General features: G+C 40.2%; 2 protein-coding genes and 1 long non-coding RNA gene across 5 annotated transcripts in view; 2 read left to right on the top strand and 1 right to left on the bottom strand.

Moving 5' to 3' along the window:
- The first annotated feature begins 64,905 nt into the window (after positions 1-64,905).
- Positions 64,906-260,860, top strand: SGIP1 (SH3GL interacting endocytic adaptor 1). Its single transcript, XM_040627185.1, has 23 exons — positions 64,906-65,131; positions 146,691-146,754; positions 151,707-151,731; positions 154,682-154,753; positions 158,376-158,432; positions 161,948-162,002; positions 162,722-162,897; positions 188,773-188,797; positions 189,733-189,784; positions 191,279-191,364; positions 194,391-194,483; positions 197,087-197,161; positions 199,308-199,799; positions 206,280-206,407; positions 207,351-207,477; positions 213,615-213,674; positions 240,499-240,610; positions 248,876-249,031; positions 253,880-254,012; positions 256,653-256,855; positions 257,992-258,056; positions 258,625-258,789; positions 259,787-260,860. The coding sequence occupies exons 1-23, from the start codon at positions 65,122-65,124 to the stop codon at positions 259,807-259,809; spliced, it is 2,454 nt and encodes an 817-aa protein (XP_040483119.1). The 5' UTR covers positions 64,906-65,121; the 3' UTR covers positions 259,810-260,860.
- On the bottom strand, positions 162,869-170,544 carry LOC103663040. Of its 3 annotated transcripts, none has more exons than XR_005834140.1 (4): positions 169,256-170,540; positions 168,773-168,962; positions 164,013-164,074; positions 162,869-163,127 (listed from the first exon to the last, which is right to left on the bottom strand). It is a non-coding gene; the product is annotated as an uncharacterized LOC103663040 (long non-coding RNA). The 3 variants fall into 3 exon arrangements; XR_005834139.1 differs by having other exon boundaries at positions 170,200-170,534; XR_005834141.1 differs by having other exon boundaries at positions 168,773-170,544.
- Positions 260,861-287,247: 26,387 nt separating the features above from the next.
- DYNLT5 (dynein light chain Tctex-type family member 5) overlaps positions 287,248-288,358 on the top strand; it is an 8,008-nt gene continuing 6,897 nt past the window's right edge. The window contains exons 1-2 of the mRNA XM_008690836.1: positions 287,248-287,351; positions 287,569-287,660. Of these exons, the coding sequence (XP_008689058.1) occupies positions 287,248-287,351; positions 287,569-287,660 (196 nt within the window). The remainder of the gene's footprint in view (positions 287,352-287,568; positions 287,661-288,358) is intronic.

Raw genomic sequence — 288,358 nt, 5'->3', positions numbered from 1 at the left:
AGCACAGAGGACTTTAGGGCAGTGAGACTACTCTGCACGGTACTACAGGGTTGGATACGAACCCACAAAAGGTACCCCAAAATGAACCCTAACGTAAGGTATGGACTTTGATTCAATTTATTTAAATAGTTATAGTCAATGTAGGTTTATCAGTCATAATAAATGTACCCTCTGGTGGGGGATATTGATAATGGGGGAGGCATACCCCATGTTGTATATGAGTAATCTGTGTACCTTTTGCTGCAAACCTAAAACTTTTCTAAAAAACTGAGGGCTTCAGAGGCGAGGGGGTGGGGGAATGGGATAGGCCGGTGATGGGCATTAAGGAGGGCACGTATTGCACGGTGCACCGGGTGTTATACGCAAATAATGAATCATTGAACTTTACATCAGAAACCAGGGATGTACTGTATGGTGACTAACATAACATAATCAAAAATTATTATAAAAAAAGAGTTTGGGAAATAAACAATTTGGCAAATAAAAAAATTTAAAAAAATAAAAAATAAAATTTATTTTTTAAAAATCTGGAAAAAACTACAGATTTCTAAGAATATTTGTCCAGTCGTTTTTCTCTGCCCTATTGTGTTATCCATCTCCCATGACACACACAAAATAAACAAGTAAGCACGGGCCCTAAGGAGATAGGAAAATCCCTCCAAGTTGAGAAGAGAGTGTTCTAAGGAATTCAAGACAGAAACTGGTGCGGAGATTTGAAAAGTGGCACCAATACCCCTCCTTCCTTCAACTTCAAGATGGTGGATATAGGGGATGATAGTGCACTCAGAGAAACAGGAAGGGTTTGGACGAGGGGAGGCCTATGCTCTGCTTCTCATCAGCCCTGGGAGATAGGGAGCACCTGTGGAGTTCTTACACCGTCACACTCATGGGAGTAGAATGGAGATGCTGTGTGAGGTACACGGGCTGATGGACCAGAGGTGAACTCAGCTCCTTCACTCACCAGCAGAGCGCTGAAATTAGCAGAACATTTCTGGGATAGCCAACGGGATTGTGGATGTGACACGGAAAGACAGAGGAGCTGGGGATGCCTGCGGACGAGGATAACCCCCATTATATATGCTCAGTAGGCTCTGAGGACCCCCAGAAACCTAGATGCCATGTCAGAAGGAAAAAGGTTGATGAAAAACTCTAAAGGGATAAGTTCCCCTAAAAGAACCGAAGGTGTCAAAGTTAACTCTGAACTGGCAACACTGTGTCTTGTTCTTGATGGAGTAGGGGCTTAAGGAAGAAACCATGGTTAGTTCTGAGAGGAAGAAGGGTAGTTCCAAGAATATGGCTTGAGAATACTTACCTGCATATGCATATATTCTTAGAAAAGCCATTAATTTGGAGGAATTATGAGTGGGAAATAGTGTCTTCTAAATCCATAATGTGAAGAAAAATTTGTTCAACTACCAAGGAATTTCCCTTATTTTGTAGTTACTTTCTTAGAGGAATATAGAAAAAGGGTTTATCAAAATCACAAAAGAATAATATTGGGCTCTTTTGAATGTTCCCCTTATCTCCAAAAGAAGAATTCTACATTAAACTTTTGCAATTTAGTGATGCACATACTTTTTATTGTGTTCATCGGGAGGCTCGGGGATACCAGCCACTTTTTTCTACCATGGATTTATTGACATACTAAAGAAATACTCAGGGAAAGCTTGTTTCCTTTTAAAAAAAAGTATGAACTCCTCCCAACTATACAGAAATTCCAGCAGAAGATTGAGGGTCACCAAGGACACAGCAATAGATTTGAGAAAGTGTTGTGGGATAATGTGCAGAAAGAAAAGGCTCAAATGTTGTATGTAAAAAAGGAGGTGAATGCCAAATTGTGTGATGAACGCAAGAGGATTGCAAATGGAGTGTGGGAGTTAATCCTTGAAATTCATGAGCAAGTCTGGACCTGCCCAGGAAGTCACGGATGGTTATGTCATGAAAAAACGTTTCATTCACAATAAGGAGTTTCATAAGCAAAACTTAAAAGAAAAATGTTATAAATTGTGCATTTCTTAATTTCCGATTCTTTGTGATTGGCACACACAGGGCTTCATGGAGAAGTCTGTGACAAGGCTTAGATGAGGCGTGCGCCTCTCACCTTCTCTCATTGCCGGGAGTAGTTCTGAGCTTCCCCTCTTATTGAACCGTAAATTTCACATATCCCAGAATCAAGAGCCGGGAGAGACAAGGGCAGCTGCAAGCATTCATGAGCAGCACGTCGTTCCTGTCTTAGGTCCTTTGCTTCAGTAAACAAGTCCACTTGGGAGATGGCCAACGGTGGGTGTTGCTGGGACTTCCTTCAGCTGCACCAACACAAAGAAGTCTTCTATTTTTTTTTTTTAATTTTTAATCTTGTTCTCATTTGGATTACACACAGTTGTTAGTTTAAGAAATATATGTAAATTAAAAATTCTATGTTTCAGACTATTTTTCCATTTTGTAGTTTTCAGCAGTTTTCCCACTCACGCCCTTTTCTGTCCCAGATGCAACTCAAGATCACACATTGCATGTAGTCATGTCCACAGGGTCCTCTCCAATCTCCGTGACAAGAATTTTTAATAACTGAAAAATTTTCTAAAGATTTTATTTATTTATTTGAGAAAGAGAGAATGAGAGAGAAAGAGAGAGTGAGAGAGAAAGAGAGAGAGCACGGGCAGGGGGAGAGGCAAAGGGAGAGGGAGAAGCAGACTCTCCACAGAGCAGAGAGGACCCCGGGATCATGACTTGAGCTGAAGGCAAACACTTAACCAGCTGAGCCACCCAGGTGCCCCCGAAATTTTTAGTATAAGTTTTCTAATCTATATAAATTAAAAACAAGAGGATAAAATGCCCCAAAGTTAGATATAGCTATTACATATGTTGAGAATGATTGAGAAAAAGTGATGAAGTATCTTCAACTGAAAACACTAATGACTTTACACTGAATAAAATTCAACTCTTATCATGCACAGTCCTGCGAGTTTTGAGAAACATATCCACTTGTGCAACCATAGCAACCAAGGTATAGAACAGCTCCAGCAGCCACAAGAATCTCTTTATTCTGCCACTTCAGAGTCAGGTCCTTAAAACACTCAGCCATACTCTCCCCTAAAACACTCAGCCCATGGTGACTAGTTTACTGACCTAACGTTATGCATATATTCCCTTAATATCTCTTAATGTCTGTAGAATGTGTAGTGATGTCACTGTTCCCATTCCCAATACCGGTAACTTGTGACTTCCCTTTCTGATCAGATGTACTGGCAATGCATCAATTTTACTGATTCCTGACAATCTAAGAATTTTTTATTTTATTGATTTTCTCTTCTGTTATTCTATTTTATATTTCATTGATTTTTGTACAGATCTTGATTATTTCCTTCTTCCCTTGTTGGTTTAATATGTTCTTTTTCTGATTTCTTAAGATGGAAGCTCAGCTTGTTGATTAGAGATTCTTCTTGTCTACTAAACATTTATTTCTAGCAATATTAAGCACAGCTTTAGCTATGTTCCACCCATTTTATACATTGTGTTTTATTTTCATTCAGTTAAAAATATTTTCTATTTTCCACTGAGTCTTGCCCTTTGAGGCATGAGTTACTTAGAACTGTGTTGTTTAATTTCCAAATTTTTCAAGCTCTTCTAGGTATTTTTCTGCTCATTACTAGTTCAATTTCTGAATGATAACATGTTTTGTGTGATTTTAATTATTTTTAAATTCATTAAAATTCAAGTGGGTGGGGTGCCTGGGTGGCTCAATCGGTTAAGACTCTGCCTTCAACTCTGGTCATGATTCTGGACTCAATGGATGGAGTGCCAAGCCAGTGTCAGGCTTCATGCTCAGTGGGGAGTCTGTTTTTCCCTCTCCCTCTGCCCCTCCCCCTGCTCGTGCTTTTTCTCTCTTAAATAAAATCTTTAAAAAAATAAAATAAAATTCAAATATGTGTTATGCATACATAATTTTATGTAGAAAATGGTTTATTGTGTACTTCCTCCTGCACTTGAAAATAATGTGTATTCTACTCTTCTTGGAAGGAGTGTTCTGTTAATATCCATCAGGTCAGGTTTGTTGATAGTGTTGTGCTGTTTGTATCTTCTTTATCCTTAGTGGTCTTTAAAATCTATTTGTTTTATCAATTACTGAGAAAGAAGTATTGAAGTTACCAGTTGTAATTGTGGATTCATCAATTTCTTCTTTATTTTATCAATTTTTGCTTCAGGTATTTCAAAAGTCCCATTGTTAGGGTCATATATGTTTAGAATTGTTATGTCTTCTTGATGAATTGACCATTTTATCATTATGGAATAATGTCTGTCATTATCCCTGGTAATATTTCTTGTTCTCAAGTCTACTTTGTTTGATATTTATCTTCTCCAGCTTTCTTTGGATTAGTGTTACTTATCTTCCATTTTATAATTTTTAACCTGTGTTTAAAATTAGTTTTTTTTTATAGATAGCATAAAGTTGAGTTGCTCACTTATCCAATCTGATCAACTCTTTTAGTTGATATGTTTAGACTACTATGTCTAACATAACAGTTGACATATGTTTTAGTAAAACCTACCATTGTTGTTTTCTACTTGTTCCACGCATTCTTTGCTCTTGTTTTTCCCACCTGTTTTGGATTGAGTATATTTTCACTTTCAATATTACCTCCACTTTTGGTTTATTATTCACAAAACTTTTTAAACAATTTTATTTTTAATGCTTGTCCCAAGGTTTACAATATTTTTCATTTAAAAAGCATGTTTCCGGGGCACCTGGGTGGCACAGCGGTTAAGCGTCTGCCTTCGGCTCAGGGCGTGATCCCAGTGATCTGGGATCGAGCCCCACATCAGGCTCTTCTGCTATGAGCCTGCTTCTTCCTCTCCCACTCCCCCTGCTTGTGTTCCCTCTCTCGCTGGCTGTCTCTATCTCTGTCGAATAAATAAATAAAATCTTTAAAAAAAATAAATAAATAAAAAGCATGTTTCCCTAAAATAAAATTCTACTACTTCAAGGATTATTTAAGAACCTCATAGTACTTGCTCCCAATTCCTCCATCCCATATTTGATCCTGTTGCTGTCATACATTTTTCTTCTACACGTGCCATGATGTGTCTCTGTTAATTTTACTTTGGACAGCCAATTATTTTTTAGAGTGATTAGAAATAAAAAGAAAACTTTTTAATTTATTTTTATTTTCACCATTCCCAGAAATCTTCACTCTTGTGTACATCAAAGTTTCTCTCTGATAGCATCTTCCTTTTGCCTGAAGAGTTGTCTTTAGCGTTTCTTATAGTACAAGTCTGCTAAAAAGAATTCTCTTGGCTTTTGTTTACTAATTCTTTCCTCAGCTGTATTGATTCTCTTGACGGGTCCATTAAAATTGTTTTTCATCTCTGTTACCCATTTTTTTTCAAGCACTTCTATTTGGCGTCCTTTTTCAGTTTCAATTCTCTGGGTTGATGACATTCCCCATCTGTTCATGTGTGTTGTTCATCTTTTCTCCTAGAGTCTTTAATATATTAATCATTGTTAATTCAGATTGATGCCTGATGATTTCAATACCTGGGGAATCTCTGGGTCTGGTTCTATCAATCGCCTTCTCTCTTGGCAGTGGGTGTTGTAACTTTTTGCACGCAGGATGTGGTATGGAGAACAGTAGAGAGTGAAGCCAATATTATTTATGCCTGCAAATAGGAATACCTCATCTTCTGCTGGTGTTTGAGCAATATGGTCAGAAATTCAGCTCGTTTCAATTTTATTCTTGTTTCTGGGCCTCACCAGTTTAATTCTTGTAGTATTACCTGTGCTTAAGGTGGAGGCTGGTTTGCCAGGTGGTTTTATCAATGTTGTTGTTCTACCCTCAGCTTTAGGCCTTCCTTGTGTACCTACATACCAGAGAAGTCGCCTCTCTAATACTCTTGCCTTTCGCTCAGCAATAAACTGCTATTGCTTGTTACTTGTTGGCTGCTGGCGTGGTAGTGGTAGTGGGGTATGGGGGACACTCTTTGTTGCCCTGTTTCTGCCTCACTCTTAGGCACTACATTCAAGGGTCTCAGAGTTGGAGCTTTCTTGACGATCTTGCCCTTCCCCCAAAGTAGGTAACCTCAAATAGTCTACAGTTTTCTAACCCTCCTCTAGTCATGGAATTTTTTCTTTTTCCCTTCCCCCAGCTGAAATGGATCTTCACCTGCACCCTGTGGGCAAGAGGGTTTGCTGCCCTTCCATTGACAGTTTACATATTTGTTCCTTAGAAGACAAGGGTCTGGATAGGATTCTGTGCTTTGTTCATAGCAGTGGCTTCTCCCCTGTCCAGGCTCTCAAGAAAAGTTAGGATTTTGTTGGATTTTTTGGAATCTTCTGTTGTAAGTTAAGAGCAACATTCTTAAATCTTTAAAAAAAAAAAAAAAAAGCAACATTCTTTTCAGCTTATCTACATCCCAGATGGAAACTAATAAGTCTCCAGATATATAATTTTTTACTGTTCTTTTGTTTCTTTGCTTACAAATTTAACACATGATCACTATTAAAAGTTTCAGCCACCTTAAAAAATTAAGTTAATTAGAAATAATTTCACACAAATACAACTCCTTCAAGATTTATTTTTCCTGGCTCAATTATAAGCTTTGGAGAAAATGGCTATAAATTTGAACTAAGGTATAGTAACTCTGGACCTCAGGGTAAGGTGCTAATGCAACATTGGGTAAGAATCTGGACATGAAAACATACCACCTCACGATGGACACGATTCAATCTAATATTATGGAATGAGCGTTCAGTAGTGAGCCATTTGGAAATGATCAAAGCATCAGTGCTCATGGACATAAATTTCCTAGTTCTCTATTTAAATGTATCTGAAAGTAGAACTCTTCCCCTGTTGTATCTCTAGCATCTGGAACAGTGCCTGGCACATAATGGTCACTCTACAATTTCTTCTATGAATAAATTAATGACCGAGAAAGTCCTGTGTTTCTTGCACAACCAATTTTGAAGCTTCAAGGAGACACTGGACTTTCTGCTGTTTATAAGAGTATATGAGAGTTTCAGTCATTAATTGAAGAGGTAAAATTAAAATGACAAATTATATCTCAGGCTGGTAAACAGATAGTGTAGTTGTGTTTCTTTAATTGAGATTCATGCTGTTTTGTAAACTTCATTTTCAACCCATTATTTGTTTTGGACAAATTCCAACCAAAAAGAAGCAAATAAGGGAAATTAACTTAGAAAATAAGTGGTGGAGGGGCGCCTGGGTAGTGCAGTCGTTAAAGCGTCTGCCTTTGGCTCAGGGCGTGATCCCGGCGTTCCGGGATCGAGTCCCACATCGGGCTCCTCTGCTAGGAGCCTGCTTCTTCCTCTCTCACTCGCCTGCTCTGTTCCCTCTCTCGCTGGCTGTCTCTCTGTCACATAAATAAATAAAAAATCTTTAAAAAAAAAAAAAAGAAGTGGTGGAATAAAAATTTTAAAGAAAGCATGAGGGAAGAGTAATTCACCAAAAAGTATAATTAAATACCTTCTATTTGTTTAGCTTTATGCTAGGCACTGTGGAGTGCAGGTGCAAAAAAGTATTAGAAAGAGTTTCATTAAATAGCTACAACAGAATTGGACAGAAGTTGATAGAGAAATAAATCAAGAGGAAAAAAAAAAAGCCAGATCTGCACAGACATGTGCCTTATTGATAAAAAATTTAAAAATTCAAAAAGAATTAGACAAAGAAGTTAAACAAAGCAACTGAGACCCATCATCTATGAACCTTCTAAGACTCCAACTATAGAGATTTATTGATCATTTTAAGTCATCAAAGAATTTCCAAAAAATATTGATCTACAGTAATTAATTACCTTTTCTCTGGATAACCTACCTCTGTGAATTTAAAATATTCTCTCACAATAAGTTGTGTTCTCATCTAACTTGTTTTTCACAATAAAAAATAAATCTTAAAAATGTCAGTTTCTGTGCTGCCACCTTAACCTACTGTCACAGTCAGACCATGTTGCCTTGGCAACTTCACAAGACAAAGTGCGCTGCTGGGTCTACCTGTGATGTCATGCAGACGGCCTTGTCTCAGCAGCAGAATGAAATGGTTGCTCTCTCCTTAGCTATTTTTTCTGGACTGTCTCAGCATCATTATTCATAGGAAGGATCACACAATGTCTGTTTTGAATGTGGTATTCTTTTAAGTATTAGATTGTTCTAGAGTCCTTCACCTTTCCTCCTTCATGTCAGTCAATCAAAGCAGGACTGGAATATAGGGGCTCCCTGGGTTTCTGCAGTTGATCCTGTTTGTTGCCTACGTAGCACCCATTCCTTCCTTCCTCCTTCCTAAGTTTGTTTAGGTAGCCACTGCTTGCCTCTCCCTGGAAGTCATGATTGTGACTTTAGAATAGCTTAACTTATCCGCGCTCCAGAAATGGATTCTAATAACTAAGCCAAATATAGTAATTCTACCCCACAGCGAGTGATTTATGCAGGGACCCGGGTTTAAGCAAATCAGTGCACAGGCATTTCCCTGTGACTGTACTGGTACAGGATTGAGCATATGATCAAGTCGGCTCAGATTATACAGAAAAATTTCCATTCGAGGTTTGGAGGAAAGAATCTCTCTCACTGGTTAGACAAGAACCAAGAATTCTTTTTGCCATAATTACGGTGAACAAACAGGTTGAGAGCATGTGGGATGCAACCTAAAACTGACACCTGGGAAAAGGGCAGAGCAGAGAGAGGAGCACAGTAATAGAGTCAGAGCCCTTGACCGTGCCTTGCTTGCAGACTGTCCCACTGCTGGCCTTTTTATTATATAATATAATGCATCTTATTATTGTTTAACACAGTTTAGAATCTAGAGTCAGAGTTTCTTATAACCAGGAGCATTTTTTTTATTTTTTGAGAGGGAGAGGAAGTGGAGGGGCAGGGGGAGAAAGAATCTTAAGCAGCTTCCAGGCCCAGCATGTAAGCCTGATGCAGGGCTCGATCTCACAACTCTAAAATCATGACCTGAGCCTAAATCAAGAGTCAGATAAGGGCTTAATGGACTGAGTCACCCAGGCGCCCCAACCAGGTGCATCTTAATTCACACAGTTTCAGTATATAGTAACAGATATGTCATCTTGGATACACCCATTCATGTCTTTGGGAATTAGTTCTTCCATTGAACAATTAAGGGTTTGGAAAGGAGTCCTCTAAATTGTGCTAATTTTCTAAACTTCCATGTCTAAAAGATAAACCACAGTTCTGGGCACCATGTCGTTTTTAAAACAATATAAGAAGTCAAGCGTGCAGTTAAGGCCCAAAGTTTAGGGCAAGAGACACTACAAAGTATGACACATTTTAAGAACAATGAGGCATCAGAAGTTTACCTGAAGGCACCAAAACTGCCCAAACTCTAGTTGTTACAAGAAGAACCAAGAAAAGGAAAAGGTAGTGAGCGAACGTTTTGGAAAGTGCGCAGTTTGCAAAAAGTGGCTGTTTCCTTCCTCACTATCACCTGTGGAGGAGGGCTGGCCAGTGGCTTCATAGCTCAGGGGCCTCTGGTAGACTAGTTCATAAAGATTGGGGGTGCCTGCAATGAGGGGAGATCTGAATTGATTCCCAAGTAGAAACCTGCATGGCTGGCGGTTTATTAATCTGTCCCTTTATCACCATGAACAGAGGAATAGAGAACTAGAGCATAGCGGGGCTGAGAAAGGGGCCCGAGAAGCAGCCTGCCCGGCAGATCCCTGAGACCCCTGTGCATGGCACCAAGAAAGGCTTTTGGGCTTAACCTAGGCTGCCTGCTGGATCAGGGAGCCCAAGCGAGACGGAGTACCTTTTGGGGGGCCTGGGGGAATGAGTAAGTGGAATTAAGACCGGGTTTCCCAAATCATGGCGTTGTGTAAACAAGAGACGTCCTGCTGTCTAGAATGATGAGTTGACTCGCTGCATGTCGCACAAGGGCTGCCCTGATGCAGATGAAACAGTAAATGTTCATGGAAGGAAGGTAGGAAAGGAAGAAGTGAGTTGGGCTCTTTGCGCAGTGCTATGCCCCCTGTATAATTACATACCCATACACATTTTTTGAGGAAAAGGAAGATGATAAAGGTGACATACCCAAGCTCCTATTACTCTTCTTCACAACATTATAGCTCGGAAACACTCATTTTCAGGCTCTGACCCCCTTCCTACTTCTTTCGCTTTAAGTCTCACCTGGAACTCTTGGTATACTGGACCCACTTGCTTCTCCTGACATACTCTGTGCTCTCTTACACTCACTGGGGCCTGAACCCTAATGCCTTCCTTCCTGGGTTGTCTGGCAAACTCCTTCTCTACTATTAAGAAGAGATCTTGAAGTCTTTCTTGACTGTCTCTTACAAGATCTGGGTCTTCCAGGATACCTTGTGTATCTTTCTTCATTAATCTTTATTTACTTTCTGACGCATGTACTTGAGGCCTTTTATGTAATCTAAATTTGGTATTTTTCTTACCTTGAATTTGTACCATATACTTTCCTCTGTATTCATTTGCAATGAACATTTTCCCACTGCTTTCTTCCTACTTCTCTGCCATAATAAAGTTATTTGGAATTCAAATCGCATTCTCCAAGGTGTTATCCACACTTTCCACTCTAGAAAAATATTGACAGAGCTGCCTATATAGTGAAATCCTGTTACTTTTATAGATAGGAAGGTTCTTTAAAGATTATCTAATCAACATCCTTGTGTCAATGATTAGGAATCTGAGGTCATCAGAGGTGAAATTACTTCTCCAAATTTATAGAGCTACTTTATAGTAAAGCCAAAACACAAACCCTAATATCCCAATAGACAGTAAGGTGTGGTGGGGTTTTTTCCCCCTGCAGGACTAAAGGCAAAGTCAAACATACCATCTTAAATTGAACTCACTCATGATTCCATGACAAAATTACTAAGCATCAGCTGAGTAATCTCACATTGTTTTCAGAACCTCTAGTCACAGGTTTGAGCACAGCGTACTCCCAGCCAATAAATGACATGTTTAGGCAGGATCACAACATGTGTCAGAAAAGATAGGGTTAGCACAGGACAAGGTAACTAGCCAAAAATGTTATATACTCCCTGCACCATTCTTAGAATGTGGGATTCTTAAAACTGGAAGGGACCCTACACGTCACTCAGAGAAGTGCCTTCCATGTGTCAAGCATTTCAATAAACCATTGACATACAAAGTCTTATTTATTTATTACAAAACAAATAATGCTGAGGAAGGTGTTAACCTGTTTTTAAGATGGCACAATTTGGGTTCAGATAAGGTAAATTCTTTTTTTTTTTAAAGATTTTATTTATTTATTGGACAGAGAGAGACACCTCGAGAGAGGGAACACCAGAAGAGGAGTCCTGCTGAGCAGGGAGCCCCATGCGGGGCTCGATCCCAGGACCCTGTGATCACCACCTGAGCCGAAGGCGGATACTTAACGACTGAGCCACCCAGGCGCCCCAGATAAGGTAAATTCTTTACTCAAATTTAAAGCCAACTTATAGAGCTAATCTACAAACACAGGTGTGCCCAGCTCCAAGACCTTAAACTTTTGTACCTAAATCAGGTTTACTTCCTCCAATTATAGGATTCTCTTTCACAGATTACAGGGAGTCGGGTCCCCATCTTCATCTGGAACAACATAGTCTGGAGTCAATTCTGTTTTGAGAGGCAACTCTTTCTCCATTTGACTAGCTCTGAATTTTCTTCCTAATTTTTGACCCCCAAATTTGCCTACCAGAAACTTCCACTGAGTCTTTATGCACTTTTTGGAGCAAACCTAAACAAGATAATTCTTTTAACTCCACTTTTCCCCAACTCCTGTTATTTCCCCCCACTCCAAGCCCTCATTTCTTCGGAGAAAACATCCAGTATTCTCTTAACTAGTCTTTGTCAAAATTTCCTTCTGGGCTACTTCCTAGGTGGCGCTTCTTGCACCTTATATTTTATAATTGTCAGTGTCACTGTTGAAGCACAGCACCCAGAACAGGACACAATACCCCACTCGAGGGCTGTTTTCAACTTGTTACAGGGGTATTAAGTTTCAATGAATGCAGTTGAAGTTTATTAGCTTTTCATCAGGATCCCAGCACACTAAGGACAGATTTTCTGAGCACCCTCTACAAGGCTGGAGAACACTCAAGAAACTCTCAAAAACTAAGCCAACAACACTTAAGATTCATCCCATTAAAAGGAAACACTATTAACTTGCAGTCAAATGCAGCTGAATTGGATCTCAAGTCCCAACATTAAAGACTTGTACAGGAAATTACAAGCTACTTAGCTCTATGTTACTTTTGTTCAATTAGTCATAGAGCTGAGTTATACTCGGTAGAACTTTTGCCAACATCTGTGTTGAGAAGTGCACTGGCCTTCATCTGATGCCATTTCTATGAACACCCCAGTTATTGAAACCAGACCATAAGAATAATAGAACCACAAATTCCAGACTGGGTCACCATATGCTAAGAAATTTCGTTTATTCTTCTGACTGCACATTTCAAGAATGCTTTTTACTTTAATGGGTTCCCAGGTCACCTGTTGGACCCTTCTCTCCAACACAAGAGAGATTCAGCAACAACCTAGAATATCATTTTTCTCTGCCCTCAATAATCAAGAAAGAAAAGGGGTAGTCGAAGAAATTTTCAATCAACACTGTATAGTACACATCTTTAAACACTGTTAGTGCAGAAGCAATGTGTTGTAAGAAGAAAATTACATCTTCGGATGTCACAGCTAATCAATACTGGCTGTATGCTTGCAACAGATAAAAGGCTCAGCTAGATTGTAAACAGCATTAAAGCATTTCTGTCTTCAGCATCACGCTGCATACGTGGCAGCTAGTGCTGTGTACATTTGCATGAATAACTGAATGAACCAGTAGAATCAAACCTACAAATGGTTGACGTTAGATTAAATCATTAGATTTGAGTGTTTCCTTGGTGGGGTCTTTAGATCCTCTTTCAGTGAGATGACCTTTAGATTTTTGATGTCATTGCTTATTAGTAATGCCCATAGCCAGTGCCCCTAGACAAAGTCAGATTCCTCAGTTTTATGTTCTTTATAATTTAGTTGGATGAATGAATGAACTGAGCTTCTCCACACATATGGTTTTATTCTATCTTGGGAGAGATGATATGATCAAAAAGAATATTTTCCATCTGGTCCAAACAGACTTTCCAGGCTAATAAAATAAACTTTCTATGAATAGGTTTAGGAAGAGGTCAGATGTTTTTAACAGTATCCTGACAGGATTATTATTTTGTAAGGAGTAAGGTAAAAAGTTATAGTAATAGGACAAATGTGTTATCTTCATAACTCATAAGAGATATACATTATCTTAGGAGAAAATAATACTTATTTTGGCGAAGAGTGCTTGCTCTTTGGTAATTTGTGGTCTAGTCAGATCTTGTTGATATGGAGAGTAATTTGAAAGCAGAGAATGCACGGTCTTCCTCACTCACAGAATGAGACCTCGTACCTTTCCATTTGTAAGATATCAAAACGTGGGCTGAGAAAATCCTTTCGTGTCCAGGCAAAGATCTTAGCTAAGATAAAGAACTGGGACCTTGTTCTCAAGTGTAGATCGCACACACACACACACACACGCACACACACACGCACACGCACATGCACACACGCACATCCTCTACCACATAGTAGAGTAAGGAGCATCACAGGGGAGAAAGCAGGGCGGGTGAGGGAACCCGTTCTGCCAGAGCTATGATAGCACTTACATTGTGTAATTGTATTTAATATTTGACTATTTGGCTACTGCCTGTTTCTACACACTGACCTCCTCTGCACTGCTCCCTCTTGCATCTCTGGTTCCTAGCCTGATAACTAGCATGTAGTAATTTCTCTATTTAAATGAATGAAGGTTAAACACATAAATGAAAAGCTTCCCTTCTCAGTAAAAATAAAACCCATAGTCTTCCAGGTTGGAACCAGGAGGAGAATCTTTCGGGGGTAAAGGGTGGCTGGTGAATCAGCCTATGTCTGTCCCAGTGACTCATCTTTCACTTCAGGGTCTATCACTCATTGTCCCTGACATCTCCACACTGGCCTACGCCCTCTTCACACTCTTGTCCAAGCAGGGACACTGGACCTCTCTCTAATATCTCTTATTCCAGATGAGGCAGAACTAGAAAATCCAAATAAAATTTAATTACGGACTCATGCATAATAAAGGGGAAATAAACTCAGAGTTCCAGAAGTTTCAAAAGTCCAGTTTAGAGCTTTTTTTTTTTTAATTTTGAGTAGTGTAGAAATAAATTATCTGGTAGATAACAATGAGATAAAAGAAACCTAAAGAAGTTAATATCTGTTTCTTAATAAAATATTAAATTGGGCTTGTAAATGCTATAACCGTGAAATTTCCAGAACCTAGAATACAATGAGGTCCAGTTTTCTGTATTTTCAGGGAATCCAAAAATATGAAAAGAATTGTCCACCATAATGCAGGACTAGAGGAAGAGAGGACTGAATTTCAGTTCTGAAATTCAGTCCTCTTGATATCCAGTCCAGTTCTTTGGTCACCCAACTTAATGTTAATTACCAACTGCCAGACTCTTAAGGTCTCCATGGGCCCTAATCACTGAAATCTAAAATAGATTAAAAAGCAAATTAATTCCACTTGTGGTATTTTTGTTAAAATATACTTTACCTTTTTAACTTCCTATTATTTTGTAACTGGAGATACAACCCAGTGCATTAAAGAAATCTTGATAGCTGCTGTTAACTGACAAATTGTTTGTAAGGTAGTAAGACAGGAGGAGAAAGGGCTGCTTGTTTAGAAAAAGATAGAGTTCAGAGATCATTGCAACTTCTCTTTCAATTTGTCAGATGGAGTTTTGTGGATAATTCAGGAGACAATCACATTCAGGAGATGATTATATAAGAAATGAATGGACTAAAATTTCTGGGCCAATGGTGTGATGGAAGAGGTATTCAGGGATGGATTAAGATGATGACACAAAGGGAATGTTGAGTAAATTTGCCTGGGAGGAGCAAGGAGAATGGGCAGAAGAGATGGAGATAAAGAAAGTGAGGTAGTTAATTTACCTAGAACGTCTGCCTAGAAGCTTTCCAATTCTTTCAGGTAGCCAGTTGACCTCTATTAGATTGTCCACGTGGAATTGGAAATTGCACCATCAGTCTCTATCTCCAGGTCTGCTGCAATCAGCAATGATTGCTTTGCTAAGTTCTTGGATGAACGATTGCTAATGAGCAAGCTCAATCATAACAGTAGAAGAGAGAAGTGAAAATAATGATGTGTGCAGAAAACTTCTGCCAAAGCAGCCTTTGGGCCAAACTATGGGAAGATGTTATCCTTTCTCAAGGGGATTAGACCACACCATATGATGAAACCTTCACAGAAAAGGGGGCAGGCATGATCATTAGGACAGGACAAAGGAAAACTAAGTCATCTACAGAGCCTGGAGAAGGCTATAATACGCAATGTTAAAGGACTGACAAGTTTGGATCTGATTTTGACAAGCATGAGAATCAAAGAGTGCTTATCAGTGGGGTAGAGTATGTCCCTGGAAGTTATCATAGGCAAGGGGAAGACCCCAAATCTGAGTTACATATTGGACCTAGCCAGTAGGTTGTTGCTAGACAGAGAACCAAGGCAGAGCACCTTGAAATTCTATGAACTGGGACAGCCACAGGAGTGTTGAAGGGAAATACTTGGGACATACCAGGACATTCAGGGTTTATTCTGTGCACCAAGGCTGAGTCTGTGGCACCAAAGGCCATCTACCTTTGGTGCTCTAGATAAGAACAGTGATTTGGAGATTAAAAGCACTGATTCTAAATCCTGGCTTTGCAGTTTACCAGCTATGGGGCCTTGGGGCATAAATTAAGTAAACTATTTGAACCTCACTTCCCCCATTTATATAATGAGATAATGCCTAACTCATGGGCCTTATCAAGAAGATTAAAGGAAATACTATTTTAGTTCATAGTTCAGTATGTTCATGTCAGTGTTCAGCAAATGGTCGATATTATTATTTTAATTATTTTTTACTGATGAGAGCAAAAGTTGCTAATACGCCTGTGGCCCTAGCCAGGACTGACAGGAACCAGGTGAGCTCTAGATGAGCAAGCCAAGGAAACTGAGGAACTTAGAGTTGCAAGTTGGGTCTCAACCATCAAGGGGGCCACCTTTGATGGGAATCTATTTAGTTAATTCCTAAAGTTTGTTGCCAAAAATAAGAGTACAGAAATTTCATGTCCTAGTCTCTGCAAAGGTTTATTGTTTTAAGAATCAAACAAAGCCCAAAATTAACATTTCAAATCAAGGCTCTACTGGATATGCCTTCCTCCATATAGATGAGCCATTTAAACCATTGGAACATACGAGTATATTCGTGCTGCAGAATACTCTAAAAAAGACTTGGATAAGAATTTGTTTTGTTAAGTAGTTAAGCAGTTCCCCTATAATCCTGTTCAGACTATCAGCTGGCATGGCAAAACCTTACTCCAGGTAATGGAAAAAATACAGTTCAGTCCAATTTCTGCCCATACCATCACAAATCCGTGGGATCTGAATAAATGAGACTTTTCTGTGTCCGAGAATATCAGGGGGTTTCCTGAAGAGATTTACAAATATAAGTCAAAGTTAACTTTATAGTTACTAAGGATTCCTATCTCCCCATCAGTTGTGAACATGGAAGTACAGTGTAAATGTAATAATCCTGATAAGAAAAGTCATTTTTAGCTTAATTAAGGAAAGAAAAAAACCCAGAGGCCAGGGGTCTGTTCCAAACCCTTTCTGAAATGCATACAGTTGTAGACCTTTACCTCTGCCCAAGAGAAATCCAAGAATGGAATTTATTTATCCATCTCTTCAACCAAAAAAATTGAATTGTGTGTCTACAGCACGGGGGAGACTGAAGTGAGTACAGAAGATAAAGTGCCTGCTCTCATGGAGCTTACATTCTAGGGCAGGGAGACAGATAATAAATACATAAATGAACACACACATATACTATAATTCAGGTAGAGATAAAAGGAATTAGGGAAAAAATGTGGCAGAATAAGGGCTGGGAGATGAATGGCAGAAGATGTTTTTATAGACAGCAGACCAGGGGTGGGCTCTCTACGGAGGAGACAGGTGAACAGAGACCAGAATGAAATGAGGAAGTGAATTAGCAAAAGCCAGGCCTGGCAGGGTCCTCTGTGACATCCCATCAACCCTTGTCCCCCCAGTCACAGAAGCTTCCTCCTTGACAGCAATGCCACTTTGAGACTTGGGGACATGTCCCCTGTTTCCTCCAAAGACGCAGCAAGAACACAACTCCTATCTGCCATGTACTCTACCACCTTTGTCACCACTAATTGTCATCACTTTCTACTGCCAACACTATTTCAATACTAATGGCCTGTCCCTATGGACTTAGCAGCTCAGCTTTTTAAATACCTTAGATAGTTAAGTGTCTGTTTCTTATGAGTCTGGGTAAAAGGAAGTAAAAACATATGCAAGAACTAGTGTAGGTAGCTTGAAAAGTCTTCTGTATCAGGAATTTTTCAAAGTCGTTTGATAGCAGAAATCCTTTTCTCAGACAAGCTCTTACGTAAAATAGATTATGTAGTATAAAACAGAAGAACTGTTTTGAATGAGGTGAGCTGGAGGTCTCAAAGGTGGGACTCCCCACAAATTCTTAAGCCTTCCTCAAAGCCCTAGGGGCAAAGTCTCCTTGGAACAAGTAGAAAGAAGATGAAGTTCACAGATGGTAGGGGTTTTTTGTTTGTTTGTGTCTTTTTAAGGATATTCAAATTCATTCTTTAAGTTGATAATAAATTTTTAATAAATTTATTTTTAATAATTTTAATAAATTGAGGGCAAGAGTGAAGAGTAGAAAAGAGATAAAAAGAAATGATGTATTGATTATATTCTGAAGGAGATAAGATGGTGAGATATAATGGTTAAAAGTATGAGGTTTGAGCCAAATAATCTCAAAGCTCAGTTCTTAGCTGTGTGGTCTTAAGCTACCAACCTTACTATGCTTCAGTTTCTTCACATGTGCAATGAAACCTATTGATTTGGTCCTTCGTACATTGGTCCCTGCCAGGAGATCATCTCCAAACATTATGGTTAAACCACACTCCTCCTCCAACTAAGCTTCACTGGATTGAACAATAAGGAAATAACAGTGAGTTCCCTTTATGAGAATGAGGAACCAAGACAGAGTATTCTGGTGCCCAGATGATGACCCCATACTGGACCTATTCTGTTGTCATTCCTGGACTCCAGTTACCTTCTGTCTTAAGAAGTTATCCAGATGGAAGAGTTGGGCCTTTCACATGTTAGATGAGATCAAGGCTGCTGTCCCTGACTTCAGTTCCATTGCAAGGCTTGGTTTTAAAAATAAGTTTCTGGAAAGCAAAGATCTCGATCTATCCAAAGCCCAATGCCCCTTGTGCCAAGTCTGCCTCCCACAGTTCCAGGCTGGTGGAGGGACCACAGAGAGTACTTGCATGGTTGGTCCTGCATTTGGGGCAACATGACTCACGTATCAGATGCATTTCATTCTGGTGGCATGTAGAGGCCCTTTTCCCTTTGATATCAGGAATAAACTAGTTCCTTGATAACCAGCATGAAGTCTGCCCACCTGGTGCTGAGAGAGGAAGGGAAAAGGCTTTCAGGACTGTGGAGGCCTGTGGGGACACAGTGCGTGAGCATGTGTGCCTGTGGGCAGGGAGTAGCCAGGGGTAAGAGATGAATGCTGAAATGGGTCTCTTTTGTCAATATGCTTATTTTATAATGATGAGCATATTAAATAAAAGTATGCATATAAAGTAGCAACACAGTGCCTTGCATATAGTAAACATTCAGTACATGGTGACTCTCTTCTAATTGATAACCACGAAGCATGCCTGCTCTGGTCAGGAGTCATCTGATCACAAGAAACAGAACCCCACTTTCAACTACCTTAAACAAGGGGCACCTGGGTGGCTCAGTCATTTAAGCATCTGCTTTCAGCTCAGGTCATGATCCCAGGGTCCTGGGAATGAGCCCTGCGTCGAGGTCCCTGCTCAGAGGGGAACCTGTTTCTCCCTCTCCTGCTCCCCCTGCTTGTGCTCATTCTCTCTCTCTCAAATAAGTAAATAAAATATCTTAAAAAAATAAACTACCCTAAACAAAAGGGAAGTTTTTTATGTATCAGAAAAAACAGAAATAAAAAAATCAGAGAGGATCACATATAGGAAATAGTTCCACGGATGTTGGAGGCTAAGAGGACAAAAAGGGAACCCTGAGCTAACACAGAGACTGTAGCTGCAGAAAGAAGCTCCCTCCACCAGCTGGGGCACAAAACAGAAGGGAAGCTTCCAGAACCATGGATCTCAGAGAAGTGGCTCTGTGGACCTAATGCTCAGACTTTTGAGGAAAGGGCAGTGTCTACCCCAGCTACTGTTGGTTCCTCTGAGGGGCTGTGATGAGATAGCAACTGAAAGCCAGCTGCCACTGCTGGGAAAACACTGATGATAACAGCCAAAAAACAGATAGGAAGTCCCTGCTCTTCTCTCTGGGCCTCCTTCTCTCCCTCCAGTGCCTCCTATAAGCCAACAAGAAGCCAGCTCTTCCCATTTCTGGGAAATGCGGTTTGCAGAATATAGAAAGGCAGGAGGGAGCTGAGAGACAACAGGTAAATAACTGGCAAATTTGCCGTGGAATGCAAGGAAAGTTCGACTCAGAAAGCAGAGGAAACAGGACCTGGGTGTTGCCTGGACTTCCTCTCTCTTCTCTACCTTGTGCTTGTCACTGCTCATTGACTAGGCAGTCCTGTTCCTCAGGAACATAAGCCCTGGGCCACCAACATTGACACCTTATAACTTTGGCCACTTAGGGAGAGAGCTTAGTTCTCCTTTTTCTCAAGCCTAGTTTTAAAAATCTTAAGAAGACTCTAATTAAACTTCCAGTTGGAAATAGAAGTTCTATCTAGACCAGCCAACTAAGACCAGGAACAGAGGAATTGCCTCTGAAAAAGACAGAGTAGGTGCTGGAGAAGGAACCAAGAAGTGGGTAGAGCCAAGCCTCAGGATAGGGATCCTGGAGAGACAAAACAAAAGATAGCCCCCACCATGGTAGCAAAGGACCTAAAACAGCAAGGAACACAAAACAAAACAAAAAAACAACTATGGGGTGGGAAAAGCAGACATTGGGGAAACTTCTCAAATGGCTGGCCATTGAGGTGAGTTGTGAAGCAAAGGGCTGTGAAAACTGGAGGGACCTGGCAAGGGCTTCAAGGGGGAAGAAACATCATTTGGAAAGATGTGGAGACCTAAAAACACACATGATGTACAGGGCTCAGAAAGTAATCAATTTGACTGGAACAGAGGAGAATAAAAGTGAGTCTTTAGTAAGAGTTGAAAAGCTAAATTAGGGGCAAAAAGGAATGCCTGGCTAAACAGAATGTTATTTATTCTTAGACATAGAGGTTTACAGTGTTTTATGCTGCAGGGAGTTAGGAAGAATGGGTGGGAGGAAGAAGTAGAACAGGAAGGCTAGATCCTTAGGCATTTGCCCAGGTGAACTGAAACTTAACTAAAATGTCTGCCTCCACCTTAGTCTTGCTCTAATATGAACTTGACCCAAATCTGCAGCCTTTTTGAGTTTCCAATTTTTTTTTCCTCTTCGAAGTGGAGTGAATAAAATTGTGATGTTTGACTAAGATTAGGCTTATGAGATACTTGACCTTGGGCAAGTAGAGAAGAGTACATCTCAAACTTGGTAGTCACAAGGGGTATTTCTGTTCTCTTTTGTAATATTTCAATGATGGATCAGTAATATTTTTGGAGACATCAAAATTCCTACAAGAATCAGACTTGTAGTCTAAGGTTTTCAACGTAGCCTCTCTCCTGCGCTCAGAATACTGTAGTTACCGCCTAGGCATGGATCCCATTGTGACGCCTTCCTTCCCTTCCACTTCCTTTTGGCCTGAATCCCATTAACTACTGCACCATAATGAGAAGAGGAAGAGATAGACCAAATCAGTGAAACGTAATTCAGATTGTTTGTTCTTTGGGATTCTCAGGAATTTGGAGTAGGCACAACAAGAAAACAAGCTAACATAGCCTACTTTGCCGTGTATGAGCTGGTGACCAGGTGCTTTCTCTGCATCTCGGTTTTTTTCATTTTTGTTGTGAGAATAATAACAATTTTTTTCACAGATAATATTGATGAGGGAGCAGAAGGCAAGGTGAGGACAAAGCACAAGCTGACACCCCCCAACCCTTCCCCCCCAACCCCCGTGAGATCCGTGTGACATTCCTCAGGGACTCCTGGCTGCCCTAAAACTAAGGGGAGGGAAAAACAAATGGTGAACGGATAGAGATCACAGTCCTGCAGGACAGGAGTCTCCGCCAGTTTACCAATGTCTTAGTGATTTACAAGGAAAAAGCATTCTTATCAATAGCCTAACTTCCAGAGGCCCATAACTCAATTTCCTGGAGCCCTAATATCACCCTCCCCTCCATGAGTGATGTGGGAAACAGAGGCAGAAGAGAATGTAAACAAAATTAAATTTCTTTATGACCTGCAGCCTATTGACAAGGATTTGTAATAGGAAGAGTGAACATCCCTCTAGCAAACTCCCAACTCTCTTAAGGTTAATGCTTTACTAGAGGGAAAAACCACCTTAGCTTGACAATAGCCACAGCCTGCGGTATCCTGAGAGTCTTCTTTAGCATATCAAAGTCCTTTTGGACACCTCCCTTTTCCCTTAACCTCCCATCCTCAGCTCCCAAGTATATAATCTGCCACTCCTCACAATCCCAGTGCCCGCACTTTCTGCCCCTGGGTCCTGTTGCCGTGCTTTAATAAAATCATCTTCTTGCACCAAAGACGTCTGAAGAATTCTTTCTTGGCAGTTGGCTCCGGACCTAACCAACATTCCAAAAAACTACATCAATATGAAGACTAAATGAAGTAATGTTTGCAATTAAAAAAAAAAAAATCACTTCCCAAGTCCTTTCTGATTTCCCAACACGGTCACCCAGATGACCACATGAAGGGAGCTGAGGCCAGGATTCACTCACTGGCCTACTTTGGTTCAGGTGACATTTGCGGACCTTGCTGCCCAGCCTCTCTCTCCAATTCCCCTGCCATGTTTAGAAGCTAGCAGACGCAGAAGGGCTCAAGGTAAGAGATAAAAATGCCCAAATTTCTAAGTGGCCAAAATCTGAGAAGGACCCAGAGCTCAGAAAAGTTAGAGCTACTCTGGGGGCAACTGCAGCTCTAAGATGGATGCGTCAACGTGAAAGCCCCTGCCAGGACTGGTAACTATACGAACGAGATGACTAACCCCAGAAGAGAATAATCCAAAAAAAATGTGTGAGTAGAGACCCAACAATTGTAACTGTTTCTTACCGAAGTGTGTCAGTACGGTCGGGCTGTGTCTTTCCTAGATCCGCACAAGCTCGGCTAGTCACTCAAAGGCAGCAGCTTTAGAACTTCCAAGGACTTCTAATTGTCTGCAGGGTAAAACCCAAACTCCCTGCCCCTTCTACCCAGGACTCTTCATAAACTGGCTCGGATTCACTGCCTTCACAAGCCCGGTTTCTCTCCATGGATGCTGCTTCCTCTGCTGGATCCAGACTTCCCAGGACTCTGCGCCTCTGGGGCTGGTGGGTCCCTCTCCCCAGCTGCCCCTTTACCACTTCTACTCATTTTTCATGACAGAGACCAGACATCACTTCCTTGGAGAAGATTCTTACTTTCTCCCTTCTCATGAAACACAACCATTAAAAGAGATGGGCTTGCAACTGGACTAGGGGCAGGGCCTTGAAGGCAGAAGCTAGGGCTGATTCATGATTATATTCCACCTCCCTGTCTCTCTCCACTCCAAGTTTGGCCTTTATAAAATTTTTAGAAAGAAGGAGAAAAAATATCTTTCTTACATGAATAATTTTTCCTGAACCTTCTCTCTTCTGGGATCCCCCTTTCAACGAGAGCAGCGGTAGAATGGAAAGCAGGTTCTGGGGTCCCGCAGACCTTGTCATAGCCCTAGTCTGCCACCTGTTAGCTTTGTGACCATGATCAAGCTACTCAACTTCTCTGAGCCTCAGTCCTTACATTTTGTGATGAGGATAGTAATAATGATTACATTTGGTAGAAACTATGAGGACCAAATAAAAAAATATTTATGATTTTTTAAAATATAAATAAGAGAAATTAAAAATTACGTAAAAATTAAATATTTTAAAGTGGAAATAACTATGTTTTTTTAAGGTTATTTACTCAGAGGGTAGAGTAGGAAGACAGACAGAAAACAATAAACAAGTTAAAGGAGGCAAAGAGAATGAGAGCATTTCATAAGTGGCCTCTGATAAGAGGTAAAGAGAAGTGGCTAATATTAATAATGTCTGAAATGAAAGTTTGAAGATTTTTCCAAACATTAATCAATCCTATGACAAAATGTAAAATTGGCATTACTGTTTGAATATTGACATTGAAACCCAAATGGTAATAAAATAATTTCTAGTAAAAGACACAAAATGCAAGTTCATATTTCAAGAGCAGAATGCATTTTTAAACCCTTTCCTTCTACCATGCTTCTCTATCCCTTTATTCTTAACATGAACCCTTCAAAACCAGTTTCTCAGTTTGACTCCATCCCCTCCTAGCCTACCCCTCCAGATTCTGACTGTACCACTCTGCCTCTCCTCTCACATAAGACCCATTTTTCAAAACTATTTCTCAAAGCAGCTTGGAGATCTGAGTCATACAATCAAGTCACTTATAATCTCCAGTTAGATCAAATAGAGGTTTAAAGGGAAAAAAACCCTCAGTTTTCCTCCTTCCGTACAGGGAAAAAACTCAGTTCTTTCCTTGTATGGGTCTGTATCCCTACATCTCCTTTACTTTTCACCCAGGACACTTCCCTTCTGACATGAAATTCATAGAGAGAGGCTTTTTCCCACACCAAGCAACTCTCTGTGACACCAACTGGGTGTCCTACAATTTAACTTAATTCTGACACTATCTTTTGGAGAAAATGTCAGATCACACAGGTTAAGCGTTCAGTCCCATGAGGCTAAGATTGCCCCTCTCCCCACATATATGTCGGATGCCAGTCCCAAGCCCACATTATCACCCATTGGCTATGAATCCCCTCCTCAATTTTGATTAATTTGCTAGAGTGGCTCACAGAACTCAGGGAACCACTTACTTACCTTTAACCAATTGATTAAAGGACATGATAAAGGACACCCATGAACAGCCAGATGAAGACATACATAGCATGAGGCCTGGGAGGGTCTTGAGCACAGGAGCTTCTGTCCCCATGGAATTGGGGGGCATCACCCTCCCAGTGTGGATATGTTTGCCAGCCTAGAAGCTCTCCGAACCCCATACTATGGGGATTTTATGGAGGCTTCATTTCAAAGGCATGATCAATTATAAATTCCACTTGCAGCCACTCTCCCCTCTCTGGAAGATGTGATATGAGGCTGAAAATTCTAAGCTTCTAACCCAGGCTTGGTCTTTCTGGTGATCAGTGCCCACCCAGGGCCCATCCAGGAGCCCAACCAGAACTGCCTCATTAGAACGAAAGATGCTTCCAGTGCTCTTATCACTTATGAATTTATAAGGGTTTCAGGAGCCCTGTGCAGGAACTGGGGGCAGAGACCAATAAATATATTTTCTATTATCTCACAGCGGTCAATTCCAGTTATAAGAAAACAAGTAGTTTGGGAGTCATTTTAAAGACAGAAATAAAATACATCGGGGAAAGCTGCTTCTCTTACCAACTATGAGAAATGATAGCTCAGATTTTAGGGGGAAAACAAATCCACAAGTAATTGAAAGGTAAACTGGAACTCGAGGAGTAATAAAATAAAGGACGGCTATAATGAGAGTTATCCAATCATAATTCTTTGGGGAATATGAAATAATACCCATCAAGTTCTCTATCACAAAAGGCATTCATTTAAGGCCTGCAGTTTTGAAGAATTATTTCAATCAAAGATTTCCATGGAGTCACAATGGTGGTATATAAACTATATAAATAATCGGTTAATGGAATGAGCCATAAAGAATGAGATAAACACCTCTAATAGTAACTTCTCTCTTGCTTTTCCTTTGCATAGAGCAACGAGAAGTGGAGGCTGGGTGATGGGTATAAATAAAATTGAAATGTGTGCACAGTAAAGTAGTATCACTTAGCTGAAGAGTATGTGGTCGGTCACCTGAGCTGCCGATGGTAGAGTCGGAGTGTCTGAAGACAATGAATATGATAAAATCTACAAATCAAAGTCACATTGCTATGTCATACATCAACCTTACATGTCCTAGCTTACGATGTATTTATTTTTATTTTATTTTTTTAAGATTTTATTTATTTATTCGACAGAGATAGAGACAGCCAGCGAGAGAGGGAACACAAGCAGGGGGAGTGGGAGAGGAAGAAGCAGGCTCATAGCGAAAGAGCCTGATGTGGGGCTCAATCCCACAGCACCGGGATCATGCCCTGAGCCGAAGGCAGATGCTTAACCGCTGTGCCACCCAGGCGCCCCTATTTTTAATTTTTAAAGTAAACTTACTAGTTATTTGGGTTGTGGTTTTTTTTTTTTTAGGTTATTCAAGGGAAAATCATTTTTTCCCTTTCTTTTTCTTTTCTCCATTTTTTTGGCTTAAAAAAGAATACAGAAAAGTTTAAAGAAAAAAATTAAACACCCACAGTAATGCTAGTGCACAAAAATAACCACTTTTGCTATTTCGTATATTTCATTCTAATCTTGTTTTTCTTTGCATATGAATATAAATAGGTTGAAAAATGAAAATCATTCTCTCTATATAATTTATACCCTGCCTTTTTCATACTGATTGTTATTTTAAGCCCAGAGCTAACAAGTTTGGTTGTCTAAAATATTCATAGCATTTTAGAAGCAGCAAATTAGAAGAGAGATTTAGGGACTGTTAAAGGAAAATATGCCCTCAACTCACAAATGAATATCTGAGAGTGTAGTAAGTTAGAAAAGTCGTTGAGTGAATAAAATAATAAAAAGCTCAGGATTAGAGAGGAACTCGGAGAACATGCAATTCAACCATTGTGCAAATGTTTAACTCCTGCTAAGGCATCTTTGTGGAACGAATACCTTAGTGACAAAGAATGTAGTACTTCTCAATGGAGCCCTTTCCATTTCCAGAATGGTTTTTATGCTAGTTAGGCAAGGCTCCTATCTGTAACAGATAATCTAGTCAAATAAATCTAGTCAAGTCCAAAATAGCTTACCTAATGGGTAGCAGTCTCCCCTCCAGGCACTGATTCAGGGCACGGTCTCCTTTCATCTCTGGCATGTAGCTTCCAAGGCTTCCAGTATCATCCACTTGAGGCCAGTGGAAGGAGAAAGAGCATGGAGGATTGTGTAAAGGAGTTAGTTCTGGAGCAGGCCTGAAAGCAGCAAATGTCACATTCCATTGGTCAGAACTCGATCACACGGACATACCTAACTGCAAACAAGGCTGGGAAATGTGTCTAATTTTGTGCCCAGGACAAGGCAAAACAGGTTCTTATAAATGACTAGCCACTCGATGCCACAGTTTTATTCATCAGAAAGTTCATTCTCATGTTGAGCCAAAATTCCACATAGTTTGGTTCTAATTCTGCCCCCAAGAAAATGTAAAATAATTCTAATCCTTCTTCCACAAGATAACCCTTCAAATGTTTAAAGAATGATTTTATGTGTCTCATATGTCTTTTTTCTTCAATCTAAATATAATTTAGATTTCTTTAATTTCTTTAATTTCTTCATGTGACATTACTATTAAAGCATAGTCATCTGGGGCCATTTGATATAGAAATAAGCTCATTTACATATATCGGTATTCCCCAAAGGCATTAATTTTTTAGGCATGAAAATAATAACTAATATGCATAATAAAACTCTTCAATTATCTAGAAATAATTTAAGCTTACAGGCAAAGCATGTAACACAGTTAAAATATATGTCACTGAAAAATTATTAAAATAAAAAGGAACTTGCTGTTTTAAAAAGTTAGGTTTCATGTACCAAGATGCTATGATGGGACTTGTTTGCCCTATCTTAGTACCAATTAAGATACTCATACTACATATATCAGGATACCAAAATGAGCCTGAGACACAATTCGTCCCCTTGCCCATATTCTCCCAAATGCAGATTTATAAAGAAAATGATCCTGAGAAAATAATCCAGGTCTCTTAAACTCTTCAGTCAGATCAAAAATAAAAGTGGGAACTGTTTTTTTAAAAAGGGGGAAAGGAGATGTCTTTGAGGAGTACATGTACCTTGCTGTAAGTCTCTACTTGGCCTTGGCCACTTTGAGATGTGGCGTTACAGTCTTCTCAACTCCAGTCCTAGTGAAGTGATCTTCAAAAAGACCACTGGGAGCGATTCCCATGTGTCCTCTGCAGTTGGAGAAGACTGGTGTCTAAGAAAACAGAAGTAGACTCTGAGCGACATAGAGTGAGGAAGAGGTGGACTGATTCCTGTGGGGCCCCAGAACAAGGGTTGCTGTCACAGAGAGCTCAGCCTTTATTCCAGAGTCTGATAAGACAAACAATACAGACATGTTTCCTGTGGACTGTGTGTGGGCCACACAGACCATATCAGTATGGAGTCTTCTTGGGTCTTATTCAATAGAGTGACCCAGAGGAGCAAGAAGATACCTGGGAGCTGAGAAAGTAATCATAGGTCTTGCCATTGAGAATAGAGATGCATCTGCCTAGGGCAAAAGAAATGGAAGCAAGTAGAATTAGCATTAGCACCTTCCTAGAGCTCACAAAAGCGCTTCAAGAGGAGGTCAGCCGGAATTATCCATCAGGCCTGTCTAGAGCTGCCAATTTAATCATCGTCCAGGGCTATAGGACATAAAGCTACACAGCCAAGTAAAAACTTTCCCATCCGCTTATCTCGCCTCCCCACACTTTGCCATATGCAAAGGTAGCATGTGAAGACCAGATGAGCAGGGACAAGAGAAGGAGAAATCCAAATGTCCCCTTCCTGCTGTGGCCTCTAGTCTAAAGCAGACCCAACTTGAGGAGGAAACAAAATGTGGGTTCAGAGTTTTAATTAAAATCTTACATAAAGCATTCCAAATACTGAATTGAAAACTGCTTACAACTTAAAATAACTGTAAGACTGTGCATTTTCTAAGATTGAACAGAAAATTTATGAGACCTGCCCAGTTTTCATTCGGGCATGGGAGAAAGATGATCACAAGTAGTATTTGTTCAACAAGCTGGTTCCACTTGAGTATTTGGAAAATTCACTAATGTGAAACACCTCCTTCCTAAATGACTTAGTATAGACACAGGATATGTGACATGAAACAGACAGTTAGGAATACCCCTTATTCAAATACGATTGGCCATGTTTTGGTAACAAGCCCAGAAACATTTGTGGTCTTACACATACCAGTTTATTTCTCACTCACAGAGTCTCCTTAGGCCAGACAGCTCTCCAAGGCTGTTCCCTTCCAAACAGGGATCCAGACTCCTTCCATTTTGTGGCTACATCATGTGGAAAAAATGGCTTCCAACGTTATAAAAGAGAGGAAGTGCAGGGCTCACGTCCACTCTCAAATATTGCTGTTCAGGAATAACCTGCCTCACTTTTGCTCAGACTACTGTCCAGAATTGGGCACATGGCTCCATCTGACTGTAAGGGCCCAGGCCACGTTCCTTTGTGCTCAGGAAGGAAAGGAAAGCTGCATGAGGAGAGCATCAGTTAGCTTGTGTAGATACCACAAACCTCCAGTCTGGCTACTGCGTGTAGATAAGGACGCTTAATGTTGCCTCACTGAGAGGGTCATAACACTCATGGTCCTTCCTCACTGGAGAGCCAGCATTAATCTCATGCCTCTCTTAGGAAGTAAGTCTTTGCATCAAAGGGAGAGGAGTGAAATAATACACGCTTCCACTATAAGGAAGATAAGCAATTTGAAGAGGAGGTGAGACGTGGAGAGAGGTGAGAACACTGAGGTCACCAAGAATGCTATAGGTTTAAATATATGACATATGGTTACTAGGTTAATAAATAGTAGTGAGTGGCAAGTTGCAAAGTCTGTTTAAAGGAACATTCTCCAAGGAAATCTCTGGTAAAAAATAAGTATTTAAAGCACATAGTTAGGATGAGCGTGAAACAGAAACATACACAAAAGATGGTGAGTGTCTTCAAAGGCCAGTAATAAGCATTATTGTAATACCGGTTACTTGATTACACTCAATACACTTAATATGCCCAACAGTAAGCAAGATGTTCTACAAACATTTTATCCTTACTGCAAAACAAAGAATGGATTATGATACTCCTTTTCTAGATGATAAACAAAAAGAGATGAAGTTAGGTCATTGGAGCTGCGATTCTTTTAGCTGCAAGCAACAGAAACTCTTGCTTAAATGATCTGGAATCGCACTGTCTCACTTAACAGCAAATCCAGAGGGCCAGAGATAGGGCCAACTCCAGGGATTAAGTCTCACTATGTTACCAGGATGCCAAGTTATTTCCATCTTTCCATTCTGCCACCTGTAGCATCTTTGTGGTCATAAGATGGCTGCCGTCAGGAGATGCTTCCCAATTAATATCCAGTAGGAGAAAGAAAAACACAAAACACAAAAAACAAACTGCTTTCCCTTTCTCGGAAGTCACCTGTTTTCCTTCAGACCAGTGGTTCTCAACTGAGGATAATTATGCCTCCCCAGGGAAATTTGGGAACGTCTGGAGACATTTTTGGTTGTCATGACAGGAAGCAGAGACATTACCAGCATCTAGTGGGTTTAAAGATGCTGCCGCAGGATATGCGCAGGATAGTCTCCCACAGCAAAGCATTAGTCAATACAAAAGCTCGATAGCATTGAGGCTGACGAACCTTGTGTTAGATTAAAGCTACATAAGGCCAAGAAACACATCTGTGCTCACCAGTTTATCCCCAGCATGTAGCCGAGTCCCTGATGCATGGGAATTATTTAGTAAATATTTGGTTAAAATTGATGGAATAAATTTGATCCTCTTGATGGTTCTGTGGTGTAGTCAGGGTGGGTATCATTATTCCTTTTTTTGCAGAAAAGGATGTTTAGGTTCAGAGGGCTTAAGTGCCTAACTCAAAGTCAATGTCACAAAATCAAAATTCGAATTCGACCTTTCTAAAAATGTTTAGTAGTATTCTTACTCGCTCCGCGTGTTCTCCATGCTTCCCTATCAGTATAGATCTTGGTCTAAGAGTACCTTCAGCCAGGTTTCAAGAAGCCAAGACTCAAGTTGACACACAGAGATCATCAGTTCCCAAAGCTAGGTTGCCTCAACCTTGTACAACCTTTCTCTAGATACAGGCCCACACTTTGCAATTCGTTATCGGAGTCTACCCAGTTGGGAAGCCATTTTCCCGGGCCCGGAGACTGGGAAGCTACTGTAGTTTTGTTCTGTGAAGCAGGCCTGAAATCTCAACTACACTGAAGACTTCAGCTGGATGTTTTCAGAACTCCTGTTCTTGTTTCTTTCTCTCTACTGCTGGAAAGAATTTCGTAGTTTGAGTGATCTATGGGGAAGTGGGGCAAGTTGTTCATGACCTTGATCTGATTCTGGACATTTTTATAAAACACCTCCATATGAAAGCCTAGATGATGTCCATGGCCTGGGTTTCTTGATGATATCTGGAATTTGAAAGTTTCTGAGGATTAGGAGGAACCTTCAAGGATTGCTGAGAGCAGATACTTAATTCTTAGCATATCGTCACTCCGACCTTCCCCAAGAGATTAGTGATGTGACAGGACAGCACATATAATTCATCTCTTGCATTGTAGGAGTTCAGTACATGTTCTCTTCCTGTATCTCTTTTCATTCCTGGACATTTAAGTTCCAGATCAGTCTTGCAACCAAAGAGTAAAGTTTGGGGTGGTACAGAAACTCTGTTTTTAATGGCATGGAAGGAAAGTGCCTAAAAAAATGAACCTTATTGTAAAGAAGACCTGGCTGTCACTTCATTTCTCTTCTTGTTTATTTGATCACTCAACTATTTTATTGAAACATGGAAACTAATGATTTTTTTTGAAACTTGGAGAAAGAGGAAAGCCTCTCTAAATATTCACAAAGACAAGGATGCCAACTAAGAGGTGTGATTTCATCCGTTGACAAATCTTTATTGAATCTGCTCTGTGTGACACTATGCTGGCACTCTGCAAGCCTCAGAAAAGCTTTAGACTCAGGTCCCATCTCCAGAAGCTCATGATACTTCTGACTTAAAAACTCATGGGTTGTACAAAATACATACTCAGTAAAACTGAATACCAAGTGTCTGTAATCAATGGCAATCTATTACAACCCCCGAAGAGAAGTCTTAAGACAATATGGAAAATAATGGACAAATACAGGATAATGGAAAATAATTGTAAACAATTTAGTACAAAACGGTGCCAAAGCCATCTTTGACTTTTGCCAGTCCTTGGTTCCATTTGAGAAGTTTTCAGAAATCTGATCAGATATGAGATAATCTTTAAAGGATGCATAGTATTCAGGTATAATGAGTTCGCCGCATAGTGCCCAGGTCCATTCACCCAAAATAATTTCTTTATGACAGTAGAAGTTGATTTACTTTATTAGTTTCTAAAACATACACAACTCCAGGAAATGATTCATCATTTCTTGGTATTTCATTTTTGAATTGAGGTTACTGAGAACTCTACTCTAAAAAGACCAAACTCTCAAGGTAATTTCATATATACATGAAATTTGTTCCATTGTTCCCTGGGGTTCTTCCTACATAGTTCCCAGGGTGTGGGTAAATATAACACATCAAGGAAATCATGAGTCAATAGTACCAGTCAGTAGTTCTGAGCCACTACTTGCAGAATTTTAGAGTCCCTTCCTTAAGTCCCGTTTCCCTCTGTGGTCTGCATGGTCTGAGTGGCCTCAGTTTTACCCCTTTGGCCGCTGGTGCCAATCTCGGCATGTCACCCTCTGCCTATTGATCTCTCTTCTCCAAAGCCAGAGTGATCTTTCTAAAACTCAAATCTGAACATAACACTACCTTGATTATTGTAATCAGTGGTTCCTCAGTGCTTGTAGCAATGTTCTGCAGGGTTTATGTATTCTTGTGGATAATCACAACAAGCCAAGCATAGTTCTTAAAGAATTGATTTCCAGATACCTAACTTCCATTCATAGCATTTCCTAAAGTTGACGTGCCTGAAAAGGCACCTGTGGCTAGAGAATCCCTTTACTTTCCAAAAAAACAGCCGAAATTCACACTTACTCTAAATTGCTACAGGAAATTCCTTAGGCTGTAAATAACTTCAAGGTACCACAAAAGGGAACAATGTGAAATATTAGTGTAGCTATGGAGAATGTGACTCTCTCTCATGAGTGGGTAGAAAAACTCTATGGTAAGTTTGGTGGGTTCCATATTCCCTGTTTGCAAAGGTAAAAGAAGAAATTGAAAGAGACCTTAAATTGTAAGCTGACAATTAAACATAGTTTCATAATAAATCATTGTATAATATTTAGGCACATAAAAATTCCAAGAACTTAGTAACATTTCTATAACAAAACTTCTTCTACTTCCATCTACTTATTTATATGAAAGACTTCTCAGAACCTAAATGTTTAAAAACAACAACAAAATCAATAGAGTTGATGCTTCCCTTGACTCATTCTAGCAAAAATTATTATTTATTCATGGATTTTTAAAGTAACTTTTTAAAACAGCACTATCCTTTTTACTAAGAAATTCATTGCCAATGGAGTCCTAATGTTTTCTTAATATTTATCAAAATATATAATACATTTTTGATATTTGACAGACTGACTATACATGTACTAACTCAATTTTGGACAGTTTTACTAGCCAAATATATTTGCTGCTAATTTAGAAAAATGCTTTCATTTTGTAAAGTTTCAAATTAATTTTTGAATTTCAGGATTTGGTGTAAGGGATTAAGATATAATTATAATTAATTATTATAGTTATATAATATAATTATACTGATAATGATAACTCAATCAGGAAAAAAATGTAACAAAGATTTGTGATTCCAGGAAATTTTTAAGTGTTAAAATATTTTTCTTTAGGGAACTATGAAGTGATCAGTGAAATGTTTCCATGAGTAAAAGTTATTCAGATAAAATTCTGAATAGAACCACAAAAGAATAAGAATAGAGTTTAAGTTTGTTCTATATAAGAATAGAGTTCCACACAAATGGAATAATTATCCCCTGGGTTAACCTTCTTAGAAAGTGTCAGGTCCAGGAGGGTTCAAATTGTGGCCTTTTGAATAGTTTGAAAAACTTTCTCTTATTGATGGAGATCTTATCCCTGTTTGGCTGGTAACGGTGTGTACTCTGAGCCATGTAAATGTTGAGGATAATCAGGGTATTCCCATGAGCAATGAAGTTTGCAGAGGAAAGTGTGTCCTGCCAAAAGGAAGCAGGCCTGGAGCTGAGCAAGGATGAAACCTGAAAAGAGAGCCTGAATTCAGGTTTGTGCCTATGAGCTCTACCAGGAGCAAACACACATTGCTCTCTGCGTGGTCTGTCATCAGCATTCATAAGCCCCTTCCTCTTTCAGGGTTTATAACATGCTAAGATCCGAGATTGACTTAAAATAAGCAGAAGACTAATCTGACTGATCACCGAAGAACAAACAAGAGACTGGCAATGCAGCCGCCCGAGCCTATTTAAGAAGAATATTCTTTTAACCAGGTCTTATAGTTCATCCTATTCACAGAACACAATAATACAATCTTCAAATTTCAGTTCCTTCTTATAAAACCACACCCATTATATATGGGGTATAGTGAGAGCAGAGGAAATATTAGGCATGTCAGGGCAAATTAGTTTATTAATGCAACCTTCACTCTTTTTCCTGAGATACCTACATAAAAATCTTTATAGGCCTCAATTTCTTCATCTGCAAAATGGGGATAATCATATCTCTGCATAGGACTGTTTGTGGGGATTAGAAAGAATGTGTGCATGGGCGCTTGGGTGGTGAAGTTGGTTCAGCCTCTGACTTTTGGTTTCGGCTCAGATCGTGATCTCAGGGTCATGAGATCGAGCCCTGTGTCAGCTCCGCATTCAGCACAGAGTCTACTTGGGATTCTCTCCCTCCCCCTCAGCTCTTCCTACTCATGCTCTCTCTCTCTCTTTCTCCCTAAAATAAACAGATTTTTAAAAAAATGATGTGTTCAAATACATAAAACATTATCTAGAGTATGTTAAACACTCATCGAATGTCAGCATTTACTATCAAAATAGTGTCTTAGCACTCACAGATTATTCATGATTTAGATCATTTGCGAGCAGCCTCAAGGCCTCTTCATGGCGAACTGAGGAATTATCCTGGAACATTCCTTGGAATGAAGGCCTGAGGAATGATTTGCGAAGCATAGAAAGCCGTTGATGGAGTTGAGGCTACCCGACCCCACATCATGTGCCTCATAATCTGATGCTGTTTTTACTTCAAATACTTTTGAAGTACGGACAGGAAGTGTTTTCTTCAGGGATCTTTGGTTAGATAGCTTGTGCACTGAAAAGGCTGCCCCGCACAGTGAGTCCAGAAGGTCATGCTTTGGGTTCACCAACAGGCAGAGGTACTGCACATTAAACCACAGCAGAGGCGCACCTGGGTGGCTCAGTCGTTCAGCGACTGCCTTTTGCTCAGAGCGTGATCCGGCGTTCTGGGATCGAGCCCCACATCAGACTCCTCCGCTGGGAGCCTGCTTCTTCCTCTCCCACTCCCCCTGCTTGTGTTCCCTCTCTCGCTGGCTGTCCTTCTCTCTGTCAAATAAATAAATAAATAAAATCTTTAAAAACAAAAAAACAAAAAAACAAAAAACCACAGCAGAGGGGAGATAACCAGCTGAGCTGCTTTCCCAAATACCAAAAATCACGGTGAGGTTTTTACAATTTCACAGAAGAAGGGAGTTTAGATCTAGGTGAGCAAAGAATTTAAAAACACACGCACACACACAAAATTTTAAGACCAGAAAACATAGGAAATATATGTTTTGAAAGTATATTTTAGTAATAGCCACTAAAAATATGAGAATGCCAGAAGCAAATCTAACAAATATGTGTAAGATTTTCATGGGGAGAATTATAAAATTTTACTAGAAGACTCTAAAGACCAAAATAAATGCTCATGAGTTGGAAAACTTATAGGAGTCCAATACTCCCCTGAATTGTTCTATAAATTTGAAGAAATAAAGTATAAAATCCTAAAAGGTTTTCCATGTAATTTGATGATAGGGGCTCATATTGCTCCAAATTTCGTATATCGAAGTCCTAAACCTGAGTACCTCAGATTGTGACCGTGTTTGGATGCAGGGCTTTTAAAGGAGTAATTAAGTTAAAATTGAGGTTATTAGGGTAAAATTGAAAATAAGCATACCCTATAATCCAGTATTCTAATTCTTTGACATGTATACCTTGAACACATTTTTTTGAAAAAGATTTTGTTTATTTGAGAGAGAGAGAAAGCTGGAACAGGGGGTGGGGCAGAGGGAGAAGCAGGCTCACCTCCCTGCTCAGCAGGGAGCCCATCGCAGGGCTGGATGTGGGTCTGGATGTGGGGCTGGATGCAGTGGGGGTGGGGAGCTCAATGCAGAGGGGATCCATGTAGGGGGCTCCATGTGGCGGGGTCCATCCCAGAACCCTGGGATCATGACCTGAGCTGAAGGCAGACACTTAACTGACTGAGCCACCCAGGTGTCCCAAGCCATTCTGGCAGCTGCGGGATCCTTGAACACATTTTAATGGGCACACAGACACATGCAGAAGAATGCTCTGAGAAACACTTCTTGTAATAATTGATAATTGAATAAAGCCTAAATATCCACCTCCAGAAAAATGATTAGATAACCACAATGGATTCTATTTACCAATGAAAATAAATGTTTAAGAGCAACACAAGTAAAAATGATACTTCTCACACCATAATAATTGGGTTAAAAAATTAGGTTGCAAAAAATATATATATAATGAGATGCCACTAATATCAAATTAAAATGAAAACTATTGGTAATGGGAACATACACGTGAAGTAAAAATATATTTTTAAAAAAGAAATCAGAATTATCAAGATGAAATTTGGAACAGTATTTCTGAGTGGGTAGTGGTATGGCTTGGAGGAGAGAGAACACAGAAGTACCTTCACTTTGGGCAATAATAAATAATAAAGAAATAAATTAAGCTTATTGTGCTAGATTTATACCTTCTATATATCTTAAATTTATACTTCCTATATACCTTAAATACCTTATAACACATTAAATAAAAACAGTGATTTCGTTGTAAGTTCTGTTACAAATTATTGATAACTATATTAACAATAATTATCTTCTCTAGCTATAATTTATCATTCCCTATAATTACTCTTATTCTGTCTCAGAAGGATGACTTCCATAAAAATATAAATGCTTACGTTTCAAATGGGGAAAGGTTGACTGCGTTGTAGAAAAATTGGACCTAAAGAGTGTCCTTATCTCTTTACACTGAATGACAAGAAAATGCAACAGATAAATCTCTCACATGAGAGACCAAAGAAACTTTTCCTTAGTAAGGATGACCACAATTCATCATCCAAATGGGGACACTTTTGACAGTGACATGGAGAAATATTAAATTAAAATAAATGGAGAAATAATAAACCTAAAACATGAAGTATAAAGAGGGACTGTCCTGGACAATGTATTCTCATTTCACTGACCAATGCTCTTTTTTTCCTTCACCAGTTATTAAATTGAGGTTTCTTCTTTTTTTCCAAAGATTTTTTTAAAAATTTATTTGCGAGGGAGAGAGAGAGAGAGAGGGAGAGCACAAGAGCAGGGGGAGGGAGAAGCAGACACCCCACTGAGCAGGGAACCTGATGCAGGGCTCCATCCCAGGACACTGGGATCATGACCTGAGCTGAAGGCAGACTTTGAACCAACTGAGCCACCCAGGAGCCCCAAGAAAACAAAACTTCTAGAGGTGAAAAATATAATAATTGAAAGAGAATTCAATGGATAGGCCAAAAAGAAGATTAAGACAGAGCTAAAGATAGTTGGGGATTTAGAAGCTAATGAAATTTCATAGATTGCATTATAGAAGATTATTTCATTTTTAGTCATCTTTTTGTTATTGATTTTGAACATTCACTCATAAATAACTCATGGATCAAAGGAAAACTTATGGAAAATGGGAAATATTTAAAGCTGAATGTAAAAAGTAAAACACATTGAAACATGCAACATTCAACTAAAGCAGTATTTGGAGGAGTTTTATACCATTAATGGTAATCTTAGAAAATAAAGGGGCACCTGGGTGGCTCAGTCAGTTAAGCATTGGACTCTTGATTTCAGCTCAGGTCATGCTCTCATGGTCATGAGATAAAGCCCCGCATTGGGCTCAGGCACTGGGCATGGAACCTGCTTAGGATTCTTTCTCTCTCTCCCTCTTCTTCTGCAACCCCAACCACCCTCCCTGGTCGCACTCGTGCACTCTCTCTCTTTCTCTCAAAAAAAAAAAAAGAAAAAGAAAAAGAAAAGAAAAAGAAGGAAGCCTTAAAATATGCCAACCAAGCATTGAACCTGAGAAATTGGAATTAGTTGAAGAGAATAAGCCCAGGGAAAGTAGAATGAAAGAGCTTATACAATAAGAGCAGAAATGGATTAAACAAACAACAGGGATACAATAGAGAGATTCAACAAACTACATCCAAGAAAAACTAACCAAATGAATATGTAATATCTATGTTGAATTTATCCCAGCTATTCAGAGTTTAAAATGTTAGAAAACCAATTAATATAATTGGACATATTATACTCTTTATAAAAGAGGGAAAAAAGGTATGAAAATCTCAATAGACATGGGAAGTACATTCAATAAAATTCAACACCCATTCATAATAATGCTTTGTAAACTAGGAAACAAAAGGAAATTTCTTCCATCTCATATACATTATGTCTTTAAACTTTATGGGAAAATATCATTTTAATGTGGCACCTATAATTGCTTCATTTTATAGTAAGGGCCAGCTTATACTGTAAAAATACAAACCCCTACTAGGAAATGCGTACGGGTCTTCTGTACAGGTGTTGGGTTTATTCAGCTACATCTTTAAATTACCATAAATAGTTAACTTTCTCACCCTGCAGTCAGGTATTTATAGGTAGCCTAGAGGAGTAGATGGCTTGACTACCCCAAAGTCCTGTTTATAAAGTGAGTGGGTAATGGCTTTGGTTAAAAAGTACCAGTTTAAGTTATGTGTCAATTTCATGACTATGTTTTCAGAGCCCCAAATCAAAACTCCTTGCCTGGGAAACAGAAGAAAACTTCAGAAGAAAATGGGACAGCATATTTGAAATCCAGGCTCTTCTGCGTCTTAGGCTTTTCAGGCTGTTCTAAAACACCTGAAACTGGATGCCTTATAGACAGCAGACTTATTTCTCACAGTTCTGAAGGCTGGGACGCGCATGATCAAAGCACTGGTTGACCCCACGTCTGGTGAGAGCCTGCTTCCTCATTGAAGCCATCTTCTCCCAGCGTCCTCCCCGAACGGAAGAGGCAAGACAGCTTTCCAGCACCGCTTGATAAAGGCACTCACTGACCTCATTCACGAGGGTAGAGTCTCCCAAAGATCCCACCTCCTAATACCATCAATTTGGGGCTTATATTTTAACATATGAATCGGGGGAGGCACAAATGTTCCGATCATGACAGCATTCTGTAAAATTTGAAACGCGGAATTTTTGGAACTGGACAGTAATGCAGAGCTTTGCTTCTGATTAGTGGGATAAGCTCAGAGAGTACATGACGCTTTATGGCAAATCCTTCTTGGGTTATTAGAGTGGCATGATCTAAGAGCGTAGACGGCCCTTTAAAAAATCCCTGAAAAACAACTGTGTTACTAGTGGTTTTTTCCTGGAATTTTTACTCCTAAAGTGAACAAAAGCCTTCCATTCATGGTCTCTGGAGGCAGACAGAATGAGGTTCGGATTCTAATTCTTCTTCTTCCTAGCTATTTGCCCTTGGGAAAGCGTTTAAACTCTCTGGTCTTCAATTTTGTTACCTGTGAAGTGGAGCTAATACCATCTACATCATAGTGTAGAGATAAAAGAAATACTGCATTTCCTGTGCTTAGCATAGCCTTTGGCACAAGTTAAGCCCAACAAATGGCTGTAATTCTTATCTTTGTATTTCCATGTCCATACCCCTTTTGAAGTAACTCATTTAAAACCCTACTTGAACATTCCTGGTTTTACATTTAGCTGTGCAATGGGCAACGGAGGCAAGAAGTTGACAGCTAACACTAGGACTGAGTATTAAAGGTGGAACAGCGCCCCCCTGAGGTCAAAGTGAATTTGGTAGTCCTGGTCAGCTCCAGTCCCTTGAAGACAAGGCATTCATTCTGAGACAGCGCTGGGGATGGAAGATTCAGTTCAGGGGCCACTTGCCTTGGGACTAGAACCAGCTACTTAATCATCAGGGCTTAGTGAAGAATGGAAAGATGGGGCCCATTGTTTAAAATTAACCAGAATTTCAAAGTAGAGCATTAAACCAAGACTGGGACTCTTTGAGCTATGCGGCTCTGTGTGATGGCATAAGTTTTCTGTCCAGGAAGATGGCCCTGCCCAGAAGCATCTCTGTGTTTTTACTCTTGGAGAAACAGGATTTGTTTCTTATTATTGAAACCAAGGAATTTCTTATGTATGACCTTGAGTTTCAATTTGGGACTTCCCTGGGAGGCGTACTTGGGACAGCTCTGTTTCCTTTCATAGGGTGATTTTGGTGTATAAATCAACTCTATTTGCATTCTCCTTTTAGCATTGTAGGTTCACACATCTTAATAGGAATAAAAACTCTCCATAAATGTAATTACATTTGAAGGAGGTCCTAAATGAAAAATACCAAGTGTGCCATAATGGTTATCTCTGAGGAAGAAGGGAAGTGATGAGAATTTCAGACAATGTGGAGAAGAGCTTCAACTTTATATTTCATTGCCAAATATAAAGACACTTAAATTTCAATAAAGCCAGGGAATAAGTACACATATACTAATATATTAAACTCTGTGAGCTTCTCTGTTTGCCACATTTTACAATAAAAGTATTTCCAAAGAACCCGGGGCGCCTGGGTGGCACAGCGGTTAAACGTCTGCCTTCGGCTCAGGGCGTGATCCCGGCGTTATGGGATTGAGCCCCACATCAGGCTCCTCCACTATGAGCCTGCTTCTTCCTCTCCCACTCCCCCTGCTTGTGTTCCCTCTCTCGCTGGCTGTCTCTATCTCTGTCAAATAAATAAATAAAATCTTAAAAAAAAAAAAAAGTATTTTCAAAGAACCCAAACAAAGGAATTATAATCTTTAAATTTAATTCTGGGCAATTAAGACAATAATTTAAATTCCAGTTATGTCATGCAGTATGGTTGCATAACCTTGAACGTGTTACTTTAACTCCCTGTGCTTCCATTCTCTTCTTATGAATTAAGAAGGTTGAATGTGTAATCTTTAAGGTAATTTTGGGGCTAATAATTTTTGCTTCTGTGAAGCAGAGAATATATGCAGACTATAATTTGAAATGAATTATAATTTGGGAATGTTGATTCAGTTAGCATAATTGATTGTGAACTGTTGGGGCAATGTGATAAAAAAATCTTAATGTCCAACTGGAAAGATCTCTGAGATACATAGATATTTTTCCTTCTCTGATCTTCACTTTTAAAAATCGTTTAAGCAATTTGTGCAGTCATTTAGTCAAAATATTGCCTATTAATTTAACACAGAATTGAAAACTCAAATGCCTGTAGGTGAGACATACAAAAAATCGTACAAAAGATGTTAGATGTGACACAAGGGAGCAGTGGGAACTGTGGGAAAGAAGAGAGAGTGTCGTGTCTAACTGGGCATCACCAGTCCCCTACAGTTTATTGTTCCTGTGTGCCAGTGAGCCCAATATTGACAAAACTTTCCATTTATTAGAAGAAAATGGAAACCTGGGATTTTATGAGATAAATTCTGGTTTTTATTTGTTGGCAACTAACCCAAATCTTTTTTTTTTTTTAAGTTTATTGTGTATCAGGTAAAAAATATCAAAGGGCTTGATTTAATTCATGGTTCTAGTGCTTTGCTGCCTGACTTCCGGGCTAAATTGTGTTTATTGGTTTTTATGCTCAGTTTTGAGGTTTTTAGTAATAGTAATTTTGTGTTAGGAAAATTGTGGCCATTATCTACTGGCTCCCAGGTTATGACCCCACCTTTACATTTTTTGGTGATGTCAGCTCCTGGCTCGCATGCTCTGTACGCACTTAAATCTTGACTCGGTGATTTCCATATATGCATATACGATGCTTTCACAGCCTGGCTGCTCATCTGCTTAATATCTCTCTCCCAGTGATCTTGCGTCCACTCTGCCTCAGCCTCCTCACTTCCCAAGTCAAACTGTAGACCTCATCAAGATTGTTATCTGCAACCAAGCCATAATCCACTCTGATCATCACCTTTCATCTTTCCACCTTATTCTCTCTACCTGTCCGTTTGCTCCAATGATCTTTTGAGTCTTCAAGGCACTGCTAATCAATTGATCATTCCACCTTTTCACAATTCTTCATATTTCACAATTCTTCATCTTTTGCTTTCTACAAGGTCAGTATTTATAGACTTGTTGAACATATCAAATCCCTTGCCCAGCACTCACTTCATCTTACCTGCAGGCAAAACCACAATGCTGGCAATCCAGCATTTCTCCACTATTTCACATCTGCATCTTAGCTGGAGGTGCCTAGGGGAAAACATTCAATCCTACTGACAGAAGTCACCTGAAATTGCTGACCAAGGACCTCAAGTAGGTCCTTAATGCTGCCAGACCATTGTCCTATCTTTCTCTACTTGTCGCGGGCAATGTGTAGAAAGATATGAAGAAAGGTTACGGGCAAAATGGATAACCTTCTAAGTGCATGGCTGGGGAATTAGCATCCATGCTGGGAGCGCACTTGTCTAATATTCATTCAGGGAGAGTTTCAAGATTTGTTAAATGACTAAAGACTAAGCAAGGCGAAAATGCTGTTGAAAGTTCTAGCGCAGCTCTTGAACATGCCGTGGTTCAATGCTTATTGGATTCTGTGAACATCAAAGCAGTGATGAGAAGACATAGAGGTGCTGGGATGTTCTGTGGCAGCCCTGGAGAGCATCAATGTGTGTGTGTGTGTGTGTGTGTGTGTCCAGGCTTGGGAGTAATGCCTGTGCTAATTTTTTATGTTAATGAAACTGATCTTTTTTGGAAAAAGTTTTCTAAGACAACATTTACCAATTCAAACCTGGGAAAATTCGAACTTGGCTTTAAATCTGTGAAGGAACAAATCACACTTCAATTTGGTTAGAACGGCATCAAGGAAATAACACAAAAAGCCCTTCCAACACTTTAAAGTTATAAACAAATGGATTCAGAAATAGCCTTTGAAATCTAACCTGCTTTATATTTTTAAAAGGAAATATTTTATAATTTAATAACTTCAATGATGACAAAAACATTCACCTTTGAGTTATGTTTTGTCATTTCTTACAAGTCTTCTCATAACATTAGACTAAGAATTTTGGGGAAAGAAATGATCTCTTTTGGTCCTTCTATTCCTAGCATCTATTAAAGCGAACACTTAAAAAAATGTATGTCAGTTAAATGAATCATTGATAATCAATGATTGCACAGGTAGCATTAGATTCTGACACAACGAAAAATTCCCAAGAATGTACATATTTTGTAGACTATGGCTAGAAACTTATAAAACCTTGTCCTTGAAAGGTGTGCAAGTACAAGGGTGGAAAAAATTGTGTTTTTGCATTCTTTCACAGTTAACTAAAATTCTGCTCGTCTCTTAGCATTTTAGTTAATTAAAAAATTGTATTGTATTTTGAATTAACGTTTGGAAGTCTGATGGCGGAAACATGCTGTTCATCGTGCTCAGCGCAGTTCCAAAATTACAATAAGGATTAAAGGAATAAAAACCAAAGTGCTCAATGTCCTCTTAGACACTGAGAACTGTTTATGCCAAACATGTGCCTACTCTGTTTACTCACGTGGCTTCCTTTCTGAATTAACCTCTTTCATCCTTTGTTATCTTACTTTTTCACAGGATTGTGACATATCCGCGGTCCAGGCGTATTTGAGAAACAGTGATCCAGTCGCATGAGCTTAGCAACAAAACATGCACACAAAATTTCCCTGTTGCCTTCATTTCCTCATTTGTAAGTTCAGTTCAATTTTTGAGTGCCTCCTAGATTCCAGTTACCGGGCTTGGATATTCACAGAGATTGTCTGATTTCATCCTCATAAGAATTCTATACGGTAGTTCTTATATTCATCTTATAAAAGAGAAATCGGGCTCACGGAGATGAAGTTATTTCATCAAAATCAGATGACTAGCAAGCGAATGAGGATTAAAAACTAGGTCTATATGTTTCCCAAGCCCATCCATTTGCCACTAAAACATACTGCTACCTTCCAGTAAAAATGGTAGTGTGAGGGGCGCCTGGGTGGCTCAGTCGTTAAGCACCTGCCTTCGGCTCAGGGCGTGATCCTGGAGTCCTGGGATCGAGCCCCACATCGGGCTCCCTGCTCTGCTGGGAGCCTGCTTCTCCCTCTCCCACTCCCCCTGCTTGTGTTCCCTCTCTCCCTGGCTGTCTCTCTCTCTCTGTCAAATAAATAAATAGAATCTTAAAAAAAAAATAGTAGTGTGAGTGCAGTCCAATAAGAATGACCAAAATTAATGAAAATGAGTAAAAATAAGGAAGATATTGCTAATCCTGAATGCAAAGAAAGTTTCCTGTCCCATGTTATGGACTTTGATTCCCATTGTTTATGTAAATAACACCGATCACCCAAACTAAAAATTTGGGAGTCATGTCAGTATCCCCCATCTTCCACACCCCCCATATTCAATGTAGCTGTTTAACAGTACATCCTATTTTAAGAAAAGTCTATGTACAAGGTTCAGTCATACAAATAAGTCATAGACTCCGAAGTGAAGCGGACCTCCCCTCCAGTTCAACTGCTTCACTGTTCAGAGGAATAAACTGAAATTCAGGAAGTTTAAGTCACCTGCCCAAGGTCATCTGACAAGGTACCAAGTGAGGAAAAACTAGAACAGAGCTCTCTTGATGGTCTATTAGCACTCCTTTCTTTATATCATGTTGTCACCTTTGCAAGGGATGGCATGGTGCTATCAAATGATACATTCATCAAATATTTACTGAGGACCTATTACGTATCAGGCACTGTGATATTATGTTAAACAAAAGGATGTAGTGGTAAAGGAAACGGTCATAGTCTCTGTCCTCCTGGGACTTAGAGTGTAGGGCAGTTAGAATTATTTATTAAATAATTGCACGAATGTGTAAGTACACTCTGTGATAAGTGCTATAAAAAAGTACAAAGTGCTGCTATGAGAATGTAGCCAATCTGAACTGACGGGGTAGGTTAGATATGGGAAGTCAGGCTAAGTTTCTCTAAGGATGTGGTGTTTGAACTAAAATTAGGGTGATGGGTCATAGACCTTAAGAAACTCAGAAGGGCTTCTACCTACAGCTGCTACAGAGACTTGGTTTCCAAAAGCCCGAAGGATTAACAAAGCCAGTATCAAGTTCAAACATATAAACCATCCGGTTCAGTCCAGAAACATGGTTCCCCCAAGCCAGTGTAATGTTCTGAAAAGCAAAGTTAAAATCAAACACTGAGCAGTTACTTTTGGAAGCTGATTCATTAATGCTAGGGAGGGTATTCAAAGGCAGATTGAGGTCAAACAAACAAGAACTGAAACGCCAGGGTTATTAGAGGTGGCAAAGTTGGACAATGGAAATTCATGAGTAGTTGTAAAATTGGCAAGAATGCTGCATTTGTGTTGGACTTGATAGTATTACCACCAGTCCCTTTTGAGGCTAAGAACTCCATTACCCAGAATTCCTCATCTATAAGTTTCTGGGTTCAAATTTGCCAATGGAAGAACTTGCATGAGATTTGAAAAGCAGAAATGGATCAGAAGCTATTATGCTTGCAATATCGTGGCAGTCATAATGTGGCAGGCTTCCAAACTTCTTCCGAAGTTCCTACTTTTAAGTTGCAATAGTTACAGATTTCTCCAAAAGTGGCAGTTTTTGTCCTCTGTTCTATGGCTTTTGTTGATGCCACAGTGAAACTTTCTCCTATCATCCAGCCTCAATATAGCAGATATCCCAGATCCCCCAGATCCTTCTAATTTGTAAGCTCTAATTTCTATATTAAAGTAATTATTTTCATTATATCTGTCATATAACTGTTTTTCTGACCAAAACAAAACTAATGCAACTTTTGGGCTAAAAGTAGTCTCAGGGGGACAGAAACTTGTGGATAGGAGTGTTGCATTGGTTCTCTGACCTGATTAGACTTAAAAGAATTAATAACTTTCATTTTTAGTGGTGATGAGTCAATGGTAGTTTATGGCAGGCGGTAGGAAAAGAAGTTATTTAAATTCTAACTGTAGTTACCTGGAGTCAAGTACCTATAGAAATCAAGGCTGGAAGCTTCTGCAATAGAACATTATAATGGAAATAAGCGCATAGTAACTGTTGAATAGGTTAGTTGCTTCCAAACGTAATGGAGAATTTAGGAAGGGGGAGCTATACTTAGGGCTCTAAAATTCCTGCTTAACACTAGATAATCAGAAAACTTCTATGATTACCCTGAAAGAAACCCTATCTTCTATAGTCTCAGAATTGAAGTTTCTGACAACCAAATCCAAAGTTTTTTTCCCTCATGTTAAATTTAGGGCACTGATTGAGAAAGAGCAGGACCCTAAAAATTGGGCTGAGATTATCTGGCAGATTTTAATTAAGCTAAGAACTTGGAAGTTCCAAGTTCCCCTGAGCCTGTCTTGCCAGTAGAAACAGCCTTTCCTGCCCTGTGTAAAAGGGTTAGGCTCTTCTTGCCCGTAGAACCAGTAATGACCACTCCAGAGACAGTTTCCTTTTAGGTAAATGCTGATCCTTAAGACCAACCTTCAACACCTCTATCGGTTCTAGACCTGTAATATAACTCAGCACCAGTATAATCCAGATGAACAGACACCGAGCCTAAGGTCTTACCAACTGTATCAGCAGAAACTTGAGAAATATAGAGAGGAGAAGAGATCTTAAGAAAGGCAACAAAAGCAAAAATAAACAAGTGGGACCACATCAGACTAAACAAATTTTCTACACAGCAAAGGAAATTATCAACAAAATGAAAATGTAACCTATGGAATGGGAGAAAGTATTTTCAAATCATATATATGATAAAGGGTTAATATCCAGAAATATAAACTCTTTTTTATATATTTTATATATTGTCCTTTATAACACAAGGACAAAAAAACAAAACCAAATGTAAATCCAATTTAAAAATAAACAAAGGAGGGGCGCCTGGGTAGCACAGTCGTTAAAGCGTCTGCCTTCGGCCCAGGGCGTGATCCCGGTGTGCCGGGATCGAGTCCCACATCGGGCTCCTCCGCTGTGAGCCTGCTTCTTCCTCTCCTACTCCCCCTGCTGTGTTCCCTCTCTCGCTGGCTGTCTCTCTGTCACATAAATAAATAAAATCTTTAAAAAAATAAATAAATAAAAATAAAAATAAACAAAGGAGATCAATAGACACTTTTTCATAAAAGACATACAAATGATGGCCAATAGGTACGTGAAAAGGTGTTCAGTATCACTAATCTTCAGGGAAATGCAAAGTCACAATGAGCTATCACCTCACACCTGTTAGAATAGCTGTTATTCAAAAAGACGAGAAATAGCAAGTGCTGTTGAGGATGTGGAAGAAAGAAAACCCGTGTGCACTGTTGGTGGGAATGTAAATTGGTGCAGCAGCTATGGAAAACAGTATGGAGTTTCCTCAAAAAATTAAAAATAGAACTACCATATGATCCAGGATTCTGACTTCTGGGTATATATTCAAAGGAAATGAAAATAAGATACCAAAAGTTATCTGTACACCCATGTCATTGCAACATTATTCACAATAGCCAAGATATGGGTACAACTTAAGTATCCACCAACAGGTGAATGGATAAAGAAAGTATGGTGTATATATACAATGGCATATTAGTAAGCCACGAGGAAATAAAAAATCCTGCTACTCACTACACCATAGATGGATCTTGAGGGCATTATGCTAAGTGAAATAAGCCAGACAGAGAAAGACAGATACCCAAATTGTATCACTTATATGTGGCATCTTTTTTTAAAATGTCAAACCCATAGAAACACAGAATAGAGAGTGGTTTCTAGGGACTAGGATGTGGGAGAAATAGAAGTTGGTAATAGGATACAAATAATTATTTTTTAAAGAAGGGATTTTAAAGGCATTAGACCGTGGTGGAAGAAATATAATATTGAATCAGACTGAATTTATTAAAATGGATGCATCAACTAGAGATTTTGAATTCAATGTAAGCTCAGCCAGGTGAGAATGATTCTAAGAGTTTCTAGAAGGGTTGACCTAAATCGAGGCCCAGTAATGGTCCATAAGTAATGAAGTTAAGATATCAAACCTTCCTCGGTATACTATAGAGCAGGGTTTTTCAATTTGGGCAATATTGACATTTGGAGTTAAATAATTCTTTGTTGGGGTTTGGGGGCAGATTGTAGAATGCTTAGCAGTATCTCTAGCCATTACCAACTAGATGCCAGTAGCATCTCCTCCAGTTTAAGTCAATGAAAAATGTCTCTAGATATTGTCAAATGTACCCTGACGGAGCAAAATCGGCTCCAGTTGAGAACCATTGTTACAGAGGAAAGTATCCAAAGGCTTATGGAGATATGAATGCTGGAGTATATTTATTATGAATGACCTGCTTAACAACCTGCTAGTTATGTCATCTGGGAGGGTCATCTAGGCTTTGAGAAATAAATTGGTTAAGGCAGTACCGGTATCCTCGAAAGACACTGTAGTGGCAGTTGTCTGCAAATAAAGTAAGAGATGCTGCCATGGACATAGGCTCTGAATTCAATGGGTGATAAAGTCCCTGAGTTATAGGATCCAAGAAGTAATCAGAATGATTCGGCCTATAGAAATCCTTGGTAGTGGCTAATTTATCATGGGAACCCTAGGACCACAATGAACCACCTACTTCATTCATACAAGCAAAAGAAACAAAAACAAAACTTCATTAGATGACAGAGACCTGACATGAATCAGCACAATAGCTGGACATGTTTCTTCAACAAGTTCCTAAACTTGAGCCAAATCACAGACCGAGAGCCCCTTTTAAAGGGAGAGATTAGATATGGTAAGGAGAGTAAAGTTTCCCCAAAGATCTCCACATCCTAATATCCAGAACCTGTGGATATGTCATATTACACAGCAAAAGAGAAACCAAGGTTGCAGACAGACTTAAGGTTTCTAATCAGCTGACCTTAAAATAAAGAGATTATCCTGGATTATCTGACTGAACCCAGTGTAATCACAAGGTCCTTCAAAGATGGCAGATGGAAGCAGAAGAGTCAGAACTGAAGAGACAGCATTGGGAGAAAGTCTACTGATCACTGCTGGTTTTGAAGACACAAGGGGGTAGTGAACTAATGCAGGAAAAGGCTAGAAAGTAGATTGTCCCCTAGAGCCTCTAGAAAGGAATATAGCCCTCCAGAAAAACTTAATTTTAGGCCAGTGAGACCCACTTTTGGACTTCTAACCTCCAAAACTGCAAGTTAATAAATTTATGTTTGTATTGTTTTAAGCCGCTATATTTGTGGTAACTTTCTATAGCAGCCATAGGAAACGAATATGCACTAGGTCACTTTAAGTAAAGGATCCGCTATACTTCTAAAATTGTAAGTTTGCCTCCCAACCTTTCCCAAAGGGACTTGTGTCCGTTTACCAGGATGACTGCATACTGAAGAAATGGAAATAGTCATACTTTCCAGGGATTAATATAAACTAACTTTGAACTAATGGTCATTCCTCTAGACCCATATGCCACTGTGGTCCAATAGTCCAAGTACGGATTTCAGGTCAGGTGGTTGGTTAATGAAGTTTCAGTTCATGACTGTCTATAAGGCCATTAGGTCTCCAGGCCTCTCACTGCTTACCTAGTGCATAGCTCAAATAGGCCTATTCAGACTTCTCATTATTAATTCCTTGATCTGTGGAGTGACAGATGGTGGTATTCTCTTCTAAAATAGTAAACCAAAAATCATGCTCCATCAAAAACTTGAAATATGGAGGGACATTGGTTCCTACCACTTTATCCGTTCGACCTATCTACTTGACCAGTGCAGAGAAAAAGAGAAATCTTGGAAATGACAGTGGATTACCATAAACTTAATCAGATGGCAATTTTAGTTGAAGCTATTGACCACGTGTGGATTTTTACAGGAACGAATCAACACAGCTCTTGCTAATCTGGTATACAGCTATTGCTCTAATGGATTTTTTTTTTTCTACACTTGTTAGTAAACACAACCAGACAAAGTTTTCTTTCATGTAGAGGGAGTAGCAATCCACCTTTACTAAGTTACCTTACCTCACACCTCTGTAATACGTCAGTCCCCAAGGACCTCGATTGTCTAGCTACTCCACAGAACACTATTCTGGTCTATTGCCTTGATGATATCAGGCTCACGGGAACTGAAAGCAGGAAGTAGCTAATATGCTTGAATACCTTCATAAAACATATACATGCCAGGAGGTAGTCCACAAAAACCAGAGATTGCAGACTCAGTGCAATTCCTAGGAATTCTGTTGTCTGGGATATATTGAGATTGTCTCTACCAAGCAAAGAACAAGAGGCTCCAAGCACTAAGAAAAAGGTATAACACCTAGCATGCCTCTTCGGATTTTGAGGCAATCTATACGTCACTTAGGAATTCTGCTTTGATCCATCCATTTACTGAGTAATAACCTCTTAATACCGACAGCCTTCAGTAGGAAACAGAGCAAGGAAAAGCTATGGGACAGGTCCACGGTGCTTCCTGTTCAAGAGTCTCTGTGGCTTAAGCCGTATAACCCTGCATATTCAATGGTGGCGAAGTGTCTGGAACAGATACGAACGCTATACAGAGTCCTTGGCAGGTCCTTGAAGATAAAGAACAGGGCAGACCTTTTGAATTTTGCAGTACATTTATGTTGTCTTCTGAAGATCACTATTTTCCTTTTGAGAAACAGCTTTTGGCTCACTCCTAGGTCCTGCAAGAGACTCCCCCCACCCCACCTAGGAAACTAGATCGGACCCACCGGCTCTAGATTCGGGGTCCGCAGATTCCCAGTCCTATAGAGCCCCACCTTCCAGAAGCGGCTGTCTGAAAAGTCTGATGGTAGGACCGGGCCCTGGGGATAGTGCTGAGTGAGGGAGGTGTATCCGGCACTCACACCTGCCTCCTCCAGGCGGACCTGTGCAGGCCAGGTGGGGAACTCACACAAGGCAATGATCAACAGCATCTGCATATTGGACAATTGCAGGTCCTTTCTTAATAAGATACATCCTGTTGCTTTATTCAGATATTTGTACATTTCATCCAGTTAGTGGAGATGGAGGGAGAGATGTGCCGCAAACAAAATACACCTTCTCATAAAGGGAGAAGCTTTTCTCACAAAATGTGTGCTGTCTGGCTCACCAAGTTATAAATTTGGGTACGTTCAACATCGCTTCAGCATCAAGTGGAAGCAGTATATACAAGATAAGGCTGAAGCAGGTCTCGAAAGCACAAGCCATCTGCCTAGGTCATTACTGAGCCTCCTACAGTTCTTCCTCCTATTGCCGCACCACTTCTCCTCAGGCAGCACCTCTAGCTGCATGGTGAGTCCCCTCTTAGCAGTTCATTGACAAAAACCAAAGCCTGTTCACAGGTGATCTGCATTAGACTCTAGTGGCTATAAGCGGGCATCTGCAACACTGCGGCGTCACTCGGGAGTGACCCTGAAGAATGCTGGTGAACGGAAATCTTCCCAGTACAAAGAATGTCGAGCAATGTACTTTATTATTCCTTTTTCTTGGACAGAACTATGGGCAGAGATATGCATCTTTACTGTTTTATGGGCAGTGGCTAAGAGTTTAGTTAGATGTCATAGAATCGAAAGACACGAAATTGCAAACTTGTTTACAAGGAGGTCTGGAGAAGAGGTAAGTGGATGGAATTCTCCAAATTGGCATGGTACATAAGGATACATGGGTCCCATATAAATGCTCACCAGAGGGCTACCACAGTAGAGGGGACTTTCAATAGCCAGAGGGACGATATCATCCCACGTGTGGATGTCAGTTGGTCTCTCTCCAGCCACATCTTTTGTTGCCCTATGTGCTTATGACCAAAATGGGATGAAGACTGCACACTCATCAAGGCTGTTGGCTGTAGCCTCTACTGAGTGGCCAAGCCGCCAAAGCGAAGATCAATCCTGATGCCCTCCGTATGGGGCCATTGCCTGGGAGGGCCAGCCAGCTGCCTAGTGGCAGTGATTTGTTCTTACTGAAACACCATTTATTCTGGATATAGATTTGCCTTCCCTGCCTGCATTGCTTCTACTAAACTCACTACCTGTAGACTTCTGGAATGCCTTATTCACTATTGGGGTTCTTCTATGCAGGCATTGCTCTTAGCCAAGGAAGTGATTTTACAGTGAATGCAATAGCTACAGGTTCATGCCCTCAGAATTCAGAATTCACTGCCTTGTCATGTCCCCCATCATCCTGAAGCAGCCGGCCTAATATAACAGTGGCATTGCCGTTTTAAGATGTAGGTCTGTAAGTGCTTGACAAACTTTACAAGGCTCGGGCAAAGTCCTCAGGATACTTATATGCTCTGAATCAGCAACCAGTGTATAATGTTATTTCATCCATAGCCAGAATGCAGGGATTTAGGAACCACACAGAGGAACTGGCTTTCCTCATTATTACCTCTAATGATCCACTAGCAAAATTTTCCATTTCCATTATTACCACTTGGGCTTGCTGCTTTTAAGATCTGAATTCCTAGAATCAGGGGACACACAATAATTATTATGAACTAGAAACCGTAACCACCATCTGGCTATTATGAGCACTTCATGTGACTGAACCAACAACGAATTAAGCTGTTCCTATAATGGTTGGGGTAATTCATTCCAGTTATAAAGGGGCAAGTAGGTTGCCAGTACAAAATGGGAGTAAATTGAGTGTGACTAGAACCCAGAATATTCTACAGAGGGTTTCTTAGTACTCCTGTGTTCTGTGGCAAAAGATAATGGAATCTATAAGAACCCAATACAGACAGGACTGTTAATGGCAGACACCTTCCAAGATGATTTTGGTAACTCTAGTACACAGAGAACCACAACCAACTGAGCTACTTCCTGAAGACAAAGAGACTGAGGGAAGTTCAGTATGATAAGAAACATATAAATACCAATTATGGCCAAATTATTACTTGTAGAAACAATAATTGTAGTAAATATACTCATTTTCTTTATTGCCTTGATTTATTTATATTTATATAAACTAATGAATTATTTGTTTCTTTTTCCTTTCTTCATTGTCATATTATCTAATATTAGTTATTTTAATAATGGTTACCTATTTCAATATTAAATTATAGGATTTCAAAGAGGTAAATGTAACTCAGCTTAAGAAGGTTAGATATAATCTAGGGATACTCAACATGACATATGGGACTTAAGTCTTCTCTTCGGGAAGATTGCTTGTTGGTCTTTGGTTGTTAAAAGATGGTTGCATTGTGCTAATTAAAAGGATGATGTTGTTTTATTCCATATTGGGGGGTTAAACGTGGTAAAAAGAAATGGGCAGAGATGTCAAATTGCAAAAGAGTCAACGCTGCTAGATTGTTGTCAATGTAGTGGCATCTTGACAGTCTTGCCTTTTGAACCTGGAAAATATGTTTCCCCAAATTGCCTTCCCTGTATGGTTCTGGATTAGAATTTTCCAATGAGAACATCTTTCTTGAGATTTAGAAGGTAGACGTGAAGCAAATGAATTTTTGGAAAGTCACTGCAATCCCACGTGGCGGGCTTCCAGGCATCTCCCTCAGCTAGCGATGACAGAGGGTTGAAAACTTCCCTTCCCTACTCCTTTGCTTCGGTCAGACACCTGTTATTGTTTCTTGATTGTCCAGCCTTGGTCATCAAGACTGATACTCCCCCAGCTCTTTCCACATTTGTGTCATAAGCCCTGTCTTCATTATCAAACCCAATTATACCCATTAATCCTTGCAGAATCTCAACTATCTTGAACAAACTCATACTGAGGCAGGGAGTGATCATCTGTTGCTGTTTTATACTCAGCTGTGGCCTCTGCGACAGTGATGTTCAGTGATGTAAGACTGCAAGTGGAAAATGGATACCAGTTCTGTTTGATAAGACTAGAAAAAGTGCCAGAATCCCCAACAAGCAGGTCCTAAGGAAAACAAGCAGGAAACCTAAGGGAAGATCACGTATATGGACAGGATAAAATGGTAGAGCGCATTCAGGCATTCAGAGTTCAGCCAAAGCACACTGATACCACACTGAAAACATAAATAATTGTAAGCTTCACCTGCTGGTAGGAATGAGTGCAATTACTAACATTCTTTCCAGCCTTTGTCAGGGACGATTCACAAGAAGTGCAGTTGAAGCCACAGCTGAAAGATATCAAAGATGCTGTTTCAACAGGACTGAAAAAGGCATGGTCTGAAAATGGGGATACAAATACACCCAGGCTTATTATAGATCAGAACTAAAACTAGGCAAAGCTTATCATCCACAATATTAATTAACATACTGAATTATTACCAGCTAATACCTTAATGAAATGAATAACCACTACATTACTTGTTTTTCACAAAGCAAATATATTTCTCATCTCTCATCTCAAATCCATTTCTCAGGTCCACCCATGTATCTAAATTAAAGTGCAGCACTTCTCATTTAATAGAATTTATATTCCTATTACTATTTATCAAGCAACCCCAAAACTGAAATGATTTATTTGGCAAGACCCTTTTCTAATTCCCTTTCATGGGTATAATAATTTGGTTAAATTTTCACCTGTAAAAGTGATAAGATTTAGAGAACTTAGTTAATTTGTTCTTTTTATGGTAGAAACATTACACCATGGCCTATTTCCAGTGAAGTGACTAAAGAGGGGAAAAACTGTTTTCTCAAATGAAAAAAAAAAAAAAAAGCAATTGCATAAGCAACTCTGATTTTTTGTGTGTAAATCCTAAACTACTCCCAAACTTTAAAGCCTTCAGGGAAAAACGAATGATTAATATTACAGCTTGGGCACTCATTGATCCATGTAAAAGAGCAGCCTTCAAACATTTTTGGTCATACTCCTTAACTGTACTGATGGTAGATTCTGCAATGAGCTGGGTTGGACCGTAATCACGGAACCCACAAGAAGCAACTGGAGATGCAACATTTTTCTTGGACTATGGACTGTGTGGAAACACTGCCCGATTTCAATTGAAAAACACACTTGCGGGGCGCCTGGGTGGCACAGCGGTAAAGCGTCTGCCTTCGGCTCAGGGCGTGATCCCGGCGTTCCGGGATCGAGCCCCACATCAGGCTCCTCCGCTCTGAGCCTGTTTCTTCCTCTCCCACTCCCCCTGCTTGTGTTCCCTCTCTCGCTGGCTGTCTCTGTCAAATAAATAAAAATCTTAAAAAAAAAAATAAATTTCTTAAAAAAAAAAAAGAAAAACACACTTGCATGTGTATACGCACACGTATACACCACACACACCACACACCCGTAAGTGCACACCACAAAACAGAGAGCGAGTCATACACGTGTTATTTACTTCCAGCTGGAAAATCAGAGCAGTTTTCAATTTACAGCAAGTGACAGGCCTAATTGCAGCAGAAGCTCCCAAGGCTCCTCCCACTTCCGTCAGTTCCCAGCCATGCTCCCCTCGGATGGCGTCTGTTGACAAGGCACCTTCTGGACACTTGCTGACAGGGACAAGGAGCTTATGGGTTTTGAGTGAAAAGGATTTGCTAAATAAAGCTTCAGTTCAAGCCTTCACCTCTCTCTCCCAGAGGTCAGGGTGCTAAAGTCCTTGGTAGCTATGGAAATCGCAAGGTGAACCAATGAATTATTTACATTTTAGAGCTCTCTGCTTGACACGGATTCCCAGTGAAACCCAGTTAGGAAATCAAGCTCATGCAATTATATTTTCAAAAGGAAAATACAGAGTGAGAAAGCTTCTTTTTTATAGTCAAATAATTAGTGGTGAGTGTGCCTCTCTGATTTACCGCCAAAGATTGATTCCCGCCTAACCTAAACGTCAACACGTCGTCCTGGTGAAATTAACTCTACCAAGAGCCAAAGCTCTTTTTTTTTTTCTGTGAATAAATTCTCTATCACTTTAGTTTCTTGGTTAATATAACATTATTTCAAATGTCTTTATTCCCTTTGATTGCTTCCTTTGGTCTAGCGCATGATTTCATTTAGTTTGCAGTGGTCATTAAAACGGAGGTGGTGAACACCAGTAAAAAACACTATTTTAAGATGGAGATGGCTTCATTTGGGCTTGATTCTTAAGAAATTTATTGGTCTTACTCCATCCATGTCTTTGAACTAAGTTGACCTACTGATTCTTATTTTGACTAATGACCTTTAAAAAGAAAAGAGCTTCATTTAGAACTCCTTTGCAAGTGACAAATAACCAATCTGAATTTGCTTGAGCAAAATGGGCAAGTTATTCCTTCTTCTAACTGCAGGAAGATCAGAAGCAATAAGAGAAAAAAAGATGGAGGTGCTCACAAGCCAATAGGGCTGACACTCACTCTCTCTCTCTCTCTCTCTCTCTCCTTGTCAGGTGTATTCCCCACACACAGGTTTGGCCCAGGGGAAGGACATGGCTGACATGTTGCCATGGCTTCAAGTTTACGTTCTTACAGCTTGAGTACCTAATAGGAAAAGGTTCCTCACTCATAGGTTTAGTTTCTTGAACCTCAGGGAAGAATTCTAATAGGGCTAGCTTGAGTTACAACAGGGAAATAAGGTATTATTGGTTCATCTTGGGCCAGTAGCTCTCCCTTGACCCAACATTGTAGATAAGGAGGTGTAGCCATGTTGGGCGATGACAGAAACCATTTTTCTTCATGATGGAGTGTAGTGTGAAGAAGAAGGGAATTTATTCCCCAAAAGGGGAATGGTGTTGCCAGAGCAAAGGAGGAATACTGAACCCCCAAAATAACAATTAATGTTTAAAGACAAATTTATAATCATGTAATTGCAAGGTTAAGTCATGGGCTTTAGAGTCAGACAGATGTGAGTTCAAATCCCAGCTCTGATACTTTCTGTTTTCTTGGACAGGTTATTTACTACTTCTGAGCCTCTATTTTCTCATCTGTACTAGAATACCTAAATCATAGGTTTGGGGGAATTACTAGAAATAATGGTCATGAGTTACTTAGCAGACTACCTATAGAAAGCATAATAAAATATAGAATGCTATGAAGTGCCTATTAAACTCAGCTAGTATCACAGTTCCCTGTGGTTTTTGTTTTTGGTTGCTCTAATAACAACCTCACTAACCAGGTTTGGCTTTTGGTTCCAATCCGAGAGGTAATTTTTTGGGCTTATATTCCTACTGGGATCTTCTTAGATATCTCTCATAAAAAATGATGTGTTTGTTTATCAAATAATTTTTGAGCACCAAATATGCATCCAGCATTGTGTTATCTTTGTAGGAAATGTCAAAGAAATAGAAGGTATGGTCCCTTTCTTCTAGACTTCTGTTGGGGTAATATCTAATAGACACAAAATAATTAGGAGATGACAAGCCATATAATGAGAAGCAGATGTGGCACATGCAGTAGGAGTTAAGATAATGAAAGCTCCATGTGCTCATTTCCTTGAGAGGATTTGAGTTTGACCTTGAAAAAAACACGGCATTTATAGAGAAAAAAGTAGGCATTTCAGGTTAGGTGAGTGCAAGGAGACAATGGCTAGAGCAGAATGGAGCAAGTATTAGTTTGTTTTGAAGGAGAGATTCCTCTCAAGGACTCCACCCTCCCACTTCCCACACATAAACACAGATTTTACTCCCAAGGCTCTGAGAAGTGAATAAGGAAGATCATCAGCCCTAGGAATCACAGTAAGAAGCAAATGTAGATTCAGGCTGTGTTAAGGCATATGTATGGTCTGTGGAGGGTGGTGAAGGGCAGATAAATAGTTGGGGGTATAAGGAAATCTACAGTGTGAAATATTGGAGATAAACAAAGATGAGGTCCAAAATGTGGCTATACCTTTAGTGCCTAAGACTCAATGGAATTGAAGGTCACTAGAATTGAGGAAGTCAAGCAACTGTGAAATAGGTATGTCGGATCATGGAAGGGATGCTGAAGTCCTGAATAATGAGGACAGGTGGTGAGATAAAGAGGACTATGATCCAGTTGCTGAAGTCATAGAGAACAGTGTAACCTGGAGTTGGTCTGGGGTTGGTAAAAAGAGAAACAACTAAAATGGGAGAAAGTAAGCAAGATGGATCCTAGAAGATATTTTGGTGATGGCAGCAAATGATTGACGCAGAGGCTGAAATGGAGAACTATGAAAATCCAATCTCCACTCTTCATCTAGTGAGTTGGGGATGAGGGTGGGACATGGGAAAGGGAGATGGCCTCCAGTTCAGTGTAAATACCCAAGCTTCCTTGGCCTCCTCTCTACCCCAGCTGTTCGTCCTCCGTGTTACCTTAGCTCAGAACATTTATAAATCTGTGTTTAATTCTTGGTTTGCTCATCTGCTTCCCCCACTGTACATAAGCTTCTTGAAAGGTTTATGACTTTTTCATCTTGGTGTCCCAAAGCCTGAAAGTTTCCGGGCATAGATAATTCTTCACATATCTTTATTGGATGAAGAAATGAATGGATGTAAATATGGTAGTGATATACACCATTGGCATATAATCCCGAAACAATCCATCCCCCTTGTTCACCATGTTCATTGGGTTGGTTTTCTGTCAGTCTCTAGAACAGCACTGTCCAATAGAATATGTGAGCCACAAATGTGAACCACATATATAATTTAAACTTGTCAAGTACACATTTTAATCAAATATATAAAATATTATCATTTCAACAATTGATCAATATAAAAATTATTAATGAGATATTTTAGATTCTCTTTGTTTTGTACTCTTGTCAAAGGCTGGTGTGCATTTCAATGCTTACATCACATCTCAAATCAGACTAGGCATATTTTAAGTGCTAAATTACCACTTGTAGCTAGTAACTGGATAGTGCAGTTCTAGGTTCTAGAACATACCTCTTCTTTCTGTTTTGATGGCCTCTACAAAGGGCCATCTGTTTAGAATACTCTTCCTCTAACTCTTCTAAAAAATTTGTATTTTGTATTATATCATCCATAAAAGACTATGTATACATATAGGATGTAAACATATGTAAATATTACACAGTATATACACACTATATATAAATTGTATAGAGATTAATACAATGAAGGTTTAGTTCTTGCACATTCCAAGTCTAACATAGCTCAGGTAGCTGTCTGCCATTTGGGAGGGATAAAGAGGTAAAGGGCATGTGTAGGATGTTTGCAAAGGCCAGGGTTGGAAAATTCCATTGCCTTAATTTAGTCATATAACTTCACCAAGATGCAAGAAAGGCCAACAAATACAGTCTTCCTGTGTATCCATACAGAGAAAATGGTGTGAGAAACACATATCAATATTTCTGACACAATTTTATATCTTTTTTCTTCCTAATTTTTTGGCCAGCATCCAAAGAACAGAATTAAATGCTATGTAACAATGATGATAAAAAACACTTAAGTCTTACTCCTAATTTTAATTAAGTTTTTTTTTTCATTGTGTCTCCATTTAACAAAAGGATAGATTTGGGGAAGAGACATGTGTATTTTATCATCCTAAGGAGGTTTTTATTCTTTTTTTTGTTATAAGGGTTTTATTTAATGAGTGATATAAGTTGAAATTTATCAGATATCTTTTCGGCAACTGTGGAGATGATATAATTTTCTTTTTAGTAGCTTAACATTGTGAATTATATTTATAGATTTTTTTAAATGTTGAACTATTTTTTCTTACTCCTAGAATAGTCTAACTTACGATATGCATATACATGTATATGTATAATATTTTTGAAAAGCTGGATTTTGTTTGCTGTTATTTTATTTAAAATTTTTGCATGATATTAAGGAATAAGATTTAACCATAGTCTCTTTTTTTTCAAAATTATTTGTACCAGGTTTTATAATTTGCAAAGGGAATTGGGGAGCTTTTTCTCTTTCTCTAGTTTCTTGAACTATTAAAGTTGCATCTGTGTTAACTGATTCCTCCAAGAGAAAAAGAATTCCACTGTGCTTGGACCTGTCATTGGTGCTGTGGGTCTGTGCTTCCAGCATCTTGCTCTGGGCCTATCAGTTTTTCTGCTTGGCAGTATTCACTGTATCATTGATTATATATATAATCATGTAAACAGGTTTTTAAGATTTATTTATTTGAGAGAGAGAGAGAGAGAGAAAGTGGGGGGAGAGGCAGAGGAGAGAATCTTTCAAGCAGACTCTCTACTGAGCTCAGAGCCCAAAGCAGGACTTAGTCCCACTACCCATGAGATCATAACCTGAGCCAAAATCAAGAATCTGATGCTTAACTGACTTAGCCACCCAGGTGCCCCTATATTTAAACTTTTTTAATGAGAATCTTTTTACCACTTTCATGCACTCTTTCTGGCCCTCAGTCTGCTCTTTATTTTTTTTTATTATTATTTGTTTTAGAGACAGAGAGAGAGCGAGAGAGAGTTTGCTGGGGGAGGGGAGGGGCGGAGGTGGGGAGATGCAGAGAGAGAAGGAGAGAATCTTAAGCAGACTCCATGCTCAGCACAGAGCCCCAAATGGGGCTCGATCTCACAACCCTGAGTTCATGACCTGAGCCTGAATTAAGAGTCAGACACTTAACTGTCTGAGCCACACAGCTGCCCCCTACTCTTCTGTCATAGCACTCTGATCTTCTTTATTGTGGCTGTATCCCTAAAATTATATCGAAAGTAAAAAAATAGATTTTTAAATGCCTTTCCAGTTTTCTACATTTCCTCTGCTTTCAATGAGAGTATTTCCTCTGCTTTCGTGAGCTGTAATTGTTTATTTTCGTCCTCTTTTGAGGCTGCTGACTCTTCTCATGTAGTCAGTCTTTGTTGCTTAGCTTTAGCCATGTACATCTAGACTAAGCAGTAGTCCTAGCTGATACACTTTCCTCCAGTACTCAAGCTGGTTCTGGGCAGGGATAGAACAATGGGTGGTGAGCAGACCAGGGCATGTCTTGTATTGGGGACAAGTGAGCCAAGAAGAAGTATAGTCTGCTTCCCCCTCCCTCAGTGAGGGGGAGGATGACTCTGGGGTCTGCAGTTTTTCTCAGGCTGTAGTGAGTGAGAATATATGAATAACCTCTCAAGTATGCTGGATGGATTAGAGTAGCATTTTCAGTCCCTTTGCATCATGAATCCTTTTATAAGTTTCATCTTAGGTGAACTGAATAATGTCCAAGGCAAACAGCCTTTGTTTCATAGTTTCTCTCCCCACACTGATTCTGGTAATATGCTCCTTCTTTCTTTGACAATGCCTTTTCTACTTCTCCAGTTATATAGGGGATTTATACTATTAAGGGTTGTTTGTCCCAGAAACTTCTGTATCTCCTTCCCATATTTAGTCACAGTGGTAGGCATGTGACTAAGTTCAATGTGAGTTTTGGGTTAAATAATTACAATATGATACCTCATCAACCTGGTCCCATTGATTGGTCCAAAGGGTGAACAATGAGCCAAGTCGGTTCAATCAGAGCCCTTCTCCAGAAGTTTTTTGAAGTAGATCTTGAAAAGTCAGGCTCTGAAGATGTAGGCATAAAAGATTAAAATGGCCAGCTCTCCGATCACAGGGGGGATAATTAGTAAGGGAAAATCACCAGACATGCTGAGAGAAACAGAGTTGTAAGTACTTGGTTTTGGTAACAAAGTTTCCTGGAGTATCCCAGTTCTTGCTTTCTATGTAGTCCTTCATATAACTCTGTGAGCTCCCCAAATAAAGCCCCCTTTGGCCATGTTGGTTCCAACTGGCATTCTTCATGCTAATGACTTGGCCAATATATATATATATAATTTTGCCTATTTCATCCTGTAGAAATCTAACTCTTCCAGTGGGACCTTGCTGATTTCCAGGGCTTGGACAATATTTTCTCTTCTACATTCATTGAATTGCCTCAGTGGGGACAGCAAGAGGGACAGAATCAAATGCCATGCTAAGATCACTATCTTGGAAATACATCTATATCCGTATATCTATATGTCTATTTACATCCATATATATCCCTTTATTAAACATTGTTTCTATGTTAATTTTCTTTCCTCCTTCCTTTGTGACTCAGTTCTCATGATTTTCTTTCTCTTTGTGAACTATGAACAGATTTTTCCTCAAACACTAAAATTGGGAAATCGTGAAGAAGTTCAACTTTTATAGTAAGAATATAATAGGATTTGATTCCAAAAAACATGTGTAACGGGCGTCACCACCATACAAGTGTTATTTCAGAAAAAATAATTCAACGTCTAGTGACTTCAGCAATTAAGTTTTGGTCTTGGACTAGTTGCAGGCCCCGAGAGCCTGTTATGATCTGGGTGCACGCACACCATCCAGGACTAGATCCCTAGGCAGTCCTTGCACTTTGATGCAAGTTAGTAATTTAAATAATCTTTTCCTTTGACTTCCACTTAAAATTTGCAAAAAATAGTCCATTATTTCAGCGGCTAGAAATTCCCCTTTGTACTCGTTGGTAAACAAAAACTGTACTAGGAAATAATGAAATTTGAGCCACAGTATGATGTGTTGTCATTGTTCTTGAGAAAACCTATGAGAAGACAAAATTAAGATGCTTAAGCTGTTCTGATAACATACTTGAGCAATTTTTTATTTGAAGCACAACTTTGCTCCTCAGGTGTTCTTATAGTTGGTAATTAGCAATTGGTAATTACAGTTGGTAATAAAGTCGCACAAAGTTTAACCAGTCCTTGGACTAGCCTTACCACCTTTAACGACACATCCTTTCTTGGTCCTTCTCTGACAATCATATCCAGACACTTCTTTTTCCTATAATCACCCCTCTAACTAGCTGTCTTGCTGCATGTCTAAAACAAAACTGATGTTTGTTACTAAATCTCTCTGAGAAGTTTGCCCTAATACGCTGTAAAATGTACACTGGGTGAGGAAAGGCAGGCAGCCTGGATTTCTCTGGTACTCTTGCCCCCTTACATCTCTGACAATAATTCTTACCACCACATCTCAGTGCTTGCACTTACCTCCAGATTTTATCTGAGCCATTTTTCTTGTTTCGAACTCCCTATTTGATATACAATGGCCACTCCAAGTCCATTCCAGTTTTTCCTGAACTCTAAAATTCCATCTCTGAAAGCGGACCTTCCTTCACCTTCTTCGTTTCAAATCTTTCTTCTACTCCTCTGTCCCCTGGAGCCTCAGAAGGCTCCCACTTGTTCTACCTCTGAATGCACCCCTTGGTCTTCCATTAAGTGGTTCTCTGCACCTGTAGGATAACTCTCAGTTAGCTACAAACTCCTCTCACGCCTCTGGCTGCCCTTTGGTGGTAATAACACTGATATTAAAACGCTAACAGGGGGGGTTTATGACACTCCAGACACAATGCTAAGTAATTTACTGGCCGAGTATTTAGAATACTGCTTGGCACATAGTAAGTCATTAATAAAGCTTTGTTATTGCTAGTATTTATAGCCCTACAAACTTGGTACTATTTTTATCTCCACTTTACAGATAAGGAAATTGTGAGGCACGGAGAATTACATAACTTGTACAGGATCACAGAGCTCATTAAGCGGTGGGGACAGAATTTAACCCAGTCTGGTTGATGCCAATAGTTATCCATGTTCCTAACCACTACAGAAAATTGGGCTAAATACACACACACACACACACACACACACACACTAATGAATCTTGTTTCTGCAGTTTTCAGAACAGTCTAAGTTGTACTCAACACATGTTTTACTTTGAAACTCTTTTCTCATTTAAAATTCAACTGCCTCATAGATATAAGGAAAAAGGCAGAAGTATTTGTACCTCCTGGAGAGTGCCATTGTGAAATTTCGAAGCTACTGAAATATGTGTCCTCAGGGAGAATAAGGAGTTTTTAAAAACTTCTAAGTTGCTAAGGAACTGAGTTTTGGGTGTTTTGTTTGTTTGTTTGTTCGTTTAACTGTTAGTATGCTCTTCAGTCAGCCTTTTGAATTATATTTTCTTTCCTAGTTCTTAGCCAGCAAGCAATACTTCATATTTGCTCTGGTAGAAAGAACTAGACTAGGCTAGCAATGTCAAAGGCTAAGCAATATTAAAAGTTTGTGGATATATTTATAACATAAAAGATTAATAATAGCATTAGAGACTCAACACCGATCATGTAATGCATCTTAACTTCTTAAAGTTATTTCATTTGATGCTCACAGTTGCTCTTTTCTCCCAATCCTCTTCCTAGATTGTAGAGGGAGCAATGCCCACTTCTGCTGTTGTCCCCGAGTTCTAAGGAGGACTCTCCCTTTCTTCTGATCTCCCCTCCCTCTTCTCCCTCCCATGTGCCGCTGCCTGCTTCTTCCTTAGCTGTCAGAGCCTGCTTGAAAGGAACAGAAGATCGCCGGACCCCCGCGCCTGAGGCCCTTCGAAAGGCTCCCGGGGTCCCTGGGGACCATCCGGTGACAGATTCTCAGCCCCAGCAGCGGGGGTGCCATAACCCTTTCCACTTAAGCAGCAGCCCGGCACCCAGATCCCATCCCTGGAAGCTGCAAAAAAACCCCAAAAACCAAAAAAACAAAAAACCCTGGGCTCCACCCACCCCTCCGGCCAGAACCGGCACAATCGCCTCCCTCCGGATTTCCACTGGGGCGAACGAATGGGCTGGAAGGCGGTTATAGATGCCTGAGGCGCCTGCCGCAAAACCGTGGTATCCTCTAGAAGAAAGTTGGTTTCCTCCAGGGCCTGCAGTTGGCGGCACAGCCTCGCTCCACCTGGGGAAGGAGGCGGTTCCGCGTGCGCGGCCGCGGGGAGGCGCGTGGCGGGCCGGGAGCGGGGACTGGAACGCCGAGCGCCACGGTGCCGCGGGGTCGGGTCTGGGCCGGCGGCGCGTCCAGGTTGCAGCGGGAGCAGGCGGCGTGCACAGCTGTCCTCCGTCGGGCGAAGGCCTGGCCGCCCTGCCGGCTGCCCTCTCTCCCGCCTCCCGCCCCAGAAATTATCTCAAGCGTCGCCAGTTTGATTCCAGAGCCCCACTCGGGTGGGTTCTTTTGTTTCTTTGTTTTAATGACAGTTCCCAGCCCTTGAGCATGTCATGCGCGATTAATTCCCTGGCTCTGTTGAAGGCAGCTGGGATGAAATTTCTTCTGCATCATCCTTTTGGGGATAATTGCTTATGATGTGACGTCAGCCGGATTGATTTTTCTCTCTTGAAAGAGAGAGGGAGAGAGAGAGACTCACGGACGTGTGCGGAGGCCAAAGACATTAACGTTTGGAATTCCTTGAGGGCAAAAGGAGACGGGAATGGGAGCTTAAAAGTGTGCGGCTGACATCAGACTGCACGGAATTATTACCACGTTTTTCTTTAAAAAAAGAAAAAAAAAAAAAAACCACAGTCCCCTCCGCAGCGAGCCACTTAGGTGCTCCTTTCATGCCCGAGTCCCCCGTTAAGGTGGCAGCGTCCGATAATTAATCTCGGGTACCCAGCCGCTGCAATAGGCTTGAGAAGACGAAGAGGAGGGGCGGGGAAGTGCGTCACCAGGTGGGGAAGGGGCTGTGCGTTCGGTGACAAGCGGGAGGGGTGGGGGTGGAGAGGAAGAGGGACGGAAAATAGGTTCTGTGTGCTCTCCCGGGGTATTGTGTCAGGAGATGCAGGCTGGCTACCATGTGACGCGGTCCAGAGCTGAAGGGATTGGCCGAGGCAGCGCAGGCGGTGCAGCTCGGCCGGCTTGCTGTTCCTCTCCCTTTCTCTCGCAGCATCTTCCTGGGAGCCCGTAGGTGAAGCGGCACCAGCAGCATCCATGGGCTATCTTTGGGGTTAACTCTTGTCTCATTTGGCTTCAGCAGTGGACAGAGCAGACCTCTCGGCAGCGGCGTTGTGAGGACTTAGCTGGGACCTGGAATCCTATCCTCCTGTATTTTTTCAGACTCCTTGGAAATTAAGGAATGCAATTCTGCCACCATGATGGAAGGTAGGATGCTTTCTGCTGTGGTTGACTGGCTTCAGGCAAGGTTTGGGCAGAACAGCGTTGAAGAATGTGTGCAGCCTGTGTTTGTGGCTGGTCTAGAACCTGGTTGCCAGGATTTGCAAGCAGAAATGCTGCAGTTTGCTTGCAGCGGACCAGGGCTCAGACTAATGGAATCAAACCACAAGGCTTCTGTTTAGCTCAGAACCTACAGAGCTCCCAGCTCTTTGGGGGGGGGGGGACCTAAAGTGCTTCCAGGGAGCTGAGATAGAGCTAAGAAAGAGCTTGCAGAGCAAATAAGTTGGGAGAGAAGATAAGGTTTTCTGCTCTGGGTTCCTGGGACTACACTGATTAAACATTTACAATGGAAACTTGTTTTCTGAAATTGACATTAGATAGGAGAGGTCATTGACAGAGTTATCCATGCTGTCATTTTCAGGGAACTGTTTAAATTTTTTTTTTTTTAATTCTTGTAAGATATTTTTGTCTCTGCAATTTACATCTTATTGTTGAGGTGAGAGGTGCTGCAAATTTGGTCCATAAGCTATAGTTATATGGGGATGTCATTGCAACAGAATGAGCAATATGAGGAAAATATCTGGGCCTCTTAGCCACGGATTCAGGGTCTTATCAGGTTAAAAAAAGGATTTTGTGCTTTCTAATGCATTCCCGTGCAATGATTCTTAGCCAAGCACTAATGATTACTTACTGATTACCTTTTTGCATTTGATATTAAGTGTAAGAAGGAACTTTCCCTGGGGAGATGTTGTTTAAACTATATTTTATTCTACTAAATTATCCTTCCAAGCCTGAGGTAGTGACAGCCAAGATTGCCCCCAAAAAGCAGCAAGCTGATTAAGAAAGAAGCAGGCCGCCCTACCCTGGCTTTGATTTTGTTTTCACACTACAGGATGGTGCAAAACTCCTGGCCTTTCCTAAGATGACAGGCAGAAATTTGTCCCCAGCCTGGATTTCACAATGCAGAATCGAGTGCATAATGGGTCTCAAATCAGCCATGAAAATGGCAGAGAGGCCACCTCTTAAGCCAAGGTCTGCCCTATAGATTTTAAACATTCCTTAGAAATTTACCAAAATGGAATAAGAGGAGGATGGTTTCAAAAAGCAGTGGTGTAGCCTGCACTTATTTGGCAGAAATGAATTATTTTTCTCTCTCTGTCATCATGTCCCACATTGTTAATGTAATTTGGGGGAGTGAAGAATTCTACAGTCATGGCCCACGGATTTTAGAAAATAGCCTTAAAAGAGACATTGGGTATCATCTTGTTGTGGAGCCTGATCTTGTTTGCAAAGGGCTCTCAAGCTAGTTCTTTAAAATCCAGGTCTAAATAAACTGAGCTTACTAACACCCTGAGAGTAAATCATTTTCATTAATTCAAAATGAATTTAATCTTTGAATAACAAGGCAAGACAAACAAAAAAAGTATCACTGATACACTTTTCAATTTAAACTCATGTGGATTACCCTCTTCAGAAAAAACAAAACAAACAGTCTTGTCTATAGAGGTACTGTATTTCTCCAGCTAAATTTCATTTGTAGCATTTCCTAAAAAGAAATCTGCATACATTCTGATTAGGTCGGAATCTTACACAGGGAAGTGAAAGATCTTTCATTTTTACTTCATGCCTTGCAAACTACGGAGTTAAAGTGTCTTTTTTGAAGTAATATTTATTGACGCTCATTAACGACTCTCTTGGTAATATCATCTATTGTGCCCTCCCAGAATGTCAGTCGGTTCAAAGCCCTATGATAAGCTTCTCTGAGCTGCCTAAACTGAAATGAGAACTGTAACAAAGACGTGGGTTGGAGCTGAATTAGCACTATTGCTCTGGGTCTGCCAAATTCATCTAATGAAGGATGTTATTTTAGCAGTTTTGAATTAGAGGTGACACTATGGATGCAGTTGCCTTCCATCAGATCCCTGCAAAAAAAAATGGACAGGTGTTCCCATTGGCTTCAAAATTTAAATGAAACTAATCATTTTTATCTACCCACAGTTCCTACTTAAATGCTTTTCAAGACTTATTATCTTAATGGTTCAGTGACCTTAGAAAGGCAGGTAGGAAACTTAACTAGAAATCAATTTGCCTATCAATAGCCTTGTAACTTAGTTGCCAGTCTTTTCAGCAATGTATGTATGTTTCTGATATCGCCTCCCAGAATTTCACCTCTGAATTGCTCGAATTCTGAATATGTGGCAGGGCAGTTATTATTTCCACTTAACTCACCCCTAGAGGAAGCTAGACTATTCCATCTATCACAATAACCTTGGAAAGATAAGGAACCCCCTAAAAGTCACCCTAAAATTCTGTCATGGAAGCCCTCTGCTGAAATATCAGCAGGCTCTGAGAATGTGTCTCCCATTAAGATAGTTAAATGATGTCTCTCCTCAGCTAGTACATTTCATACACCCGCCCACACACATACACACAGTTATACACAGTCGTCAACACATACACATTATTACAGAAGGGAGAGAGCCTACATATACATTGTATATATTTCGATATTCACCAAGTGTTTTAGTCTGCTGCTCAGGAATAGCACGGCCATGGTAACTTTTCAAAGCTACTTCTCTACTCAGTGTAAAACACGAGTAAACAAATATTCTTCAGAATGGCTCACAGTTTAGTTTTGTGATCCTGTTTTGATGGAATGAGATATGGGCTCCATTCATTCAATACCTATTAGAAATTCTGGTCATAGATGAGGAATGTTACCACTTGCCCAGTGAGGCTAACATCATAAGGTAGTGCAATAATTCTGCAGCGCCCTCAAACATGTTACCAGCAGTTTGTGGCTCCATGATCCTTTTCGAATATTTTTTATTTAAAAACACATATTTTAATTTGATATTGGATTCACCAATTCCTGCCGTCTTTATTTTTTAGCAGTGGTTGGTATAGAGTTGTGTCTTTCCTAAGGAATGTCACATGATATGGAGCCTTCTGGGGTATGAATGTGAAGCGAAAGGTGAGCAAAGGGAGTTATTTGCTAAAAGGCCCATGTACTGGTTAAGCTTACGTTGCAGTCTATGTGATGAGGGCAACTCTTCAAGGGTTCTGCTGTTTTCACACATTATTATTAGAGTTTGAAAATGCCGTTTTAGCTACGCCTTCCAAGATAAGTGAAGCAAAGTCAGGGTTTCTTAGGACATCTGTGTATTTGTAGGGCAGCCTGGAAAGTTTTCCCTTGTCTCCCAGAACTATACTGCACGCAACTGTGCTTTCAGTTCCATAGTCAGGCTCTTAGGTACTGTCTTGGAAGGAAAAATCTTTGGATCCCAATGGTTTCATCCTATATAAACAATGTTTAAACTCAACGAGCACATTGTTAAGGGTTTGCTGGATATAATTGCAATGTACAGGGTGATTGAATAAATTTTATCATATTTAATATTCATGATGACCTATAACTAAGTGTATTCTGCATGCAGTCCTTTTGCAGTATGTTTTTGAAATTGCAAAAATAAAAAATAATGTTTTGGGGCAGAAAAAATAGCAGAAAGGAATTTGAAACCAAGTTCATGGTTTTTTTTTGTTTTGTTTTGTAGTCAATTCAAGTTCTTACAAATAGTATAAACTGAATTGGAGACCTTTATTATGTCGCGTATCTATTGCTTCCTTCAATTTTAGAGGAAAAGCAGCAAACCAGCATAGTCACCTGGGTGTTTTGCACTAGCATATTTACCTCAGAAGACATAATTACATGTTTTTCCTGAATTCTGATGAATGAAGATGAGAATTTTCTGGACTCAAGTTCATTTAACAACAAACTTGTATTTTTGACCCCTCATAACATTTTATAATAGGAACTTTTTAAAATTTGTATCAAGATGGGCATCTTAACCTAATTGAAAACTAGGACTTGGTTTCTTGGGTGGCATATTCTCTCTCTCTTTCAAATATGAATACCCATGGAACCATACCTTTTAATTCCTTGTTAATGCCTTTTATCTCCAAAATTATTATTTAGACAATTTCAAACAATTCTAGCTTAACTGAGCTTTTGTTGTTGCAATGAATCTTATTATAGTAAAGTTTTTTTTTTCCTATCTAGAAATAGAGTTTTATTTATTTGGAAAATTCTCTGATCCGATCAAAAAAGAACAAAATGTTTTGAAGCTGGAACTGTTCATTTTCTAGTTAGCTAAGAAGTTTTAAAGGGAATCCTTCTAACTTCCCAGAAAGAGTGAAGTTATTTTGGAAAATCTTAAGCATGCATATGAAATTCTAATACATGGGTCATCATTTATGTAATTTTTATCCTTCCTCAAGGCTCTGTGTCAGAAAGAGCCTTCTTATATATGTAAGTTCCCATACAGTTCCATGGGTCAACATTTTAAATCTCTAAAAAGAATATGCAGTCTCAAAAAAAATTGTCTTAGATAAACCATTCTAGAAGACTCTGGATAATTCTTTCTGTTGGATTTGGCACATGCATTATCCCTGTTTCAATTAAACAAATTGCAGGAAGTCACCAAATCACAGTTTTTATGTTCCTGAAAGTTAGTTTATGAATTGCTCACTTGAAATAAGTTTTCCCATAGGAATAATGATATATATGATGATTAGAGTCTCACACTAGTCATTCAAAGGCTTTTCACCCATTATATAGTTGAAATACTAAATATTTGCAATGAAATGTGTGAAGAACAGTACAGTTACAACAGTAAGTAGCCAGAAGAGAACAATGGAATTAAATGTGTTTTCAATTTTAAATGTTGCTATTTGTGAAAAGGTTTAATTAAAGGACCACGAGGATATGGAGAGACAATTTGAAGAGAGTTTTTAGGTATATTTCCAGAAGTTTTAGAGACTTAAGACACTGGATTTTCAATTATGTTCACTTTTACTTCCATACTCATGGTGTACCCTTTCTCAATTCAATTTTATCATATGTCCTACTGTAAACTGTGATTCCTTTCATTATGTAAACTCACAAATGGAATTAATAAAGGAAGAGAGAATTTACTGAGATGATGGTACAGGAGTTGGAAGGGAGAAAATGTTTAAGGGATTATAATGGATTTGAGCTTACGTGTCTGAAAAAGTCCCTGAGGAGTAATGAACTGAGTAAGGGGATCAGAGATAGAAGGTTACTGAGGGGCATGAGAAGGGCAGGATGTCCTTGAGGAGAAAGTGGGGTGCGTGGCAGAGGTGTTGGGTCTAACCGGTTTCTGTGTTGGCTACCAAATATTTTTGTGGGCACAGGCTGGTTTGCTTACCAGGGAGAGAGCTATTGGGGATGGAGGTTGGACTCCATGGGAGAGGGGTCAGTCTCCGTTCTTGGAACGTGTACGCCATTTAACTGTATCCACAGAATGTCAGGGAGAGATTTAGAATCTCTATTGAAATACCTCATGTCATATCACTTCCTTGTTTAAAAAGCTTCTGTATCTTCTCCTTTCTGTCAAAATCCATCGCACACAGGAGGCTGCACACTCCGGCCTGCCGTGCCTCTCCACGCGTATCGAACACCTTTCTGCCAGTCTCGGAGTGTTTAGAACAAATACTTAACAGCCTTAGGCTTTTTGCTCTGCCTACAACATGATTTTGCCAATTCACGCAGTGACTGATTTTCTTGCAGTCCCAGCAAAACCGCCATCTCCTCAGGAGGACTTCCCCAGCCTCTTCTCATCCCAAGTTCCCAAATACACACACCCTGGGCCCCAAGAATGTCCCAGTCCACCCTCTCTCCTCAGACATGTATTTATGATTCATGGTCGTTTAATGGTGCCTGGGCTGAATTTCTCACTCAGAGCTCAGCGCCACAAGGACAAGAATCTGGTCTATCTTATTCACCTCCTCATCCTTAGTTCTTGACACACAGTGGATGCTTAGTGTGTTTATTCGCTGGAGAAGTGAGGAAAACCAGATATAAATGACTTCATGTGGTACATTGTAAGGTATTATTTGGGGGCATTATAGTCGTAGGAAAAAGAAATGCTCAAATTTGTGTTCTCGCTGGAGAATAAACATGAAATAGTTAAGAAAAAACGATGTATTGTGGCGTGGGATATTGTGAGATATAGATAATACATTTTGAGAAGCATAAGAAAAGAAATGGTCCATTTGAAAATATGTGCTTGGGCTTGAAACATTTTGGTGATTAGCTCCAAAGAAATGATTTTATAATGGGAGGAGACGAGTGATAGCACAGCCTTTCAAAGAAATTCCCAGAATATCCCAGGAGCAGTGCTGTCAATACTCTGGACATATTTTTCCTTTTCTCTCTCCCTTCTGCTTTCCTTTATTTCTGCCTTTCCTGTCTCTACTTCCCTCACTCTTCCACCCCATGTTTCTCTCCCGGGGCTCTCTGTCCTTTTCTCTGGACTATGACCAGATCTGGAAACACTGGCTTCTAGAGGTAGAGTTTGACTTGGAATCTGGCAAAGTATGTTTAAATAAATAAATGAATACAGATGACAGTAATGTTGTACAACGTATTTGTGTAATGTGCTGGTCGATGATGGTTTTTCTAATGCCAAATTATTCCTGACAGGAGAACTCAGCAGTCTTAGAAGCTCAGTATATTTGCTGAATTTGTGTAGTTTGGATTTTTTTGGAGGAAGAGCATGGACCCAGAAGTCAGACTTAGGTTTGAGTCTACGTGTTGTGACTGCTTGGCTGTGTGCCTTGAGAAGGTTACTTTACCTTCCTGGGGTTCTGTTTCCTTGCAAACAAAATGAGAGAATTGATCTGCCTACCTCCAGAGCTTCTAGCTTTAAGAGTCTCTGGCATTCACTGAATGGTTTGGATTCCCCAGACTTACTCCCTCCAAGGTTTAAATTGAATGATTGAGTCCTTTTCCTCCCATCTCAAAATGTACTTGTCCCTAACACAAAATAATTCATATGTGTTACTCTTTGCCTTTCATTGCCTGCTCCTTCTCTGCTGTTCTTTTGCAAGGATGCTCTGTTAGTTTTGCTCCTTTTCAGTATTGGAAGACAGAAGTGCCATTACGCCACCCTCATCCATTGTCCCTATCGCATAGAACTGTCCATGTCTTCATCAGAAATTGCGTGAATTGTATGAATGCATACTAGGTGTTCTAGCATGTTCTACATGCTATAGGTTCAATAGTGAACAACAGATACAATCTCCTGCCCATGGGGAGCTTCCTGTTTGGTGCAGGAGAGATGGGAAAATAAAACAGAACACAGAGTACATTCAATGGGGATAAGAACTTTGGAGAAGAATCCAGTTGAGAAAAGGGATAGAGGAAATTGTGGAAGAGAAGAAGAAGTGGGGTAGATGGGATTTCATTGTAAAGAAGGCGGTAATGGATGGCCTCACTGGGAAGACGTGTGAGCAAAGACTTGAAGGAGGGGAGGGAGTGAGCGGCCACGTAATTATTTGGAGGAAGAGTCCAAAAAGGTGGGAGAAAGAGCATGTGCAGAGGCTCGGAACATGGGCAGAGCAGCAAAGATGTCAGTGCTTCTGGACAAAAGGTTAGGGGGATGTTCAAGAGAGGGAGTCTGAGGTAACGGAAGCAGACACCTGTGACTCCTCAATGGTAGGAAAGCCAGCTTCCTTTTGCATTTGTCAGCGCAATCCTGTGTTATCCACGTGTCTAGTGACAGGTGGGCATTCGGAAGGCTGGCGCTCTGAAGCTGGTTCTGTGGTGCCTCTTGGACTCATTCTTTCCACATATTTAAGTAACCGGATGAATAGCATGCTCTTGCCTTAGCTTGTGGTCCGAGCCCAGAGTTAGAGCTGAGTGTTCAGCTACAACTTGAGGCTTGAACATTTCCACACAAGAGAAACGGCGCCGTGATAAGGATGACTCCGGAATCAGAATTACACAGCAATTCACGAATGTTTTGACTACCTTCATTTTTATTTTTTGTTCATATCAACTTCTTCTCTTGTGTATCAGGACTGGTATTTTAGATTTTTTTAAAATGACCATGCAGAGTGACTCATGTTACCTGTCCTTAACAGGCAGCATAATGAGTAAAATAGTGTGCTTACTTAGGACATTGTCCTAAGATTGTGTGACATTTGCACACACTTCAAACTTTCCAAAATGCTTCATTTATTCAACAGGTACGTCAGAGGTTTTTCCTCAGTCTCAGGTATTCTAGGCACTGTGAATATAACAGGGGAAAAAAGGCAGCTGTGGTCTCTGTCCTCAGAAGCTTAGAGTCTAGCACATGTTATCACACACTATATGCATATGCATTTTATTCTCACATCATCTCTGTGGGGTGGAAAGAATAAGTATTACTATCTTTCTTTCAAACAGGAGAAAAAGTAGGGCCCAGTGAGGTGAAGTGACTCACTCAAGGTGACCATCTTACCAAGTGGCAGAACTAGCATTTATTTACCACATTTGACTCCCAGTCAGGTGCTCTTTATTTGTATAATGGTGTAACCAGACAGTCCTGCTCATTTCTGAAATTGTTTGGCCTGGGTCTCTGGTTGACAAGCAAACAACAGATTGACTAGACTGGACATGGTATTTCAAAAGCTTTGTTCAGTACTAAGCAAAGTGATTTTATTAACAGATTCTGATCCTTCAGATCAACCATCAGCTCGAGGAAGGCCACCTAACACAGAACTAGCCTCCTTTCAGTGGCACTCACTGGTTTCCCAGAATTTTATGATGCAGAGGGGCATGTGATATCAATCACCCAGTGGACTCTAAACTTTCACAGCTTACCCTCTACACAATGTTTTATCAAAAAGCCTGGCTCCCACTATGAACAAAAGCCCTTTCTCCCTAAGAAGGACAGCTCGGTGTTCACTGACATTCTATGAAAGCCTTGGTCATTGTCAGGAAAACATGATGGTGTGTGCTACCATTGAAGATTAACCAATCTGGTCCGACCTCATTTTGCAGTTGAGCAAACCAAAGCCAAATGAAATAACTTACCCAAGGATTTTTATTCTGCCTGTATGGGGACAAGTCAAAGTTTATTTTAGTAATGATTCCAAAAATGTGACTAGACAAAGACTTGGAACCCGTGGTGTCTTTCACGTTCAAAGGTGCTGAGACTGGTTGGGTGACTGCCCAAAGACACACAAATGAATGGGTCCCCAGGGTCCACCGTTCCACTCAGTGCACACACAATGTGGCCATTTATAGCTCTCGCCTGTGCTTCCATGGCTCATGCGTCTGCTCTCAGTGAGTCAGCGCTGTGTGGAGGCAATGACTAGGACTTGAAGGGGCTGGATCTCCTGACTAGCTCTATGACCTTGAGTGAGTTCTGGAACGGCTTTGGCCTCAGCATCCCCATTTCTAAGGTAGGAATGATGCTGGCTGTCTACCCCACAGAGTTGTGAAGATCGAATGAGATAATAAATATGGAACCATCTGAAGAAGTGAGGCGCACATGCCAGTGATTTTGTCAGATCGCTGTCTCTCGGGACATGTGCTTTCTCGGCATCCGGCGGCTAGGCATTACTGCTCGCTATTGACTTGGCAAGAAGATAATTGCTGCAACTCTTCTGCAGCAAGGCCTACAGATTTCTCTCCTACCTTCACCATACTGTCAAGTACTAGCATATTCTATCATCCTGGATTCTCAAGGGCTACAACTACCCCTTTCCTGACCTCGGAAGGCATCACTAATCAATCTCAACCATCATTCTCTCTGGCCTCGGCGTCTCCCTCAACATCATATTCCAGGCCACCTCTGCTAGTTGTTTGGAATTGGCACATGGGATGATATCACGTTGCTCTCCCTACCATGCACAGCTTCCCAAAGTTGAAAAACAATGAGTAAACCTGGGAGGTAGGTGGTCTCGCTGTGCATCCAACCTTTACAAATGCCCTTAGTGTATCATGGAAAAATGGCATGTGAAAATGGCTCACAGCACTAGGGTTGGTAGCGGTGGTAGAAAATGGTCTGTAAGCCGTGTAACAGGTAGGACTCTTCTCCTGTGCTATAGACTTCAACCACCAAGTTTTTCTTAGCCTCGTTGTGCCTCCAGTTCAAAGAACTGTGTCTTCCAGGTAGCCAAGCCCCAGGCTGTGCTTGGATTCATCCCTCATTTCTCGGTCCTTTAGAGCTATGGGTTATCCTTCCGGAAAAAAAAGATCTTGGCTCTGTTCTCTCCCTTTCATCCTCTGCTACCACACCTGATTAGACTTTGCTGCTTCCCATCCATGCTCCTCACAGCCATCAAAGACAACACTTTCACACACACGCCTTTGATTGTTCCATATATATATATATGGAATATATATATATAAAGATGGAGTGCAAATGCCTCAGTGTGCGGTGTAACACTTTCACACACAGGCTGTCTTATCTGCTCAGATCCCACTGTGCCAGCCAGACAGGAGCTCCTTGCCCTTCTCTTTCCTTTGTATATGCTATTCCTTCCCTTATCGGTGTGGTCACAGTCTGTTCTGATCATCATTCAAGGTCAAACAGAAGTGCCCCTCTTCAGTGAAGCCTCCCCACATTCTCCACGTTGAAAGTGAGGTGCTCCCCGAGCTCACTTAGCTCTCAGTCCTCGCCCTCCTAAGGCCACATATTGGAAGGGTTAAGAGCACTGGCTTTGGAATCAGACTGATCTAGGTTAAATCTCGTGTATGTGACCTTGGGAAGTTAGTGCACCTGCTTCCTCATCTAGGAGATGAAAGTGATAATAGCAGTAACTTTCTCATGGGTAATTTAATCATGTGAGGTTGCAAGGATTAAATCAGAAAGGGCACTTGGAGCAGTGCATTCTCCAGAGACGCAGAACCAGTAGGTTAAGAAGGAGACGGAGAGAAAGAGATAGAGAGAAGAGAGGTAGAGGGTGAGGGCCAGGGAGATGGAGAGGGGTACGAAGAGGGTAAGGGAGAGGGAAAGAGAGAGAGAGGGAGAAGAAGAGATATTTTTAGGGAACTGGTTCACTTGATGGTGGAGACTGCAGGCAAGTCTAGAATCCATAGGGCAGGCCGGCAGGTAGGGGCTGATGATGCAGTCTTGAGGTAAAGTGTTAAGCTCGCAATACATCTTAGCTGCCATTTTTCATTTATATACCTACTTTGTTTGCTCCTCCGCCAAGAACCAAGGACTCCGCCAGAGCAGGGACCGTGTCTGACTCAATTTTGTATTCCCTATGTGTGGCATGTGTAAGTACTCAATAAAAAGCCAGTGAATGAATGAATACTGTTGAGGGAACACAACTTTTGGGGAAATATGCAAGCCTTTTGGTGTGTGGTTATCATGAGAATTGTATGAGTTAACATATGCCAAACATTAAGAGTATTTGGTTCCTAGCAAAGGTGTCTTAAAGGTTACTCTGCTGGGAACACTGAGGGCTCCAGTATGGTTCCTGGATGCCAGGCAGTACCCAGCATGGTGCGCCCTCTCCTCGCCCCAGAGCACCCACGTGCTGCGTAGGCTCCCCCTGGCTGAGAGCCACGCGCCGGTTCAGGAGCACGCAGCTAATCTAGTATCTCCCACAGTCTGCCTGACTGCTTCGATTGTTTTGCTCTCATTTTAAGAGAGACTGGGTTTCAGTGTAGAAAACTCAGAAAATAGGAAGATACAAAGGACAAATTGAAATCACCAATTATCTCATTATTATGAAATAACTAACCGCTGCTACAATTTGTTGAGTGCAGAACATGGACTTTGGGGACGATCTGAAGCCCTTCAAGCCTCAGCGCTATTAGCAGTAAAGAGGGTGAAATAACAGCCTCCACATTGTGGGGAAATTAAATAAGATAATGTACGGACTTCAGTTGGCACTTACCCGGCATAGTAGGTAAGCGCTCAGTGAATGCTAGCTCTTAATAGCTTTACAGGCAAACTAATGTTTATGTGCAAGAACCCAGTCTGATCTGTACGTATGTATGCACGCATGTGTGCATATCCACACACAGACCCTCATGGCTTTTTCACTTGACATGAGGTTGGAACCACTGTCCTAGGCAGTGTGTATATTTGTTAAGAGTATAGATCTAGAGACACACTTCCCAGATGCAATCCTTGACCCCTCTACACTTGCCAGCTGTGTAAGTCTAGGCAAATTATTTAACCCCTTTGTACTTTTGTTTTTTTCTTCTGTATGGGGTAATCCCTGTCGGAAAAGGTTATTATAAGGATTCAATGAGTTCAACATATTATATGGAGTTAGTATTATTTTTATAATATATATTATAATTATATATGTGACATATAATATACATAAACAACAGTATTTGGCACAGAGTAAATGCTCAATCAAGAAACTTTAGCTATCATTACCATCCTCCTATTTTTACTGGTTGTAGAATATTCCATGATTGCATTATGTCATTATCCCCCTGTGGTCAGACATTGGGACCATTAGCTGGAGCTTGGTTTGTATATTGATCTAGAAAGGCTCATGTTGGTGAGTCACATGGTGTGTCATGAAGTCTTCGTTTTCATTGAATAAGATAGCTGGGTGAGTTCTGCTTTGGGTTCTAGTCCTGCCACCGCTCCAGCCAGCCGAGTGAGTTTGGACAAGCTATTTAACATTGGGAAGAGAAAGCAAAGTAGTAGAAAGAGAAATTGATTTTAATTCAAAAAATTCTCACATCTCCTGGCACCATTCTTTATTAGCTATGAGGATGAGGCCAAGAATTTGCCAGGTGGGTGGGAATTGACTTTTTATGTCCTCTTTGAAGGTCCTGGCTGTGTATTTTGGGCAAGTCACCATCTCTTCTGTTTTCCCATCTGTGGAATGGCAAATGAGCTTTCCTGCCTTTCTCCCGTGGTGGTAAATATCAAAGCACAAAATATATGTGCAAATATCTTTAAAAGCAGTAAATTTGTATATAAACATAATGTAGCATTAGGGCTGTTGTTACATTTAGTATCTTGGAAACTGTTTTCAAGGAAAGGTTAGGTTAAGTAACTTTGAAGGTGCTAACTCATTTTAAAATTCTGTGCTCTGGGTGCCTGGTGGTGCAGTTGGCTAAGCATCTGCCTTCACCTCAGGTGCCTGGGGTCCTGGGATTGAGTCCCCATGTCAGGCTCCCTGCTCAGAAGGGAGCCTGCTTCTGCCTCTCCCTCTGCCCCTACCCCGGCTGGTGCTCTCTCTCTCTCACTCAAATAAATAACTAAAATCTTAAAAAATATAAAACGAAATTCTGTGCTCTCCTACAAGGGTTTCAGGATGTAACCCTACTACAGTTAACTTCTCTCCCCATACCTTCCACCCTTCACGCATACAAGTGATTTTCTTCATTCCTGGATACTGGGCGAAGAACACCTTCCCTCATTTGATGAAATATTTATTTGAACAGGAAATGCTACATATAGTTTTGTGAAACTGGGTAAAATATTGTTTCTAATAATGAATATATAGTGGGACAATTTAAAATGCGTTTTAAAGTGTGTTCGAATGAGATCTATCTTGGCCCAGTTACAAACACAAATATTGTTCTGTGTGTGATCTCAGCAAGGTCTAATCCAAGCAACGTAATCGCCAGATCAGATTATTTAACCTGGATTTCTTCTCTTCAGCTTTTCACTATCTTTTATCTTTGTGGCAACCCACCTCGCATGGACAGATTGAAGAACAGAGTTTGTTGCTCTCTCGATGAATTTTGACTAAGATACCGAGGATGTTTTCTAGTGGCCGTGGGATCCTGGGAGCTAGCCATGGTTCTAACCGTGGGATACAAGGGGGCAAAACACACAGAGTCCTTGCTCTGCTGGACCTTGCGTCCGACTATGAGGAGACAAGACTCACAAACTAAATCAATAAACAAGATAACTTCAGATGGTGGTAAAGTCAATGAAAAACAAAGAATCCCTTGGAAAAGAGTGGGGAGTGGGGCATCAAAGCTGCTTTAAGTGGTCAGGAAAGGCATTGCAGCTGAGACTTCTTCACAATGTGACGTGTCAAGATCTGGGAGCAGAGTATTTCAGGAGTGAGCACTGCAGGGACTTGGGAAGCTCAAGGAACAAAAGAAAAGCCAGTGTCGCTGGAGACCAGTGAAGGGCGGGGATGGAAACAGCAGAGAAGGAAGGCAAGTTCAGATCAGCCAGGGCTATGTGAGCAATGGAGATGGATCTGGAATTGATTGGAACGTAGTAGAAAGCCACTGGAGGGGTTTAAGGAGGTCACATTTCCATCTGCATCTTTAAACAATTACTTTGGATGTTGAATGGACTGGAGTAACTATAGATGGCCTTCTGGTTTTTGTGTGTGTTTTTTTTTTTTCTGTTGTTATTGTTTTGAGAGGAGATTGTCTTGAATCTGTGTTTGAGTAATAAATACTCTGACTTTATTTAACTATTATGTTTATTTTCAGGAAAGCTAAGAGAGATTGGAAGGGATTATGGTGCCCTTCCCCAAAACCATTCAGCACTGTCCCTGCTGAGGCCTGAGGGCTCAGGTGATGATTTAATTCAGCTATTGAATAAACTCTTTCTCTAACCCCAATGGTTCTGATATTAGATTTTTTCAGAGTCATGTTGACACGAAAAAAGACGAAGATCTTAGAGTGTATCATGTGCTTTTTTTTCCGTGTACTTGTTTTTAAATGGCTTTGAAGCACTTCAATTATTTGATAGACATTTTGATACTGAGTCGGTTAGTTTATTAGGCTGGCTTTCATCACTGAAGCTCTTTCCCTCTAAGCCAGATTGGAAAGATAGACGTGCTTAAGAGATCTTACTGTTGACAGAGGTTGACCTCTCCGTGTTCCATTTTTCTCCACCAATGTTTCCATTAAAACCTCTTGAGTCCTCGCCAAATGTCAATGATGGAGATGCCTACTGTCTCCCGTAACAAGACTCACCTGTGCACGCCTCCGACTCTCTTGCTCCTCTCCTCCTACCTTCAGGGGGCTGAAACGGTCTTCGCTCTGAAATGTATTTGTAACCCAGAGGAAAATATATGAAGCTTTCTATAGCTGGGACTTGTTCCTGTTCCAGTCTTCTTTATACTAAGGGCTCAGTTTTTCTTTTCTAATAAATTATACAATATAGCAGGTAAGTATACAGGCTTAGAAATCAAAACAGACCTTGGTTCAAATCCTGCCTTTGCGTGGGATAAGGTCCAGCAGAGCAAGGACTCTATGTGTTTTGCCCCCTTGTATCCCACGCTTTACTGGCCAAGTGCCTTCCTTCCCTCTTTCCTTCCTTCTTTCTTCCCTCGCTCCCTTCCTTCCTGCCTTCCTTTCTTCCTTCTCTCCCTTGCTCTCTCCCTTCCTCCTTCTTTCCTTCCCTTTCCTTTCCTTTCCTTTCCTTTCCTTCCCTTCCCTTCCCTTCCCTTCCCCTTTCTTTCTTTTTCTCTCTCTTTCTTTCTTTCTCTTTCTTTCTTTCTTTCTTTCTTTCTTTCTTTCTTTCTTTCTCTCTTTTTCTTTCTTCTTTCCTTCCTTCCCTCCCTCCTTCCAGCCTTCCTTCCTTCTTCCCTCCCTTCTTCCCTCCCTCCCTCTCTCCTTTCTTTCTTTCTTAGCTTTTTAATCTATCACAATTTACAAGATTTTCAGGAAGTATTTATTGCAGCTCCAAACAGTATGCTAGGTGCTAGGTGCATATGGTAAATAGCATGAACACAGGCCTTTGGAGCTTATGGTGTAGGGACAAAGACATTAAATTAATAAAGATATCTAAGTGATTATAAGTGAGCAAAGTGCTATAAAGGAAGCACTGAATTCTCAAAGAGCTTTTAAACATGGGACCGAACCTGGTCAGATGAGGGTGAGTCAGAGTTGTTGCAAGCATCCCATGACTTTTTGCTTTTGCCATAACAGTAGTTCCGCCTTATCTATGGGTTCGCTTTTGGGGGTTTCAGTTACCCATGGTCAACCAGTCAACAGAGGATCCTCCTTCTGACTTTCAGAAGGTCAATAGTAGCCTAACACTACGTCGCACTGCCTGTGTCATTCATCTCCCTTCATCTCATCACGTAGGCATTTTATCAACTCACATCCTCACAAGAAGAGTGTTATACAGTAAGATGTTGTGGGAGAGAGAGACTGCATTCACATAACTTTGATTACAATATATTCTTATAATTGTTCTCTTGTATTATTGTTGCTAATCTCTTACTGTGCCTACTTTATAAATCAGAGTTTATCATAGGCATGCATGTATATGAAACAACAGTATCTACAGGGTTTGGTACTAGTCATAGTTTCAGGCATCCGCTGGGCGTCTTGGAAGGTATCCTCCATGGAGAAGGGCGGCTCCTGTATGACCTTTGCATTCAATAGATCATAGCTATGGTTATCATTATTATTAGCATGACTGTTGTCACTGCTAATACTGCACACACCCTGTGCCTGTGTATATGGGATTCAGCGAGCTTTCCCAGAACTTGTTACATGGTGCTCCAAAAATGTCGATCGACTGAGCTCTTGGTGACTTGCCTGGAACGGCTCTGCATCTGTGCTCCCTAACTCCTGCCAGCTTACTTCGTTTCTGCCCTGGTGGCTGAGTAGTTTCTGGGGCTAGCCACTCATAGCTTGGGTACCATCCATGCCTTGGCTCTCCCAGATTCCTTAGAAAGCTCCCGATCTTACTGCTCTATCTCCTAAATGAATGCCAACCAAATCCCAACGTGACAACTGCTGTGTTGCTGTGCTGGGTAGGCTCCTGAACGAGGGAAACTTTCAGAAAATTTCCTGAAAGAAAAGAAAGTGCCTCCCTCTCTCTTGAAGCCCTTTAAAGAGCCCGTTGCTACTCTGTACTCTAAGCACCTTTGGGGGCTGAGTTATGAGCCTGAAGGGTGTTTCTTCCTGTTAGTTTTCCAGACAGTCTTGTGTTATTTATTCACCACTGACCTAGAGGCGAGGCCATAATAGCCTGCAGACTTTTCCGTTCCTCCGTACCGAAGCCTATGAAAATATGTTTCTTTTTTAATTTTGATGTTGTCAGTTCATTTATGATACCTACGTCTGTGCATGGTCAGCTCTTGATTCTTCTAGCTGGGTGGTGAGAGGAGTCGCTCTTTATGGCCATTATCTCTGAATCACTTGTTCTACTGGACTTGCTCATCATGGATTTTAGTTCTTCCTTTTCTTTCTATTCTCGAGTTAGACCTAATAGGTAGCTAGCCTGTAACTTACCAAAAGATGGCTGCCCCAGGACACCCCTTGATTTCTGGATATTGCATAATAAAAATACTAAGAATAACGTTATCCCTGAAATGCTCCACAATTTCTCTTAGCAAGTAGGTATAGCTATAACCACTGCCCTCCCTGGGAGGAGGAAATGTTCAAGTAGAGCTCAGATTTATTTATATGAAAATATTAATGTAAAAATAGTATTAATAAAAATCGACCATTTCTTGAGGTCCCGCTATGTGCCCGAAACTGTTCTTAAATTTTCTATAGGCATTTGTCTCCTTTAATCTTCACAACAATTCTGTGGGGTTACTACTATAATAATTACCTCCGTTGTATAAATGAGGAAACTGAGAATCCAGGAGTTTAGGACTTGCCCAAATATTTAGAGTTTGTGCACTGATCTCTCTGACTCCCCAACTTATGTTGTGAACCACTGAATAATATTGTCTTTCAAACTTTACCTTTGAGAAGTTATATTTAATATATTCCCAGGTAAGGGCAAAGCAGTGACATCATACACCACAATAGTTGAAAGTCTATGATAAGTAGTATTGGTACAGAGTGCTTGCCTCTTTCTTCTCACCATACGAAAATTAAATTTGAGGATATTCCTGTCCAGTTCCTATACTGCTATTAAGCATCTGTAATACTTCACATATACATTTCTGGCTAATGAAAAAAACGAGTAGATGAATACAGAAGTAACAAGACTATTATCCAGAATATCTTTGTTCTGATTATTTTTAATCCAGTTGGCTTACAGTTTCTCACATTTTACTTTATAGGTTTCTGTGGCACTGCATGTTAAAGCAAACTGTAATAAACTACACTGAATATTTCAGAGAAATTTGCAACGCTTTCTTCAGTATTTAATGCACTTCTCCCGTACTAGGGTGAGAAATCTATTTCCTCTTCTTGCTTAACAATCTATTGAGCACATCTCCCAGTTTCAGTTATCATAGATTTTTTATTTTATAGCATTTCAGAGGCAATTCAATCATCAGTTGACCTTTGTTTAACATGAGAAATAAAGTCATTTTGGCTACATGGTTGGGAAAAGGTGATAGTTCCCAATTCCGTATTAATAGCTCCATTGTAGCTAAGATTTAACACTGCCTTTTATTGTAATATTTCTAACAGATGCTCAGTCCTCAATAACCATAACAAAATGCATATTTTAAGAATGTGTGAAAATATGCAGATCTTCTCCAAGTTTATTTATGAACTCGAAATGGAGCATTTATGCTGTTTACTTTGCAGTAAGTACAAGCACAGCCCTTGGTATCACCATTTTCCTGTGCTCTGTGTTTCTTCTTCTCCTCACAAGTGCTTCAGTCGAAACAGGAAAAGCAGTAGGAGAGGTGAATTCCATATATGAGGCACACGCACCCAAAGTGTGCAAAAGTCGAAGACTCTGTAGATTCTCTGCGGGCAAAACTGGTCCACAAAGAAGTGGGCTGGTCATCTGAGGGGGTAGTGATGCCAGTCATTATCGCTACCGTGTGTAACGTATGAGTGTGCCGGGCTCCGAGTGAGGGCTGTGCAAACAGCGCGTCACCTGTCTCTCACCGTAACCCTACGAAGGTTATTCTTACTCTTATTTGATAAATAAGGAAAATGAGGCCCAAGGTTACGTGCGCAACGAGGAAGTGGCAGGGTAGGATGGAACCCCCGAGACCCCGATCCCATCATCTCTGAGCCACCGTGTCTAATGACTGCTGCCCATCAGCCTGGACCAGTCTGGGGCAGCTGGGTTGGTGAGGCTCTTGTCCATGGTCAAGAGTGGCCGAAGACTTCACATGGGCCCTCTCTCACCCCTCATCGCCCCGTCTGAGCTCTCGAGTGTGCCTTTTGTACGGGCTATGCATTGCTAAGAGACTTTACTGACGTCGGCGAACTCATTTTGCAGCACAGCTTCCAAGGCCGTGCTGGTCTGGGTTCCTCTGCTGGGTGCCGTTTCTGCAGTGTGCAATTTTGCTCCGTTCCACTGCTCCCTCTTCTCTCTCCTTTCCTCCTGCTCCTAGTGCGGTTTGCACCGGGCCACTGCTTTCTGTGTTTCCTTTCTGTGCTGCCTGCTCTTCACGCTCACTCGATCAGATGGGTAGCCGTAGACATCGGGGAACCTTGGAGCTGGGCCACTTGGGTCACCCCCGGACCCCTCTCACTTATTAGCTCCGCAGTCTTGGCTCATTTACTTCTCTGTGTGTCTCAGTTTAAAAAAAATCAGTATTACAATACTAATACCTATTTCAGAGAGTTACGATGAGGAGTGAATGAGCTGACACGTATAGAGTGCTTAGTCTAGTGCCTGGTGCATAGTAATTGCTCATCTAACCACCCCCCCACCCCGGCTCGGTTTGCTTTTTACATTTGCATGATGGCAGGTAATTTATGTCAGGAAACCCCATCATTTGTTGGAGAGAGAAATGACTTCAACCACACAAGGAAAACCCTTCCCCCAGGAAGAAAACAAAATGAGTTCTCCCTTTAAGATGCTTCCCATTCCTTCGTTGTCAAGTTCCCTTTGGCCACAACACAAGTTGGCAGCCTGCCACTGGGGCCTCAGAGACCAAAACATCAGCCAAGTTTTGTTTTACTCTTAACTCTTGCAACTCCTGTCTTTCCAGCTCCCTACTACCCGCATCTACAATGCAGGGGTGTGTTGGCAATAGCTCCACATTTGGGTGGCAGTTGACCTGGGCCTAGTGGTCTTGGGGGCTGGACAGAAAGCTGGGGGAAGAATAGCTTTCTGATCACTTGTCCCACAGCAGACATGCACCAGAGCCCGTGTGGCAACATCCTGTGTGGACAGGGAGGAGTGCATATAAAGATGAATTCAAAATGACCCTCAGAGCCAGCTGTGCCCAGTAGTTTTCATAGAGCATTTCATTTGATAATCACAAGCTCCTCTTACAGATGGTATTCTTTTTGTCCCATTTTAAAAAGAAGGTCATCGACATAGAGGCTAAGAGAAGTTGAGTAATTTCACTGAGTTCTACCTGATTCCAACACAGGAGCTCGTCACTACCCACCGTCCTGCTCCCTTCGCTTTGCTGTACAGCTTCCTTCCCTCACTGCCTCCTGACCTCAGTGTCCTCATCTATAAAATGATAGGACTCGGCACAAGGATTTGGAGTGCCCTTCCCGCTCTGACATTCTGGCGCTCGGGGTCACCCTCTGAGCCTACAAGCGTTGTTGCCCGTCGTCACTCTTAGCGTCTGTCCAGACGTGTATGAACTGGCCTCGTTTGCTCACTGCTGGTTGGTTTAGGCTGCAACTGTCTGTGACTGTCTCTTAATCACATTCCAGCTCCCATTACCGTGTCTCCTGTGCTGACCAAACGCACTTTGTTCCGTTACTCCTGAGCAAATCCTTTACAGAATCCAAGAGAGCTTCAAGAATTCTCTTCCAGTAGTTGTTGAACGTGCATTTCCTTGATTCACAAGTTTATACAATTTCAGGAGAACAGGTGCTGTGTAGAATCGAAACAGGTTGCAGTTGAGTGTAGAAGAGAGGGAGCCCAACAGCCATGAGCTCCGCTGAGTTGAATGTGTTTTGCTTTGCTTTGTTACAGTCTTGTGAGATTTGATACTTTCTCCAAGGCTCAGACAGAATAAGACCCTATAGCTTGTGCAAAGCATTCAAATCTGAGGCCGCCTATGTTTTTACAGGACGTTGTGACCTTTCCCTTGTGTACAGTAGAAACAAGCACGAGACTAGACATTTCATTCCAGGTTTGCTACTAATTTTTAATGTGCTGTTTTGATTAAGATGCTCTTCATTGATCAAATCAGTCTATAAAATTGATTATCTTTAAACTGAGTAATCTGTGGGACTCTATATCTTGAGCCATGTTAATGCTTTAATCATCTTAACTGCTTGGGAGGACATAGAATCACCTTTTATTCTTTTTTGTGCTTTATCTCCTGGGTTCAGTCACCAAGCACTATCAGTTCTGATTTTAAAATGACTCTCTGTGTTCTTCTTTTCTCTGTCACCCACTATAGTAAATCTGGACCTTATTTCACTGCTGGAATCCTGAAATAGATTTCACGTTGTCCATACTCCCAGGTTCTACCTAATTTCCCTCCCAGTCCTTCATGTATGTCCTCCTTATGTCTATTCACTTGCTCGCTTCTTGCTCTTGTCTAAAACCTCAATTGTTCCTCCTCTATTGCTTGCAGTATCAAGTTCTCCAGGCTCCCATTGGCACAATCTGCTCAAAATAAACTTTCTCTTTTTCCATGTCCACCATCTTATCTTATCTCTGAACCTTTGCCAACGATGTTTTCTGAAACTCTCTTCATTGAATTCTTCCAAGTCCTTCAAGGTCCAGCCTGAGTACAAAAAAAGAGCCTTATTCCTCTTGTTCATCAAGAATTCTGAGGAGCGCCTGGGTGGCTCAGTCGGTTGGGCATCTGACTGTTGATTTTGGCTCAGGTCATGATCTCAGGGTCCTGGGATCGAGCCTGCATTGGGCTCCCTGCTCAGCAGGGAGTCTGCTTGAGATTCTCTCTCTCCCTCTCCCTCTGCCCCTCTTCCCGCTCGTGTGAGCTCTCTCTCTCTCTCTCTTTCTCTCTAAAACACGTAAATAAGTCTTAAATCTGAGCATAAGCCAGGCACATAGTGAGCAATTAGCAAATATTTGTTGAATTAATATATGACTCCCTCTCATAAAGGTATCCTTGATTGCTTCATCCTACATTTATGGCAGGATTTTTTAAAATGCAGTGATACCAATTTAGCATCTCTGTAGTCTTCCGGTGTCAAAGAGTTACTTTGTTTTCATACTAAAGGAAAAATAAAATGAATGAAGTCAAAGAAGATTTTTGAATTGGCCAAATCCTGGCCCTAGCCATTTCTCTTATAGACTGGAGGAGAAGAAAGTTCTTCCTATGTGTCAGGCCCTGTTCTGAGTGTTCTATCAATGCTTTACTTATTGAACGGTTCCAACGACATTGTAAGGTAGGTGGTACCCTATCTCCATCTTACTGATGTGAAAACTGAGGTCCAGAGAGGTTAAGTAACTTACTCAAGCAAGATAAAGCTAGAACATGGTTAAATCAGAATTCAAATTCAGGGATTCTGGCTACAGAGTATACAGTTGTCAGCACTCTTCTATGCTACCTCTCATACCACTGCATGTCATAAGAAAATATTGAATATATTATTAGAGTAACTCCAATAATGAAAAACAAAACAGAACAGAACCTCTTCAGTCAGACTTTACAGTCAATGGAACACAATATTATCTTACTAGGAATGGGTAGCCCTTTAGATTTCGATCTCATTTATTTATAAGCCCCAGTAAGATTCTCTTCGCTGTTTATAAATAGATATACTCTTGTGTTTTGGCCTTCAGTGATAACAAAGTTGCCCTAGCTGGAGCTTCTCTTTTTCCTTTAAAGGGTCTTCTCTGGTCCTCTGAAATGCCCCATGTGTAATGACAGGATGTGCCTTCTGTAAGGAAACTCTACTTCCTGGAGCTTCTCTGGCACGCTGTCCCAGGGAACTGCACCGCAAGCCTCTAATCAGCTGAATGAAAATGAAGGGGGCATTTGTATTTCCCCACTGATTGAGTTGGCTCAACCTGATGTAGGTTCAGATTCACAAAAGCACAGACAGGCTTGCTTCCAGGCTTGCAGTGGAGATGGAGGGAGGCAGGCTGTGTGCCCGGCTTCCTTGCAAAGCATGGCTTTGGATATGTGTCACTGGTACCCTTTAAAACCAAGGCTCCAGGACTCCCCCGCACCCACCCAGAAGTCATGGGATGATTTGTACAAGATGCCCTACTTCTGATGCCAACTGGACCCAGTTCAAATAAACGTGCAGATCAGAAAGTGTTTTTAAAGGGTGAGGGCATCCATGATGGATAAAATGATATGTAACACAAGATGTCTCAAACTGTTCCCCATTGGTTTTCCAAGCTTAATATTGGTGTGGTACTTGAAAGCCTTTTCTCAGAAGAGACTAATCTTGATCATGTGAATTCCAGTTATTTAAGAGAATGTCAGCCTGGTTAAATTATGTTTTCTGAGTCCATGCTTGACGAAATATTATAGTAGTATCTTGATATTTACAAGTTTAACAGTCAGGTTTCTGTTATTCATATAAAGCATCTTAGGTTGACAATAAGGAATAGGTTTCCTAAGGTATGACTATGAATCACCCACTTCAGGACGCAGGGGCTCAGGTGGGGGCAGTTAGAGAGTAGACCCAGTTGTGGGTCCAACATCCACATCTGATGTGCTTTTTATTCTCTTGGATAGGGATTGTAATTTGGGGATTCTCTTCCAAGTGTCAAGGGTAGACTTGACATCTGAATCAGTGGGATAGCTTTAGATTTTTGTAAAAATGGTTGTGACATAAGGCTTTTGGAATTTTCCCACTCCAAACTCATGGCCAACATTGTTAATCAATCAACTGCCCTGGCCAAATGCAGCTTTCTTCAAAATCCTCTACAAAAGGTTAATTGGATTTGGTATTCAAAGATGTGAAAATTGCTCACTTCTTGGGATTTGAAAGTCTAAAATGAGCTGCCCCTTTTTTACCTCTTTTTAATTTGAGCCTGACTTGAAATACAGATTTCTCCATTCTCTTATGTGCACAAGTTTGGTTCTCTTAGACATTGCCAGACGTTCTCCAAACACATCAGGAAAATGGCTCACTTCATTTGATCTGCCCACCTTTGGCAATGGAATTGGGATAAGTGTTTTGGGAGCATGTAGCGAAGAAAAAAAGGAATAGGGGCCAGATTTCATGCATGAGGAAACTAGGCGGGTACACAACTGACAAAATTTCCATGTAGGCAAAATGATGTGCTTTGTCCCTTAACCAGAAACTCAACTTGTGGTACCCTAAAACAACCTGCTTCTTGGCTCATTTAAAAAGCTTGCCACACACACCAATAATTTTTGTTAGGAGGGGAACTTCACTAACCTATAGAAGACACTTAGATTTTATGGGTTTGTGATTCGGTTTCAAAGACTTAATATTTTTTGTATTATTCTATTATAATGATCTGCGGCCTCGAATCATAGGTCTATTGTCATGTTAGTCTGCCCACTGAAGTGTGAGCCCCATTAGGAAGCGGGATGTCTCCTCTTTTTTAAATTTGTATCCAAGACTCTTAACAGTGTACTTTGCATATGGTGGGTTTGAATTAAGAAATGAATACATGATATTTAGTACGAATGATTTTTCACAATCTTATCCCACATGAACCAATCTTGGACCTGTTCCAATGACAATTTCTCATCGTTGTACAAAGTTTTCTGGAAGTAGAGACAGCTGCGTCCATTTCTCTTCTGCTCATTTTTATCCTGAGAGCAGGGCTGGCTTCATGGGTACAGTTGCATAAAGCTTAGAAGGGTCCTGACCTTAGTGTAGTGCTTGACTATTACCTTCTTAAAATTCGTAATAATTCTTGAATTAGGGGCCCTGCATTTTCATTTTGCACCGCGCCCTACAAATTATGTACCAGGTTCTGCCTGAGTGCCTGATATACACAGTGTGCTATTCTGGCCGCTGTGGGTTGGCTGTCCTTCCAACTCAGCTTTTCTTGCCCCACGTTGAATTCACAAGTAATGGCTGTGTTTGTGAAGTGTGGCTCCAGCTGTTTAATAGAAAGCCATCTACAGCAGGCATCAGTACCAGGGAGAATCATCCCTTGTCACCTGGGCATCAGAGGAATAGTCCTAGAATCCTCCATGCAGGTGTTGTGATTTTGATTCCAGAGTCAAAGAGAAAAATCTTTAGAGAAGGGGACCAGGAGAAGGGCTAGCACATGTGAATGACTTTCGGACCCTTCCCTCCAGCTAGAAACAAGGGAAAGGAGCAAGAAGCTGAGCCTTGAAGCCTTGAAAGCTCCTCAAGAAATACCTGGGGTACCCTGTTTCTGGGCCCTTTTCTCCTGCTTCTCTTCCAGGACTCAAGCATCCTCAGATAATGCTTCTCCAACTGAATGTGTACAGGAAACACCTACGGATCTTGTTGAAAAGCGTGTCCTGATGAAGCAGTCAGGGTCGAGGCTTGAGATTCTGCATTCCAAGGGACCTCGGAGGTAGGGCCGTGCTGCTGGTCCCTGAACCACACTGGGTAGCAAGCTGACAGGTTTGCCATTTTGCAGGTGTTGGGAAGACCCGAACTTCTGTTTTATCTTAGCTTAGGGGAGCTACCACCTTCCCCTAAAAGCAGTCGGGCTTACCTTACACCCCCCATGTATGTGCTGACACTGGCCGCACAAGGGCACGCGCACCTTATGACGGAGACCACAGAGAGCGTCAAACAAGAGCAAAGCCTAACTCCAACTGCCTTCAACAATGAAGAGACTTATTATCTCACACAACTGAAAGAGCCGCCGGAACCCGAATCAGGCACTACGAGCAGCAGAGTCCCTGCCTCTAGAGCAGCATCAGAGATGCAGACTTTCCTCTCTCTGTTGTGCGGTCCTTAGCACACAAAATGCCTTTCTCTGTTACAGGCATTGCCTTGAGATAAAATAATGTCCAGAGACAGAAAGGGGCTGTCTCTGGGGTGTTTCTTCTTAGAACCTGGATTTCCCAGAAGCCCCAAGCAAGTGTCTCCCATTTGGGGTCAAAGGTCTATACCTATATGGGTCTATATTGGGTTCAGTGATTTAGCCAAGGGATTGAGGTGACAACGATCGGCTTAACTTAATCAGGAGGATCAGGGTCCACTCGCTGGAGCCAGGGAGGAGGGGGTTAGTGCCCTTTGAAACACATAGATATATGGAGCAGTGGGTAGCTGCAAAAAGCCCAGGATATGTTAGAAAGCAGAAAGGCATTATAATGGGGGAGAGAAGGAATGGGTACTGGGTTTGCAACCAATCTAGCATCTACTCATATACACGCCCCGATAAAAGGCCTTCATTTCAAGGAGGGCAATAGACAATCTCCCCACAGATCTGCAACCCCCATCTGGAGTCCCCAGACCCCTTCTTTTCCTTCACTGGAGTACTTGTCCCCAAAGCTGCCACAGAAAAAGTTTGGTTTGATTTTAGAAAAATAATTTTGACTGCTGCATTTTAGTGGGTAGCTGATCCCCAGTACTTAATGATAAAGCAGGACAGGAACAACTGCGTGACTATGAAAGAAGTACCAGATTGGTTTTGTTGTTGGCTTTACTTGGTTGAAATACTAAACGTTTTTCGGGTCCACCCTCATATTCATGAGTTCGTTAGTTCCATTAGTTCCATTAATAAGGTCATCTCTGTGTCTCATACAGCTAAACAAATAGAGGGACCCCGAAGTCCAATACTTTCTTGATCCAGGTGTTGCGATCTCACGGTGTTAGCAGCACTGTCCGGCATAGCTTCTTCTCTCATAGTTTAGACTTGAGAGGAATGTTACAGAAAGCAATTGAAAAGCAACCACACTTCTTGAAAACATTCCCGGAAGACCTAGTGAACTACCAAAAACTACTTTTACAAGTATGCTAGGACGGTCAGAATGTCAGAATGGATAAAATTAACAACAAAAGAAGCAGCAGGAGTTGGCGAGGATGCAGAGCAAGGGGAACCCTCGTGCACTGTTAGTGTGACTGCAAGCCAGAGCAGCCATGCTGGAGAACAGTTTGGCGGTTCCTCGAAAGTTAAAGATAGAACTACTCTGTGATTCAGCAATGACACTACTAGGTGTTTCTCCAAAGAATACAAAAATACAGATTCGAAGGGGCACGTGCACCCTGCTGTTTATCGCAGCATTACCAACAATAGCCAAACTATGAGAGAGCCCAAGTGTCCACTGATGGATGAATGATAAAGAGGTGGTATATATATACCATGGAATATTACTCAGCCATCAAAAACAATGAAATCTTGCCATTTGCAGTGACGTGGATGGGGCTAGAGTGTATTATCCTAAATGAAATAAGTCAGTCAGAGAACGACAAATACTATGTGATCTCACTCATATGTGGAATTAAGACAGAAAACATGAACATAAGGGAAGGGGAGAGAGGAAAAAAGCAGAGAAGGAGACGAGCTGGAAGAGACCCCTAACAATGGAGAACAAACTGAGGGTTGATGGAGGCCGGTGGGGGGTGAGGGATGGGCTAGATGGGGGATGGGCATTAAGAAGAGCCCTTGTTGTGATGAGCACTGGGTGTTGTAGGTAAGTGATGAATCCCTGAGCTACTCCTGAGAACCAGTCTTGAACTGTATGTTAACTACCGCGAATTTAAATTAAAAAATTTTTAGAAGTATGTTAGGAGAATTTGCTTCTTCTTATAAATTGCTATAGTCAGAAAATGCATTGAGTGAACCTTCTGTCCTCATTTATTAATGAATGCTACTACTAAAAAAAAAAAAAGGCAGAGCAACATAGTGGGTAAAAACACAGCCTCTGAACCCAGTTGCTTGAGCTTAAGCCTTTAGTTATGTCACTAAGTAGCTGTGTGACCTGAGGCAAGTTACTTAGTATTTTTATGCTTCAGGTCCTCATCTGGGAAATGAGGATAAGAAAAGCAGCCCTCTCTCGGTTGTCGTGAATATTAAATGTGCATAAATAGAAGAGTGCTTGGCATGGAGTAGGCCTTCTGTAAGTATTAACACATTTACATGTTTTTATATGCCTTCCATGAGACAGGCCCTGTATTACACACTTCGTCTCTAACCCTCAAAACAAGGTTATGTAGTATTGCAAATACCAATAGCTAATAATAGCTAACCTTAATTGAGGACCTACCATGTACCAGGCACTATATGGGGTATCAAGTAGGCATCATCTCATTGAAGCCTCACAGTAACCCACAGAACTATGATATTTCTCATTTTCCAGATGAGGAGATGGAAGAACAGAGATCAATTAGAAAGGAATATGTTGGCCCTTTTTAGATGTGGACCACCTAGCCGCGGGCATGGCAAAACCCACCAGTATAAAAGAGAGAGAGCTGAATTGCTCTACGAAATGACCTTGAACAGATCTGAAGTGTCTAGGAATTTCCCTGGAGGGGGCGTGGAAAGGAGGGGAGTGAGCAAGGAGTGAGGGGCTGCGGAGATAAAGAGATTTGGCAGGTGGAAGGTTCTCTGTGACTGTCATGACATGTGACTTTTAAGAATAGAAACACTTGAAATTCAGTTTTAAGTGACCTACTTTACTGTAATGTAACCCTTTCTTTGTTATTCCCTGTTCGTTGTTGTGGTTAAAGTCTATTACCCAGTCCTCTTTAATATGTGATATTTAGGGGCAATTGAAAAAAGGGGGGGCATTGTCCTGAAACATCACCGTTAAGTACAGAGAGATATAAAAATCAGCAATGAACGGAAAAACACAGCATCAAGAATTCAGTGTAAATAGACCATCTGAATAAGATATGCCTAAGAAGAATGTAATCTTCCCAGTAGTCTTTGGAGGTACCAAGGGGAGGGTCAGTGGGTGTATTATGGTCTACAGGGTTGGGGTTTGAGGCATTTCTCGTCGATCCTGAGAGGTGTTCCACAGGCCCGAAGAATCAGGGCTGTGCGTTTGGCTGACTCCGAGGTTATTTGGAGGAACACAGATGTTGTATCAAGAAGGGGCTTTAAGACACACATGTCTAGTCCAGAATCTTCCTTTAACAGATTTGGAAACCAAGACCAGCGAGGAAAGTGACTTGCTCAATTCCAAACAAGGAGAGGCATAGAAAAGACCACAACCAGATCCTCTGACTGCAAGCCCGGAGGGCAGTTCACTCTGTCCCTGTCTCTTTCACACGAGACGATTCTGTGCTTTGAGGATGCTTTGGGAAAATCCTAGTGATTTAGAGCTCTCCAGTGGGCCGACTGGCTTAGCATCTGGGAAATTCTGAATCACATCAGATGGAATGTTTTGTTTACTTCCTCCCCACAGTGCGAAAGGGGAGAAAGGGTTCTTTTTTTCCTCCAGCTAATTTGCTGGAAACAGTAAGTAATTTCCCAGTTCATCTGGTCTCACTTGCAACCAATGTCTTCCCGTGGCCGTCTATTTGCTAGTTTCAGAGAAGGACTATCATTCGAAATATTTTACTTCTTTTCAAAAGTTAGCCAAGAGAAGGAAGAAAGTCTCTCCCCTAACTTCTCTTAACTAGCCTATGGCTAGTAGCAATTTGTAACATCAAGCTCCCACGAGGGGCAGTCAGTACAGCCTGGGATGGCTGTGCATTCAGACGTTGTTAAACCAGGACCATTAACAATCATCTACTTCAAAAAAAAAAAAAAATCATCTACTTCAGTGAGTCAGAAGCTCTTTTTTAACCCAAATTAAAGCCAACACCCAGTAAATAAAAGTCAGTAAAACTGGAGTCACCCAGATTTAAGTTAGGGACGTAGAACATCTTAATCTCCTTCTTCCCCTGGAATCTCAGCCCCTGAGACAGGTCCCTAAAGAAGCAATTAGACAACTACTAAGCTTGTCCAGTTTATTCACTCTATCAGTAGTGACAGTCAAGTTTCAGAGTGACTCTCCCAAGGTCCTGTGGCTAATGAGTGGCATGTCTGAACTTGAACTCGGGCCTCTTCAATCTCAGTTCTTCGACTCCCTGTATCTCACTTACTCTTGACTTCTGTCGGAGAAGGGATGAGGCTGGATGGGCAATATGTCTCTGTGTCCAGCAACCCGGGAAAATTCAGTGAGGCGGAGTCAAAGGAAGCTGTGGTTTGACCTGATCGATCTGAACTAAAGCATACAGACATGGAAAGAAGGCATACAGAAGATTATTTTGTGGAAATCTTGAGAGACTTAAGAGTTCTGTGTCATATGCCATTTCCTCTTTACATTGGTCCAAATATGGTCAAAGATGCCCTATAGTCCTGAGGAAATGACACATGTAGGAAATCAGGCCACCGGTTATTCTTTTATCAAAATGTGGTGGGAGATACTCACCAGGACATGCAAGGAGAAGGGAATTAACTTTGATTGAGTGCCCGTGGAGAATCACACAGTCTGCTAGCTGTGGGACCTTAAGCCAGTTACCTTGTCCCCTGCTACTTTAGTCACCTCCCTCACAAGGAGAGTATGAGAGGGAAATGAGACATGACACGTGGAGCCCTTGGCATAGGGCATAGGGCCCTTGGCATAGGGCCAAGCATGCAATAGTATTGATTACTACTAGTACTACTACTAGTACTACTACTACTACTACCATAATTATGATGAAGAAGAAGGAGAAGAGGAAGGAGGAGGAGAAGGAGGAGAAGAAGAAAGAGAGAAGGAGAAGAGGAAGGAGGAGAAGAAGAAAGAGAAGAAGGAGAGGAGGAAGGGAGGGAGAGAAGGAGAGGAAGAAGAGGAGGAAGAAGAGGAGGTGGGGGAGGAGGAGGAAAAGAAACTGGCTTAACAGCAGTACTCCTTATAACAATTCTATGGGGTTTATAGTTACCAAAGTCCTCATTTTCCAAAATGAAGAAACTGAGATCTGAAGAGGTTAAATGCCTTGCCCCCAAGTCACACAATTAAGAAAGGGCAGAAAATGAGATAGGAAACCAGGACCACCTGACTCCAGTGCACATTTGTTTTCTTCCACAACAGCCCCTGATAAATTTCTCTATGGGTTTAATTTCAGGGGGGAAAGGTTTCTGCCATTGCATAGCTCTTGACATGTAATTAGGGTGTCTCCCTTTTTCTCAGAACAAAATTTCTGGCCCAAGTGTAATTATCTCATTAACTATAAAAGAATTTATCCTTCTATTTACATGGACTCTTATTTTCTGTGGCCTGGATTTTATTTATTTTATGTTTAAACATCGTAGCATATTTCCTTGGAGTGTCTTTCCAAAAACTGTCTAGGTTATCAGAAACAAGTGGGTATTCAAACATGAATTTGAGGGCTGAATGAGGTTGTGGGGAGTATAGAGAGGATAAACCTAGGTTTCTGACATCAAGAAACTTGCAATTTAATTGAGGAAAATAAAATATAAAATAAATATAAAATAAAATAAAAAATTAAATGACAAGCAGTAAACAAATTCTAAGTGGGGGGTATGAGCAGAAAACACAAGACAGTTCTGAAGAGAGGGAGAGATTTCTAAAATTGGGGTTATACTAGGAAGGACTTTCTGAAATTTGGGCTTAGAGTTCTAGAAAAGAAAGTGTGTCAGAGTGGAATGCAAAAGCTGGAAGGCTCTCATCCCTCTAAGAAAGTTACATTAATCATTTGCTTACTCATTTATTCAACACTCTTTATTTACCTCCCCATGCTAGTCTCTGTGTGGATGCCAGCCAGTGAGTACAGTAGGAATGGTCTTTGCTCCTGTGAAATTTAAAATCTAGTTTGTCAAGAAAAACTTTATTAGTTCTACCATGTTGTGTTTCTAGGAGGAAGCAAAGAGCAAGAGGTGCCAAAATAGAATAGTCTAGTCTGAATTTTAAATATTCGTCTCCTTCCCATTTGCCAGCTCATTTTATTAAAAAGCAGATTTTATTCAAGTAAACTATTCTAGGTTGTTATGGTTTCAGTTAGGTTCAACACAGACCACTCATTACACTGAGTGAAAGATGCATTCATTTAATGTCTTCCTTTTATTGGGGGAAATTAACCATTCAGCTAGAATATATTGAAATTTAAACCAGTAACTATGTAAATCTTATTATTAGAAGGGCACTCGGGTGATTTCTCTGATGGTAAGCAACACACCCCTGCTGGCTACTTTGCTATTTGAATCATGGAATCTTTTTAAGGTCGATGTGAATAATGAGCAAGTGCTGTCCCTAAGGGCCATCAACTTTCCTAGGAGCTGATTCTTACTCTGTTCATCATTTTGATTTAGAAACATTTGGAATATCAAGTGATTATTTGGAAAGAGGAACTTTTATATTTTACTCCAAGATCTTTTATTTTAGCCAGAAAAAAAAAGTACACTTTTTCTGGGGGAAGAGTTTTTTTTTTTTTTTTTAAGATTTTATTATTTAATTTGACAGAGACAGCCAGAGAGAGAGGGAATACAAGCAGGGGGAGTGGGAGAGGAAGAAGCAGGCTCCTAGCAGAGGAGCCTGATGTGGGGCTTGATCCCAGAACGCCGGGATCACACCCCGAGCCGGAGGCAGACGCTTAACGACTGCACCACCCAGGTGCCCCTGGGGGAAGAGTCCTTTTACTCATTTTTGGAATAACAGATTTCCTAGTATGCAGAACAATCTAGGCCAGGGGAAGAACGCCAGGCTGAGAAAGAGGAGAACAGAGGAACAGAGTTTTAGTACTAACCACACCACTCAGCAGGCTTTAGGTTTTATCTATGAAGCGGAGATGGTAACAACAATAGGATAACTGCGAAAGCATAGTACAAACCAGAGCATGCTTTATTGTTTTTCCCTTCCTAGAATGCATTTGCCCTTTTTATAGTAGCAGTATCCAAAATTTCCTTTGGGATCTAGCCATTCCTCTATATGGCAGAGTGCATACGGCACAGACCTAGCCAATCAGAAAATAAGGCAACTATAGTGATTGGGTGAAGGATAGACAAATTATCCAAACTGGTTGAATCAGAATGCAAAAACAGTAATGACAGAGGACACACTTGTCTTGCTCCTGATCTTAGTGGGAAAGCTTTGAGTTTCTCATCAGTAAGTCTGATGTCAGCTCTGGGGGTTTTGTGTGGATGTTCTTCATCAAGCTGAATCTCCACTCTGATCTTAGTTTGCTGAGAGTTTTATCATCAATGGCTGTTGGCTTTTGTCCAAGATCTGTCTTCATCTACTTATATGATCATGTGATATCTCCTTTTTACCTGTCGATGTGATTACATTAATTGATTTTTTTAATGTTGAACCAACCTTGCATGCCTGGGATAAATCAGACTTAGTTGTGGTGTTTAATTCTTTGTATATATATTGTGGGATCCAACGTGTTAATATGTTGTTAAGGATTGTTGCATCTGTGTTCATGAGAGAGATTGGTCTTTAGTTTCCTTTTCATGTTATGTCTTTGTCTAGTTTGGGCAGTACGTTAATGCTGGCCTTGTAGACTGAGTTAGGCATTATCCCCCCCTGCTTCTTTCTGCTGGAAGAAATTGTACAGGATTAGTATAATTTCTTCCTTAAAGGTTTAGGAGAATTCACCAGTGAACATATATGAGCTCGACACTGCTTTGAAAGGCTGCTAATCATGTATTCAAGTTCTTTAACAGATACAGGCCTTTTCAGATTTTCTATTTATTTTTGTGCAAGTTTTGATAGATTATGCCTTTCAAAGAATTGGTAAGTTTCATATAGATTATCAATTTATGGGCCCAATATTCCTTTATTACCCTTTTAATGTCAATGGGATCTGTGATAATGGCCCCTCTTTCATTTTTTATATTTGTAATTTTGTATCATCTCTCTGTTTTTCTTAGTTAACTTGGCTAAAGGCCTATTGATTTTACTAATCTTTTCAAAAAAAGATTTGGCTTTGAAAATTTGTAATTAGTTTTAATGCTCCTGACTTTACCATGTGAAATGCCACCCAGTGGACATGCCCGGGTTCTCACATTATTACCATCCTAGGAACTTTCTGAAGCTTCTGTTTGATTTGAGGCTAAAAAAAAAAATCAAAAGTTCATCCCTACATTCCTGTAATCCAGATATATATTCCAAGGAATACATTTAGATTTATTTAGGTATTTCTTTACATCCCTGGGTTATATAATTTGAAATATACTTTACAACATCAAGCATTTTCCTGAGGTACTAGTGATCAACAGAGAAATATCCTGAAGGAAAGTCAAATTTGATGGGTGTTTCAAATTCTCTCCCCAGCTGTTCGTAATGGTGTGTACATCTAATTAGTCTTCTATTTTCGAAGCTTATGCACCATCTCTCCACCTGTCTATCCACCCATCCATTCATACATGCATTTAACAAATATTTATCTATTACCTACTGCATGCCAAGCACTGTGCTAAGCATTAGGGGTTCAGTATTGGGCAACATACATACAGTTGTCTGCTGTCATGGAGCTTATATTCTTATGTTCTCACCACTTGCTCACTTGCTCCTACTCTTATCCCCCATTTATATAGATTGGAATATATTTCCAATCTTCCAATCATTCTACTCCAGAATTATTTCTTGAATATAACATTCCCTTTGTTTACCTGTTGTTCTTGACTGAGGTCACATCCACTTCTTGCTACTGTAGTGCTATAATGTCTGATTTGCCTGCTACCGAAGTGGTCTCACCATAGTCCATGCTTCACACAGTACTGGTAAGGTCTTCTTGGAAGCAAATCTGATCATCGATCTTAGCATCCCTGTGAGTGCAGCAACCAGATATCAAGTGCCTTTCAAAGGGATACAATCTAAAGTATAGAATACAACCTATGAAGTATTCTTGTCTTTAAAAAATTGAAGCTGAATCTTTAGGCCTTTTAGAGTAAACTACCCATTGTAGGAAACAGGAAAAATATAAGAAAAGTTAAATTATATCAACAAAGAAGCAAATAATAAATGCAATATGTGGGACAGACGCCAGGACATGATACCAAGTTTCTTTAGTAAATCAATAGTGTGGGATTAAAAGGGGGAGAGATGAATAGGAAGAGCTCTAAGTTAAGATTTTTAAGAATCATTACAACTGATATGTGTAATTTGAGAAACAAAGCAGAGGATCTTGGGGAAAAGAGGAAAAAATGAAAAAAGACGAAACTAGAGAGGGAGACAAACATAAGAGACTCTTAATCTCAGGAAACAAACTGAGGGTTGCTGCAGTGGAGAGGGGTGGGTGGGATGGGGTAGCTGGGTGATGGACATTGGGGAGGGTATGTGTTGTGCGGAGCGCTGTGTATTGTGTAAGACTGATGAATCACAGACCTGTATCCCTAAACAAATAATACATTATATGTTAATGTATAATAATAATAATAATAACAAAGAATCATTACAACTTAATGCAACATGGGAAATTAATTAGGATCCTCATTTGAGCAAACCTACTATAAAAAAGGTATTTATGAGATAATTGAGGACATTTCAGTCCACAAATGGTTAAATGATGTCAATACAATATTAATTTAGTTAGATGTGAAAATGTATCATGCCTAGATAAAAACATATCCATATGTAGAGTTTCAGGGTGGAAGGAGATCAGGTGAGAGGTTTGCTTTAAAATCCTTCATTTAAATAAAATGAGGAAAAGTGGTAAAATCTCGATAATTGTTGAGTGGTTGATATAGGTATGGTAATTTTATACTATTCATTTGTATTTGTTTTTACAGTAAAATTTTTTAAATAGTCCAACCTTGTATCTCTTTCTCCTTGAAAAAAATCTGCTAATTCTCTGCTGGCTAAAGAACAAAATCTAAACACATAAGCTAGCCATACATGTCCCTTTATAGACTGATCCCAAACTACTTTTCAACCTACTTTTCCATTCTCTGTATTTCTTTCTTGCATGTCTCCCTTGTTCCTAAACCTGCCACGCCCTTGCATGACTCCAAATCTCTGTGCATCCCATTACCACTGTCCAGAATTCGCGTGCTTTCCTTCTCACATAGCAAATGTGCTCATCCTTAAGGACTTGACACGATACATTTCCCATCGAGACAAGGAGCTCAGTTAGAATTAGCCATTCTTTCCAAGCTTCCCTTTTACTCATGACTTTCTTATAGGTCTTACTATATTCTGTTATAATTACCAAACCAATGGCTCTATATCTTTATATTCTTGGCTCCACCACTGCCCGGGAAACAAAGGGTGCTTGAGTGTCTATCAAACAAATCCAATGCGATGCGTGCAGTCTGTTCTTTCTTTGTGATTGTCCTCCTGGTGACCCAACGAGAGCAAATACAGAAAGAGCCCTCTCCTTTCTTGCAGTGTTTTACTCTTGTCTTGTAAATCTCCTCAGAAATTTAACTTCTCTAATATGTCAAGGTAATCAGGGTTCTAAATTTCCAGGCTACAGAAATATGTTAATATTTCATTTGTAAACACCACCAACAAATTGACTCTGTCATTAAGATTTAATGATTTTTAGACTAGCTGGGATTTATCTTTAGAAAAACACTGAGACTTGATTCCTTTAATGAACTTTTTTCCCTGACCCAGCAATACCTAATTTCTACTTAATTGCTTTGTGTTGACATTAGATTTAGTTCCTTGGGTTCCTCCTCAAGATACATCCTTATGGAGGCTGCTGCCAGACTGTTTGGTTACAATGCATTAGTTTTTTCCTTAAAATTCTTAATTTAAAAGGTATGAAACCATGCTTTCCTCTTGTGGGTTTTTTTTTCCCCCACTCTTGGGGACTTTGTATATTATTACTCTGAAGGGAGTTTCAAATTTTCTGAGTGATTTTAAACCAAATAACCATTGTTTTTGTAAAATGTTGGTAGTTGTTAACCTACCTACAAGAATTTCAAAGTGTTTGTGTATTTTGTAGCTAAATGAATCTCCTCCTTATTATGGTGATAGAGTATTTTAAAGAGTCTACAGCGGAGATAAGAGAAGAGTGGGCAGGAGTCATCCACAGTACAATATGTCATATCCATACAATGGAATGCTATTGTCAATAGAAAGGAATGAAGTACATACTACGGGAATGAACCTTGAAAGTGTTGTGCCAAGTGAAAGCAGCTAGTCACAGAAGACCATATATTGTATTATTCTGTTTATAGGAAAGATCCAGAATAGGCAAATATATAAAGACCAAAAAAGGGATTAGTGGTGGTCTATGGCTGGGGGAGTTGGGAGAAATGGGGAGAGATTGCTAATGAGTTTCTTTGCGGAGTGATCAAAATGTTCCAGAATTCAATGCCAGTGATGGCTGCAACTCAGTGAACATACTGACAACCACTGAATTGCAAATGTAGGGTATATAAATTGTATCTCAATAAAGCTATTATTTTTCTTCAAAGTTTAGGCATGAGAATTGGACGCCATGTTTTTAGGGTAATGTTGGCTGATGTAATAAACAAACTCAAGAGTTGTGGTGGTTTCACACCGGCAAGTTTGTCTGTCTCCTCATTTACATAACAGTCCAGGGCAGGTATTCCTGGTAGAGGAGGAGCCTCCCATGCATTCGCTAAGAGACGCAGGTTCTTTCCACCTTCTGTCTCTGCCCATTGCTGGGCAATGGGGAAAGTGAATGGAAAGAGGCACATCCATTTTTTTGCTCTCTCTGCTTGTGAGTGCCCAGTATAACTTCCGCTCAAGTTTCATTGTGTTGAATGGCACACCTAATTGCAAGGGACTCTTGGAAATGTGCCCTAGTTATGTGTCCAGGAAGAAGAGGAAACTGGTTGGGCAAATGGCTATCCAGTCTCTGCTGCCATCTCCCAGCACTTTCCTGTCCAATCCATCCTCTCTCCTTTCCCCTTCCTCCCTAACTTATTTGTGCTCGTCCCCACTTGTTTGCCACGTTTTACTCATCACCTGATATAATTTGGTACCATATACATTCCCAATCCTTAACTAGGCACAAGTAATATAAATCCATGAAAATAATTGGATTGTTTTTAATCCTTTAAAGGGAAGGAGAGTATGGTTTTCTTTCTATGCAGCACATGGGGAGTTATCAGTCTGTCCATTTGCTCCCTAATCCATAGTCTTTGTCATCAGACATATTTTTCTTTAACAAATCTATTCTTGTTACTTCCTTTCCTAGAACATTCAGTGGCTCCCCATTGCATATAGCTCTCGTTTTCTAATTCCAGTCTGTAGACTGCTCCTGGTCCATAATGAAGTGATCAAAATTAAGACAGTGTTGTGTGTGTGTTTTATTTAAGGTTGCCAACTACCCTTGTTCAGTAACTTTAGCTGGATATTATGTCCTTCTGATCTTTGGGGTATTAAAAAATTATTTTCTTCCATGAAGCCATAGACATTTCCAAAAAGATGATTTTGAGAGAAACATGTATAGAATTGCCACTTACAGAATACTTGGAAGGTACGTCGTAGTCCTGATCACATGATGTGTGATTTTTGACCTGCTTAGAAGGCTTGTGTCTGTATGGGGCTCATGGGGATAAGAGTGAAGGACCTTCCAGGAATTTAGGGCATCTTGTGAAGAGGATGAGAGGGCTTCTACTAGGTCATGTGTGAATTTGCCATAAGATTGATCACGTTACAATACTCTACGGTCCTAACTATAGTCTGGGGAGGAGAAAAAACTTCTCTCCACCCCCTAGGTTCTGTGGCAGGCCTGAGAACTAAACTGGCATCAGACAGATTAATAAGAAAACAGCAAGCAAATTTATTTAATATTTTACAAGTACACAGGAGTCTTCAGAAGGAAAATGAAGACCTGAAGAAGCTGTTAGGCCCAAAAGCTTATATCTTTTTACATAAAAAGTTGAATAAGTTGTGGGTATGGGACAAGACAAAGCAGCTTGAGCTGGGGCAGTAAATTGTGGGACAGTGACTAGGAAACATATGGGGGAAACTGATGGAAGATCACAGTTATGTGAGTAGGTTTCTTTGCACAGGTCCATTTTGGCATTGACTCTCATTCTCTGGTGATAAGAACATTCTTCTTTTCCTAGTACGGGGAGGGTGCCTTTCTCATGGGAAATTTTATGACTTGCTTTTAGGTAGAAAGGAAGAGTTCAGAGACTCCTTCAGGCATCTGCTCTTTCTCAAGTGCTTTCAGCTCAAAATAATCAATATGCCAAAGCAAAATATTTTGGCGTGGCATGTTCTGAACCCCTTTGAGTTCAAAATGTGCGTTTAAAACATCCTATTTCAGGTGTCTGGCTGGCTCAGTCAGTAGAAAATGGCTCTTGATCTCAGGGTCATGAGTTTAAGCCCCACGTTGGGAGTAAAGTGTACTTAAAAAAATAAATAAAATAAAGAACATACATTCTATTTTAAAAACAATAAAAAAATAAAACATCCTATTTCATTCGGCCAACTTTCGCATTCTTATGATCAAGTTGGCCTTACTTTTATTTGTAGACACACCCCAAATTTTCCTCTACTTGCTGTTGCTTTAGAATAGAGCCACTTTAAAGTAATAGTCAAAAGCCTCAGAGCTGAACCCAAGTAGCCAGAGCACAAATTTAGTAAATGTCTATTCTCTCAAACCCACGTATGTTGATATCCTGCACATGGCTCAGTGTGGCTCATTATTCACGTCATGCCAGCTCTTTGGGCCTCAGTTTTCAACCATTAAAAAGAGAAGAGCAGGCCAGCGTCTCTTCATCTCTAACACTGTAAAAATTATTCATGGTAAAATCACATCAAGGGCTTTATTTTCTATCCATGGTTAGATTCGGATAAACTTCAAAGTGAATAAAATACGTATTGTGTATTTAAAGCTTAAATAGAAACCATCCATCATCTGGGCATCTTGGAAAGACAACTAGAGACAGAGTTTGCCTTTGTTACCAGTTACTCATGCTCCCAACAGATCCAGGCTTCCCTTGCCAGTGACAGTTTTAGCATCACACCAGGAGCAATGTGCAACTTATTTTGTTTGCAGGACTTTTCTTCTTAGGAACATGCGGGCACTGGAGCCAGAAATGAAGGTGCAGAGATCCAAAGTGGATCAATATTTATTTATGTATTGCAGCAAGAGGTCAAAAAAAATGAGAAATGGCAGTACACTTGAAACTAATATAACACTGTACATTACTTATACTGGAATTAAATAAATAAACAATAGGAGACTTGGTAGTCACGAGATGGAGATAGGACTTGGGACTGCGTCCTTCTGGAGTCATCAAGATAAATATGTTTTTAAGTTGTGGTTAAAAGGAAAGAGATACTGGATTAGCGTTAGAATTTTTTCTCTTGAATCAGAGGTGCTAATTCACTTTGGAATCACCAGTGATGAGGAAGAATGAGAAAACCTGTCTATGGTAAGCCAGTTGAAATAATTGTAACCAAGTAGCTTCCCATTGCTGAACCTAGGCGGTTAATCCCATTACAGTGCAAGGCTGGGAGAGGCGCCTGGGTGGCCCAGATGGCCCAGCTCAGGTCATGATCTCCAGGTCCTGGCACCAAGTCCCACGTCAGGCTCCCAGCTCAGAGGGGAGTCTGCTTCTGCCACTCCCCCTGCTTGTGCTCTCTTTGTCTCTTTCTCAAATGAATAAATAAAATCTTTTTTTTTTTTTTTTAAATGTTAAAACAAAGGAACAAAACCAATGTGGGGTAGGAGCCTGGATGTCTGGTGTTAGTAACCTAGGTGCCGTCCTTTTATAGGTTCAGCCACTTAAAAGCTTTATGAATCTGTGCAAGTTATTTACTGTGGCAAGTCTGTGTCCTCACCTACAAGCCGGAGATGAGAGTATAGGTCATGGTAAGGATTTAAGGAGACAGTGACCCCAGTGCCCATGGTCAGCACTCAAGGAAATGACCGCTATTTCTATCACTCCACCAACATTTCATACACACCTTAAGACCAGCCTCTTCGATCTCCACCAGTTTCGCTCGAAAAATCCATCCGTTTAAATTTTTTGAAACTATCTGTGATTCTCTTCTCTTCCTGTCCTTTCCTTTTTTCTCACCCGTCTTCTCAGAGTAGGTAGGGATGGAGAGTGGCCGTATGCCAAAGTGTTCTTGGAAGAATGTGCCTTCACATTAGCCATGTGTCATCTGAAGTTCGGGATCTGGGAATTATTCTTCAGAGACTACAAACTAGACAAAAAGAGTGATTGTCTTATTTTCTCTCCCACCTCCTCCCTTGGGGAGCTCCTGCCGGCTCGGCCTGCCGCCTCATTGGGCTTGCGCCTGGCGCTCGGAGTGCAGCTGCGGTCGAGCTGAGAAAGCTCCATTTCAGTTCTTGAAAAGGGCAACTGCCCGTTGGGTGGGTCACACTGGGGTCTTGAGTCACTGCGGAACTGCCGCACCGCGACAGGGCAGCTCTCCTCCCACGTAAAGCGCAAGCTGCCGCTGGCACCGCCGTCCTCCCGTCTCGGCTTAGTAAATGTTTTCCCCATTTTTCGAAATCCATTCCGAATATGAATTCCTCCATGAAGGCCTTTCTTGGTCTGTCTTCTGGACTTCCTTCTCCTCTCAGCTCATAGCCTGTGTTCATAGCAGAGACTCACACCTATAAGTCTTCTTGATTAATCGGGTGAAGTATTGAAGGGCCTCTTCATGCAAAGGAACCCCTTGAAGGACATTTGTCATTCATAGACTGATCCTGCACGATTGCTTTTAATGCACTCGTATTTTGGTTTGATAACCATTCTCTACTTTTAATCCATTCCAACTCTGATGCTTAAATTAACTAATTAGCTTTATCCCACGTGGCTTCTGATTCCCACCACACGGGAGGATGGTCACAAGTGAAGTACACAGAGAGAGGTCATGGGGCTACCCTAACTGGTGTTGTTACGTTCATTTATTTGTATCACAGTGACAGGTGTACTTGTCTTATTTCTGTCCGCTAAGCAAGATCCCAGAGACTTGTTTATCTATATAAAATGAGGCTTTGAGCATAGCAAGTACTCAAATGATTCATCATTTGTGTCTGATGAGCTAATTTACTTAGCAATTTAGAAAAGTGATACTAATCCAGTCCTCTGTGTGTGTGTGTGTGTGTGTGTGTGTGCGCGCACGTGTGTGTGGTGTATACCCAGAGAGAAAAAGAGGAATAGGAAGAACACCATGGCAGCAGGCTCCCTAGGTTACATTTTGATATTCATTATTCTTTTGCACTTTTCCTTCTCATGCGAAATCAGGATTCAAGACCAGATGATTAATTTTAGCTTCAAGATTGGTTTCTTGGAATCATTCTTCTATTAACACCTGTTCTAATCAAAATATCACATGGTCATTTATAAATTAGTGTGACTTTTTCAAAACCTTACCTCTTGCAGAGACACTGTATTTTAATCTTTCTCCATTACCAAATATAAGTTCCTACCATGTCCAGATACTGGGCATTACTGGGGGTGGAGAATATCCAGTTCCATGTAAGAAGAGTTTCCCAATCTGGCGCCTTGCCTGAGTCACATGGGAGCTCTTATGTCTGAGCCCATCTCTGGCGATTCTGAGTCGGGATATCTGGGATGGGTCAGGTGCTGGGAATGTATATCTTTAAAAAGCTTCCCAAAGGGGGCTAAGGAGCAACTGACATGGGAAACACTGGGGTGAAAAGCTTGGGTCCTGACCTTATGAGTTTATAAGCTGCTCAGGAAAAAATAACTCACAAATTTTAATTATATTATGAAATATATAATTTACATGTGTAAAGTACTTTACCACTGGTGAAGCATTTTATAATGCTCTCATAGACCCCATTCTTTCTATAAAGTAAGTAAAGCAGTTACTTTTAATCTATTTTTTAATGGGTATTGAGACAAAGACATTAACCGAATTGCCTAGAAACCTGAAATCCTGACCAGGCCCAGATGCAAATAGTCCATGCCCTTTACTCAACAAAGGTATGCAGTGGTCCAAGGAATTTGATCATGGTGAAACAAATATCTAGAACAGCAAGCAGAGAGAACTTGAAGGTCATCTACAAGTAAACTGACACTGTTGATCCAAAGACACATCGGTAACCATGTGTTTTCCAGGTTATCTGGAGGAAAATCTGATGAAAGAAAAAGAGCAGAATTTTTTTTCCTCTTTGTCTTTAAGTGTGCCAGAGCATGGCTTCACTTTTGTCCATCTTGGGGGTTCTTAAGCCGCGTACAGGTTTACCATCAGGATTAACAAGTATCATTGTTGTCATTTGTTTTTATTCTCTTTCAAGAAGCTCAAGTGAGGAGAAGCCATTTCTACCCCATCTTCCCACCATACAGTACCCAGCATGTTCTTTCTCAAGGCTATATGTGCTCAGCTTTACCCACTTTTCACTAGCCCGGCCCTTTGTGTCAGTGTCTCCGAGGACACCCAGGGTGCTCTAAGATAACAGGCAAGAGATGGTGGACGTGGGGGTGCCCAATATCAGGAGTTTTTGTAAGGTTTTACAAAATGATAGGGACAGACAGAGAGAGACATTTCATAGCATAGAGAAAGAGGTCTATATGGGATTAAGGCCAGCTATATAGGATTAGAAAGCGAGTTCTATATGGGATTATGGAGGAAGGCTGACTTCATATGAGAAGAACCTTCAAGATATGCTTTTAGACCGTGGTTCTCAGTTCTGCACGTGTGGCAAAGTACCTTTAGAACAAAGTGCACACGTGGAAGGCTCTTCATTATTTGGGCCCTGCTGGCCTCCCCAATCTTATGCTCTCTGTTTCAGTCTGAACAGACCATTTGTAGTTCTCACAACATTCTTACTCTCTTATCTGTCCTTGCCTTGGCTCATGGTATCCATTCTGATGAAAATAAGAGTCCTCCTTGTTCATGCTCCCTGGGGGACCTTCCCTAACTTGATATCTACTCAAGACTCTGTTCAAATGTTATGATTTTCTTCAAAGCCTTTTTTGGGGGGCAGCAGCCCCACCAAAATACAACCCACCATTGTCTCCCCTTCCACATCTTAGTAAATAAATGCCAACCTTGTTTTTGCAGTTGCTCTGATCAAAATTTTTGAGTCATCCTGATTCTTCTCTGTTTCTTACCCATTACAACCAGCCAACCAACTATTCTATTGTTTCTATCTTCCCAATACAATCCCTTCTCAGAATCTCCAAAGCTTTCACCCTGGTGTAAGCCCCAGTCTACTCTCAGATGGCTTATTTTAATAACCTCCTAATTATGTTCTCTGTTTTCATCTAAGCCCCACTTCTATCTATTCTCTACATGTAGACAGTGAGGGTAATCCTTTAAAATGTAAAGCAGATCATGTCATAGTTCTTTAGTGTACTTGAATGGCTTTCCATCTCACTCAACAAAACAGCCAAACTTGAACAACTGCTCAGGAGCCCGTATGTAACCTAGAGCCCCACTGTCTCTGTGAGTCCTCTCCTGCCCTTCCCTACCACATTAGAATCCTTACTGTTTCCTATACCCTCAAGCCTTTTGCTGCCCCTGGATCTTTGCACTTGCTCTTCCTCCTATCTGGAACCCTCTTTCCTAATAACCCCATGGTACATTCCCTTACTTCCTTCAGGTCTCTGCTCAGAAATCACCTAACCAGAGAGGCCTGTCTTGAGTATACCACATGAAATAGCAAACACTACCTCCAATACCTAGCACCTGAATCTGTGTTTTCCTATCCATAGTACTTCTCTCCACTAGACCCAAGATACGTCATTTATTTTTTCATTATCGATCTCTCCATGTACAGCAAGAATTTTATTACTGTGTCTTCAATGTTCAGTATAGTGCTTGGTACATTTTTTGTGATCTGTCAGCTCTGGCCTGTAGAAAAACTATCATAAATACCAAAAGTTTAAAATACGTATGAAAAAACGGAGGGATTTTTTTCTGTACATTCTTTCTTGCAATAGTTACTTGTTTTATCAGTGGCAAAACTTGACATCTTCTCACGCCGTACTGAAATACTCTGAGATATGAGAGCAAATGATGAAACCTCATTACTTTAGACTAATAAAGCCCATTCTGTTTAAATCACCAATTCATTCATTAAAGGCAGTGTGGTATAGTGGTCAAGGCTCCAGAGTCAGGCTGTGTATTTTCCAGTTCTAGCTTGAATAGTTACTAGTTGTGTGTCCTTGGAAAAGTTCTTAACATCTCTGTTTCTTGGATATAAATGAAGACGATGATATATTACCTCCTCCTGTCAATGAGAGGGTTTAATTATATATATCCATGAAATACTTAAAATAGTGCCTTATAAAGAGTAAAAGCTTAATCTTAGCTATTGTTATTATTATTATAAAATATAGCTTTTAATACTTTTTTTGCACGTAATAACTTTCAACAAGGTATTTTCTAGTAGACCCTGCCATTCTTAACGCAAAGAACAGCTAAAACTACGATTACCATCCGTTTCTGTAAAAATAATTCATGTATTACTGTCCATGCATTCTTTTCAGTTTAAAATGCTTTGCCTGGCATAACCTCAGCTCAGCTGAAGCCAAGTCATTATACATTCTTCATTAGGAAGCTCCAGATTAGTGGAGTTTTGTGCTCCCTGCTGAAAATAAAAATTATTGCCTTAATAATACATGTCATCAGGGGCACCTGGGTGGCACAGCGGTTAAGCGTCTGCCTTTGGCTCAGGGCGTGATCCCAGTGTTCTGGGATCGAACCCCACATCAGGCTCCTCTGCAATGAGCCTGCTTCTTCCTCTCCCACTCCCCCTGCTTGTGTTCCCTCTCTCGCTGGCTGTCTCTATCTCTGTCAAATAAATAAATAAAATCTTTAAAAAAAAAAATAATACATGTCATCAAATGTAAATTTGGTCCTGACATAATTAAACTTTACTATTAAAAAAAGAAGACTGGAGACTTTTATCAAATCTTACTTCAACAAATGAAGAGAAAGACAGGACATTAATTAGAGATAAGCAAGTAGATTATAATTCAGCTAATCCTTCTGTATTGTAATCTAATTTTCCTCATGAAGTATCAGCTCCCCACACACCACCTGAGGGTCCACATGCACTCATGAGAGATGACCTCCCATCCTGTATGTGGCGTGCTTGTAACAGATGACATGGGACCAGGCGACCAGTGTGTACCTTGGAAAGCCATAGCATTTCCACTAATTTCAAGGCTGGGTCACCAATTACTTTAGCATCAGAATTACACACACACAAAAGGAGAAACATTGAACGATAGCTCAGAGAGGAGGAAAATGATGACTTCTGACTCTCACCTCCCAGAAAGGAGAGGGCCTGCCTTGTTAGGAGTGGTGACAGGATTGGATTCTGTGTCTCCCCAAGTCTGCTCAGTGCTCCTTCCACTCCTTGCTCTTGGGGCCGTTAAAGGAGGTTGTGGGTCATCTAGAAATCTGGGGAAAAGTCATCTTGATTTTAAAAGGGCTCATAAATTCTGAATGAGAATAAATGGACTAGAATCGTAACAGGACGGATAATATAAAACATCACTATTGTGTAATGTTGCCTTTGACAATGAATGGCTTTGCTCGGAGGTATTTTTTTCTCAGGGGAAGTGGCCAAATGAACTGGCAAGTGAAGATAGAAGGACTTTACTGTTCAGCATCCCTTCCAGGGATACTCTGTGTGAAAACGGGTCAGGTCCCATGACTACAAATATGAATGGAGAGTCATTGTTCTCTGGGAGATCTGGGGAAAGGCATTTACCTCTGTTTTTGATTAAATGAGGGGAAAACACACTTCACAGACTGAACATAATTTTTTCTTTCTTGTAAAGGGCTTTGCCAATTTATGTCAGTGGAAAACGAGTTCACTCTTTCCAGCCAAAGACCTAGGAGCAGTAGAGTTTTCAGTGCATAAAATAAGCTAAAAAGATGACCCACCTCGAGTAATCTAAGATTATGTTAAAATAGGCTAACCCCACATTTCACTCTTAAATCCTCAAGACTTGGTTTAACAGAGCGACAACGGTGGTACTATGCTAGAAGGAAAGAGTATTGCTCTACAGGTACGTGTTACTTTAAAACAAATGACATTTAAGTTCAGATTTGTGAAAAAAATTAGATTAGGGAATGATTTTATCTGATAAATATTTATAAAATTCTTTAATATATCAAGTCTCTTGTAGGATGTTTCACATCAATTGGTTCGTAACTACCGGAATTGCACATGGCTTTTTACACCTTGCCTAAAAATTATGTATCAAGGAGGTGATACAGATATGCCTATAGGCATCTCAAATTGTATATGATTTCTCAAATATGACACTCAGCTATACTGGTATGCCAGAAAATTCTAAGCCTTTCGCTGTAGCTGGATTTGCGCAGGGCATGAGCCATCAGCTCCAGAAAGCAGCAGGAGAGTTGGGAGTATTATCAAAGTGCGGTCCTTGAATTACTTGCACTGGAATCCCCTGAAGTGAATATTATAAATTCTGAGTAACCCCATTCTACCGCATGGCAGGGAGTGGGCCCCAGTAACTGCATTGAATGAGTTTCTAGTTTGTTCTTATGCATCTTAAAGCTTATCAGTCATTAGGACTGACTATTCACCTAGAGGTTGGGTTTCACCTTTGCAAAAACTGATGATGCTAGGGACTCCTGTGTGGCTCAGTTGGTCAAGTATCTGCCTTCAGCTCAGGTCATGGTCCTTAGGTCCTGGGATCACCAGCTTCTGGCTCCCTGCTCAGTGGGGAGTCTGCTTCTCCCTCTCCTCCTTCTGCCCTCCCCCCTGCTCCTGCTCCCACTCAAGCTCTCGTTTTCTCTCTCAAATGAATAAATAAAAAATCTTCAACAAAATTGATGATGCTAACTTTTATTTTCATAAATAAAAATCCAAGTTCCTGAATTTGTGATTAAATACATATAAGCATCATTCTCTGAGGCCAAATACCCATTCATCTGGTGCAGTCTTCTGCTGTCTCAGCTGTGTTCTGTTTACACCCTTGGCTAAGGCCTCCTGTTTCCCACCAAGCAGAGGTCAGCGGTGTCTTTCTTCTGCATCTTCCTTTGTCACACGGTATGACATTTGTTTGCATGGCTAGCTTCTGTCTGTCCCACTCTGAACCCCCATGAAAGAAGGAAAATTATTGCTAGAAGGTCATCTTTTATTAGTTAGTTAGTTATCACTAACTAAAGAAAATGGAATCACTGTGCCTATATTTGTCCCCTTGAAGCATTGGACTGCAATATTAAAATAATAGGCAAGGACTGTCCCTTATGCTCCAAGTTGCCCTGACTCATTGTCAGTCTCTTGGAAGGTACTTGCCCTCTCTCTCCCTCAATGTCTTCAACTGCAAAGTGTGAAAATATTAGAACCTCTCCTACGTCACTGAACTGTTGAAGAGGAAGTGGGGCAATGGTGTTTCAATGTACTGTGAAGGACAGTTTTATTAATATGCAGGCGTTCTCGATATCTGAGGCCAAGTGATGCAAGGCAGAGATACAGTCAGTCTAATAATATGTGGTAATTTGGTTTTTACCGTAAAAGAAAAGAAATAATTCATTGAGGAGAGTTAATTTTTCACGGTTTCTAATGGATCTTCCTTCCTGCATTTTGCATTTCATTTGAAGTCTGCGATCTAGAAAGCTCTGCGGGCAGTTAACGGTGCAGTTAACATTCACAATGTCCCATTCTCATTCTTCATTCTTACCTCCCTTTTGATTTCACATTTAATTTGTGCTTTAGTCTTTGCAGACCATTAGCAATAGATTCTCTGTTGAACATCTTCTTAGAAGTAACCAAAACACCATTATTATTAAATGTCCTTTAAATTTTTAAAATAAGAGGAATATATTACCTCCTTGGTTCTGGCACTTAAAAGAATAAAATTTGGTAGAAATGTGATAAGAAAAGAAAAATCCTTCTATCTAACACAAGAAACAGCAGCAGAACCCTTACCTTCTTAATTTTTTCCCCAACAATTAAACATAGGCCTGCTTTAATCAGTATGGAATCACATGTATGTTCTGTTTAGCATCTAAATACGTCATCGTTAATTTTCTTCACGTAGATTCCTAATATGTACATGCTAACTTCTTTTTTTTTTTGATGGGAGTGAGGGTAAAGAGAAGGTGAAGGGCTCAGGGGTTTCTCATGACTGGAAGGAAATAGAACAACTTAATTTAATGTTTGCTGAAGGGGCTAAGACCTGCCTATTTTAGACTTTGTTTCTTTAAATCCTCTGGGCACAAAAATTTCCTCTGTCATCAACGCCGATTTCTCTTCTTTTTTTTCAAACAAAACAAAACAAATTCCCTAAACACTGGACTAGAAGGTCAAGAGTCCTTAAAGCAAATTCAAACTGTCAGCTTTTCTAGTCCATGAATTCCACAAGGACGAGATTTCCCAGGACCTCAGAGCTTGTAATGGGAACTTACGCCTCCCCACCATCTAGCTTCCAACGAGTACCTGTGGTGAAAACCCAAACATACTCTCCTGTGCTCCATTCCTTTGTTTCTAATGACCCTAAGCCCTGAAGACTCAACCAGTGAGGTGTTTGACAACATATTCCTAAAACATTATCTTAAAGTAAAGACTTTTTAAAGGAATTATCTTCAGAAATCATGGGAATGGGTGGCTGTTTAAACTTTCCATGGCTTTATAACTCCACACCTCCTTCTGAATAGCGAGGTCCTACCCAGTACTATGGCCTCACTGAAGTCTTATCTCTTCTATAAAATTATTATCTACTGTCTCATAAAATTTGTGTTCTGTTTATAGACAGAAACACACAGTTTGCCACATGATGATAGAATGCTATGTATTCTCTTTTATTATCTGTGTTTTTACCTCTCCATCAAGTTATTTAATTCCTTGAGAACAGAAATTAGACTAAGACTTCAAGAGACCCTAGGTACTAAAAGATTTTGTCATCCCCTCCACCACCATATCTAATTCAAAATAAAAATGACATTATTCAGTCAAATAAGGATAAGAAAGTCTAGCAAATTTCAAAATTTTCTGTACTTGTTTTGGGAAATGTCATTCTTTAAGGTTTTTTCCCTCATTTTGGTCTCCTAAGCAAATACATAGATGGCCTTATGGGTAATACTGATCTGTCTGAAGATAAAAACAAATATTTTCCTCCTTGTGTGTCCCCAGGAGTAATTGGATTCTGTCAATACCTGTTAGTTTGATTAACAGAGTCCTGTAATAAATCTCTGTAAAATCAGAAGATGCATTAGAAAATAATTTTCATCTGAATTATTAGTTTTAAGTGTGTTTTCTGTATATCTGATTTTTTTAAAATAAGAAAGACATTCTATTTCTGTTAGTGGCCCATTTGTCCCCCCTTTTGGTCTGCCCTAACGGAAGCTCCACTCTCATCAATGCTTCTGCATTAGTGAGTGATGTGAAATTTGCTAAACATTTTTTTAGGGGTGATGGAGATATTTTAATATCATGCACTCACAATAAACTTGAAATCTTCTGCGTTCATTGATTTTTCTCCAAAGTTGAGCACTTAAGGGCTAGGGGAAAGAGGTCTCTGACACTGCCATCTATCCTACAGTCTCTCTCTACATTCTCGATTTGGTACCAAAGTCCTGATGCATCTTATCAAGCCATTTCCAAATAATGCCAGATTCCTCCTTACCAGGAATCTTCATCCAATTGCTAAACAATACAGTTTTCTCAGAATTGTACCTCATTTAGACCAACAATATGATTCTTAGGCTCAACATAAGCCTGTGAGAATGATCATGTCTAGGTAATGGACACATTGTCCTTGACCTCCATTTTGATAAAGGCCCTCCTTTTGCCAGTGCTGTTCACTTTTTATTTTCTTTTAATAGACCATATTTTAGAGAAGTTTTAGGTTTGCCCCCAAATTGAGTGGAAAGCACAGACAATTTCATATCCTCCCTGCCCCCACACACAGATAGTCTCCCCCACCAAGAACATCTCCCATTATCATGGAATATCTGTTACAATTGATGAGCCTACATTGACACATCATTATCAGCTGAATTCCATAGTTTACACTATGGTTCACTCTTTGTGTTGTACATTCTGTGGATTCGGACAATTGGACAATGACATGTCTCCACCATTGTGGAATCATACAGAATAGTTCCACTGCCCTAAAAATCTTTTGTGTTCCACCTTTTCATCCCTCCCTCCCCACTAAACCCGGGCAACCACTAATCTTTTTACTGTCTCCATAGTCCTGCTCTTTCCAGAATGTCATATATTTAGAATCATACAGTATACGGACTTTGGACTTCTTTCACTCAGTAATATGCATTTATGTTTCCTGCCTGTCTTCATAACTGAATTGCTCATTTCTTTTTAGCAGTGAATAATATTCTGTCATCTGGACATGCCCCAGTTCATTCATCCATTCACCTACTGAAACATCTCGGTTGCTTCCAGATTTTATGAATTTAGCAATTATGAATAAAGCTTCTACAAACATCTATGTACACATTTTTGTGGGGACATAGGTTTCCAGCTCCTTTGGGCAAATACCAAGGAGCTCAACTGCTAGGTACAAGTATGTTTGTAGGAAACTGCTGAACTGGCTGTACTATTTTGCATTCCCACCAGCCGTGAATGAGAGTTGCTCTTGTTCCACAGTTCTGTTCACTTTTCACATGGATTGGAGGGGTCACTTGGCTCATAACACTAACTACTACGTGTGACTGATGAGGCCCATGGTTCCTTTATAAGAGTGTCTTCTAGTCATTTAGGAAATAGAATACTAGTATGAGCCGTAAAGCACAATGAATTCACTTGAGATCAAGAACAGACCCAGCTGAGACGTAGTTCTCTTCCTCATTTGCCATACAACTTGCCAATTATTTTTTAAATCTCTTATATGCTTTTGTTTCCTTTTCTTTTAAAAAGTGATACCCACATATTTGATTGATTTTTAAAGATCTATGTATTTATTTATTTGAGAGAGAGAGAGAGCAAGAGAGGGAGGGGCAGAAAGAAAGGGAGAGAGAATCTCAGGCAGACTCTGCATGGACCGTGGAGCCCAGTGTGGGGCTCCATCCCAGGACCCTGAGATCGTGACCTGAGCCAAATCCGAGTTGGATGCCTAACTGACTGTGCCACCCAGGTGCCCCAATACCCACATATTTGAAAGAATATTTAACTAATAATATCCTTAAATTAGAGAATAGAACAAATGTTCTGATAAGCTCTACGAGTTTCTAATAATAATATCATGAGAGGTGAAATAAAAGAATTTTATCCACGATTACCTAATAACAAGAATGTGTTTTTCTTCTTCACAATGTTATGAAGTGCAATGTGAGTATAAATTTAGAAATTTAAAAGTACTGCTATATCTACTAAATGTAGAAGTGAGAATGAAGAGTATTCGGGGGATGATCTAATGGGAATAAACAACATATGTGGAAGAAAAAAATAGAAACTTTTTTTTGTTTGTTTAAATGTAAATTCCTAATACTTACTTAGTCCTCAAAATTATTTCTTTCTACTTCCTTGGAGGTCTCTTTGGGAAATCTGTCCCAGTCTATTAGACCTGTTCTTATTAGCATAATTTCTCACCCTGTAGGTGCTAAAATATAATCACAGCAATTTTTTTTCAATACTTCTATCATTTATGATGAGATCCGTGTTGTGGTTTGTTAATGTGATAAGGAAGGGTGTGGCATAGTTAGGCTGGCTCAAGACTAAGCAAAGTGGCTTCAAAAAACTCAGTTGAGTCTCCATTTCCCTTTTAACCTTTGGGGATTCGGCACTTGATTTTGCCACTGCCCACAAGTGAGCAGGCTCCAGGACTGTGGGAATGATCATGCAGCCCAGAGTCACCAGAAATGTGTATATTAAGCATAACTGCAGTCTATGAACTTATAATGAGAAATGAAAGGCGGTGGAGACAGACCAAGGGCTTCTTTTTCCCAGCCTGAGTGAGTTACCAAACTTTAAGCCTCAGTTCTTATCTGTGAATGGGGATAGTAATAGGACCCAACTCCACAAGATTCTGTGAGAATTAATGAGATAATGTATATAGAATGTATTGGCACCCTGCTTGTTACTTACTAAACACTCAAATAACAGGGGAAGGGAAAATTTTTCAGCTCCTTTGGCCACCGCTTTCTCTCTCAGAATGAACTATTTTCTTGATGTGGGTAGAGTTGGAATAAAAAAGAGTCAGGAGATTGTAATAAAGGCATTCCTGGCTGGAGCCATCCTTTCCTACTACAGAGATCCTGTTTCCAGTGATGCCCTCTGGGAGCGCCTTCCCTGAACAATGCCAGAGACATACTTACCAGGTTTGATTTTCTAAACCTCGTGTTTGTATACTTGTGTGGGTTGTCGACCTTTCAGTTGATGGCAGCTTTCTTTAAGCTCTAACACCACTGTTGACAAGCAACGGGCACATTTGTGACAATATCGCCACCAATGTCTGGGGCAGACCTCAGGAACCAGCTGGATTCTACTCCTGCTGAGTCCGGACTCACCCTCCGAATTCTCATCACGGCCCTCCAGGCAGCCCCTTCCAACAGCTCGTCATTTTTACTGGAAGTGAAATGTATGTGCCATCCTGGCAATAGGCCACAGTGAAGTCACCTGTCCCAACTTTTAGCTTAAAACACCTTCTCTCTCATCACCATGTGCTGTTTCCGTTAAACAGATTTTCACCTTGCGAAGGCAACCTAGGGCACCCCCCCCATTACCTTCCATAACCTCACAAAAAATGACAGGATAAAGATAAAAGTCATATGGGTGACCTCCTGAGTTCCACTGTCAGGTATTATGCGTGTGAGACTTTGTACTTTGGCATTTCCAGTCACTGGATTTCTTAACCTATTCATGAAATTTACGATAAGGGCGAATGGTTAAACCACCCCATGGAATCTGTATTACAGAATACGACTCCGGGACAAAAAGAATGAACTAGTGATACACACAGCAAACTGGATGGGCCTCGGGGGAATTATGTTGTCTTGAAAAAGCCAGTCTCAAAAGGTTACATACTGTACGATTGCATTTCTATAACATGCTTGAAATGACAAATTTATAGCGATAGAAAAGACATCAGTGGTTACCAGAAGTTAGGGATAAGAAAGAGAGGGAGATGGCTGTGTCTGCTAGAGTAGTACAAGGAGAGAAGTTTCGGAAGAAACCAAACCTGCCTATCCCTTAGTCTTGGATGTCTAGCTTCCAGAACTGTGAGAAAATAATTTTCTGTTGTTTAAGCCAAAAAAAAAATAGTACAAGCAGTCCTTGTAACAGAACTGTTCTGTAGTTTAATTGGTGTGGCAGTCACAAGAAGGTACACATGTTATGAAACTGTATTTGAAAATGCAGACACACAACACACACACATACGCACACACACACATGTGCACACACAAATGCCAGTAAGCCTGGTGGAATCTGAGTAGTTGGGTGAACTGAATCGATGCCGATTTCCTGGTTGTGATATTGTACTAGAGTCATACAAGATTTGCCATTGGAATGGGAAATGGGAGGAAGGGTACTTGGTTCTTTCTTTATTATTTCTTGCAACTGAATGTGAATCTTAACTTATCCCAAAAGGTGTTTTTTTTTTAGAAACCTGCAGTGAGATTTTGGGAATTGCAGCTGCACCTTGTAGGAATTAAGTATCAAATGTAGAGAACTGTTTCTTTCCAATCGTAGGAAAGAATGGTGCCCAGGTGTTTCAGCCACCTAAGTGGCTGAGTTCATACTATTTCCTAATATTGCTGGTTTGGGGCCTGTTCTCAAAGATGTATTTCCTCCCTTATTTGACCTGAGTCACTGATACTCGAGCAGAAAGCTGTCGATCAGCCTGGGAACTTTATTTAAAACTTGAGAGGGTATTAGTTTATATTTGTTTATTTTATTTTCTATTTTTAGTATAAAACAGTAAAACAAGCAAAAATGTGATCTGGGTTTTTCCCTTAAAAATGGGAGAGGGAGAGTGTTCTGGAGTTGTATGTATTTTAGCCAGAAGTGGAAATATGCACCATGTACACAGGCAGTCTCTGCTCCTAAGTCTACAACAGACATCATGAGTGGATCGCGGCACCTCCTTTCTTGAAGGGGTTGAATTTTCCTCAGAATCCTTCTTAACATAACACTTCAGAGAACCATTAACAGTAAGTTGCCATCGACACAAGATGGAGCCCCAGAGTCAGCATTTATGTCCAAATTCTCCTTCCCAGAATATGGGATTTTTCTAGCGTACTGTATTCCTGTCCATGCCAAAAATAAACAAACAAACATATAAATAAATAATATTTACCCATTGACATTTTGTTTCCTCCTCCAGCTTCCCCTCCTCTAAATATGTTTCAGATACTTGCTGAAATGCCTTTTATCTTTTATAAGTAAAAATTCCCTAAATTGAGTGTTTTTGTATTTAAATACAACATTCCTTAAAAAGTAGTGCCATATGCAGCTGGTAAATTGTGAACAGATTTTAATTCCTTTATAGTTCAAGCAAAAAAAAAAAAAAAATCACAACTGGCCAGTGAAGGGCAAAGTAAGTTCTCTTGGGTATGTGCGTATTTTTAAAGATATTTACCCCTTTTTTGCAGTAATTAATACATACTGGCAACCTTCAGTGTCAAAGATTATCAGTATCTAGATGCGGACACCAGTGACTTTTGATAATAAAGGTGCCTTTTTATCCAGATGGGGAAAATAAGTGACTTAAATTTCTTTTCTTTAGCTAAACTATGTCCAGACTAATAAAAGAAAAGCAACAAAATCTAACAAAGTGTAGAACTATTTATCTGAAAGAGATAAGCTATCTAATTCACATGTTTCTTGAATTCCTACTATGTGCTAGGGCCATAGTTTCCCAGCTGTGTGCCAGGATGCCCCAGTAAAGCAGAGATCCTTTAAATTTTTAAGGGAAAGGCAGTAATATATGTCAGACTCTGAACGAGCTTAACGTACCTCATACTTTCAACCTTAGACCATGCTATGTTCCTTCAGATGACTCTCTATGTTTGCAAACCTGGATGCTAGGTGGCAACCATGATAAAAAGCAAGTATAGCATGATGATCAATGTGGAACAGGAAAAGAAGGAGGCAGTGTGCGGTGCAGGACCCGACAAGCATACACATCTCATTAGTGAGTAATTGTAGGTATTCACAAATACAATGAAATTGTTCTTGTTTTTCTTTCAATTTATGTGTGTTTTTTTCATACAATTGCTAAATTGTTAAGGAGACAGAAATACTCATTAAGCTATTTGTACCTAACTACTTAATAAATGGCGGTTAGGTATTTGTATTCTGTGCAACTATTACTTAGACACCAAGTGCGTTTGGGAACCTCTGCTTTAGGGCCCTGAGGACCATGTTTCGTCATTATTACTCCTCATATATTCCTCATGAAAGCCCATCAGGTGGGTATGATCGGTCCAATTTTATGCCGAAAGAAATAGAGACATACAGTTTTGGTGACCTGTCCCAGTCTAAACGGTAAGTGACTGAGGCTGCGGGGTCTTAGTGACCTGCCTGAAAATTCAGAGCAAATCAGAGGCAAAAGTGAAACAAAATCCTGGTGTCCTGATTCTCCTCCCAGGACGCTTTTTACAAAGCCGTGCTTTCTCTCCAAATCCTCATTTATCTTCTTCCTTCTGAGTTTGAATTTACAATAGAAAGAGGTGGGCTCCCATTCTCCGTATCTTCTTTAACCACAAGAACTTTTGTGCTGATTTAATTGCTACCCCTCTTGATTTTTGAGTATGTGAGGAATATGTAGAAGATATTATGGCGTGAGGATTTTTGTTCCGTTTGAGTAAATAGTAAAACAACTTTCCATTCCTGTAATCAAGGAGACCTTGAGGCCTTTTGGAGGACATGGTCGTCTCCTCGGGTTTCCTGTAGCTAAATGGCTGATCCTGTGTTTCAGGGAATTGGACACTCGGGATCTATTTTCAACCTGGGGAACTCCAATTTAACACTGAAGAGAGTCTGAATTTTCCCATCAGCCTTCACAGAAACAATCCCTGATACCATCTTGTGAGCGCAGAGGGGCAGCCAAAACTAAAACCCAAGGTCCAATGAATGGTGATAGAACCTTGACGAGATTTCACACGTTGGCCACTATTGTAATGGGTATTTTAAAACACAGCTTCCTGAGCTTTGGTGAGCTTTGGCTTTGCTTTTGTTCAGTGGCATTTACCATGCAGCCTTATGAACAGCATGTTAAACAGTCTTTGTACCTTTGGGTTCATTTCAATAAACCTATAGAAATTTAATTTTTTAAAAAAGAGTCCTCGTCAAAAAATTATGACTCACATCTAAACAAAAATTTGTATCTAAGATTTAATCTTCCTTTGATTTGAATAGCTTTCATTTGTTCAGATAGTTCTTGCACATATATTGTTTGCCGGTCATTCTGCTAGAAACTGGAGATGCAAAGGGGGAAAAAGCACAGAGCCCTGCTCCTGTCAATGGAGTCCTGAAAATGCAAAGTCATACTCATGAAGCGGTGTAATGATAAGGCTTTATTCATAAGGCGATCATAGTAATAAGAGTCCAAATAGATCAGAAGGGTTTAAAATTGGGGTAGTAGAAAGAAACTTGCCATAGGATTTGAGCACCCCTAGATTTGTTCATGTGAGCCGAGCTTCTCAGTGACCGAGTCATAGACTGGCTGCGTCAGAATCACCTGAGAAATGTTTTTATGTACAAGTTCCTGGACCTCAACCCCAGAGTTATGAGCAGTGCAGTGAGTGAGGCCTGGGAATGTGAACATTTTGAAAGCTCCCTGCATGATTCACATATGTGACCATGACAGGAAACCTCTAATTTGGGCTTTGTGAACGCTGGGTTCTTCATCCAGAGAACAGTCACGTGGTCTGCCTTTCTGCAATGGCTGTTATGGGGAACAAATGAAATAGTGTGTGTAAAAGCCCTCAAAACAGTTGAAGCCTTACAGGTGCAAGGCACCAATATGAAGCTCTTCAACTAATCTGGACAAATTAACAATGTTTTTCTGAATTTAGAAATTCCAGTCAGTTGCAATGTTTAGGCTGAGAACAACGGATACACCCAAATTGCCAAGCGTAGAACAGAAAGTAGGTTAAGATTATCCCCAATGTGCATGCACTGCCTTTGCTGACCTTGAAAATTATTCATTACAACTGAGGATGTGAAAAGAGAGTTGTGGGTTTGTTTTTTTTTTTTTTTAAATAAGTTGATTTTGCTTGGGCGAACACCAGAAATTTCCTAGAACTTACAAAAAAAAGTTCCACATAAATTTGAATGTTACAAACTGAAGTCCTCTAAAACCGGCCTTTCTGAAGTAAAATGACGTGATGAGCTATAGTAATTACATGTGGAAAATGGTAGGATTTGTTTGTGTGTGTACTTGTTTTCTCCGCTTTTACAAATGTGTGTCAGAAGAAAGACAGGAGAAAGTTCACCTTATATTTTACCAGTAGGTGAAGCTTAAATGAGTCAGTCCTAAAATACATGATAAATGTCAGGCTAATGCTATTTGGCAATGGTTAGTCTTGAGAAAATCGAAGGGACTAGAAGTGTTCAGTCTTTGAGAAGAAGGTATTAAAGGTTTTTTAGTCTATTTATGAAAAAAGCCCACTTTATTTCAGTTCTTTCATGGCATTTCTCAAGTAGACTTTTATTTACTCATTTAGGATATATAATAGTATTTACACATAAAATCACATTCTGTGTAGGATTTACATATATCAAATCTATACTTTATGGGTGAGTGAATTCAGAGGCTGTCTTGGTTAGAAGCCCAGAAGAGTTATATTTCCACTTTAAAAATGAGTAATAAATGGTTTCTCAGTGGTTTAAGATATAATAATGAAAATTTTAGAACTAAAACTAAAGGACTGGAATTAGAATATTCGCTTGTAGGGCTTCTGACAGAGCATCTGAAGTGTAAAGCTATGCTTGGAAAAGAATAAGAAGAACCAATCACACGGACCACAGGACTGGAGCTGTAAAATACATCAAGAGACCCCTTATTAAAAGCTTGATATATGGGGCGGCTGGGTGGCTCAGTTGGTTAAGCGTCTGCCTTCAGCTCAGGTCATGATCTCAGGGTCCTGGGATCGGGTCCCGCATTGGGCTCCTTGCTCAGCAGGGAGCCTGCTTCTCCCTCTCCCATTGCGCTTCTCCCTGCTTGTGCTCTCTCTGTCAAATGAAAAAAAAAAAAAGCTTGATATAAATTTTCAGGGTAAGAAAACCTATTTTTAGGCAAAATATTTAAGGTTAAGATCTAGGAAAGAAGGGAAAATGAAATAGAAAGAACAATACTAAGGATGGCTTAGATTGTCTCTGATAGACCTATATCTGAACAATTGCTTCTCAACTGTGCCCCGATACCTAGTAAGATAAGTGGTTCTGGAGTATATATTTTTTTAATTTCTGTAGCTAGATCAACACCTAGCTGCTTGAACTGCAGATGAACATTGGAATGTGCTGACGTGGGGAATATACCAAGAATCAGAAAGGAGTCTGAAAGGAAATTGACTACAGTTTTTCATCCTCCTCCCTTTTACTACATTACTGACCAGAAAATAACAACACAGTGATAGGTGTCGGACAGCACTTTATAGTTTGAGTCCTCTTTGCATGCATTATCTTATTGGACCTTCATAGGAACCTAGAGAGAGGGCTAGCTTCTGTTCCTGGAAAAACATCTCCAAGGTTAGCTAAGTACAATGAAACATCTGAGAAGAAAAATTTCTAGAAAAAAGGAAGCCACTTTTCCACACATCAAAGTTACCAAGAATGTAAAACTTACTCCTTGAATTTATTACTGGGATCTAGATTTTATCCCATAATATGGCAGAACGGTCTTTGAAAGAAAACCACTAGGATACAGAAACAGAAAGATTCTGACATGATGAATGAAGAAGCAGCCTGCATTTCTGTCACGGGGGTCTCACACAATGAGATTCCTCCACTGCAGAACCATGTGAAATTTCCAAAATAGTCACAATTGTGAAATATGGACTATCTTATACAGTATAACTTATTTTAATTTTTTAATTTAAATGCAATTAATTAACATAATGTATTATTGGTTTCAGAGGTAGAGGTCAGTGATTCATCAGGCTTATATAACACCCAGTGCTCATTACATCACATGCCCTCCTTAATGTCCATCACCCCATCCCCTCACCACTCTCCCCTCCAACAACCCTCAGTTTGTTTCCTATGATTAAGAGTCTCTTATGGTTTGTCTCCCTCTCTGATTTCATCTTGTTTTATTTTTTTCCTCTCTTCCCCTATGGTCCTCTGTTTTATTTCTTAAATTACCTATCAGTGAGATCATATGATAATTGTCTTTCTCTGTCTGGCTTATTTCACTTAGCATAATACCCTCTAGTTTCATCCATGTCATTGCAAATGGCAAGATTTCATTTTTTTGGGATGGTATTCCATTGTTATACAGTATAATTTAAAAAGAAAGATCATTTTCTAGATTTTTGGTGTAAACCTGAGTCTGAGGCCTTGCTCTACCACTGCTTTTTTATGCGACCTTGACCAAGTCCATTTAACTTTCCTTGAACCCATCTCCTCAACTGTGACAAAATATTTTCCTCATAGGACAGTTGGCAAAATGAGTATAGTGATGAATATCTAATTCATGAAACTATCGCTACTATGCAGCTATAAATGTGAGTTATTGCACTGGATTAGCAAAGGGTTAACTGGTTTGCGTAATCTGAGACAGTCAAGTCTTCCCTGCTCAAACTGTAGCCCCTGACTTCTTCTTTTTTTTTTTTAATTTTAATGTTTTCTTATTATATTATGTTAGTCACCATACAGTACATCCCCGGTTTCCGATGTAAAATTCGATGATTCATTAGTTGCGTATAACACCCAGTGCACCATGCAATACGTGCCCTCCTTATTACCCATCACCAGTCTATCCCATTCCCCCACCCCCCTCCCCTCTGAGGCCCTCAGTTTGTTTCTCATAGTCCATAGTCTCTCATGCTTCATTCCCCCTTCTGATTACCCCCCCTTTCTTTATCCCTTTCTTCCCCTACCGATCTTCCTAGTTCTTATGTTCCATAGATGAGAGAAATCATATGATATTTGTCTTTCTCTGCTTGACTTATTTCACTTAGCATTATCTCCTCCAGTGCCGTCCATGTTGCAGCAAATGTTGAGAACTCGTTCTTTTGTTATGCTGAAGTAATATTCCATTGTATAGTATGATCCACAACTTAACTGTAGTCATCTGTTGAAGGGCATCTCTAAATTTCCTTCCACGATTTGAGCTTGTGTGGACAATGCGTGTATAACAATTGGGGTACATATGGCCCTTCTCTTTACACTACGCATGCTATCTTTGGGGTAAATACCCAGTAGTGCAGTTGCTGGATCATAGAGTAGCTCAATTTGTTAACTTTTAGGGACCTCACACTGTTTTCCAGAGTGGCTGTACCAACTTGCATTCCCACCAACAATGTAGGAGGGATCCCCTTTCTCCACATCCTCTCCAACAATTGTTGTTTCTTGCCTTGTCTATTTTTGCCATTCTAACTGGCGTAAGGTGGTATCTCAGTGTGGTTTTGATTTGAATTTCCTTGATGGCTAATGATTTTGAACATTTTTTTCATGTGTCTGTTAGCCATTTGTATGTCTTCATTGGAAAAGTGTTCATGTCTTCTGCCCATTTTATGATTTGTTTATTTGTTTCTCATGTATTGAGTTTGAGAAGTTCTTTGTAGATCCTGGATACCAGTCTTATTATAGTATCATTTGCAAATATCTTCTCCCATTCCATGGGCTGCCTCTTAGGTTTTTTGACCGTTTCCTTGGCTGTGCAGAAGCTTTTTATCTTGATGAAGTCCCACAGGTTCTTTCATCCATTTGGAGTTTATTTTTGTGTATGGTGTGAGATAGTGGTCAAGTTTCATTCTTTTGCATGTAGCTGTCCAATTTTCCCAGCACCATTTATTGAAGAGACTGTCTTTTTCCCACCGGATGTTTTTTCCTGCTTTATCAAATATTAGTTGCCCAAAGAGCCGAGGGTCCATTTCTGGGCTCTCTATTCTGTTCCATTGGTCTATGTGTCTGTTTTTGTGCCAGTACCATGCTGTCTTTGTGATCACAGCTTTGTAGTACAGCTCGAAATCCGGCATTGTGATGCCCCCAGCTTTGTTTTTCCTTTTCAACAGTTCCTTGGAGATTCGGGGCCTTTTCTGTTTCCATACAAATTTAAGGACTGTTTGTTCCAGTTCTTTGAAAAATGTCCTTGGTATTTTGATCGGGATAGCATTGAAAGTGTAGATTGCTCTGGGTAGCATGGACATTTTAACTATGTTAATTCTTCCGATCCATGAGCATGGAATATCTTTCCATCTTTTTATGTCTTCCTCAATGTCTTTCAAGAGTGATTTATAGTTTCTAGAATATAGGTCCTTTACGTCTCTGGTTAAGTTAATTCCAAGGTAACGTATGGTTTTTGGTGCTATTGTAAATGGGATGGATTCCCTAATTTCTCTTTCTTCGGTCTCGTTATTCGTGTATAGAAATGCAACTGATTTCTGAGCATTGATTTTGTATCCCGCCACGTTACTGAATTGCTCTATAACTTCTAATAGTTTGGGAGTGGCTTTTTTTGGGTTTTCCATATAGAGTATCATGTCATCTGCAAAGAGAGACATTTTGACTTCTTCTTTGCCAATTTGAATACCTTTGATCCCTTTTTGTCGTCTGATTGCTGTTGCAAGGACTTCTAGTACTATGTTGAATAATAGTGGCGAGAGTGGGCATCCTTGTCGTGTTCCTGATCTTAAGGGAAAGGCTTCCAGCTTTTCCCCATTGAGAATAATATTTGCAGTAGGCTTTTCATAGATGGCTTTTATGAGATTGAGAAATGTACCTTCTATTCCTACACTCTGAAGGGTTTTAATCAGGAAAGGATGCTGTATTTTGTCAAATGCTTTTTCGGCATCGATTGAGAGGATCATATGGTTCCTGAGTCTTTTCTTGTTGATATGATGTATCACGCTGATTGATTTGCGAATATTGAACCACGCTTGCATCCCAGGTATGAATCCCACTTGATCGTGATGGATAATCCTTTTAATGTACTGTTGGATTCTATTAGCAAGGATCTTGTTGAGGATTTTGGCGTCCATATTCATTAGGGAAATCGGTCTGTAATTCTCTTTTTTGATGGGGTCTTTGCCTGGTTTGGGGATCAAGGTAATATTGGCCTCATAGAATGAGTTTGGTAGCTTTCCTTCTGTTTCTATTTTTTGAAATAGCTTTAGGAGAATAGGTATTATTTCTTCTTTGAATGTTTGGTAGAATTCCCCAGGAAAACCATCCAGGCCTGGAGTTTTGTTATTTGGAAGGTTGTTTATCACTGATTCAATCTCTTCATAATTGATTGGCCTGTTTAAAAAATCAATTTCTTCCTGTTTCAGTCTTGGTAGTTTATAGATTTCCAGGAAGGCCTCCATCTCTTCCAGATTGCTTAATTTATTGGCATATAGCTGTTGATAAAAGTTTCTAATAATCCTTCCAATTTCATTGGTGTTGGTCGTGACCTCTCCTTTTTCATTCATAATTTTATTAATTTGGGTCCTTTCTCTATTTTTTTGGAGAAGTCTTGCCAGCAGTTTGTCAATTTTATTGTTTCTCTCAAAGAACCAGCTTCTAGTTCTGTTGATCTGCTCTACTGTACTTCTGGTTTCTAATTCATTGATTTCTGCTCTAATCTTGCTCAACTGCTTCCTCGTGCGTGGATTAGGCCTGTCCCTCTGTTGCTGTTCCAGCTTCTTGAGGGGAGAATATAAAAACTACATTCTAACTATGAGTCATCTTGGGTTCTTCCCGCTCCTCAATCCAACATCCATCATTCACTAAGTTTTCCCTACTCTGTCTAACTGATTTTTTCATCCACTTTTTCTGTCTCCATTATCACTTTTAGGCCCCCATTACATCTCTTGCCTAGATTGTTATGATGGTCTCCAAACTGGTCTGCTTCTAGTCTTCACCACTTAATCCATCTTCCCCACTGTGTACAAATCTACCCATGTAAATGGTTTGCTAAAAGCCTACATTTGCTTCCTAATAACCTACAGAATGAAGTCCAAGTCACCTAGTGTGGCATGCAGGGCGCCCTGTGACCTGATCATTACCTACCTTTTTAGCCCCACCTCCTGTCACTGTCTCCTTACTTAGTGTTCCTAACGAATAGCAAATTGCTTTTATTTCTCCATACATATCATCCATTTCATCCTTCTGTGACCATGTTTGTGTGGCTTCCTTGTCTGGAATGTTCCTCTCACTTTTTTGTCTCCACCAAACTCTTACTCACCTTTCAGATTCAGATAATGCATGTCAGATGGGACTCTTCTCTGAGTCCCCAGGTTGGGGTGGGTGCCTTTGCTCTTTGCTCTCTGCTCTCATGGACTCTAACTACTGCACTTAAGTGTACCCTGATATCATGAAATCATATTTTCATGAATCTTTCTTACCAATTTACAGAGCTCCTCAAAGGCAGAAGCTCTATGGTATTAATTCTGTATCCCAATACATAGAATAATTTCCAGCATATAACACGTGATCAATAAGCATTTGCCAAAAGTTTTTAGGTGTGTTGCTGGAGGCAGTTACCGAGGGAGAAGCCAGGGTCAGTTCTGAGCATGACTTGGGAAGACATCATGTGGGCAGGCATTAAAGGCTTTCTTAGTGGAGATCCCTGGTTGGGGTGCTCTGGATACCAAGTCCTTAGACTGGCTGCTTACCTCATCTTAGTTACCATGCCCAAGAGGTAGAGAAATGAAAGAAGCTGGAAACGGGAAGCTGGAAAGTCAAAGAAGGGAAATGGGAAGTCAAAGAAGGCTGAAGAGATATGATACTTCTAAAACACTTTCCTAAAGAATTGTAATGAGGCTTTGTTTTCCACCTGGACACTTGAAATTAATTTAAGGAGACTGGTACCATGGTCATCATAATAGACTGTGTCTTAAGGGGATGTGGGGGGAGGCGATCAGTCTAGATACCACAAAACTACTGTGTTACCTGGTGAGTCCCAGAGCTCTTAACAAATACAGCCAAACAATGACCAAACAATGACTCATGACCCTTTAGAGGCCAACAGAAGCTGATATTCTTGCCATGGCAGTTCATAAGGGCTTTTACTTTCGATCTAGAAGGAAATAAAGGTGAAAGCTAATTTGGTGTCGGAGGGTGAATGGAAACAGGATATGAAGTTTCCTCATTACTGCCTGATACCACTGATTGTCTCTGTGGTTCAATTAGCCACATCTTGAAAGAAAAGGCAGCATGAGTTTGAATGCTCCTGGATGGAAGCCCAGTACCCCAGGTAAGGTTGCAATTGCTTCGTGGCTCAGCCAAGACCACATGACCTTAGTGTTGGAATCCACCTGAGTATTCTGGGAGGTGTAGGTCACCTTTTCTCCTCCATGCGTATCTTTTCATCTGGGGAAGCTTTGCAGTCTAGGAAGACATAGGGAATTTTAAGATACTGGAAGCATGGAGTTAGAGCTCATTTTTAAAATAAGTACTTTTTTTTTTTAAAGATTTTATTTATTTATGTGATAGAGAGACAGCCAGCGAGAGAGGGAACACAGCAGGGGAGTGGGAGAGGAAGAAGCAGGCTCCCAGTCGAGGAGCCCGATGTGGGACTCGATCCCGGAATGCCGGGATCACGCCCTGAGCCGAAGGCAGACGCTTAACAACTGCGCTACCCAGGCGCCCCTAAAATAAGTACTTTTAAAACACATTATATAGTAGGAAAAAATACTAGACTTGGAGTCAGACACAAATATATTTAAATATTGGTGCAATTTATTAACCAGGGTGTCTTACACAAGTCACATAATCTCTGAGAGCCTCTGGCTACCCACACGTAAAATAGTGGATGGATGACACCTCCCCAGTGGGACGGATTTATGGATTCTGTGAGATAAGATGTGTGAGAGGGCCTACCATTGTAGTTAGCACCTAATAGGAACTCTGTTTTTTCTTTTATTATCATTGCTAATGACTGAGCTCTTCAGTTTCTATTTCTGCTTCTGAAATATATGTGCTTTTCCCCCCCCTCCTCTACTCAGTTTTAAAAGCTGTGGGTCTAGCAAAAGCACTGGGCTGTTTGTAACAGAAACAGATGGATGACTAGACCAGCCATAAGAAAAATAGGGAGGCTCCATCAGGGAGACATAACAGAGGGTTCGGCTGATTGACTGTAATTTAGGACATCCATCATCATGGGTCCAAGGACAAATACTGTGAATTCTAAGACTGACTCAGACTGATTCTTTCTAAAGTGTTAAATAACTCATTTAATATCTGACGAAGCTTCACCATAATGCCTGGCATAGCTGGGTTGTCTCCGCCAAGACCATTTATTATACACTATTGTTAACCATTAATGCAAAAAGATAATTGAATTCCTACAGAGAAAGGGACTTAACTTAGGTCTGTGATACATTTAGGCAGGCTATAAATTCCCAGAAATAGTATATACAGGTTGGTAGATATATGTGCATGCCAATATTTTATGGGGAGGGGACCCATAGCTTTTATTAGATTCTCAATGAAGTCTGTGATGAAACAGAAGTTAAGAGCTACTGTTACGTACTTACAGACATTATTTGTTATAGAGAGGCATTTTCATGAGTATGTTTTTCCTGGAATCCTAAAACATTCCCCAAAACAAGTTTGGAGTCATGCATTGTTTCTATGAACTATACTATCTTGTAATGGGGTTTTGCTACATTGGTTTCTCAACAGAATTCAAGCACATTCCAAGGTCCATTTTAATTTCTATTGAAACGTGCTTGAGTTTATAACACTCTTCTCCTAACCACAAACTGTCCTCATCATTCTCTCATATTTCAAAAAACAAAATATCGACTGGTTACCCCAAACAAGGAGTTCCTTGAGGATAAAAAAGCAAGGCTTGGAGTTTTATTACACACAGTGGCCAGGTAGCCCAGCAACCTCAATGCATGACTTAGAAGTAAAACCTGCTCCATACTGGAGAGCAGCCTTCCGCGGACGTGAAGCGTCAAGCTGTTTCAGGCCTGGCCGGCCTTTGGGCATAGCTGAGTGACAGTGGGGGTGGGGAGGGGAGGAGTTCGCTGCTGATTGAGGGCGGAGAGTATGTGAAGCAAAGAAGCTGAAGTCACTGTCTCTGGCCCTAAAATAAAAACCAGTAATTCAGAGAGAGAAACGGTACATTCTTTCCCCCTTGCCTTCTGATTGTGTGACTGACTCTTTTCTATCATAGGGGAGTCCTGAAGGGCTTAGAGTGAAGCTCCCCCTCTCTCATCTCCCTACCCACCCACCCCCCCAGGGGACGCCCTGTTGACATGCCTCTTCAGTTGCTTCAGAGGTCAGACCAATTCAAAAGGTTAAGACCTGGTGGAAAAGAAAGTATTTCGTTCCCACCTGCAAACCGCTGACTTAGTTCTTGCTATTGTTTTCCACTGTCCTGACTACAAACATTTCTCCAGCATAATGATAGCCACAGGATGGAGCAGACCAGATAGAGCAGATCCTCCCAGGAGTGCTGCGAGAGGAGACTAGGGAAGCATGAGGAGACCCTGGATCTCAGGCGCTAGTTGAGGGAGCGCATGGTCAGGGCGCTGTGTGCACCCCGCCCCGTCTGCTCGGCCACCCAGCAGGCATGCATATATGCATCGAGAACACGCAAGCCTGCATGGGGCCCCTGACCCATCGTTTACTAACCATGCTGTGTTGGAAACTCGTGGCCCTTCTCTGAGAGGTGCTCGTCATCTGCAAAGCGGGGATGACTATGCCTACGTCACAGTGTGCGGCTGTTTTAATGAGATAATGCACAATTACATGATGGCGTTTAATAAATGCTAGCTAGTCTTATTCCACAGAATTTAATTTTCTAAAGGAAGAACATAATATTTTTACATATAGTATATGTAAAATGCAATATATATTACATTTTAGATATTACATTTTAGAAATATCAAAAATTAGGTTTTAATGAATTATGTTAATATATATTATGGATATATATTAATATATATTTAATATGTCTTTAATATATCTGTAATGTACATTCTTAAATATCAATAGTCTTATATTGCTTATGTTTCTTACGCAAAGACCATCAAACATAATTTAATCTATTTTTTGAGGGTGAAAGGAACGTTTTCCTAACTACTTGAGACAACTTTAAAAGCGCTTTTTATATGTATCCGTGTTTAGAATTCCACTTAACGCCCTATGATCTAATTCAACAAAGCTATCAGGCACTGTTGTTATGCATTGAGCTAGGAGCCCCAAGATAAAAGCCCTTTGGTCATCTGAAGAGTGTGATGGGTCCTTTCCTCTCTGGCAGCTGCCATAATGACCTCTGTTGCCTCTTTGACTCCTTCTGTTTGGCTGCTACCCTTCTGGTCCAGAAAAGGAAATCACTAAGGTTATTAGCTCCGTCCTTAAAACAAGAGGGAACAGGCACCAAGGGAGAGTCTGAGGGTCCCTTCCATGTTATGTATACAAGTGTTAGTAAACCTCATTTGTACTAACCTCATTACATAGCCAAGTGTGACACCTTCTTTCACCTTTCTTTCTACGTCATTTACTTTGCTGGTTTTATGTTTTGTTTTGTTTTGTTTTGTTTTGTTTTAGGATTTTGGCTGTATTTATGATACACGCTCTTAGAGAAGTAAAGATTTGAAAGTATTTTTTGGACGTTTTTTTCTCAGTGATGGAAAAAGTCTTAACTTGAGAACTTCTCATTTGGTAGCTTCTACCAAATAATGATGGAGAAGGTGATTTTTGACACTGATTCTTTGCCTGGCTTGAAACCTTTTTCTCAATCAATGAATGTTCACCGACTCTCTGCTGTGGACGTGGCACTGAATTAGGTTCACTGATGGGGCACAAGATGAATGACAAGTGGGCCCTATTCTCAAGCAACTAAAAATCTAAAAGAACAAAGATAATGTAAACTGTAATATGAGGCAAAAATTTGATAAGTTCTATAAAGAAATCTTAAGTGAAGTTTGGAAGAACCCAATGAGAAAAAAAATTCAGTTCTGAAGGAAAACTTCCCGCAGGCATAGTCAGGCATTTCTGAGCCAGCGTGAGGATGGGTGGGTTTCTAGTTTGAAGAGAAGGTTGTCCAAAGAGATAGTCCTCCAAATAGAAGCTAACACACGGGTCATGAATGTGCTTGTTTGAGGAATGAGGAGAATTTACCTTTGGTTGCAGAGCGGAGTGTTCAAAGAATAATGATGACAGATAAAACTGGAGAAATATGATAGACCGGGTCCTAAATGCCACGCTAGGTAAGGAGTTCTACCTTCCGGTAACTTCAGAGCAGAATGAATTCCACTGAAATCACTGAGGTAGGCTGTAGTTAAACCACGTGGCAGAGGTGAACACGGCATGTGCTTCTGTTTAGGTGGTCATAAAAAAAACAAAATCAAAAAAACAAAACTAGAGCTAGCCTCAGTTTTCAAGGGAGTTTCAAAGGAGAAATATCTGGGGGCAGCCTGAATAGCATGTTGGCACATTTTTGAATTAAGCTTGAATTTCTCTTATAAATGTGACTATTCCAGAAAGAACAAAATCCACTTGTGAAAAGTACCACCTAATTAGCTTAATTCAGATTCAGCATTTGGATCTTGGCATTTCTACAGATACCATCTCTGATGACTTTTTTCTGTTTTGTTTTGTTTTCTATTATTTAAGTCACCTTTTACTTTCCTTCTACCTTTGAGGTTATAGTCTCATAAACTGAAAAGTCTTTTTAGAGTACTTAACAGAAAAATTAATCAAAATGCTAAGCCGAATTTCAGCTAAAAAGGTATGAGTGCCACTGGAAATGTGATTCAAATTGCCAGGGCAATGCTATTCAGCCAAATAGGGGTTCGTGACACTAGTCTAGACATTTAGAAAGTAATGAGATATATTTAGCATCGAAGTAGAAACAAAAAGTATGCTCAAACCTAAAACGACATGGTATTTTAGAGTGCTAGAGAAAATAGATAGTTTGTGCTCTCTCTCTGTGTCTACACACACACATACACATATACGTATTTATATTTTGTATTGCTACGTATTGACCATCCACGCATACACATATGCCCACCCATATTGAACAGATCAACAGGTAAAGTATATTGGACCGAAGTGAAGCATGAAGGGTTTAGTCCAGCACCCTCTGTAATTCTCTGTGTGGCTGGGGGCCTACAGCTTTAACCTCTCAAGGCTTCCATTTTGCTGATCTAGTATGGAACCAGATGTTGATCTCCACCCTGCTATTCTGTGACTTAATTACCTGTCCGTTGTGCTTTGTTATTTCCTCTTTGTCCTTTAACGGAAGCCGATTAAAACCCTCTTCCAAGAACAAAAAAACCTTTGGCTTAAATTATGATTTGGGGGGATGGTTAAAAACCTCAAAGGCTTCTTCCACCATTACCTTTTGGGGGGGGAAGGTAATTCAATAAACCATAGCATAGATTTTTATTAATCCAAAAATTTTAAGAATTTATCCTAGGATCAGTTTTATATTCCGACTCAACTTTTAGACAATAATGATGGTGACAAGCCATTGATTTTGCTAAGCACATTATAGGCATGATTTATTTAGTTTCATAGCAATCCTATGACATATGATCCATTCCATGGATGAGAATACTGAGGCTGAGAGAGGTATAAATTTATTCAAAGTAATACAAGTAGCAAGTGGCAGAACCAGTTAATTATATGGGACCAGAGCTCATGGCTGCGGAGAAGTGATAGTATCTTTCATCCATGCAGGGATCGAAAGAGAAGCCAGCTGACTTCCAAGGAGCCGGGTTCCCTTGCCGCAGTGCAAAGCTGTTGCTGGGGAGTGGCTTCGCAGGCAGGGACTCTGGCAATATCCCTTACATCTAGGTGAATATATCCAACAGAAGAAACTGGAAAATACTAGATCGTTTATGAGGAGAAATGGATCTTCCTTCCCTTTTCGTGTTAACAAGGAAAGAGATGGACCTTACTCTTTTCACTGGATTGGGTACTTGACTTTTAGATGGTATATACTACCACAAGTTTACTATTTTTCAACCTTCAATTAAAATGATAAAAATAATCACACGAATAAATAATGATACTACTTTCTGCTTGGGTAACATTTAATGTACATATCTGACTCCATTTTCTCATCTAATACAATAGCCGTGGGAAGCAGGTATTTTATAGTTCAGGAAGCCAAAGTCTGGAGAGATTAACTGATTTTTTTTTTTCCAGCATCACACAGCCAGTTAGTGGTAAAGCTAGAATCTGATTTTGAGACTGATTGCAAATGTAACAAAATTCTGTGGGAGGTTTGAGTTCGGGAGTTATGGAGATTTAAACAGAAGCCTCTTAATTACTTTGAATCTGAATTAGGATTATCAAAAGTGATATATTTACACACTGTCACAAATGGTAAACTCTTAAGAAGTAAAAAATGTTCAAGAATTCAGCTGTTTTGGGGGTGCCTGGGTGGCTCAGTCAGTTAAGTGTCTGCCTTCGGCTCAGGTCGTGATCTCAGGATCCTGGGATCGAGCTCCACATCGGGCTCCCTGCTCAGCCGCGAGTCTGCTTCTCCCTCTACCTCTGCCCCCTGCCCCCGTTCTTGTGTGCGCTCTCTCTCTCAAATAAATAAATAAAATATTAAAAAAAAAAAAAGAATTCAGCTGTTCTGGCAAATTAAGTCCTTTTGTTTGAGTTTCCTTACCAAAAGTACACTCAAATGTTAGTTTTCAAGTAACTAGTCTAGCGTAGTACTTTTAACACCAAAGAATGCTCAATGTAATTTTGTCTTTTGAAGATCTAGAAAGCACTCATTGGTTTAGCATATCATAATGACATTAAACAAATTAAATACCTTTGGAGCTTTCTGGAACTAGGTAATAGATGATGTTACTTTTCTGCTCAAAGGCTTTCAATGACTGCCCATTCCTCTTACAATCTAAAGTCCTTAACTTGACCTTCAAGAACTTGCATGACCTGGCCCCTGACTTCCTCATGTCACTCTTCACCTCAAACACTGCACAGTTACGCATTTATGTCACACTGATGGACAGATAAGAAAGAGCTAACGTGGGCAGCAGCTACTTCATTGAGGGTGGGTGTTACAGAGTTTTAGTATCTGATCTGTGATCTCATATAATTCAAGGGTAATATTAGATACTGTATCCCTAGCCCGGAAGAGTCCCTGCCACATGACAGATGTTTGACAGGTTCCTAGTCTATCAACCCCTGACTGAGAAGATGAGGAGCTCTGACAGTGGTCACAAATACACTAGAGCTTGCCTGACGCTAGGCACTGAAGAAAAGGCTAGCGTTAGATCCCTGGCCAATACTGGGATATTGTTGAGGAGAATACTGACCAATATGGAGAAATTGCCATTTGGAGCTTGCTGGGTAAGTATGAGCACCTAGAACCAGAGAATCATTAGTAGAGTAACAAACATCAGTATAAATGTTGGAATGTAAGGTTTATAAAGAAAGAAAGGGAGTAATCATATGACCATTTAGCCATGCTGAGGGGATTGCTTGATAAATCTGTAAGCCTACCAGGGGTTAATTTCCCAAGAAGGTTAACTTGATATTTTCTGCCTCCAATGAGAATAGAAAAAATGGCACCAGGTTTTCATTGCAACTTGATAGATAAATGTTATCCCACAGGAATAATTTCATGACAATGAACTTTGTTATCTATTGGGATTTATAGCCAAAGAATGGATAGGTGGAAGGATGGATGAATGGAGGGGTGGAGGACAGGTGAATAAATACATGGATAATCATTATCATTATAAATCTTGTAAATGGGGTCAATCCACATGCATCCCAGCGGCCTCTAACACCTCTCAAAAGAACTTAGGGCAAAATTCTGTATTTAGTTCGCTTTTGAACCTTTTTTTTTTTTGTGCTTGTTTATCAGATAACTGATCGTTTTAAAAAATAGCTCCATGTTTATATGTTTTTAACTTTTTAAACCATTTCTATTCCATTTTGGAAGTAGGCTTTGTGGATTCTTACAACATGAAGTTGGCTAATACCCTATGAAGTGTTGAATTGGCAGCGCCATGTAAATCTCCTTTCCCCTTGGCCCGTCTCTGTGCCTCCACCCAGTAGGTTAGAATTAAAGCACAAGAATTCTATGTAGGCTGTGTTCCAGCTTCCTTTCTTAATTCACCTTTGAAGAATTTCGTTCAGAACACTAAATGATACATGTAGTAACAACTTAAAGGTTTTACCAAAGTACTTGCTCCTTAGTCTCTGATGAAATATAACAAGGCAGGGCATATGAAAAGGATTTCTGTCATTGTCCAGTTTGCTTTCTTTGGGATTATTTTCTTGTTGAAAATGGAATGTTTTGGAAATGAAATTTGGTGAATTATGATTCAATTGAATTTTTCTGCTTATGCCTGAAAAACAGAGTCCATCTGAGCGGATCATTAGTTTCAATTTAGTCTACATGTCGATGTCAGGCAGGGGAGGAACTGGAGATGGAGGATAGAGAAGAGAATCGGTGAATGTGGGGAGAGAGAGTGAGAGAGAGAAACAGTGAGTAAGAGGCAAACCATTTTACAGAACAAGGTTCTCAAGGAACAGGTCAAATTAATTTCACTAGTGTTTGCAGTGTTATTTTCCAAGCAGAGCGTGTGTTTCTCCTCCTCAGCGTGAGAGCAGGAAACTCCAAATTCGATATACTACTAATCCGAGTAGAAGTAACATTGGCTTATTTGCAAATCACACCGGGACCAGCTGATTAAGTTTGTAATAGACTTGCATTTAGTAGAGGCTTCACCAATACTGTATTTTTCTGCTACAGGAGATAGTTGTGTTTCTTTAAAAGACTGTGAATCTTTTCATCCCCACTCATTTTTTTGTGACAGATGTTAGTAAATTACATTTCTTGAGCCCAAGTTTGGTTTTGTTATTAAAACTGTAACCAAGGGCTCCTGGGTGGCTCAGTCAGTTAAGGGCGTCTGACTCAATTTTGGTTCAGGTCATGATTTCAGGGTCCTAGGATTGAGCCCTGTGAAGTCGGGGCTCTGGGAGCTTATTGGGGAGTCTGCTCGAAGGTTCTGTCCCTCTTCCTCTGCCCCACCCCCTGCTGGCACCCACACGTGCCCACGGGCTCTGTCTCTCTCTAAAAATAAATAAACAAATCTAAAAAAAAAAAAACTGTAACCAAAGCAAGCTCAAGATTTTGAAAATTTGATTATTTTTTATGTATTTTTATTTCTAAAAGAATAGATCTACAAAGCAGGCATTTAGTTGCTCTTATGTAATCAGTTAAAATGGCTGATTTCTAGTTGTTTGTAACAATCAAAACTAAGAAAGGCAAGAGAAATCTGTATAAAGTTGTGCACAATATATTTTAGGTGTTATATAAAACTTTTACTCCCATTTAAACTTTACAAAAAGCTTTTATGATACATAGATGAGAAAAGTGAAACTCAGAGAGGTGAAGTTACTTGCCCCAGGAGGTAGAGAAGATGTTTGAACCCAAGTCTTTCAGAGCTCAAACCTCCTACTTTTCATTATAACTACATCTGCTTCCCATGGATCTTGCTACTTAAATCTTAATGGAGGCTGTTCACCTGCATGAAATTCTTTATAATTCTAGTCAGCTCCTTCATTCCATTAATAATAGCATAGCAAACACTACGTCCTTTTGTGGCAAATCTTTTCCATGACCATCTGCTCTTTAACATTTTCTTCCATGTCACCAAAAGGTCAAATGTTTCTTTAAAAAAAAAAGTCATCACTGTTTTTAGCTCCTTTGAAATTCTTAATTGCCTTCTAGCAATCTCCATTTTAGTGCCATTGACCTGAACTCTCACTTATCAAACCTGAATTTCAAGGCGCCGTCCATCTCAGACCTTTTGCAATCCAGTACTAACGGAGTGTATTATCAGGATGCACATTTCTGCCAGTAGGCTCAGCTCACAAGGGTGGGGTACCATCTTTGTGCTTTTTAAGTACAAAGAACACCTGGGTCTCACTAGAACGAAGGTAGAGCATTCAGACCAAAAGGCACATGCCCATCAATTTGGGACAATTTTGGTTAGAACTGCAAATACGTAGAGCAACCAGCAAACATTTGCTGAGTGACTACCACGTACCAGGTACTGTTAGACACTGAACTCGACTTTTCATGTTTCCTGGTACTCGCTTTTGTTAAGGAGTTCCCATATCTTAGGCAGTAGTCTAGGTACTGAAAATCATAAACACGGGAAGGGCTGACCTCCATCTTAACTGGTCTTAACATTGCTCTGTAAGACCCTATGACAAAGAATCTGAATTGGATTTTAGTACCTATATTTAAAACTTAGAGGAAGAGCTGATGTGCAAAGCATCTTAATCTTTCCTGACAGCAATACAGTGGCATCGTAATGAATAGATATTGCCAGTCTAGAGTTGCTGTCAGTATGGGGCATTATGCCCAGGGCAATTAAATTTGCCTGTTTTTTATTACTGAGACCAAATGCTTGGCCTGGGTTTCTGCAGAAAATAAATAATTCCATTACATATGAGTCACCTTTGAGTAACCCTCCAAGCTGATGAAGGCTCGAGCTGAAAATTCACATTTATTTCAGAAATAATCCATTTAGCAAACTTCTATTGGGTCTCCTTATGTTCACTGGGCAACATACAAAGATTTAAACATGTAAAATACAGTCTTTATGTTTAAGAAATGTACATCCCAATTTCCTAAAAATGTCTCTCAATTTTAAAAAATCGAGTTGCTTTTTGTTTGGTTGGTTTTTTAATAAGAGAACAAAATGAATTGTGACAAATGGCACAAAAGATATTCCCAAGACAGGAAGAGCGTGGATTCTGGAGTCAGGCAGAAGGAACTCTGAAATGTGGTCTGTCAGTAATACCAGTTACTCCTCCTGCCCCCGGGTAGAGAATCAATACAATAATAGCTCCCACCTCATAAGGTTGTATTGCGCTCAGATAAAGAACTTCCGGACATATTTCCTAAACCATTAAGTACTTAATAAATTACATCTATTCATTTTTATTTATGATACTCATTTTGAGCTAAATTGAGCCTCTTGATGTGCCATTATACACATTCTTCACCTAAAAATGGGGTGAGATCGCAGCATACCCCTCACCCCGAGTCTCTATTCAGATAGGTCCATCCTGTGTCGTCTGGAGCTCCTTCTCCTTCCCTAATACTTCTGTATACACAAGTGAATGTCAGAAAACTGAACATCAGTGGAATGTGTATTGCAAACCTCAGGAAAAGTCCTTAGTTTTTGTTTTCATTATTATACAAACTTTGAGCGGCTTTTCAAATTGTTGAACGCGTACTGGAGGTGTGTTCAGCACGTCCCAGGCATTGCTGTGGGTACTGACTACAAGAATCATCATGACCGGGGGCGCCTGGGTGGCACAGTGGTTAAGCGTCTGCCTTTGGCTCAGGGCATGATCCCGGCGTTATGGGATCGAGCCCCACATCAGGCTCCTCCGCTATGAGCCTGCTTCTTCCTCTCCCACTCCCCCTGCTTGTGTTCCCTCTCTCGCTGGCTGTCTCTCTCTCTGTCAAATGAATAAATAAAATCTTAAAAAAAAAAAAAAAAAAGAATCATCATGACCACCCTGTGAGAAGTCGCTTGGCTTTGGAGTCACACACGCCTGGCTCAAATCTTGGTCTTATCACTTGTTTGTTTAGTGATGCTGGAAGAGGAACTTAATCGCATCGAGTCTGTTTCTTCATCCATAAAATAGGGGGTTGGTAATACCTTCAGGGCTTGTTGAAAGGGTTAGTCTGTGTAAAGTGCTAAGCACACACGAGGTACGCCGTGAACAAGGGCTAGCTTCCCCTCACTGTTAGTGATTACAGAGGGGGAAACTGGGAGTATCCCTCCAAGCCTCCTGCCCTGTGACGACGTAAGTCTTGCACTAAAAGTAACACAGTGTGTCTTAGATTCTCTGTAAGTTTTGCTGCAAATGACAGCCACCAATAAGTGAAAGTGGGATTTGATCCCATATCTTTGGATTCCAGATTCCATGCATTCTGATCCTTTCCACTGTGTCTCCTCCTGGTGTGTCTGGGAGGCGGCATCTTCAGGCTCCTGGGGAGATACTTGAGGGAATGATTCTGAGCTGTGTTTTACATACTGGCCCGAAATAGCTGTCATTGCCACCACTCCTCTTCATGCTCCTTCTTCTTCCGGATCGATAGGTCACTCTAGAGCCAGTTTTGCGCCCCGGCCTTGCCTTGTCCAAGCTCTGCTCCGAAGCACTGTCTTGGGAGAGGCAGGAAGTGGAGGAACCAAGTACACCCCAGGAAGATGATCTCCAAAAATAGCACCTTTTCAATAATTTCATAGATAATATGTTTATATGAGTGTTTTAATGCAATGAAGATTTATCAGTGAAAGCAGGGTAAGCAAGGATGTGAGATGAGTAAAGAAGGTAATCAGGAAAGTAATGCCTTCAAAGGAGCGCTCTCTCCCAACAATCAAATACACAGACTTTGCACCCCTCACCCCAGCAGGCCCACTCTCCCCCAGCATTAGAACCCGGCTTTGTCCTTGGCTCCTCTCCTCCCTACTGCACCCACCCCAGATGTCTGCCCATCTCAGCGCATTTACGTTAGCTCAGTGATAAACCAGTAGCTGTCAGTGTGCTGATGATAGGACAGTGACCATTCTACGTTCGGCCTCTCCTCGGTGTTGTCCTACCAGCTGGCAGTGGAATGGCAGGAGTTCTGCACAAGAACAGAAAGGAGGGGGTCAGTGGCAGGACCCTCCACTTACACTCCCATGTGCCAGGACAGCATCTCTGGTTAAGGCCAGCAGTGTGTTCCGTGTGGCTGGTCCTCAGCTCCTGCCTAGAGGACTTTCACACCTTGATGTCTCCTTTTCTGGACTCAGTTCCTGGACTGTTACCTCAACGTGTCCATCTATAGGACCAGTCTTCATTTTTAGGGAGAAAAATATTTCAAGTGGAATTTAAAAAAAAAAAAAAAACAGAAGACATAAAATCAACCAAGTCAAAACCCTGTAGGTTCTTTTGAGTATCAGATTTTGATGTTTGACCTAAAATTAAAGTATAAAATTAATATAGAGTCGTTTTGTTTTTGTAGCATTTAAGGCTCAAATTCAGAATTGAGTACTTGTTTAATGAATTCCTATAGAACAGTTGTACTCAGGAGAAAAGAAAATGGATAAAGATAATTTTTTTCTTCTGTACTATTTCTTTTTTATCTGCAGAGTTGTATACTCATAAAACCAGGAAGTTCGAAGGTATCTTGATTTTTTTTTTTTAAGTTATCTCAGGGAAGTTTCAGAGAAAAGCGCTAGTAAACACAATTTGTGTTTTAAATTTAAAGGATTTTTTTTAAGTTAAAAAAAAAGACTTTCAAACTTTCTGGACCTGTCATAAGAAATATATTTTACATATGGGTAAACCACATTTTATCTGTCCATTTATCTGTTGCTGGAGAATGATTTCATTAAAAAAATTTTTTTTAATTCAAGTGCAGTTGACATACTATGTTATGTATGTCAACATAGTGATTTGACAATTCCATATATTATGCAGTGTTTACCACAGTAAGTGCAGTTACCATCTGTCACCATGAGAACCATCTCATCTTAAGGGGAATCTTATTCAGAAAATGATTGTAAACTAAATGATCAGGCATTCCATTACAGGTTTAATTGCATATATATAAGTGGAGCCTAAAGGCTTTCGAAGAAATCTGACATCTATTTACAGAAGCCTGAGTATGTGCAGAAATACTATATATTCAGAAACTCATGAGATAGTCCTGGGCCTGACCTATAGGTTCAGGGTTCATTTATATACAGATGGCAAGTGCAACCATGTGAGTGCATGAAATTAGCCCAGGGAGAGGGTGTAGAGGAACCTAGGACAAAGTCCTATGGAATTTCAAAATTTGGGGATCAGTAGAGGTAAAGGAGCCTCCAATTTCCTCCCTGGAGATGGCGATAAGAACACCTAACCTACGCAACCCTCAGGCTCATCATCATTTGAGAAGAAAACACCTCCTACTTTTTCACAAAAATGAGACAACAGGTGCGAAGCAACTGGTGCTTGGCCCATAGCTAGGACCTCAGTCATGGGCGCTAATAATATGGCGGTGATGAAACTCTCCTTAGTCTGCATTTTGTGTCTGTTCTACCCCTGGTGTCAATTTCTGTGCCCGTTGCTTCATTCTATTATGTGGTAACATCCTATCCAGGACTGCCTATTTCGAAATGAGCTTCCCACCCTCTTAAAAAAATCAGTCTCTTTAATTTTGTTGTTGTTCCCAGACATGACTAGCCCCTCTCATAATACCAAAGGAAACTAAAAGAAATCTCAATTAGGTGGAGAGGAGCTGGAGGCCCAGGCCAGACTTCATCTGTGGCTGACCCAGGACTGCAGCTCTGGATGCACGCAGGAGGGTGTTCTCATTTCTACAACGTGGAAGAGCACCGTTCTAGCCCAAGGTCATCAAGACGACAAGATTCTTTCTCTTACTATCTCTGTGCTTTGATATTGACAAGGGAATAGTTACTTCATTTCTCAAAACCAAGTGATTTTTCCCTCCTATTTTTGGTAAAGAATAGTTGACAAATATTCAGGACCCAGCCTGAAAACAGTTCTACTGTAGGAATTGACTTTAAAATTTTTATGAAGTTCTGGAATCAGAAGTGGAAAATCATTGGCTATAGTATTTTTGAAGCTTATTAGATTACCAGACATAATGTCTTAAACTTGTTATTCTTACAAGATCTTTAACTATTATTACTCTCTTTCAAAAAATGTCTTCGAATATTTTTTAATGAACCCTCAAAAGTCATGACCACACCTGTACATTCACTTTTAACGCAGTTGGTATGATTGTTTCTTCCTGGATCTTCTTAGGGAGATGTTAAGATATGAATAACTTCTACATCTCATCACTTTGTTTGCTTTAGTCCTTCAGAGTTATCTTCGTAATTTTCTAAGTTTCTCAAATCTCTCCACTTCTCGAGGGGGAAAAGTGTTTCCAACATTTTCTTTTGACACTTGATTAGTTCTGGTTTTCTGGAAAGTCACGTCTTTTGTTTATTCCTATGTATCTTCCATATATAGGAATGTATTCTAGGTACAGAAAATAGAACTTCCTGTGAAACTAAAATTACAGATTGGCATAGCATTTTGTGAATGTGTGCAAAGTCTTTCATCCCTTATTATTGACTCTTTTGTTATAGATTGAGAGATTGAAACAGAAAGAGATAAAACTTGTATTAAGCTGTGCACTTAAAAATGATGCTGGGGGTACCTGGGTGGCTCAGTCGGGTAAGCTTCTGACTCTTGGTTTCAGCTCAGGTTATGATCTCAGGGTTGTGAGGTCAAACCCCATGTTGGGCTCCACATTCAGTGTGGAGTCTGCTTGTCCCCTCCCCTCTGCCCTTCTCCCACCCCGTCTCTAAAATAAATAAATAACATCTTTTTTAAAAATGATGCTGGAAATGGACTCTGTCTCCTGAATCCTGATCCAGTGCACTTTTCACTGGAAAATGGACAGTTCATTGATGTTCATGACCTAGTTAATATTGGCTGTTGTCCAAATTTGGTGGTCAAAAACAGGACAGAGCTTATGGAAAACTACTGTTGCCTGTTCTGCTACTAATTTAATATAAGAATTACTGGAATTTATGTGTATTTTCTGATCTGTTTGGTAGAGCATGCTGTCTCTTATCTCATGGTCAAATTACAGAAAATTAAATGACTTGAAAACATAAGATAATAAGAGCATTTGTTTTATAGTCCCATAAAAATCAGTGATTGGTGAAATATAGCATTCCTTGTAACCCCAAACCTGAATTAGAAGCATGGAGAAGTCAATTAAGAAACCTGAACCCAAAGCAAATTATGAGAAGAAAATGATAATTGTCACTAAGATATTTTGTTTCTATAAAGGGATAAGACAATTAGAGGTAAGAAGGAAGAAAGTTTTTAACAATTCAAATTGAAAATGAATGAGAGGAAGGTGTTTTTAGATATTATGGGTGGGTAGTTTTAAATGTCAATAACTTTTCCTATAAAGTCGTGTGAAGAATAATGAAGAAGAGCTTAGCTTAATGTGGGAAGAGATTTTTTTAAACAAATATTGACATTTTAAAGACCTAGGCATCTTAAACGGAATGACTATTAAAATGCAAAATTAGACTGAACAGAGGCATTTTGGGGATTATATATGAGTAGAATCCTAAGAGCGAGATAATGAATGACTCAGATAATCTGAGCGGTTTGGGGCTGACTCACATGTTTTGGAAGAAGGTGTCATCAAGTCTCTGATTGTGTCAATGTTTTTCCCTTTGTTCCACCTGTTAGTGCCAAACAAATCCTGAAATTCAGGGACTTTTCCAGCTCCAATGTGCTAAAAAAGACTTTCTAAACCACCAGTAACAAGTCTAAGGGTTTTTTTAAAAAATTAATTAATTTATTTATTTAAGAGAGAGAGTGCTCTTGCACAAGCAGGGGGAGGGACAGAGGGACAGAGAGAATCTCAAGCAGACTCTCTGCTGAGCGTGGAGCCCAGTGCAGGACTCAGTGTGGGGCTCGATGGAGGGCTCGTCTCACAGCCCTGAGATCATAACCTGAGCTGAAATCAGGAGTTAGACACTTAACCAACTGAGCCACCCACATGCCCCAATAAGTCTAAGGTTTTAAAATATATAGGCATTTAGTATATCTGAATAATACTAAGAAACATGAGCCATATATGTACCTATGGAACACGCAGGAGATAGGAATCCCAGATAGAGCCTCGGTAGGATAGGAATGGAAGAACCAAGAATGGGTTTGGTTTGTCCAAGATGGAAGAAAGGAGCCTTGTTACCCCAATACTGCTTGAATGATGCTTCCTGGGAGGCATTTTAAATCCACAAATATTATCTGGTACCTGTAATAGGTGTAGGGAACATATAGAAGGGATCCTGGCCTTTGTCCTAGAAAAGCTCACAGCCTGTGAGGGAAACTTTTCTATATCTGGCCCCGATCTCCTTTCCATTCTTTATATCCTTAGGTTGCTCAGAGTGCTAAGAACTTACAGTGCCGAGTCTTCGATAAACATCTGTCGAAAATAATAATGAGTCATATGCACGTGCACCCACACAGACACATGCATACAAATGAAGAAATTTTCGTAGCTTTTTGAATGTTCAAATTTAACTGGTGTGTTGCAACTTTAAAAATATCGTTCCCTTGAATGTTGCTAGGAACGTTCAAATAGAAAATAGATTTCCTTGACCCTGTGTTGTTTTCCCACAGGATTGAAAAAACGTACAAGGAAGGCCTTTGGAATACGGAAGAAAGAAAAGGACACTGATTCGACGTATGTACTTTGGGAGAGCCCAACTGCTCAGCTGCAGCTGAGGGACCGCATGAGGCCATGTGGAAATGCAGATCTGGTGTGGTCAGCAGCACATCAGAATAAAGAGCCCATTAAACCCCTTATTTGCCTAGAATCCCTGAAAGAAAGTTAGAAAATGGGGAAATCAACAGTTCTGTGGACTCAGGTGAAACTGAAGAGGGCTACCTTTACTTCTCACCTTTAGCTTTTCATTCTGTACATTTTTATCATGCATAAATTTTAGCACAAGATTCTAACACAGCTCTGTGTCCTTGTCCTCCAAGAACTCATAAATCATGGGATAAAGCATCTACCCTACCAAAGAAATATCTTTCATATAACAAAATGAGGTCACATAGTTGACATGCCTCGTTTGGTACCTAGTACTTAGAAATGCTTAGTAAATGGCAGTGGATGCTGGTCTGATTCTTACTAACACGAATTAATATGTGGTCAGTTCCTTATGAGCAACTAAAAATGAAATTTCATGGAAATTTGAGGGTGGGTAAACTCATGTTTGGACAGATGATCAGTGAACTCTCAGAGCGGGAGGAGCCTTGAGCTTGGACTTGAGAAGATGAAGACATGGCATCTCACGCAAAGGGAGCAACAGCCAAAGCAGAGAGGTGGCAACGTCAAGTAGGTATTCAGGACCAGATCGCTAGGACAGTTTGTCTACCTGATGGCTAGGGGAAGGGTGGCAATGGGAGGCAAGGCTAGAAAGGACATCAGGGCCAGGTAGAAAGGGCTTTAAGGGCCAGGCTGAGGTGTCTGGGCTTCCTTCCTTAGGCAGTGGGCAACCTGGAAGCCTTGAAGGCTTTGAAACCAGACAGTGTAAAGAATTTTGTAAGGGGAGGAAGCTATATTTTTTGTCTGATCTCACATGTTAAAATCTCCTGATCTTGCCTTTACTTTATGCTTTTCTTTTGACAAATAATTATTTCATGGAAATTACATTTGCCCTAGTCTTGCAAATGTTTCAAATGATTGAATTAGGAATGTAGTCCTGAGAATTTTATAATCTCCAGTAGTTCTTAAGAAATTGCCATTGTCTGAAAATTAACCAGCCAGAATCGGTGATGGTACTTTCACCAGAAGCAGAGGCGTGGGACTCCAGTTCCAGGGCGGCCCATAGCTCCTCGGCCTTAGGGATTGATTTTCCTTCCCTGGGCCTCAATTTACACTAGATGGAATCTGAGTCCCCTAAAGGGCCCTACACTGTACCAGTTCATCTGTCAGTGACATCTGTCATCACCTACCAGGTGCCACGTCTTATGTGGGCCACTACTGGACACAGCTCAAGAGAACGTCATTAGCAAACACCAAACCATTTTTCTTTGAAGACCGTGTCTGTAACGGACTACACATAGTCTCTGCTGTGTGGAGAAAGTTCAAAAGGGGAAAAAAAAGAACCTACCTCAGAAGGGAAAAGGAGTCAAACACCCTTCCCGGGGCAGGCTGAGCTAATTTGCAAGGGGCTGAAGCATTCCTCTTCATCATCGTTTCTAAAGGTGTGACAATAAGGAACTTATTCCTCATGGCTTTGGATAGACAGCCCATATCTCTCTGAAGCACTCTATCGAGATGTGTGCTGTAGAATCCTAACCATCTCTTCTTAACTTCTTATCATTTGAGCGCCCCCGATTACTTACATGATAGCAAATTAGCCATCAGCTAGTTCTACCAGCAATCATGGCCAAAGGACAGGCCGTTTGGTGTAAACCTTTGCTTTTCACCAACCCCTGCTCTCTAATTGGGTCATACATCATTCTTGCAAAAGGCTGGGAATGTTCTGGCAATTTGCTGTCCCTTCAGCTTTAGGCAATGCTTCTGTTCGCCTGCAATCATCGAACGCTTGTTGATGCAAACTGTTTTCAAGACTGTCGCAACTCCGTGAGGGTTGCCGAGCAACGTGCTACAGTTAGTGGCCAGCTCCGGCTATAGTTGATTGAACCTCCTTAGACAGACAGTGGGCTTAGGACCAGAGCTTCCTGATTTGATCAGCGTTACAGTGGCCGATAGAGGAAAGGAGAGAGCCAGTGCTAAGTGGCAGGCCCTGTGCAGGGTATTTTCTATGCACTGATATCCTTTTTAATCCTCATAGTGATTCAATAAGGTCAGAAGTAATATCTCAATTTTAGAGATGAGAAATCAGTGCCAAAAGGGATTAAGTAACTCTCTGAAGACTATCTGGAAAATAAGACTCAGAGCCCCTATTCTAGTCCAGAATCAAGTGCCCGTTCTTTATCACCCAGAAGAAAAAGACTAGATGGGCAAAATTATAATGAGACCAGTACCAGAGTAAAGAGAAGGGGCAGTGGTTGCAAGGGGTAACTGACACTTCTTAAAATAGAGACAAAAGGCCCATGGTAGATGATTAGTTTTAAAAGATAAATCAGTAAATAGGAGGGGTCTGCTGTTAAAAAAGAAAAAAAAATTTAAATATGTATCTAAAACTTCATAAGAGGGGGTTAGGAAATGAATTAAAAGCACGTTCAAGAGTCTGAGACTGCCAACATCACTCTACTCCCCATCCTAGGTCAGATCGTATAATAATTTTATTCTAGATAACATTTCATGAGTATTTACTATATTCTAGGCACTCTTCCAAGCTCTTCACTCCTATTAACTCATTGAATTCTCTAATGGGCTCATGGGGTATATGTCAATTTCATGGCTATTTAGTAGATGAGGAAACTGAGACACAAAGGGATAAAATGACTTGCCCGAGGTGATGCAGTTAGGCAGCTAGGTTGATGGAATCCAGGCAGTCTGGCCAGTGATCTTCACTGCCACGCTCACCGCCTCCAGGCTAGCAAGCAGCAGCCCCATTCCTTCAATGATTAAGACAAAGGCAGAACAGGACCCAATGTACAATTATAGTGTTTCTGATTAAAATTTTTGAAATGCCATCCTTATAGCTGCAACATGCATGAGGTCAAGTGGCCTCTCATTTAGATCCCCTATTGGTACACCCTTGTACCTGGACCAATAGTGGGCAATCCCGCAGCCAGGCCTTTCTCCAGAGCCTTGTCTTCTCCACATCTATAACTTACTGCCCACAAAGACATCCCCACAAGGATCAGTGCCTTTGGATATATCCTACCTCAAAGCTGATACAATCACCTCTCTCCCAATTCCTTTAGCACAGGTTTACTATCGTAGTAAGAAGTGCTCATTTTTTTTTTCAGTGTATAGATCTGAAAAGGGAAAGCTGGTTTTGATGAGTGTGGGTCAGTACCTTTTCTCTGTGCTTTCTATCCAAGCACTGGCTTATTGTGGCCATGGTAACCCACTGGATTTACTCCCCTGTCTCATTCGTTTTATGATGAGCATGTCTTCATTATTTCTATCACCTGATTCTAGTCTAGTGCCTGGCCCATTATAAGCACTCAATATTTGTTCAGTGAATTATAACTTTTATCAACTTTTATCTTTCTACCCTTCTATTTTAGGTGAAATTTCTTTGAACCAACTAATTCCCATAGCCAGGTTCAAAGACCCTAAGATTTCCATCAACTCCCATGGGTCTTTTAATATCTAGGTCCTCTCTGCTTCTAGCCCGTGTATCACTGATTCACTTCTGCATCCACATGGACACAGAACTGGTTATGAAAAGTGATGTACCCCCACCAAGTGTTTTGTTATCCAAACGGAATACCGTGCTAAATTTGAAGGGGGTGTGAGTGGGAAAGGGGAATCGCATCTTGGAGCCTGGAAGATGTGCCACTGACTCTCTGCATCTCTCTCTCTCTCTCTCCCTTGTCCTCCCTCTTCTCTCTCCTCCACCCCACCCCGTGAATCAATAAGGAATGTTGTTACCTGGTCCTACCTCCTACAGAACAGTTTCAACCACACCAGACTCCACAAAAGTTCAGAGTCCACCGCAAACACTCATTCAGTTTTTCTTCCAAACAATGCAAGTCCTCATCCAAGCATAACTCTGATCTCCATGTTAATACAACGACATTTGCTAGCTCCTTACACAGTGAACTAAAATAGGAAGTTATAAAATTGCAGTGACTACCCTCTCCTTCTCCCTCCCTCCCACTCCTCCAGCTCAGTTTCCCAGAGTAACAGTCATATTCCTTGCTAGGAAGTCTAATGTGACTGCAAGTGGTCAGTTTGTGTTCTCAGCGAGGAGACATCGTGAAAGAGGAAGAAAATGATAACAAATGAACGTTTGTAAATAGTATGTGTCAGGAACTAATTATAAGTTCCTTATATAATCTATCTTATTTAAACAGGCTTAGAGAGATGAGGAAATGTATTCAAGGTCACAGAACTAGTAAGTGATGGAGTCTGGACACGCAGATCCATCCTACTCTAGAACCCTTACTCCTAGAAGCTACCCAGTGTCACCATGAAGTGACTATCCTGGACTTCGGTCTCCAGAGCGAGCTGTTTAGCAAACATTGTCCTCCATTTCCTGTGCTCCTGTAATCAAAGGAACAGAAAGTGTCGAAATAGGGAAAAAATACAGATTCACAAAGTGACTAGAAAGGCACCATAGGCGTTCCTTTCTATAGGGGGAAATTCAAGACACCCCTCCCCCCGCCCCAGGGGAGAAGACCAGAGAGGACAAGTCAGTTTACATTCCTTGTGGTAATTTAAATGGAGCCAGCTGAGTGGGACAGATTCTTAATAAATTCCCCTCTCAAAAGTGGACCAAGACACCACACCAGCAAATTGTGCCTTTTGGACACCAACTTTTAATGAGAATCTGCCCCCCCCCCCATGCACACAGACACACATCCCAGCTCAAATATCATTCAACCAATTTGTTTTGATTTAGTTTTCATCAGCCGGGTTCACTAGGGTGGGAATGCAGGGAAGGGGGAGAGAGGTGGTTTGTGACTCTTACCATTGTACGTTAGTCTATGTAGCAAGAATGATTCCTTTTCCTAATAGCTACCAATTTCTTTTTGTTACAGAGGTTCACCAGATAGAGATGGAATTGTAAGTATTTAAATGACCATTTTCAGTAGGTTTGCGCTTCAATATATACTATGTTGAAATTTCTTAAAGCCCCCCCCCCTTTTTTTCTGTAGGACTTTTCAGACCTCTCCCTGTTGTAATTTTCTGTAGTAATTGCATGGGACATATAAATGCAGTCTTGGTCAAGTTAAACTTATTTATCGCATTCACCTAAAACCCTATCCCAGAGTAGGCGAGCTAACTTGATCAATATCGTGGGTCAAAAGCCAGACAGTTCCTGCAGGGGCTACTACCATTAACTGTTATTTCATTTCCAATTTAATGATATAAAAGCTCATTATGTGAGAATGTTTTTCTGCAACAGAGGCCACAAAGTCATAATGGAGCTGAGATCCAATAAAATTGGAAGAAGCTTTTCCCCTTTAGTTGAGTTGTAGATACATTTTCTGTATTAAATTCCTAAGTAGGGAATGGTCTCGAAACCGCTTATGCCTGAATTTACAGCCTGAAGGAGGAAAATGTCTCCACTGGGTGTAGGTTTAACAGGAACTCTGACTCCTTGCTGGCCACCAGATTTCTTGCTTTTTTAAGAAGTCTGTGGCACATGGGCTTGGATTGATCTGAGTCGAGCTTATGGGAGTCTGTACCAACTTCTAAAATGACTTCCTTTGAATCTAAATCAGATGCCTATTCAGAAGGTTCAAAAGAACAGCTGTTACTGAAAAAAAAAATGGACTCACATTAGGCTCATTGGGCTGGAGTGGGAACTAAAATAAATCTGGTGGTTAAAAATATATATTTTTTGAAAAATCGCCCCTTATATTATTATACCCAAATTGAGGTGTTAATTGCAGCTATCGCAGAAGATTTTCTTCCACACTTGACTCAAGGTTCTGAGCTTTGGGGTCCCTTTTGCATTCATGTAGTTCTCGCCATGAAATGTTAAGAAAATAGACTGAAATTGATCAGACATTGGGTAACACTATAATCAAGGCTCTATTCAGCAGGGGAAAAAAAAGACCCAGAAGACTCAGCTTCTCCTCACCTCTTGCTTCTGGCTCAGAGCCCTCTCGTTAACTCTGTCTCAGGTACTCTCTGCTTCTGTGTCTTCTCTCGGCTTCTGTCTTGGTCCCCTCCCCAGGTTCTCTCGTCCCCATCATCCTGACCTCAGCAAGCCTCCGTTAGCTATTCTCTGCGTTCTGTCCCTGCTGCTCCCAGGCTGGACTGCTGTCTCCTGCTTCTCTCGCTCTGCCACCCTCAGGCTTATCCTTTTCTCTCTGAAGCCCATCCCCTCCTGCCCTCCCTCACCTCCTCATCCCCTAGCCTTTCATTGTCTCTGAGGCCCCATTGCTTCCTCAGTGTTCTTTGCTCTTCTAGGGACCACCAGTTTCATTCTCTGGTAGAACACGCAGCCCTGGCATGTAGGTACAGCCCCGGCATGCAGCTGGCAATTATGAGAATGCGCTGCACCAAAGAGCCCAGCCGTGATTCTGCAGACGCAGGGACAACATCAGGGCTTCATACCCGAGTTCCCTGAGTTCTCTTTCTCCCCCACCATTCCAAGTCATATAAAGCTGTTTATCAACCGTTGTGCCCGCCTTGTTCCCTAATTGGAAATGCCATAAATATCACTGGTCATGATTTTAGGAAAGAGGAATTGCTTAATTTGGGTTTCTCAGGAAATAGAGCATACCTGTTTGAAAAAAAAGGCTCCATTCGAAATAAATGCAATGTTCTCAGAAGCAGGGTGTACAGCTTCCTCGGTAACTGGAAACCATTAGCCAGCTGCTAGTTTTACCATTTGGAAATACTCCCCAAATATTCCTCGTTTACTGGCGTCACCAAATTTTGAGACCTGCTTATCATATCAGTGTTACAGGAGGCCAAGTTTCCGTTTGCATTCAGTCCTTGGAGATCTCAAGCTGACTTTCTTTCAAACTCACACTGATGTCTTTAGTACCTTGTGTCTGTGAACCCAGACACGCTTTCTTTTACCTTTTACCCGGCTGATGTAGCTTCCAAATTGCTGTCTTTTGAAAAGTATCTGAAGTTGAAAGGTGTGGTTTCACTAATGTGGTTCTGCAAACTACAGGTGACGCTTAAGGCTTAGAAATGGCTCCGCAGGAAGTTCAATGTACTGACGCTTACTGAATTTGCTTCTCAAAACTTAACGAAGCCCATCGCTGGTGACAGTGCTTTTGAGGGTTAGTCTACAGAGGCTTCGTGGCAGGGCTGCATGTATGAGGTGGGCTCGCCTTGCTCACCACTGGTGAATGATCCCCAGCAGAGCTGCCCGTCACGATGTCTGAGACCGCAGGCAGCTGCGTGTGACAATGTGTTCTAACCCAGAGACAAACTCTGATTTGTGCAGGATGCACTCAGACTTTTTCCTAAGCAGTTCAGATTTCCATCCACACAGACTGGGGGGCACAGGGAGGCACAGCCATGGCTGGGAGGAGATCTCTGCTCATCCGAACACGTGTGCAGGAAAGGGCCCAGATTTGGAGCGGTCAGCTGTTCATGCTGTGCGTATTGCCAACCCTCAGCAAGGCTTTGATAAAGAGGAAGATATGGTAGAGCTAGACTTGTCAGACTTCTTTCTATTGGAAATATAAGCATTTTTATTGGGTCTCTTTGGTGTGTCCTCGTGTCTGTTCTTTACCCGTAAATTAAGTGCTGGCCGAATGAGGACTAGATCCACGGAAAACCTAGTGCCTGGAACGCATCTTCCTTCTTCTCCCTTCTTCTCCTGGTCTAGCCACACTGGCCTGCTGAATAGAGCCTCATTATGGGCCCCAAAGTCCACTCTTTGCTTACGGAACCCTGCCAAGATTGGTAGACCCTACGATTTGGCCTAGAAATTGTTTCTTCTATGGTATGTTTGCTGACTCCATGTGATTCTTTATATGTGTCTTGAAGAACAAACAGATCCTTTAACAACTTTTTTCTACATGAAAACAATCAATTCCAGCAGCCCAGCCCACATGAACCACCCTACAATAACAAAGCAGAGTGTGCGCGTGAAGGAGGAAAAAAAGTTTCGGTAAGGAAACAGATTTTAGTTTAAAATTTCCAAGGGGTTATAGAAACAGTGAGTAAAATCCCAATTTGAAATTTGAAAGAGAGCAGTAGCATTTATGTAATCGATTTAAGAAGACTCTCTTAGGTATTTCCAAATTACTCTTGAATATCCAGGACCAATTTTTAAATCAGCCATATAGACCTTATGTATTGACGTCTGAAAACACTTTTAAAGAGTGATCGGGTATAAAAAGACATGTGTTTCCTTTATCTTAGACAAAGGACAGGGATTCAAATTTTTAAAATAATATGCTATCTGTAAGAAAGCTTTGGCTATAATAGAAACATCACCATACAAAATGAGTAGTCATTTGTGAGGATAAGCACCATCTCAGTAACACCAGGAATTTGGCAGGACCTTGGCTTGTGGGAACCTATGCACTTGACCAAAGGATGGTGAGTCAGGGATGCTGATCCAGGCCCAGATTATATAGCAGCCATTGCTGTGTTGTCCAATATGGTAGCCACATACGCCTGTTCAAAATTCAGTTCCTCAGTTGCACCTGCCACATTTCAAGTGCTCTATGGCTACTCGTGACTGGTGGCTACCATATTGGAAAGCACACATCTAGAATATTTTCATCTTCACAGACAGTTCTATTGAACTGTGCTGTTCTATAGGGTTATATACAAAGTGAGTCAAGTCTTGCCTCAGTGGCAAAAAGATAATATTTAGGTAATCTATCACATATCTTTAATACTTCATGTCCAAGGAACACTATGTGGCCGTGAGCTGACCTTGGAGAAGAGGAGCGTTCACAGTGGAAATTGAGAACTTTGATGAATGTATAATTGAACACAATTGTTACTACAGTTATTGATTTAGCCCATGATATTATCCGAGAGCAGATAATAAGCCTGGCTAAAGTAAAATACCTATTAAGGCATGACTAACATTGATATGAGCCTCAATTATCTTTAAATAACAGCCATATATTCAACTTAGAAAAGTTACTTATGCTAATGTAGAATTTTAGAAAATACAGAAAAGAAAGAAGTAAAAGAATACACAACTTCAACTCCAAGAGAAAAATCACCTGTTGTGTGTTAGTGAATAGCTAATATTGCTTTTACTATGAAGCCTAGTTTTTAAATGATATTTTCCTATTTATATTCTTTCTTGCTTCCTCAGTGTTTTCCAACTGAAAGTCAAAGGAGCCATCACCTTCCCTATTACTACTATGAGCGGTTCCTTGCTTCAGTGGTTTCACCAGGAGAATTGCTTTTTTTCTTGGGGTTTGACCAGAAGAATTTCAGCCAGGCTCTAGCCAAGCTTTAACTTGATGATTTCCACTTGTGAAACCAAATATATCTGTAATAATCTGCTAGCATGAATGAGGCCAAATTGTCAGTTCCTCTGATAGAGCCACGTGTGCGCGTGCTTGAGTGCTGACTGTCTGCCCAAAACTGTATTGTTTATGATTTGCTGTTTGTGTTTGGTATTTGTGTTAAAAATGTTCCTAGTTTAAAAGAAAAATTTTTTATATAGGTTTTACTTTCTCTTCATCTCAATCTTCTGTATCAGTTTCCATGGAAACGGGAATTTTCACTCAGCCCAGATCTAGAAAATTCAGGAACTTTTATTCATAATGTTGAATATATGTTCTCAGGAAAGATACACACACACACACACACACACACACACACGTTTATTTATTTAGCTGAACATATAAACTATCTGGGTTGTAAAGGGCTTTGGTTATGGAGATAAGACTATTATGAGAGCAAACTGGAATTTTGAACTCAGTAATTTACCCAATCTGTTTGGTTTTTAGATAACAATCCTTTGTATTGAAGAATTGTTTAAGAACCAAAAGGTATATTAATAGTAGTGCTATAGTGATCACAAAATTCATGAGATTAGTTCTTTGGAATCAACTTAGTTCATTTGATTTCCCATTATTATAAATTAAATTTGTAATTGAATTTATTAATAAACTTGTTAAGAAAGATTTAAAGAATTTTGCAAAGAAGTCATACGGAAACAGATTGGTTAAGTAGGAATCAAAAAAGAAAGCAACTATGACAAAAAGAAAATAGGAACCATGCCCATTCTCCATGGGAGAGATTTTTTATTATTAGACAGCACATTATGTAATGGACCATACCCTTAACTCCATAGCTCATAGAGGTACAAGGTTGATGTGGCAGGTTTTAAAAATGCTCTTTGTTCAAAGTAGGGAGAATATCACCAAAACCTAATTCAATAAAGGCAATTCTGTGAGAAGGCTAAAATGATGTAGTCTGACAAAGTATATAATCTTTGTCAAGAGCAAAGCAGAGAAGAGGGTCATAGAACCTATGTTCCTGGGTGCTGGTGGCATGGCAGAGTTCTTGTATTTGTACCCGCTAGTGTACAGGAAGAGAGGGGCATGGACACAATATCTATGCCTTAACCACTCTTCACCCTGACGAAACTGCTGGTTCTTAGAATGCCCAGTCCAACATCCAGTAAGTACTAACTAATGACAATGGTTACTAGGTTGCCTCTAATTGGCTTTTCTAGTGCTGCGCATACATGAAAGGCTTACTTCTCCTACCTATTTGTCAAATTAGGTGTTAGCTATTCCCTTTGTAGTTCCAGTGGACTTTATCTGTGATTGTAGAATTAGAAGTCCTGTCCTCACACCTCATGCTTCACCATTTGATATGTGCTGTTCTGAGATCTGCTAGTGCTTGGGGACATACCGTTGCTCCATGTGCTAAGTACAGAAATGTTGTTGAATGGACTCTCTGTTACCACCTTGATTTGTGTTTTTGTCCTTTGCTCACAACAAGTAGGGAATCCTAGAAATTTCTATTTGTATGATGCCACATCCTTGCTCAAGTGCTTGTGGCCTTTATCATGATTGTTCTAGATGCTAAAATAGAACTTGAATAGAATCCAGAGAGAGTAATGCTGATATCTAGTCATCTTTCAATGATGTATCCTCATGGAGGCGTAGAACACACAGATGACAGAAATCCATAATCAATCCTTGAATCCTATTTTAATAACTTGATAAGAAAAGCCACTTGAAAAGAAGATCAACACTATTTTTAATACCTAGGAGCTGAATTAATTTGGAGTTGATTTCCTTTACATTCTACCAAGGGGGTGGTTAGGGAAAAGTTGAGTCAGTGTTAGAAAAGCTAAAGAAAGATTAGTTAATGACTTGAATACTCTTTAGACATGTTGTAACTAATTGTATGTGAGAGCAACATGGAAGTCAAAATGTTAGAGATATATATATCTGATTATATGCCCTGAAGGTATAGAAGATTAAATTATAATGTAGGTACTACTAATTTTCCAGTAACTGAATAAAATTTGAACATCTAGCTGTTACCATCCCTACGCTTAGGAATCCTACAGTCTTTTGTGAAATAAGTACGTAAGCTCTTTTATGCAGTGTCACGGCAGCTCAATTTACCATTCAGTTACACCAATGTGGTTGCTTAATAGGCTGCTCTAATTTGTCTTTCCAGTGCTGGATTTTGATAGCTCTTGCTAAATACAGATAAGAGTTAAGTGTTCTTTGTTCCTTTTTTTTTTTTTAATTCAAATGTTTCTCTTCTAAATTTATTTTCAAATTTCATTGCAGAAGAAAAGCAATGGGGCACCAAATGGATTTTATGCGGAAATTGATTGGGAAAGATACGTGAGTATCAGAAGATTGTTTTTCTTTATTATTTCACAATTTGAAAATGAGTTGAGGCATTCGCATAATAGAACATAGAAATAAGTGAACATTCTCCATCTCATTAGGCAGTACCTGGCACGTTTAGGGTGGTATAGAGGTTAAGAGCACTAGAGTCTGTTACACTGGGTTCGAAACCTAGCCCTTCCATGTATCAGCTGTGTATGGCTTTGGGATAGTTGTTTGCTGACCAACAGCAATGAAGGCAGTAGTTACTTTATAATATTGTTGAAAGGATTCAATGAGCTAATTATTTGCAGATTATTTCAGTACCTGCCTAGCCTGTGATATGTGTTTTTTTTTAAATGCTTTGTAAAATATTAACTCCAGATTTTGCCATCCTGGTTCTTTTTCTAAGCAGCTCTGAGAATCAAGTCAAGTCAGTTAACCTCCAGGATTTGGTTCCATAGTGTCTTAGTCCATTCAGGCTGCTATAACAAAAATACCATAACTTACTGGCTTATAAACAACAAAAATTTATTTCTGACAGTTGTGTAGCCTGAGAAGTCCGTGGTCATGGTGCCAGCAGATTTGGTGTCTGGTGTGTCTGGTTGAGGGCCCACTTTCTGGTTCAAGGATGGCACCTCCTAGCTGTGACGTCACCGGGATCTCTTTTGTAAGGGCACTAACCCCAGCTATGATGGCTCCTCCCTAATGCCCTTATCACCTCCCGAAGGCCCCACTTCTTAACACCATCACTTTGAGGTTGAAACTTCAACATATGAATTTGGGGGGAACACAAACATGCAGACCATAGCACAAGTACTAGAGCCTCCTGGTACAAATTTTTCCCAGGTCAAGTGACAGTCACTTGTTGCTTCCAGGGAGTGAGGGTGACCCTCAGCTGAGACCTAAACTCTCTACCTGATTCCCCCGGAAACTGATTTACATCATCAGGACCCACTTCACCAACCACAACAGGACAGCCACAATCGTTCTTGGATTTTTAATCATATAAAATATGTAGGTCATATTCATGTGCCCAAATTCACAATCCCTACAAAATGCTTTTGCACATGTATCCATTAGATGAGTGTCTTGACCCAACTTCCTCTATCATAAAAGTTAATCTTGATGTTCAAGCTTTTGCATATTTCTTAGTAATAATTATATTTCTACAATAAATAATACCACCACTTATTGAATATTCACTATTAGTCATAATATTAAATGCTATGGAAGCCTTACCACCTTAAAAATCAAACACATTATTTGCATTTCATAGAAAAGAGAGCTGCAGCTCAGAGAGGTTAAATTCTTGTTTCAAGGGAAACTACTAGATATTAAGAAAATGTGATTTATTTTCCCAGAGTTAATCCTTCTTTACTTAGAAAGACTTCTGTTGTATTTTGTAGGTTCTTTAATATACAAAAAAAGGATACCCTAAGCAAGCAAGAAGTATGACAATAAAAATACCAAATTATCTCATCAAATCACATATTACCCCATCTAAACCTTACACTCTAGTGCTATCCCAGGTCAACATGTGAATCCTTAAATGAAGCATAACTTCCTTCGTATTTATTCAGTCCTAAAAACTAATTTGGTCACGTAGGAATTATTGCGGTAATTCTATATGAGACACCACTTTCTCTAAGTCGTAAGAAAGGTTTTCTTCTTAAGAGATGGTGTCATCTTGCTTTCGGCAGAGAGAGGCGAGAGAGGGAGGATGTGACCTTTAAGCAGAGCTCTTAAGTATAGGAGGGGTTCACTGGCTGAACATTCGAGGGAAGAGAATTCCAGGCAGAGAAAATGGCATTTATGAGGACCCTGAAGTGGGAAAGAGCTTGCGTACTCAGACCATAAAAGTTAACAGTGGAAGGAAGACTGCAGCTGAGGGCCATCAGGGACGGGACTATCAGACCTGAGCCAGGTCATACAGGGCGGTGGGCCGCACGGAGGCACTGGGCATTTATTCTAACTGCACTGAGAAGCTAGGGACACGTTTTTAGCAGGGAAGTAACCTCAAAACACTTGCATTTTTAAAAAAGTAACCTTGAGTACTAAAGAACGACAAGAAGGAGACATTAAATGCTTGGGAAATGGTGGCTTTTACATAGCATTCAGTCCTTCTTTCTCTCCGTGGTCATGGCACTTTTATCACTTTGATGACTCCAAAATCTCTCTCTCTGGCTCTGTCCTTTCTCACTTCCAGGCCTATAACCTCACCTTTAAAAGGACCACCCTTGAATGACTTCACCTTCATCCTTTCTAGGGCATGGGGTGTAGTCTCAAATACCTGGAGTCAGGGCACACAGGTCTGCCATTTGTTGGGTGTGTGTCCTTGAGAAATGGCATCTCTTACTTTCCTCCTTGGTGAATGGAATAGTTCTTTCCATGTGGGATTGTTATGAAGTAAAGTGGGGGTCACAGTACTTACCATAGAATAGGAACTCAAAGATGATGATACTAATTCCGATCATGCAAACTCTCTTTAATCTTTCCTCCCTTTAAAAACTTCAGTTGTCTGCTGTTATAATTAGTTCAGTCGGGTATACCAGCAGTGTCCCACAAGTTAAAAGTAGAAATCTTGGGGTCTTCTTGACGCTTCCTTCTCCTTTTTCTCCCATGACAGATGTTACAAAGAACTAAGCTTATCCTTATGAAAGTCCTTGATTCATCACTTCCCACCACCACCACCACCATGGTCCGTATTCGCAGCACACCTTGCCTGAATTGATACAAGTTTTTTAACGAGAGTTCCTTTCTCCGGTTTCTTCTGCCCCACAGTCCATTCTGAAGCGTACTTCCAAAATACCCTCGGAAGCTGCTTTCTACCCTGACTGGGAAGCTGCAGCAGCTACATCGAGTTTGAATTCTTCCTCCAGCACGTTGGCCATCCGTGGTCTTAACTTCCGATCTTCTCCCACTTTGCAGCTTCCTTTCCATCCAGTCATCGTCATTGTTGCCTCTTCCTTCCCTCACCTGGACCGTGCTGTCCATTCNTGCTTCAGTGTCTCAGCGCAGCCTCTTCCTTACCACCAACTCCCCTCTGCTCTCTCCGTCTGTCCTGAGAGGCACAGGCAGACCCCTCGGATTCCTTTAAGCTTCATTAACTTCCTCTTCCTCCAAATTCCTATCACTGATGATTTGTGTTTTATATTTCACCTTTCGAAATGTTTTGCCTAACAAAATACCTTTCCATTTTCCGGAGGAAAAATAATTTGCCTTTTGTATTCTCCCGTGTTGCTTAGCACAGTCCTCGGCTTATAAGAAATGCATGATAAATTCTCTTTGAATGTTTTTGTTCATTGACAGTGGATTCCTAGTCTGTTTGTCTGATAGGAAGACTCTCCAAGTATCCTTCAGTAAATATCTACACGTATGCTGCTCAGCATTCACTTCCAAAGGTTAAAATCCTCACCTTCTAAAATAAGAGACATAGCTGTATCTTCAAATAGAAGTCTCTAGAAAGAAAATGAACAGTTCCTTGATTATTGTCAGAATAATGCTTAATCTGTGCTTGTATTTTGTAGAACTCCCCTGAGCTGGATGAAGAAGGCTACAGCATCAGACCCGAGGAACCCGGCTATATCCTTTCTTTATTTTTTTATTTTAATCTTTATTTTCCCTAAGAAAACTGTATGATAAGTTCAGATTTTGAAAAGGTGCTGAAATAACCCAAGCTTCCCAAGTCCTGTCGTCCCTAATATTAGAAATGAATAAACAGCACAGAACAGCCTGATTGCTAACAAGTAGGCATTTTGCCTTGATCTATTCATAGAAAAGAGAGAGGAGAAAGAGAAAAATGTGCTGAGAAACAATTGTGTAAACCGCGGGTACTGGGGTGTCTGCTAAAAACTGATCCGACCCTGTCACTTACCGTGACTAGAAAATCACTCTCACCTGTGCCCTCCCCACAAAACAGCTCTGGGCAGAGCATCTCCGAAGCGCTGAAATTCCTCACGAATCGTCCCGAGAGTGGCTTTCCTTTCTCAGTAGACAGGGAAGCTCACATGAGCTGTCAGTGTTTGTGCTGAGTGGGACATCACAAATGGCCACCCGCAGCAAAAAGGCAGGACATTAAACTATTGCTCCTGGAAATTCACCATCCCTCATCATGTTCCAAGGAAAGGCGAATAAATTCGAATCCTTTCCCGATTTGCTCTTTATTTCGTCTGTGTGTTTTGCTTTGATTTTCTGCCATCTCAAGATACCTTTGCTGCCTGTATGTGCGAGCACTCCCGTCTTAACACTCATCACTGCTTCCCAGTAGGAAGAAGAGTTATGTATCTTTAACTGTGTTCTACCTACCAAAGGAAAGCACTTTTATTCTTCGAGCGAATCGGAAGAAGAAGAAGAATCCCACAAGAAATTTAATATCAAGATTAAGCCACTGCAATCTAAAGACATTCTTAAGAATACCGCAACCGTAGATGAGCTGAAGGCGTCCATAGGCAACATTGCACTTTCTCCATCACCGGTGGTGAGTGGTTTTATGTCAAGCTTTGATGAGTCTGGACAGACAGCTGTCTTCCGCCCATACGTGTTAAGTAGATCAGAAACTCTAAGCTGGAGGCTGCATATGGTCATCCTTTTATGAACTTTGTAAACCTCATTCTGTTTTAGAAAGTTACGCTGATTTTATATTGCAGTACTTGTGCTTTTCAAAATGGTACACATGTATGGGACCACATTTCTTTTTGACTTACCCTCCTGCAAGCATTTGAAAAAGAAGGAAAAAGATAACAAAAAGATTATCCGGAGTTACTTCTGAGGCCATGAAAAACAACATGAAGTTCACATATTTACTAACAGTGATTTTTAAAAACATATCTTAGTGTCCTTTTTTATGATATAACACCTAGAAACTCATGGGAGGAAAGCCAAGGAAATTGTTTTTCTTAAAAAAAAGAAAGACAAAAAAACAGCTTTTTCATTGCTATGCTCCCCAAAAGAAGTATTAATCTAATATCACAGATCATAGTCTAAAAAGATATTAAGACTCATAATCTTCATTATATTTTGTAATCAAATTATTTTAAATATTCTCATCTTTTAGGCACCTAAAATATAGGTAGGCCTTACTTACATCATTCAGATTGGTGTATTTCTACAATTTGTTCTTCATTCCCCCAGTTCCATCTGCTAGATTTCTGTAGCTGCTGAATTCTGAGTTCCAACATGTACGCTATTTTCTCGGTGGTGTTTGATAAATGCTACAACTGTTTTCTAAAAGTAGCTGTGAAGAGTAGATGAAGGTTCTCAAACTAGCAGCTAATATGTTCTTGGCATCTTCTTCAGAAAGATGCGATCTTCCTACAGCATCCTCCCTGAAAGAGGTAGTTAATAAATGCTGAACCATTTCTGAGATGCTTTTAAAAATATCTCAGCTAAACTTTCTAGAGAAGTTGTAATCATCTATCCTTTGAGAATAACTATTCGCCTGCCTGGGATGAATAAAATCTATAATGATGCCTTCTTTAGAATTTAGGGCTTATAATGGCCTTTATCACTACCGTTAATGATGAATACAATAATTGCTATTAGTAATCAACCACCAGAAATGATATTTCAGGTAATTTTTAATCATGTACTCACTTGGCATTTCAAGATGTCTCTCTGAACAAAGAGGCATGAAATATATTAGTTTTCTTTCTGTTCTGCAATGGAAAGTACAGATTTTAAACTCATATGTTGGTCTGTAATACCAGTGATTTCTAGTAAGAGGGGCATTTTAAATGCATGCACTTTCGCTTTTCAGTTGACATTTTTCAAATCATTTTTCACTTACTGAATTGTTTTTTTAAATTAATTGTAAAAATTTATCTAAATGCCTGAAACCAGTTTATGTCCACTTTTCTATAGGGTCTCATACAGTTAGTGGGCATTTGGAAGCTATCTGAGGGTAAGCGTCAGGAGATAAGATCACGGGATTAAATGAACAAATGTACGTGAAAGAAAACTTACTAGAACAGTTGCAGACATGCAGTATGTAGTTGCTGAAAGCTAGTTGCATCTAAGAAAGAAGTCCCCTCTAGCGAAAAGAATACGTGTGCCTAAGTCATCTGGCAGATATTCCCCCAAACACATATGTTGCTGGCGGTGCGGTAGGAAGAGTGGTGGTTTACTCTGAGCTTTTCTGAACACCTATTTTCAAGGTAATGTCTTGACATGATGTGGTTAAGACTCTGATGAAAAGATTTTTGGGAAAGCAGCATGAAGAGTAGATGGGGACCCCAGGGAAAATAATGACAGCGTTAGGCTGTTTTTGCACACCAGCAACACCACAAACCAAAGGATTTTCGGATCCTCTTACCATCACCACCACCGCTGCGCTCCGAGCTTGCTCCCTCTAATGTGAGAACCTGGCTCTGCCCTGAGTATGATTCCCAAACATTTGTGATTTTTGATATTTAGTATAGGGGAGTGAACTGTTATTGCTACTTTAGGGAAAGGTATGCGTGTTTCTGGATGTATGTAAGTAAAAAGAGAGAATGTAACTGAGAACATATTCTTCTAGATAACCCGCGTGTACCTGTAGTTCACAAACGGCATATGCAGTATGTTATCTCCAGAACGAGATAAGTAGAAGAAAACCTTCTGAAATCCAGTTAGTGCCATGATAAAAATGGCAAATCCTTTGTGCAACTTTAAATGTTTCCAGCCAGATAATCAGATGTTTATATGTCTACACTGAATTCAGGTGCAAAAAGAGAAATAGAGGCTATGCTAGTTAATAATATATCAATATATTTCGCATAGGCTATTGTTCTTGTGCTACGAAAGCATCAATCGTTACACTAATAGAAATGGAGGAAGTTCCAAATGGTAAGCCATTCATAACAATGGCTTATGTTGGATTTCTAATTTCTATTTCTTTCAAGGAATTTTAAGATTAAGTTGTGTTTCACTTGTTCTGTTCATCCATCTGTGAATATGTATCAATGAATTGTAACCCATTTGATATCTCTTATCATGAATTGGTTCTTATTTTTTTTTGAATAGTTCCCTGTACACACTATATGGTCAAATTACTCAATACATGAATGGATGGATGAATGGATGGATGGATGGATGGATGGATGAAACATATAGCTATGTGTATATATAATATAAATCTATCTGAAAATTACCCCTTCCCAAAACAAAGCATCAGCAGTATAGAAAGTCAGGGTTTTAACTGTTGGCAAAAATCCCATTGTATAGACAAATAAATGTAATTTCAGTCCAGATCTTGCCTTGGCCCTTGACTTTTATACAGAAATAAAGTATAATGTGGGCTGGGACAAGGCAGAGCACTAAAAAAGAAGAGGGGATAATGCAAGGGTTAACTCACAGGAGAGGATGTTAATTTCTATCCCTTGCATGTTGTGATCTCCTGCTAAGATACTGTGCTGATTGGGCAAAGAATGAATAGCACTCAGGTTTGAGTTGTTCAGTTGGTATCTGTACAAATTAGAATATTGGTAAAGCCGCTTTAACAGAGACCAAAATAGAAATGGCTTATATAAAATAAGTGGTTTCCTTTTCTCCCATGTAAAAGTCAAAACTGGTAGGCACTTCAGCTGGGTGGTAGAGTCCTACTTAAGGCATTATTCAAGAACCCAGAAACTTTCTGTATGATTGCTCCGCCTTTCTGAGGCTGCGCCTGCCTTACCACCATCAGTCACCTCCACGTTCCAGCCTTGGGATGGAAGAAAGAGAAAATAAAAGGCAAGTGGTTTCCTTTAAAGGTTTTACTGGGAGTTTGCAAACATCACTACCAAAGCCATAATTTAATCACATGGCTACATTAGCTGAAAGGGAGTCCGGGAAACATAGTCTTTGCCTGGATAGACATGTAACCAGCTAAAATCCAGGGTTCGGTTATAAAAAGACAAAGGAGTGAATGAATAGTGGTGGGCATTGACAGTTTCTGCCACTGTGTCTGAAGTAATTTCAGATTACTTCTGGAAGTTCTTTAGGAAATGGACTTTTCCCCCATTTACCTGCAATTTATTCGTAGAGCCTATTGAACCCAGGATGTTTCCTTTTAAAAATTTCTAATCACTTAATTCTAAATATGAGTGATGCAGTGCTGCATGCTAGCCAGCAGCGGATGAACAGAAACAAATTTCATTAAAATAGGAACTTGTTTCGTTGATAATGACCCTTCCAGTCGTTCTGGCACTTCCTCTATCTTGCAAAGTGCACTGCTTTTTGAGTCAGGCTGTTTCATTGTTGGAAGAAATTATTAAACCCAAATGCTATCTCTGTGTAATTTTTGTCCTTGCTTGTAGCTGTGCTGTTTAGAAGATTAACAAAGGACAAAACACCTCCTTTTCCATCTCCAAGTTTACTGTACAGGGTATTTATTAAGGAGTGACCTTGGGCTCAACTCCTGCAGGGTAGGGTGGGCAGAAGGAGAAGTTAAGTGGTGTTGCATGTCCAGCAACAGCCAGAGCTGACCATACATGGAACTCTAGAGCTAGAAGGACCCTTCAGAGCTGTCCTGAGCTTGACTGAGATGAAGAACCTTTATACAGCCACTCTGATATGGGCAAGCTAAGAAGGGGTGTGACCTTGGGCGAGGCAGCGTGCTGCAGCTGGGGCGGACCCTACAGCGTCGTGCCGACAGCGCTCCTAGCGGCCGGTACAAGAAGCTCTTTTGAAGAGAAACCTGTATGATACCTTTGGTGTCCACCCTAAATTTTCTCTACCTGACATAGGGCCTTTTATGTAACTTTGCCATTCAATGAATACTTGTGTGTGTGAGTGAGTAAACAAATGTGTGAGCTGGACCAGGCCGAGGACAGAACACTGTGGCCTGTCCCCACCCTCTGATTTTTTATCCATTGAGAACACACTGCGGTCTCCCTGGTCCCCTTACAATAGTTTACCTCGCTGTGCTCTCATCCTGGTCACGTATTTCCATTTCGTTCAAACCAGTGATGGAAACGCATTAAACATAATGCTGAATTCGAGAGACATGGGATGTCTACAGCTTTGACCAGAAAACCTATCCGAGATGATGACGGGTTTAATTTGTCATAACTATTTCTTTGTGCTGGCGCCCAGAGTTATCACTTTATTTCCAAGTGCTTTGTGTCTGTTTACAGAATTTTAGGTTAATAGGAGGCAGCTGTGGGGTCTACAGTGTTCTACCTGTGTGACCTTAGAAAAGCCCCATCATTGTTCTGAGCCTCTATTTCCTTTTCTGTAAAGTGAGGTTAGTAATAGTCCTCACAGACATTTTGTGCGGATTACTGCTGGTCTCTAGTAAGTCAGATCTTTGGCTTTTTGTACCCCGTGCTTAGCATAGTGCATGGCACACATTAGGCACTCAGAGTTATTTAATAAATGACTAAATGAACAAAGCAAAGCATTCAGAAGAGCCTGGTCACAGTACCTGATGCACAATTAGTACTTGGCAATTCTTGGTTCTTCAATACTAGTTGTGTTAGTCGGGGTTCTCTAGAGAAACAGAACCAACAGGCTTTGTGTGTGTGTGTGTGTGTGTGTGTGTGTGTAAAGACATTTGTTATGAGAAATTGGTTCGCGTGATTATGGACGCTAAGAATTCTCACTAGATGTCATCCGCCAAGTGGAGACCCTGGAAAGCTGATGGTGTAATTCACTCCAGTTCCAAGGGCCTGAGAACAGGGGAGCTGACAGTGTAATTCCCGATTTCAGGGCAGAAGGAGATGACATGTTCCAGCTCAAACAGTGAGGCAGAAAAAAGGGGGTGAATTCCTCCTTCCTCTGCCTTTTGTTCTAATCAGGCCTCAATAGATTTGCATAATGCCCACCCACATAGGAGAAGGGGTTTACTTTCCTGAATCCACCAATTCAAATGCTAATTTCATCCAGAAACAGCCTTACAGACATACCCAGAAATAATATTTATACTGGGGACCCCATGGCCAGGCAAGTTGACACACAGAATTAATCAGCACACTAGTCTCCATGTACATACATGAATTTTTTAAAATCTTTTTCTCCCTTAATTGAGAGTCATGGCTTTGCTTTCCCATTTTCAGTGTTTTCATGTTTTGGATTATAATATATCTACATCTCAAGGCTTGAATTCAGTTAAAGGGGTTCAGGAATTTCTTGCATATCTTAGACTTTAATTCCAAATCAAACCTGATCCACCTTTTAAAGGAAGTACTTTTAAGACAGGTTTTATTTTCATACTGGACATTTGTGATTGATATTTCATTAAACACGAATAGAAACTTTGTACCTATATGTCCTGAAGGAACTGGTGTATCATGGGAAAGACGCTGGAATCTGCAAGACCCGACCCCTCGCTGACAACACTGCTGAGGCAGGTTCTCAGTTGCTTCATGTCTACGATGGGAATAACATACACCTACCTTACAAGGTGGTTTTGGGGATGTCCGTCCCTTTCTGTGAGTACAACATACAGATCAGTCCTCCCAATGGAGGAGATAGAAGCAGGGACATGAGATGAGTGGGTCTGCTGTTTGTGTCCCTCTGTACCCCACTCCCTCCGTTCAGGGTAGGCGCACACCTTCATGACATCTTTCAAAAATGACTTTGTTCCTAAAAAGTAAAATTATCTTCTGAAAGTGGCTAAAGAAAATAATGGGTAGAAGATTGAGCTCTAAGAAAATATGCCTTTACAAAAGCAACAAAATGAGAATTCAACATACAACTGAATGGCTTTGTTCCTAAAAAGTAAAATTATCTTCTGAAAGTGGCTGAAGAAAATAATGGGTAGGAGATTGAACTCTAAGAAAATATGCCTTTACAAAAGCAACAAAATGAGAATTCAACATACAACTGAATACAATTCCATTTTAGATCATCTGAGGGAGATGGAAATGGTCACTTACTTCAGTAATATTACAATGACTCAGACGACTGGTCTCTACCTCTTAAATGGGTTGCCTTGGGCAAGTTATAAAACCTATGCCTTCATTTCTTCATCCATAAATGAAGAAAATTCCCGTACCAACTTCTTAAGGCTACTGTGAAGGTTGAATGAGTTAATACATGTGAAAAGTATCATTACACATACTACATTTAGAGATTATTCCCTCGTTGTCAGAATGATCTGCAAAGCCTGGGGCACAGCTGAAACAATATCATTAATAGTGATAAATCAGGAAACCGAAATAGCCCAAAGTCATTTAGAGCCAAGACCAGTAATAACCTGGTGCATAACACTTGGCAAGTAAATAAAATAACTGTTTTTTGTGTGATGCCTATGAACTGGTTTTGGAGGAAATTCCTGAAGCATTCCTAAATTGTTTTGAGTACCATCAAAATCCCCTGAACAAGTATGGTGCTTCTTCAGAAGACTGTGTCGAAGGCTCAGTTCACAATGGGATCCTGTACTGTGTATTCCCCACTAAATTATTTCACAGATAATTGACATCATTCCCAACTTCCCCTTCGAATCAATTCACCAGATATTTGGTAAACACCTTCCTTGTATCAGGCACGGAGGTCTAATAATCACAAATAACGGGCAAACTTTATCCAACCTTCTAGCTCACAGTCCGCCTACCAGTCTATCAGAAAGCAATGTCTAACCAACGTCGACAGCAGCGCACAGAAGCTGAACTTCCCCTTGTTGGGCCAAACCCCTGCCTCTGTTCACTTCAGTTTCCTGATTGAAGTTAGGGTCTTCTGCAGCCAGCTTCCCTCTGGCCTCCACTGCAGAGCCTCCTGGCTTCCTCACCGCTCCCCGGGTCTCAGCTGTGGCCATGTCCGCTGCTCCCAGAACCCCAAGCGGCGCTCGCTCTCACAGAGCTTCACCCCGCCTTTCGCTCACCACATCCTTCTGAAGCTTGTGGCTCCCGCAGCTTTCACGGACCTGAGAAGACAAACGCTGTAGTTTCATTCTTGCTGCACCAGCATCTTTTCCTTTTCTCGTGTGCTGCCCTTGATGCCTTTACTTTTGTGTTTTGGTAAGCCACGAATCACTGCGGGCTGACCTTGAGAGGTCGTCTTGAACCGGAAATGTTTAGTCCTGTACTGACTGCGAATTTTTGCTCTGGAGGAAGGCAGAACGACGTGTGCGTCCTGGCTCTGTGCTCATTACTCACGTGACCCTGGGCAAGTTATTTAGACCTTTAAGCTTCAGTGTAAAATGAGGTTAACACTACTGCTCACCTCCTAGGGTCCGTGTAAGGATTAAGGAAGTGTAAAGTGCTTAGTTTTTCTTAAGTACCTTTATATATAGAGGTCCGTGTAAGGATTAAGGAAGTGTAAAGTGCTTAGTTTTTCTTAAGTACCTTTATATATAGAAGGCCCAATGGAGATGTTTCGTAAATGCCAGCTATTACAAAGCAGAACACAGAGTATTCATGGTGAATACTTGTCAACATCCTTTAAGGTCATGAACCCTTTGAGAGCTCACGATGGTGATGGTGATAGTGTCGGTGGTGGCAGCTGTGAAAATCTGAGTGTGACTGTGTGTTGGATGCTTTACACGTATTAACTCGTTGATCCTCATAGCAACCATAGGAGATGGGTGCTATTATTACCCCCGTTTTACAGGTGAGAAATTTGAGGCAAGGAAGGATTAAACTTACCCAAGATGTCACAATTAAGAAGCGAAGTTCCTGGGATTTGAACCCAGAAGTTCTAATTTCTAATTCAGAACACCTACCCACAACATTATCCTACTTTTGATAAAAGCCATTGGCTCTCTTTCCAGGGGAAAAATTAAATGTTCATTAGCTCCTCTAAAACATTTTGCATACAACTTCTGAGTTCTCACAAACCCTTTTAAGGCTATCCCTTTGATGGTCCCTAAAGGGCTCTTGATCCCAGCTCAGAAGCCCACCTCCCAGGCTTTCTTCCCCCTCAATCCACAGACATAACCTTCTGTGGTCCCTCCTGTGCCATTCTGTGTGACAGGAGAGCGAGGCTGAGCTGACAGGGCAGTCAGCGTTAATTGCTGCCATGTCCTGTGTGATTTCTACTTTATTAAAAGTCTCTCATTTTATATTAAGACCTCATACACCTTTGTTTTAAATGTTAAGGAATGAGACCTCATTTTATATGAGTCATATTTCAGTTCCCCTAATCTAGCAAACAAGTATTTTTTATGTTGAAGCTTCATTATAATTATGGTTTCCATTTTATATGCACTGTCATGGTCAGAAAGATGGAGTGAGCAGCCAGACTACTAGGCAGGAAGAGAGGTGGCGGTCACCCCATTTTACAGAAGGAATCAACTCAGAAAGATCGAGAGGCTGCTGACATTTTGAGGACCAGGACTTGAACTCCAGCATCTACCTCCTTTCTGCCAAGTTAAAAACACAATAGGTTTTTTCATCTACAGAGTAAGGGTCTAGTGATTCTGTTGTCTTTAAGTCCCTCGCAGTGTGAGTACTCTGCTGTGTATTCCGACTTTAGAGCCTCTGTGGGCAGAAGCTCTGTTTTAGGGGCACGTTGGGGATATAATAAGGAGCCCAAGAAAGAGAACATTTTCTTGAAGCATATTGGTGAAGTAGGGGGAACACAGGCTTTTGCGTCTGTATCTTACGATCTGTGTCCATGGGCAAGTTCCTTAATATGGAGCCTCATATCCCAAGTCTGTAAAATGGGAACAGGAATCTCCATCCTGCCAGGACTGATGTAAAGAGGACATGAGATTATGTTGCAAAATGAATGCCTACTCATTAGGTGTGTATCTCCTTGGCCTCCCTTTCCATGTCCGCTTCTCTTTAAGTAAAGAGACTTGTGGGAGTGAGAAAGAAAATAAAAATAGCGAGGGAGGACTTGAGTAAAGTTAAGGAGAAGAGGGCTGATAGAAAAGATGTGGGAGGGGCACCTGGGTGGCTCAGTTGGTTAGGTGTCCAACTCTTGATCTCGGCTCATGTCTTGATCTCACGGTTGTAAGTTTGAGGCCGCACTGGGCTCCACGGTGGGCATGGAGCCTACTTGAAAGAAAGAAAAAGAAAGAAAGAAAGAAAGAAAGAAAGAAAGAAAGAAAGAAAGAAAGAAAGAAAGAAAGAAAGAAAGAAAAGAAGAAGTGATGTGGGAATAAGTGGCATGTATGCTGGGGCCTCCTCCCCCTCCCCTATGGCATGACCTTCTGAAGGAGCTATTAGTTTAAGTTCGTTCTGGTGATTTGCAATCCATAACAGAGTTATTTAATCAAAAAATATGGGGAGAGGGAGATAGCTTTGAACTGGAGACAGTCTGATGCTGTTTGCCTATTCCAGGTGGCCCACCCACCCTGCCACCCCCAAATTAGCCTGCCAATGAGTAAAATCCATGAATTTGCTGCTGCTTGGTAACACCACCCCCTTTCCTGTCCTCACTTTGGCAGAAGGTTCAGCACCCCATTGAGTTCAGTAAAAACAAAGAGTCATCTGTGGGGGAGGAGAGCTGCGGGCTCCTACACACTGGCATTCGCTCCTGGTAGGATTGCTGCGTGGTGCAAAGGCAGGCTAATGATTGTATGCCTTCCGATGCGAAGTGCTCGGTGCAGACCTCAAGCACAGCAAGTTGGAGGCAAGAGGCTCAGCTTGGGTTCTACTCTTCAAGGAGAGCTTCATAGGGTGAACATGGTTTGGGTTGGGTTTAGACCAGGGATATCAAAGACAGGGGCACATGAGCTTCCACTTCCACCTCCCAAATACTCAGCCAACACAATGACCAGATCCCATATCCCTGATGTAGTCTGAGACGCCCCCGCCAGACAGAGCTGTAGGAAGCCTGACCGAAATCATCCAGTTGATACATAAGATGTAACTCTTTTTTGTTCCAGGCCTTTCAGAGAAGGATAGATGGAGGAATGGGTAGGACCTTCCTTTTTAAAAATATATTGTTACCTTTTCTACATTCTGATAAGCTATGGACTGTCTGCAGAAGAATTAGCTTCATATCTGAGAAGTGTTTGTTCTTTCCTTCTTTACCAATTATTTTTTTCCTAGGGAATTCTCTGTTGCTTCCATTTCCTGACTTTTAAAATAAAAATACCAGGGCACCTGGGTGGCTCAGTCGTTAAGCATCTGCCTTCAGCTTGGCGTGATCCCGGGCGTTCTGGGATCAAGCCCCACATCAGGCTCCTCCGCTGGGAGCCTGCTTCTTCCTCTCCCACTCCCCCTGCTTCTGTTCCCTCTCTCACTGGCTGTCTCTATCTCTGTCAAATAAATAATAAAAATAAAATCTTTAAATAAATAAATAATTAAATAAAATAAAAATACCATTTTTCCATACTTTCCATGCCCATCCTGTGCTGGTCAGAAGAAATGCTCAATTTCTGTTACCAGCTTAAAATCTAATTGAAACAATATAACCAAAATTTTGACACATAAAAACGTGAAGCTGTCCTCGACCAGAGGCAGGAAATCTTGAATTACATGCTTTTTTTAAAAAAATTACATGCTTTTAATTACAATGCTAATCATAATTAAAAAAAACTAATTTTTATATCATCAAGTTCTTCTGCCTTGGTTGTGTTAGTCCTACTTGTGTAGAGTTTAGAATTTAAAACTATTTTTATTAGCTAATGGCCATAATCAGGGTTGAATGGGCTCTATAATGAAGCAATCAATTTGGAAAATAAGTTTGTAACAGAAGCATAATTTGTGAATGATTCAGTCAGTGTTGGATTTATGACAAGTGATCCTGCACCCAGACGCTGTAGGTTGTTACCCCATGAAGGGGGCCTTCCCTCAAGAACCTACAACGTTGAATGACTCAGAGCAGGAACTTAGAAAATACTTGTCGATTGGTCGGATGGATGGATGCTCTTCACTGTGGGAAATTATATGGAACTTGGTGTTTCATGCGGCAAAGTGCGACTTACATCCCTCACGTTACTTTAGAAAGAGAGGAGATTTCTGGCTCTCCATTTCTTTGATCTTTCCCCTTCCGATTCACCTGTTTTTCTGCATTATTAGATGGATGAATAATATGAACAATAACTTTCGTACAGTTGGCAAGTTCTTTTTTTAAAGTTTATTAATGTGCCCTTCTTTTCTGGGAGTGCTAGCACTCTTCCCCTGATCCCACATCTCCAGTGAGATGCCTGTTCTCCTTTGTAAGGCCTCAGGTTTCAGTCACTTAGTGGTACACACTGTATTCTCTTTTTTTATATTTATTTTTGTACTAAGAAGTTTCTATAAGTGTATGAATAATAGTATAAAAATAAGTATAACAGTATAAGAAAAAAGTATCTATCCCTTTGTCCTATGATGGAGAATATTTTTTTTTTAGGGCCAGAAATAATCTACAGCAATGGATGTACTTTTTAATTATTTTAGAAAAAATAAACCCAAACTCTTTGAGTGTGAGTCATTCACATTCATTATGTCAGAAAATGTCTCTTTGGAGACTAGGGGAAATTTCAGAATGAACAGAATGAAGCGAGATTTCTTTCTGTCTAAAACACAGCCACTAACTGTCATGGACCTAAGGAGCCATCTTTTGAATCGGCTACCAGCACAGCGGGGGTACAGGGCCGATGAGCCTGTCCAAATCCCTTGTCCTAAAGTGGCCAACAGACAGGGAAGGCAAGATGGACTGGCCTCACTCTGTTTTGCCCAGTACAAACTCCCTTTCCACTTCCTAACCTATTTTTGAAGCCCATCTCTGTCTCCTGTTTTAACTTGATATTTGGGGAATCAAAGTCAGCTTCCCAAGAGTAATGAAAAATGGCGGCATATGTCACAAGCAGGCATTCTCAGAGATTGCTTCTTCTGTGTCATCTATGCCTTCTTTCAGCAACCAACCCTGACTAAACCCCACCCTGGAGAACTCCTGAGAAGTGAGGGTTGTAAGCTGCATTGGAACAGAGCAAAGCCAGAGTCTTCACATTAGCCTTCAAGACCTTCACGGTGGGGACACCCCCAGCCTGCAGGCTAACACCTGCCACTCTCCCTTCTCATTCCACTCTCCCCTGGCTCCCTGGCTGTGCCTCCTCTCCACCAAAGAGCTACAGTGTGACATCCCTCCCCACCTCAGCTGCTTGGGCAAATCACGTTCTCAGTGGCTTGCACTGACTACCTTACTGAAAATCACGGAGCTCTCTACCCTGGCATTCTCAAGCCTCTTTATCTGCTCTGCTTTTAAAAATTGCGTTTATCATCTTCTAAAATACCAATTACTTTGCTTTGTTTCTTATGTTTATTATTTTTTTTATCTATCTCCTTCCTCTGGTCCCCAAAATAAGCTCATTGGAGCTTTCTTTGTCTATTGTTCCTGTTGTTTTGTTCACCAATATGTCTAGAGTAGTGTCTAGGTTTTATTAGGCACCCAGTAAATAGCTGTTAATGGTTTAATAAATGAATAAATTATCCTTTTGCTTCTTTTGTCTGACAACTGATAAGAAGTGGTTATATTTATAATAAAATCTCATTCATTAAATATCAAGATCCAAAATATGGCCATCTTATTTTTAAGGTTAAACAGTTGCAGCAGACACTTAAGAAGCTTATGGATTAGACTTGGTTTTTTGAGTCTTGGTTCCACTCTTATGAAGCTTGTTGCCAAAAATTTCCACGGTAGCTGATTCTTTGTTAAGAGTGCAGGGATGTATTTGGAACACAAAACCTCTGTGTAAGGATCACTAAACTCTGGTGTGTGCTTTTCTTCATTCACCTCTGTTGGCTTTGGCTCTGGGTCTTAAGCTAAATTCTACCATAAGTGTTGCTGCTTTCAAGCCCCTTATGCAAAAGTGTAGGCGGCAACAAGACCTAACTTGCATGACTCCTGGCACTAGAAAATGATTTGGGATAAATATGAGCTGCCTCTCAACAAGGCTTGCAAATTAAAGAACTATAATTTCTCAGGCTATAGCGCAGGAAAAGCCCTGCACTAGACATGATTCATTGATTATATTTTAAGTGTATGTTTTGTCTAGTCCACAAATTCACTCATTCTGTTTCTACAGACAAGTGGACCTGGGGGTATACATCTCTTTTCCAATTTTCTTAGTATCTTTTCCACAATTAAAAATCAACTCCAATGCTATGAGCTCATTTTAAATCAAGAAATATCTTTGTTTTCGCCAAAGGAGAATTGTCTTATAGGGTTTTTCTTTTCGTTATTTATTTGTTTAACATTCCGAAGAAATCCTTAAGCCAAGAAGCCATAGCCTAGGTGTCAGCAGCTGCTAACAATTAAAGCAAACAATATATTGAATAAAAATGGTTTAATCACCATGAAGCCTGGGGCTCCTGGGTGGCTCAGTCTGTTGGGCCTTTGGCTCCGGTCATGATCCCAGGTCCTGGGATCTGGCCCCACATTGGGCTCCCTGCTCATCGAGGAGCCTGCTTCTCCCTCTCCCTCTGTCTCTTCCCTCTGCTCCTGCTCTCTCTCTCTCTCTCTCTCTCTCAAATAAATAAATAAAATCTTAAAAAAAAAAAAAAAGTTGTAACCACCATGAAGCCTGGAATGGGAAGGTGTGGGGAGGAGAAAAGGCCCTTATCATTTGTATGTTCATGTTTATTCTTCTGATTCTAATTCAATATAATGCATTTAATTCTAGGAGAAGGCTGAGAAATTTACCTTCTAATCAGAGTTTAATTCCAAGGTTGAAACCATGCTTAGAAACACAAGCTCACATTCTAAAAAGTTCATCCCTTGAGAGCTGCTATGATAGCTAGACATGATCTATTTAACTCTTTCCTTTGGAAAGATCCAAGGTTATTTTCCAGGTTCTGTGATCTGTGAGCTTTCAGCTGTGTTGTTTCTAGATCCCAATGCTGATAAGGCCCTGAAATTTGGTTAATCAGTTTAGGGGACTTGGTCTGTTCCATGGGCCCACCCCAACCAGGCTCTGGGGAGGTAGATAAGCTGGGAACCAGTCCCAGCTCTGGTCCTTTGTAACTGTGTGACCTTGGAATTCATCAGTGCCTCCTTTTCCTCGCTGGTAAATGAGAAATAACAAGGACACCAACTGCATAGGGTCAATCAGTAATAGTTCTCAGTAAACGTTAGCTGTCAGTATCATCCACATCCTTTAATCCTCACAACATTCCTACAACAGTTCTCCAATTCCACAACAAATCTACATCCCTGCCTTAGAAATCATCAGATCGAGGCACAGGACAACTTGCTCAAAGGCATCCAGAAAATAAGGGGTTAAGCTAATTCAAATATAGAAAAGTTCCTGCTCCTTCTTCAGGACAATTCCTTTGAAGCTATTTGATTTGAACCTAAGAATTTCTTTTTGTCTGTAGGTTGAAAACATGGATCTTAATAATTTCCATTTCTTTGTGTTACTTACCAAGGATCTGGGGCTGAAAGTCAGCCCCTATCTTGACCCTCAGTTATTCTGAAGCATTTGTTTTTTGCTATAAGAGAATATTCTACCCTGGAGATCTGATCACATAGCTCTATACTACTGTTTGTACAAAGCTGTGCTAGTCCCTGGGAGCCCTTGTAACATATATTCGCCCCTGGGGTCACTAAAGGCAGAGAGAGCAGCAGTTAAGTGGGAGTTAAGTGAAACATTTATACGAGCTGGTGAAGGAACATTACAACTGGGGCCACATCCCTTGGGGCATATACAATTCAGCTTTATTTCAGAGTGCAATTCATCTTTCTGTATTTTAAAAGACATTATGCTTCAAACATTTTATGGTGTTTTAATGGCCCCTCCGAAAGGGAATTCCTAAACCTGCTTTGAATGCCTGGTGTGTGCCTAGCACTGTTTTGGATCTGAGAGGGTCCATGCATGACCATTACTGTGAGCTAATAATCGAGTGGAGACACCTTAATAACACAGGACAAAATAGGAACTGCAAAGAATGTGCTGGCAAAGTGGACCTTTGTTTTCCCCGAAGCTAATAAACATCCTTCAATATGAGAAAGACCTTCAATATGAGGTGGTTATTTTGAACCAAAGGAATGTGCTGTGATCAAACAAGAAAAGGGAACCACTTATTCTGATGGGGAAGCTTGGGGAAGGCCTCATGGAAGAAACGTTCCTGGCCTTGAAGAATAAGTAAAATTGTAATCGAGGGCTACCGAGGCAGGGAAGCCGCTGAGGTGACTGAACATTCCGACGGCCAGGAGCCTCTGCTGTTAAGCGTGGCTTCCTACAGGCAGCGGTGGAAGGTGAAGGGTGAGGGGAAGTTGGAGCCCATCGTGAAGACATAACTGACGTAGAATGGAGCGTGTGTTCTATTATCTGAATAATTGGGAGGTTCTTGAAGGGCAGAGTAACATATTCACTTCGCTGGTTTGAAAAATAATTCTGGAGGTAATGCAGAGGATGAATTTAGGGGGTGAACCTAGAAATAGGACCATCAGCTAGGAAGTGCATGCAGAAGGCTCGTGGAGCGCTGCTGTCAGGCAGGAATGAGGCCCTCACGGTGACGGTTGCCCAGGAAATAAAAAAGCTTTCCGAGGGAGCCAGAGACCACTCACCATGGACAATAATTTGCTATTGTTCATGGGGAGTGGGGAGAAACGAAAGATGGGATGAAAGAATTGGTGAGTGCAGCCAGGGTGTCTTGTGAGGAGATGGCAGGTGCAGGGTTCCCTGACGAAGTTGGAGCTACTGGAAAATCTCGTGTTTCAGGTTTATGACCATGCTCGGCTGCACTGCAATAGTGGCATCTTCCAAAATCCTCGCCATCTTACAGAGCATAGTTTCCTATTTTCAAGGCACAAATCTATTTGCTGGAAGCAAACCATTTAAAAGACAGCTTAGAATGTGCCCAGAGGAGGCCACGCCAATGCCCTCTATAGCTTGAACTTATAGGAGAAGCAAAACTTGATCTCTTCCCATTTGGGTGTTCAACTGGGGCTCTAACGAAAGGACATGTTAAGGAGAAAAACAGACGTATAGTAGCATGTACATTTCATGTATACACGGGAGACACCCAGGAAAAATAAAGTAACTCAAAGAGGTGGCTTTAGAATCCTGAATTAAATACCACTGAGTAGGGGAAGGGGAGGGGACGTAGGCCTCTGAAGGGAGAGCATCTGATCTTTAGGAAAAATAGGTGGGATGAATTTTGTGTGATCAGGTTCGTCAGAGTGCCGTATCGACTTCCTCTCTGGCACTAAGAGTCAGTCCTCCCTGATCAACAACACTCTTGCGAAGGGGATTTATGACAATTCTTATGCAGGATTTATCTTCAGACGGATTAGGGTTGTTCAGAGAAAGTGTCTTCTTGCATTTACCGTTTTCCAAATGCTTGCAGTTCAAAAATCATCAATATAGCAAGTAGCAGATTTTGGGGGGGGTGTTCTGCCACCCTTCAAGCTAAAGCCGGTGGCCGGGGAATGACTATGTCAGATGCCCAGAAAGAGCCATTGGAAGAGCAATGCCTTGAGAGCTGCTTTAAAGAAGGTTATTCTGAGCCTTATCTGTTTCTCTGAAAATACATTTCACCTCTCTCATTTTCTCTCTTCTTCTTCCTCATGCCTACACTTTTTAGAGGAAAAGTCCGGTAAGAAATAAGTCCTTTCTACATTTTGGCCAAACATGACTTCTGTTCATTTTCATCATCTCCATAATGACTGACTGTGTTTAACACCTAAACGAGATTTTGAATTTTAAAAACAAACCTTTGTGAACCAGGACAAGGTCTAATTATGCCCCATGGGGAGAAAAGGAAGTTGGTTGCTAAGTGACTTCACAAGTCTGTTATGAAGGGTCACAGTGTAATTTTGTGAAGATTCACCTCTTCCTCAATCACAGGCATATGATTAAATATTAAAAGTATGGAGTTTTATTTAACACAGCTTCCACTTGGATTAGTCCAGCTGCATATACCTACCATGAGCTAGGCAAACGTTCTTTTAAGTTAATTTCTTGTTTAATGCTCAACGTGATAGCATTCATGAATGAAGGCTTGTGAAGCTGGCCTAGAAGAGGGAAGTTGTCTTTCTTCTTTTATTTTTCAGCTAATCAGAAAAATATTCCCTTCTGGAGCTGTCAAAGAAACAGAAGAAAAAGGGGATTTTATAAAGTGCAAAGCAACTCGTCCACACTCCTTTTTAGTACCAGTGGGTGATTTTTAGTGGCAGCACAAATCTGGTATGATGTACCTACATCTTTTTTTACTTTAGGACAACAATGAAATAGATCTACTAAAAAAAAGAGAGAGAGAGAGAAATTCAATGTTCTCTTCTCAGTTGCTTGGTATATTGGGGAAATGTTCCCAGGATGCCGATGCTCGGCTGACGCAGGCAACCTCTCCACCAAAAAGTATGGAAATACTGTGTTTCCACGTGAATGAGCACCAAGAAATGCTTGTTGTATTGAACTCACCTAAGTGGATACTGCAGCAAGGGCTAAAACGCGTCATCCCATCCATGGGCCCCAGCCTGGCGGTCTCCGTACCACCGGCAGGATACCCCAGCTGTGGCAAGTCCCTGTGATAGAAGGGAGGAGAAGTGGGAGACATAGAAGAACAAAAATACTAAAATACATCAAAATAGAAACGCAAAGTCTTTTGGTTTCTAAAAACAAACACATTATTATTATCGTCACTACGGCTACTACTAAACTGAACGGCCGCTTGCGAGTAACTGAGTCAGGTGCAGATCACGTGCCACGGGGCATACAATTCTGTCGGGGTGCTTTAATAGCCTCTCTTTATATGTTGCCAATTGCGCTTATTCTTGATTCTGAATCTTTCTCTGAATTATCCAAATTTGACCACTTCAAAAATTGACTCAATTGGGTGGTCTGAAGTTTACCTGCAGCGCCTCAAAAAGGCTCTGTTCCTCATTGGTTTTCCGCTGTTGTCCTTCCCCCAATTTTAACGACAAGTAATCCTTGTCATTTTGAGCTGTGTGTTTTTAAGGGTGAGTCCTCCTACTCCCTGGCCTCATTTTTCCTTTGGAAATGTCCATCTTATTGATTGCTCAATCTGGTTGAGTCTTAATGATGTCTTGGTTAGTAGCGGGCTCTTTGTTTCTCTTCCCAAATGGAGTTTCAGAAGATCATCTCAACCAAGTCCTATTGGACATGATAGGTATTCACTGTAATCTGACTTGTAATGGATACAGGAGCAAATTTAAATATAGACAAACACCTACAAGGGATGGGGGTAAGGGAGAAGGGCTTGCCAGATAGCTGGCCTTCCCCATCAGCATTTAAAAGCAAGTGAGAAAATGGGCTGGAATCAAAATAATATGCATAATGATCGCATACTTTTTTTTTAAGATTTTTTATTTATTTATTTGATAGAGACAGCCAGCGAGAGAGGGAACACAAGCAGGGGGAGTGGGAGAGGAAGAAGCAGGCTCCTAGTGGAGGATCCTGATGTGGGGCTCGACCCCAGAACGCTGGGATCATGCCCGGAGCCGAAGGCAGACGCTTAACGACTGCGCCACCCAGGCGCCCCAGTGATCGCATATTCTAATGCTTTCCTAGAAAATTCTCTAACATGAATCACCGAATTTGCTATGACTAGCCTATATAAAAATATTTGTTTGGTGCTTGGTAGCTTTTCACGCGTTTTCCTCTGGTTCCCCATCGCACTGAATTTAGCATGTCTTAAAGCTTCAAAACCTGAGGCTGACTTAGTGATTTTGATGAGCAAGACAGATTGTGTTTGGTTACTTCTTTTTATAAATATCTTAAAACACTTACCCGCATTGGCTAAGACTAAAGTATCCTAGGAGGCTGACTTAAAATTAATCCTTTTTATGCAAAAAATAACAAAGCAAAGCTGGTGTGGAATAAGGACACTGCGGAAACCATGAGAACATAGGCTGAAATATTATTTTAGGGAGGCATATTCATATTGCAAATTATATACATTCTAGAAATACAACATGTTCTAACCAAAGATCTTCATTCTAGTGACCAAATTATAAAAGATTTCTGTACACCCGGTTTGAAAACAGCCTCAAGATACAAAGTAAGAGTTATCTCTTATTCAAACACCAAAATAGAAGTAGAGGGAATAATAAATCTTTCCAAAACCTTTTCCAGAATATATCAGAAGATCAAGAGAAATCTAGGAATTAGCGATTAATATTTAAATAGGAACACAGAAGATTTGTTCAGAAAAGGAAAAGACCAATTCCAAAGTCCCTGTTTGAGTAATCAGGTGAAGTCATAAGAACAGTAGATAAAATTTACTGGGAGCTTATTACATGTGATACAGGTGCCTGCAATCAGAGACAAATTGGCCACCTGCAGATTCAGAACAACGGAATAAGTGTTTTGTTTGCTTGTGCAGTTAAAAACAACTTTAGCCCCATTAAAAACCAGAATGTTTGAAATTAAAAAAAAAAAAAAATCAGGATGTGCTTCTCTCGACAACTTTGAGGATCTGGCAACCCTAGGCCCAAATTTTTGCAGGGCAGGCATGGGTGCACCTGAGTAGTAGCGAGCTCCCCAGAGCTTTGTGAAAGACACATGCCCTTACCGACAGCACCCCTCTTCTTGCCCTGGACTCGTCTGAGTTTGCCACTCAACGCCTAGTGTTCAGCTTACAGAATATATCAAGGGGGGGGGCGCCCGCCTTGGGTGGCTCAGTCATTAAAGTGTCTGACTCTTGATTTGGGCTCAGGTCCTGATGTCAGGGTTGTGAGATCGAGCCCCGCCTTGGGCTCCATGCTGGGTGTAGAGCCTGCTTGAGATTTTCTTTCTCCCTCTCCCTCTGCCCCTCCTGCCCCCCTCCCCAACCTCATGCTCTCTCACGCTCTTTCTCTCTCTCTCTCTCTCTCTCTCTCTCAAAAAAGAATCTAAACTAGAATATACCAAGACCGGATACAAATGACTTTCCTTCCACCTTTGAAGCAAATTCTATATATTGGCAGAACAAAGATAAAACGCTAACGACTTCAGAGCTCTTGGAAAATGAGAGGAGAAGGAGTAAAATAAAAAATAGGCAAAGGCCCTCCTCTCCTGGCTCATACAGATTTTGCCGTCAAAATTGTTCTCAGCAGAACCTGTAGCTGCTTTTTGCACCTTAATGGGGATAAATAACATATATGGAGCCCTTCAATCTGACGTGGAGAATTCTTCTTCTTTTGAAGGTTTCGAATAGCTCTTCATTATGGACTTTGAGGCTTTCTGGGTCTGACCTCTCCACAGCTTCTAGCTGGGCTTTCTGGATTCATGCTTGTGACTGCATGAATTTGAATAGCTTTTCCCAGATAAAGGCATTTTGCAAGTAGAGTTTCCAAAATGCTATCTTTTTTTTTTTTTTTTTTTTAATTCAAGTTAGCTAACATACACTGTAGTATTGGTTTCAGGAGTAGAATTTAGTGATTCAACACTTACATGTAACACCCAGTTTCATCCCAATAAATGCCCTTCTTAATGCCCATCACCTATTTAGCCCCCCCCCCCCACCTCCCTCGAGCAGGCCAAATGCTATCACGATGCTGTCTTTCTCTAGGGAAAAAAAAAATACAAACAGGAACTGTTGATTAAAAATATAGGTTTTTAACTCATTGGAGATTAAAATATGGCTTAATTTGGGTAGATTAATATGACTTCAGTTCTTTTGAAAAGTGTTCTCTATAACCTTAAATTAATAAAGTTTCTTTGAATGTAAGGTTCTGCCTCTGCAGGTACGATCTGCATTTTATTTTGCATTACTTTTCATAATTTCATCTCAGGGAAATTTGTGTCACTTTTAATCCCCTCTTTGCTGTAGTTTATGCCACTTTTAAAAGTGAATTGTTTGCCATGAGATTGAGGCTAAAATCAAAACGCACATTTTCTTCTTAGAGAAGAATTTTAGTCTGGGCATTAAAAGAATTATAAAGTCTAAATTTTCATATAAAATACTAAATTCCTCCCAAAACACAGTATGAATTAGTAAAAGAAGTTAAGCCCAGAAATACATATTCATAAATGGTTTTTTCCTCTGATTTTATATAAATTACATCCACAGATACAGACAAATGTATAAGAAAGGTAGGAACAATATAGAGTAGAACCTGGAAAATCAGGCAAATTAGAAAGTCTAAAATATTAGAAATAAAATTGACTAGAGTAAATATGTCTAAAATAATGAGTTCTGTTATAAAACATTCAAAACAGGAAGTAACCTTTCATGGTTCTCTGCTTTAGGGGTCCTCCAACAATATAATGTAAGAATGAGACCGGAGATCTAAATTCTGTCTCTGGTTCTACCCATTCACTAACTGTGGGTCTCAGAGACTCACTTCTGCCTCTTTATCATATAGGCCATTGGACCAGATATGCATGGAGGCCTCCCAGCTATAAAATACTAGAGGCTTGTTTCCTGTCTATGTTCTAGAGTAGAACAGTTCTTTTCATTTGAGCAACCTTCTAGATACTTACGTGTTTGTGCTCCTGGCCTAGATTTGGGGATTTGGGCAATACTGGGTCCCAGGTAGCCTTTAGTAACTTCATGAGGTAGCCCAAATTTTGAAAGCAAGACTCTAAGCAAAATCTCTTCCCCACTCACATGGTAGTCACACTTGTTACTGCAGAAAAATCCTGAAGAGGGAGAGTAATCAGAGATTGTTGGGGGAAATTGAGAGCAGCCATAATCCGGGTGTGAGAAGTGAAAGAGAGAAGTCAAATGTCTGCTCCTTGTGTTATTTCAGACATCCTGTGGTCCACCATTGTTCTACTGGTGCTGGACAGTTTGCGTTATTGCCATCTGTCCTTGTCAGATTCTCCTAGTCTTCCCCATCACATCCCGACCCATTGGTAGAGGCTGCCCAAGTCACCAGGCCAAGAACAGATACAAAAAAGAGTCCTCATCAGCATTCATGCCATAGTACCCCAAAGAGAAGAGCCAGCCAAAGAAGAGGTCTTCCTCTCCTGCTCTCTGATTTGGGGAGGCTCCAATTTAGTCCAAATTATGTGGGAAATGAATTATGTCCATGACATTTGCTAACCCCGTTGTGTGTGGAAATACTTTTCTCTGTTGTACCTAGTGTCTAAAACCTCCTTGCCAAATGATCTGGAGAGAAACTCCTTATGATAAAACATTAAAAGCTGTCAGTGAGGTTGTCTCGGACGTTTCTTTCTTGTCCTTGTGTGCTCGTATCACTGAAATAGTACACCCTAACAGCAAAGCTGTATTATACCACAGATAGCTTCTTGTTAAGGTTCTCCAAACCTCCTTATGGTTTAAGTAAGCCAGAGGCACGATGGCTGCCTGTCTTCCTTTGTCCTGGTTACTTGGAGTGTATGTTTGGTTGGCTGTTTATGAAGTCCTCTATTACCCAAGCCTGTTGACTGATCCATCATTCTCTGACTAGGTATCTGTTCTCTCTTCCTTTTTGCTGATCACAGAGGCGCAGCCCGGTAAGAACTCTCAACATTTTTACCTTAAACATGTATAGAGAAAATTGTTGCCAAGGCAAGGTAGCCAGGTTTGGCTTCCCATTAAATTTATGATAACTCAGTGTGAATGAAGCAGATGAATTAGGTTTATTGGTTGGAAGCCTCTGGTCCTATAAGCATCAAGAGCATATTTTAGAATTATCAGAACACTTTTCCATAACAAACTAAATTAATACATAGATATCCCAACCCTAGTGCTAAATTTGAAAAATGTGTGTGTGTGGGTGTGTATGTGTGTGTATGCAAGGCCTGGAGATTGGCCAGAAAGCACACAGAAGTTTATAGAAAAATGATAATAAAGACTAAGAAAACTATAAGGAAACAATTTTTAAGCTGCATTGTTTTTAAGCCTGAATTTAAAATAAGTTCCTGGACCATAATTAACATTGGTCAGTATACTTATTTACTGATATTACATAATATTATATAATCATAATTTCCATCTTGGGAGGAAGAGACATGTTTTCAGGTCAATACTCCTACGCTGTCCCATAAATCTATTATTTCACCACCGAAGACGATTCAGTGTTAGTTTGCATTGCTCAAAGTGAAATCTCAGTCATTTTTCTCAGGGTGAAGAGTCCGATGAATTTGAAGCAACAAAAAGAAGGGTCTTTGCTACGTTTGAAATGACTCCCCTCTGCCTTGAGAGAGGAAATGGAACTGAAAACAATGCCCTCTGAAATGTCCTGCATGGGCATATGCCAATTTGATTAATCATTATCTGAGGCCACTGCTCTGCCCCAGCTGACAAGCTGGGGGTTCTCTGTTTACACCACATAGCCAGTGATCAAAGATAACACCTCCAGGGGCTGCTCTTCAGGTGCGGATGGTTCCTACCCAGCAGTTGGGCGGCATTTCAGAGTATGACAAGTTACTCCTTTTTTTTTTTTTAAAGGAAAAAGAGGAAATTAATTCAAAATGAAGGTGATTTATTCACAACATACATGTAAGGACAATCATTGAAAAGAGGAAAATGTGGTCCTTTGGAAAGGAGACGACTTTTTCATTCAATGGGTTTTTTCCTGTGGTTTGTGTGGTCGACGTAACCTTAACCTTGTTCTAGAATGGCCATGCTGCAACTCCAGGCCATCAGAGAGCTGTGAGCCGGATCCCGCTGACAGTGGCGATTTTCTTGTCTGTTGCTACTGACTTGCTGCTGATCATTCGCATTGTCTGTTCCTTTCTAAATTGATATTATTTTATTCTTCCTAATTTCTCAACCACAGAGTTTTCTTGCCATATCTTGCTTGCACTTAACCAGTGATTGTTCATTTGTGGGGACTATTTAATAAGACTGCTACTGGGCCTTCTTGCTGAGTGCCTCCCTGCAATGAACACCTGTTGAATGCATGGACACACCCAGAACCGGTGAATACAAAAGAGGCCTTGTACCTTCTTTGGTTTCTTAAGCATTACATTTTTAATAAAAGGAGTGAGATAGAGAGCCAAAGATCTTCAATGCAGCTTCTGGGGTCCCCTATCTCTTGGGTTTCGGGTCTCATAATTCTAAATGGATCCCATTCCCTCATTGCCAACCTTGTGATTAACTACTTGGGAGCAGAGGCCCCGGTATCTTTATTACACACCCATAAAAATCTGACCATCTGAGGCTCCAAACCCTAGAAAAACATTTTAATTCCATTTAGATGATTTGTTCTCCTATTTTTGTCTACAGAGCCTTATTTGTCTACAGAGCCTTATTTTCCAAGGGCCAACCTGTATCCAAACTCCCATACTAAGGACTGTAGCTGATTAAATGACCATATTTAATTTAAATGCTTATTAATTTAAATAAACAAGTTAGCTTAAACATATGAATTTAAAATGTTTATTCATTAAAGTAAATAAAATAAATATCTATTTAAAAAATCTTCACTAATAATGGAATGATTCTCTGTAATGGCACAGACACACAGATTGTGTTATTAGGCAAGACATGCCAGAAAATACAGTTTGAAAGATAGAGCCATTCACTAGAAAACACCTAGTGAATTCCTGCTCAGAATGAAACTGCCCCTCTATTGTTAAATGAGTTCAAAATGAGACAGAAAATTCTGATAGGTCCTGGGAAAGAAGGTAAGAAGTTTCTTCTGGATCTGTTACAGAGGCACTACATCTTGTCCTGAGTTGTTAATGTTATCATGTGAGAGAACGTACCTGTGACCCACCACCAAGCTCATGGTCACACCCTCTGGAATACTTTCCTATACTTGCCCTTCCCTACCCTCAGCGCCGCCCCCCCCCCATTCTCCTAAGGCGCGCCCTCCCCAGCCATGTCCCACCCCATGACGCCACCCGCCCAGTGCTCTCTTTTTCTGTTAGCGCCCCATGCTAAGAACCTTTCAGAGCAGTTTCGAATCAGAATTTTTATCTAATCAATCTTTCTGTGATAGAAATAAATTTCTGCTAAGGTATTATAAAGCGAGGCATGGCCTTCTCAAATAATTCCTGTCAGGGTTGTTGGCATTCCTAGGGTATCACAATGCCTTGAGCTAAATGAATGACTTGCAGTTGGCAGAGAGGTGGGCCCTGTGGCAGGCAAGTGGAAGAAATTGGGGTGGAGAGGGCAGCTGGGGAGAACGGAATTCCCTGGCCCACTGATTATAACAGCCCATCCAGGGGCAATGCCTCCAAGTTTTCCTTCCCTTTAACATTTGCCCCTTAGATCTTTACAAATTACATTAGTAAAATAATGGTTGTCTTTACTAACAATTCATGGACCGCCCCTACCCTAATAAAAACAGACGATACTCCTATTACGTTCTAATTTTCACACATCAAACATATGTTAAGCTTGGATTTATTTCTCTGATAGACTTCAAAGTTGGTTTTTTTTTAATAGACTATTCAGTATATGCTTAATTTACCAAATCTACCCAGGTAAGGGGTTTTTCTGGTTTAGGAGACTTATGATTTACCCTCCCTTTCTCTCTGTAATCCTTGAGTAAAATGAAAAACTGATTTATATGTGTGTGTCTACAGTTTCCAACTTAAATGCAATTCTGAGAAAAATTTCATTTTTCCCCATCTGCATTTCTGAGTTCAGTTGAATTGCAATGACAGAAATATACATATTGTACATAACGTATATGTGGTCTCGAGCCTTATAGTGTCTATTTCTAATTCTAGGGTGCAATTAAAAGGAACTTATCCAGTAAGTATATCCTAGCTACCAGAAATAGAGTAAAATCTAAAAGAAGAAATAGTTCCTTGGATCTTGGAGTATATATATATATATATATATTTGCATTATACACTCTTGGGCTTGATTTTTAAGGCTCATGAATGTTTTACTTTTACAGCAAAGAAATCTTGTAACAATAAAGGGGTCTCGGGGATTCTGAATGATTAATATTTAAATTCTGAAAATGAATATGTTTTTGGAAAAACATTGCTATCTTCTTCCTATATTTGTCAACTCTTGCTGTATCATTTGAGTTTAGAAATGAATTTAATGAATTTAATCAAGTGTGTGTTTGTTGAGGGGGTGGGGACAGGAGAAGGGCAGAAGGAACTGAAGATAGATGCAACTAACCCTTTCATAATGTTATCTGATATAAACATTTTAGTCCACCGAAGTGATATGATACAGGTTATAATTAATGTAGGGCATGATTTTCCTCTGCTGCATATGGCACATTCTAGCAAATTCTAAATTCATATAACATTTTCTTGGCATTTCAAGAAAAGAACAGGCAAAGAATGCTGGATTCCTGTACTATGTACATATGGCCTGGCTTAGTATTCTCTTATGGTAATTGCAAAGCAGAACTGCTCGAGGCGGCAGACATTCGAAGAATGGTAGGCTACTCGGCTAAGCTCAGCAATATACAACTCTTCTGTTTGACAGCTTATCATGGTAATTCCTTGGCTAATTAGGCTTTACAAATGCCAGATAAAATGCTACTACATATGTCTGATATGTGGCTCTTACATTGCCCGGGTAGAGGGTTTGTTTTGCAAATTTTCATATTGAGTTGCTTATTGATGGGACTTAAATCTCTAAGTGTTTCCAAACATAGCTCATAAGACATATAAGAAAGGAATAGTAGAAGTATGCCTAAACGTTTTCTTTGTCCTGTACGTCAGGTGAAGAAGTGGCAAGACCCAGGCGTTCCACGCCAACTCCAGAACTTATAAGGTGAGCGTGGAAGGCATTAGTTATTTTTTATGTAAGGCATCATGCATTGTTCGTAATTCAGCAAATCTCCTGTAGGCTGAACTTCCAAGGCTCTGCTCATACGGAAGTCCATAGCGTGGTTCAAGGATGTTATCGTTTCTCACAAGTGCAGCCTGAGGGAGATCCTTAGGGGGACGGACTGTATAGACATCTAAAGTGACTGTCTATCAGAATGTGCAGGCCCCTCAGTAATGGGAGGGTTGAAGTCTGTATGAAGAGGTCTTTTGGTGTTTGCAATGCCAATCTGATGCATGATTATATTCCCCTATGAAGAATAACCTGTTCAGTTGGATTCAATTTCGTGATACATTGTACCTGTCATACACCAAAAGAATCTTCTATTTTGTTTTTTTGTTTGTTTGTTTTTGGCAAAACATTGTATTTTACACTGTTGGGGTTACATTCTTGGCGTTAAGTATTGTACAAATGGACATTGTTTTCCAAAAAGACTACTCTTTCTGTTTAAAAGCTGGATCCTATCATTTTTCCCTCCCTCTCCAGCCCCATTCCCCCCTTCACCTCTTACTCCCACTACACACACACACACACAGAACTCATCAGGATCGATGAGGGGGAACAGGTCTGGGAAGAAATGAAGATTATGCAGCCTTTTGTTAATAATCAGTTTAATAATTATGAGAAAGGGTAAAATTTTAACTTATTCCCTCCTTTCCCCTTAATTTCTCAATGGTTTTTTTTTCTGAGATATGCTGTGTTTAAGGTATTAGCTAGACTATTGTGTGTATTGGTTGGGGAGATAGGATGGAAATTAGAAACTAGTAGACCTAGTGTCTGATTCGAACACAGACTTCCTGGGTGGCTTGTCATTTAACCTGCCTATACCTGACTTTCACTAATCACCAACTGCATTAACTATAATACAGAGTTGTGGTGAAGACAAATATAAATGATTGTGTTTTTTTAAGATTTTATTTATTTATTTGACACACAGAGAGAGGACAAGCAGAGGCAGAGGGAGAAGCAGGCTCTTGCTGAGCAGGAGCCCAATGCGGGGCTCGATCCCAGGACCCTGGGATCATGACCTGAGCCAAAGGCAGATGCTTAACCAGGTGCCCCAATATAAATGGTTTTTAAGATCTCAGGAGACTAGGGTGCTTTGCAATAAATTGTTATCTCTAGTATTATCTCTTCTAGGTACAGAGAATCATGATGATTTGAAAGAGTTTCTCTTTTTCGACTCATTTCTATTGTACCATCACCTTGGTCTCCCATTGAGAACGAGGTTTCTTATCTCCTGCTGATTCTCTTGGTCCATAATACATTGACATTCTTAGGTGTACTTTCTAGCCCTATGGGAGCTTGCGGACATGTCCATGTATGTACACAAGTACACACATCCATCTGCCTTCCCATGAAAAGTATGCGAAAGCTTGTGTATCTTTTTAGCATTAATATTCCCTTTCCCTCTGTTTTGTTTTAATCTGGGTGATTTAGCAAAAAGCCTGCAGATGACACGATGGCCCTTGCCCCCCTCTTTGGTCCACCATTAGAATCAGCTTTTGATGAACAGAAGACAGAAGGTAGGAAAAACATGTACCCCTTAGATTTTTTCTTTTCATTAAAGGATAACTTGCCTAGAGTAAAGGTATCTGTTTTGAGCCATGTACCATCAGATCCTCATGGGAAAGAAAAGTTCTGATCTAGTGTGCTGTTGGAACTAGAGTTTCATTTGCAAACCTCCAGTATTTTAGGATTTGAAATTTTACTTCTGGAAAGATCAGGCAGCTAACAAGTTCACTCTTCAAAAGCAGTCAGTAAGATTTATTGCAAATGGACACAAATCACAGGGAATAAGTCAGGGAGGGGATAAATGCTCTATGAGCCAAACGGTCATCATGGTGGAGCCAGACCTTTGCACTTCCTGGCAGAGTCACTGTCACCGTGATCTAGCCTCTCTGACCACATTTACTCTCTTCTCTATCTCGTCAGTGGAGGTGCAATTAGATTGCTCACAACAGACTTGTTTGCAGGCTCACGACCCAGGAATGACCTTGAATCATTGAGCAACTTACAAACAAAATGTTGTGGAAAAATATCAATTCAGCCATTATGATTGGGTTTACCTACTAAATATTTACTCCTGGAATTAAATATTTAACTTTTTTAAATGATCCCTCTTTTTTGGACGGCTATTAATAATGTGTACCTTGCTGCCATAAATGAAGCTCTTTATAAAAGGGATCGAATCTATTCCTGAAATGTACTGATGTCCCGTGCATGTATGTCCGGTAGTTGTGCTTGGTAATATGGAACGTTCTTCTGGAAAACCATTTGATCTAAAAACTCTATCGTATATGTATAATAAAATGGTATTTTTTTGTACTGTTGGGCCCAGGAATCAAATTTAACTGGTAAGGACAACAGGACTGGAAAGCATAATGAGTAGACTAAGCTACAATAGCAAAGAGACTCCAAAGTACAGGGACTTAAACAATATAGAATTTTATTTCTGCTTTATGTCAACAATCTCCAAGTAAACAACATAGGACGGGTAGGGTGGATCGGCTCTTCTTAACATGTGGCCTTTGTCTCTGGGTCCAAAGGAGCTAGTCCAGCTCTCATCATCTCCCAGTCAGAACAAAGTGGGGAGGGGGTGGGGGGAAAGGGAGGACCAGTATACTCACTGTCAAGTCCTGTGAGAGCAAAATCTGGAAGAAATGTACATCACTTTAGCCAGAGCCAATCAGAGAGAATTTAGTGCCATATGGCCAGCTAGGACTTTTTAACTGTGGCGAAATGGAGAATGGACACTGGAAGAGAGCAAGCAGTCAACATCAAAATATTTTTTAATGATTTTGTTCGGAAAATGTATAATGAACATCCCTAAATTACTCCTTCAGGGATTTAAACGTCTACAGCTTAAAATCCCTAAGGAAAGATGGCCTTGCAACGAGGCTCTCAGTTGTCTTATTAACCCAACTATGATCAATTTTGCTTCTAATGACAATTATGCAGTGATTACAGGTGGGATTTGATTTATTGCATCTGAATCTACCTATTAAAAGAATTCGTTGACTGTATGGAAACCTGATTCACAAAATAGAAAACAGTTCTTAAAAAATCAAGGTGGTGTCCCACATCAAATCCATGGGGGAAAAAAATGCTGCTTCACGTCTTTGGAGAATGTTTGCTTTCATGTTAAAACAAAACAGAACTAAGATCATCTTTGGGTTTGTGATGGGGGAGGAGACACACACCTGAACTTGTCTATGAGCCTGGCTTGCTTTGTCTTGAGGTGGTTTCATCCCCCAAAGTTCTATAAAGTTCCAGATTTGCACCAGGCATACCAGCTCTTCCAATATCCACACTTGCCTTTCAGACCTACTCACTCTTACTTCTTTTTGTTAATTTAAAAGGCCTGGGGGGGAAATATGCATTTTGGAGTCAGGTGTGTATGCCCAGCATCAGATCTTGGCTCCTGTACTTCACCAGGGAGCTCTCGGACATGTTCATCACTTCAATCTTTGCTTCCTCTGCTGAAAATGGCACTAATATCAACCACTGGGCGGCGTTGCGAGGATTAGAATATCTAATAGTAGCTACTGGCCTTGTGATAAGTGTATTACATACAGTTTGTATACATTGTATGTATGTGTATTATCTCCTGTGATCCTTTCAGTAACTCACAGATTGCTCTTATTATCGCTACACTGCAGGAAGGGAAGCTCAGAGATGAAATTACTGGCCCAAGGTCCTACAGTTTAACTGTAGAGACTGGATTCCAATTCACATCCTGCTAACTTCCCAGCCTGTATTTTACAACATAATGAATTACAAGCAGTACTTACATAGATCCTGGCACATATGCACGTATGCACAGAGAAGACCTAGTTGTTTACATGGTTACCATAGCAATAAAAAAAATCAAAACAAGGAGACAGAAGAAATAGAAACAAATTAGGTTCAGTGTCATTAGGCCCAATACCTAATTTCTCTGATTTACTTTAGGTGTCAAACCTCTTATTTATTTTCCTGGTCCTCTTAAGTTATTTACCAAACATTTTTAGGATAATTTCATCTCTCTTCATTATACTGTAAAAGGATTATTTAAAGACCCTATATGATCCTTTAAAGGATATGAACCACTCTACAGAACCTAGGAATTTTCATTTTTGAGGCATAGTCACAGCAAACTTTCCATAAACCAGCTTGAAATGACTGTCCATGGGATTAATGCCTGGATCTTCAAATGGGCGCCAGAAATAGAGCTAATACAGGTCCTGACATTCAGAATGTCCTTAAGTGACCAACCAGGAAGACAATACAGATGCTGTAGTTCGAGTGTGTCTATTTAGCTATGTGTGCACACACAAACGCCCACCACACACACACGCACAAGCACACACACGCACACATCCCACTTCCATTTGCATTCTTTGCTTGAAGAGCATGAAAAGCAACACACTTGTAAATTACTTTGCTAGGACTGAGGCAAGAGGGAGATAATTTTGCAAAGCTCAACTTTAAATTAAAATTGTAAGTTCTATAATCCAGAAATGTTTCTTTTTTGAACTCACCCTGGGAAATTTTCTTCTTATGTTTCCAGTTCTTTTAGATCAGCCTGAGATATGGGGTTCAGGCCAACCAATTAATCCAAGCATCGAGTCGCCAAAGTTAACAAGGCCTTTTCCCACTGGAAGTAAGTTATGTGTCTGCTCTGTCTGGAAAAATAAGTGACTCATTTTACTGTCTGTCTGCATAGTGAAATTAGGCAACTTGTAGAAAGTACGTAAGCAACATTTGGACTATATAATATCAAGAAAAGATGTGATTCTAATAGGCTTTAGAGTTAAAGGGGCCTAGGGCAGTTTGTCAAGGCAAGAATAATATAATAAAGTAGAATTATTAACTTTGAATCATAGCGTCTCTTCTGATATCCTATAGGCTCATTCAATCATTCATTCATTCAATATGGCTATAAAAGAGGGAGAAGCAAAGAAGGTAAAGAAACCTACCATGCTCCAGGTACCGGGCTATCACACAACAAAGAAGTGAACAAATCAGATAGTCTCTGCGAGTCCTATGGGACAAGGAGGATGCATGGGACAGAAAGGACACATTGAGACAAAAGAGGGATAATTGGACAACAAGAGAAATGATGCTATTTGGTGGGAAGCTGAGACAGGAACTCAGGGAAAACCTGTCTAAAACCAGGGGCTGTGAGCAGTGCTATTCCAGCACACCCGCACTTCCTCCTGAAGATGTTGATAGCCCTGCACCTGTAGCAGGTTGAGTTATTTGGCCTGAATGGATTGCTCCTTTTGTCAAGCCACCTGTTTGATAGATTTCTTGAGTTCTCATTTCAGTGGACTTCCCAAAGCATATGTGCTTACAGAAATCGGTCCTTAAAATGCCTGTGGGAGGAAGACCGGGTCTCAGATAAAGGAGTTTGGGGGTGTGGTGGAATGCATGGGGTATTTTCATTTTGTGAAGCTCACATACACACCAATTAATACTTTTCCAGTTCAGAATTCCCAGGGTCCTGCTTTATGAGGCCTAAAAATAATCATTGGAATTAACCAACGGATTCCTGATCAAAGGCCCACGAGGTTGTTTGCTGGAGATATTGCTATAAAACCATGGGATCCAGTCTTTTCAAAGATATTTCCCTCATAAAACAGGATAGGAAAAACCGCATCACCAATAACTATTTTAAACATCTAAACTTTCAAGGATGTGCTTTGAAAGAATTTGAACCCCAGTGGTGTGATTTTGAATGTTTCTCTCTGCTACTGGGAAACAAAGCCAGTGAAAAAGCTCTAACTTCCTTGAAAAGCTTTCTTTAGAAACCTGAGCCATCCAGATTATTCCTAGAAAACCTTTCCTAGATGCCAAGAAAGTACATAAATGAAATGTTTATGTAGATGATGTATTGATTTTAAGACCAATTATCGACATTTTCGAGTTTTCTGAGTTTTATGTGGTGTGGTTACACTTAGCACAGCAGAGACCGTTGTACAATTGATGTGTATTGTATAATTTTGCTCATTTCATGATTGCAGCACAAGTTTGCTATTTTAAATTATTAGGCTCTTATGATATTTTCTGTTTTTGTTGATTATGACTTCAATTTTTGCAGAGAACCTCAGTCAAAAACAGAGCCCTTGATTAACTCTTAAGTTCTATGGAAAAACATGATCCATTTGAGGTGTCGTTTTCAGAAGCTCATAACTAAGATTAGGAGACACGTATTTCTGGGCTTTAGGATGATAGCTGTTAGTCATGCCTGTTGTGTAGAAAGACAGGATGATCTCTAAAATTAAATGAAGTCAGGTGGGGGTGGAGTGACAGAAAGGGGCTCTTTGTAGTGCAGGCAAGCAGAGGGTACTGCCAAGCTCTCTCCAGCCAGTGCCCAGCTGATCCACTCTGCTTTTAGGTCATGAAAAATTGGACAACATTCAAGATTCACAAATGAACTTAGTCTGGTTTATGAGATTAGTGTGAACTCTTTGAATCTACCAAGTGTAACCAGTGACAGAAAAACATATATTTAAAGAAAGAATACGTAAAAAAATGTACCTGTTGAAACAGTAATCCCTAACTTTGCCCACAAAATGACAAGTCCAGTTCAGAAGGCTGAATCTCTGGTGGGGCCGTGATACAATACTTTTTCTATCTCAGGGGATTTGGTTCACCATAATTTTTACCAAGGGAATCTGTGTATTCTTCCTTGCCCGCAATCATATTGCTTCAGGCTTTCAAAAATATACTAAAAGTTAAGATGTATAACTTTGAGACATCTTTCCAGACTCAATCCAGACAATGTTATCCTGACTATATTAAAAACTCGTCACCCGAGCCTCCACCAAGACATTCCCATTCCCTTCACCACACTTTGGATTGTGATCCTCTGTTAGCATGATATTCATTCATTTGATCATAAGTTCCTTGAGGACAGAGGCTCCTTTTATTCAGCCCCATGCCCCCAGTTCCTAGTACGATGTGGAACTTTGCCAGTGCTTGAAGTTTGTCAAATAAAGGGATGAATGAATAAAATGATGACATTATTATTGTTATCTGACATCCTTTTGACAGATTCTTATTATCCTAAAATGGAAGAATCTGAATGGGTCCTGCTTCCATTCCTTAGCCCTGAACTGAGAAAAATTTAGACCATTCATGGTTATAACATTTCCAATAACAGCAATATGAATGAAAGCCCAAAGTCCTGCTTATCTACAGAATATTGTGTAACTTAGGGAGAAAGCGATCCATGATGCTTGGTTTCTCTTGTCTTTGCAGCACCTCCACCACTGCCTCCCAAAAACGTACCAGCCACCCCACCCCGAACAGGCTCCCCGCTCACAGTTGCACCAGGTAAGCTTCAGGTTTTTTTGGTGCTGGGATGATAACAGCAGTCAGCAGTGGCCATGGACCTCAACCTGCCCTGGACGTGTCAGGAGCTGTAGAGACTCAAGCATGAAAATGTTTGCATTCAGTTTTCCTTCCATGACAATTTACTATGCAGACTTATTTTCCAGTATCACTCTCAGGTTTCACAAAAAGGTTCTCTTTCTCAGCTCATTTTTCCTCTGTATCATTTTGTTGAATGAGGGCCACATTTATTTGTGAGATGAAAGAAAAAAAAATCTCAATATCAAAAGTCTTTGTCTAATTGGCATTTCACTTCATTGGATCTCATGTTAATGATTTACGAATTAAAAATCTCAAGGCAAAATTTGTATTTTCCCAAGAACCGATAATCTTTTTTCTAGAATTAAAACTGCCTAGTTTACAAAGACATAGAATGGTTCTCAGGATGTGCAACCTCTGGGTAAGCTTGGGGGGGGAGGGGGGGGATTTTTTTTTCCCAGGAATCATTTTCATCCCGTGGCAAAAAGCTGTGTAAGGATAATGAAATATGGCAAGGAATTGCCACATGCCTTTAGATTGATCTTTTCTAAGGCACATCTTTACCTTGTATTAAAATCAATATTACATATTCATGCAGTTTGTAATCTACTTGTCCTACTGGGCTAGCAAGTCAAAAGCAGTAATTGCTATATTATGTGTCTGGGCCCTTAGGATATGGTTCTGTATCCCCTTTGGAACTCCATTGCTGCTTTGTCCTTTGCTATTTTTGCAGCCTGGAGTTTGATAGCTACAGAGTAGGTATTTATCAACAAGACCAAGTGCAAGGCATAGTCATTTTTGAAATTTATATTGATTAAAACCCAATGAAGAGTCATCCAGAGCGTCATACGTGGAGGTGTTTGCAAGTTCAGATCATTTTGGCTCCTTGTATTCTCATAAATATATTAGATATAAATAAATCTACCAGTGACATAATTATAAATAGTGTAGGACATGCAAACTGCTACCCCATTTATTTGTAGCCTTAGAGCCTTGAAGGTTAATTCTTTTCTAATGTGAAATATGGAAGGACTGGGCCAGTTCTTAGAGCCGATGAGTTATTTCAAGGTAAAGTTGCTTCTTCTCATGCCTTGCCATCATTCAGGGAACGGGTCTAATCCCAATAGCTTCTAATTTCGATAACCTCAGTGTTTAAAAAGTGCACTTGCTCACATTACAGTTGTTTTCAAGCATTTCCTGCCAAGCTGTAGAAGATAGTTTTAAATTTTTTTCTCATGACTGATAAGAATTAAAGAGAAGAGCTGATGCTCATGTTGGAGCAAAACCGAGAACTTTCTGTTTCGTGACTCTAGATAGACGTGTATCACAGCGACACCTGCGATGTTAACAGGTTAGACGGGATGGGAAAAGACATTATAAAGATGTTCTGACAGTTTCCTCCCCTTTAAACGAGTACATGTGTACCAGTTCTGACAAGTAGTAGAGGTCTCCTCAATAACCTGTGTGTGTTGTACGTGGATGTATATGTGTGTGTGTGTGTAAACACACGTGTGGGGTATTCCTTTAAATAACCTTTGTACCGTGTTTCTGGTGTATTTAAGGTGAAGGATGTACGGCTTAATTATGATACAATAATTTTTTTAAATGAACAGATATTATTAGTTTCACCAAACATTTTAATATGCTAGAGCAGTCTTTATCAAATATGAGGGTGATTTTCAGCTAGCAGTTATTTTTCTACTGTGCTGTGTGTGGGCTAGACTTGCAGAAGGGACCTCCCTTTTGGAATTGCAATTCCAGAGCCTGAACTCTGTGAACCTTTTCAAAGTGCAGCCTTTTCAAAGTGATCACCCTTTGCACTCTTGTGAGCCGCCTTTGAGAGCAGTAGCACGCTCGGCACTTTCAATGGTGGTAAAAATAGCTACCTGGGGTCACCCAGCAGAAAGGGTAAAGTAACAGCATAAAAAGACGATGCTCACCTTACGGCGGCAGGGAACGCTCCCTTCCCCTTGAGCTCCAACCCAGTTATTTTTACACCTCACAGGGCAATCTGTGTACTATTCTTTGCCTCACCCCTCCCGCCCCCCGCCCCATACAAATAATATTCACTGAGTCAATTAAAGTTAAAAATCAACTACTTTAACCACAGGAAATGGCCAGTCAGCCACAGAGGTCAAAATTGAAAAACTACCATCAATCAATGACTTGGACAGCATTTTTGGCCCAGTGTTATCCCCCAAGTCTGTTGCTGTTAACGCTGAAGAAAAGTGGGTCCATTTTTCTGATACGTCCCCGGAACATGTTACTCCAGAGTTGACTCCAAGGGAAAAGGTGGTGTCCCCACCAGCTGCATCAGACAACCCATCTGACTCCCCAGCTCCGTGCCCCCCGGGCCCTCCAGGCCCCCCAGGACCCTCTGGTCCTCCTCGCAATGTACCGTCACCGCTCGATTTAGAAGAAGTCCAGAAGAAAATCGCTGAGCAGACCTTCATTAAAGATGATTACTTAGAAACAATCTCATCTCCCAAAGATTTTGGGTTGGGACAGAGAGCGACCCCACCTCCCCCACCACCACCCACCTACAGGACTGTGGTTTCATCCCCCGGACCTGGCTCAGGCAGTGGTACGGGGACCACCAGCGGTATGTCTTACTGTTTGAGTGTGCTTCCTGTGGCTGGGAATGGCCGTGGCTGCTGCAGTGTGAGCAACGCCCTCCCCCTGCCTGGCAGTTGGCTTTAGAGCTTCCGCCGTCCCTCCTTCGCTCTGGGTGTTCCGTGGCCCATGGCATGTCCTAGTGCATCGAATGCTAACCGTCATAGTGTGAGTCTGTGATGTGTTCTGCCCTGCACTCCTAGCGCTTCTTGGAGTGCCCTGCCTTCCACCCCGCACTTAGGAAGTGCATATTTTTTAAAGGAAGCTGTTTGCAATTCAGGAAAGGTCTAGAAAGGCAGATTTCATAGCCAGTGAGTTTCATGTTAAGTGTCTAATTTCCCTGTCAGATGCCTGTACAAGAACGTTTTTTAGTTTGTTTTGTTTTCAGCTCTGTTGAGATATTATTGGCAAAATTATAAGATATTTAAAGTGCACAATGTGGTGATTTGAGATATACATTTATAGTGAAAGGATTCCTCCCATCGAGTTAATGAACACATCACGTATTTACCTTTGGGGGGCGGTTAGGTAGGAGGAAGGGTGAGAACATTTAAGCTCTACTCTCTCAACAAATTGCAATTATACAATATGGTAATTATACAATATAGTGTTATAGTCGCCATGTTATGCATTAGATCCTCAGACTGTATTCATCTTATAACTGAACGTTTATATAGTTTTTTCCCCAAGAGTCCTAATTTTGGTAGGTAGGTCAATGTGTTCTTTCTTCTTCTACTCTTTTTCTTTTTCCTTTCTTTTTTTTTTGTAGGGGGAGAACCATGTTAACCCCTCTAATTACTTTAGGAAAAAAGAAGTAGGGTTTGGAAAGGAGATTTTTAGGGGACAGCAAAAACAGTGTACCTTACCGCACCCGCAACGTATCAAGCTGCCACTGAACACAAATTATTCTCTGATTTTATTTTGATAAGCTCACCAGCCTACGATGTCAGCTCTTAGCATGATGACAGGTGATGGAGAAGTCTATCAGAAATGGACATTTGAGACTCTCTGTGCAAATGTTGATATTGAATCTGATATTTTGGTTTGCCTTCTTTGAAGCTTCATTTTATGTTCCCATCCTATAAAAGGATGGCAACCCCTGCCATGCACACCGAAGAAAGATCAAGATTTCCTAATGTATCTTCTTCCATACTTTTTCTTCTACTGGTGCTCACATTTATCTGGCAAGACCCCGCATTGCCTTCCCTCTTGTGCCTGTGGGTCCAGGTTAGGCACCTTCTAAGTGCCATGTGTTTTTGTTTTTAATTTGCTTTGGAAGAGGTGACCAAGTTTATGCTATTTAGATCTAGTGAGAGACAGGAAGGAAAGGCATTTGTCTCCATTCTAATATTTATCATTGCTGCCTCTTTCAATGGAATATTTCAGTGCTTGCTCTGTGTTTGAAAATTCCTGTGCTTTAAGCATCCAATCTGATCAAGGAGAGGACTGGAGGGGCGCCTGGGTGGCTCAGTCTGTTAACTGTCTGCCTTCAGCTCGGGTCATGATCCTGGGGTCCTGGGATCGAGCCCCATGTTGGGCTCCCTATTGGGCTCCCTGTTTATTGGGAGCCCGCTTCTCCCTCTCCTCCCCGCTTGTGCTTTCTCTCTCTCTCTCAAATAAATAAATAAAATATTTTAAAAAAAAAAAGGAGAGGGCTGGAGATTCACCTGTACCCCACACAAAATCGATGTTTTATATCACTGCATGTGTCCCAGGTGCTTCATCCACCAAAAAAGGAAAACTACTCAATATAGAAATAAGTTTGGGGAACGTTATGTTAAGACAAAATCAGCAGGTTTCTTTACCATAGGACCTCTGAGAGACTTTAATTTGCCAATAATAATAGCTATAAGTTTCTTTTCCGGGGTATCATCTTAATCCGTTGTGCACATCATTTCCTTCTTACAACAACCCCATGTAATAAATGCTCTCTTATTTCTCCTATTTTACAGCTGCATAAACTTGGGGAAACTGTGGCTCAGAGATGTCAAGTAATTTCCCCAAGTTTACACAGCTACAGGTGATGGACTTGAGATACTCAGTCATACTCAGGTCTATCTGATTTTGAGCCCGTGTTCTTAACCCCTGTGCTCTTCAGGCACTCTTTTAAGGTTTAGTTACAAAATATCACAAACTTAATTGACCACTGACACCCACCTATCATGCCCTGTGTCATCAACAAGATCACCAACAGTTTTCTCTCAAAACCCACTTCTCTGTGCTGCTCTTGATAATTCTAGAGGGTTAGAGCACCTGTCTTCATTCTCTGTTGCATTTTTAGATCATTTTTGGAATATAAGCCTCCTTACTTATCTGTAAAGGTAATAAAAGGACCCCACTTAAAGCCTTCAGTTCAGATTTCAAACCCAAAGAAGTTGGCTCTCTATTATCAAAGAGGGGACTGTTTCCAGGGTCTTGCATGGTGTTCTCTTCCCAGGCTGAGGTTCTCATCTTCTGATAAGACTTCTAGAGAAATAACTCCCTTGTTCCAGTGGCAGCCTTCTGTGCTTTCCTCAAAATGAACATTCTTAATTGGGGAAAGGGAAGACAGGGCAGATATGTCACTTATCTGTTTCTTCCATCACCTTCCACGAGACTCGGGAAGGCGTTTCATTGAATTGACCACTGATCTAATGAGTGAAGAAGGGAGCCTTGGCTTTCTTTCTGAGATCTTTGAGAATTTTGTTGTCATCTCTCTGTTCAGCTTCATAAATTATTTGAGATTTTTTTTTTAGGTGTTACCAGTAAAGACTATTGATACTTAATAATTAAGCTGGAAAAAAATGATACTCTGCTGGTAAAAGATTGAATTTCTAAGTGGAAGATTGAAGTGGGTCAATGAAGCTCATGAATAAATAAAACTTTGCACAATTATCTCCTTAATTAAGTCCCAGTTTGTCATTTAATGTTTTATTGATGGAATATAAACCGACTAGCAGAAATGTAAATTTACGATTAAAACAATGAGAGATGGCCTCATGTTTTAAAGATTAACAATGCTTCTCAAGACCTCCTTTTTATAACACTTTGCCTAATGAGACTAGCTTTTCCTGAACATCTCAAACTATATTTAACTGGGTACCATTATGCTCAATTTTAAAATTGCATTCATTTGGTCACTGACCAAGTGTAGACAGTACACACAGCCTTGTGAATCAGTTGAGTTACCCGATGTTGAAAAACAGTTAGAAGTTAAGAATTTGCTCCAAGAACTTTGATTTACTTCTGGCAAAGTTATAAATACCTAGTTTGGCCAGAACTTCGCTTTATTGGAATGCAGATGATAATTCTCTTGGCAAAGGCCATTTCTTCTTTCTTGTGGGTGCTGAGCCAGGGAATGGGAGGGAGAAAGAGTTTTATTGGCCTGCAGAGACCAGGGAAAGAGAGATGTCAATAAAGATAGAATGTTCAGTGCAACACTTTCCAACTTGAGAAACTAAGGCAATATTAGAAGATGTTACACGCACACACATTTATAAACAAATAAGTGTGAGCTAACTGGGATTGACCTAAACAAATATATTTCCTAACTACAAGTCTTTTAGAGTGGCATAGTCCAAATAGGGAAGCCACCAGCCAACAAAGAGAGATGAAAGCTGAAGCAGTTGCTGTGTAGCTTTCAAGGGGCTACCAAAAAGACTAGGCTAGAACTTCAAGTTGAAGCAGCAAATGGATTGAAAGCATGTCAATGGTTGTCAACTTTATTGAACTCACAAAACTAAAATAACATACAGGTGATTTTTAAAGTTAAACCTGAAACAGTGATGTCCAGTTTTTTTCCAGCCCTGCTCTTGGGAATAAATTGCTTGTAGAAGAAATGAAAGTGTAATTCCAGATCAAAGAATGAGGACAGAGACGTACAAATAGTCTTCTACACTCTTAGAACACGAAACAATTGTGCAATCTCACAAAATCAGGGGAAGCCTCAGTTCAGTTAAAAAATACCCCTCAGGCCCTGACTACCCTCTGCAAAACCTCAGGGTTCTGTCAAGAGGCTTTTGCTTCTTAAACACTGCCTCAGTGCCTTTCTAACTGCACAACAAATCAAATCCATCCAGTTAGGAAAAAGTGAAAGGAAAAGGGAAACAGTTAACTTGCCACTTTTTTCTTTGCTTTTAGTTGTGTCTGTATGAAAAAGACACAGTCTTTACCATCATCATCAACATCTATTCCTTTTATTTGTGTAGCATTTTATAGTCTACTAAACACTTGATAAGCATTTTCCATTTCGATTGTCACAACTACCTTGTAAGGTAGAAATCTCTCATTTTTTAAAATAAAAAGCTGAGGTTCAAAGACGTTAAGATCCCACAGCTGATAAGAGGCAGGCAGGGCCAGAAGTCAGATCATCTGCTTTTTCATTCAGCTTTTTTCATCGTTCCACACTGCCTTGATGACAAGCCACATATTAACTTTCCCAAGCATTACTGACAGTGGTTTTCAAAACTTTCCCTCTTCGAACATGTAAAAAACAGGTAAGCAGCTGACTTTTTCCTGAGCTTGGTTCAGAAGATGATCTCTTGGAAGTAGACGCACGGATAGGTATTTTGAACCATTCCTGTGGCGTGGTTTTCCAGTGAATCAGAACCTAGACAAAGTCCCATGAAACTTCCTGACAAAGACTTTGTGGTTTCAAGGTTTATTTTCCATCTCTCTGCTGTCACTTCTGTTTCCTGAAAACATCCTGGGTGTCAATCTATTAAGTGAAAAGGGAACTTTGCAGTGGGACCTGTCAAAACATATCTTCTCTTTTTATTCAAGAAAAGATTAGCCAGAGACTAAAAATATTTATGTTGAGAGAGATGTGCAGGAGCTGCTGTTAACAAAAGTAAGAGCAGACTTTAGGTAAAATGTGGGACTTCACAGTCCGCTTAATGCTACAAGACGCTGCATGTAAGAGCTTGGACTTTGCAGTTAAATCAACCATCTGAGCTATGGGACCTTGAGCAAGTTACTCAATATCTCTGTGCATTCCTACAAAACCTAGTGTGGGGATAGACTAAAATAATGCATGTCAAGTGCCTGGCATCGATCTTGGCCCAATGAAATAAAAAGTAAAAATACAAGTAAAAAAAGAAAAGTGGTAGAGGTGGAGAGACAGTAGAGATAGGGATGGAGGTGGTAGTAATTTTAATAGGGTTTCACACTAACGAAATTACACTTAGAATAAACAGCACAGAGAAACACAACACCCTCAGTATTTCGGGTCGTATTTAAATAAGGGGAGCAAGGTTTACCCTCAGGGACTGTCATCAGAGGAGAGCAGATTCCAAGAGGCAGGGTTCTGCTGTTCAACTTCAAAGCTCTTTGGGAATCTGAAGATCTGGAGATGGAGCCCAGCATCTTGCTGACCTAGGTTTCTCCAGAGAGCAGTTTTGCGGCATGTCAGTTGGGAGGAGAGGAGTGGGCAGTTATTTTCCTGAGGTGGGATTTCTTAGAATTCTCTTGGAATGATCTGATAGCTGTGCTTCTAACTAAAGTGACGAAACCTGTGGAGTAGCTGGAGCTTTTCTGAGCAAGCGCTGTTTGGAACGTCAGTCTGAATTTCTTCAGGTTCGGAGTCAAGGAGTTTATTCATGCACCCCAGACATCTGGCTAAGGCTAGACCGACCCCTGAGTCTGGAGACCCTACTGGTGTGCTGATTCGTGTGCATGCCGGCCTCTGTGTGTCTTCTGTGTTTCCCATGTTTGTCATTGACAGCCGGAAAAGTAAATCCAAGAGGCTCTTTTCAAAATCACCACAAAAGCCATCATGGGCCAACTCTACATAAAACAGATTCCGGAGCAGCCTCCTTCAAAACACACAATCCTCTAAATTCAGCGTGATTCTAATTATTAAGATTCTAAATGCAAATCGCCTGTGCAATGTCCAGTTCACTTTCTTATATTCTGTCCTTTGCTTACTATCGAGTGTTTGCTTACCTTTATTAAAGTTAGCGCTCATATTTTGAAGCACAGGAAAAAGGATAATTCTCTTACACATGTTTTAAAATATATATATGTATATGTATATATATCATGTGGAAAGATCATGCACCTTCCTTCAAGGTCTAACCTCTATTTTCATCTCGGACATAAATTCTGAATATGCAAAAACAAGAGCATTTATTATAAGTTTGGTGTGTATGTGGTCAAAATGAAAGGTCCTTACCACCAGACTAAAAACGTCTTCCACCACAGAGAATAATAAAAGGATCTACCTTTCACTGGGTGTCACATGACAACAAAAGGCAACAAGCTTCAGCTTCTGCCATCAACTCTAGTTCAACTGAGTGATTTTTTTTCTTTATTAAAAAAAAAAAACACACATACACACTAGATGCTAGAGTGTTGAGTGTACTAATTGCTGGGGTGGAGAAAAGCATCCGGGCCCAGCACTGTACTGGGGGGATGGGGTAGGCAGATTCCGTGATGACGGCTCTTGGCCACGTGTGGTGTCGGCCATTGTTAATACCAGCTTGTTTTTCAGGTGCGTCATCCCCTGCGCGACCCGCCACTCCCTTGGTTCCCTGCAGCAGCACCACCCCTCCACCGCCTCCTCCCCGGCCTCCATCTCGGCCAAAGCTACCTCCAGGAAAACCTGGAGTCGGAGATGTGGTATGTTCCCTTCTGCTACGGCTTGCTCAGAGACTCCTGGTGAGAATGACAAACAGAAGCCAAAATGCCGCAACACAGGCTGCCTCGGTGGCCCCAGATCACTTGTGCAAATGGCCCTGACAGGTGGCGTCTGAAAGGCAGTCCCTGCAGCAGGAGGGTGCATTTCAACCCTCCCTCAATCGCCACCATCTTTCAAGTTGAGGTCTAAAATGATAGGAATAGGAGGCTGGGGTGCTCAGTTCTGCCACCGTGGGTTTGAGGCAAATTAAGATAGTAATGCTCAATTGCACTAAGTCCTTTAGAAAGAGGGGTGTTTCCTTTCACTCTATCTGGTTGAGGAAGGCTCCAAGAGAGGGGAAGTCCTGGTTTCCATCCCCTGATGAAGAGAACTTACTGGTGTTAAGCACACCGTGTGAATACAGAGGAGGGTGGTAGCCTGATAAATTTGTTCCAGAAGTTTCTTGCATCGTGTTTAAAGGCTGAAGAGGTGGCAAACATTCTGTGTGAACAAATTAAGAGACTTCTGGAAGCGGACCGTTTCTTTGCTATCCACACACAAGAGTCACAAACTGGTGATGTCCATAATAATTGGTTTAACTAGCGCAGTTTTGTATGCTGTATTTAAATATGTTTCAATGGGTATAAGCTCTCACAGGAGGTTACCTGCTTAGTCCCTGAGGGCACGTAGGTTCACAGTCCTAGAACATCACAGATCTCAGCTTCTCTAAGCCTGATGTAACTGCCGAGTGTAGCACAACACGGTTCATGTTTCCATCCACAAGCTCCTGTTAGAGATTGAATCGATTTCAAGATAAAAATGGTGTCACCTATACTCTTCTAAGAACCTGAGTTGTCCTATCCGGGGCTGAAAGATGTTAAAAACATGGAACAAGAGTACTCCAACCTGCGTGTCTAATTTTCTTCTCTTTTCTTCTTCCTGCAGCCCAGACCTTTTAGCCCTCCCATACATTCTTCCAGCCCTCCTCCGATAGCACCCCTTGCCCGAGCTGAAAGTACTTCTTCAATTTCGTCCACCAATTCCTTGAGCGCAGCCACCACTCCCACAGTTGGTAAAAATTATCTCCTGTCTTTTAATCTGTTTGTTGTTGTGACTGGCTATTTTTTATGATCTGAAAACCTCAAGGCCCTCTACTTCTGGTTGAAATTGTTTTGCTCTGTGTTCTGCTTCTATCAGCTGACTCTTCTTTTAAAAGCACCTTCTCAGCAAAGGAGGCAGAATGCTTCAACTAAGCAAATAAACAAATAAAAGAACATTAACACCTGTATTTTGCAGGAATTCTCTTACGCTATTCCATACAGAGCTACTCATAAAAGTAAAGAAGAAATCACCAAATAAGGTCCTGTAATTTACATATTATTTCTATAATAAAAATAGTCTCCTTTGAGGAGGAATGTTTATGTAAGTTCCAGGTGTGTACCACATCAGAAATCACAAAATTCAGATCTTTTATTTTCTTACAGCTTTCATTTCTTCATCACTTTTGGTTGTCCTTATGTTGACAGATGGTATAATTGTTGGCATTGTGGGACTTGAGCAAACTTTTGGACATTCTTTTCTAGTGCTTTTCGGTGATGTGTGGTCAGTTTTCCCTGAGAAATAAGTCATTGCTGGCATTTGCAGTAAATGCCTTTGTGCCTCTTTCCTTATGGTGTGAGGAAAGTCAAGAGTTGAGAATGGCTGCTCAGCCGGATGGTTTGCCCAGGTTTAAATGCCTCATTTTGCCTGGAGCATCTTTCCTCTTCCCAAGGCTGATCTCTCTCTACACCTCTTTACCCGTCTTCCATAAGCTGCTGCCTCTCTCATATTTGCATGGTATCTGGGACCTGAGGCTCAGCCCTTCCATTTTTTCCCATTGTCTTCCTTTATTGTCCGAACTCCCCTCCAAGTCTTGCATATTGTAAACTAGCTGGCCCATCCTGCATTGCTTGGGAGAATCATTAACTCAAAGCTAAATAAATCCCTGCTGTTATTTACCAAAGAAGAGCACGCTACAGGGTTGCCCATGTGAGAAGTACTTTGATCAAAGCCTGAAGCTCTTCTGGAGAACTCCCTATTTTCCCAGGGATATAAATGAACGTGTGCCTCGTAGGGGCCCCAAAGAAATTTTCAACTATATCACATGTTCTTTTTTTTCTAATCGGACCAGCCCAAGCAATCCTTCAAATTTGGTGAAAATATAGCCAATTTTGTAGGATTCATTAACAGACAGAAATTTAACATTACTTATATAGCCAAGTCTGTCCTTTCTCTGCATCATCCATTGAGGTAATTTGGGGCTTCCTATTTTAAGATGCCTATTATGTCAGTTCTCTCTGGAGTTTTTTTCTGTAATGTCCCAACCTTTTTTTTGGACACTCTTTAATACTCCTGATTGCTACAGCCATTTCCCCCACTCTTGCTCCCTTTTTTATTTTAAACAAAAACAAAACAAAAACATTGTTTTGTTTTATTTGGGGGGTGTTTGTTTTTGGTTTGGTTTTTTCTCAAGATTATTTGTTCCACCTACTCCATGTGATTTTCCTGATTGGTCAGAGACGAAAGTAAGAAGTATAAACTCTCACTCACAGAGCGGAGCTCAAGTGACCTCAGATGACTGTCTCACATAGTCTTTAAACTCATTGAGATTCATAGAGAAAATGACACACACAGAGATTTGGAACCGTGTCCATGTTTTATACAATGCGTTTTTATACTCCTTACCACTGAAATCTCAAATCCTGCCCAGTGACTTTGATTCTTAGCACAACCAGTATGCATTCTTTCAAGAGGAATGCCAGAGGGGGTTAAAAAAAAAAATACAGCCACCTGAGGGGATACTCACATTGCTTCATTGCTGAGGAGCATTCTGATTTAATTTGTTTGGTTCTGGTTTTTTTTGTTTTTTGTTTTTTGTTTGTTTTTTTGGTTTTCCTCTTCCTCACTCTCTTGTTCTTTACTTCCCGCTGCTGGGAGTCACTTGACAGCCACTTCTCTCTGAAGTAGACGCCTTGTCAGATGGCTGCCCAGCAGCTCCTGTGTGTTGCTGTTTATCTCTTTTTGGAGAGGATGCGCTTTGGCTGTTCAGCGCCAAGGGGCTGACTATTCATGCCTGACTTGGAATGTCAACTTTATGCCGTCAAATGGCTTGCGGGGGATAGAGAATTTCAGCAGCAAATTTTTGAGATCGGTGGCTCAACATTTCCCTCCTCCCACACAATATTTTTTGACATTTCCTATGACATCCGAGCCCAAACTGGGGCAAGTGCGGTGGAAACTTTGTACATATTTTTATTTGTACTTGCTTACTGCAAAGTTTAACGTGATTCAAGGACTAAACTTTTAAGAGCAAGTCTAATCTTCCTATGCAACAATTCCTGTAAGAATATGCCCCCAAAACACTTAGTGGACATAAAATCTTGCATGAACGCTATGATTATAAAATCACAAATCTGATGCCACACCTGAAAATAGTACATTCCGTGTGCATCACCACGCTCAAATAATGAAGAACCCCTCTGCAACTGTATGTCACGGAATTTAGGACGCCTTCCGTCAGAAGATACAGTATTATTTTATATATGACTAAGAAAGGGAGGGGAAAACTGCCAAGTAAGCTGAGATGCAGTGCTTTCTTATCACATTAATTTTAAGACCCATTCCAAATCTAGAGATGTTAAAATGTGAAAAAGTGCACATATCAGAATCAATGAAATACAGCACACTCCTTTTGCACTAGTAAGACCTTCACTATTTGATTTTGGGGGGAAAAGCCTATTAATATTATGGGAATAGAGAAAATGTTTAAAATTATTCTAAGAAACAAACTCTTAGACATTTAGAGATAAACAGAGATACCTCTAATTTAAATATCCATTTTTCTTACTTTTTTCTTATCTCTATGGGTAAGAGTCAAGGGTTTTTTTTTAGATGTTTGCAAAATCTTTCTTTGGTACCTCAATGCAGTAAGAATACCATAAAGACAATTTTTCATTGTTAAATGAAAAAATATATATTATTAAATATATTGTTATTTATATTCCTTCACTGTTAATTATGCAATATCAACTGCATCTTTAACATCCTCTCAGAAATCTGAATGAATGAAAAGTAACCATTTGTAGGCACCAAAGGGAGCACTAGGTGGATTTTGATGTTTCCTTTGGTGTAGAACTCCAAGCAAAAGTGATTTATATTCAGTACTGGAATATTAGCTGTCGCATCTAAATCTTACAACATTTTATCCAAGTCTTTGTCTCTTCAGGCTGGGTGGCAATTCCAAATTGGATAAACATTCTTTTAAAAATACTTTTATTGCTGCCAATTACTCTGCACAGAAAAACCTTTGGAGATGGATATTCCTGATCTCAACTAAAAATTCCCAAATTTAATTTTAGTCTTTTTTTTTTCTTTCTACTATTTTTTTTTTTTTTTTTTTTGGAAAGACCTGTCTCTAGTTCTGGCTTCCCCATCCCAGATCAATTTGAGGCAATTTCCATGGTTAGTTCCTAAGGAAATTTTTTCTTCTGTACTTAATTTGAGTGTTGTCCTTATTTAAAGCAAGCGCAGAGCTATCCAATAATTCATCTTTAAGTTCCCCAATTTAGTTAGGATGTTTTCTTCAAAGCCCTCAATGTCCACAACCACCATAAAAAAATTATGAGCGTGTTATTCAGCCTATGAATTATTCTTTTGTAACTTCAGTTCAAAAAACAAATTGGCAGTATTGGAAGCTCATGGGGTTTTTTTGTGTTTGGTTTTTTTTTTTTTTTTTTGTATGTGAATACTTGCCTTCTATTCTTTTTTTTTTTAAGTTTTTTTTTTTTTTTAACTTTTAACCCCACTATAGTTAACATACAGTGTTATATTAGTTTCAGGTGTACACTATAGTGATCAACAATTCTATACATTACTCAGTGCTCATCATGATGGAGGCTCCTCATTTTAAGGAAATTGTAAATACGAAGTTAGTTCTTCAAAGGAAAGAAATATCCTCCATCATTTCCCACTAACAGGTATGAAAGGGTATTGTAACATTCAGTTACTGCCAATGTAACTGTTTTGCTTCCTATTTTCTGGACAGATTATGGAGTGTCCTTCTTAGTGCCATGTCCTGTTCCTCTCCTATAGATATTTTAGGCATTGCATAACTTGTTCTAGCCACCAAGGAAGCCACTTATATAACAAAAACTGATTGACAGGTGTTATCCTAGAACCTTAAAAATTGACAAAGATGTACTTTTCCTGCTTTACTTCCTAAGTCTAGGAAGCAAGCCAGTAGAATGTTTTTTCCAAGAAACATTATTTACAGAATAATTTTACTACCCTCATCAACTTCCTTATCTTCTCTACATTGTAGGGAGGATTCTCCCTTATGGGTCTTTGTACAGATTTTATTCAGTTTTTTATTTAAGTTGTAATAACACTCTTATGACCTGTGGAATCGAGCATTTTTTTTTTTTTTTGATCACATAGAATAGAACTCCAATTACCTGTATTTGTTAGTTGGTGAGGAGGAAGATCATGTGCAAAAGATCTGAAACTGTTGGGGTCCAGAGCAACTGTTGTGATCAATTTACAAAGACGTTTGGCCATAGCTGGATACCGTAGCCAAAGATGGAATTACAGTAATGTTGCCCAAAATTAACAGACCATAACTACTAAAGACGGGTGCAAGGCAAATTGAATTTGGGTACTGATGAGTTTGAAATGGGATACTTCATTCAGCGACCTCAGATTTACACTGTTGCTTTTTTACGGTCTTGTTGAAAGCTTACTCCTGCCCACTGGGGCAGGGAGAAGGTATATTCTGAGTGATCCTGTGTCCCAAGAGGTTCTATTGATGGGCATATGTCTGGACACTCGAGAACTGTGTCTGAGTGAAATGCACTCACACAAGTCAATTACTAATGATAGTGCCTTTAACAACTCCCTGAACAGGAGTTGTGGCGTGATTTCTTCCATGGAGCTGACTTCAGCCAAATTCACAGATGTTAAAACCTGGCATTTTAAAATTTTAAATTTTTTCTCATAGAACCATCATAAAATGAGCACATCACTTTTTTTGTACCCTATCATCGTTATCCCAGTGTCTTACGTTTTGTTTCCTTTTTCCATTAATATCATTCCTGTGTTTCAATCAGCGAAGTGTACTTGATTTCATTTGGGATTTGTATTTGTGCTTTTGTTCTCCATTCCTTTATATTTCTTTGGTTCGTAGTGTCAGAAGATGATGTTTTTTATGACAAACTGCCCTCGTTTGAAAGGCGCTGTGAAACGCTGGCAGGTATGGTGCTAGCCGAGTGATCTCTAGATATCTAGCCGTTAAAAATCCAAGCCATTATGCCGTCTGAACGCTATAAACCTCATGGACATGCTAGTCACCTCATGAGTGTCTGGTGCCTCTCAGAAGCACCCTGTCTATTTATTGTTCATCATGGAACTCATGCCACCAATTTTTCTTTTGAAGTGAACATATTAAAAAGCAGCAGGTTGCATGACAGTTTCTCAAAAGGTTTGAAAAAGGTGAGATGCCATTGCTTTGTGAATTTCCAAAGGAAGGAATAATTTAACTGCTCAGAATTACATGTCCGGTGACTGCTTTTTGATTTAAAATATAATAGAACACCGTCAGTAATCTTGTTTTCTCTTTGGTACATAGGTAAAGGGTGTTTGTGTCTGGATGCCTAAGGTGATTCCAGGGGAGGGGACGGAAGATGTGTGAATCTTCCATGAACTTTAAATTGATATGCAATGCTGTTGTCATTTAAAACCTAAGCTAAGTTTGATGTAACCCATAACTCCGAGTTTATCTTTTTGAAAATATAGAAGGGGATGACATTGAAGATGATATGGATACAGCAATTGCTGAATGACCGTTTGCCCTAACTAGTGCAGTTAAAATATGCTGACGCCCCTGCATGGCCAGGAAGACTTCCGCTCCATGCGCGCAAGCACCGAGTATCAAGCTACCAACAACACGTGCCCATCCCTTTAGGCCTCCATAGCTTTGCTTTTGCTTTCTGTTTCCCGAACTAAAAACAAAAACCAAAACATAGATTGCCAGCCTTCCCTTTTTCCTGCACGCTAATGGCATGCAGTGCCTCCTCCCTCCCCCATAGTGAGATTAATGACCTGTAACTCATACTGTGTCCTTCTCTCTCCCTCTCCTTAACCTTTCCCATCCCGCTTCAACTCCTGGCCATACAGAGAATGAACAGCCTTCCCTCGTTTGGTTTGACAGAGGAAAGTTTTATTTGACTTTTGAAGGTAAGTAGTACATAGCATACCAGATACTAATTGATACCCCTCATGCTTTTTTTCCCATCTGCATTTCCAAATCCCAGTTCTCTTCAAAAGACCTGGTCTCACCTTCTATATACAAATGCTATGGCTACTTAGAAAATATGAAATACTAAAGAAAATATGACATGAATTTGGTTTGTATGGGATCTTCAATTTTTCATATTTAAAAAAAAATCAAGCCAATTTGCAGTCAATATTGGTTACTTAACTAACTGTGTTAAATTGAAAAAAAAAAAAAAAGCAAACAAACACCTTTTTTGACCAAGGAACTTAACTCTGTCAACCAGGGCTCTTTCCTGACTCTTTTGCAAATGCAATACGACAAATGTAAGGACTTTTTGGTTGGAATCGGCATTTAATTTTGTTTTGGATAACTAATATTTCAGATACGACATCCATTACTGTAAAACATAAATATATTTACATATTCTTATGACAAGGAATGCTGCATAGGAGATCAGAAAAATGAGGAAAAGAGCAAAAAGGAGTATTGTAGTAAATTCTATTTGCATCTACTGAAATTGCAACTGACATGGCTGTAGAAAAATGGACAACTATCGCTGGACTTGCCATTTTAGAAGATTAAGGTGAATTTACATAAATATAATGTCAGATATTTAACCTCAATGTTGGATAATTTGTTATATTCTGAATTAAGGATTAGCATTCTTCTGTTTTATATTTAAATTCTAAATCATTTTAACAGGTCAGGCATTTGATAAAAAGTCCTATTTAAGCTAATTGTGGGGAAAATTTAAGTAATTTAATATAATTGTGGGCCGCCTCACCCATAAATATTGATCATGTAAGCCTCTACTTTCTACCATTTTAAATAGCTAAATTTCTCCTAGGATCAGAAGTTGGCCAAAATATATTCTACTCTAGAGTTGAATCTAAACATTGAACTTGTCTTGTGTTTCATGACAACGAAAAGCACTTTCCTAACTTGAGTGTGTGTTTTATCGCAATTTTAAAAATCGGAATGACTGATAGTGATATTTAAGTAGCTTGTGAGGTGTGGCTTTTTTCTCTCAGGGGTGAATTTTCCTGGCAAGATGGTCCTAGAGGTGGAAGTCCTTAGCTTGGAATAGCTTGGGTAGCAGCAGAAAAGAATGATCTGATTTAAAGCTTTCCAAATACCTGATGTCCTGTCCTGGCTCAGGTGGAGGACAGGTGGAGAGGTAATCTTCAGGGAAGGATGCATGTTTCCCACATGATGTCAGAAGCCTTCATCACCTCGGGTCATTACTTTTGTAAAAACCGAGATGCAAAATCCACAACTTATGACCTTCTAAACTTTCTCTTTGAATCAGATGGAATTAAAAACTGCCCAGGTGTTTTTTTACTGATCACATCTCAAAAGGAGAAGCTACAGTTGAATAGGTTGGTAATCCCAAAGTACAGCAAACACCTGCATCTGTAAAGGCCCTCTCTCTGGTTCAGGCTGGCCACAGCAGACTAGTTTACCCTGTGTTATCCAGGAAAGTGAACAGCACTCTACTGCCAACCCTGCCTCAAGTAATTGGGACTCCACAAAAAAACAACTTCGATGGTTTTTGTCGTTTCTGTTTGTTTCGGTCTTAGAGTATCTATTGGCTCATTTGCTTGTGTTGGAGTTTGGGTTTCTTTAAATAGAGAGAGAGAGACTTTTTTTGAAGATACCTATCTAAAGACAATGTTAGGTTGTTGGGTTCTTTTTTAAATATATATTATCAATCAAATATAAGTATTAATAACTGTGTGGAATAACACTGTGAACTACAATTTTTCATTTTAGGAAAATATAAAATATAAAATGTAATATTAGGTGTCTAAAGTTGGTGACATAGCCATTCTAATTAGTAAGATCTGAATTTCATAAGCATCTTGATTTAACCCAAGAAAGTCATGCGAGGAGGTGTTTTAATAGAAATAAATCAGAATCTCTAGTACCGTGTTACCTTCACTTTGTGCAAGTCAGGGGAGTATAGAAAGGGCTTCCCGAGGGGCTATGGGAGCAGCCATATCACAAATATATGCCCCTACTTATCTCATTAAGAAATGCTTATGCAGATAAAAGTACATTAAAATGAACTTCAGGACTTAGGAGAAACTAAACATTGCCACCTGAGCAAGAATGGCTCTGTTTTAAGAATGGAGAAGGGTGGGGTGCCTGGATGGCTCAGTCGGTTAAGCGTCTTCCTTTCAGCTTAGGTCATGATCTCAGGCTCATGAGATTGAGCCCCACATTGGCTCTGTGCTCGGTGCAGAGTCTGCTTGTCCTTCTCCCTCCCGCTCTGCCTCTCCCCCTTTACTCTGCACACCATAAATAAATAAATAAATAAATAAATAAATAAATAAATAAAACCTTTAAAAAAAAAAAAAAGAATGGAGAAGGTTTATTTTCACCATTTGTGTACATTAGCCTCAGGTATTTTTAGCTAGTGCAAGCTGGAAGGATTTTTTTTTTTTTCTGCTGTGACGATAAGTGACATCGAAATTGCCTTGAGAATAGTGCCCTACCCAAATTTGGAACTCCAAAGGGCTGTCATTCAACATGTTCTATTGAATAGCACTTCTAGCATATTCTTCTAGGGCAGTCTGGTTTTACCCACATCTGTTATTATTCATACTATCATTTTCTTCAATTCTTCATTCAGGGAATACGGAAGATTCCCAGGTCAAATTATTCACCTGTTCTAAACAGCTTTTAAATCATTATTTATTGTCATCTAAATAGTGTTTTTATAGTGTTCAACACCTTAGCTGGTCTCACTCATTGCTTCGTTCTTATAGTGCTCTAGGCATTATAGTTACTCAGTAAGTGTTTGAGCCACTAACCAACCAACTAACTAATGAACATTGGCTTATGAATTTATTTGGAGATAAATGTGATATGCTTCATACTTCCAAATTTGAAAGATAGAAAAGTGTTAAACAACAGTTCTAACCCACAAGAGTTTTAAAGCTTTTCTTAGTATTTCACTGTGATAAACAATTTCAGTAATATCTTAACCTATTTAAGTTGGGTTTTAAAAATACTAAAGTTGCAAGAGGTAATAACTTCAATTAATTCATCCAAGAGTATATCCTATTGGAGCTATCAAGTATTCTTCTGAAATGGAAGGAAGGGATAGATATTTCCATGACAAGTAGAAGATGTGATTATTAGACATTTGAACAGTTCCCTAGAGCATTTTAACATGAAGATATTTCCAGAAACATGCTGTCCCTGTCCTTGATTAGCTTATTTCACAACAAAATCATCTTGTACCTGGTAACGAAAAACAAACAAACAAAAACCCCTGCAACCATTCTTAAGTGTCCTTGTGTCTGAATATCATCTCCATCCTATGTGCCTACAGGCTCTGGCACACTCATCTCTAGACTGTTCTGCGCTCCTGCTATTGCTCTTACCCTCTCACGCCTTCAGGAATGTCACATCCTTAGCAACACCCTCCTCTACATTCGCAGGCTCTCTGCCAACCTCGCCCACCTGTTTCCTTAACTGAATCCCAGCTCTCTTCAGAGACCATCACTTCTGTAGCACTCTCCCTGGAAAGTTCTCCAGTCTTCTGTGGGCCATATGTCATGGGACTACTAGGCACTGTTTGAGTTCTCCCAATTCCCTGTTGCCACTTCCAGACCCCCTCCTGCTGTGCCGCCCACCTGATCATTCCACCTCCTACCGCTCCTTCTTGCTGGCCACCGCTGACCTGCAGAGCATTCCTCTGCGTGTAACTACAGGCTTAGACATGCGGGAAGCCCCCTTTCACCCTCTTCTTCACCTTGCTTCCTCGACTTATCCTGTGACATAGATTGATGCGGATGGCCCATCCAACACCCTGGTTCTGGGGCCTCTTTGACTTCTTCAGCTCCAACACACTTTCTCTCCATGCTACTCGGTAATCCACACCTCTGGCCACATCTTGGAAGTGGTCCCCACTGGCAAGGGTCATTTTGGCTATTTCATAACCAACAATTTTTCATCCTTTCTGTACACCAAGGACTAGATTAGGCAATGATTTTTTTTTTCATTTAACAAATATGTATTGAGGAGTACTGTGTGCTAGTACTCTGTAAGCACTCCCCAGTAGGAAGCAAAACCGAAAGATATTCCTGTCGCCATGGAGCTTACATTCTAATGTGGAAAGTCAAAAATAAGAAGATAAATAAGTAAAATATATCACATGGAGATGTTAGTAAGTTCTCCAGAGAAAAATAAAATAGGGAAATATACTCCCAGTGGAGTATATTGGAGATTGCAATTTTAAATAGGGGAACCTGAGGGTATAAAAGTAATGGGTCATAATAAAAATTATCTGAGTGCTTTAATATGTGCAAAGTACGCTCCACTATTATGTCATTTCATCTGCACCACTCACTGATGAAGAAATTAAGACTCAGAGAAAATAAGTAACCTTTGCAGGATCCCTCAGCCAGGAAGGGGCACAGTGGGAATTTGAATCCTGGTGGCCTAGCTGGAGACCTAGGATGATGCTCTGCTCTGCACACATGACCTCATTCAGTCTTCGCAACAGCCCTTTGAGGTCGGGGGTTCTGGTGGGTTTCCCTGAATCTCCTGACCTTCCAGCTCTCCATTCCCCTGACTATACCTTGTCTTTGACCTCACTGAGACCTCTGGTCTTCTGCCCACCCCATGCTCAGTGCACTGGCACTAGCTGACATTCAAGTTCTTTTCTAGACCCCCTGGAGGAAAAACATGTTTCTATAATGACTTTAATTGTCTCTACAACAGCAGCTACATTTCCTCCTTGGAATTATGTTGTCTATGTGAAAAGAATTCACTCTTGGACATTTTAAACTTCTGACCTCCTTCAGCAGGGTTTTAAATATCCCTACTTGATCATCGGTAAGACATAATCATAGGCATGGACCACTCAACTTTCCTTACCCTGACATAGTAATCACATCCTGTAAGAAGCCAACAGGTCGAATTTTTCACATATGACTGGAGGATATTAATTTCTTCATCTGAGAGTCACTGGGAAGAGGAAAATTGGAAGGCGTGACCTGTTTTCTGGGGAGCAACTATTTTGCTAGATTCACAATATTCTTCCAATGGGAAGTTTCTACTAATTGTCCCCACCCCACCATAAGGAGACCCTTTTCAGTCAACAATTTAATAAAGTTATTGAGTCCCTACCACTGCAAATCACAGTGTTACATACGACCAGGTTAAGAAAAAAATCTATAGAAACATAAAAAGCAGTCCATCTTCATTAAAAATATGAAAATCACACTCCCTAGGCATTCTGAATATTTATATGTAAACTGTATGGTAAATATAAAATGTAAAATCCTTTCTAGTAATAACTAAGGCCACAGAGTTTTTATGAATAGCCTAAGCTTGTTAAGATCCAAGTGAGACTGAACCAGCAAAGTGTTCTGCCAAGCACATCTACCAAGGGTTTCAGAATTCACATTGCTGCTTCCTAAGACACGAGTTACCCGGTTCTGAAAATCTCTAGATTGACCAATCTGCTGATATTTCACTTGGGTTCTTGCTCTTTAAGGCAGTTGCCCTGTCTCACTCATGTTTACTGTATGGCTGGTGTGCTGGAAATGAGCCAGGAAGTCAGTGAAGGAGAAACCTCTTTCTCTCCACTACTCACAGCACTTCTTACACCACGTGTATGCGGTTTCCCCCTTACCCCAACAGTGCTGACACTAACAACCTGGAGTTAGTGCAGACCCCACAGGCTAAGGCCTCAGTCCTACAAGACTGCCCCCTCCCCACTTCAGATGCCAATTACACATCCCAGGCTGTCACCTGTCCTTCTGATTGACCAGTTATAAATTGAGGGTTCTTACAAACCCCCGTCTTGGGTTTAGTAATTTGCAAACAGCTCACAGAACTGAACTTTACATTCTATTACCTGTTTATTATAAAGGTTACGCCTCAGGAACAGCCAAATGAAAGACATACCTAGGGCAAGGTTTGGGAGAAGGGACACGGAGTTTCCACACCCTAAGTATGCTGCCCTTCTAGTGCCTTGATGTGTTCACTGAACTGGAAGATCTCCAGAAGCCTAGCTTGGGTTCTGTACCCAAGATGCATTTGTTTATTATGTCTGCTATTTTCCTGGTCTCCAAAGTAATCTCTCGGATCTCTGGTAGTGACTAAGCCTGGGAGTTTTCTCTTGTATCCCCATCAGACTCACCTAGGACTGTAACAGTCCTAAATGCACAGTTGTTTCTGAATGTGTCCCTCACTCAAAAGAAAATGAGTCATTCAATACCTTTAAAATATATAAATGTTAGGGGCACCTGGCTGGCTCATTCAGTTAAGCAACTAACTGTTGATTTTGGCTCAGGTCACAATCTCAGGGTTGTGAGATCAAGCCTCACGTCGGGTACCGTGTGGGGTATGGAACCTGCTTAAGATTCTCTCCCTTTCCCTCTGAGCTTCCCCCACCCCTTTCTCTCTCTCTTTAAAATTTATATATAATGTTAGATGGCCTTGCTCTGTTCAGGATTGAAGACTTTTACTCCCCAGCCCAGGAGATGAACCCTGAGTTTGAATTACACATGCCTGGGTACAGAAGTAGATTATATAATAGCATTTCCCATCTGACTGGAGTTACCAAATAGAGAACTGATGAGATCAGCACAAACCCCCAGAAAGAGGAGTTGCTATGTGTAGACAATTTTAAAACCTGAAGCATAGGTTAAATTGTTTCCCGGAGCAGGAAAAGGGAACTATGGTCAATGATGAATAGAAGAGAAAACGTAAAGAATACCCACGCATGGGTTCCTTCATTCAGTGGTTACTTCCATGACGTCCTCAGAGCTCTAAGCCCCTGTGCAGGAGTGATGGAGGGAAAAAGATGTTTCTGCCTTCTAGGAATTCCCAAGAAATGGAGGAGACGGGCTCTTCCTACTAAAGGCATACTATAGCAACAGTTATAAAAGAATGTAAAAAAGTGCTGGAAATGCATGAATAGTGGATAGACGTTAACCCGGAAGAATCTGGGATAACTTCTGGAGGCACAGGCACTTGCGTTGACTGACGAAATTTGGGGATTTACTGAAGCAGTTAGAGAGAAGCAGTAAGGGACTGACAGTACTGTCTTCATCTTGAGATATAAAAAACACCATCGTGGTAGCAACATTTGAAATCTACTAGGACGTGGAAGGGAGTGAAAGCTTCCATCCGGTAACACAGGGAGAAAGGTGCTGTTGTAAACCAGGGGAAAGGGGTCTTTGAGAGGACTAGATCTGGTTAGAAAAAATTGAGTTACTTTTGGGACCTCTCAACTTTAAGGTCCTGCACCTTCCATGTAGATGAGTCTAGGAGTAAACAGATTGTGCAAATTTGGGAGTCATTTGCTTAGAGATAAGGACTGAATCCATGGAGGTAAGGGTTTAACTTTGGGGCATGCCTACATTCAAGAACCGGATTGGAAAAAGAACACATTGTGACTTGACATTTTCTCTATTCTATCCTTTCTTTAAATAGCTACACAATATTAGTGATTAATTTTTAATGCATGATATTGAGTGGCTGTGCTTTTGTGGAATGTATTACATGCCTAGATCTTTTGCTGATCTTTCGTCTCTCAGTTGTTTTTGCTCTAGGGATTGCCTAATTGGGTGACCCAGTTGCACTCGTTATGACTGTTGACCTAAGTACCAGATAGGAAAATTGCAGACATCAAGCCTAGAAGGAAAATACCAGCTTTTAGTTGGCTGTTATGGCAAATACAAGTCAACATAGTGATGACGCACTGCCTCCTTTCCCTAACTGCTTCCCATCAAAGCGTCTGTCCTCTTAGGCTGTGTGTCCTTCTTGAGTGTCTTACCATCTTTAATCTCTACCTCCTTTTTCTTCCTTCTGACACCCAGTTATGAACACTGAAATCTGAACATAATACGAGACTAAGGATATTTTTAGTATTTCTTGTGTACATCAAATAAAAATGTAATGACTTGTATAAATCTTAAAAGTAATTGAATAATAAATTTTGTATTTCCTTGCTTATGAATAGAGAGAAAGTTGTTTTTTATAGGATACTTCATTTTTTTTCCATGAAGCAGGAGTTCTTGCAAAATATTGTAATGTTCCCTACCTCTCCCCATAATAAACTTATAGCCATATCCGTCATGTTCAAAAGAAGGTATTTGTTGTCTTTTAAGCTATTATAGAGTTTGACTTGAATGCTCCTCATGGCAGCTCCAGTATGTATATGCCTCGACGTGCTCATAGTCGCTGTGCTTTAGCCAGAGTCAGGACTGTCTTCTTATGTTTGTATATATGTACACACACACACACACACAAACACGCGCAAAATTGACTATGATGGGTACATAGCAAAATGCTATGGTTTTCTGTGTTTACTAATTCTGCAATAGGTAGGTATCTGATCGGGAAAACAATGAACAAATCTGTGGAATAAGGCCTTGATAATAGGCTATAGGGACAGATACTGCTATGGATGTATTCATTCAGTCCGCAAGTGTTTATTGAGTCCTTACTATGTGCACGGTACTATGAAAGGTCTTAGGTTTACAGTAGTGAACAAGAAAGTCATGTTTCTCCCTTCGTGGAGCATAGAAGTCAGACATGAAACAAGTAGTTACAATAACGTGCAGAGATCGTTATATTCAGGAGATAGGAATTTTGGAAGTACCCAGCAGGGAGACCTACCCTGGCCTAGAAGTTAGGGAGAGCTTCCAAAGGAAAAGATGAGAGTGATATTTAAGTCTACATAGAGTCTGCTTTGAAGAAATACAAAATGTCGCTGAGTTAGAGTTCTCATATAAAAACTTATGTAATGTAAAAATGTTAACCTACAGGTATATTGGGTATTATCCTAGATATTAAAAATAAAGTCCCCAATTAATTTATATCAGTTTATTCTCAGCACACACACACACACACATATAAATAGACAAAAGCATATGTTTCATTCATAGAGAATGAAAGAGAATGTATATACATGTATATATGGAGAGGAAAAGCATTTGTGTGCGCATGCGCGTATGCAAGCATTGGCTCTGGAATTAACCCTCCGGGTCTGAATTATAGCCTCAGGACCTTTTCGACTTTAGGTAAGTTATCTAACTTTTCTAAGTCTCAGTTTCCTTCTCTGGAAATTGGAATAGCCGTGGCACCTAGTGCGTATTGTTGAAGTCACAATCACGTGGTCAAGTACTGAGGTCAGTGCATGCGAGGAGCTCAGTAAGCATTCGCTATTAGCACTGTTCTCCAACTTCACACTTTCCTTGCTTGTAAACATGGCTGTGTTTTGTATGGTTTTTGCCCGCTTTGGAGAAGGTTTGGGTGTAGCGCTCAAGCCTTCTTCCACACATGTGGCAACTTGATCTGCTGTGAGCTGCCATGTGGCCTCCCTCCTTGTCAACAGGGACAAGGAGCAATCATCTCCCCACTGCTTGTGGAGTAAGAGAATGATTTGGAAGCAGAATGCATCCTCCCTGCTGTACACCCCCCGCCTCCACCAGAGCCTGTCATTAGAGCTGACTCGTGGAGACTAATGATCTGGCTGGGGATACACTCCTCGGGGTGCTGTGTTCATGCTGATGGGAGATGCTGGAAGAAAATCTGTTACCGTCTCTTTTATTAAAGGGTTTGTAAATCATGGCATTTCAGCAGATTTGACAAGTAATTTCAAACTTCCCGAGAAAAAGAATGGAGAAGCTGAGAATCACCAGGGGGGAGCCGCTTTACCTTTGCGTAGTTGCGAGCCTTCATCATGCGATAGTTTTTTTTTTTTTTTCATTATTATTATTATGTGTCGTCTAAGAAGAGCTATCCATAAATTAAGGCTGCCCATCCATTGTACTCTGGACTCCGGCCACCCCAGACAGAGAGAACCCCTGGCCACCCCCTTCAGAGAGGAAAGCTGACATAATGAATGAAGAAGTGATTCAAAGAGGTGGTGTCAAGACTCAAGAGAATCTCCCATTTCTAAGCCACTTCATGGATGTGGAATGAATGTATTTAATCAACACCATAAATACCCTGAAGAGATTTTAGTCAGTCCTTTGTGAAAGGCCTTTGTAAACTATAAAGTACTATATGCATATAATCGTTTCCTAAAACAATAGTTGGCATTAATGAATATTTAAAACACGCTAAGAATTTTGCCTTCATTGCTTCATTTATTAAGTCCAAGATTGATTTGGGCCCATCAAGATAATTTAAGAAGAGCACCAGGAGGAGCGGTTGCCCTTAAGATTTTGTTCTTCAGCTATTTTGCAACATGCACCTGGCAATAATTTCTACCAGAGCACGGACTTTCAGCAGACAGGAGTCCTCATGGACTAAGTCACCAGGATGTGAGTAAATATGGCCTTGGGATTTCCCTTCCTGCTGGCACACCTTCACACAGACAGCGTGTGCTATTTACCATTGTGTTTCTTGATCTTATATTCAGAATAATTACAGGCTGCCTTCCCCTAAGATCTGATTTAGAGGCTTGAAATATGCCTCTGAGAAAGCACAAAAGGTTATTCTGGAGAAATGTCCCAAAGGAGCAAGGGTGATGTTAATTTTTCGAGGATGTTTTGGTGACTTTTGAGAGTTGCAGTCGTCATTGTTAAGCTTGAGGCCGGGAAGAGGAAGCATGAGTTATTTAATGGTGATTACTCCTTTCCTTAGATTTTGCCTCTTTTTGGACTCTGCTTGCGGCCCATTCCCCATGAAACCGGCAGCTCAGATCACAGGCTTTCAGACAGGTCAGACTACAATAGCATTCTTCATGCCTTTCCATTCATAAATATCGGCCCCCAAGGGAGTAACTTTTAGTAGTGTTCAAAATCACCAGCATCCATTTTTTAACTGTAAGAACAAAGAACCATTCAAAAAAACAGAGGAGAAATGTAGAAACCTCAGTGGTATTTAAGATCTAAATCCCAATTTCTATTTATATTTTTTGCCACAATATCAAAGTAATGTGTGCTCATTACAGAAAATTTAGAAAAACAGAAAAATATAAAGAAAACGAAATAACGTATAGTCTGATAACCATAGAAAACCACTGTTTTCACTTTGGCGTATTTCATTTCTAACATTTTTCATGTGACGTGGCTGTGCATGTGTAAGCATGTGTAGTGTATATTTTTGTAATTATGCATCCTTTTAACATATGATAATTTCCACCGTGCCATTCAAATGTATTTTAAAATAGTTCATAGTTTGCTTTAATAGCTCATAGTTTGCTTTATTCTGATCATGAAATTGATTTGAGCACATTGTTTTTTAAAATTCACACAATGTGGAAAGTATATATAAAGAAGTAAATAATAAGAGAAAGAAGGAAATCCTGCTGTTTGCAGCCATACGGATGGATCTTGAGGGCATTTGCTAGGTGAAATAATCCAGACAGAGAAAGACAAACACTGCCTGATATCACTTACATGTGGAATCTAAAACAAAAACAAAAGCAAGTCAAACTTCTAGAGACAGAGAATAGAAAAGTGGTTGTCAGGGGCTGGTAGGTGGGGGAAACAGGGAGAAGTTGATTAAAGGGCACAAACTTTCAACTATACAATGAATAAGGTCTGAGGATCTACTGCCTAAGATGGTGAGGATGGTTGACAGTGCTGGATTGTACAGTTGGAGTTTGCTAAGAGTAGAACGTAAATGTTCTCACCAGATAGATAGACAGACAGACATATATATGTCTGTGTATATACGTAAGGTGATGAATGTGTCAATTAACTAGATGGGAGGAATCCTTTCACAATATTTATGCATATCAAATCATGCTGTGCACTTTAAATTTCTTACAATTTTGTTTCTCAATTATACTTCAATAAAGCTGAAGGGGGAAAAAGATCCTACAACTACCAAAGAAAGAAAGAAAGAAAGAAAGAAAGAAAGAAAGAAAGAATGTAACTACCTCCCTGATCACACTTTTGAGAGATTAGTAGATATGACATTTTAAACATTTGATGAAAAATCTTAAAGAAAGGCCTCTCTCTATATATATGTATACACACACGTGTATGTCACATTCACTTGATTCCAAAAGGCTATCTTTTGGGATATGTTCCACTGGTTTAATAACAATTTTTGGGGTGCAAACTAAACTTCATTAAATGTAGAAAAGCATTTTTTCTAACCAATAGCAATAGACCAAATGCAAGCCACCATCTACAGTGTAACAACTGGAAAGTGAGTCTAAAGCTATTTCATATTCAGAATAGAAGATGGATCTGAATCAATTCTGACCGTCCGCAGTTAGGTTTTTATGCCGCGTGTTCATAACCTTGACCTCTTTCTTTGACGTTGATAGTTTCAGTTGGGGCGCATCAAAAATTCCAGGCTTTTATCTGCTTTAATATTCCTGAGCTCATTCATACATTGCCAAAGGTAAACAGCTTTTTCGAAAGTCATCCAGAAGTTTTTGACAGATACAGTTCTAGCACCTGGGTTCTATATTCTTTCATGATGCATAATTCAGTCAGAACCTACTTGCCCCGTCTTCCAGAACTCTTTACAAAAGCTGTGGCGGTTTCTCCTGCCTGCAGTTGCGTGGCCTGGTATGTGACAGTTTATCTTTCGTGTACAAATAACTTTTCACTTAATTACTGCATCAGATGGAATCTTTTTTAAAAAGCATTTTAAGGGGAAAGAGGGTCCAACTGTAAGTTAAAATGTAGTCATGAGAGGCTACCGATCCAAGTAACTCAGCTCGACTGAGGAGACTGTGAGGGGAGCCAGTACCTTCTACTCGTGGTGACATTCCCACAAGTACAGACAAAGACAGTGGCGGCACTTGCTCTGTCAGCAGCGGCCAGTTTTGTTTTAACGTTGTTCACGAGATGTATCTCAACATGAGAACTGTCAAAATGTTTTCAAAAGTATGTTTCTTAAGATCAAAGAAATATGTTACCCAGAATTTTATGCAAATAGAATATATAATCTGCCCTGTAATCTTCGGTCAATAGTAATCATTTCTCTCTTTTTTTTAAGATTTTTTTTTTTTTTTGAGAGAGAGAGAGAACACGCATGCCAGTGGGAGGAGGGGCAGAGGGAGAAGGAGAGAGAATCTCCAGCAGACTCTGCGCTGAGCTCAGAGCCTGAAGCCGGCTCAATATCACAATTCTAAGATCACAACCGGAGCCAAAACCAAGAGTCAGACGCTCAACAGACTGAGCCACCCAGGCGCCCCAATAGAGCCATTGCAACTTACCACATGCAGTGTGTGTGTGTGTGTGTGTGTGTGTGTGTGTGTGTGTGTGTGTACATGTATATGCATATATACACATACATCTGTATAACCATATTAATGGTTCCATAGTATTATATGCATGTACCTTTCTTCTATTAGGGGATGTTTAGGTTTTTACCCTTTTTATTGCTATTATGTAAAATGGTGCATAATAATTAATTATGCAAAAAATAATTATAATTAAACCTATACCCTTATGTACTTGTCTTAATTTGTCCTAAAGAAAATTACTAAAAATGCAATTGCTATGTTAAAGGGTATGCACATTTTAAACATTACTACATTATTGCCAAATATCTCTCCAAAAAGTTCACACCACCATTATGATTAACAATTTTTCCACACCCTTATTAACATAATTATACCAATATTCTTCACTTTTTCCAATCTAATTGGGAAAATGTGATATGTGATTGTTTTTAGCTCCATTTTTAATTACTGAAAACTTTTTAACATCTACCTAGCATTTCATTGTCATGAATCATGATTTATTTCACTTCAATTATTAGGCATTTAAATTGCTTCAAGTTTTCCCACATGCAGTGAACATCTTTGCATAGAATTCTTTGGCCTGAAGGTATTTTCTTAGAATAGATACTTAAAATTGGAATTATGGGCTAAAAGCATGCGGCTTTTAGAAGTTCATGGTACACTTTGCCAAGCAATTTTCTAGAAAGGTTATACCAATTTTTACTTCCACTAACATTATCTTACAGTACCTATTTCATGAAGTACTGATTTCTTAGATCTTTTCTAATCTTAAAGGGTAAAAATTTCTCTCATCCTGTTGCATTTCTTTAGTAACTAGTGAGGCTGAACTTTTCATACTTTTTAAGGCATTTATGATTTTTCAGTGAATACCTTGTTCCTTTTTAAAAGCCTTCATGTTGCTCGCTCGTACTTGAGGAAGACTCTAACAAGCTAATGCATTAGTGTTGTCAACTCCTAGGCCATGCTTTCAAGCAGCCACCGCTTCTCTAAAAATACGTACCAGACTTTCCACAGGAAAATAGATTTCCCCCACCCAAACGTGCTTGGGTGTCTTTTTTGGAACCTCTAATTCTCCCGATTCCTTAACAGACTCGTTGCTTGTTCTCTTGGTGCTCTTGGATCTGTGTCACTATCCCTACCATTGTATTCTGGCCCTGCTCCTGTCTGGTTTGAAACCGGACCCAGGATCTCTCTAGCGTCCCTGAGGACATCAAACCCCCGACTCTATTCACTTCCTCCCCGCCCCAGCTCAGGGATTGCTCATGGTTCTCACGGGAGAACACCTCTCCTGGCTTGACCAAGCCCTCCAGCCTTTCTTTCCTGTACTCTGTTTCTTCGTATGGTCCTTACCAGATATTTTCCCGAGTCTCTTGATTAGCTCACCCATAACTATGACACCGCAGATATTATTCACTTAGCGTAAGTTTGAAGAAAGAGACTATTATCCTCCAGCAAAACCAGTGCTTGCAGTTTTCCCCAAGAGAGTTGCTGAGATGTACAAGGACGTTCACGTCCATGACTCTTTTAGACCTAGACACCAGGGCAACCCAACCTTTCTTCATTATCCCCTCCTCTTACCCAGGGAGTCTTTTTAGACCTTTGTTTTCCCCTAATCATGCCCCAGTAGAATTTTAATATCACAAATGTACTATACATCTGGTTGTGTACTGTATGTCCATCCGTGTGCTTTATACATAAAAAGTTAAGATTCCTTTCGCTTTCCCCCAAGAACCAATTTTCACCCCCTTTGGGGTGATACTCCCCCACGAAGGATGCACACTGTGCACCCAGCTGAATCTTGGAGCAAAGCTCACTAACATGAATGGGCAAACATTGATAGCACAGGGTAGGGCTTAAGAATGCCATTGAGTTTATCCCATTCCCCCATAAGCTGGTGATGGGTGGTGGGGAGGGCACGTATTGCATGGTGCACTGGGTGTTATACGCAACTAATGAATCATCGAACTTTACATCAAAAACCAGGGATGTACTGTATGGTGACTAATATAATATAATAAAAAAAATTAAAAAAAAAAAAGAATGCCATTGAGTTTAGACCTGGTTTTCAGTCCCAGCACCTCTGCTTACTGAAGTGCAAGTTACCTTGGGCAAACCATGTAATTTTACTAAGATTCAATTCCTTCAATGGTAAAACATACATAATAATGATATGTACCTCAAAGAGAGGTTGTGAGAGTAGAAGACAAAATGCACATAAAGTATTCAGCACAGTGGCCATCACACACAAGTGCTCTAAGTAAATTAGCCCTTGATATCATTATTCGTATTCTTTGTATACCATGCTCTTCCTGGCTCAGCCTTAGATGCCGGAACAAACAAGTACTATCTATACAAAATTGTCTACCATTTGGTCATGCAAGTCCTCATACCAAAAACATTTTCATTGTGGCTTTGTCTCTCACCTTGTGTCCATTTTTAACAATAGTCCTTGTGTTGAATATTTGATGTGATTTTGATGACGAAAGCAAGTATAGTTTATTTTCTGAGTAAAATCTATTATTTAAGGCAGTTAATTAAATCTGGCATTAATATTGGGTGATGGTTTGGGAACTGTAAGCAAAGACCCAGTTCAGAAGAAAATTCTCTATAAAACATGACAAAAAAATGTCAACTGGTCATGTTTCTGGACTGAGTGAAATCTGAAAAGCAAGAAATATATGCTCATCATGCAATATGTGCCCTCCTTAATACCCATCACCGGCCGATCCCAATCCCCCACCTGCTCCCCTCTGAAACCCTCAGTTTGTTTTCCAGAGTCCATAGTCTCTCGTGGTTCATTCCCCTTTCTCTTTACCCCCCCCCCTTCATTCTTCCCTTCCTTCTCCTACCAATCTCCCTGCTATTCCTTTTTTTTTTTTTTAAGGTTTTATTTTTCCCCTTCTGATTAACCCCCTTTCTTTATTCCTTTCTTCCCCTACTGATCATTCTAGTTCTTATGTTCCATAGATGAGAGAAATCATATGATAGTTGTCTTTCTCTGCTTGACTTATTTCACTTAGCATTATCTCCTCCAGTGCTGTCCATGTTGTAGCAAATGTTGAGAACTCGTTCTTTCTGATAGCTGAGTAATATTCCATTGTATATATGGACCACAACTTCTTAATCCAGTCATCTGTTGAAGGGCATCTCGGCTCCTTTCACAGTTTGGCTCTTGTGGACATTGCTGCTATGAACATTGGGGTGCATATGGCCCTTCTCTTCACTATGTCTGTATCTTTGGGGTAAATACCCAGTAGTGCAATTGCTGGATCATAGGGTAGCTCAATTTTTAACTTTTTAAGGGACCTCCACACTGTTTTCCAAAGTGGCTGTACCAACTTGCATTCCCACCAACAGTGTAAGAGGGATCCCCTTTCTCCACATCCTCTCCAGCAATTGTTGTTTCTTGCCTTGTCAATTTTTGCCATTCTAACTGGTGTAAGGTGGTATCTCAATGTGGTTTTGATTTGAATTTCGCTGATGGCTAATGATTTTGAACATTTTTTCATGTGTCTGTTAGCCATTTGTATGTCTTCATTGGAAAAGTGTCTGCTCATATCTTCTGCCCATTTTTTTATTGGATTATTTGTTTCCCGTGTATTAAGGCGGGCACATATTGCAGGCAGCACTGGGTGTTATACACAAACAATGAATCATGGAACACTACATCAAAAACTTATGATGTACTGTATGGTGACTAACATAACATAATTAAAAATTTTTAAAAAAACAGTACTAGGACAACATGATTGGTAATAAGCTCACACGAATATTGTTACAGTATAGTTAAATTTAAGCCCGTTACCATAACTACAAAACCATCATTAAATATCTTCGCATTATTTGCCCAGTGTGGTGTTTGTGTAACCCTATGCACCATATATACACATATGGAATTTCATATGTGTGTATATGAAAATTTACTTCAAATTGATCAATCAGGAAAACAGAAGTGTTTTCCCCAAATTAAGAGTCCTCTCTCTGTATGTCAACACAGACTTTCCTTTCCTCTGAAATAACAAACAATTACCAAAAAATAAAAAGTGGTTTTGATATTCAGCTTACAAATCCTTCTTCTCTTTAGACTTTATGGGGAAAAAAAGCAGTTTCTCTTGCTACCATTTTGGAAAGCTCAACCCATATCCCACTTCTTAAATATTTTCTAGAAAACATTTATGGGAAGAATGAAAGATTTTAGGCATTTGCCCTTTCCCTGAAGTCTCATTTTATTCCTCTTTTATTTATCACCTTCTAGTTATATGACATTAGCCAAGCTACTTAATCATCATAAGCCTCAGTTTCTCTTCTGTAAAAGGAAAAGATAATGGTAATACATACCTCAAAATTTTGTTGAGAAAATTGAAAAGGTCTTAAAAATTAAAAAACAAAGCAAGAAAGAAATATATGCTCATCAAATATATACTGTATTTGTATGTATGTATGTATGTATATCTCCAGATAGGTAAGCAGGGATTTAGGAAGAGAATTTTTTTTTACTGGCACCCAGCAAGTTAGTTGATGCTCCTTATCTGGTGATGTGAGAAGCCAAAGTAGCAATTGGGGATACTTCTAAACTTTTATAAGTCTCTGGTTTTGTCATCTATAAAACAGTGATGGTAATATATTTTTTCTTAAAATTATGAGGATTCAGTAAGGTAATACATGTGAAACATTTAGCAAAGCCCCTAGAGTACAAAAAGTAATATGGTCAATTTAGCTCTCATCACAGCATTATTATTTATTAGATTAGACTATAGCATCTATTAGGCTACAGAAAATTCTCAAATAGACAAAAATATACAAATATACCAAAAGACACAAAACAGTTTATGCAGTATTTTATATGCAGCATACACGCGAACACGTATATGTAACATATACACATATATTTCATATCATTTAAACCAACTAGTTTATGTAAAATTGTAACATTCAAAGATGTAGAGAAAAAGAAAAAACTAGAAAATTTTTATGTAGTAACTTTCTTTTGACTCCTTTTCTTACAAACCTGTCCTAAATATGTTTTGAAAATGAAGCTGCTGTGATTTTTAAGAAGTCACATTGCTGTATTAATCATCACTTCAGCTAAGATTCACAAGATCTCAAAAGCACAACTCACCTTCTCAAGGAAGCTCTTTGGATACAATTCTTTCTACTGATGTAAGAAGTTCTAATCTTCTCTTTATCTTCTCTGGTGTGCTAAGTGCCTATAGCCTTGAGGGGAGCCTGAAGCAATATGTTACGTTTGTGACTGCTAGGCAGATTTTTCTTTGTTGTTCATGGTGATGGCTGTCATTTATTGAGCGTTTACTATGTGCAGGAGGGCACCCAGTGAAACTCTTCACCCAAGTGTCATTACTGGCATCTTTGCAGTTACTGGATTTTGTAGGAAAGTAAAGACCAATATGACATGAAGGTATTTACTTGTAACATTAGTCCCCATTCGAATATTACTTTTCACAAGTTAACACTAGCGTCTGTAGCATGTGTCCCTAGTCATTACATAAATGCAGTCAGTCAGTTTCTCCATAAATGTGTGATCTTTCAAACAATGCACTTACAATGCAAATACAGTGCGCATTTGTTGAAAAGTGAAATTGCCAATCATAGAATGGAAACAATATTGTGTGAAGTCAGTGAAAGCCATGGTGTAAAGATCTTTATATTACACTTAAAGTCATTCTCAGCTGACAGTTTAGCAAAAATAAAATTATTATTAACTAAAGAAGAAAAGGAAGCTTACATCATACACACTTCAAAAGAAAATCAGGAAATTGAGGGGCCCTTAAGAAATTTGTAAAACTCTCAATTAGCTCTGCAGTAATGGCTCACTTTATGATTACGAATCAAAGCCAAATCTGAACCTAGATTGGTGTGTAAAGCTCTAATACAATTTTATCAGAAAACTGAGCCCTTTCTCAAAATACCAAAACAAGTCATTTTTGCTCACTCTAAGAACTCACTAATTATTTAATTGTAGTGTGTTAAAAGATTTTCTCACAAATTCAGTCTATGACAGTTTCAAGTCCCAATCAAGCCTTTTGCCACTACATACTATGAAATTTTAGGAACTGCTTAAAGACATTCATTTTTAAGTGATTTTTTTTCTGATACTGACTATCCTCAGATAAGGACATGCTCGGTCATCATATCTAATTCTCATAACATCTGTGGGGGGGTATCATCTCCATTTCATAAAATGATGAAGCTTCACCTCGGGTCAAGTAACCTGCTCAAGGTCACACAGTAAGTGATAAAGTCAGGATTCAAATGCAATTCAATCTGATTCCAACATTATGTGTCTCTCTCACTGCATTATACCAAATATCATCTATAAATTATCATAGGATTAAATACGATTATCTTTTTATTCATTTTAACTAATACAATCCACTCTTTTTTAGAAAAAGCTAACCCAACTCCCACTGTCCTCTACTTCATACTACTCTTGGAATTTCTTCTTTCTTCATTTATGCAGTCTGAGGCTTTCTGTTGCTTCCATGTGTTGGTTCCATCTCCAGCATTCTTACTCCTGGACATAAGGGTCATTCGCCTCCCTCCTACAGCAGGCCTGGTGGAGTGGACAGTTCTTTGGATTGGTAAACAGCGAGGGTGGGAACGGTCTTCCAACAAACAAGACCACCCCCTCCTGCTGTTCATGCCTCCAGTTGTGCTTTCAGAGTGACTGCTTCCAACCCCAGGTGAACAGAAGGTAAAACTTGCTGCTCTCATGGAGCCTGGGCTTTTACAAGGGCAAACCTCTCTACGGTCGGACGAGTTGCTGGCCTTGATACCAGCGTCCCAGTTGAATGGGCATGCAGCTGGAGTAACTGACCTGCCCAAGGCCAGATGTGAACTAAGCAGCACAGTCAAGACTGAAGTCCACACCCTGTGACACAGCCCTGGACTCTTTATTGAGAGAGCAAAGCATCATAACTAAAAGATGGGGCGCCTGGGTGGCTCAGTCAGTTAAGTGTCTGCCTTCGGCTCAGATCCTGATCCTTGGGTCCTGGGATGAGCCCCGGGTGTGGGTCCCTGCTCAGCAGGGAGTCTGCTTCTCCCCCCTCCCCTCTGTTGGTGCTCTCTCCCATGCATGCACACTCTCTCTCAGATAAATAAATAAAATCTTTAAAAAAATAGTAACTAAGTATATAGGTCGCTTGCTCTCTGACTATGAGCTAGTTTCTTAAGCTCTCAGCTCTTCCTCATTTGTAAGAAAGAGATGTTGAAAAGAGCACCCACTTGGTGAGACGGTTGTGTCTCCAAGGAGATGGTACACGTGAGGCATCACAAGAGTTTGGCACAAAGTGAGGGCACAGTAAGCAAGAGTTATTACCATTTATTGAGCATATAGACACAAATGCTACCAACACCCCTCAGGGAGGCTCTACTTTGACATAAATTCATATTAAATTTAAAACAACTGACAATAAGTCCTCTCCGTGAGCTGGTCTTCAGGTGAAAACAGTTCTGACTTTCAGGACGGCCAAGTGGAAAACGTGATACATAAAATGCAGAAGAGGGTACAGAGGGGAGGTGAGGGGAGGTGAGCAAACCACCCAGGTTTGCTTCGGGCACATCTCCACGCCAGTGACCTACTGGCGGTGGTGTGAGACCGGGCGGCTCTGCGAACCCGGCGCGCAGACCTCCACTTACCGTGACTTTAGCCTTCTTGTACTCTCCCTCAATTTCTGGACCTGAGTGTTTTGCTTCCCCTTCATCTCCTTTTTTTGCTTTGTATCTTTCTCTTTTAAAATCTCTCTCTCTCCCTTCCCTCCCTCTTTCTCCCTTCCCATGTTTACATCCACAGTTTATATTCCACACTCATACTCACATTCCGATGAACTGTTCAGGAAATGCTTCCCCAAGTTAATGACCTTATCTTTTCAAGATGCCATATTGTTATGAGGATTTAATTCCTTTTTAGCCTTAGGGGGGGTGTGTGTGATGTTGCTTGGTAATGAGAGTCCTAGAAAACTGCCTTTGAGAAAATATCAACACATGCTGGTAACTTGCGTGCCTTTTCCATTTCTCAGAACTCCTTAAGTACGCATGTCAGTTGCTTGCCAGGCCCCTGGAACTGCGATGTTGTCAGAATGCCACACGCTAGGGGCAGAAGCATGTCCTGGGGATACTGCAAATGTGCCAGCAGATGCCTAACCTAATTTGCTCTGACTTCCGTGCTCTTAGAGCAGAGTAGGTAAGAGTGTGGGATCCAGGGTCAGGCAATCCTAGGTCTGCACCCCAGTGCTGTTCATACCGCTTATAACTGCGTGGCTGTGGGCAAGGCTGCTGAATGACTCAGGACCTCAGCTTTCTCATCTGTGAAACAAGGACAATAATAGTGGTTGTTTTATAGGGATCGTATCAGGATTAAGAGTTAGTATCAGTAGAGCTCCTTGAATAGTTCTTGGCATGCAGGAAGACGTACCGATGTTTTCATTGTTCCTACTGCTGTTTTTGTTAGAGTCAGGACCTGGAATTGAATTTTGCTGTACTGCTTTCTAGCAGAGTGACCTTGGGCGACTGAAATAGAGATAATTACACTGAACCCGTTCATCCCTTCAGTGTTTGAAGAACATAAAGCCATCTTAATGTTTGATATTTTATTATGTTGAAGGATACACATAATAGATACCGTTTCTACTTTGAATTCTTTAAAAATAATCATTAACAGGAATCTAATAATTATAATATTAAGCTGTTCTCTAACTTCATATAGTGCTTTATCTTTCATTTCTGCTTAATATTGTAGTCCCATTCCATACTGTAAGCTCCCTGAAGGGAGGGGCATATCTGTCAGCACTTAGCACAATGCTTACTTATTACAGGAACTCATATTTGAATGAATCAAAAGAAAACATACCTTCAACCAACTTTTATGTCCTACTGCTGCAAGCATTTTATCAAGCAACTTAACAGATACAATGGCCACCTATGTGATCTGCAAAAAGCTAAGCATGCATGCACAGAATTGATTGTTCTTCTACAAACAGAATGTTAGTGATGGAAGGACCCTAGCACTGCTGGTGTAGCTCCATGCTCAGTGAAGAATACCACCTGTGTGTCATCTCCCTTTGTTTTCTACCTAAATACCTATTCGACTTCAAAACTGAGTCACAGACGATTAAATAGCTTGCCCTTAGTCGTGCAGGTTGTAAGTGGAGCAGTCAGGATTCACACCCAAGTCTATATGACTCCAGAGCTGGAATTTCCTTTTGTTAAATCGTGGCATAGCCTCCCCTATGCTGCTCACTTGGCAATTAATTTTCCAGTGAAATAATCTCATCGTGCTGTCTCTTGAACCATTAAGTTCTTGCTTGCGAATGTTACTGCTATTAGATTTTCCAATATGTTTATGTCTAATTTTCTGGAAGTTTACATATTGGTGTCCCCACCACTATCTTGCACATAGTAGAGGCTCAGTAAATGTTTGATAAGTCCACTCAAATCTTCAGTGAAGGGATACTGTTTTCAAAGCAGCTTACTTCGGTGTTAGAAATTGTTTCTACAGTTCAAAAAAATTTAAATGCCTATAAACAACTTAAAATCATAGAATCCTAAAACAGAGATTTTATGTCTATTGCCTTCATTTTATGATCGAGAAAACCAAAAGTAAATTGACTTGCCCAAGGTCACAAAGCTATTAACTTCCAGATCCATGGCCATGAACCGTGGTCCCTCAGGTCACTGTCCGGTAATGTTCTTTCAGATGTTCGGAAATAGTTTCTAGGCCCCTCTTAGCCTTCTTAGGACATGAGGCTTAAATTTCTCACCATCTTAGACTCCCCTGGTATTAGTCCAGTTTTCCAATAATCCTATTAACAGGTACTTCCACAGGTACTGCAGGGGAACGAAAGCTTTTGTTCATTCCTAATAGCATTTTCATGGAGTATAATTATACTTTATGTGCAATAATCTGGCATTCTTAGGAATAAAAAATTTATCTGCCTTGTGTTTCGATCATCCCAGCTTGTAGTAATAAAACTATATCTTAAGGAAATAATTAGAAAGGAAAAGAAGACCCATTTACACAAAGATGGATTTAGAATAACTGCTCCCTAGAAATAGCCCAAAATGTGGAGATTGTAGAATAATACATACTTATCAAAAATGGTATGGAGACCAGATAGCAGTAAAGAAAATTATGCAACAAATGAAAAAAGTAAAGTAAAAAAAATGGCATATAATTGCAGTGTATCAGGATGTGAAGAATTTAAAATTGTAAACTGTCTATCCTTTAAGGTAAGAGGGTTCTTTGTAAAGTTGTGATGTTTTCTCCTCTCCTGGCATTATAGATTAGCTCTGAATAAGGACAATAGTGCCCATAGGTAAACATAGCTTGAATATAGGGTTTCTGGAGGGAATGGGGGTAGGTGGGTCACAAAGAATAGCCATGGGTCAGACTGCATGTCTTAGTCCATCCTGGCTGCTGTCACAAATTATCACAGACCAGGTGGCTTATAAACAAGATAAATTTATTTCTCATAGTTCTGGAAGTTTGTAAGTTCAAGATCAGGGTGCCAGTGGCTGGGTCCTGGAGAAACCCCTCCTCCAGGTTGCAGATTGCTGGTCTTGCTGTCTTCATGTGGTAGAAGGGACAAGCTGGCTCCCTGGGGCCTCTTTAAAAAGGGCACTAATCCCAGTCTTTAGTGCTCCACCCTCATGACTGTATCCCCTGCCGAAGGCCCCACCTCCTAACACCATCACCTAGGGCCTCAGATCTGCAACATATGTACTTGGGGGGACACAAACGTTCAGACCACAGCACTGCAGATGGTCTTGCCCATCATTACACTGTAGAGTTTCATCTCTGGCTTGTGGATAAGTGGCCTGATTACCATCTGAGGAGCTTGAAAACACAGCACGCAAACAAAAAGCAGTAAAGCCATCATTTCTGGGGACCCATCTGTTACTCATCTGATGTAGCCCAACTAGTGACATGTGTGAAGCCCAGCAATGACAGCTGATGATCAACTCCATCCCCCAAATATTTTTCACATGTTCTTTCACCAAGCCAGTTTTTCCCAAAACAATTGTTTGATTAATTTTTAATCTTGATGTATAAGCATTCCATGTTTATTTTTGCTGGTATTTTTCTTCTTAGTTCCAGCCCAGTATTCCAAAAGATCATTATTTAGCACCGTCATTGAGTCTGTCATTATTTAAGATAATCTGTATTATCTTAAATTGTGATACGAGTCATAAAAACAGCTAATCACTAATGAGTGCTTACTATGGACCAAGCACTGTGTTGAATATTCTACCTCATTTAATGCTCAGAATGGGCCTACAGATGGGTGTTATTATACCATCCCTGCCAAAGGTCATGTAAATAACAAGTGTCAGAAAGAAGACTCAATCCCAAGTGTGTCTAATGACAAATCCCATGCTCTTAGTCACTACAGTGTGTCATTTCTGAGTGTCTTTCCCAGTTTTATCCAAGGCACCAGAGAGCCCAGACTAAGGCTAGAACTCTAGGGTATTCCCCTAGAGGCTTCCTTCGCAATAGACGTAAAACCACTGATTCATGCTCATTGGATATTACGGTTCATCTAATAGTCAGTTCACTTGGCGAGACTATTATCACCCGACTTTCACAATTTTATTCACAGGAAAAGCATGGAAAGCCATTAAATGCCTTGAAAAACTGAAAAATATTATGTCTATGGCATTCCCTTTATCTGTTAACATCGCATTTCTTGCCAATGTCATCATTTTCCTTTTCACCTACATGATTGTCCTTGTCCCTAAATTATCTGTCACACTATTGCTACAGCAATCTAAACTCAAACCCCATCATAACTCCCCTATTTCAAATACTCCAGAGGCTTCCCATCTTCTACAGATGGTGTTCTTAACCTCAGGTTTAGGACCTCAAATTTTCCTAAGTATTTACACAAAACTTCTCATAACCTTATTTCTAACCAACCTCGTCTCCTTCCATGTCTCACCTTTCAATACCCACCACATTTGTACACACTCACATGCAAATAGTGCCATACTTCCTGTGGTTCCTCAAAATGCTATATGTTTGCTCAGTTCCACACATATGTACATGCTGGGCTTTCTTCCTTCTCCCCCTTGTGAGATCCTATTCATTCTCAGACCTCAGTTCCAACATCACTTCTCTGACCTCTCCACTTCCTTCATACGTTACATAGATGATATATGTAAAACACATACTAAGTATGCAATGAATAACAGTGATGGAGGTGATGCTGGTGAATATTGACTATAATATTAGCACACTGAACTGTAACTCCTTGAGGACAGGGATTATGTTCAACTTCAAACTTTTTGATTATGTTTAACCTAACTTGGAAACTACCACAGTGCCTTATACATAGTAGATAGTAAGCACATGTTTGTTAATAATCAATTACCAAGTTCAAAATATTGAAAGCCAAGGGAAGACAGTAAAAGAAGGAACTACCAGGAATGAGAATTACCAAAGAAAACTTTATTGAAGAGGGAGATACACAAAGGGTAGATTTTTTTAATGGTCAGAGAAGAGTACAGAAGTTACCAAAGGTAAAAGAAAAAAAAAGCATAACACGTAGTCTGCTCCAGGGTGGGGAAGAGTAAATGTGATTTGTTTGATAGGAAGGGGAAGCAGTGAGCGACGACATAATTAAATATTTTGTCATTACTAAAACTTTACTGTCTAGTACCATGCCTAGAAATGAATGGCAAAGACAACAATCCTAAATTTTGCTCCTTTCAGGAACCTCAAGTTATATCAAAACGATAAAAGAAAATGTTTCATTTAGACAAACTGTATGGCATCATGGGGGAAACAAGAGCTTTTCAGGGCAGAAACTCTAGCTTTGAATTTTAGCTTTGCCACTTACCCCTTATCTCTTTGAACTTTAGTTTTCTCTTCTGTAGAATAGAAATCGTTATGGTTATCCTAAAGGGCTGATGTGGGGTTTGAGTGAGATAATTCTTGGAAGGCATCTAGCACAGAGCCTGGCATGTAGCAGGTGTTCAATAAACCTGAGTGCTGCTGTCACTGTTTAGAGTATGAACTGATGTACTTGTGTCTTTGCCAAGTCATGGTGTACGTTATGTTGTGTATGTTTTTGGACATGTAAACTTGAGCCTACTTGATCTGAAGAGAATTGGGCTTTTTGAAACAGAAATAACCCAGAAAAGGACAATGTGTAACATGGTACCCCATGGCCATTTGTCTCTTTAAAACAAAGAAAGTTTTGAGTGTAGGGTGAATGCTCAAATAGGAAACGAATAATTTTCCTTATTAACTACCTGCTGTACAAACTGTCATTCAAATACTGCCTTATGCTTTATGTAAAACATTGAAAACCCCCGATGACTTTATTCTTCTGCTTGGATTTTTTTCTGTAGAAAAATATGCAATTGATTTAATTTCAAGTGTGTGTGTTCGTAAACCAGCCAAATATTTCCTTTTAAATACTTGAGCTCTATGTTGAATATATACATATGGTTCTTAGTGCATTACTTTTTCTGTAATAGATTTCATCCTTTAATCCCTTTTTACTGGGCTTTTAGTTCCACAGATACTAATATGTCTCTTACATCCATAATAAGTGAAAATTTTTCATTTTGTGCAGGTTCTTCCAGGGGACCCAGCCCCCTAACCATGGGAGCCCAAGACACCCTCCCTGTTGCGGCAGCATTTACAGAAACGGTCAATGCCTACTTTAAAGGAGCAGATCCAAGCAAGTAAGCCTGGGGCTTGGTCCACTGTATTCTCCAAACTCTATCCTATTCAGTGGGGGAACACCCTAGACATAACTATTTCATGCCTTGTCCTAAAACCAACCAAACAAACAAAACTCAGTTAACATTAATAGGTGGCATACATAGAATGGAGGAGAAAATTTAAATTAGAAATACTAGTTTACTGCTTTTTTAAAAGTGTGCCCAAAGGACCAATAATCTAACATCTTACTCCCCAGAAATCTCTGGTTCTGTTGTGGTTGCGAGTTTACAGAAAATCCTAGCGAACCCCATCAACAATGAAAAAATTTATTATCTCACAAAAGTAAATGTCTAGCTCATGTCTTTATTGTCTTAGTCTTTGCTGGATGGGGATCACTCCCATATGAACTGAGAAATGGTGCATGGGAATGAGAACCTGGAAAAAGACACATTGCATAACACAGAGATTAGTGAGAAGACAAGCTATATGTTACCCTTACTAAGGAAAAACTGACCAAAAAAATTACAATCACAGAAAAGTAAAAACTCTAGATAAAAATGCACCACTCCCTATTTACATGAGTCAGATTGCACTTATTTCAGTACATACTGAGAGTGAACTTGACCTGAATGCATATGTAATATGACTAAATATTTTGACGTTCTATAAGGATTTCTCTGGATAGAGTTCAGGAAGTTTATGGATTCCCTGAAATTATACTGAATAGCTTATGTGTGTGTGCGTATGTACAGAGAGAGGGTCTATAGTATCCATCAATTTCACAAAGAGGTTTATGATCAAAAAAAAAAAATTAAGACTGACTATTAGTCTACATTGAAAACAAAACACCAAATTCAAACTGGCTTTCAAGTGTGTCATTAATACAATTCCAGACCTGAAGTGATGGATAAACAGAAGACAAACCTAAGTGAGGAAAGAATTGCTTTTTATTTTTTACTTACGAGGATGAGGGCTTAGAAGACCTTAGTATCCATGGAAATAAGAATTAGAAAAAGAAAATGTTCACATAGAACACTAGACTATTTTATGAAAAAACTTTGATAATTAAGTATAATTAGAACTTGGATTCCACATATATTTAAGTGAGAATTTATGTGACTAATTGTGAATCTTCTTTACACTTCAGCAACACTAGTTTCTGTAAGCCTAAATCTAGCAATATTATGCTGGGAAATATGCTTAGTAACTCCACCTTTGAGCGCCCTATTGAGACAGTGGGATCTATCAACCTCCCTAAATGTCATGTCCTTTTTTACAGCATTTAGATTTTATTCTAAGCCCAGACTATTGTAGACAAGCCAACACTATGGACTCTGGTGTTCTAGTCCACTTGAGATGCTATAACAGAATGCTGTAGCCTGAGTCGCTTCTAAGCCACAGAAATTTATTTCTCGTAGTTCTTGAGGCTGGAAGTCCAAGATCAAGGCTCTGGCAGATTCAGTATCTGACCAGAGGCAGGCTCCTGGTTCACAGTAACCTTAAATGGGAGGGGGTGTGTGGGCAGGAGGGGGAGGGTAATAGGGAGGTCTTCAGGGTCGCTTTTATAAAGGCACTGATCTCATTTATTACCCTCACGACCAAATCACCTCCCAACAGCCCACCTCCAAACACCATCATAGAGGAAACTAGATTGCAGCATATACATTTTGAAAGGATGCAGACATTCGGTCTGTAGCACTCTGGTTTCTCCCATGTCTTTTCTCTCTCATCTTCAAAGCAGGAAGGTCATTTGCCACGTCCACATACCGACAGGAATTAAAAGTTGCCTCGCACAGAGTGTGCATTTGAACTGTTAGAGCAAGTAAGTGCCATGTGCATAAGCTGCATATATACTTCACATACATACACACGTTTGTTCTGTAGGCTCTTCTTCGAACAAAGAATTTGCATAACTTTCTATAATAGCAGTTCTAGGATTGCTTATTATTGACTGACCTACCTATACCTTAGAAAGCTCAGGCTGACTGGAATTGAGAAAGGCAGGTAGAAACACACCTTTAAAGAGTAGTCAGGGGACACCAGGGTGGCTCAGTTGGTTAAGCATCCGACTCTTGATTTCAGCTCAGGTCATCTCAGGGTCATGAGATTGAACCCCCTGTTGGGCTCTGCACTGAGGATGGAGGCTGCTTAAGATTCTCTCTCTCCCTCTCTCTCTGCCCCTCTCCCACAAACTCTCTCTCTCAAAAAAAAGAATAAGAATACTCAGGAGTGTGGAAAGTTGTCTATACCAGCATGCAAAACACTGGGAATCACACAAGAATGAGTTCTTTTTTGTCTGCTTACTAACTGGCTTTCATTCATTCATTTATTCAGAGAGACCTAATTGGTAGTAGGTCTGGTTTGGTCGACCCCTAAAATCTATTCTCAGTGTATCACTCTTCTGCTCAATATCGTCCTCTCTTGTTCAGAGTAAAACCCTAATGCTTTACCGTGGTCTATGAGGCTCTCCATTATCTGTCCTTAAGACACTTCTCCCCTTTCAGCTCCCACCTCTCTGATCTGGTCTCCATCACCAGTGTCCTTACTGACTCCACTCTCGTCACACTGGCTTCATGGCTGTTCCTGTGCCATTAGGCCAACCTTATCTGCATCTCAGGGTCTTAGCATTTGTTGCCCTTTCAGCCTGGGTGAAATCTGCTCCAGCTGACTTACTTGCCCCCTCACCTCTTTCTGGATTCTTCAGGAGATATATCAGAGACCTTCCCTGTCCAAGCTGTGCAAATAGCAACACTGCTCCCCACCCACTGTCAGCACTTTCTCCTTGCCCCATCGCCCTCCTCTCTAATTAACACGTTGCATGTTTTCAGTGTCCACTGTCTGTCTCTTCCCCCACTAGAATGTAAACTCCATGAGAACTGGGACTTTGAGCATTTTCTTCATTCCTACATCCTCAGCATCTAAAGCAGGACCTGGCAAAATTGCTGAAAGAGTTGAGTTGAATTACTCTTCTAACATTTACAGAATGACGGCTATGTGCCTGCCATTGTGCTAGATGGGGTTATATCGGTGAAAATAGGACCTGTGCATAAATATAATACCAAGTCCACTGTAGGAGAGGCATAGTTATGATGCAAGGGGAGTTAAGAAGTTGTTTTTTTTTTTTTTTTAAGATTTTATTTATTTGACAGACAGAGAGACAGCCAGTGAGAGAGGGAACACAAGCAGGGGGAGTGGGAGAGGAAGAAGCAGGCTCCCAGCGGAGCAGGGAGCCCGATGCGGGGCTCGATCCCAGGACCGTGGGATCAGGCCCTGAGCCCAAGGCAGACGCTTAATGACTGAGCCAACCAGGCGCCCCTGAGTTAAGAAGTTTTTAATAATAATCTTCTTTAAATCCCAAGGAGTGGTATAGCAGCCTACCAGTAACTTTGTGGGTTTCTGCCTATACCAGCTGGGTTCTTCATCCTGTTTGAGTCTCCCCAGCACACTATAGCAGGTGTGTGGGCTGGTGTGCACCTGTGAGCCTGGTATCCGTGACCTTGGCATTCCAGTGACGTGGCGCTTGAACCAAACTAATATTGGTGTTTTCTTATGCCCTTCCAAATGAACTGAGTCTTTGACTTGAGGTGACTGCATAGACTGTGTCTGTTTTCAATTATATTGCCCTAAGTAGTTGCAGTATATATTGCATATTGGTAGATGGGAGATTCAGTAAATTTCATTGAAATTATGAGATCTGAAATTTATGAACAGATCGTGAGGTGACGGTCTTCTAAATTTAATTTCAGCTCCAGGCAGTGAATCATTTTAATTGCTGTTCCTTTGTTGTTCACTTTCAAGGAAACATCTCAAGTTCAAAAATTCTATCATAGTGTGAGCGGGGGAGGGGGAGGATAAAGTCAAACACAGCAGCACATAGAGAAATGATACAGAAAACCATAAGGATTTGCTTTTGCCCATGGTTCCTTCTCATCCTTCACTCAAAGCCTTCCCCATTTGCTTTCAGACCATACATTGGAAACAGAAATCTACTACTTTAATTATTACAAACTATGATATATAATCCATTCAAGTATAGTTACACTCTTTCTCTGAGTATTGACAACACCCGTAGTAGGCATTTCGACACCCGAGTCTTTCTCGGTTGCTCATTGGCAGAGAACTCCTTGACTTTTGCTGTTGACTGGCGAATACATCTCCTGTTATTTGCTCCTATTTGAACAGCCCTGGTGCTGGGGATTAATTCTTTATTCCCCCGGAAAAATTATGTCTCTCAGCTATATTCTATCTTTCCCTTATCGTCACATTTCAATTATTTATTCAAGTGTCTGTGTCCACAATTAAACTGGAAGTTTGGGCAAAGACCACAATTGTCCTGTTTCTCCTTGCCCAGTCCAGGGCATTACATAATACCTGGTACACTGTATAGTCACCCTATATAGAGTTGTTCAATGTGCCAATTTCTTTTAACATTTTATTGAGTTCCTACTCTGCGCTAGGTTCTGTGTCATGCACATTTGCCTTTCTAGGACCCAAGACGCAGCACCTGCCTTCACAATAGTGGGTGAGATGTGTAAGAAGCAATGAAACGGGGCGTCTCGGTGCCCCAAATAGTTAAGCTGCTGCCTTCGGCTCAGGTCATGATCCCAGGGAGCCTGCTTCTCCCTCTCTTTCTGCCTGCCAATTCCCCTACTAGTGCTCTCTCTCTCACTCACTCTCTCTCTCTGTCAAATAAATAAAATCTTAAAAAAAAGAATAAAGAAGTGATGAAACCGTTTTTAAAAAAAAGTCTGTACCTCTGTCCAAGGAACCTAGAGAAAGGAAAAAGGAAGGAAAGCTGAATAAGGAGAATATTAAGGAAGGTTTCAGAAAGCCCTGCCTTTCTTGAACTGAGTCTTGAAACCTGGCAAGGAGTTTGCCTAGGCCCCGAGCCCATGAAAGGGGATTTAGTAAAGGGAGGGAGGCTGGCTCTGCACAAAGGGCTGTACCCTCGGAAAGAAGACCGTGGGCTTAGCGATCCCAGCAGTGCATAGAGGTCACATTTATGTCAGGGATGCACTTCTGCTGACCTCACGTATATCGAATTCACACCTTTCCTGACCAAAATTGACCAGCATTTGTGCTGATTGGCTGAAGTGGTGCTGCCTGCGGCCATGGGGAGAACCCAGTTTATAAGTCAGTTAGCCAAGGGACTTTGAAATTTTGCCATTCTTTTTTTTATAATATTTTTTAAATTATATTATGTTAGCCACCATACAGTACATCCCTAGTTTTTGATGTAAAGTTCCATGATTCATTACTTGCATATAAGGGGGGGGGGGCTAAACAGAAGGGGGAATGAACCATGAGAGACTATAGACTCTGGGAAATTTTGCCATTCTTGACAAGTGTTTCATTTGTTGGGATTCACATGATTTCAAATTTTATTCGTACCATGAGTTTGCTAAGATCTCCACATTGCTGTTTTTTAGATTTCTGTAACTCAAACTCACATGAAAGGTAGCCACGTTGCATACTGCTAGGAACAATCATTAAACACGTATTTTCCTTTAGTGAGTATGGGTTGAAAATATTCATGTTTGTATAGAAAATTTCAGCTCTGGGAATAGATACTGGGTGATTTACTAAATCAGTAACGTTCTGCCTGTGACCGCTGAGACGCAGTCCAGAAATGTAAGCTAAATGAAGAAGCTGAGTGCTTCTTAGAGTGGTTGATATTGAGGACTTCTTTCAGCAGCTGCCCAACGCTACCAGCCCTTTGAAGAAAGGGGCTGTTATGCTCATTTTTAAAGGGCCTCCCCACTCAAAACAAACAAGCAAAAATTACACAATTAGGAGTCAATAAACATTTACTGACTTAATAAATGCCACTCCCTCCCCCACTGACTAGTTTTCAAAAAAGAAACCTCGTCCCCCACCAAGACACCACTTAGATCTCCTTTTGAGCAACCTGGAAAAGCAACTGAGCGGATTCTTCACCCGTTAAAAACGCTGGAGCCGCCGCTGCCCACAGCAACATACTGAGATTAGACACTGAAGTCGGGTGTAGCAAGCGCTCTAATTACTGTCGTCTTCTAGAGTTGGGAAATCACTCTGCACGTCCACATGCTGAAAAACATCGAGAGTAGACTTAAGGGGGAGTCCGGGCTCAGCTCCAGTGAATAAAGCAAGGCTTCTGTTTCTAAAAGAGAAGGAAGACAGCAGAGTTGGCTCCCCAGCTGGGAGATCAGCAGTGTTCTCCGGAAGAGAGGGAAGCGCGAACTTCCGGAAACCAGAATTTCGTCCAGAGCAGTGCAGAGTTACGGATGATAATATCCGAAAGAAGGGTGTGCGGACGAGGGAAAGGGGGACATAGCAACTTCGGGAAGCTCACCTGCACCCCACCTCTACCTCAAACCCAGCCTGGCACACACAAGGCTGTAGCAATTCTTCACATAAGCCGTTTTAAACGTGTTCCAAGGGCCATCTCCCTTGAGCCCCATGTGTCTCATTAATCACAGTTAAACAGCCAGACGAGGTGACCGTACGGCAAATAGAGTTCCCTGTACTCAGATGTGAGCAGAGTTTCCATCTATGAACCCCAATTTCCCTAGAACGTACACTCCTGAACTTAAAGTTGTAGGAGTTTTGTTTCTGGCTGTTGTACACACAACAGGAGGCTGGAGTTGGAGAACCCGCTCGCACTGCAGGCTCCGGGCACTGGGGCAGCCCAGACACCTGTGCTCCAGGAGGCTGTGCCATGGGGCACTATCCAAGCCATGCGGGCTGCTGTCCACACTCTAGGGATGCCGCTTGCACCACGGAGGTCACAAGAGCCTGCAAGAGCCTGACGCTAGATACACCCAAAGAACAGCAGGAGCCTGCCTGGCAAACACCCTGGAAGCAGGAACAATCTCTTCTCCTGCAATGTCTTTTCAGCGCCCTCTACTGACAAAATCTAACACAGTGCCTGTTGGCAAAGAAAAAGTATCCATAAAGGGCCCAATAATAATTTGCTTAGTGCAGGCAATAAAGGGTGAATTGGAACTACATTGCTTTTATGTAGAAACTGACACAATGATTATAAATTTGATATGTAAACTCAAAGGACCTACAATAGCCAAAACAATTTTGAAAAAGAACAAAGTTGGTGGATTAATACTACTTGATTTCTGTGTGATCCAGGGATTCCACTCCTATATAATTTACCAAAAGAAGTGAGAGCAGATGTCCATACAAAGACTTGTAGAAACATATTCATCACAGCTTTATTTGTAATACTCAAAAACTGGAAAAAATCCAAATGTTCTTCAACCAATGAATGGATCAAAAAGAAAAAAAGACAGTGGCATGACCACATGCTACACAACAATAAAGTCATGAACTCTTGGTACTCACCCTACACAGATGAGCTCAGAATAATTACGGAGTAGAAGAAGCCAGATCAAAAGAATCACATACTTTATGATTCTGTTTACATGAAATTCTAGAACGTGCAAATTAATATGTAGTGTCAGAAGGCATATTAGCAATCGCTTAGGGGTAGGGAGTGGAAGGGTGGAGAACAGCAGCAGAGAGAGATCACAGAAATGCTTGCGGCAACTTTTAGGGATGCTGAGTATGTTCAGTAACTTGATTGCATGATGACTTCACAGGTGTGTAAGATACCGAAAATTATGGAATTTTACACTATAAATGAGTGCCATTTGTTGTATGTCAATTATGCCTCAATAAAGCCCTTTTCTTTAAAAAAAAAAAAAAGGATTCTTCTTCCTTCCAAATTATCATCCTATCCTGCTAACTTATATGACCGATTTTGACAGTTTCAACCAAACAGACAAGGAATAAAGATATAGCTCAATGGAAGCAAGAAGCTTACCTCTCGAGTACAGAAGGGAACACGCTCAAGGCATCGATCATGTTACTGAGCACTAAAATAAGTCCCAGTGAGTGGTGTGATGACACTGTGTGATTGATTTAATATCTTCACATACGCTGCCAAAGATTCAGAAATCAGAGACAGACAACCAGCAGCATAGATGATTCGATTTGTGAGGTGAACATATAGACTTACCTACAGAAACACAGAAGCCGTATTTTTCTTCTGAGAGTTCAAAAACACATTCAACAAATGGGCACTTTTTTGGTTAAGTGTTAACACAAACCTTGCATCCTCGGGTCTTAGAAATGATTTAGTAGTTGACAGTGGAATCGTAAGAGCTTAACTTTGGTCTCTTCTGTTGTGTAATATTGTTACATAAATCATTTCTTTTTCACAACTGTTTTGATTCACAGTGTATTGACTGGAGTTTCCTCTCTCTTTCCTCTCGTGTGTTTTGATATGCCAGATGTATCGTGAAGATTACTGGAGAAATGGTGCTGTCCTTTCCTGCCGGCATCACCAGACACTTTGCCAACAACCCATCGCCAGCTGCTCTGACTTTTCGGGTGATAAATTTCAGCAGGTTAGAACACGTCCTGCCAAATCCCCAACTTCTCTGCTGGTAAATATATTTTGCACAAATTTTTTAGAGATGTGTGTAGCTTAGCGCTGGGTACTTACATGAGGGAGATACCTTAACAGGAATGTTTCACGGTAGAGAAATTACCTCTACTCAGATATGTTTGAAGATTCCACCCAGACCATGGTTGCCACCTGTCAAAGTCTTTAGCAGGCGCTCGTGTGTGTGTGCTTATATGTATTCTCCTGGCCGACTATCTCAAGTGGCTAAAGAGACGTTTAGAGTAATCAAATCTGTATTAGTGACTGTTTGTTCGTGGTCTGTTTTACTGACCATCAGTAAACAGTGGATAAGGATGGTGGGAAATCAGCCCAATAAAAGGAATAAAATCCATTTGTTGTATTAGCATCTTTTATGATATTTGAACTCTGAGCTATTCTTCACATGAGCTTGAAAGTCTTTTTTGTGAAATATATAATTTCCTGGTAATGGTAAATTTTTTTATGGAACTTTACATGTATTCAAAGAAGCTTATGCGAATTTGTATAAATATACTTTTTCACATTTTCTAACTATTAAATCTGAACATGATGTCTTTATCATACTTACATACGTGCAGATTCACCCAAACATACACATGTATGAAGTGATTAAAAACGATCAGCTATACAAGTTAATTATTGCCAACGAACGAGACAGAAGCTGTCATACCTGACAGCTTCCTCTCCATCATTAAGTCCTGATATTTTACTTAAAAGTCTTTCTCTAAAGTGGCCATGTTTTTCTCTTTACTGTGACCTCCCCTGTCCAAGTGACCACTGTCATTTTCCCGGACCACTGAAATTGCTTTCGTCCTTCCTCTCCTGCGCCCACTCTTGCCCCATGCCTACATATTTACACAACAGCTGAATGACTTTTCCTGAGGTGAATCAGGTCATCGCCATGCATAATCCCCAGGTGGCTTCACATTGCGTCTGTACCAGAATGCGAACTTGTTACCATTGCCTTTGAAGCCCTGAGTCATCTACCCTCGCCTGCTTCTCTGTTATCAGCTCCCGCCATCCTGCCTCAGAACCTTGTAGCTCCAGCCAGACCTGCCAGTCTTAGAACAGGCGGAGTCCTTTCCCACGTCAGGAATTTGTGTGCTTGCTTCCTCTGCCTCCAGTACTATTCCTGCCCCTCTGCACCTGACCATGACTCAGCCTTCAGACCTCAGCTCTGCTTGGCCTCCCCTGACCATTCCACTCCCCTCTTCACCCCCAACCCCCATCCCCAAACTAAATATGTCCTCTTGTTGTTCTCTCTCAAGATACCCTATTCTTCCCCTTTTGTCCCGTACTAGAATTAAGACATATATACATTCATCCGTCTCCCCCACTAGTCTGTAAAATCCATGAGGGAATGGACACATCTCTTAGTTGACCATCACATCCTCGATATCTTCCACTGTGCCTGGCATCCAGTAAAGACTTAACTAACATTTGTTGAGTGAAGGAACAACTCAATGATTTAAAGAATTTAGTCAAGCTGGATATTTATGTAGAAATAACTAAAGGCAGGGGGTGGGGGGCTGGGTGGCTCAGTGGTTAAGCCACTGACTCTTGATTTCTAGTCAGGTCATGATGTCAGGGTTGTGAGATGGGGCAGGCTCCCTGTGTGGAGCTTAAGATTCTCTCTCTCCCTCTGCCTCTTCCCCCACCCCCCGAGCTGCACCCCGCCCCCGAGCGTGCACATGCATGCATGCATACTCTCTCTTTCTCTCTCTCTCTCAAAAAAAAAGAAAGAAAGAAAAGAAAAAAGAAATGACTAAAGGTTTTTGGCATTTAGAACTGAAGGACCAACATAGTCACTTTCTTCACTGAGTGAGACTTCTTCATTCCAGTGGTGACAAAACCGTCACAGGTCTTTCAGGTGATTACCAAGATCACCGCCCCCTCTTTGGTCATTGCCATCGTTTAACTAGAAAACTTGATTCCAGGTTTAAAAGTATGGAAAGAAATGGTTACCCATTAAATGAAAAATAAACGTAAAACAATCAAGATTAGAAATCAGCAGCTTCTTATTTCACTTTTCCCTCCCTGCTTTTGATGTGCACATTGAGCCAGTTAATTTTTTTCAATTTATTTAAATTCCAGTGAGTTACCATGGAGTGTAATATTAACTTCAGGTGTAGAATTCGGTGATTCATCACTTAACATACAACACCCAGTTGAGCCAGTTTTATTTTTCAAGGTTCCTCCGTCTGAAATTAGGGATTCTGTGCCACCATCTCACTGGTTTGTTTGTTAGTAAGACTAATGTCACGGTTGCTGTTGCATTTTTAGGTAGTTATGTGGCCAAGATTTTAGGCATATTTGCGAGAGTTTTATATTTATATTAATATATTAGTCCTATGTATTGAATTAAGTCACACTCTGAGTATGTTTTTGTCTGACAAAATATTATATAGACTCTTACATTATTGTAAGACAAAAAAACAAAGACTCCTCATTAATTTGGACCTTATGAACCCTAAATATTTGATTATTGTGTCAGGGCTGTGACTGGTAACCATAGTCATAGAGCCTATGTGGGTTTGTTAAGCAGGACGGTTCCACCATCCCTGCTACTCTCCCTAGTTTTTAAAAGGCAACATTATCAAGTATGATTCTCCATTGCAGCACAGCTTTTAACCTCTGTCGCCTTTGGCCCAGCCAATTCTCTCATTTTTGTGTTCGGAAAGACTTCTCTTAGGTTAACAGCTTGCTCCTAAAGACATTTGGGTTTGCAGTCCCTTGTGAGGGACCAAATTGAAGTTTACTTCTTACTTTTCCCTAACAAAAAGGGTTTGCTTGGTAAAGAACGCAGGAACAATTGCTAAACCAATCATGAGACTAAAGAATTTTCAAGACTTCTTGAGCATTCAAGAATTGTATCTCCATCTGATTGGGATCTCTGTTTGATACTGGCAAAGCTTTCTTGAATATTTATTAAAGCAAGTTCTCTGAGGAATTACTGTAGGTATATGACTAAGTTTAATTTGTTATTAAGCTTAGAAAATACATTTCCTTAAAAAATAGTGTCATTGATATTTTCCCAGCTATTCAGACCTACTTAGTACAAATTAATGACTGGTTGCTGGATATTAATTCTACACCTCTTTTTGGTACAGTGGGAAATATGACCTGTAGTCTGCTGACGTGGGCTGGAATCCTGACTCTGTTACTTATTTGCTGTTCACCTTAAGCAAATTACTTAATTTCACTGACTTTCTATTACTCTTATCTCCTGCCTCTGGGTAACCTGGATGCATTTAGGTAATAAAAGTTTAGATAGCCCTCATCAGCATCCTTAGCTCAGCTTGACCAGGAGCAAAATCTCAGGAGCCAGGAGTCTTTTCCATCTACTTCCTACACGCCCAGAGTTAGAGAGCTTTGCTTTGTCCTCAACAACCTATACCAGCGCACAGCAGAACCACATGGGTCACGCTGAGACCGGGGCCACAAAACCAGTCCCTCCTAACAGATCAGTAGCAGTTTTAAAGAAAGCCCTGATGTTTTTTGACTCACTTTCTTGATTTGTTTGACTTTGGAGGTTGAATCATAGCAACTTACTTTTGACCTGTCTTCATCATTTTATTTACTTATGTGGGGGAGGAGATGGATAGGGGAAGAGGGAGAGAGAGAATCCTTTAAAAAAAAAAAGATTTATTTATATTAAAGAGAGAGCATGAGCAGGGGAGGGGCAGAGGGAGAGAATCTCAAGCACACTCCTCACTGAGCCTGGAGCAGACAGGGCTGGCTCTCATGACCCTGGGATCATGACCCGAGCCAAAATCAAGAGTTGGAGGCTTAACCAACTGAGCCACCCAGGTGCCCTGAGACAGAGAATCGTAAGCATGCTCCACACTCAGCATGGAGCTCAGTGTGGGACTCAGTCTCACAACCCTGAGATCATGACCGGAGCCAAAATCAGGAGTCGGTAGCTTAACCGACTGAGCCACTCAGGCACCCCTGCCATCATCACGTTATTATTATCACCCTTCTGTCTTCTTAACCTCTAATTTTCATTCAGTAAGTAAGTCATAGGTCAGGTTACTGAATTCGTTGGGCCCTCAGTTTCCTCATTATGTGGAAAGTGAGCGGAGGCTTCTCACACTCTTGCCTGATTCCTTTTGTCCTTGAGACTAGCGCTTTCAAGATACGTTGGGTGAATGACGTGTGGACAGACATCTGAGCAAAACTAAAAATTCATAGGAATACCAAACTCCTGAATTCATCAAGACTGCACTGCTCGATTATAACTACCATGATTATTATCATCCACATTCCAGGATCATCTTGTAAGCACGGTGACTGTTTTATGATTTAGATGCTCTTCGATGAAATACCTTGGTAGTTTTAGTATGGTCCTGTTCCCCTCCGTTGGAGATAAAGACTGTGCTTGCATTCGGCCAAATATTTAACTCAGTAATTTCTGAGAAACCACTGTTCAAGTCAATACAAAAAAAAAAAAAAGAAAAGAAAAAAAATCAATGTCCTCAGCTCCTTGATTGCATTAACTGACTAATTCAGAGGAAACTGGTGATGTAGAAAGGGCTATTAAGTTTGGGTTAATAAATAATTCACTCTTTAAAGCAACCAGTTATTATCAGGATTGGTTGATATTACTAGGTACTCACTGAGATTCATAGCAATACAATCATGCCTCCCTATGGGTATTAATCTATTAACATAATGCCATTCAGAACTGCAATTGTACTAAAACTACGCTACTTCTAATAATATGATCTCTACAGACTGTCGAAGGTGGATAGAGAAATCAGGTGACAATTTGCTAAGATGCTTCTTCGTTTGGGTGGATATTTTTCACAAGATGCTACTCAATAACTTTTTCTTCCCAACTGAATAGCGATAATACTCAAAATGATGCCAATACCAAGGAATTCTGGGTAAATATGCCAAATTTGATGACTCACCTAAAGAAAGTGTCGGAACAAAAACCCCAGGCTACATATTATAATGTGGACATGCTCAAATATCAGGTAAGCCTATTCATATAGTCGAGGTGTCTCTTTCACATTGTAAATGTATATTCTAACATTAAATAAAAGCAAATAAAATAGCATTTCTTTTAATATAACTTAAAGGCTATAATTTTTTTTAAAGATTTTTTATTTATTTATTTGACAGAGATAGAGACAGCCAGCGAGAGAGGGAACACAAGCAGGGGGAGTGGGAGAAGAAGAAGCAGGCTCATAGCGGAGGAGCCTGATGTGGGGCTCGATCCCATAACGCCGGGATCACGCCCTGAGCCGAAGGCAGACGCCTAACCGCTGTGCCACCCAGGCACCCCTAAAAGCTATAATTTTTAAGAAAAGAAACCTAAAAGCCTACTTGGACACAACAAAAATGAAGTTGCAGAAACTTTCAATAGTTGAGATTATAAATATTGGTCGAGTATTCACTGTGGTGGTAATATACCCTACAGTATATTTGGACATTATCAGTAATACTGGACAAACATGACACCACAGTAATTCATCACCCATAAAGTTAAAATATAATAAAAAGTACATTTTTATTTAACCTTTTTTCCCCAAAACATTTAAACACATTTAGTGACTGCTTTAAGCTTCTGAGAGAAATGGAAAGGAGCAAGAAAAGCAAACTCCAATAAAATGTTTCCCTGAATGAGAAATTAAATTTAGAGGCACATGCATGGTTCTTTATGCTCAAAGGGGTAAAAGTAAAACTGCTTGTTTTCTTTCATAAACGTTCATTACAAACACCACGTCTACATTGTCACTTCAGATTAAAAACATTTTTTAAACTCTTAAATGCTCTGGGATTTTTTTTTTTAGTCTCCACATTTGTCATTAAGTAAATCTAGGGAGTAGACAGAATTCACCTATTGCAAAATGAGGCTGGTGTAAAGTATTAAATTGTAGGCAAGAAACTGAATTCTGGAATTAAGTCAGCTTCCTACTGGCCACTGACTTTAGGCACTTAATCTTCCTGAACCTCTGTTTCCTCATCTGCAAATAAGGATAATAACGATTCCTTCCTAGATATTTTATAGGTTGCTGTGAGAAGCTAATAGCCTAATATATTTCAGAGTATTTATAAAATGTGAGTAGCCCTAGGCCTGCCGTTCTGTTTTGAAGTGAGCTCGGAGGAACCCCTTTGGCTGTTATTTAGTTGTGGTGGCGGTGTGGTCCAATGATGCAAGGAGTGGGGTGGGAGGCACAACAAGCATTTTGTGGGATTGCCCTCCAATCTCAGCATGGTTCGTTTCTGGCCACCAGGAGCATCCTCCAGGGCCTGGGACAATCACAAACACACCCGCACGGATCCCAAAAGCCCCGTCACTGGGTACAGGAGCCTCTGTGAAGTCAAGAATCACCACTGAGACAGAGCACAGAATCGGGCAGGGAGGGGTCAGTCTGCTCTGCTTTCGAGTCACCTTAAATAACGTATTTCCAAGCAAAGCTCATTTGCAGAGGATTGTGCTGCAAAAAAATATCGAAAGTTTTAAAACGTATAATGGTTATCTCCCTAAAATTGTCATCAAAAGCCATGTCTATCACTTTGTCAAAGAACTCATATCTGGGCTTGTTTCTGCAGCAACCGCTGCTGCCTTATGAGCTCGGCCTGCCCTCAGGCCCCTTCCCCGTGGTGTCCATATTGCAGGCATCGCTAGGCCTAGAGGCAGCTGTTTATAGTCTTTAAAATCAGCAAACTCGTACTCCGTGAATAAAACCACAAGGGTGTAGACATCACCCACGCGGCCCCTGCCGTGTACGTGTGCTGGTAACAGAAGAGTGTCCTGGAGCTATTCATCGTCACCGTGAACAGTCGAGAAATAATAACATGATGGCGTTTGCACTGTGGATCCAGAAATAAGTTGGTATTATTGTCTTTAGTAAGACAATACTGTTGGTTCTGCAAACATGGCTTTTCCTTGGTCAAACGCACAGTGGATTGCAACTAGAATTGACAGGAGACAGTAGAATGTACCCCTTCCAGTTAGAGGATATGGGTTCAAGTGCTCACTTTGGCAAATCCCAAAGGAGTAATGATAACCCGCTTCATCTAACTCACTGGTGCGTTGTGAAGCGATAGTATGATAAGAGTATTAATAGGTAATATGTATGAAAACGTTAATGGTTTACTAAGTGCTAGGCACTATGCTGACTTTCACATAAAATAGCTTCGATCTTCCAGACAAGCCTACGGGTAGATATTATTGTTACAATTCCCATTAGGCAGCTGAAGAAGTTACTGAGACTCAGAGAGGTTTGGTGACTGGCCCAAGATCACTGAGCTTGTAAGTGACCGTCAGAACTCACCTCCAAGACTGTCTTTCTCCTTGGTCTCGGCTCCTAACCCGTGTGCTACCACGTCCCTACCTGACACAAGTGATTTGTAAACTCGAAAGTGCCGTAGAGAGTTTAGCAAGTGATTGTGTTTTTAATCTGTAACAACTTCCGTGCAGCACGCACCTCTCTCTCCCAGGGCCCCCTTCACGGTGCTGCTTACCGAGGGGCCGTCTGTGAGCAGCACCAACCACGGGATGACGTTTGACGGCAAAGAATGTTCCTATGGGAGATAATCATAACTTCTGGCTTTGTTTCAGATTAACGGTCGAGCCTTAAGTATTCTCTTTCCTGTCATTTGGCAAGGTGTCTGCCCAGGGCATCCAGTCCACACCTCTGAACCTGGCAGTGAACTGGCGGTGTGAGCCGGCCAGCACTGACCTGCGCATAGATTACAAATACAACACGGACGCCATGACGACTGCCGTAGCCCTCAACAATGTGCAGTTCCTGGTCCCCATCGATGGAGGAGTAACCAAGCTGCAGGCCGTGCTCCCACCCGCAGTCTGGTAAGGAGCCACCAGTCCCCTTCCTCCTTCCCCCACAGCTCTTTCTGGGGAAAGGGCTCACAGACTTCTTAGCGTTTGTGTTTCCTACAGGAGGACATCACAGCAGGCCTGTGTGTCAGGGTTCAGGGCAGGAAACAGAAACCATTCTGTTATTTTAAGCAGAGAAGGATTTAACGCAGGGATTTAGATGCTCACAGAACAGTGGAAGTGCGAGAGGAATACGTTTTAGGCTGGATCTCCAAGAACGTTTCCCAGAACACCGCAGAACTGCTCCTTCTGTCACAACCAAGACGTAGAGAAATCAGAAAGCTGCCCATGGAGCCACTGAATTCAAGAACTCACCACTGCCACATTGATCCAAGGATAAGAAAGTTCCTATGGGCACTGCCTTAACTGCTTCTCAACACTCACAACAGGAGGCTGGACTGCACGCAGCACATTGGAAGATGATCCCCACGTCTCAGGCTGCTGGCCAGCAGGAAAGAAAGAACCGAAAACATGGCAGACGAATGACCTCTGCCTCCCTTCTATCCTCCAAATCTCAAGGAGTGCATGTAATCGGTGGACCCTAATCTGTCACTAGGACCCCAACTGCAGGGACGTCTGAGAAATGTAGGGTTTTGTTTTGTAGCCTCTGGACTGTAAGAAGGCACCACTAGAGAAGGTACGAGAACAGCCACTGAAGAGACACTGAGGACTGATGGTAGCTGTTATAAAGAACTTGTTCTCTTGTGAAAAGTATTCTAGTTTTCCCATGTGATTGTCAGAAGCAAAAACTAGTACATTAAAAAAAAGTCAGCCATATGACCGCTCCAACTTAAGTTACCTGAATTAATTGATTAAGACTTATCTTCTATGATAAGTAGATGTGTCAAAAAATGTAACTGCATTGTCCTCTATATGTTTTCCTACCTGACAGTGTTGTGGCTGGTTACAATAAGAAACAGAAAAAAGAGAGAATTTATGTGTGGATGGATGGATGGATGGGTGGATGGATGAATAGATGGATAATGCTTAAATTGTAGTTAACATTGTCAAGATCCATTTTTTTAAACTAACACTATCTAGAAAATATATGGCATCCATTAAACAAATCCTTTGCATATGCAAAAACCTTTTACCTATTTTATTTTTAGGAATGCTGAACAACAAAGAATATTGTGGAAGATTCCTGATATTTCTCAGAAGTCAGAAAATGGAGGTAATGTAATCACAAGCTTACTTTATTTAATATATAAAGCTGAAATAACTTTCAGGTATTAGAAAACTGTTAAAATACACAGCGTTAGAAGCAAGCAAAGTATTTCACTTTACTTTGGTATATACTTATTTCAAGTATATACCAAGCAAATAATTCCTCAGTGAATCCTCTGCTTCCCCTTTTCTGCCCAACCCCACATCAAACAGGCCATACTTCAAACAGAGAAGAGCTTTTAATGAGGCATGTTTTCATTTTGTGTCGGATCTCCACTCCCTGGTAGTTGAGGTATTTCTCACTTTCCTCTGACTGGGAAAATACGTTGCCTTCCAAGTAATATGCTCCCAAATTTTGAAATACCATTTGGTTGAATTACACTTTCAATCAGTGTGGAAAAAAAGTTCCTCAAGATATTTCATGCTAAATTTTATTCATCGCCGTTTTGTCACTGAAACATATACTATTTTCTAGTAAATTAGATTTTCTATGTTAACTTTTGAATACAATTTCCCAAAACTATTATCCAGCATGTGGTGATGACTGTTTTCTTGTAATGATACTCTTTTTATAGGGGTGGGTTCTTTACTGGCAAGATTTCAGTTATCTGAAGGCCCAAGCAAACCCTCCCCATTGGTCGTGCAGTTCACAAGTGAAGGAAGCACCCTTTCTGGTTGTGACATTGAACTTGTTGGAGCAGGGTATCGGTTTTCACTCATCAAGAAAAGGTTTGCTGCAGGTAGGTGGGCATCCACTGAGTTTTCATTTGCAAAAATAGTGTTGTCTTAGCTACTCTCTCAAGTAGGAACAGGGTCTGATTTGCTCATCTTTTTTCTTTTCCTCTTCCCCACTCCCAATCCCCATTTCCCATCCTAGTTAGAAAACAAACCAATTGTAGAATGAAGTAAAAATGGGATAATAAACTGGAAATCAGAATTAAGAAGGCCCTGGCTACTTATCCGGCTCTGTTTCTTATGTGGGAATGACCAGTCTTTCCAATTATATACATTATATACACTGAGGTCAATGGAGTAAATCCTACTGTTTTTATATTGACAAACAAAATACATGCTATGTGCGTCTGAATTTACCTCTTATCTGAAGACTTTTCTTCTCCAACAAGACTTCATAGATTTTAGATTTGTCAGGCATAGCTGAAATCTGAGAAGATCCATCCTTCACTTTAATATGAGCAACCTTAAAGAATCTAGGCCAGGTATCAGAAATGGTTGCCCAGGAGCTGAATATGGGAGGTTTTTGGCTCACATGATAATTTTGGCACACATGCCAGATGGCACTCCTCCTTGTTGGCGAAGGAGTCCCCGATACTAGGGTGTCAGTGACTTGTCAGGATAACTCCTGGTTCTAATGCCTGCTGTACTCATGTAATTATTAATTATAACCCTTCCACTCTCAAAAATGATCCGGGTTATATGATTACTCTTCTCATAACAAGTTGGATTCCCACATCCAGAAACAAATCTCCCAACCTATCCTAAAACCCAAACCTCTGCAAAGTGTTCGTACATGGAAATCTGAAAAGGCCACTAGCTGGTCTGGGAAGTTGAAAACTTAAGAAATTGTATATATTTTATACTAGCATTGCACCCCTCAAGATGCAGTATTCGGCTTCTAGGGGTGGGCAGGAAGAATAAAGATGTTGCCCATGTTGCCCGTATCATAATCACCTTATGGAACTAGCAGCTAACCTCTTGATATGTTGTTTTGTTTTGCAGGAAAATACTTGGCAGATAACTAATAAAATCTTATGCAAGGATTTGGAAGATTCATATAATGGAGAACTATTGTATGAGAAACAGGTTTTAATTTTGGTTTGAGGGAAACAAACCAAAATCTGCACTTGGGATATATCTGCTGGAAATGTCGATGACTTTCAGCAATGATTTCCCTCAGACAATACCATGATGACCAGTCTTACAGTATTTACTTCTAGGTGTAATATTGTTAATGGTTTTAAAATGTAATTATTGTATTTGTAAATTGTACTCATTCCAGTAAGGCAGTTAGACACTTGAGTTTTAGCATTTTACCATTCCTGAAATGGATGTAATTTAAACTGTGGTATGTAAATTTAATAGTAGTACTGTTGAATGGCACAATGCTTACAGAGGTAGATTGCATTTTGTCAATATATAAAATTTAAATATAATATGGATAGCTGTCATAAAGGGGGTGCCACATACGAAGAAAATTAAGTGGAACCAGAAAAAAAAACTTCCTTTTCTTCAATCCTTAGTATGTTTTACTCTAGTGCTAAATAAAAATTCTATCTTCAAATATTTAGTGGGTTAAATTCAGAAACTATTTCAGAAAAAAAAATGCTAAAGTTACAGCATATTCAAGAAGAGCATTAATTACCACTTTTTAAAAAGCTTTTTTTTCAAACTGCAAATTTCATAAAAATGCAAACTGTGTAAACAGGGCCTCTTATTTTTATAACTTGTGTAAAAAGGGAAAGCAATTCATATTTAAAGTTTAAGTATATGAAATTATAATCAAGAGTAAAGAAGATGTTGAAGTCTTAACTACTTCCCCCTCTCTCTACAGTTTAACAAATGTGGAGATTGCTGACTAATATCAGACTAAAGCCGAAATTGTGATTTTAAAATTTCAAGACTTTCCATAGTTAAACTGGTGAACAACTTTTGCACAATTACTCTAAACAGAGTCTCTCCCATCTTGTATGGAGAATAGTACCACGTATCTTTCTCTTTACCTGCAGAAATCAAAATATTAAGACTAAAACTTAGAAAAAAAAATTTAGTCACCCCGTTTAAGTCCAGAAAGAAAATTTTAATCATCATCATTTATATCATTTGAGAAGGGAAAAAAAAAACTTTATAAATGAAATTCTATCCACATTATTGTGCAATAAATTTTCTTTTGGATAAGATTCATCATATGTAACTATAAATCTTTGCCATTCTCGGGGAATCAGAAAGAGAGTTATCAAAAATTTATGTCACAATTTCATTGTCACGAGGTATGATTAAAACTGTAATTACTCAGTGTGGCCTCACGTTGTGAGGATTCCAAACGGAGAAGCCCTTCTTCAGGGGCGCGTCTCATTGTAAAACCTTCCTCCTCTACTATCTGAAAACATGAAACTTCCTCTAAGTCATAGACCTTATTTTAAACATGAACCAATTCTTATTCTAAGTTATACTATTAAATAACTGGAATTATTAAGCTGTTGTATTCATCATTAGTTGCTAAATTTTATTTTACGTTCACTTGTATTTGACAAACAATCATTAGACCCTTTCAATTTTAGAATCAAATTAAATTTTGTAAGTCTTACTTTTAAAATGAGATTGTGACTGGCAATTGTTTATAGTGGAACTTTTTAAATTAGCATTTGTACTTCTCAATCAGTGCTTGCTACCAAGAGAATGTTCAAAATGATCTGTTTTACCTCAGAAGAATTCCTACTGTTCAAACCCTCTCAGTTGGCTCCCCAGACAGTCTGGTGTGGAAGTTTTTTGGACAAGTGATTAATATACTCATTTTAAGTAAAGATATTCAATTTGATTTTGAAACCAAAATAGAAAATGCAAACTTTTTAAATCCCACAAAACATGGGGGAAACATCAAATACTGAAACCAATGGAGAGTAAGCAGCAGAAAATTGAGAATTATCCAGCTTACGAATATACAAATACATTTTTAAGTAATCAATTCATAAGGAAAACATATTGAATATTAAAACAAAGCATATTAAAAATGTGTACATATTACTGGTTCTTATGTCTCCCTCTTTATATTTTATTTTATTTTATATAGTGCTAGAGTGAATTAGTAATTAAACACAAGGGTTTTTTTCAAAGAATAATTTTGTTGATATTGTAAAAATAATTTAAAACGTAGATTACAATAATCTCTAACGTTATTCAAACGTTTCCAGGAACTAAATTTGAAACTATGAAGATCTCTTATGATCCCTTGATTGGTCTTTGTGCAACAGAATGGAGGTCATTGTCTTCATAATTATTAAACTTTCAATAACCAGAACCTCAATAGAGAAGATATCCCTTCTCCTTTCAGAAAAATAGGTCAAATAATTACACAATAAATTCATATCAGGGCTTTAGATTTTGGTATTTTTTTTTAATCTCGTAGTTTACAATCTCCTCTTATGCCTGTATCCATAGTACTGTACAATAAGAATCCATGTTAGGAAAAAAGATCCCAGACAATGCAAGAATCTCTACTATCAAACAACAGCAACAACATTAAGTCAGGTTCATTATCAATTCCTAAAACAGAACAAAATGGGGAAGTACATATTAATGTTTTCAATACCAGGGGTTAAAATAAAAAGAAAGAGTTCTCATTAACCAGAACACCATTTCCTGAGATTTATGATTTTAAAAGTTTCTGTTCTAACAAGATAGAAAGTATGAATGATATTGTTTTATTTTGGCAACATGGAAAGTATGTTTTTCTTTTTAAATAAATTCCATATTTTCTTGATATTTTAAAAAATAAATTCTTGTTAAGAATTAGTCTGAATATTACCATAGTTGGAATTTATAATTCCTAAGAATTAAATTTTTTAAGTATTTTTAAAGCTCCGTTCTTCTCTACACCTACAGACAAAATGAAAATTCACTGTATGGTATTTGGGACTCTGTTTCACTATAAAGAAAGAATGTCCATATTTCAAATGGTTTTGAGTGAATAGAGATGTTTTATTTTTGTTTTTATGTATTTTTACTCAATCTGCAAAGTGTTTGAGGCAATCATGACACATGTTTTCATTTCTAATTCTTTTCAAAGAAGCCTGGTGACTACATTAACTCCATGGCTAACTGTCTCTGTGTGACGTTGGACAAATCACTGCCTTTCTCAGGTTCTCATCTTAGAATGAGGGATTGGGATTGCCAGTGGTTCTCACGTTTTTCTTAACAGCAGGACTTTTTTCTACTAAAATTGCATGTGGAATCGTGTTAGGCAAAACAGCTCAAAGCAATGATGGAGTTCCTTCAGCAGTTTAGATCTGGGCCCCCCACACCCACCCCAGCGCTATTTAAACATTGTAATAACACACCAATGATCTGTAAAATTTCTTCCACCTCTGAAGTTCCATGATTCTACTAGATCAGATAGACCCACTGTGGCGGCTTGATAAGAAAACTTGTACAATCACAGTAATTGACTGATAGATAATAAAATTGTGCATTTACTTGAGTGCTTACCATATACCAGTCTCTACAGATATTAGCTCATTTAATCCTTATCGCAACCCAAAAGGTGTAAGTACTCTTTGTAATTCCTATTTTACAAATGATGATTTTGAGTCTTAGATGAATTGATTTGCCCAAAGTGACACAGCAGCAGGAAGTAACCCAGTTATCTTGACTGCAGAGGGGGCCCCTGACCAGTTTTGCTTGTTCATTCTGGGAAATAAACTCTTCTGTTTTATTTTAGTATGCATATATCATTTGAATCCCAAGATTAAAGGTGCTATGAAAAATTAGTATCAAAGTAAGGATCATTCCAATAACAAAATTGTTGGAAAAGGGTATGTTTCTCAGAGTATGACTTGTGGACCACTTGTATTAACATTCATTTAAAAGGGCAGTGATTTTGGCTCAGTCACCACTATCCCAGAGCCTAGAAGATAGCAGGCATCAACAAGTTTATATAGAATGACTAAATCTCTAGGGATGGAGTTTAGGAATAGGTATTTTGACAAGCATCCAAAATCTGAAAATCACTGCTCTAATAGATCTCCGAGGTCCTTCTTAGTTAGGGCATTATATCAAATTTTAAACATTAAATTGTAAGTTGACTATCATTTTTCTAGTGAGTTTATTTTTTCACTCAGTCCATTTAACTTTCTCCAATCTTAATAAATAAATAAATAAATAAATAAATAAATAAGGTTCAGGGCTTTTTCTAGAAAAATCCCTATCTTTTCCTTAGAGTTCTCCGGTCATGCTGTCCAGTCTCAAAGTGGCCTGAAATGCATTTTCTCATTTTCATATTTCTGTCCTTTTCATCAATGTCTTAAAAGACCAAAGAAGCAGTAAGCAGATTGCAAGCTGTCACTCACTGCAAATAAAAGTCCTAAGAAATGTCTCCCTCCTTGCAAGAGACATTCAGGTGGACATGTAGCTTTGAGCTGACCCTATTTATCTTGTAGGCCTTTGAATTGGATGGTTTATTAGCATGGACCAGTGTCATTCTAAAAGAGTTGACCAATCATTTTTATTTTTCCTTTATTTTTTTTCAAAATAATCACAACTGTCAATCAAATTTGAATGACACAGTAAAATATGTAGATATCTACTAAGGATGAGTTTGTGGAGTTTTGCTTTTTTTTTTTTTTTTAAGCTTTCTTTCTCCTTACAGATTATGCATTCGGCAAAATCCCATTCAGTCTAAAGGTACTCATTCTGCTACATGGCTTTCTGACCAGCAATTTTTTTTTAAGGGAAGCAGAATTTATTATGATATTAAAAGGAGGATCTCTACATATGGCTTTCAAACTTAATATAAGTAAAGATGATGTTTCCTTAAAATAAGTCAAATCAGGTTGCTGATATGAATGAACAAATCAATCTATGTTACACTGATTGAAGAAAGTGCTCTGATGATCCACCCCACCGCCTTCTACCGTGTGCACTTCTGTTACGAGGCTTTATTGGATTTTCCTGCTTCTTTTGTGTTGTTTTTTTTTTTCCTATTTGGCAAACATCTAAATGCGATTCCCTTGCTCATGAATTAAACATGTCTGCCATTACATTACTTTTTGTGCATGGAATGTACGGAGGGAAAATGAGATAGAAATCCAATATTTAAATCTCCGAACATTAAAAACAAACAACAACAAAAGAACACCCACTAGCTTTTCTCTGTGTCATTGTCTTGCTGTTCTGTCATCTTCTGTAGGCTAGAATTGCAATTTTAATATCTAATTCAAATTGAAATATTCTTCTTCACGGAAAGTCACATTTTAGGGTCTATTGAGTTGACCGTGGTCAGATCTCTTGATTTCCCCTCATGTTTAATATCTGATCTCTATCCTAAATGGTATTATTGTGAGAGAAAGGCACCTCCTTATTGATATTCACCATAAGTATAATAATTTATTCTCTAGGTCTAACTTCTAAAGTTATTTTTCCTTTGACTTACAGTATTTTTGATTACCTCCTTCTATCCCTAGGGTAGTAGGTTGCTTTTTCTAAATACACCTTAACCTTATAAGAAAAGATGTTTCAATGAGAAGCAAATATATTTTTATGTGTCCCTTAATCCCTAAAAGAAAATAAGTAAAGGATACTTCTGCATTCACCTGTATTCCAGTATTTTCCAAATCGTGTCCAGGGCTACTGTTTCTGACAAATGTTCACTCTGGCCTGAGAATATATAGTCCCACTCCTCGGACATTTGATAATAAAAGTTAGTGTTTTAATGAAGCTTAAGAAAGTTATTAAATCACAAAAACACTTTTTTTTTCTAAACACACCTTGAAGAAATTTTAGAAAAGTTTTCTTGTAACACCAGCTTACATATCCTTCAAGAACCATAAATAATGCAACCAGGAATGTTTTGAAAGGATGCTTCTGGGTTTTCGTTTAAGAAAAATTCCTGCCATTTCAAATGAATTAGTATCATTTTAAATTTCATTAGTTTATCTTAGTGAATTTAACTTTATCACCAAAATATTCAAAATAAAACAACAATTTTTTTTAATATTTTAATTTTTTAGGTATTTTTTTTAAGGTCTGTATCTATGGCCAGCACATCAGGCCACCATCTGTTGAAAACAATCCAAATTCTTTACAGAATGAAATTAATGCTAGCGAACAATCTTCAGTAATATTTTATTAAACGGCTTTAAGAAATTGAATCATGATAGATGATTCTGACCATATTTACATAATCTTGTTAGAAACTATATGAAAAACATTTCTTTAACGAGAGGGATATATTAGTTAGCAAAGATTTTGCAGAACCCTACACTCTATTAATGAACATTTCGTAGTTCTTTTTTGCTGTGCCTTATTTTGCACATCAATTGTTTTTACACAACATCAGCAAAGTTCCTTTAAAAAAATTCCTGGACAAACCGATTCAGAATAAAGCTGAATCACTTTAGATTTCTCTAAACATAGCTCAAGTTTTAATTCATTCAGAGTTCGCGAATCGGCTTGAGAAATGATAAGCCATTTATCATTTTTAAATAGTGCATTGAATGAGTATATCATGCAAATGTTAATTCCATCTCATTTGCTCAGTGGTGTATTACTTCATGGACATTTTCTCTCCTTTTCTTTTTTTGACAAAACATGCTTAGTGTTATTCGTACATGCATCGTTACTTAAAACTATCTTAAATAATACGCCAAATGACTACCGCTGGGATCACTGTCCTAAGGTCCAAAGCCAGATTTTTTTCTTTTCCTTGTGAGAGATGATAGGATGATAATTCTTATAGCTGTGTTGACTCTGCAGTTCAGTATTGAACTCTTGCTTTGTTAAATGGATATGCATGAAAGAGACTGGCTTCTGTCTGATCTCCCTGTTTCTCTGTCAGTGTAAGAGAGTTGGAAAATTGCTCCTGAATATTTTTTCTTGAAAAAGCCAAGTGTTGGTATATGTATGATGATATGTTAATCTTATCTCTGAGCAAAGCTTCACTACAGGCCAAGCAGTCCTTTAGAGAGCTGACCTTTTTTAACTGTTTGAATATTATTCAATCTATAAATCTTTCAATCTACAAATACTTTTTTTAAATTTTTCGCTTCATGTAGAAAAAAAAAACTATGAATGAAATGATCAAATTTTAATTTTCATGCCTACTGCGGGGCGTTCATTTTTTTTTTTCTTACGTTAACAATCAGAGAAACTAGGAAAAGAATCTCAGAGAAATTCTGCTGTGTTTGTAGAGGTAATAAAAATTCTGTCAATTGTCTTTCTGAAGAGAAACGCCGTTGGTGTATACTTTAATTTGAGTTGGTGGTAGTCTTTCTTTAGAACTCCCCAGGATCTTTATAGCAACAGTTAACTGAATTTCTTCACGACCTTGTACGGACTATATAATTTCACGGAATTCCTTGAGCATAACCTATCTGTAAAAGAAATTGTGGGTTAAAATACTCAAGTATATTTTTTAAATCTAGTTAAAATGTTGATGCCTGGCTCTTTTTCCTACATGTGTAATTCAACAGAGAGTACTTTTATTCTCATAGCCGTTACTGCTTTGTCTATGATGAAAGCTTTACTGCTTCTGTGCTGTTCTCAAGAAAAAAAAACAGCAAAGAAGCAAGGGTTCACTGCAGCAAAGCTTGCTGTTGAGCAATGGTGACATGAATGTGTAGCATTGATTTATTAAAGAGAATCATGAGAAGATTTTCTTGCCTTATGAGTTAGAAAAGGTGTGGATATCATTTTTTTGTAAATAATGATTTTTACAAATTTTTTTCTTCGTAATTTTCCCAATAACCCATTTCACAAAATCCTGAATATGCAATTATTTATCATGACACATTACTGCAAATAGGGTTCCCGTTTCAGAACAAATTTTAATTATACATGAGATCAAGACAAAATATCTAAAGTAAGTTGTTATTTAAATGTGATTTTTTTTCTGGAAAATAAATGAAAAATGTAAAAATAAACTGAGTTGTGAACCTCTTTTATCACCAGTCTCTTGAAATTTTACCCATATTTCTGGAAAATTTAGCACGTTTAGGGTGAGCAAAGCACACAAAAAGTTTGGCACAGTGCAAGGATTTTAGAGTCAGACAGATCCCAGCTCCGTGATTTAACTATAGACTTGAGCATGTTACTTTATGATTCTTCATCTTTATAAGAAAATGGAGTTACTATCCCCTTATCATAGGGTCAATGAACAGATTAAATGAGATCATCTTTACCAGTCACCTGATCGTTCCTACCTACTACTAATAGATTTTCAATGAACGGTGCTTTCCTGTTCTTATTTTTCTGTGACTAGGGATTGGGATGGGGCCAGAACACTTTTAAGCTCTTTCTCCAACTCTGTCCTAACCCTTAGTGGCTCTACTGTTATCTCAGTGTATCGCTCTTCTCAGCTACCGCTAACTGCACTGAGCGCCCATCAAGGCACATGTGCCAAGCTAGGCACTTAGAGGCACTGCTTTACTTCTAACTCCAGGGATTGCCCACCACATAAGGGTCCTCTCAAAGGTTTGGATTTGTTTGCTTTGAGTTGGGAAAGGGGCCCTGGGGTTAATTATGAAGGAGCAAGGGCCTATTAGATATGTCAGGAAGGTCCTCAAGGCCAAACAGCCTCCATTTCGAAGCCTCTTAAACTTGAAGAGGCTGGGAAGCGAGCTCTTAAGGAAGGTGGAGGAGCCCTGTTTGTAATGCTCAGGAGATAAGCCTGTGCCCTGCACCGGGCCCTGGGCGTATTATTTAGCATCTCAGAATCTCGATTTTCTCCGTCCGTAAAGGGAGAACAACCCTTCCCTGACAGAGTTGCTGGGACAACGAAATAAAACGAAAACCGTTTGCCAGTATCTGGTGCATATAAGCTCTCAATAACTGCCCCTATGATCAAGCTTCCGTACCTTGGAGCAGCGTGGTGGGACACACTCCTAACCCACACAGGCACTCACCCGCAGGGTCTGGGGTCTGGGAAAGGGAAGGGGGGCCCGACTTTCTCTTTGTGCCTCGGATTTCCTGTCCCGGGAAACCGCAGTCCTTCCCACTCCCACACTTGACATTTGGGGAAAGGGAACTGGATGAGGGCTCACGGGGCTGCACCTTGAGTCCCAGATGGCCTCCTCGCCGCAGGATGAACCGGTTCCCCCCAACTCCGGGCCACTCCAGGGCACAATCGGGCTCAGGGCGGCGCCCTCTGGGCAGTGACGGTAAGATCCTCACATCGTTAGGGTGGCTCAGAGGACCACGCAGCTATTTTGTACGCCCGGGGGAGGGGCGGCGGACTGTTTGAGGAGGTCACCCTGGAGACCAGGCGCAGAGCAGGGAGTGCGCGGGCGGCCGCAGGCAGAGGGAGACCCGGGAGGAGGGAGCCTCGCCCTGCGCGGCCGGTTCCCGCAGTGATCGAGCGGGAGGTCCAGGAGGCCCCCGGCGGAGCCCCAGGGCAGTTCCAGCGCTGCCGTAGGTAAGTGCGCCCTCTCCGCAGCGCCGCGGGGTGGGACCCCAGACGAGAAAGACGCCTCAAGATCCAGGATTGCAGGGGGCTGAGGAGGGAGGCCCCTGTGGTAAGAAATGTCCCGTCTGCCTGGGCCATGAGCTCTCTGACCCACACCTGTCCTCCCCCCGGCAAATAAGAAACAGTCGCCCCAAATCTGAGAACAGCAAGTGAGTCCTGGCCTTTGGTCGCGACCCGCTCTCACCACCCCAGCACCAGTCCCACCACCACCGACTTCCTGCACGTCTGAGCTTTAGGATGGTGCCCAGGGCAGAGCTGGCCAGCTTGGTCTGCTCCTGGAGCAGCTGCGTGAGCCCTGAGCGGTCTTCTGAGGTCAGACAACACTGGGCGACCGCACCCCTGGGACCTCCAGGTTCCAGCTCTGGCCTGCAGAGCCAAGGTCTATCAGAATCAGAACATGAATGGGCCACTTAATCAGGCTCAGTGTGTCCTACCACACACATAGACACACTCACGTAGACACTCACACTCATACATAGACACACACAGAGACACTCGCACACACACTCACACACTCAGACACACACGCAAGCACACACTCACATTCATAGACCCTAATATTCTCAAAGCACACACGCCAAGACACACACATACATTCAGGACACAGACACATCACACACAAAGGCTCACGCACAGGCACACACGCACAGGCATACATCCATTTGGGGGCACAGATAATCAGTCATGCCTACACACAGGTGCACACACGGGCACAGAGGCACACCCTTACATCCATGTACACAGAAACTCCTGCACACAGCCTCACGCACTCGTAACCCACACAGGCACTCACCCGCAGACACACACACAGGCACACACAGGGATGTGCACACTCATGCACACACTCACATAGGCCCACAATCACACACACACCTCCCTGCCTCCCTTCCAACACACAGTACCTCTGCCCGGAAGCCTTTCTTCTGGGTACCTGACACCGCTCACACGGGGGTTTTACGTTACGTCCTCGCCTGTCCTACCCACTCCGCGCCGGCTCTTTGAAGGCAGAGACTCTGTCTTAGTGTCTAGCAATGTGTTTTTCCCTGTGCTCTCAGATTCACAGATTATAAAGTAATTTAAATGAGTATCTAAACTTGTATGTAGACAACAGGGCAGTGGACTTATGGTCAAAATTCTTAGAAGTGCATTCCTACTACCAGCTTTTTGACTGATTCGGGAGAAGGAAGTAGGTTTTCTAATAAAATACTTTGTTACAGGTTAAGTTCTGTGTGCTCTTTACAAAGTAAGTCACTGCTGCTTGAAAAAAATACCCCTGGGGGAAGACAATTTTAATTTTTAAGGTAAAGCAACAACAACAAATATTAATTAGCAAACTTTTATCGAGATTAAATGGGGGGAGGGCAATAAAAAATATTGCTTTCAGGGGTGGAATACACGTCTTTCTTGTACACAAGGCTATCTTTTCTCAGTGATGTGACCTCCTGTGCTATTAAGCATTTTGCTGCAGCTTAATATCTGCTTCTGTGGATTTGACTATTGCATAGATAAAAGTCAGCAGAGTTACCATGTTTCCAGTTACACTGACCAGAATAGCAACATCTACTAAAAATCACTGTTAAGGAAACCGCACTTCCCCTTTCAAAAAAAATGGTAGAATTATCTGTGTTTTTTAATCTGGAATGAGTCTCTGTGTTATATTAACTAAAATGCTTTCGGATCTTTCGTCTGCTATTTTACAGAAGTTGTTCTCCATAGGTTATGATGCTAAAGACAGAACGGCTCCTTCAGTAAAGGAAGGGAGTAGTGTGTCTTCTCTAAGTGGCCGTGAGTTCCGGCAGAAGGAACTTCACGGGTACACCAAAAAGTGAGTGACTGAATGTCTAATAACCTAAATTCAGTTATTGAATAAACCAGTGCGTAGTGCTTATCAAAAGAAAAAAAAATAGTTCTTGGGACATGCAAGGGAGAAAATGGGCAAGTAAAACATTTTGAGTTATCTTTTGGGGCTATATTTTTAAAAAGAAAGAAAAAGAGAGTGACGAAATCTAAGTGGTATGTTGAATCCAGCAGCATTTTGTACTATTTCAAAGAGCACCCCCCCAAAATCATCTCCCCAAAAGAAATGCCATATGCAGTATAGACCAGTTAACTTCTTACATGTCTCCTGAAGTCTTCTACTCAGTGTCACATAAATGCATACATTCTGCATTTTATTATCTCTCTCTATATTGAGAATATATATATATATATATATATTGCATTTAGCATTGTTTTATACAAATTTTGTAATGTATTTTCAATAGTTTTCCCCATATCCTTTTAAATGGCTGCATAATATTTTATCAGTTTATAATTCTGGGTTAGTTAATCACGCCCCAGTTTTTTTTCTTTTTCACTATATAATAAGTTTCTGCTTGTTTTCTTCCCAGAAATATAATTAGTGGGTCAAAAGGTAGTAAGTACATTTTTTGGCTTTTGCTACATACTGCATTTGCTCTCTTAAAAAGATTAATTAATTTTTAATACTTGCATGGCATTTCTTTTTGACTGCCATTGGGAAGAAAACAAAACAAATTATCTGATGCAGAGGTTAATAAACATATTATAGGCTTTCCTTCTAGTAGTTTCCACAGCATTGAAGGGTGTGGAAGGATGGGCAGCAGGAGCTGGTGAGTCCTATGGAGCAGAGACCAGAAAAACTGGAATAGATTTATATTATAATTTTGAAACCAAATCTTTCTACTTTCTACTCTCAGAGCGTATTAATGTGCTTACTTAAAATTTGACTTTCCAAACCTGATGTTTGTGAATTACAAATACAAGCTCTCTCTTTTACAGATAGAAAATGTAAAGGAGTTGCAATCCCAGCCAATGTCAGAATGAAAGCTAGGAGAAAAATTAACCTCTGCAACTTTTGCTTCTGATCCTAAGCCATTTTGGCCTCAATTTCCCAATATTTAAGGGTAAAGGTTCTTTTATCAATTATTTTAAAATAATTGTTAGCTTAAATTCAACTTTTTCCAGGAAAATATTCATAATAATAGTCTGACATAAATCATGTTTCTGTGATTTAAAAAAAAAAACGGCTCTCATCTGAAGACTAAACGGTCATTCCTATTTGCATCATTTTCATTTACATCTTCCCTTTCAAAGCAAATTAGAAAGTCGCATAGAATCAGAACATGGCCAAATGTGAATAATTAGAGAGCGCTCTTTTTTAATTGATGAAATATAAATACAAATTAAAAGTTACAAAGATACAGAAATCGTGTTACCAGCACATGAGGATAGATTTTTTACTAACAAATACATTTAAGTGACCATTTCACTGATGTATTTCAGAGTTAGAAATTCAGACTCTCAGAACATTGAGAATGGATCCTCTACTTGAATATTTTTTTACTTAGAAAGCAAATGACCAGCTTCCAAGTACCCTGGCAGTACAGAGGCCATTCGGGAGGCCGCCTCCTCACCTCTAACTCCGACTGACTTTCAAGGTCTTCAGCACTGTCGGGGACCAGACTTTTCAAGTGACACTCCTTCATGAAATGAGTCTTTGACTAGCAGAAAAATTCTGAAAGTTCAGTGGCTATCAAACGGAGGCATAGTTTTGAAATTGCAGAGTTTTATGGAAAAACATGTACCTTTCTTTTAAAGTTATTTAAAACAATTTTTTGACCAGATCAATTTCAATAGTATAAAACCTATCCTGAAATATACAGAAGACCAAATACATCATCTTATTTAATAGCCCCAGCATTAATCCTACTAGGTAGACTTCATTCTCACCATTTTACCATGAAATAACAGGTGTACAGGTCAAGGGACGATTTAGTGACAACAATAGGGTCCTAAATTATTAGTAAGTCCTATAGGGTCAGAGATCTTAGCCTACATCTCTAGTGCTGTGTTCTCCGCTATCCTACTTGCATTCTATTCTCTGGCCATACTCAACTTCCACATTTATAATCCTTCCATGCTCTGTCTTGCCTCCAGCCACTGCCCCATGTAGCTTTCCCATGGGGTACCCTTGTCTGGAATATTCTTACACTCTGGCTTCCTTCTCCTCCTCCTCCTGGATTTAGCTCCAGCTTCACCTTTCTAGAGGCATTCTCTACTCGACTACAACCATTTCCACTGCTGGGCTGGGTTGGATGTTCTTCCTTCCTGCTCCTGCTGCTTTTCTCTTCTACATGCTACTGTATATGGCTGTTTTCTTGTCTGTCTCTCTTGTTAGATTGTGGACTTATTTTCCTCTATAGCAGTAAACACACTGATAAGGAAGGCAAAGAAGTGTAGGAGGTAAACCTACTTGGAAAGCCACTTCTTGGGTGTAAGATTGGCATAGATTCAGTCCTCTAGTCTTGGTTTCTATGTCTACATTGTTTTACAATAGTAACTAGCTCTCAACATTGATCCCTGGGCATAATGGATATCCCAAGTGCCTTCCCAATTATGAAAGGAAGATTGAATTTATATTCAGTGTAATTACTGTTAACTGTTTTTAGGGCTGGATTTTTTTAATTTAAAATATGTTTTCATTTTAATGTAATTTTTATGTTTTACTCTTAAAACATCTAAAGCTGGATCTTATCTCCCAGAATCATAACTGTGAGCATGTTGGCATATTTCTTTCTACACCTTTCTAGTTGTCATCATACTGCATCTGTAATTTTGAATTTTGTTTGCTTTTTCAGTTAAATAATAGATAGTAATAAGGCTAAAAATAGCTAACATTTATTGAGCCCTCACTATGACCTTATTTAAGTCTCACAGAAGCTTTGTGGCAGCGGGTGACAAATTATGGCCCAAGGGCCAGGTCCAACCTACTTCCTGTTTTTGTATGGTCCCCTAGCTAAGTATGGTTTTTATGTGGTTGAAAAAAAAATTTAATAATATTTTTGTCCTATGAGTATTAATAAACATGCAAATTTCAGTATCCATCAATAAACCTTTATTGGAATGTAGGCATGCCTATTCATGTATGTATCATCTCTGGCTGCTTTCACACTATAGAGTAGAGTGGTTGCAGTAAAAACTGTAGGACCCACAAAGCCAAAATATTGGCTAGATGGCATTTTACAGAAATGCTTGTTGACCCTGCTCTCTAAGATAGATGCTATTATCATCCTCATTTTACAAAGGAATAAGCAGAAGCCTAGAAAGGTTGAGGTTCCAAGGCTATAGAACTAGCAAGTGGCAAAGTGGGCTTCTGTGTATAGGCAAGTATTCTCATTCTCTGAAAATTGGCTATTGATGTGTAACTTACATTAATGAAACTCTTCTATTCATTCACCTGAACCTCCTGTTTCCCACCCATGAGTAAGAGCAGGTATTGACAATACATCTTTCTTGTTGGAAGCCCAGCCTTTGGCAGCCTTCAAACAGTATTTGAACAGATGTGCTGCTCACATGTTCTTAAAATGCAAACAGAAGCCTGAGGTTAAGTGACTCTCCCAGGATAATGTGACGTGATAGCCAGGTTTATTTTCTCTGAGGCCGGTAGTTCAACCAGTAGGTCAGGCCCAAGGTTGGGGACTAAAAAGTCTCTCTTTTGTCTCAAACCAAACTTACAGTGATGTCATGTTACAAGAACTTTGAGTATGGATCCCACCGCTCTCTATTGAAGCCCATGGGGGGCATCTAACACCCTAGTTAGGCCACACAATGTTCTTTCACTTATTCATTTATTCAGGGTTTCCTGAGCTGCCCCTCTGTGCCAATTATTGTGCCACACATTGGGGTTAAAGTAACTAATTATAAAGTTCTACTGTGGAGAAGGTCATTTTTCAAGTAAACTGAAAGCCGCCTGGTATTTTTTTTCTGCAAAAATGGAAAATACTGCGTTCATTACTTCATTTGAGATAATTATTTATTAACCAATGAGTACATTCCATTGTGCTGGGTGGGGAACCACAAAGAAATAATCCCTGCTCCTGGGGAGTTTGTAATCTGATGGGATAGATGGTGAGCAAGTAATTTTAAACCTGATGAATTTATCCTATGATTTCAACCTAGACTACTGAGCTGCTCACGGGCAGTTAAAAAATGATGCTGTCCGACCTCTTTCCTGGATTTGGTAAGTTCTCTTGCCGTCTAAATAAAAGTAAAGCCCCCGAAAGACCTGGATGAGCTACAGCTTTCCCCCTTCAAAGAGAGAGAAGCTTGAGAAAACGGAAATGGCCATGATCCCAAATTAAAGCCCAGTAAATACTAATATCATGTTGTAGTTGTGATAGATTATGAAACTGTTTCATGTACAATACCCATATGATTCTCGTAAAAATCCTGTGGGTAAGTAGAGAAGATACTTTTATGATCTCCAGTTATCTCATTTATTATCTTATTTCTCTCAGGAGCAGAGTCGAAAATATTCTTCATTTCATAGCACGTTGCCATCATCAATATGGGCGAGACCCCTAGTGTCTTTCTGATTGTCCTTCTTCTTCCCCTTTCACACTTCACTCTTCACTCTCAAAAGGCACCCACTGTAATACCAGCACTCTACATGCTACAGGAACACACATATTTAAGTGTGTGTGTGTGTATGTGTGTGTATGTATTGTATAGTATAGTGTGTATATAATATATATATACTTATAATATATATATTTTTAATTTTCTGTGTATTATTATATTAAATTATATAATATATATTATATTAAATTATATAATATATATTATATTAAAAAAACCTTACTGGCTGGGGAGCGGCTGCCCCTCCCAGGTCTAGCCAATTCCTGAAGCTAGCCAAGGTCTCAGCAGGGACTATACCATCAATATGCAAACTATCCAACCCCGAGCCAGCCCCCCTCTACATGCCCCCCAACACCCAGCATGCAATAATCCTCTGCCTTAATTGCCCAGAGTCAAGCACCAGGCAACTAAGGACCCTCCTCTAGCTTAGAGCCCACCGAAGTTATTCAGACTAGCCAGTCTTGAACCGTTTCCTGCACCCAGTTTTGCTTTTCCCTCAGATACCCCCAATAAAGGCTCTGGCCCTGACTCTCCCTTGTTCCTGTCCTCTGCATCTTGACACTCTGGTGCTTTTCCATGTAACCCTGCATGGCGTGGCATGCCTCTTATCTCTGGGACCTGTGAGTATAGTGCGCTGTGTTCTCCTGAGCTCCTCCGCCCTCTCCTTCTGTGCCACACCTGACTGACCATCTTACAAAAGAATACAGAGCAAGTACTTACCAGAGATTTTCACTTACGTAAGTGGTGTTGTGCTATAAATCTCAGTTTGTTTTCTCACTTTCATATATCTCATTCAACATCTTAATTTTTTTTTTAAAGATTTTTTATTTATTTATTCGACAGAGATAGAGACAGCCAGCGAGAGAGGGAACACAGCAGGGGAGTGGGAGAGAAAGAAGCAGGCTCATAGCAGAGGAGCCTGATGTGGGGCTTGATCCCAGAACGCCGGGATCACGCCCTGAGCCGAAGGCAGACGCTTAACCGCTGTGCCACCCAGGTGCCCCAACATCTTAATGTTTTTTTATTTACTCATGTAACTATGGATCCTGGCTCTTTGCTTCTTACTGCAGCGTAGTGGTTCTTAATATCCACCCATCACGTATGTTTGTATCCATTCCCCTAGGGATGAACATCCAGACTGGCTTTCACATGCCATGTGGAACATCTTCGTACATAATACCTCATTGGCATCTTTGTAAAAACTGCCCTGGGAATGCGATCAAGTATTAAGATATACCACAAAATTGTAGTAAGTAAAAATGATAAATTTAGGAATAGACAAGAGCATGAATAGAGAAACAGACCATTGGAATGCATAGAAACCTCAGAAATAGACCCACGATTTTATGGAAACATCATGTGTGAGCATTGGGAAAAGTATGGATTTTTTGGTAGATTGTGTTGGGAGAAAAATGGCTCACTAGGTGAAGGAAAATGAAGCACGATTTTTACCTTATATCATTTTCATAGTAGATTCCACATGGAAGACTGAAATGTGGAAAGCTATAAAGCTAATAGAAGAAAGTATAGCAGAATATCTTTGTGTTCTATGGCTAGGGAAAGATTTCTTAAATAAGATCCCAAAATGAAAAAACAAAACCATAAAAAAACGTGATAAATATAACTACAATAAAAGTTAGTATTTCTGTTCAATAAAAAATACAACAGACACAGTTAATAGGCCAGCAGAAGATACATATTTTTTAAAATCATGCACATTGACCATTTGAAAAATAGTCAAAGGAGATAAATAGCAGTTTGCAGAGGCAAAGCCCAATGGCTAAGCAGAATATGAAGAGACGCTCAAAAAGAGGAATATAGGGGGATCCTCGAACTCACTTGGAAAAGGAGAAAAATGCAAATTAAAACATCCACTGAATGGTAAAATATAAGAAGGGAGAATAGTACCAAATGTTGGTATTTGCTAGACAAGTGAGAATAAGAACAAATATCCATTCAGCAAATAAATCCAACAGTATTTAGAAAAATAAGTATGCGCATGCCCTATTCTCCCCGTACGCTGAGGAAGCTGACACTTGGTGTGGAGGAGTGACTTCCAAGATGGTCACGATTCCCAGGTGACAGAGCAAATAATCCGTAGCTCTCTGACCCTAGAGTTTAGAGACATCGTGAAGGTGTTTGTATTTGTCATTTGGGCTGAATGGTGCGCGCCCCACACCCCAATGCCAAACTACGCCATGCTTTGCCAAATTCATATGTTGAAGTCCTCATACTTCAGAACGTGACCGTACCTGGTAACAGGGTCTTTAAAGAGCTACTCAAGTTTAAATGACCTCATTAGGGTAGGTTCTCATCCAACATGACTGGTATTATTCTAAGAAAAGGAAATTTGGACACAGATACACAGAGAGGGAAAGGATGTGAAGACACAGAGGGGAGACCGCCACCTACAAGCCTGGAGCAGACACTTTCTTCCACGGCCTTCAGAAGGAACCAAGTGAGCCAACGCCTTGTTCTCAAACATCCAGCCTCCAGGCCTGAGATAATACATTTCTGGGGTTCAAGCCACCTAATCTATGGTACTCTGTCATGGCAACCCTGACTAACTAGTGCAGTATTTCTAAAGGAGGAAATGGAATAGCAGCAGGATAGCCATGGAGCCGAATGGAGTGGCTCGGAGATCTGTTCTGCATACACTGGCTGGAGTCAAGTTCCAGCTTGAGCACTTAAGCTGTTGAAATTGCCTAAGTTATTGAGCCCTCTTTTCCCCAGCTGCTGCTTCTAAAAAATGGGCTAAAAATGGTCATTGTTGCTCCGGGGTGTGGTGAGAATTTATTAAAAGAATATATGGAAACACCTAGAAGGGTTCTTGGCACATCTAAAAGCAGAGCAAGTATTCAGTATTATTATCACATAGAACTTTGGAGCCAAATTAGACCTGTGTTCGAATCCCAGATCTGCTTAACCAGCTACTATTAAATATTCTTTGAGTCTTAATACGTCATCTATAAAATGAGAATCATAACATTCCTTTTATTCATTAAACACTTTCTTGTTGCCTGGGTCACAGCGTTGTGCTAAGTGCTAGAGATACCATGGTGAACAAAGTGGACTGTCCCTGAACTTGTGGTACTGCTCTCATCAAGACTGTGACTCTCACGTTCCTGATCCAATGGTCAGTCCTCATCGTATTTGGCCTCTCAACATTTGGCACTGTCCACTGACCACTCCTTTCCCTGGAAACAATTTCTTCACCAGACTTCAGGACACACGCTCTCCTGTTTTCCTTCTGCCTGATGGGTTCCCCCTTATCCGTCTTCTTCCTGCTCCCTTCTCTTCTCCCCAATTTCTTAATATTAAAGTACCTCAGAGAGCAGTCCTTTGTCCTATTCGCCTCTTGTCCTGCACTTATCCCCTCGGGAATCTCCTCCAGTCTAGTAACTGAGACATGGTATTATGCCCCCAAATTTATATCTCCAGCCTCCACATCTCTCCCAAAACCCAGGCTCATGGATCTAACTGCCTATTGACCTTTCACTTCAGTATCTAGTAACCATCTCAAACTCAGCATGCTCACAACTTAACTCTATCTAACTGCCCCCCTTCCCATGCCTCAGGAAATTCTGTTGAATCAACTTTGAAAATATATCCAGAACCCAACTCCTGACCGCTACCCCCGCCGCTCCCATCTCAGTCTCAGTCGCTGTGTTAGCCGGCTCAAGCTGCCATAACAAAATTCCGTAGATCGGGCAGCTTAATAATAGGAATCCATTTTTCTCACAGTCCTGGAGCCTGGAAGTCTGGAATCAGGATGGCAGCATGGTCAGGTTCCTGGGACCGCCCTCTTCCCGGCTCGTAGAGGGGAACCTCCTCACTGCGTCTTTACATGGTGGAAAGATAATTCTGGTGTCTCTTCCTCTTATAGAAGGACTCCAGTAGTTTTGGTTCAGGGCTTCACCCTTATGACCTAACTTAGCCTTAATTACCTCCTTAAAGGCAGTAGCTCCAATACAGTCACGTGGTAGGGCAGTAAGTCTTCCATGTATAAATTTGGGGGAGACAAAATTTAGCCCATAGCAGTTAGTGTCCTCTCTCACCTGGATTACTATAAAAACTTCCTGACTGCTCTCCCTGTTTTTACACCTGCCAGCCTAGAGTCTATTCTCGAAATAGCAGCTAGAGTGATCCTTGTCAATGATGCAGTGGATCTTGCTGTTCCTCTGCTCAAAACTCTCTATAGCTCCCTCTTGATCAGAGCCAAAGCCACGGTTTTACAGTGCTGCCCAAAGCCCCAGCGATCCAGCTGCTCACACCTTTGTAACCTCGCCTTCTTTCAGCCTCCTGCTGGCTCCCTCCACTCCAGCTAGTGTGTCTGGCCTTCATGCACTTCCTCAGAAATACCAGGCGGCCTCCTGGCTCAAACCCTGTGCATATGCTTTCTCTCTCCCTGACACCCTCGTCCCTCAGCTATCCACTTGGCTCCTTTCCTTACCTCCTTCAAATCTTTGTTCATGGAAGCCTATCTTGACCAGTCTATTTCAAACTGCAAAGAGAACCCTCTCCTCCATCTACTTTCAAGGCCCCTTAACGAAGCAGTTCTTTCCCCTGCAGCATTTATCACTTTCTAACATAATGTATAATTTACTACTTTAGTATTTTATTGTCTATGATCTGTCCCTTCTCACTAAGTTCCATGAGGGCAAAGGTCTTTGTTTGTTTGTTTCCTTTTTGTATCCTAAGAACCTAGAAGAGCCTGGAACATAACAGCAACTCAGTAAATATTTTTTGAATGACTAATTATTGCAGTATATTAATTCCTGAACAAACAAGTTCTGTTGCTCACAAACAGGTTAGGTTTGCAGGTCCATGTAGGTGTTAAGTCCAGGTGACTAAGGACTTTCATCTTGAAAACATAAGATGCATTTACAGCAATAGAAATTGTTAAACTTTCGAATTTTTGAAACAAGGTATACTTTCACCTCCTTGCTGAAGCATTCCATTGTGCATCTACTTAAAAAAAGAGGGGCGCCGGGGTGCCTCAGTCAGTTGAGTGTCTGCCTTCGGCCCGGGTCATGATCTCAGGATCTTGGAACCGAGTCCCACATAGGGGGCCTGCTTCTACCTCTCCCTCTGCCTGCTGCTCCCCCTGCTTGTTCTCTCTCTCTCTTTCTGTCAAATAAATAAAATCTAGAAAGAAAGAAAGAAAGAAAGAAAGAAAGAAAGAAAGAAAGAAAGAAAGAAAGAAAGAAAAGAGAGCAAGTTTCATTTGTGTTGAAAATCTGTTGAGACCACGCTCCTCCTTCATTTTTTTTATAATAATTTTTTATTATATTATGTTAGTCACCATACAGTACATCCCCAGTTTTTGATGCAATGTTCCATGTTTCATTACTTGCATATAACACCCAGTGCTCCATGCAATACATGCCCTCCTTACTACCCATCACCAGCCTATCCCAATCCCCCACCCCCCTCCCCTCTGAAGCCCTCAGTTTGTTTCCCAGAGTCCACAGTCTTTCATGGTTCATTCCCCCTTCTGTTTACCCCCCCCTTCATTCTTCCCTTCCTTCTACCGATCTTCCTATTTCTTATGTTCCATAAATGAGTGAAACCATATGATTATTGTCTTTCTCTGCTTGACTTATTTCACTTAGCATAATCTCCTCCAGTCCCGTCCATATTGCTGCAAATGTGGGGAATCGTTCTTTCTGATGGCTGAGTAATATTCCATTGTATATATGGACCACATCTTCTTTATCCATTTGTCTGTTGAAGGGCATCTCGGCTCCTTCCACAGTTTAGCTATTGTGGACAATGCTGCTATGAACATTGGGGTGCATATGGCCATTCTCTTCACTACGTCTACATCTTTGGGGTAAATACCCAGTAGTGCAATTGCTGGGTCATAGGGTAGCTCTATTTTTAACTTTTTGAGGGACCTCCACACTGTTTTCCAAAGTGGCTGTACCAACTTGCATTTCCACCAACAGTGTAAGAGGGATCCCCTTTCTCCACATCCTCTCCAGCAATTGTTGTTTCTTGCCTTGTCAATTTTTGCCATTCTGACTGGCGTAAGGTGGTATCTCAATGTGGTTTTGATTTGAATTTCCCTGATGGCTAATGATTTTGAACATTTTTTCATGTGTCTGTTAGCCATTTGTATGTCTTCATTGGAAAAGTGTCTGCTTATATCTTCTGCCCATTTTTTGATTTGATTATTTGTTTCTCATGTATTGAGTTTGAGAAGTTCTTTGTAGATATTGGATACCAGTCTTTCATCTGCAGTGTCATTTGCAAATATCTTCTCCCATTCCGTGGGCTGCCTCTTAGTTTTTTTGACTGTTTCCTTGGCTGTGCAGAAGCTTTTTATCTTGATGAAGTCCCACAAGTTCATTTTATCTTTTGTTTCTCTTGCCTTTGGAGATGTGTCATGAAAATGTTGCTGTGGCCGATGTCGTAGAGGTTGCTGCCTATGTTCTCCTCTAGGATTTTGATGGATTCCTGTTTCACATCGAGGTCTTTCATCCATTTGGAGTTTATCTTTGTGTATGGTGTGAGAGAGTGGTCAGGTTTCATTCTTTTGCATATAGCTGTCCAATTTTCCCAGCACCATTTATTCCTTCATGATCTCCATAGTGTTGTGGCTGTAACCGTGGCACCCGTACTTAGCCTCACCTGAGTGATGATTGCCAAGGGTCATGCAACTTTGAATCTATCCATTCATCCAGGACCTGCAACAGAATTTTCATTAGCTGCCTTTGGCTTTAACCTCACCTTGTCATGAGTGAATATTAGTTCAGTGGGCTTCAGATGCTCTGATTTTCTATCCACACACTCTAAATTATTCTATTTTATCAGTCACCTGTCCTGGATTATCCTCAGTCACATCAGAACTAGATTTTTTACAGGTTGTGTGGCTTATTCTTTAGTCCTTCAGAAGCATTCCTACTCTGGAGAAATGTATCCTACAAGAACACATGCCATATCATTTTCTGTTCTCTCTCTTATTTAGGAAAATGTATCTTGACCTTTCTTTCTACTATAACTTTTCTCTTACTGGCATGACTGGGCCAATAATGTGAATTAAATATCTCAAAGCTACATAAAAACCCAGCAAACTTGCTATAAACTAAATGGCCACAAAACTAAATCACCTTATTCGACAGCTTCCACCTTCTAGTGACTGGGGAAGAGTTGGTATGTTTTTGCTCTTAAACACAACATTCATAAAAACATCCTTTGGTCTTTTTGAGGCAGAAAGTTCAACTAAGTGAGCCTTTATGCATATTTCATGTTATTTTCAATATCTTGTTTCTTGAGCATGGGGAATCTAATTTTTCTTTGTATTACCAGCCTGCCCATTGTGAGCAATAAATATTTGTTGAAAGGATGAGGGGAAAAAGAACAAAAGCCCAAATCTGTACATCTTGAAGCCTTCTTTTTACTTTGCGTGCTCTAAAATATCTCCACTGGGAGGCAGCACGTAACTTTAGTAACAGATTTAGGGGGGACCTGCTTAAGTGATACCATTCAAAATATGGTCGTTCCAGGCGTTTTGTGGTTACAAATGGAAGAAAGAGATGACATTCTGACTTTCTTAATCTACTAAATTAATGGTTCCAAGGCCAGTTATGCATTCAAATATTATTTCTTACTGCAGCTTCAAAACATCTCAGTAATAACGGCAGTGAAAATGGACATGAATTCTCAATAATGACTAGATAGTATTGAGGCTGGTGAGATTTAATTGAAACTATTTCTGTCTCTAACAGTCATAACAATAAGACAAGCCTGGTATTTATTCAGTGTGATTCAAGGAATGATCAGCAAGTACTTTTGTAAGATGTTTTCAGAACTGAATTTCATGAAAGAGTAAACGTATTCCAACTCCTTGGCTAATTTTCTTTTTGCCTCTTTCCCGCATAATCAGAACATGGGCTGTTGGGTTGGCGTGGATGTTTCCAGTGTGTATCAGGTACGATACAGAAGGGTTCCTTTTGTTATTGTGGACCAATTTCATGCAGCTAATTCTGCATCCAGGTTCAAGCCACATCTGTCGTCAACAGCAGTGCATACGATTCCAAGTGTTACTGAAACTTGCATTGGGTTACAAATTGTTACTCTTCTCCCTAGAATAACATTGGTTGATTTGTTCCTTATTTTCACCAGTAGTTTCTGCCAGACTTTCAGTTTCCCTGTGTTTACTTTTCATCTACCTTCCTTCCTAAAACTTGACAACTCTCTAGGACACGTTTTGCCAATTGAATCTTGTTGCTCCCTAAATGCCAATAAGCTGATGAAACACATAGACAGCAAGAGCATTTTTCACATTTAAAAAATAAGATCAACATTCCTTTTGTGATGAGATCATGTATCTATCTAGAAGGATTATTATCATAAACTATGGAAAGTCTGGTCATAGACAACTGAAACTTAGCCACTTGTAATGTTGTGACATATACCCGATAAATGTTTTCTGCTGTGTGTACAGCACTGGTAATTAAAATTATAAAATTCCTTTTTGAGCATCTCACATTTTTATCTGTTAAAATTTCAAAGGGCTTGAGTAAAGCTGTTTGTCAAAGAGAAAATACGTGCTGCTTATTTTCCAAATCAGTGTTCTAAACTGCTGTTGGTCATTCCCCATTTTCAAATACGGAATCTCTTTTATTTCTAAAAATTTACCAAAACCATATTCTGGTCTAATGTTAGCTACCCAGATTGCAAGCACTTTTAATACTTTATCTCTTCCTTCTGTCTCTTTTTCAAGGAATAAATATTTTATTTTTTCTGTTCAGCTCATTGTTTTCTCTCTTCCTTTTTCCAACCCATCTCATTTTAAGCAGATCTCTAGTCTTTTTAAGGTAACAAGTAAAAATTTTCTGTAGTTTTCCATGAAGTTATCATTTTAGTGGATACATGGTACAGAAAGAAATAGACGAACCAAATATTTTCTTTCTGCCTGAGAAAGGATGCCAGGTTACAGCAAACTATCTGAAACTTCACTCCCCGAAGCCCTGTCTCCTCCCCAAAACTAACTCCAGGTTTTGTCCTACAGTACTTGCAACATCGCATTTCCAAGTAGCAAATTCTGTATCAGTTAGAATTTGTATCAATATTATACAACGTTTCTTATACTAATTATTTTTTTTAATTAGTGACTTAAACAAAATAGAAATGTATTTTTCTCTTACGTAAAAAATCTGGAGGGAAGCAATTCAGGGACCTAGCCTTCTTCTCTCTTTCTGATGTGTAATGTATAAGGTCATCTCAAAAACCCAAGATAGCTGCTGACTTCTTGCCATCATATCCATAGTCCAGTCATCAAGGATATAAACAGACTCCTCTTGATTGAATTCATTCGTTTGAGGAAACTCTCTCAGGATTTCAACCAAAATTTCCACTAATGTCTCATCGGCTTACAAGCCACATGGCTACAATAGCACCAAAGAAATCCAAAAATTTGTCTTTAGTGTAGAGAGAAACGCCCCCACAGATTTAGAGTTCTGTTACCAAGGAAGAAGGAAGGAACACTGGAGAGCAAAGGGCAGGCAGTCCCCGCCATGATGTTTATCACAGCTTTCTTCACAAGAATGGTGTTTTGGAAACAGCCTAGATGGCCAGAACAAATGAGTAAATCAAGCATGGTATGTTCGTATGTTAATACTGTCTTGATATTTAAAATATTGATGAAGATCACTATCTATCAACATAGAAAGTTATCCATGATACATTTTCCAGTGAAGGAAAAAAAAAAAGCCAAGCATCTATCGTATGTTCCCATATGCAAAGTCATGTCTAAAAAGATTTCTGTAATGTTAACAGTGTCTAGGTAACCACTGGGGTTAGTAATTTTTTGTGTAATTTTACTTTAATCTTTATACTTTTCTATGTTTTGAACTTTTTACAATGAGCACGCACCATTTACACGATTACTGTGGAAACAAAAAGGCTCTGAATGAAATCACCTTTGGTTAAGTTTTAAAAAGTCAGTGTGCAACACCTTCCGTTTCCACACCTATCTTCAACCGGTGGGTTTTTCAAACTGCCCTTATGACACTTTCCAGTTTCATACTGATACACATTACTGCACTGACTATTAACTTTTCAGTAACATAGAACAAAGCAATAGTGAGGACTGTTTGTAAAAATCCTTATTTGCTTTTTTGCCTGAGACTTCCAACTTATGCTACTTAGAGTTTGGTACCAACACTACTTCTCTTTCTATGAGTTTTTAAGGTGGTGCTCAGTAGAAAAGAAATTGGGTTTTTATTAATACCTGTATATTTGTGCAAGCAAGTTTCAAATGCAGTCATTAATGATTTCAGGTGGTCGTCGTCCCTATTTTCATTCTGTCAGAAAATGATCACGTGTGAGACCTTGTTACTGGGATGTAAATAGGATGTTTGAAATCCAGGTCTGCCTTTCCTACATGTATGGCATTAAGCCCTTTGCTTCATTTCTTTTATCTCTGAAATGGGTAGAATAATAACTCGTTTACTAACTTAAGAGAGTCTTGCGAAGGTAAAATGAGATATTTGATGGAAAATGTTTTGCAAGGTGAAAAGTAGCACATATAATATCAGGGCAGGCTGGTTTATCTTCGAATCAAGGAGCTTTTGCACCTGGGGTTTTCTGAGCAGAAGCGATCCTCTTCTGTGGGTACTGCCCACAACACCTGCAGCCAATGTGGCCAGACAGGTTGGTTGCTCCTTCAAAGGGCAGCAGAAAACTGGGGAAAGCAGGTGTTACAAGAATGAGGACTAAATCACTAATCCAGAAGTCTATCGTGAAAATGCACCCATAATTACTTGCATCAATTTCTTGGAATGGGTGGGTAAACCTTAATTTATTACACAAATTGTATTGAGGACTTTTAAAACAGATTATCTGTGATTTTCTTAAAATTTCATTTGCAAAAAGTTTACTCATTCCAAACAGCTGAAAACTAAGTATTTTAATCTCCTTGCAGAGAAAAAAAAAAAAATCCCAAAAGATTAAGAACAAATATCTGTCATTTAATTAAGGCAAAAATATAGCCTGCTTAGAAAAGTGGTCACTCTGAACACACACACGTAACCACACACACACACATGCACACACACTATTGTAGTGTCTCCTTTGAAATGACATCTGTCTTAACTTCCGTTTTCACAGGTGGGGAGAATTGAGGGTAGAGCTGAGACTGCCATTAGTGACAGTTGAATTTCCTCTGAACTAAGCAGAATTGAGTGGTGCTGGAGGGACATTAGGGGCTCCTCTTTGCTTGGGTCTCCTGTTCGGCACCTGGATAAGCTTAAATTGCCTTGCTAAACAAGACAAAACCCTTTCTTTATGTTGAAATGTTGAAAATGCTTAAGATTTACAATAGTTTGGATGAATTGTGGTTTCTCTCACCATGTAGGTGAGTTTCTTGCTTTTCTTTTTTCTGCTAAAGCAATTTTGTGTGGTATGTATGAGAGTGAACTTTTATAAAGTACAATATCCCATGTACATACATAGAGTTGTTTCCCAACATTTTAAGCTTCCTCCTATATTCCCCAGTCCTTTTGTTCGTTTTGTCCACTTTGAGGGGAGAGACTGCACCGTGGTAGAGATGCCATTGGCAATGGCTTTGAAACGTACCACACGGACAGACAGACCGACCCATGAACACTTGCTGAATAGTCAGATGCCTTGGGCTTTACTGGGCTGCACGGGGCTTCCACCACTGTACGGAGACCCGCTCCAAGTAACTTCTCTAGGCCTTCATGGTTCCCTCTCTAAAATGTTGTAGACTTTAGACATCTGCAAATTTGATATGGAGATCTGTTTGAAATATTCTTAGAGAAACTTTACCTTTGTAACATTTTTGCTAAAACCAACAAAGTATCTTGTTGTTATTATTGCTGTTGTAACTATTGAAATTTGTTTTCTCTCTTGCTTTTAGCTCCAGGAGTACCGTGTCTTATATGGATGAACCTAGCCAGCGTGACGATGCCTCTCGCCTTACAGTTCAGATGGAAAACACCTATCAGCTGGGTCTGTTATTTCATCACTCATTCCTATTTTAAACTTCTTTTTTAAAAAAGATTTTATTTATTTATTTATTGAGAGCAGGTGTGGGGGAAGGGCAGAAGAAAAGGGAGAGAGAATCTCAAGCAGACTGCCCTGAGCACACGGAGCTCATCGCGGGGCTCAGTCCCATGACCCCAAGATCATGACCTGAACAAAATCCACAGGTGGCCACTCAACCGGCTGAGTCACCCAGGCACCCCCTTATTTTAAACTTCTAATCTCATTATTTACTTAAAATAATATCTGATAACATGGCATTATCTTCAATACTAGCACATTATAAGGGGTCTTAATTAAGTGATTTGATGCTGTTTTAATTTCTTCCTCTGCAAGATGGGACCAATACCCATTGCTTAGTTTTCTTTATCAATGTTTTCTAAATACCACGCCATTCACTGGGAAGCACTGATGTGTCTTGTGTATTATGGGACTAAGAAGTTCATTTCTGGGTATTTCTGGGTTATCCTGTATAATTATTTTGTATATGCTCAAATTAAAGGAAAGAGATATGCATTGAAGTTTTATCCAGCAAAGCCAACCAATGTTGTTGATAGGTGGAGAAAAAAAAGCCTTCAAAGCAAAAGCAAATGATTTCTAGTCCCTTGTTGACAGAGGTGTTTATTCCCTTTCCACTGAGGCTTTGGGTCTTTGAAAACAAAGAT

Source organism: Ursus maritimus, unplaced genomic scaffold, assembly GCF_017311325.1.
Source record: "Ursus maritimus isolate PB19 unplaced genomic scaffold, ASM1731132v1 scaffold_12, whole genome shotgun sequence".
NCBI classification, from domain to species: Eukaryota; Metazoa; Chordata; class Mammalia; order Carnivora; family Ursidae; genus Ursus; species Ursus maritimus.
Note: the sequence above shows the minus strand (reverse complement) of the source record. Positions and strands in the feature narration are given on the sequence as shown.

Bases quoted from the DNA above. Each gene is read 5' to 3' on its own strand.
- SGIP1 (XM_040627185.1), top strand. The intron at 189,785-191,278 runs GTGAGCGTGGAA...TGGGTGATTTAG, and splicing joins CCAACTCCAGAACTTATAAG to CAAAAAGCCTGCAGATGACA. The intron at 213,675-240,498 runs GTAAGTAGTACA...CATTTTGTGCAG, and splicing joins GTTTTATTTGACTTTTGAAG to GTTCTTCCAGGGGACCCAGC.